Source organism: Hippoglossus stenolepis, chromosome 6 (genome assembly GCF_022539355.2).
Source record: "Hippoglossus stenolepis isolate QCI-W04-F060 chromosome 6, HSTE1.2, whole genome shotgun sequence".
Classification (NCBI taxonomy): Eukaryota; Metazoa; Chordata; class Actinopteri; order Pleuronectiformes; family Pleuronectidae; genus Hippoglossus; species Hippoglossus stenolepis.
Window position 1 is genome coordinate 5,084,176 of NC_061488.1, and position 230,891 is coordinate 5,315,066.

Here is a 230,891-nt window from a genome sequence, read left to right on the forward strand (position 1 = left end):
TAACTGTAATCTTATATTATATTCACATTTTATTTTACTATGTCATATTCCCACCTACTTCATTACATTATCTATAAACACAAACAACTACTGGGACTTTGCACACTTGTCTCCTGTTCATAGTTTGTCATCGCTTACATTTGTTGTTCTATTATATCTAATAGTACTTTACTGTGTAATCTAGTACTTTATTGTGTATCATTTACTGAGGGTGCATGTACAGTTTTTTAGTACATTTTATATTTATTACATTCTATTTGCAGCTAATAGAATTCTTCGTATCTTCTGACGTGCTGCTGTAACAATGATTTCCCAATTTGGGATCAATCAAGAGCATCTATTAATCTAACGTGGGTTGTGAGCTGGTGCAGAAGGTGTGTGCGGTGCTCAACATGGTGATAGATCGATTCCACTGAGCCATCAAGAGCTCGGCTACATGTTTTCTTTCTTACCTTTGCTCGCATCTTGTCCCTTCGATGTCTTGGTTGCATTGAGGAGGAGGAGGAGGAGGAGGAGGAGGAGGGGATGCATGTGGAAAGAGGAAGATAAAACACAGAAAGCCTTGCATGGGTCACGGGTGTTATTGAATCACATCACATATTCACCTGACATGTTTTCACACTGTGCAGCTGAAAGGCCGGCGGACGTTAAAAGGCTGAATGTTGTGTTGTGGTCAGTGTGGTCGCCACTGGGAGCTGTGGTCCAGGGCCTCCGTTATTTACCAGCTCTGCAGCTAACCTGCCTCTCAGCTGGCTAACTAGCTAACTAGCTAACTAGCTGGCACCGTCTTGAGTGGGTTGAACACAGCGCGCATCTCGCCTCCCTGTGGGGGGGAATTAAATAAATATACCCTCAAACCGAGCGTGATTCCCCGCTCCTCTTCTCACCTGAGGGTCGATACTAGCGGCAGACATCGTTCATCCGCCGGGTGTGTGTGCGCTTCAGCCCTGGCAAGACGTGCAGTGTGTCCGCCGTGTGAGAGGCTAATCACCGGAGGAGCTGCTCCGCGTCACTATGCTAACACGGTAGCACCGCTAGCCGCAGCAGCCGCAGCAGCAGCAGCCGTCAGCCGGTGTCTGCGCTCGGGGCGGACGGTTCAGTTCGTCGTGGCGCTGCTGCCGCTCCGCGCTGCCCAGTCAGCATCAAGCCCGCGGCTCTTCGGTCCGCTCCGCGTGACGGTTCAACACGACCAGCCTCGGTGGCCCTGCTCTTTGCCCCAACGGCAGCTGCATCCGGGTTCTCAAGTGCGGAAGTGACGACGGAGGCCGAAGACGACGCGTCCGCTGCTACCTAGCAGCAGCAGCGCGGGAAATAAAATACAATAGAATAGTTTATACTAAGATACACTGTGGTGTTAAAGTTTCATTTATTATGAAATACACTGTGGTGTTAAAGTTTCATTTATTATGAAATACACTGTGGTGTTAAAGTTACATTTATTATGAAATACACTGTGGTGTTAAAGTTACATTTATTATGAAATACACTGTGGTGTTAAAGTTACATTTATTATAAAATACACTGTGGTGTTAAAGTTACATTTAGAAATATTGCGTAGTTATTTAGTCTTTCTTTTTAGTCAGCAAAATAGTTAGGTCCATGAAGCTAGCATTTAGCAAAGAGTGGAAAGGCTCCAGAATCTGTGGCTGTGACAAGTGATAGGCTTTCTGTTAACTCTTTTCTGTCTTTTCAAACAATATGTCATCTACAGTTTTTGTCTCATTTTTTCCACATTACATGATCTAATTAAGGATTTGAATATATTGTAATCTAACAGCTAGAAATGATGTGTATAACTAAAAAATTACAAAGGATCCTCTTTACAACAGCTTGTGCACCCCTAGGGGTGCATGCACACCACTTTGGGAATCCCTGATGTAGCTTAATACAAGTGACCACGAGGCAATGAATGTTTTTCCGAATGATCACACATTTGTGACTGTACACCTCAAAGGGTTGAAATGTTTTTCCTTTTTGGTAGGAGATGCACTTGACAATTCTGACACCAATCAGGCCTCATCCACTGAAAATGACAATGAGGCAGTCGAAGAGATGAAGCAGCATGTACCAGGCCAAGACTCTGTTTCAGATGGAGCAGACAATACCTTAAACATTCCCGTTGATGTTGTTGAAGATGCCAAGCAGACACATCCACACCATGAAGAGGACATATCTGAAGATGATGTCATAAGCGATCCAGACTATACCCATGCTTTGATGAGTCTTTTGAAGGTGAAATCAAAGACCATCCAGAAACTCAAGGAGATCAAAGTCAAACACAGAAATGTTTGACTTGTGCAGGGCACACACAAATGGAGTGCGACAGCATGCATAGTACTATTGAACGCAAAATAGTTACAGATAACTTCACCCCGAGAGACTACGTCATCATACTCCAGACTGCAAGAATTAGGCCATCACCTTACCATGTGAAGGTGCTCAAGCATGATGAGTTCCTGAAAATGAATGGATCTTACTTCATTAGCATCAGACCAGGCAAAAAAGCTGGAGATCCGACTGTGCATCACTTGCGGGCTCTTCAGTTTAGCAGTGAATGTGAGGTCCATTTCAAGCTGTCCTTCTCGGAGGACTCTGCGTGGGAAGCACTGCCACAAAGGGTACAGGTGCCAAATGAGCCGATAGCATGGATATGAATGTTTCCATGTGCTCTGCCATTCAAGGACAGAAAGTTCCAGGACCTCCAGTCAATGAAACACGTCATGCCCGTTGAGTGTCATCACTTCTTTGACAATTTGCCACATTAATAGGCATCAGTCAAGAACCCAGCAAAGAAGAGCTGGAGGGAGAACTGAGGAGATGCACATGCCTCCTCAGCATTATGTGGAGTTAGTTTGTCAGTTATGCTTTGTTGTTGACAGAGTTGAAGGTTTAAAATTGCTTAAGTCACAAAGGCATGTTCAAAAATTTGCCTAAGTCATTTATTCCTCTTATGTTACATAATTGACAGACATTGTTATTAGTATGTCAATAGTCAGCTATTGTCATAACCTTTTTGAGTGAAATTATTAAAAAATATCATATATTCAATATTTGGTAAATTTTTGTTGTGTTTTCAGAAAAACCTGAAAAAATGACTTGGGCCATTAGTTTAAGAGGGTGACGATATATAATATATAATAAATAATCATATAATATCTATAAGATGAATATTATAAGGTTGTTGAAATAGGTCACCTTGGACTCTCTCCTTCTTTTACTAATTTTATTGACCAGATAGTGAAACAATTAATTGAGAAAATAACATCCTTAATGAAAATAATATTACAGAGATACATGGAATATGTCCAATAAGATGAGTTACACAAAAACTTGTGGTTTGTCGTAGATGTGGTTTATTTCACTGAATTATATAATCTACATATATCTTACTCTACAGAACTTGTGGTTACTTTTTCTAACTGAAATGACACAGAAATAATTTATACATTTTACATAAGAAACAGCTTCTTATTTTCTTTAAGATAACTGTGTTAAACCCAAGCACCCACACACACACACGCGCGTTCAGATTCACAGCACTTGGCGCTAGAGGAAAACACATCATAAATAGATATATGTATTTTCTACAGTGATATACTGGAAATTCTCCTCTTGACTCTGGACAGTGTTTTATTCACAAACAGACTGAAGCTGATGCACGATGAGTCTTCAAAGTTGTTTCATCTTCTGACTGGTTCCTTCGCTGCTTTTCCCAACCTCTTTCTTTTGAGGTTATTTATAATCTGAACAAAAGTAAAGAAACATTTCAGATGTTGGACAAAATAAAGATGATGCAACTTTCACTGATAGACTGGAGGCAAACAGGAGTGATACCTACCCATCAAGTCTAGTGTTCACTAGAAGAGCAAGTGAGGGGGTTTGGATGGATGATGGAAATCAGCATTGAAATTAACTATAATTATAAAATGGGAAAAGACGAACGCAAATAAATACAAATAAAATAAGTACAAAAATATCAACAACAACAAATGTAAAGAAAGTATATATAAAAAATGGAATAGAGTACATGTAGATCTCAGGGGAAACACAAAGTCATGCTTCCTCATCGTGGATTAATATGAATTAAATGATAAAAAAGAATATATTTGACAAATTAATGATAACTTTGGTTATATGTTGTCTCTTGTGTGTGTGGATCTCATTGATCAGGATACTTACAACTGTCTTCCTCTTCTGAAAAAGTGCTGACAACATAGCAGCCATAAACAAACCCCAGGAGCTGTGGCAATTAATACAAAAATGCAAAATAGTTAATCACATGAAATGAGAAGAACGTTTTTTTCTTTTATGTAAGCACAGTGCTCATTGTATTGTTAGTATATGTATTTATATGACTTTGACAGATTCTTTCGACAGGCCTTGGTGATCCATACAGAAGCTGCAGGTTTGGCTGAGGAGCTCTGCTCACTCATCACCACCAGATATCAGGGAGATCAAGTGGAGCCATTCTTACATATTCTACTCTGTGTTTTACAATTTACATTTGCTGTTGCTAAGCAACAGTTCATTCCTGTGTGTGCAGATGTATTCTCATTGATATCACAACACTATTAAATGGTGCATAAATATGCCTTTTGATTTACATTTTAAAAGCATTGTGTAGTAATTCTGTTGACACTTTGACTTGTTTAGTGTTTAACAGCGATATCACACAAAACTGCTGTGATGAATGAGTCACGTAGGCGGATACTCACTGATATGAGCAGCTGGATGATGCAGTGCAGGATTTCTATGTACTGGTACTCCAGCCAGCAGCTCAGCACCGTGGTCAGCTCAGGGTTCTGCTGATTGTCCCACCCGGTGGAGGGAAGGCCCTCGCGCTCGCACCCCGGCCCGTTGTCCTTCCACCAGGAGCGATGTGACGACACGCTGAGGGTCAGGATGTCGCTGTCCTGCAGTGATTAAACAGGTTGAAGGGTTGTGAACGTTTCAGCTTCAGGTTCTAACAGATGTTTCAGTGTCATTGGACCGTGTGTGTGTGTGTGTGTGTGTGTGTGTGTGTGTGTGTCATTGGTCGTATGGGTGTGAGGCAGAGAAAGAGCTGAACACAGTGTTTAGACGCTGTGTGTAGCTGTGTGAGTCTCTAATTATGTGACGCTGCCGTGACCATTAGACTTACCTTTGAAAGTCCTCCCAGATCCAAGTAGAGGCAGCTCACAAAGACATTCCAGCCGACCCACAACAACGTCCAGAGCAGGTACTGAGCAAACAAACACAAAAACACAACAGTACAGAGACCATGAATGAAACGAATTCTCCAACAGTGTGACACGAGGCTCCTTTTAAATCTTACAACGACACAGGTCTCCAAGATAAACCTGATGTGTCACAATATGATTACAACCAGTGAAAAGAAAGACAAATATCTATGTTACACAAACTGTGTTTTTTAAACATTGATCTGAATGTTATTGGTCACTACTTCAGGCCTCGATAAATCCTGAAACATACTGTATCTCAGTTTAAGACTGGTACTAAACTATTCAACTGTAATTAAAGTCGTAAAAACTACAGCACAAGCAGCTTCAACTATACACATTACATTACTACAAACAGTCAAAGACATGAAGAATAACAGATCAATCACCGGAGTCTTTTGATACTTAACGTCGATTTTACTAAAATGTTTCTAAACTTGTGAATGCAGGACTTTTGAGTTGTTGTATTGTTATTTCTACTCAAGTAAATTACGTCTTACACCACTGACAGTATCCCTTTGTTTCCAGTCTTTATGCTAAGCAAGATAAGACTTTAGCTCTGGTACAGATGAGAGGGTGGTATCAGTCCTCTCATCAAAAGAATGTCCGTAAAGTAAAGCAAAGTAATAATCCAAAAACAAGTCGTATGAAGTAACAATGCAAAACTCTGTCAATCAGACCGTTTCCTTACCACGATGACGTATCGAGATCTGTACTGGATGGTGCCGAACAGGCCCAGGATGACCACGATGATGTGGAAGAAGTTGATCATGATGGGAGCCCACTGGTAACCGAGGAAGTCAAACACCTGCCTCTCCACAGCTGTAATCTGGAGGGTGAACAGGAGCAGAGACAGAAATGATGAGTTATAAAAGAGCAGTTTGTGTTGTGAGACAGTTTTATTTTGCTTATGCCTGACACAAGGTTGTACATCAGATGCCAAGGCCACTGAGCCCCGGGGGACGAGGCAATATGAGTGGGGTAATGTCCTCTGAGGAGGGGGAGTGTGGGGGGGGGGGCTTCATCAGTCAGTGATGAAGAGGAGGGGGCAGGGTGGGAATCACAGGGTGCAGCCCCTCATTGTAGTGGCTGTGGTGGTTTTTATAAGCACCTGCAGCTCCAACAAGCTTAATTTGAACAGATTTCATTTTTAAAAATCATGTTTTCTCTGGGCTGCAGGAACAGTTACTTCCATTGTTGATTCTTCTGAACTGTCAGAATATAGTGAAAAGGTGGATATAGTTCTCCAGAGCCTAGTATGACATCATCCCACTGCTTTTCTTTTCATCCGAGCAACAGTTCAAAACCCACAAATGTTCAGTTTGATAACAACCAACAGAGAAAACCTGCACTTTTCTCTTGAATTAAAAAGTTAGAAAGAAAAATGTGAGGACTTAAAAAAACAACAACAACAAAGGAACTTTCTCATGAATAAAGCACAGCTCTCGTCAGGAGTTGGATTCATTAAAATGCAGATTTCACATGTTGTTCGGTTGTTTCCAGCGGTGCAGGGAGGACAGACAGCGACAGGCCAGATGTGTTTGTGTCGAAGCATCATGTGTGAGGGAGAATAAACATCTTACCAGCTGCAGAGAGCACAGGAGGACCAGCATGCATCTTGCGGAGCAGCAGCCCATCTTCTCTGGGATGATGATGCTGCTGCTGCTGGGGATGATGTGAAGAACAAACACTGGAGTCACTGGATCCCGAGATGTTCTCAGAGCTTCAGATCCATTCCCAGGCTTGTGGGGGAAACGCACGGTGCACTTCACCTCCGTAGAAAAACACGCAGGGCTGTTCCTGCGTGGAAACTAGAGGGGAGGGGGAGGGTAGGAAGTATGGGGGGTGGTTAGTGCCACACCGCTGAGGAGGGGGGAAACCCTGAAGGACAAAGGCAGCATCAGAAAGTCTGAGATGCTCAGTGAAACTCCAGGAGCTGCTCAGGCTACATCTATACTTATATGTTTTTATTGACCGGAGGTGGGAAGTAAAGAAGTTCAAATACGTTGTTACAGATTTTTTAGGGTGTCTATTCTTTACTTGAGCATTTATTTATGTGACAAATTTTTACAAATATCTGCAATTTCGACCTCCTTACGTATTCAAAACAGGCTCGTTACTTTTGTTTTAATGCATTTGAGTGGAATTATCCATTTTATATTTTTATTTTGCATCATCAAGCAGCGCCTTTCCAACATTGGACAGATAACGAGAAGAGAAGACGATTCCTTGTTCTGTATCTATCAGTGAATATATCAAGCACAAACAAGACGTGAAAGACATATCAAGATAAAACAGACAGGAGAGATAGAATCCGTGGCAAGAACAACATGGAAGAAAGTGAAGAACTGGCCAACATTACTGATAACGTTGATAATGTTGACGACGAAGCAGAGCAACAGATTTTCCATCCCTGGTATTATTTAAATGAAGAAAACCTCATTCAATACATCGTACACATTTCCTCCTGGACAGTTTTACATACTCACAAATCTTTTCTTGCTTTAACTATTTTAGTAAATTGTTCGTTGGTTCAGGGTAAATAATATTTGAACTATATTAATGTCATATGAGTCTCAGTTTGCCAGCAGAGATTTTTATACTTGGAGTACATTTCAGAGCCGGTACTTTTATACTTTTACTTGAGTCATTTTTAACACAAGTATCAGTACTTCTACTTGAGTAAAGAATGTGTGTACTCTTATCCCTTCTGTCAGTGACCCTGCTCTTATACAGGGCAAAGCGAGTGCAGGTGTACACAGGAAGTATTTGGTTGAGACCCACGACAACTGTTAGCAAAGACAACACGTGTCAGCAACATGTTTTTGACTAAAGGTCTGATTCTGTCACTGTTCTTAAGGATGGTCTCAATTCCAATCCTTCAGAAGACCATGTGCAGTAACTCCTCTCCTTCTTCGCGTGGCACGGATTGACCCTCATACAGCAACACCGTCGTCTGCCCCCTGATAGGTAGTTGTTCCTCCACAATAATCCACCGTCACCAGTAGGTGGTGCTAGTGGAGGAGGTGCAGGCGTCAGAGGTGAGAGTTACAAGGTTTGGAAAGAAAAGAATAAGATATTACTGGCCTACTTAAATATGAGCCTACTATATACTACTACTACTACACACACACACACACACACACACACACACACACACAAAGAAACATGTGTATATGTACATACTACGTGTGGCATTCATATACTACACTATATCATATAATATAATTAATATTAAATATCAATTAAAGTCACTAATCAAATAAGATATGATAAAATAAAATACAATAAAACTAAATAAAATATATAGGCTAATCTAAATTAATATCAAGTCACAAATAACCAAAGAAATATATATAACTGTTAGATTTAATTAAAATAAAATATATAGGAAAATATAAATTAATATCAAGTAACAAATAACACAATTAATAAAAAAAAAAAACCTGTTAAAATAAAATAATGAAATAAAATAAAAACAACTTTGATAAAATAAAATAAAATAAAATTCTTCAAGTCAATACCAATACATCATGAGCTGGTTTCACATATCAACCATGAAAGTGAGGACTTATTTTCTGTGGACGTCCTGTCTCCATGTCTCACTGGGACCCTCTGACTCTAAATGAGTCTCATCCGCCTCAGGAATGAACCACAGGCGGAATAACGCGCCTGTAGCTGGGGCTGATGAATCCTGCTCCTCGTTAGGGAGATGGAGCCGCACTTCCCTTCCCTTCCGAGAGATGGCGCTAGAATCAAAAGACGGACTGATAATTGGGGGGTCTCCAGCTCTGCCCGTGTCACATGGAAGCACAGTAGCTGAGCCGAGGGGACGCGAGCGGAGATGGAGGGGGCTTGAGGGACTGTGGAGGAGTTGGATCTGACACCGGAGCCTCGGCGGCGGCTGCAGACGCAACAAGGTCTCCCCTGGAGGAGGAGGCGGCGGAGGAGAAGCGGACAGGTTTTCTTTTTTAAAAAAACGCGGGGGTCAGGAGGATGCCACATGCAATATGCTGCATTCCTGCCCGGTGAAGCCCGAGAAGAAAGACACGTTATCGCCCGTGATTGATGATGCAGCCGGGGAGCGGAGCCTGGTGCGGGTGGCAGTGAAGGAAGCGAGCCGGGCGGACGATGCTGCGCCTCCACAAATCTCTGAGCTGAGTGAGTACACGGAGGCTGCGGCGCATTTGTGCCCGACCGACAGGGGCTGGAGGGAGGGAGGGATGGAGAGGAGAGGAGAGGAGAGGGGGGGTGGGGGTCATTCATATGTGCCTATACATCCAGATAAGCCGCACACGCACTAAACATCCTTTATTCTTGCAGGATGCTGCTCCACGCATGTTTCCTTTGTGCGCGCCCCTGCCTCGTCCCTTTCCTCCCCTCTCCTCATTTCATTTCCATGCATCTAACACACAGACACGTGCGCCCACCTCAGCCCCACTGCATCAGCCCCTGTTCTTTTCTTTTTTTTTTAAAATTCCCATCATATATGTGATTTATATGAAAGGGATTCATCAGAGAACCTGGCTTTGATTTGATGAGGGGAAGGCGCACGGAGCCTCCACTCAGGCGTTTCTCCTGCGTAATACCTTCACATAAAGATAATTAACGTTAGACCTTCCGTTAACATTTGCAGCCCCCTCCTCCCCATCTCTCCTCCCCCTCCTGCCTCCCCCATTTTCCTCACTCATAAATAGGGGAGGGTGGGGGGGGATACTGGCTTTGTCGTGTAAGTTGCCAGCTGACCTCGGGGACACAACATCCTTTACCATCCTCCCTTTGATCTGGAAATGAAATCGGAAACGCTTTGATGATTTTAACAGGAGAAGAAGGAGAGTCGCCACAGGCTTGTAAGGAAACAAGCCCGTGATTAAAACGCACCGCATCAGCCCGAGCAGGGTTTTTTCATTCTCGGTGGCCGCCTGTAGCCTCCACCTGCACGGGCACAGGCAACACCCCCTACCGCGACCCCTAAAAAGATCCACAACTCACACCCTGCATCTCATCTGATTCGTGGTTTGTAACCTGTTGTCAGCAGCATCACTGCAGCTCGAGGTGTCAGAGCCCAGAGGCGCGGCAGTGTGTGTGTGTGTGTGTGCGTGTGTGTGTGTGTGTGTGTGTGTGCGTGCGTGTGTGTGTGTGTGATTGATGCCTGCTGAGTGGGTGCCATCATCAGCCACATATCCACAACCTCCCCAGAGCCCTCCATGAATAATGATTTCTTTATTTAACACATGCACCTTCCCCCAAACAAAAAGCATGATGCTGATTTTTATTTTATTTTATCCAAGCTCCATCACTTTAGCTGGAAAACGGAATCACGTGACGAATAGACAATTGTAACGATGGTTTAATTTGCTCTGTGGATAAATAATGTCAGCCGCTGTTTGTGTGTGAGGCAGCAGAGAAAGACAAGAGGCTCTTCCACGCACAGGCTCCAGCTTTCTTCCTCACAGGGGCATGGTTAATCGTTGTTGCAAGCAAACATTTGACCTAATTCACATTCTCACACAATAGCAGCCCCCCCTACCACCACCACCACCCCTCTCCCTCTCCCTCTCTCTCTCTCTCTCCCTCTCTCTCCCTCACACACACACACACATGGCTGTTATTTGTGTCACACAGAGGGTGAGGTTTTTGCTCCACATGAACTCCCAGGTGGTTTATCCAAACCTGAGCAGATTGGCAGAGAGGCCGCTGCTGGCTGGCTGGGCTTGTTTCCGAGCAGCTCCAGTTTTATTAATAATGAACACACGTGTGAATGCAGATGTTCCGAGAAAATTAAAGGCCTATTTCACTGGTATTTGTTTTTGTTTAATGATGCATTTTGTTTTGTCGTATAAAATGTTGATGGCTAAATGTGTCACTCAGCATTTTCCTTAAAAAAAACATTTAATTGTCGACACTAGATCCAAGTCAACAGGTGATCAGCTGATCTGGCATTCATCCAGTTGTTTTCCCGATTGATCGATCAATCAATTATGGTCAATAAAACAAAACTCCATGATGATTTCTTCAAATTTCTTGTTTTGTATTGTGTGATGATTTAGTTCAAAATCCATAGAGAATAATTATTCCATTTAGTATAAAATTTGAAATTCAAGAGGCTGGAAACATACAATTACAATGACAATCCAATCAACTAATCAGTTAATCAGTTAATCAATTAATCATTACTATAGACTCCCACACACTGTGACACAAACTATCTATCCAATCACCTGTTTCTTACATTTCTGCAACAGTTATATGATGATTTGCTACTTGTCTTTGTCTCATGTGGCCATAAATCCAACATTTATAATAATTTGGTTAATTGGTCGAACAAAACAAGTAATTTGATGTTTGGTGCTTTAGGAAACTGACGGACATTTTGAACTGGTCTCTGGTTCTTCAGGATGATAAATTGATTGATCAAGAAAATAATCAGCACAAATATCACTGAGAGGCTTAAGTCCAAAGCAGCAGCTACAGGGTCAACTCCAGTTTGCAGCCGCTTGTCTTCCCTTGTCTTTCCACTTTTCACATTAAAGATGCTCCATTAATAAATGCAAAACTTCAAAAATAATATCTTTTAAAAGACTAATTGATACTGAAAATAATCAGAAATTGCAGCTATAGTCTTCCGTGTGAATCTATACAAGAAAATCATACAAAGACTGAATAGAAAACCTTCTTTTCATGTCGTAAAATGATCAAAGCTCAATGGTACTTACTAGTATCTGGAGCTTTCAGTCACACCTCACAGTCTGTATGTGCTGATATTTCTGCACAGATACAGTTCACAAAGATCATATGAACTCATGTGTGATATTAAAAATGTCCAATGACCTGTATCTGAGTCAGGTAACAAATCAAATAGCTGATCGATTATAGTTTTCTTCAGCACTCATGTGTGTGAGCGGCCTCCTGCTCTGTGACACACTGTCGGGGGCAACACCTGGTAAAACTGGTATTCGATGAGGTGCTGAGTTGGTAACGAGCACAGCGAGCACCACAGGCAGAGTGGTGGTGGTGCTGCTGGTGCTGCTGGTGGTTGGGGGACCTTTTGTGGAGAGCAGCCGGTGAAGGGGCCATTTCTTGCTCTTGCTCTGAGCACCACGTCCAATTGGTTGGCTCAGATGAGGCAGCTCGAGGGCCAGAGATTACACTGCAGTGCTGAGGCGTCACTCTGGCTGAACACCGCAGGCGGAGGCAGGGGGATCGAGGCAGAGAAGAATGGGTGGGGAGGTAAGGACTCGCAGGGAAGGAAGCCTCTTCTCATCATCTGCTTTCAGCGTCTTCAAACACCTGCCACTGGACTCCCACGCACGTCTTCTTCCTCCCCTCCTCTCTCCTTTCTTTTCCTCCACACTTAGACCTTTCCCCTCTCTTCTCTCTCATTACCCCTCTCCGTCTCCGCACGCCGCGGCTCCGTCGTCAAATCAGCACAGATATAATTACACCGTTGCAACTGTGAATGAAATGATGGTTGCATCATATAGGTGCATGAGGTACTTTAAATCCTGCTGGTGTAGCTGCCGGCTGAGGTGAAGCCCTGGTGAATGGATGAGACGCATTAAAAGCAAGTCGCTGTAAATCACGTAGGACATGTTGTCTGTCTGCTCTCAGAACACACTAACTGGTTTTGACAGAGTTGACGTACAAACATGCTCACTGCTGTAATCACTTTATTAATCACTCTCTTTAAAGACAGCAATTATATTGGATATCCACGATTAGAATATGACTATTGATGAATCTGGTTATTTTTTAACTAGAACGACACTTAGCTGAGTGCATATCTCCACCGAAGCCCAATAATCTGAAATATGCCTTTAATTTTCATTTACATTTTATGTGCCTTGCCTTTAGAAATTGACGGAAATGTTGAAAAATGCTCTCACAATGATCTGCACCCAGATTCAATGGCTTCTTCTGATGCTCCATTCCTTCCCAGTTTGGTACAAATTTGGCTCAGTTCTTTGTTTTGTAATCCTGCTGCTTCAAACTAACAGGCGGGGGTGAAATCGTGACCTCGGCAGATGTAATAAGTGGTTCATTAGAATTAGGAAACAAAGCAGTTGCTCTCTGGTCACGACTCCCTGACGTCCACGCACAGTTTTCAATTTCCTGCAAAGTTTCTTGCAGACAGCAGTTAAAAAAAGTCTCTTTTAGAACATTTAAAACAAATAAACTGGTGCTTTATCAGCTAATCTGTAGTTTACGACTGTGCAGACGGAGTTTGGTGAGATTGGGAAGAGATTTTAGTCAATTGGGGGCGCGAGCACTTGATTGTGGTGTTTTTACAACTTGATATTGACTCACGTTCAGACTCCAGAGATGATTTTATGCTATGATCAATATGGCTGCGACGCACACTGGTGACCAGGTCCAGGGTGTCCCCCACCTCTCGCACAGGGTCAGCTCAGACCGGCTCCAGCCCCCAATGGACACTTTCAGACCGGGTGGAATAGACAATAATAATTACTCAGAGTTGTGAAGTCATTATTTCAACCTCAGGATGTTTTCGTGTGCTTTGAAGTGTGCAAAGTCAAAGGATCAGGGGCGAGAGGCATATAAATTATTTAAAATCACACAAAACATCTGTATATAGACATTCAGTCTGCAAGCGACAAAAAGTGCAACAGTTGAAAAGTTCACAAAAAGCTTCTATTTAGAGCTGAAACATATAATTGTCTTCTATGTGATTATTTCAGAAACTTTTCACTCTTTTCACAAACTGTCCGAGTTGAGAAAGTGTTAGAAATTCATTTTTCTGATTATTTCCGACGCCACATGAACTCACAATAACAAAATCAAGCAACGGGTGAAGTGAGGATCCAGAGCAACGCGCTTGTGTCCAGATGTTAAGTGTAATTTTATTTTGCAGTCTTGGGATTTTACATTAAAGCGTCAGAACTCAGTGAAGATGAAGAGGGATGAGTGAAGAAGAGCTCGTGTCTTTATTAAGCCTCACTAACATCACAATGCTCAAATCTAAATTTAGGCTGCTTCAGACATGTTGGCTTCAGACACACTGCTCACCAGACTACAGACAAATTGTTGAAGTAATTCAGACGTGAAGATTAAGTTCTGTCTGAATGGAGAACATCTGGAATGCACGCGTCGTTTAAAGTGTCAGATTTGATCACGAGCAAGGATGAGGCCGATACACAAAAACTACAGAAAACATCCAGATTTAAATGTTTTGTCTTGGAAGGAAAATCAGTGGCTGTAAATGTAATAGATTCACTACACGAGAGACATTTGGACAAACACACACAGACAGACGCTCTGCTTCCTGCAGTCTGACACTCTTGTTGTTCAGATGGACGAGCGACACACACAAACACATGGAGGCACATTGTGACAGTGGACAGATGGCACGGTTTGTCAGAGATTAGAGCCGGCTTGTTTTTTGTCTTTTGTTATATCTGTGTATTATTTTTTTTGTATTGTTTATTTGAAACACATTATTACAGTGCCAAGTGTGAAAGTGTCTGGCAGCCAGCAAGTAGTGGAGAGGAAGATGTGTCTGTGTGTTTCCACAAACTCGTCTCCTTCAGAGTTTCGGGTTTACTCTGCCTGCTGGCACGTTCCGCTCTGCTGTGACTCACTGTACCTCCTCAATATGTGCGTAAGAAACATGGAAAACTTGCATTTACCCATTTATCAAATATCTATATCACAGCTTTCACAAACAGATCAGCAGATTCTCAGGAAAACATTCAGATATTTATATTTAGAGCTAGAATTTGTTCAATGAGGATTTTTTCTTTCAGCCCATGTTTATGCTGTGAAGACGTAGAAAATCTTTGTTGGTGAGCAGGTAGCTGTTGTGTGCTCTGTAAGTGTGCCACACAAAGCTCAGTAATCCCTCAAACAAGGTAAAGCAGAGGCACATGCCTGAGGCGTAATGTCTGTTCACTCCACTGCCTCAGAGCTGGATGGGAATTCTCACGTCTCTCTTTCAAACTGGCTGCTTTTCCTCCTGCCGCTTGCGCCGTGAATGTTTTACTTCTGGTTCCACAGCTGTGTTAACCCACTTAATGTTTTGTAAAGGTCAGATCATTTTGTAATTAAGCACCGCTCTGTGCCTTCTTGCTGCAGATCCCAGTGAGACCGTGGCACTTCCCTGCGTGCATGAGTGTAAGGGTGTGAGTGTGTGTGTGTGTGAGAGCAAGTGAGCGTCAGCGCTCCCACATGGCCTCCATGCAGGACGGGCTGAACTTCACGGCTCCTCCCTACGGCAAGGTCCTGCTGCTGGGTGCTATCGCTGCTGCCTCAGCCTTTGTTGTTACCATCCTCATCGTGGTGCTCTGCGTGGGCTGCCAGAGGTGAGAGCAGTCACTGGGCATGACACACACACACACACACACACACACACACACACACACACACACACACACACACACACACACACACACACACACACACACACACACACACACACACACACAGGACTCATAGAGAGTACTAAGAGTATTTATGCACACACACCACTGGTGAAAGAAGTACGTAGAACTATTAGTTAAGTATTAGTACCAATATATTAATGTAACAATACTCTACAAGTAAAAGTCCTCCATTCAAAATATTACTAGTAAAGTAAAAGAACAAATAATTCACAAAAAAATGTATCTTAATTAAAAGTACCCGTTCTGCAGTAAAATGTTATTATTGACAATAATAATTCAAATTGACAAAAGACCCTTATTTCAAAATGGTACTTGAGTAAATGTACTTAGTTACTCTCCCCCATTGGCACATATGCAGATGTACTCTTAATGTCCGTCTCACATGCGCACGCTGATAAAATGACTCAGCCACACACGGACAGTGAGTCAGAAGCAAACTCTGCACAAACAAACACACAAGTGCATCAGTGTCGTAAGTGTCCATCTGTGTGACAGAGCGCTTGTGTTTACCACAGAAAGGGGAAGACACACAATGTCCCCGGCGAAGGTGGAAAACACCGTCTCATGGACATGGTGGGTATCAGACAACGCACTCAATTCACCAGGGAACAATATCAGTCACCTCCTCTGTCTTAATTATTGTTTAAATGGCTTTGTGTCTGTGTGTGTGCGTCACCAGGGTATACTCAGACAGTCCAAGCTGCGCTCCATCAGTAAATCTGACACAGAGATGAACAAGATGAACTGCAATGGCAAAAGTGAGTGAATCTTTCACATACAAATCCTGACCTGTGTTCTCAGTGAACCGAGCTCGAGCTGAAAACCTCCCGACATCACGTTCGCTGCAGCTAAACATCGTCGACGAACGAGACATTAGAGGAATCTTCTGCGTGAAGAACATTTAGTCTTTGTGCTCATTTGGAAACATGTTAAATAGGAAACAGCGGAGATACAAGGTTTCCACCAAATTGTGTGAAATGGCAAAAATGAGTTTTTCTCTGCAGCTCCGAATAGCGTTATAATTAAAAGCAATAAATGGAACCATTAACCACCAATACATTTAACTGTGGCTTGTTCTGATTTAGAAAAACACCATTACCAACCCCTGATAAGTGCCACTGTGCACACTTCCTCCTCACTAACATCGTACCATCCGATCCTAAATTCACACTAAATCCTCGGGAGTTGAGTTCAAGGGCGTTATAGAGGAGAAGTTGACCCTGAAACAGGATTCACGTTACATTTACACCTCAGCCGTCTTCCATTGGACTGTTCGGTCGGGATTTCTGAGCACATATCGCTCAAAGAGAGAAATCACAGAGCCAAGACAAATCCTGGAGCTCCATCAATGACAGTCAACAGGGAACTGCGTTTGTGGGCACGGGGACAGAAGCCTGCGAGGGTTTGAAGGAATAGAAGCATATGTCCTGCTTCAGACTTGTCCTGCTTCCATTGCAGAGGAACCAAGCCAAGTTGGATGAAGCGTCTCTTCAGCCGTCTCCGTCAGCTCCCTGTTACTGTCAGCTCCAGGTTTTCTCTGACCAGTGACAGATTTCCAGACTGTCCAGTCCGAGAGGAGTTAACGTGAATCCTGCTTTACGAAGGTCATGGTTAGGACTTTAACGGCAGCCTGTCTGTGGCTTGCAGAGGCGGCTAAAAAGAGCCGCCCAGCCAGCATGGACTTCCTGCGGCTGCTGCCCGGCCGCTGGTCTAACTCTGACCTTCGTTCTCAAGGCAGGCAGCTTCCCCAGATCCCTTCTGGGACTGGAGAAGACGGAGAGCACACTTACTCAGAGGTGGGCCGTCGCTCTTCCGCCACACGTACTGACGATGCCCTCTACGCCATGGTAGGCAGGGCCGGACAGACGGACACTCCGGCCCCTCCGGCCGTTCCCGCCAACACCCCTGCGCCCCCAGACCCGGACGGCGACGTGGAAGGAGGGCTGCCAGAACCCGAGACCCAGGTCATGACGCCGCCTCACCCTCCAGAGGCGGCCGAGTACGCCTGCGTCAGGAAGCTGAGGAAGGCAGACAAGGCGCCCCAAAAGAGGGACAGTGGGACAGATATGGCTGAGCCGCCGGTGCCGCCTCCGCGCCACGCCCCACCGTCACATCCCGCCCCTCCTCCGCCACACCCTCACAGCACAAAGTTGCCCCGCAGAAACGTGGAGGCCTTCAGCGTCCCATCATTCCCAAAGGTTGGTCAAGTTCAATGTTTCCCATTCAGAGTAATTTGTTGGTTTTAACTGATGGTGTCTCATATTCATTATGTTGTGTCTTAATTTGGTTTATTTTGTTTTATCTGTTAAGCAGGTTTTGCGTAAACCTGCTAACAAACAAACGAAGAATTAATGGGATGAAAGTAGCAGGATAGAGTTAGCCTGGCTTATCTGTAGCTAAGGAAATCGTCAGGCTACCATGGATCCACCAGGATGTCCCCAAAACATGTTATTAGCATGTAATTAACATGTAATTAACATGTTACCAATTACTCCGACCTGATTCCCACAGAATTAAAACCCCTGTTGTGGAAACGAGGTCCGGTGTTCACACATAATGTTGGTGACCTTGACTCATAAAATAAAAAAGCTTACAGCTTCACATTTCCTTTGCAATAAGCTCTGACAGCAACACCTCAGTGGTCACTTATATTAGTTGAAGGGATTGAGGAATGATGGCTGCAGGGGGAGAGGAAGTTAAACGCTCAGTTCCAAGTGGTTCTCCCGAGGTCTGAGATGAAATCACAGGAAGCAGAAGGAGACCGAGTTCATGGCTGTGTCTCAATTCGGCGACTGCATCCTTTGGAGGAAGCTCAAAGGCTGAACCTGAAAGGAGAGGGTCTGATCTATGGAGGCTTTTTGTGATTGGTGTCAGCAGCTCGTCGCTTAACAACAGAGCTGAGGTTGGATGAGACAGTTGTAATGTCCTGGGATGGATCCACCCGTTGGAGCCTTCGTTTCTCTGGGATGAAAGGACACATTTGAAGGATTCTTGGAATGTGGACAGTCTAGTTCCTGCTTTGTGACGTAATCGTAATCTTAAAATGTCGCCTCTGAAAGATGCAGCACCTGAATTGAGACACTTGTGAAGAGTGACAGTATGATTGACCCATCAGGTGTGAATGGTTCTGTTCTGATTGTTGCTGGTTCCTCAGGTTTCTCAGGACATGAGTAAAAAGTCTCGACAGTGTAACATGAATACACAGAGTTTGCAGTTGTGGGACACGGAGCAGGATTCTGAGTGTTTCTGTCACATTTCCTGTTGATGCTGCAGACGATCTGGTGTATCCGTGCCAATGTTTTCCTTGCACCCGCTACATCATGCGCGGTGTTGTGATGTGTGCACGTCTGCAGAAATTCCTTGGAAGCCCAGGCAGCGAGCGTTGTTTATTTGTCGACGAGCCGTTGGTGATAGCGCGGTGTTTCTCCTCTCGGCACTGTCACCTCCTCCGCATGTTCGCAGCAGCAGGGGCGGAGGCAGGCTGCCTGAGTTTACTGTGGTTGCAAGGCTCCGTGCTCCCCTCCAGGTGACAGTGGGAGACTATTTGCTGCCCCGTGTGAGGTCAGCGGGGTCGCGCCGGCTGCTGTGACCCGACTTCAGCAACACGCGCAGTTCACAGGCTTACATGTGTACCACCGTCTGCTCGCAGGGCTGCTCGCCACTGACTTTCTTGTGGATGACGCAACATGTTGAAATTGAGTCATCCAGAATACAAGCACACGCTGGTAGCTCCACCTTCCAGGGAAACTGTATTGAATACTGTATGAAGTCCATGCAGTACACGTCTGACACCAGCTCAGTGCTACAGCGCCTCTGCATGTAAAGCAGATCATTTGTTTCCTATCAGCCCCGTTAGGTGTATTTTGAAAAATGCAGCTTTTATTTGCTCATTTGTCAGCCTGGTGTCACGCATGAACACGTGACCGGCACTGCCCCAGATGTAATTTGTTCTTCTGTTGACAGGAAGTGATGTTTATGGGAAACGGCGAGCAGTACATCTGGAAGCCTCCCGAGGAAGAGGAGTTGCTCCTGCTGCAGAATAAAGCCCTGGGCCCGTTGGGGGCTCAGACGCTGGAGAATTTACAACCGTCTGCTGCCGCGGTGAGCGAGGACGCTTCAGTCTGTGCATCAACCTGTCTGTTGTTTTATTACGTTATTTTCTTGAAGCTCCATGTTCCCGATGTCACCAGTTAAATTTATAATTAAATCGTTTTTTTAATGTCGGATAAAACACCAGTTTTGAAGTCACAGAGTTAAGCTACGGCTTTAGTGACAATACTGTAAATAAAAATGGACGACATGACCCCCGCAGTATAGGTCATAAAACCCACCTCCTCCATGTTATATGATGGGACATCAATAAAAAGTAAAACTACATGTAAAAGTAGTTTTTTTTGCCTCAAAGATGGTATTTGACATTTAAAGCAGTTATCACATTGCTGTTTGTTCAAGAGTAAATTGTTTTGGTAAGTTTAGTTACACTATAAAAACAGAGTGAAATGATTGACAGCTGAGTCTGACTCATGATTGGTCGAGCATGTGCGATGGTGAGACGTCGCTAACGAGGCTCCATCCCCCGATCACCACGGCACAAACTCTGGTTCCAAATGTGCAAGATGGTAGTGATCATATTCAGATTTTGGCCTAAGGAGACACGTCGTCCATCTTTATTTACAGAGCAATGTTACTCCTCTTATACGTTATTTTTACCCGACTAGAACCAAACTGAAGTTTTATCATTTATCTTCTATTGTTTGTTTCTAAAATGTTATAGTCAAACAAAACATGGCGTTCATTGCATTTATGTATTGAGAGGAACAAACTGGGGCGATATTAAATATTTCAGTGTTTATATGTTGCCTGAATAAGATCAAATGTAAATTTCTGGATTTCTGGTTCTTCATCTATACACATTTCATTGGAAATTATCTAGAATTTTTTTTATATCTTTAAAAACATTTTATCTTTACTGGAAATTAAATCAATAGTTGTGGATTCAAACAATGCTTCGATGCACAGATTTGTACATGTGAAATCGTTGGATCATTGGGAGTAAAGAGGTTAAAGGAATAATTCAGTGTTTTGGGAAAATATACTTAGAAATTAGATGAGAAGATTGACACCACTCTTCTGTGTGTCAATTGAAATATGAAGCCAGCGGATGATTAGCTTAGCTTAGCAGAGAAATGGGGAAAAGCAAGCCTGGCTCTGTACAAAGCTCACAAAATCTAACTACTACACTTTGCTCTTTATGTTAAACTAAACATCTGCAGCTCCATGATGGAGAGATATGAAAGTCAGGTCTCTCATCAAACTCTCAGCAAGACAGTCAATAGTGTTTTCCCTGAAATGTTGAACTATTCATTCAAAGTCCTTTTCACAGTCTATAATCTCCGTAATGTTGTCTGACTGCAGGTGGCTGAGATGTACTCCAAGGTTTGCAAAACAGGAAAGAAGAAGAGAGCCGTGCCGGGGTCTCCTCCAGCCAATCCCGGCTTCCGGACCTTGGGTCGCGGTGATCGGGACGGGGGGTTTAGTGTCGTGGTCAAACCCCAGACCTGGGCCCCTCTGGAAGGCAAAGCCATCGGAGGGCCCCTCGACGACCACTGCTATGAGTCCATCGGGACCGAGGAGTATGACCCGTCCTATGAGCACATGGAAGGTGGAGGTGGCTGGAAGCGGGAGCGACCCCCCAACACGTGCGCCACCCTGCGGCCGAGGAGGAAGAAAGCCCAGCAGCCCTTGCAGCAGCAGCAGCCCCCTCCACCGCCGCCCACGCAGCAGACCCCCAAGTTACAGCACCTGCCTGCCAAAGCCCTGCTGCTGCCGGGGGAGAACCTGTACGAGAGCATCGGCGACCTGAAGCAGGGCTCCGCCACCTCCAGCACCACCACCATTTTCACCTTCAACGACGGCATGGAGATGTATGTAACGGGGCTCTGAGGCGGCAGCTGCACTGTGACCCCCACCCCCCCCTATCCTTCCAACACAAGGAGCTGAGCGAACACCACGCGGAGTGACGGCTGAGCCCCTGTCATGCTCCCCCACACATACTGTTTACATTCAAGTCATAACTTCAGGCCTTTCACAGGCTCCAGAGGCCTCGGGGCAGTAATGTCGACCTGTTATGACCTGGGCTGAATACAAAGTCCAGTCTATAAACCTTATAAGGAATCCAAAGGTAGTGAATAATAAATGAGCACAAGACCATCGCAGAGCAATCTGTTGGTAACAGTAGCACTTGTATTTCACTGAGACATATGTGCAAAGCACAATAAAGTAAAAAGCCTAAATTCTTCCTCAATTCTCGCGGGTAAAAATAATCACTTATCTGGTCCGAGCAGGACTTTTATTTTGGGAAATGGCACAGCGTTGAGTGAAATCGTTTGGTAGCACTTCCTGCACAGGGATTCCCTGTAGTTGGTCAAGATGTGGTTCAGGATGGAATTTAAACGATATAATGGAATGAATTACTAATCAAAAAAATACTTGAAAGCTCAGGGACCAAGAGAAACAATTATAAGAGTATTATAAGAAAAAAGATTGCACACATTTTGCATTTCTCCTAAAGGCTTCGACTAATTTAGACCATTTTCATGTTTTAAAAGAAACAACCAGATACTTCCCTCATGTTTTGTTTCCTCCAACGTGGACTGAACACTTTCTCCACTGCCGTCTGTAAATGAAGTGTTTTACTTTGTCGATCCTGTTTCTGCACTTTGCCTGCTACAAGTTGCATGCTGAAAAATGTTTTAAAAAAACCCTAACAAAAAATCAAAGCACTGTCATGTGGTACCTCTATATGAATGTTTTTTATTTTCTATTGTCGTTGGTTGTTCATTTTCTTTAGCGTGTTGCTTTATTTCTCTGTAGAGCACAAAGCCAGTTAGATGAAGGAAGTCTTTGGCTCGGCGGGACTCTGTGCAGCAGAGAGGAGGGTTGACTTTCTCTCCTCCTGCGAACGCAACACACACACAGACACACACACACACACACAAACAGTACAGATGAAACAAGACTAAAGCGCACTGCTGGAGTCCTAAACATGGAGACAGTCCACTCAACACCCACCAACCCTCCCCTCCGCTCAGTCCTCATACCTGTGGACCGTCCATCTTCATCGTCCCCTCGCCCTGTGCTCATATGAATCTGCTCTGGGTTTCACCATAGTGCAGCTCGGAAAAAGCTACAGTAGAACTGATGTGTATTAGCAAAAGCGTCTCGTCATCACTCCATCGACGGACCCTCTCTCTCCTCTCTGTTATCAGTGTTGAAAAAAAATATAAAAAGAATATTGCAGATATTGACAAAAGTGTGAAGCCAAAAGGTTTTCGCTGCGAGGCAAAGCTTCACCGTGAGGATGACACACACACACGGAAAAAAAATGTACATCCCAAAAATCCTGGAGGGTATAAACGACGAGTTCATTTGACCAAATATCCCCCAGAAAACAATGTGATTATACTGTATGTTGATGCAACGTGTATGTACATTACAAAAGAGAAAGAATAATAAATATATCATCAGTGTCAAGAAATCTATCTTTTTCTATTACGTTTTACTTGTGTTTTGGAATGACTTATCTTGTGACACAAACTGCAAAACAGCTGCAAATGTAAAAATTTCAGTGTATTTCTGTTTGTTGTTTTTTGAAGCCACGAAGCTCCGGAGTGTTTCTGTTTTGGTTTTTTATTTTTTTTGTTTTTGGAAAACCCAGCTAAGTTAAATGTGGCAGCTAATGTTGTGTGTTTGCTATTCAGACTACAGGGTCTTGTACTCCAACAGCGTGTAATTAAGTGCTAAGTGCAAAAGATTGTAATGTTTTATATCAAGATTACTATTCATGAAATGTCAGTCAAGTTTATACTTTTGTAATAAAGTGGCACTTTAAAAAAACAAACGCTCGCTTTATCTCATAGTTATTAAAAACGGAGAGGAGGCAGAATTCCGCAGAGTTCACTTTGCCGTCGACTACAGAAAGACTTTCTTTCTAATTTAAACCTTTTCTTCTGATCTGAAAAGCTGCCTCTCGATATTCGTTCAGTCCTATGAAAGGAAAGAAAAACCTCTATACTTCTATTCTTAGGATTAAATGAGAAAAGATCTTTAAAGTGTGTCATTTGATATATATTTTCATGTGTTATTTAAGATCTGAGGCTGTTTCTTTTGTGTGCAACCTTACAACCTTTGTGTGTGTGTGTGTGTGTGGCCTTCCCATGTTTTTCTTTTCCATCTGTATGAATGTCTGTGTGCACGTGCTCATGTGTAGTGGGGGTCTGCGTCTGAGTAAGGGGGTGGGGGTGGGGGGAGGAAGGAGAAAAAAAAAATAGGTCACCCCTTAAAACAAAAAGCTTGCAGTCAACATCGCAACCGTCTGCTGAATTTTCATTGGCGGGCCTGTCTCCATGGTAACAGGTTAACCTTGAGGCAGCAGCAGTCACATGGGCGAGCGAGTCTTCTGCTGTCTTGGAGAATACAGCGTGCGTCGTATGACATCCGTGATCACAGTGTCACCCGCTCGGCGAGGAGCGGTCACACGCACACACACACACAGAATAAAACACACATGTAGGAGCAGAAGATGCTGCAGGTGTGAGGACGAGGAAACATTCACAGCTACAATGGTTGAGAGGGTTGATGACATGGATGTTATTGTCAGAGTCAGTAAAAGAATCACAGGAGCAATTTTACAGAGGAGATAATACTGAGCATAAGGTCACAAACTGGCCAGGGAATAATATCATTACCAGCCTCGGTCTTCTAACAGGCATCATGAGGCCTGTGTGTGTCTGTGTGTGTGTGTGTGTGGAGTCAACAGTGAGAACACAAGAGGGAGCAGAAACTCAGAGGCTCAAGGTTTTTTTACTGCTCAACGTGTAACCTGAAATGACATCGACATCTCCACCTTACATGTTTCTGACCGGGCGTCACCACAGTTGCAGTCTGCGTCAGCTCGTTTGGTGCAAACCCAAGAACCCAAGAACCACAGGGACGTTTCTATTTCTGCAAAAAAAATCCGCCTCTCGCCACATCACATCAGCATTATTTGAACTTGTGCAACAGAAGTGATGCAGGTGAGTCCGTGTGCGTTCCTACGTGGAGTCAAAGACACAGACTCCTCACACACTCTGAATCACAGAGACGCTAAGAGGGAGCTGTACTGACCCCTTCAGGCTTTAAGGTGCAGCAGAGCGGGAGGCAAGGTGGCCTGGGTCTGAACCTGAGAGTCAGAGGAGCATGGGAAAGAATCATGTGACAGTCCGACACCTCCCACGATCAGTTCATATATTTATAATGGCCGCACCTCATTTTTCCCAAAGGGTGTGGAACGAGGCAGTGAGCTCTGAAAACTAAACCCTGAATATAATCTCTCTGAATCCTTCTTCACACCCTGAATTTAAGATTTGCAATATGCTCACTGGGCGTTTTCCACAAGTGTTAACCTGTAAGAAGTCGATTATATTGAAAGTGATAGTTTCCCTTTTAAATATATGATAGTATAACATGTCTGACAACTATTTGACTGTGAGTTCATTATTTTAAAGTGTGATAGAGCCTCTGTCCACACTAATGCAAAATTGCAAATAAAAAATTCTGTTTCTGTGTAACAGCTTTGTGGTTTTATCGCCACCTAGTGGCTCGGCGTGCTTGTTGGAACGTTTGTGATCGTTTTTTGTGTTTTTTGGACGAAGGTCATGTGGTCCGAGATTTCTTTTTAAAAAAACAAAAAGTGAAAGAAGTGAAAGCTTATGTTCAAAAAATATCCACAGTAGTGCAGACAAGGCCTGAGAACATCTTCATAAGCAGGTTGCACCAGCGATTCCTAAAACTTAAACACAGCGTCGTCGTACAGTAGCTCAAGTTCACTTCATATAGAAACATTACATTCAAGTTTCACAGATTTACACCATGTCAGCATGATGTTAGCTCAAAGCACACAGACAGAGCACATACACACTTTACTCGAGTCCTAACTAGTCACAATATTCCTTAAGTTTTAATGGTGCACCCTCATTGAATAAACCACTAACTAATACTTCCTGGATTTATGAAAAGAAAACCTGCTGCAAACCATATTCACTGTGAGTAAAGATGCAAGATATGACAGCTCCCAAAAGTGAAGCCAAAGCATCCACATCGCCATCTGGTGGTTGGCTGCAATATTCACAACTTCCACTTCTTTATTTACAGTCTATGGTGCAACTCAGTCCAGAATGAATTAATTTAGTGTATAAGCATATTGTTGTTGTTGCATTATTGTACCTCGAAGGTAATGGCACTGTTTGACCTGTGTGATCCTCTGAGAGCAAAACATCCCTCATGCGTACACAGTATAAAAGTTCCCGTACAGTGCACAGAAAAGTGAATGTGACTGCTGAGCAACGAGAGAAGTTTTCAAGTAGAGTTTGTATTTTCTTTCACGGAGGCTCACGGACGCTTGAGTCAGTGCGACGGCTGGTCTCCGTCCTCCTCATCGCTCCAGGTGTCCAACCCGTCCGTCCCAAAGTACCGGTCCCCAAAGTCCCCTGAAAACACACGACAGTGGGGGTCAGACACACTGTGTATGAAGAAAAAAATAACTATAACTAGAATACATAATAATTGATTTATGATTGATTCCCAAAACAGAAGAATAGATTTATATAACATACTACATTAAATATTCATCTTAATGTAACTATCTGTGTCCACAGAGAAGAGACTGGTGGATCTGATATTGTGCCATTTAGTCACAGAAGTGATCGAGAGGAGAGTTTGACTCGAGTCTGAAGTGACACAAGCATAAAATTAGAATCTGCTGAGACATGAAATGAAATCTGTCGGCTCGAAACACAGATGTTTGTTTTCTGTCAGCTGCGGAGAACACCCTGGTGATTTTTTATTTCCTGGATAAAACTAAAACAGTTGTGTAAGCTGAAAACCTCATGACTTGACTTTTATACAAAGTTCTTCCAAGGCTAAGAGACTTGAAACAGGCAAATTAGTTCCACTTCGGACAAACTGTGTGACAGATGTGCTCTGATTTCGCTGTGTAGTAAGTTAAAGAGTGAGTTTGAGCATCTGTTGTCTTACCGATACCAGGAATTACATGTAAATTATCATCCAGACTCTTGTCCACAGCCGTGGTGATGATCTTCACCTTGGGGAAGGCGTAGGCTACAGAGTGAACCCCGAGCTCTGCCATCAGCAGCGACACCAACATGATCTTCTCCTCTTGCACCTCGTGATCCTGCTCAGCCGCACACACACACACGCACACACACGCACACACACACACACACACACACGCACACACACACACACACACACACACACACACACACACACACACACACACACACACACACACACACACACACACACACACACACACACACACACAGGGACAACTGTAAATACCTGCTTCATCATTATTATCATTATCAGGAGGATGATTAAAGCAGAAAGGGAAGAAATGATTTGACATTTCTCTCTGCAGAACAGGAGCTAATCAGCCGTCACCAGGACAGAACAAAGAGGTGAGGGCTCCTGTTCTTACTGACGAGTAATGATGTTAATCTGCACCCACCAACAGGACTCGGACTGCCATCATGGCAGCAGCGCCGGTGGACACTGTGCTGTCCATTAGGATGACATGATCTTCACTGATGTCTTTGGGCAGACGCAGGTAATGCAGCTGGCGAGGCCAGAGAGGAGGAGACAGGTTACCATGGTTACAAAATCAGGAAGGGTAGTTACCACGGAGACACATCATGTGGAAGAATGAAAAAAACAAAACAAGAAAAGAATCAAAACATTTTCATCTTTTATGTGATTGTGATTTTTATCCAGCATTGTGTAAAGTGATAAACATGTAACACACATTAGCGTCTTGAGGACAGTAAAGATATTTAGCACTGAATGTGATCTTTTTATCTACCTCTGGTTCGCCTGAGTCGAGGTTGGTCTGGATGAGGATCTTGCCGATGCGGACGTCCTTGCACACGGCCCTCAGGGCGGGCTCCATGGTCTCTCCTGCCCGCAGGATGGACACACCGGTGATCTGTGGGGACGGACGTGATGACAAACACCCTGAGGACACACTCGACTGGGAGTTAACAAGGCCTTGTAAAACAAAGAGCATCACTCACCCCTCTGCCGTTGTAGCTCCGGCCCTGGTACTCCTGGCCCTGTGGAGTCTGGACTACACACGCCTGTTAGCACAACAAAAGAGTTTTAACAGACTTAAACAAACACAATGCACATTTAACTGCTGACAGAAAAACTGTATCTGTTTTTTTTCCAGATTCTCCTGCTTCCTCCCACAGTATGATTGATTTCACGGATGGAAACTTCAGCTGTGTTTTTTGGGCTCAGGCGACACCTGAGAGAAAACTGCTAAACGCTGCTGATTTTGTCAATCTGCCATTTGGAGGAGAGCAGGGTTGGTACAGTTGGAGCATCAGAGCCTTTTCATTAAAAAGCTGACAGCTCCAGTTTTAAAACAATTAGATCAGCGAGACTGAACCACAACAGTCGAGTTAAGTGAAGCACATTAACGACCTGACAGAGGCTGTAAAACTCTGCGGAGCTGAGGGGGAACTGCAGACACTGGTGATAATTACCTGTGGGCTCGTCGCCACGAGAAAACGTTTCACATAGTGAAGTGAGGTGGTGCAGGACGAGTTATGTGATCGATTTTTAACACAAAAACATTGATAATAACCAGGTAAACGTTCAAAAGTACCTGAGATGGTAGAAAAGTGAGAGAATGTTCTATCAGCAGCCGCATTAATCTCTTTGAGTAGAAGATGAACTCGTCTCGAGTGGTTTCCTGGTTCCTGCAGGAAAGCAAAAATAAAATGATGGAGCTGTTGCATGGACATAAAGCTGCAGGAGGAGCTCAGCTCACCTGATGATGGTGTGCAGGCCTCGGACCTGCGGCGTGCTCTCCAACACGCTGAGCGTCTGAGGCAGAGGCTGCGTCTGCTGAGCCGAGGCCAGCAGAGCCCTGAGGACAGAGGACGGCTTGTTCAGATCAACACGGATTCACCCGCTCGTCAAATGAGGCAGTTTGATTTTAATACGACGGAGAAGTATCACAGAGACCCAGTCAGTCAACTCAAAAGACGAAAAACCAGAGAGACCAGAGATACAATAAGAAAAACCAAAGTCACAGAAGGCAAAGTGAGAATGTGGATCAGCGTACCTGACACTGAGCTCACGCTGCATAAAGAGAAGGACAATACAATAGTCAGAAGAATTAAAGGATTGTAAATGATAAGGCTGCTGATATTTGTCATTGTTAATTCTTTATACTCCTGATTTAAGACTTAGCTCATGATATTTTAACATATCTAACTTTTTAAGGCTTTTTTATGACCCTGACGAAACCCTGTTACAATATGATCACCAGACTTTAAAGACAAAATTGTTTAACTGCAGAAGCTCTGATTTCAGGTTATTGGACAGTTTAGTGTTTCTCTTCCTGTCTGTGTGTTACGCCTTTCGGACACATGGTGGCGCCACCCTCCCTCCCCTGCACGGTCTGTGTTTCTGCCCCTCACCTCCTCCAGCTGGCTGTGAACATGCTGGACTATAAGATCGATGGCCACCATATTCCCTCCACCTGGTAGAGGAAGAACCATGAAACACACAGTGAGAGATGTTTGCTGCTGAGTTCTCCGTATATATGAAAAGTGAGGACATCTTTTCTCGCCTCTTGGCACGACGATATCCGCCAGCCTCATGGTCGGCTCGATGTACTGCTCAAAGGCCGGCTTCACAAACTTGTTGTACTGCTTGATGACGCCTTCGATGTCCCGCCCGCGCTCTGTGATGTCCCTGCGGAGCCGGCGGACCAGTCGAATGTCCGAGTCTGTGTCCACAAAGATTTTCATATCCAGGAGCTGCAGGTGGGAAGAGCAAGAGCAATATTCACTCAAACAATCCCTGCTGATGAGGACTTAGCCCCACACAAGGATTTGTTCAAACAGAAAACACAACGGCTTACCTGAAGGAGCTCTTTGTCCGCGAAAGACATAATTCCTTCAAATATAATTACGCTGGCACCGTAAACATTTTTCTGCAGGAAGAGGAGGAAGAGGAGGAAGAGGAGAGTTCAAAGCAAGAACGCTGCAGCAGGAAGAGTCAGTTTTAAAAGATTAAAGCCGCAGAGTTTCACTTTGAGAAATTAGTTTATGAGGGAAAACATGTTTACGGAGGAAAAAGTGAACCCAGTTCAAATCATCACTGAGAAGTTTCTCCGCAGGAAGGAGAACTCACCCAGTCCTTCTGCCGTCCGTGCGTGTTGAAGTCGTACACCGGGATCTTCACACTCCGGCCTTGCTTCAGTTTCCTGAGGGTGGCCTCCAGCAGCTCGAAGTCAAACGCCCCGGGGTGATCGAAGTTGTAGTCGTTGCTCGCCGCCAGGGTCTGTTCCTCCGGAGATAGAACCTGGAACACGCAGCAGGTTCACGCTCAGGTTCACAGGGACGTTGTTGATAAAGAAGGTTTGAAGAATTCAAAGGGGAAGTTTGACGTTTTGGGGAAAACTTGGTTATGACCACAGCAGCTCAAGGTAATGGGTTCTTCCCTGACCCATATGGCATCCTTCCAGCAGGTTTCATGGTTGCTGATGGTTTTAGCATAATCCTGCTAACAACCAACCAAACCTGGTGGAAGTAAAAAGACAGAACTGTGACTCTCACCTTGTAGAAAGAGTCCATAGACAACAGCACGACCCACGGCACATCCAGAGCCTCGATGATCTTATTGGCCACGGTGGTCTTTCCTGAGGCGCTGCCCCCACACAAGCCTGCAGAGACACGAGAGACACAGGTTTCAAAGGCCCATTACGTTTGCTTTTCAGGGTGCATCTAATAGGAAGTGTGCACGTGCGCTTGCAGTAAGGTGTTCATGGGTGAAATAAGGATGTGAGGGCAGTTTCTGCAGCTCAACTGGAAGGTAGTGAAAGAAACTGTGAGTAAAACCAGTAAAACCAGTGAGTGTCCTACCGATGACAAAGGCGTCTTTTGACTGAGCTCCGTGCTCGTCATACCAGGGAGGTCGGCCGGCGGTGTAGATGGTGCGTGTGCTTGTGCGCAGCAGAGGAGGCTCCGTTGTGTTGAGGGAGGTGGTGCTCTTCCTGCGAGGGGCCCCGGGGGGGGGCAGCAGCCGGTCCAACGAGTCCTCCCCACTGCCACTGCAGGAAAAACACAGCAAACAGCAGGACAGGTTACAGCCTGATGTCCCACAGCCTGAGAGTCCCACAGCCTGAAGTCCCAGAGCCTGAAGTCCCACAGCCTGAGAGTCCCACAGCCTGAAGTCCCACAGCCTGATGTCCCACAGCCTGAAGTCCCCCAACCTGAACTCCCACAGCCTGAACTCCCACAGCCTGAAGTCCCACAGCCTAAAGTCCCACAGCCTGAAGTCCCACAGTCTAAAGTCCCACAGCCTAAAGTCCCACAGTCTAAGTCCAGCCTAAAGTCCCACAGCCTGAAGTCCCACAGCCTGAAGTCCCACAGCCTGAAGTCCCACAACCTGATGTCCCACAGCCTAAAGTCCCACAGCCTAAAGTCCCACAGCCTGAGAGTCCCACAGCCTGATGTCCCACAGCCTGAAATCCCACAGCCTGAAGTCCCACAACCTAAAGTCCCACAGCCTGATGTCCCACAGCCTGAAGTCCCACAGCCTGAAAGTCCCACAGCCTGAAAGTCCCACAGCCTGAAGTCCCACAGCCTGATGTCCCACAGCCTGAAAGTCCCACAGCCTGAAAGTCCCACAGCCTGAAGTCCCACAGCCTGAGAGTCCCACAGCCTGAAGTCCCAACCTGAACTCCACAGCCTGAACTCCACAGCCTGAACTCCCACAGCCTGAACTCCCACAGCCTGAAGTTAAGCCCACAGCCTGAAGTCCCACAGCCTGAAGTCCCACAGCCTGAAGTCCCACAGCCTGAAGTCCCACAGCCTGATGTCCCACAGCCTGAAGTCCCACATTATTATTATTATTATTATTATTATTATTATTATTATTATTATACTATTCTATATTTACTCCATTACATGTATCTTTCAAGATTCTAGATTCTAAACCCAGGAAATATGACACAAAGCAGAGAATAAAACCATTTTAAGTCAATTATCAATAGATTTATCAGAAACTGCTTTAATAGGTGATTGATTGGATTGATTGTGTTTATGGAAAATATTTCATGGTTTCTGCCTCAACATTAATGCATGAATACTAATGTGTGTGTTTAGGGTATTTCTCCGTATTTCATACTTTTATGACTCAAACATTTCCCTGATAACACATGAAAATGTAAATGTGCTGTCATACTTAAATACTTGCTCATCTTCTTCCTGTTTCCTTCACAGAGTCGAAGCTGCTGTTTAATTCTCTGACCTGCTCATCACAGTGTTGATGACTGTAATTAAGATCTGACTCACACCACTGTTTACTACAGAAGATATAAAAGTCAGCTCAGCTTTTTGCGTCACACCCTCTGGAGACACATTCAGGGACTCTGCTCCCGCCGGCTGTAATTAGTAACTCTGCTCGTTCACACGATACACGACGACTACAAATACGCACACAAAACCAGACAAACCGTAAATGGGAGGGAGGGAGGGAGGGGGGCTGATGACTGTTTTGCATTTTGCAGTCTCAAAATGTTTGTTCAGTGATGACACACTACAGAGAAAACCTCTGAGACCCAGTACAAATACAACACTGCACAAATCCCTGCAAGCATAACCCACATCCTGCACTTCCTCTGACCTCTATGCAAACCCTGTTTAGAGACTATTTAGGGCAAACACGCGCACACACACACATCCCCAGTGTGTGTGTGTGTGTGTGTGTCTGTGTGTGCACTGTGCACTGAGAGAGAACAACAACAACAACACAAACAGTCCGATCCTACCTGCAGTCTGACCTCAGCGACCAGCAGCCAGAGATCCTGGCTCCTGTGCCGTCCAGCAGAGTCATGTCTGCTTCGGACGACAACCTCCTACCGTCCAGCTCGCCTGTCACCGTGGCAACCTCGCCCCAAACAACAGCCCTCAGTAATAACACCGAGCGAAAGCGGCGCACGTGTGCAAATTACAGCTGCTTCTGCCTAAACTCTCTGCGGAGGCCAAACAATCGAAACAAATCTGACTTCTTCTCTCCTCTCCACGCGTCCTCCTCTTCTGCCCGTCTACCTCTGTCTCCCTGTGTGTGTTCATGTGTGTGTGTGTGTGTGGGACAAACACTAAGAGGATCACTGCAACACTGACAGCAAAGAGCTGCTTGGCTGGTATTAATAGATGCTCCTGTAATCAGAAAGAGGACACACACACACACACACACACACACACACACACACACACACACACACACACACACACACACACACACACACACACACACACACACACACACACACACACACACACACACACACACACACTGGAACTGTGTTCTTAGTTAAACAGGTGACGGAGCTGAGAAAACTGTGGAAAATGTCGCTTATCTACTTTTTTCCTTGTTATTCAGTTCAGAACGACATGAAAACCAAAAGCATCACATCAGAGAAGCTGGAATCATTTGGTGATTGACATTAACATTTGATATTGTTGCTTGAAAAAATAACCTAAACTTTTAATCCTTATTAAATCATATTTGAATAGTATTAAAAATACAGTTGAAATTGGACAAAGACTAATTCTTTACTCAATAATCACTTTAAAGCTCTGAAGAGGACGAATCAGAGACGTGTTCTTGTTTGAGCCGAGTGAAATTTCAGTTTTTAACACTAATTACTGTTGTACAAGTCTAAGCCAATTGAAGCCATATTTATTTATACAGGCTTGAAATAGCTTTACAATCTGTAGAATATACAAAACTCTGCATCCTTAAATCCTCACTTTAAACTCCGAGTGTCAGAGTGTTTCAGAACAAACCTGCAGCAGATGTCACTTTTCATAAAGTACAGACGAACAACGACAGACAAGAAGAAGCACTGAGGTTTTAACTTAAGATAAAAACAGCAGCTTCTCCTTTTCTAAAACTGCTCCGTTATAAATAAAGGTCCTGAATGGAAAACCTTACTCAAGTAGTATTTTAAAATAACAAACATGACAGTTTTCTGCTTTGAGTTATTTTATTGTAAACTGAAAATATTTGAGTTTGAACATTTGCTCAGATACTGAAATTTGGCATTTGTCATCATTTTCTGACATTTTAAATAATCAGTATTGAAAATAATCATTCGTTGGAGCTCGAGCTTAATCTATAACAATGCATCATATGTGTGACCTAAAATATTAATCTAGTGGAGTAGAAGTACTTTAAGAAGTGCTTGAGTACAATAGTCCTGTTTGCTAACTAAGTACTGGACTTAAGAATGGTTTTGAAGTACTTGTACTTAAGTATCTCCATTACCTGCTTCTTTAAACTTCTACTACACATCTCACAGAGGAATATTAACGACATTTACTAAAACTGTAGTTACTTTGTAGAAATGAATAATACAGACAAAAGCCATGAAGCATTTTTATATATTCATCGATCCAATAAGTCCCAAACTACAACATTTAATTATTGCATATAAATATATATATATATTAGATCTATAACACTGAGTACATATAATGGAATATTCTATAGTGTTACTTTTACTTGAATATTACACACTTAAGCACATAAATATACGTCTATCACAACTGAACATGAATAAAAGGAGGATGGATGAGTCATCATATTTAACAGAAATTTAAGGGTTGAAAATACAACTTTTACACATTTTAGGCTACTTTGAATTATTCTGTATAGTTACTGTATAAAGAATAAGATGTATCTTAACAGATTGAAAACTGTAAATATTGGTGTTTTTATTTCACATTGTTTGAATTTGATTTGGATAATCTCGTGGTTTCTCGTTCGCGTGACGCAACAACATCAGCTGCTTCCTTGGACCTGCGCGGTTTGACGCATGGATGAATCTGCATCCGCCGTCCAGTCCCAACATGAAACACACCGACTTTACGCCTCATGCTATTGTTATCATTATTATTATCATTATTATTATAGTTATTAATATTAGAGAAGAGACCTGTCACTTGGACTCAGTGTTTGCAGCTGACAGGACTCGGTGTGTCAGCGGCACAGCATCAACACGCTGCTGCCGCGGAGTCAATAGAAAGGATCTCTACAGGGAATCGAACCCAAACACACGTCACAATCATCCCCAGCATCAAACCTGTCCGAGCGGGACGACATTATTCTCCCGAACTCCGTTTCCATGGGGATCCCGCGACCTCGGAGCCGGCATCTGCCGGTCAGAGCCATGGACGATTCCTGGTTACCGGAGCGGAGGGATTGTGGGTAATGTAGTTCAGACATCACGTGTCCCCACCGCCTGGAGGGGGAAACTGTGGAAGCTCATTTCCGCCAGTGAGAGGAAAAAAAACTGATGGATGCAAAATCAAAATGATGAGCTTAAAAAGTCAGATTTATGATAGTAAATCAGATTAAGAGATTGAGGAGGAATAAACGTGATAGTGAATTAAAAGTATGAGATAAAAAAGTCGAAATTATGATGTAAAATCAAATTATGACGTTAAAAGCTGATAATTATAAAATAGAAAATCTGAATTATGAGATTAAGAAGTCATAATTACGATAGCAAATCAAATTAAGAGACTAAAAAGTTTGTTATTATGAGACTGTAAATCAAAATTATGAGATTAAAATGTCCTAATTATGAGATAGCAAATCAAAATGATGAGATTAGAGTCATAACTGCGACAGTAAATCAAATAGAGATTAAAAAGTCATTATTTTGAGAAAGATGTATAAACTTCTTTGCCTTAACACGTGAACATCGCAGCAGGAGATTCTCGGCTCAGACACGTTCACAACAAGAGAGCTGGAGCAGCAGGACGTACAGAATCGTCCCCGCTGCAGAGATCACGCGTTTTTGGATTAAAGAACATAAAGAACACAGATTTATCGTCAAAAGCTCTTTTGACATCTTCATCTGTGTCTTCTACGTGTGTTTCTCACCACTGAGATATTTGTATCGTTTGTTTCCTTTTGCCTTTGTTGTGTGTTAGAAACATCATCAAAAGCAGCTTCTGTCATTTCAAGATATGAGGTCATTATTTTGAGTTACCACGTCATTGTTTTGAGTTGGGTAGTCCTTCGTTTTAAATTCATTATACATTTTTTAAGTTTTAAAGTTTGTCATTATAGGGTTAGGGGTTAGGGTTAGCCTACCCCCTAACCCTACTTACAGAATTTTAAAGTGGCAGAAATGGGCTTCCATATATTCCACACATTTCTGACCTCTGAGAGAGAATTTGCCAAAATAAAACCAATAAAAATAAAGGCATTGATGTTTTTATTTATTTATTTGTCCTTTTTTCTGACATTTAAAAAAGTTTCAAGGAGAGAGAGAGCGAGAGAGAGAGAGAGAGAGAGAGAGAGAGAGAGAGAGAGAGAGAGAGAGAGAGAGAGAGAGAGGATTAGTCACTGTATTCAACCACAGAGAAGAGAGATAAATTGACGAAACAGATTGTCATGGTGCTTTTTTTCCTCCACAGCTCCCAGTCCGTCCATGAGGATGACGTCTGCTCGTCGTGCACACGGTGAATGAAAAGCCTCCGACTTCCGTTTCATATAAAAGTCAGGATGTCACTCGAGTTGATTCCACGAGTGTGATTCACAGTTGAGTTTTTTTGTTTCCATATATCCAGTAAATCCACAGCGTCCACTCTGTCCAGCCGTCAGACTATGATATCTTTCCAAAGGAACCTGCATGAGAGAGAAAACATTAATACAAAAAAAGCAGTTCAGCACAAGTTCTCCTACTGTAAATCTGTCCTGCTGGTTTAGTATCATCTCCTCTGAAGCTCACTAATTAACAGACTGGAGCTGAAGTCAAGATTTAAATTCATTTCTGTCTTTCTGAAAACATGAAACATGCTCCTGTGGGTGACTCAGTGCATGCTCAGATAAATCATCATTAATTAGAGCAGCTTCTGTACAAGACTGAAACCTTGATGTCAGCTTTGTGGGCAAGAAAAAAAACTAGAAATGTTCCGATACCAGCGTTGAAAACGCGTCAGATACTGCGGGCGAAGCAGGGTCGGACATCGCAGAGTATGCAAATCTGTGTACTGATCCAATTCCAACCTCTTTTAAGAATATTAGTTTCACCCAGATGAAACTGCAATTTTCTTTTTCAAGAATTTACTTCATCTTGGTCGCTTAAAAACAGCAGCTGCACCGAAACTGCCACCGGCAAGTAAATGTTTTTTCAGAGCGGCCGAGAAGAAGTGTCAGTAATGTCAAGCATTTCACCCTCGGAATGTCCCACAAGTTAAATGTTGACGTGACCACATACAAGACTGACGTGTTTGTCTTTGTGTTCTTCACAGGGTTCAACCTGAACCATACAACAATGATAGTAATCATCACTTTACAGGTATAGGAGCATTCAGCTGTTAAAATAGGTTATAAAAGTTTTCAGACGCAAACGCACTGGCGTCGGATCGGTACTCGGTATCGGCCAATACGCAAAATCGGGATGAGGAAGGTCAAACTTGGATTGGAACTTCTCTAGAGAAAACTACAGCTCGATGAAACTTGGTTACATCTATATCCTGAAAACCTGATAGTGGCATCAATCTTCTCAGCCAGAAGGTGAATATATTTCCCAAAACACTGAATGTGCCTCAAAAGGAAAGGTTTGTGAATAGAGTGGTAGAAAATGTGAACACACACGCTCACCCCTGCTGAGCAGCTGCAGGTTGCGTCCCTCCTCCTGCACCTGAAGCTGCAGCACCTGTTGCAGCAGCTCCTGTCGAAGCGTCTCCTGAACTAAACCCATCCTCTCCAGCTTCTCCCCGTTCAGACGCAACAACGCGCGGCCTGTGGGGGGGGGGTGAAAGCAGAGGGTTTACATTAGTAATTCTCCCTCCTTCTACCTTTGTGTGTTGTTGTTAGATCTCTTAGCCGTGTGACCTGTGATGGCGTGGTGGGAGAAGGCCTCCACGTAGGTCAGGTAGTTGTGAGGACAGTGCTTCTTCAGCCATTTGCAAACGTCTTGCTGTGACCAGAGCACGACGGGGCGGATCAGGCTCGGCTGTGTTGGGCTCGTGTGATAAATCCCATAATTGTCACTGGAACGGTACTGAAATAAGAGAAAAGGTGGACATGTGTTAAAGGAACAGTGTTTGTGACTTAATGCATCTTTTTATTAAAGCTCGTAAGGTTTCAGCAGGAAGGCTTTAGATGTTAGAACTTAAATGGACGGTGTTTATATGATGCTTTTCAAGTATCGACCATTCAATGGGCTTTACAGTGAAAGTCACATTCATACTTTCATATTCATACGTCCTTCTATACACAGAGGTTTCTCTATCCCAACCATCAGGCACAATTTGGGGATGTTCATAAATCCCAGTCAAAAAATTAGAACTTTTGAATATGTAATTTTATGGAATGAAGGAGAGTTGCAGGGGGAGTTATAAGCTCCACTAAAGTTCATGGACATTGGTTCAGTAATCCACAAACAACAATGAAAACATTAGCTTCTTGAACTCAGCTTTCACGGTACATGTGACATGAGAACCACCCGGGTTGAAACATTGCACATTAAAAAACACTTGATGATGTAAATTTCCTTCAACGACGCCTATGTATGATGATGATTCAGACACGTACATGATTCATATGCAGATACATGAACGCAGGAACAGGTTTCAAACTCATTAAAGCACACGGGGACGGCCGCGACCATATGTGCACGTAGATCAAACACTGCATTAAGGGACAGCAGCAGCAGCAGCAGCAGCAGCAGCAGCAGCAGCAGCACAGACACAGGAGCGTGTAGGGAGCTGTGATCCTGAGATGCAGCTCTTTAATCTTAAAGATGTACAGGGTGTAAAACGGTGGAGGAGAAATCAAACTTGGCTTTTGATCAGTCAATCAGTTAAAAAAATTCAGAGTTTCTCAGACAGTTTGATATGTGAGATAATACTGATGACGTATCTCTAACGAGCAACATGTTACTGTTTGGTTCTAAGAATCTTCTCTGTACACAGATCCATGTTTTAATACGCTCATATGTTCAAGTGAGGAAGATCGAGGCTCATCGAGTTAATTACTTTATTCAGACATCTTCATCAGACATCTGTGCAGAAGATTAGTCTTCATCAAACCAGAAGGGCTCTCAGAGAGCACACACCTCTGCCAAGGCTCAACAGTTCCCATTTGAAACCACAACATCTAGATCCAGTTAGTTTAGATCTGCACCAAGTTTCACAAGATTCATAAACATCAGTCTCCACAACAAACCTGTTTGTTTTATCATCGAGAGCCGTGAATTATTCTCCAAGAAATCAAGGAAAATGTTGAAAAACAACTTTGCAAATTTTAAAGAAGGTTGATTTTTGCACAATCTTGCATAGAAAACCGATGGGTGAATGAAAATTGTGTTCATAATCCTAAAAACATCTTCATAGTCACACTTATACCTGAAACCTGTAATTAAATCTAATTCCCCATGACCAGAGCTGGTCATGGGAAACCCCGGCACAAGTGTTAAATATCAAATCTAATGTTTCTCTATCAACAAGTAAATCCTGAATACTCAAACAGCGTGAACAGAAATACCCCCAGACAAAGACTCATTCATTAACAATGTGTGGGTTCCTTTTCATATTAAATGAAAAACGTTTGTCTCTTGACAGACGTCCAAACCACCGTGGTCACAGAGTTTTATTAAAGTTCTTGCTTTTATCTTTGGACTTGAAGAACAAAGCATTTCAGCTCCGTGAAGCACTCCACTTTTTGTCGTAAACAGTATTTATCACTTCACACTGACGTAACACTCCGACTATGGAACTTGACTAATGGAAGGTGTTTCCTAACATCTTGCTCTGCAGCCATCACAGCCTCTATGTGAATGTTTTGATTTCTAAAAAGAAATTATGAATTATGAATTCCGACATGTTTAATATGGTGCAAACATTTTCTTCATTTCATCAATAATAAATTATTAGCACCGTGTCGAACGGGTGTAAAACTGTAGGGGACTAATCGAACTCTTTCATCAGTCAGGCAGTTTTTTTTTAAATTCAGCGAGTTCTGAGTTTTTCAGTTTTTCTCAGACTGCACTGTCCCCCAAATCCCCTCTGTCCCCACTTGTGCTGCAGGCAACGATTTTCATTATTAATTAATATGCAATTATTTTGCCGATGAAGCGATTCATTGTTTTGTTGATGTCCAGATGTCAGAAAACTATGAAAAATGGCAATCGCAATTTCCTGAAGCCCCGAAGTGACGTCTCGAAATCACTTTTGTTTTGTCTGAACAATGGTTAAAAAAAACAAAACAGCCTATTCAGTTTAATATGTAATAAGACGGAGAAAAGCAGAACACTATGCAGAAGCTGAAATTAAGGAATGTTCTTACGTGAACAATGACTTTCATGACAAAGAGATAACGAAAACGTGTCTTTAAACGATTACGGAAAGTATTGTGTGGTTCTGTGTCTATAGTGGCAGTGGCTGGATAAATGATGGAGGTATTCATGTGACTGAGAGACAATGTAATGAGTGTTTACTGTTTCTTACATACACATGGTATGGTAGAGAGGAGGGAGAGTGGAGGAGGGGACGAGAGTTTCACGCTGAGCAGAGGAAGACGGTAAAATACACATGTTCCACATCCTCCGAACACACGTCTCTGATTAAGTTTAAGTTCCTCAAGACAAAAATAAACCGACCACGACGTTATGAGCATCCAAAAGGATTGAAAGCAAACAAACAAACGCATTGTGCACAAGTCCGTTATCAGCCCGGCCCAGTTCTATGTCTGCAGCTTTGGCTTCAGCTCATAACCGTCTTTCAAGAGCCTTTCATGGGGTGAAGACAAAGGCACGGACTCTCCGACTTGTTACCAAGGGCTTTAAATGAGGCCATTTTTACAATAAAAAAATGGATCCTCGCTGAATGTAGGGAGCAGACAATGCTGCATCAGATAAGAAAAATCATTATCAAGAGAAAGATTGAATTTAAACTGAGGCAGAATCACGGCTGGAAGGGACGACGCTTCACATTAAGAGATTTATTTAAAAAAAAGAAGAAAAAAAAAAGGCTTTGCATAATGTTTATTAACACAACAACCACCGACTGTATCAAACTAGATTCTGTCTCTCTCTGCTCTCAGAAGGAGAAACACTGTGGTGCTGCAGTGTAAAGTGGTGAATGACCTGTGCTATTGAAGTCATGCTAAAAGGCTGTTAGTGCCCACCGACCCGCTGGGCCAGAGCAGCGTCCATTCTCTGCTCACAAAGTGTCCATTTGCATCAGAGGACGGTGACTGGCCACATTAAGCAGAGCTTCTTCTTTCAGACGTTTCCATACAGACGTCTGAAAGGTTTTTATGTTGATAAGACGACGAGGAAAAGATTTGCTTTCATTATTGAGCATTAGATTTGTTATTTTGCTGATAATGAAATGGAAGGTTGAAAACAAGGAACAGAAGCGTCTTCTTGTTGTGAGTCTCTAATGATCTGTTGTTACTCGTAATGCACCAACGATAGTGACTATGAAAAATGTATTTTTCAGTTATTTGGAATCAATCCAAGAAAAGATTTGTTCAAACCAAACGGTTATTTCTGTGATTCCAGTGTTTGAAGTCGAACTGAATTTGAGACGTCTTCACTTTTTGTGAATTGAAATATAAACAACTGCAGCTTTTGTGATTTGTTTTTGCATTTCTCACATTATTGTAGAAAGAAGAAACAGCCTTTGCATGCAGCTTCTCGTTATTGTGTATGTGCTGCACAATACTCGACCCAAGATGCATCAGTGCATCTCGGGTCAATCGCTGCTGACCTCGACTTGAACTGAAGCATGGACTGAAGTAACCTACTTTTATGTGTGAATTGCACAATAACAAGTTTATCTCATATTGAGACCAGACAAAAATGATATTATTTGGTGAAACGTCTTCATGCACATGCAGCCAACAGGCTTCGTTTTAAGTCTCTAAGAACTAGGTAACAACATCAGCACTGTAGCTGCTCTCTCTGAGGTTTCTGTGTTGTGTCCAGATTTAAAAGGATTTCTTTAGTAGTTCTTCCTCACTCTCGAGGGTTAAAGGACAGAGGGTGTCGCACCTTGTTCAGCCATATGAGGCTAAATGTGATCTGTGAAAGCTATAGTTTCTCTTTCTTACTAACTTTAACATTGTTTCCCAATAGATGTGTTTTTAACTGTCTTTCTTTCGTGGGTTAATGTCTGACCAGGTTATTTAAACTCACAGTAACTAGTCCTCTAACCTCACCAATCTGTAAGATACCTCATGATTTTAATCACGACATTGAGTAACCGAGGAAGTTACTGAATCACACGTAATGGACGAAGCGTCAGCTGACAATGGCAGCACTCCTGTGGGGGCTGTTGGAATTTAACTTACATGAGAAACAACTTCTCCTGCCACAGATATATTGAATCAACCGAATGACCAGTGCTGTACAAGAGGCTCCCTGTGCCGGGACGCCACACCTCACCCCATTCAGTTCAGATTTCAGTGGAGTCAAGTTGCGTTTGATTGGCTGGAGCGTGAGCTTCAAGGGAGCATCCAGAAAACCGACACTACAGTCTTCATCTCAGCAGCAAGACTCGACATTCTCAGTTGGTAACGACGGTTTTGATGAAGCAAACACATCCTGATTTCAATCCATCATCTAAATCGCTTCTACTTTATACTTTCCTATTAACCTAGCCCCCAAATTGCATGTCTTAGGGCTATGGGAGGAAGCTGCAGTCCCAACTGGGATTTAAACCAGGAACCTTCTTCTTGCTTATTTCTAAAGCAAATATAAATCTGATTCCACTTTGAACTCGAGTGATTTTACTGTTACAACAAATCACAGCCAGAGTTTTATTGATTAGAATCTGATCCTGTCAGTTTGTTTTGTGAAATCTTAGGTGAAAAAAAGAGAAAACTTGGAGGTTGTCACACTTCATCAGTCGATGAACTAAACGTGCTGCTTGACGAGTTGAGGTCATGAAGGGGTTCAGTACCTGCAGGGCCTCAGTGCCCGGCTGCTGCAGCAGCTTCACCGTCCTGCCCCCTGCTGTTTTCTGTCCACGTCCTTCATGCCAGGTGAGGTTCCCACCTGTCCGCCGACTCAGCTGGTGCTTGAAGTCCTCGGACAGAGCCCTGTACTCCACAGCTGGCCTGCAGAAACTGAAACTGGATGCCGCTGGAGAGATAAAAGGAGGAGGAGTAGTGATTACAGAGCTGCACCTGAATGCAACTACTGACAAACCTGAAAACAGCGTCAAGTGCTGCTCTGCAAAATCCTCCCTAACTCTGCATGACTCGAAAACAAACTCCAACGCACCTTGACAGCTTGTCATTCAGGGATGATTAAGTCATTAGGTCGCATTGAGTTGCTGCTCTGACGAAACCGAGGAGGCATGAGGCAACGCTCAAGGTTCTCTAAGCCTGGACAAGCTCCGGGGTAATTCCTGTATATCAGTGGTCAGGTGTGAGTATTTGTATGTGCAGTCTTGCAGGTGAGGAATGTCAGAGCTGTGAGACGAGCCATTTCTTCATCATTACGAGGAGGCCTGTAGGCAAACATCCAAGCCCTCTCAACAGCAGGTGGCTTCCCAACATCCAGTAATTAAAGAAAGTGTGCAACTACAGTAAACATGCTGTTACTGGCACAGACTCGGCATGTTACTGGCAGGAGGCCACGGGTCATTACTGATTCATGTGCCAGATTGGAAGGATTTTCTCGCTGCGTCGGAGCCATGTGGGCACATGTGTGTGTGCGTTAACGTGCACCCTCAATAGACTATCTTAAATTGACTAAGAGAATCTGAAAGGAGGACAGAACCGGAGAGAGTGTCGTGGGGTTTGAGGGTTTGAGGAGATCAAAAGAGCGTCTTTCGGTGTTTCTCTCTTTGTGCCGTTTCCTTTCTGCCATGCAACACCTCCCGCTGAGCAGTGGAGCAAATCAGAGCCCTGCAATCATCAAGGCAAACCGGCAGCATCACATTGTTATGAATAAAACTCTATGTGCTCTTTTAGGTTCTTTGAGGTGTGACTCCAACACTGTGTGCGTATGAACCTTCATTCACAGCTTTATTACTCCCCCCAGGCTGCGGCTGTAAACACAAATGTGCTGCTTTCACTGATTAAATACAGATAATTAAGAACATTTGTCAGACTTTGCTTTTTCCCTCTAGTTTTACTATGGGAGGGAAAAATTCCTCGTTAACTACCACACACGTATAAACTGCAACCGCCGCACAGAAAAACACTTTCATTGACTAAAATCACACTAAACTGTGAAGAGTTTCCTCAGTGTTTAGTTCGGTTGGTATTTCTGACACAAAAGCGACACAGAAAGTGACAGTTTCCTGTCGGAGGCTGCAGCCACGCAACATAATGCGATGGAGCGACAGGGTGAAAAGGATCCTCATCATGGAGTAAATCACAGCTGAGACTGAACAGCTTTGCTCAAAGACAGTCACCATTCACACAGAGCTCCAACCCCGATGCTGTTTTTAATTTCCTCCATCTTATTTGGTTACTTTACTTATTATCAGAAATGTGTACGTGTCACCAACCTTCACCTGGATTGTCCCACTTTACATTTTAGGCAAATGGATTCAGAATAAAATAAAAGATGCGACAATCAGATTAAAAAAGGTTTTGAATGGAAACTTTAGGATTCCTGGCGAATAAAAAACTGACCACAGCAGCACTGAGACCTGTCAGGGGACAGTATGTTCATCTTCTCGTGTGTTGTCCGTTTGCGTGTGGAATTAAAAAACAACAACACACAAACTACACTCCAATCTTCACCTAGATGATCCTATGTTTTTTCAGAACCGTATTGATTTAGAATAAAGTATTAAAATGGTTTTAAAGGGGAACTTTAGGATTCCTGACACCATCAAACTGGTGATGCTGGCTTCGTCCAGTGAGCTGTCCGTTTCAGCACCAGGTCATTGTCCATCAGACCCCCCCCCCCTCATTGTGTCCTCATTAAAACCTAATTAATTAATGACCCTCATACATATCTTGTGATGTTTCTTCTTTCTAATTGTTTAAGCAGATTTACTGATCTAGTTCTCAGCTGCAGATGTGATGTTTGGATCTTGGATAAATCTTAAATGATGGTTTCCAGGCGACAGCAGGAGCTTTGTGACCAGATTCAAATCACAGTCACACCTGACAAACCGGTCCCACAAGTGTTGAGCTGAACGAACCAACTCAGACGTGGCTTCAACTTGAAGTTGCCATTTCCTTTATAGAGATAAAGGAAAGCTCCACATTGTTAATAGCGCGTAAAGCTGCCTACCGTCCACAGCCATGGTGTTTCAGTGGCGGGGTGAATCTACTCCAAGTCTCCCATCGCCTCCGGAGCTGCTGCTGCGGGTCCTGCGCCCTCTTCCTCCTCCTCTTCCTCTGTGGTGTTTAAAACTTTGAGTGAGGTGTGGATGAAGGACCGACGCTCCTCATCCTCCCGGGGAAAAGCCTCAAAAAGCTTAAAATCCGGCCGCGCACGGTGTCCTCTCCGCCGCTGGAGGAGTGTGAAGTAGTTGGGAGACATACAGGCGCGCGCCCCCGAGCAGCTGACGGACTGGTTCCACGAGCTCAAGCGGGCGCGCGTCTGAGTGCATGCATGCCAGCCTGTGTGTGTTATTTTTTTTTTATCTGTGTCGTGAGAATCGGACGCGCGGCTTCTTCTCAAGAGCCCGCATGAGCGCAGCGAGCTCAAAGTGCAGCCCCGGGCCCTGTAATTAACGCAGCAGCAGCAAGTGGAGAGTGAAAAACAGCCGGATGAAAAGGCTTCTCATCGCTGCAGCGGCCAACAGGAGGAACTCCCCTGCGCCTCCGTCTGAGAGAAAGGAGGCTCTGTGCGCGCCGGTGGGCAGAGGGCCCATCGCAGAGGAGGACCCTCTATGTGGGGTTTGTCCAGAGGAGCTGCAGGACAGAGGGGCAGATATCAGAGAGCACTGTCCCTGCTCACACCTGCCCCCCCAAAGTCACTTCACTGATCCAACGTGGTCTGAGAGTGAAGGAGAGATGATGATGCTGAGCTTCACAGCAACAAACACCAAGTCTAATCATCTCAAATAACATCGAAGATTGTTCCATTCACTTCTATTTCCTGTGTGTAATTCACAAGCTGAGTTTATTTCTTGTTTTATTTCATGTTTATTGTTTGACACGAATGCTCTATCATCTTCTCAGCTTGTTTTACTATTCTTGTATTTTTTACCACTTTATCTCTGTTTTTCTTTTTAGTTTTTGTATGTGCTGCTTTTCTTTGTCACTGTCATATAACATACGAATGGATGCACATTCCCTTGGGATCAAATATTATATTAAAGTATTTATCTATCGTATCGTATCCATCCTATCGTGCAATATTGTCTCTAGTGTATCAGATCCACCATATGATATCTTATCACATCTATCGTATCTTTCTTATCATATCTATTTGTATCTAATGTACTATATCTGTATCTATCATTTTGTATTTTATTGTATCTATCATATCGTATATATTATCGTATGTATCATATTGCATGTTATTGTATCTATCTCATCGTATCGCATCTAATCGTATCTATCATTTTGTACATGTACTATTGTATCTTATCGTATCGATTGTATTGTAACTATTGTATCGTATCCATCTTATCTTATTGTAACTGTGTCCATCCATCCGTCTATCTGCTTGAATCTCTACACACCAACTTAATATGTGAGATCATTTATTAAATGTTTTTGAAGTAAAAATAAGTAAATGTAACTCCTGCTGAAAACAAACATTATACATCAGCCTTTGTTTAAAAGTTATTGCACTGTTTTTATATTTCATTTAGTAAATTAGGTTGTCGCTTTCTTGAATGTCTGCTTGACATTTGCATCCAGAAATCATAACGTTGATGAAATAACATTTTCAGTGCATTAACATTTACAGAAAGGATCAAAAATATAACCCGAGGACTTTGTTGTTAATGTTTTACACTTTTTACCCTTCAGGCCACCATTTTTCTTTTTGAAAGACTTTATTCAAATCCCTGTTTATGAATATAAATACATAAAAAACAACTTGCAACTTGTTTATTCACTGCTACAAGCCAAGAGCTTTAGGGAATAGCCCTGGGATTGCCCCTAAAGGATCCAGACTAAAATAAATGTTGTGGTTCTCATCTGTATGTTCATAAATATTTCAGCCTTTTATATCACGCTGCTCTGGTTTTCAAAAGTTTGGTTCAAATCAACAAAAAGAAAAGGCTAAAAACAAAACTCCATGAAGAATCTGACACAGCAGCTGTTTGTGTTATCAAATGGAACCAGCGGGCGATTTCTTCCCCCTCGTCCAGACTAAAAGAGGATTGTGCTCCTGAGACAGGCCACTGGGATGAAAGTGTGATGATGACAGCAGATTAGAAACATAAAGGTAAATATGAAACAGAGCTGTGTGTGGTGCTCGATAAGAGAGAGAGAGGTGGGGGTGTGCAGGCTTCCTGGTGAGCACAGATTGAACGCTGGGATATTTGCATACTTTTTGACTCCAGGCTTGACGACCTTGACTACCTGCAGTTTTCCAGACTCAAATGAGTTGACTGTGACCTTGACCACTGGAATCTTATCAGTTCGTCTTTGAGTGCTCAAAATTGAAAGGAATTCCCTAAAGGCAAACTTGAGCAGTAATGTTCAAGAGGCCCAAAACAACTGGCCTATAATTTCAGAGATTTAAAGATTCTCAAGACCTTAATGATATAACTTTGCTTTAAATTTAACAATTTACAGACATTACTATTATGGGTTAAAATGCAGATTGTCTAAAATGATTCTCATACAAAAAAGCTGCAGAAATTCTAATTGTTTTAAAACATCAAATATAACACAATTATATTTAAAGGCTTAAAAAATACACGTGTACAAAATACAATTTGGATTAAATTAAATCACTTTTAAAAGAACACTTACACTAATTTACTTTCTTTCTGAGAGTAAAATGAAAATATCGATACAAACTGTGTTGGACGAAGCTTCCAGTTGCTTTACTTTAGTTAGAAGTCACTTAAAGTCCAGCATTTAGAATATTATTTCAGTAAGTGCACTTTACAATACTATTCGAAATAGAATAAGCAACTTGCAGCTGAATGCCTTTTCCAACCAGTCTGTGTTTTGTCATCATAACTGTATAAACTCTTGAAGTTACGGCCAAAAACATATGAAGTAATGTAAATCCTTATGGACGTACATCAGTTCATCCTTGATTCATCACTTTCATTTCAAGACATGACCTCAACATTCAAATAAAAAATAAAGATATTGTAGGTTGCTTAAGGAACGAGGGGGTTATATTTGTAGAAGATTCAGGATGAGTGGAAGGGTGAAGGTGGAGGTAGCTACACCCCTCACACAGCTCACATTACAGTAACAACAGTATTACATGGAATGTCCTGATTGAACAGAGTCTCTCTTGGTTTATAGACCGACATGATACCATGTGGACGGAAGTGGAGCTCAACATCAGCAGGATATATTCCGGTACCCTCCCACAATTAATGGCTGACATGCTCTCATCAATCTTCCCATTCACCACTGTGGATCACTGCCTCATTTTTCTATAAACAGTGGTCACAGAAACATTGCAGTTTAACTCCGCTCCACCACTAAGTGCACATGGGATTACAAACCCAGTTGACGAGTTTGGATTTAATTGGCAGGGTGTGGGTCTGAGGAGAAGTTTGTGCAGATGTTTCTGAGGACACAGGGACGGGGGCACTGGGCCTCCTCTTAAACTTTAACCATGGACACATTTGGCCTGGTTAGGGCACTAAAAGATGAAAAGAGCCGCAGTAAATGAATAGTTTCCACAGAAGAAAAACTTCAAACAGCCTCAAATATTACAGTTTACATTTGAGGTTTATAATGAGCAGCTGCCTTTTGTATTAATGATAAACTCTGGATTTCTTTTCATCTGTTGTTTTTGTTTTTTTCAGAGTGAAGCAGAAAATACTGTTCGGTCTATTATTTTTATTACATATTATATTGCAACACTATGAGCAAATAATAACTTTATACATTTTTGCCAGTAGCTGTTAAGAAGAAACACTTCAGAAGAGAAAGGGTAATAATGATATTAATAAAAATCTTCTTAACAATGTTACAAAGTGCTTTACAAGGCGAGGCAAAAACAACATTAATAAAAAAAATCAATAAAAATCTAATAAACAGGAATAAAATGGTATAATTAGAAACCGATGTCAAACATTTCTGAAAGTTTTCACAAAGAGAAAAAAATGTGGTGGCATTTAAAAGGTTTATGTCTAAATCAATTGTCAACACCAGGGGGCAGTCTTATTCTGTGCCCAGTGAGATATTGTGCTGTGTGTTGGTTTTAAGGAAGAAGTGATGAATTGTTTCATGTCAGATTTACAATGTTTTTACATTGAATTATCTACTAACATGTGGTCACTGTCAAATACAAAACACACAGATGATTGACACAATATACTGATGACACACAGCAGACTAAATATAACTGATGACAGGGTTGTAACATCTGACACTTTATCTTTTGTAGATGTTTTTTTTAAATCAATATTCAATTACAAAACAAGAATGGCACCTTTTCACTTTACAGCTTCTGTCAATATTTACCTTCAAATTCTAGTTTCATTTATCAATTTATTTATTTATTGGCATTATAAAGAGACAGTGGCAGCTTTAAACCTAAATTCAATGAATGTAAAGCAGAGAATGTAAACAATATGCTGACTATGCAAATATAAAATGGGCAGAGGAAGAGTTTTGCTGGTGTTTTGGTTCAATAAGAAAATCATTCCTGCAATTCTTAAATCAATCTTCAGCACAGAAACAGTTGATTAGATTCAGCATCGAGAGATGTTTCTATGAAAGGTTAAAAATAAAACAAAAGAAAAACACATTCTACAATTTATCAAGAAAACCAGAAAGCAGGGTGGGGGGGGATCATGCCAGGAAGAAATGGAAAGCTTCGAAAGCAAAAGTGTTTCTGTAGAGCGGTGTGTCGACATGGAGATGTGTGAGTGAGTGTTTGTGTGTTTGTGTGTGTGTGTGTGTATGTGTGCGTGTTGGCTCTCACCAGATGTGCACTCACTGCCAAACACACTGAACTTCGTGGCTGACGTGTGAAGTGTGCCGAGCCATGTGGCCTCCAAATGAGGTTTGTTCAGACTAACGTTTGTCTCAATTAATGACTAAATTCTTTGGATGACGACGCCTCAGAATAAAATAACTGCTGCAAACTGTGTCCACTCAGAAATATGCTTATCTAGACTCGCAGCTGTTGCATAAAAAGGTAGAAACAAAAACAAAATGGTGAGCGAACCCAGCCCAGGAAACAAGGTTCATGTTTGTGAAGTGTTGAGACCAATTAATGTTGTTTGTTCTTTTACATGGATGTGAACATACAGGAGCGGATATAGGCCACTTTCAAACAAACACTCCTGCAAATTAGACCCAACTTTAACCTTAGGATGCTTAACGGTTTCCTCTAAAACTCTAATTATACGATAAACAAAAGATGCATTTTATATATGTGGGGTTAGAGCCATTGATAAATTTACACAAAGCATTTCTTAAACTTTTAAAAAGGAGAATGCTTCCAGGCCCAACAGTCCCTTTAAATTCAATCAAGCCTCACCAAATTACACACGCTCATAAATATCAGTCCCCTGAATGTGCCTGATTTTTCAGAATCGATGGATTTTGTTCGCTGGGAAATTGGTGAAAATGTCAAAAAACACGCTGCAATATTAAAGACAGTGAAAGAAAATCCTGGATCTGCCCCAAAAGTTAATGTTTCTTTCTTGACCCAGACCACATCCTTCCAAGTTTTGTGGTAATATTGCTAACATTGCAACAAACATAACAACCTACAAACGGACAGAGGTGACAATAACATAACATCCTTGATGGAGACAATATGGCAGTAGAGCACACACCTCTGCCAAGGCCAGACAGTCCCCTGAAACTCAACCAAGCACACACTTAAAGCTACTGGTCCCCTTAATATCCCCTAAATATGTTTTCATCTAGATCCATGATATATTCCCTGGTATATTGGTGAAAATGTCACAAACTGCCTATCTTGCAATGTTAAAGAAAGTGAAAAGAACCATTTCCTTATCTGTGCCAAAATGTATTTGGCTCTTTCTTGGTCCATGTCCCACCAAGTTTCTTGGAAATCTGCTCAATAGTTTGTGTAAAGTTTGTAATCCTGCTGACAAACAAACAAACAAACAAACAAACAAACAGGAGCAAAGACACAACCTTCTTATCGGAGGTAGTAACAAAGTGAAGCAGTTAACAGGCTCAGAATTGGTGGAGTTGACTTCAGTACAGGAAGAAAAAACATCTCAAACTTTCATACTTTGTGGCTCATGCTCCAACTCATCTGCTATCCCCATTGCAAGTTAAAACCAAACAAACATGATATGAGCCAGTGCTGTTGTGAAAACACTGCCAGAGCTACACAGCAGTTAGGCCCCGACTCTGTGGAAAACTCAAAACACACATAAAGGGATTTACAGGCCGGCTCAGAATTTGGACCACTGGTGTTAAAACTAAATAGACACAAAGAAGCAGAGAAGGAGATAAACGGAAATGTATCTCTCCATGTGTCGCACAGACTTTCATGGACTCCTGCAGGCTTGTGATGTTCTCCACTTGTTTTCATGAGCATGCAGGAAACCTTAGGCCTCACCCTGGTCATAATTCAGCGATGTCGAGAAGTCCACCAACAGCTTAAGTCTGACGCAAGCGTTATGACGGGCAGGTGAGTGGAAGCTAAAACAGCTGTAACTGTGTGATGCCATTCAAGGGAAACTCTGGGTGGAGCTGCGGCCGTGCGGCGGAATAAAGCTGCGTTTGTTTCACAGGAGCAGAAAGTACGCGCCTGGACGCTCGGACGCTCGGCAGCATGTTTCACGTCATACAATGAGAGCTTGTTTACCAATCCTATGGGTAAAAAGAGCTCACAGAGAATATGTTACACACACACGTACACACACACACCATTTGTGTATCTGCAGTGAACAGGGTGTTTCCAGGTAAAAGAGGTGGGACCTGGTACAAACAGGATACAGGAAATGGGCCCTGCTTCTTAAAAGGGTCAATCAAAAGATCCCTGAAACATAATGGACGCAGTGTTTCTCCTGTTCAAAATGAGGTCACATTACAATGGCAATAGCAAAGCATGTTTCAAGAATGTCTTGCATTAATGGTGGTCCATACAAACGGTATGATCAGCCACAGGAGGAGGACTCAGATCCAACACTACAAGTACAAATACTTAGAATACACAGCATTATCAGCTAAATGTACTTAAAGTTAAAGACAAAGAGGTCAGGGCTCCTCCGCAGGGGGACAAGATAAAGCTTTAACATTTTAAATACTGGATAATTGGAAACTTTGGGCCTAAAACAATTATCTAAATAAAACCATCAGGGAAGTTAAAAGAGCAAATTTATTTTTGGTGGAACAGATAAGAACTTATAAAACATCTGAAATGTCACAAGGGCCCAAACCGCACAGCTGCTCTTTTGGTTCACGGGTAAAAATGGAACAGCTTTTCTTTTTCTTTTCTTTTATACCATGTAAAATATTTACATTAATTCTAATGCTGCCCTGAATTTTCCAGCACAATATAATAGAGGGACAGACTGGGAAGACAAATTATAGGCAATCATCAGAAAAAGCTGTTAAAAAATTCACCTCAGTACAGTTTTTGATTTGATTCGTCCTCTAAAAGCTGATTCTGTAAATTCAATATTTAACTTTGAAAATGTGAGAGCTGCACTTTGCTGGAAAACTGTTAAGGTACATTTATTAAAAATGAATACAAGCAGCTCAAAAAGTGGCTCTTTCTAATTGGCCCTTTTATACGGAAAGGGTCCTTACACAGCGTGGAGCTGCCAGGCCTCTTTCTACACTCCGTACAAAGAGCTGTGTTGTGAGTGAATGTGTGGGCCTGTGGGGCTCGGCACTCAGGGGCCAGGGTGTGTTCTGTGACAGCCTTCAACACAGCAGATTTGTTTGTATTTGTTCCTGCTGCTGGAGGTTTGCTGTTAGGTCGGGGGGGTTCAATGTGTGAAGTAAAAAGAGCCAGAGATGTTTCACAGATTTCACTGAGACTGCAGAGCCTCCGATTTCACGTTATATATTTTGCTAGTTTAGCAAAAGTTAGTTTTGTAATGGATCCAGCTACTCTGCAGTCGCCTACATGAGGTGGTGGTATAGTAGTAAAATAAGTCAAACTTCACCAGCTGTAACATTATTGATGCTTACACATGAACACATCATAATTATAATGCAATTATATAATCTATAATATTCTGAAATAGGTCATATATCACTCTTGGTTTGTTAGTTACAGTAAATTGTATTTCTACACTGTGGTATTACCATTTTCACTAAAAAGATTTTTATGTAAAAGATCTTACTCGAATAAATAATCAGGCTAATGCACCTGAGTCATAGTAATAATAGCTCTGTTCTATTCAAGTGTCACATTAAACCCAGTGTGACAGTGAACCAGTATGAATGTTGGGACCTGGAACCAAAGCAAAAGGAATTCAGCCATCAGTTGTTTTATCATTTACACCAGCTTTTGTGTCAACTGTGTCAAAACGTCTGACACACTTAACGTCTTCACAGTCTAAAGAACAAATGCATAATTGTCAGATAAATCCACTTGTCATCTCGTGTTGTGATTCATTTCCACTATTACACTAAAATGTTAAAACAACAAACTAACTTATGGCTATTTTGGGACAAGGCCTGGTGTTGTGCACTATTTCCTCTCTGGTTTGCCGTGATGTCACCATGGGAAAATAACTCATGGGTCACCAGCCGTGGTTCCGTATTTTCAGTAAAGTTGAGAACCACAGCAATAACTACTAATATCTTCTTACTGTGAAGGTGGAGGCTCTCTTCTCTGATGTCAACGCGGTGTTACTTTGAGGAGGTTAAGTGGGAGGAGATATGCAGATGATGCCAGTGGGACCCTATTAGTGGCGTCTGCAGCCCGACAAACTCACAGAGGTCTGTTGTCAGTCCAACAGACTCCACCACACCCACAGCCAGCATCAGGGTCAATGTTCACAGGGTAGCATTCTGCTTTCTGACACAGCCGACAAAGGTTGTACTGCAGAGACTGACTTGTTTTAAGTGAATGGAGTGGAATATTTAGGGGATTACTTTGGAGGAACACTTTTTTGAATTCCCTGAAATAACCTCTACCTCCGCTGGAAGATTCATTTCTGCTAAACTTTCTATTTTACACGCGGAGGTTCAAGGATGCATTTTGTGATGGCTGCGAGTCCTTTAATTTTCCTTACTCTATTTCTGTCAGTGGTCGAAACCAAGTTCTACAGACCACTCCAGTATAACCAGTATAAAGCCGAGCACAGTCAACACCATGACCAAGGGAAACCCACCAGCAGACACAAGTAAGTTCTGTCTCTGTCTCGCTCCTTGTGTTGTGCTCTGAGGGATCATGTCGACATAATTCAAGATTTTAACTTACATTATAGCATTTTTTTATTTATTTCTGTCATCTTTTGTCTCCTCTCTTTCAGGAACCACTGTGCTTATGTCACTGAGAAGACAGTTTCCTTCACTGTGCAGGATGGGGCAGCCCCCTATGTAAAAGCTGAATACAACAAGTGTACCAGGGGTCAGAAATGTCCAACTCTGATGTGAGTAAACCACAAATTGCATTATATTGTGCTTAAAGCAGGAATTGATCTTTCTTATTCTCAAAGTGGAATTCATATCTTAGAGTTCAGTGTATGTTCCTGACTTATAATTGGTTGTTCTACTCAGGTATCGTCTGCTCTACAAACCATTGTTCAAGGTGGCGCATAAAACCGTCACAGAGCTGGAATGGCGATGTTGTCCAGGGTACTCTGGCTATGGCTGCATGGAGGGTCCTCCAGTTTACCAACACCCTATGAAAATGATGCCACCATTCAAGGGCCCGCCAATGAAAGGCCCACAGTTCAAGGGCCCACAGTTTAAGGGCCCAGTGTACAAAGGCCCCATGTTCAAGGGTCCCATGTTTAAAGGCCCCCCTATTAACGCTGCTGTGAAAGCCAACCCATGGAATCAAGCCAAAGGACCGCCCAGCAGCAGTTTCAACTACCAAATGCGTCACTTTGAGCCTCAGAGTTCCTCCTTCTATCCAGAAACCTCCTTTGAGCCCTATTCACCTGAGCCAGAGCCAGAGCCACAGCCAATGCCAGACCACCAGGAGCCACATAACACAGAGCATGACCAAGAACATGAGCATGACCAAGAACATGAGCATGAACGTGAACATGAACATGAACACGAGCCAAGCCACAGACCTGAAGAACATATACTAGAGGAAATCCCTCCTCCTTCCTCTGGAGGTGAACATCCTGAGGGCGAGACCACAGGTGTGTACTAATCCCACTACATCCTAATTCTATATAATTTGTCTATTTAGTGGATAAGTGATTATAACAGCTTTTCTTTCTCTACTTAGGCCAGACTCTGGACACCGAGACAGACGAGCGCATATATCGAATGGAGGAAGATGTGCGACGACTAAACATGGGTTTGGAGACCTTGAGGGGGACTGTGAATGGCCTAGAAGACAGTCTACGAGCCTCTCTGAGAGAGGACGCCAACAGGATGCTGTCAGCTCTGTTCTCTGCTGCCCCGGGTTCTGTTCCCGCTCCGGCTGTAGCCTCTAATCCATCCACTGTCGGGTTTGCGGAGATTCCCGGGGGGGATGCTGGTACAGAGGGTCTTGATGGAAGACAAGTGTTCACAGGTCTTACAGAACTGAATGGAAGAGTAGAGGAGCTCAGGGCAGAGATGCAAGCCAAGACGGTAGAGCTGCTGGAACTCAAAGCAACAGTGATGGGACATGATGGACAGCTGAACAAGGTGCCAGACAGAGCGGGAGTGGTATCGAACTCCACTGACAATTTCCCCCCGGGAGCAATGGGAAAGATGATGGATGCCAAGCTGAATGCATCCAGGACAGAAATTCTCGGTGGGTTTGAGAAGCGTGTGGAGAGTGCAGAGGGCCGATGTGAGGAGAAAGCTGGGGATGTGCGTCGTCAGTGCCAGAGGGAGCAAGCTGAAAGGCAGGAGCAGATGGAAGATGCTCTGCATGAAAGTGCGACAGACTTTAGAACAGAGCTGAGAAATCTCCAGGCACAGATCCATGGTTTCAAGACTTCAGAAAGCTGCTGTGGCAGATTGAGTGGATTGGTTGAACGGTTGCAGCTGCTGGAAACATCCGTGGCCGGCCTCAACCAGTCCCAGGGGCACCTGAGAGTGGAGCTTGGTGGACACAAAGACCACATAGAGGGAATGCTGGAGGGGCGTCTGGCGTATGTTGAGGCCAAGCTCAACCTGACTGGGCAGATTCAAAGTGATGAGACTGGAAGGAGGAGTGTCCCACTCAGAGCTGAGACTGGGCAGGGCCTGGAGACCAGAGTGGAGGGTAAGCTGAGGGCTCTGGAGGGACGTTTACTGATGGCTTTGGAGGAGCTTAGTAACGCCACTGCCCCTGCGCTGCTGGAGGGTCATGCTGTTCCCGCTCTGGAGACAGAACTGGATTCCATCCGAGAAAGAATAGAGGTGGATGTGGACCGAGTGCAGAAACACCTGAGCAACCTTGAGATTCGATGCTCGTCTTCCTGTTCCTCACCTCAACGCCCATCTGCCATTCAGGGAGACTCTGCTGTGCCAAGTGCAGAGGAGGAGAGCGTCAAGGATGTGTTAGACGTGCAAGAGGACCGTTTGAATACCTTCAATGTGACACTGCAGAACATCCTGAGGCGTCTGAGCCTTAGGGAGCAACAGGAACAAGCTGAAGTAGATACTCCTATCCAGGGAGAGCTCACAATCCTCAAGTTTAATGTTCGCTCAGTCAACCGCACTCTGAGAGTCATCCAGAGCTCCCTGGGAACAGTCGTCCACCAGGTGGGTCAAGCCAACAGCTCCTGGCATGAGAGAGAGGCTCGTCTCGCCCAGCAGATAAAGGGTGTGGTCCATCTGGTTGGACATCAGGCTTCCATGCTCGGGGCAGGTGAGCGCCGACTGACCCGTCTTAAGGGTGAGCTGCACGAGATGAAGAGGCGGCTAGCAGACGAGTTGCAGGGCTGCCGGAGCACAGCTATGGGGGTCCAGAAAGAGGTGACAGTGGTTGAGGGGCGTGTTGCCAGTGTGGAAGACCAGTGCAAAGGCCTAAATTACATGGCAGAGGACCTGGAGAGAATCAGGGAGGAGCTGGAGAAACAATCAAATGGACTTCTCCTGCAGGTAAATGGGACTCTCTCCAGCCACGCTCAGCAGCTGACTGAGCTGAGAGGTGAACTCAGAAACTTCACCGAAAAGGCAGAGCCAACACCACCGAGTACAGAGCTGGAGTCAGAGCCAAGGCGAGGGGACACCTTCACTTTGAATTAGTTCAGCTTATACGGACAATGGGTTTTGAAAAATGAATCAAATGGGTCAAATATTCTGCAGGTGTAGTGGCAGTCCACTAAAAACCCCATGTTACCATCTGAAATCTGTAAAATACAAAAGGTTTTGAACCTGCACTGAAATGGCAGCTAATTCCACCTGCACTCATAACACAGAATCCTGACTTTGTATCTTTGAGGTGCCAAGATGAACAGTTTGTTTTAATGGACAGTTATTTAGAGCCTGAAGTATTGAGGAGAACATCAGCAGACTGCACCTTACTGTACCGTCTCTGTAAAGATTATGAAATTAACAGTTGTTTGACAATGTTTACATGTTTAAGTTTTTTTGTATTGAATTTTCTTATGTCTAGTCTAGAAGTACCCAAGATATTATGTTTTTATATGATTTCCCTTTTCTGTTTTTTAGCATTACCTTCTCTTCTAATTGTATTCCTGCATAAAATGTTTCCACTTCATGTTAAAACTGTTTTCTTTCAAGGTTTTTCATCACAGACGATCCAATAAAATTCTTTCTTTACAACTCGTGTTTTCTTGCTTCAGAAATATATCACACAAAAGCTGAGAAGTATGAAAACTATGTAGATTAAAGACTCCTCTGGAAAACAACCCTGAATTTTCTGAAACTTGCCATATATCACTTTGAAGGTGAGAAGTGTTGTTTGCTGGGACACAAGGGAAACCTGACACAACTGAAAATGGTTCCAAAAAGTTTATTTATGGGTACAGACCCCACCTGCCACAGGGAAACTACAAATTGGCATTATTGCCAAGGTGATACTGAAAACCAAGGAGCAATTCAATTCAATACAGCAGCCAACATCCATCTCATTATGTGTCTCTCGGCTACAAATCAACCAGCCCAGCTTTCTGAACACTGTTCTTATTAGACACTAGATTAGGGCCATGGGTCATCTTCCTAATAGCGCTCCCCTGTTAGTTCCTCTTCCCCTATCGGACAAACACCCATTAAAATTACACCTATGTGGGAGATGAGCACAGTGTGGTGTGAAAACATTTTAGCCGGAGACATGTGGTGAAGAATAACTAGGAAGATGCCACAGGATGAGGGGGGCAGACAGAATAGATAGACAGCAAAATTACTGTTGGCCGTGCTGAGTGACCCAAACCTCGATAATGATGCAGTTTCATGCACAGACATGCGCCAGCAGAAGTGGAAAGAGGAGAAAGATATTTCACCGCTTTCCTGAGACAACTTTTCAGACAAAACCTACAAACCTTTTTGAAAAGATAAACATATGTATCATGAAAGAGAATTAACAGGACAAGGGAACTGTCAAATGCACAAAATAGTGTGTCATCCTCTCACACAGTATTTCAGGGCTCCATGACATTTCTGTAATTGTTGGGATTTTTGTAATTCCTTTTCTGTATTCCACACATGCCTCCTTTAAGTTCACACCTCACACAGACCCAGACAACAACACATTCATCTTACTTGGATCCAAGTAGACACTTGGACGTAAAGGGCAATCGGGGGCTCTGGTGAATTCATCTCCTCTGACTCAGAGTCTCTTCGCTGCTCACTCACAGATCTGATTCTGAGTTATGCTCACAGCACGCTTCACATGCTGTCACTGGCCGAGGCATGCGCCCAAATCGCAGAAGGCAAAGCTGGCACAGAGACAAAGGGACAGAGGATATTTGAGTAAACAGAGGGCTGCTGTGGTCATCTGAATCATCCTATACAATGTCCTCTGCAGAAGCTTAAGGTGAAAGGAGGGTTTTTGTTCTCATTATAGTGATGGTCAGAGAACGGACAGTGTTGATTATCGTTAGGTCATCGAAGAGGAAGACCCTGGAGCAGGTCACCTTGAATCAAGGACCCGGAGCTTCTTAGTAATAAGCTTTAGTATTTGAAATATTCTCAAGAAGCAGCAGCATCTAAAGCTGTACTGGAACTTGTATCCTCTACACTGAACCCTATACAATGTTTTTAACGATGAATAAAATATGACATACGCCAGGATGCTATAATCCCCCATTTCCCAGCTTTTGCTTTATAAAGAAGAAACACTGAGTCTGCATCTAAACACTTTGTTATGTCGAGCCTGGGACACTTGGACAGAATTTGGATTCCTGTCAAAGTTAAGTGCCTTAAGTGCGACGGGGCTCAGTCTGCAAAGTGGATGTAAATTACTAAGACAAACAAGGTAAGCAAGAAGGAAATGGAGGCTTATGGAGCGAAGATCATCCCCTACACAGATTTTATGATCACAAAGTTTTCAAAGGTCTGATGTTGACGCAGCAAATAAATTAAAAAGAAATCAACTCCCAGCCTCAGCTCCTAATCTAGTACACAGACTTGAGAGTGGTATTGATCTTCTTATGTAAAATTCAACTGGGTATTTCCTAAAATGTCAAACTGTTTAATAACCGTATTATTTCACTTTGTTATTGTGAAAACTGTGTCAGGTTCCAGAACAACACATCTGGGAACATCTGACGGGCATTCTTCTGTTTTCTCTTTTCAATAATTAATGATTGTCATCTAAAATAATCACTGGTTTTAAATGATAATTAAAATGTCCATTAGCTGCAACCCAGTCTGCAGCCATACTGGCCGAAAAGGCACAACACATTTTTTTGTAACTGATACCATCATCAGTCCAAATATGTAGTTTATAACAGGTCAGCAGGGACACGTTGAAACAGGAATCTGATATACTGGCTCTGTCAGGGCAGTAAGGTGCTTTGTGTCGGCCCGGCTCATGATTAGTTCTGCTGCTTCCTCAGGTGACTGAAAAACACAATTAACAGACCAATGTGTGTGCAGCCAATCAATTCTCACAGGGTCTCAGTTAAATCAAATGGACCCCTCGGTTCCGTCCTTTCTTAGAACCTCGTGAAACTCAATCACTCTCCCACGAAAGAAGAAAGATGTTTTCACAGTTGGAGGACGAACTGAGCGTCTGCTGATGTGTTTTCAAATCATTTGTGTTTTTATTACTGTCGACAACAAGTAGTGTCCATAATATTTTAAGTTGACAAAGCAAATGTATTATTTTGTGTTTTTTAAATTGTGTTTGAACTTATCATTTAATTACAAATAGATTTAAAGAAGGAGAGACCAAAGGCAGATTCTCTTCATTGTGTCTGATTGTGCAACTGTTCTAATTAGATGTATGTGATGATAAGAACATTTTGTTGAGCTGGTTTAATGGACATCTGCACATCGTGGCTGTGACTCAGGAGGTAGAGAGGGTGGTCCACTAACCAGAAGGTCGGTGGTTAGATCCCAAGCTTTTCTCCAGTCCATGTTTTTTTTTTTATTCACTTTTTCCCCTTTTCTTAGGCCAACTACAAAATGATTGATTCTAAAATTATAATTATTATTATAATAATCCCTGACAATCAACTTAAACCACAGCTTATACTAATGACATGGTTAATAAAGCAATGAGATGTGACCTGAATATAAATGGTAAAATCTTTCATTTTTCATAACTTTAAAGAAAGGAAAATGTTCCTTGGTGAATTAACTATTATTTGATTTAATCTCCAACTTTCTTTTTGTGACATGACAACTGTTGTATCTAAAAGAAGATATATATAATTAAGTCAACTACAGCTGCTTGATTAATAATAGACGATTCATTCCGACTGATGTCAAAACATTTTTCATTATTAAATTGACTGTATTTTATTTGTATTTCACCAACACCTCAATTTCTCTTGTTCTCCATAGTCTTTGGGCAGAATGTAGGATTCAGTTATTACAGTGACAGTTGCTACATAGAAAAATAAAACGAGAAAAACACGTGCATCTCAAAAGACGTTCGTTATTCTACATTCACAGTCAAATTATTCATCAGCAAGAGGCAGACTGAAAAATTTCCAGCAGCGCCAATTAGTCATATTGCAGTAGCTCATCAGATTAATTCTACAGCCTCAAGCTTTGTAATCCAGCCTCAAAAGGTTGAGGGATGAACTCTGCCCTCAGTGTACAGATGCTGCTAAGCTAACAGGGCCGGGTGATCATTTCAGCTCACTGTCACTCAACAATATAAACATAACTTGTATAATAATATGTATCACGTTCACCAGAACATGACGTCAGCGCGACTTTGACCTTTTGACCACCAAAATCTAATCACGTAGATTTGTACCAAATTTGCAGAAATTCCCTCAAGGCTTTCTTGAGATGTCGTGTTGACAAGAATGCGACGAACAGACAGATGGACGACTTGAAAACATGCCTCCTGCCGCTGGCAAGGACACATACAAATATATTGATTTGAATTAGATGATAAGGTTAGGAAAACAATTTAAAGATAAACAAATATGATATCATTACTTATTTAAAGTATGTGCAACATGTTCCTAAACATCACAGCTCAAACAACTGAATATGACCTATGCTAAAAGTCGCTCCAATGTTTCTTAAAGGTTAAACATTATTTTCTCACAGGCCATTTCTGTATAAAGGTTTTTCTTAGAAACACAGGGCGCTGGAAGGTGTATTATCAGTCTTCCACATCTTAGAAATACATTTATTTCTAGCAGTCAAATAAATTGTGTTTTTCTGCCTTGAGGCAACACAGACGAGTCCCTTAGGAGGATTAATCCAGGTAAGCAAAGTATATCAACCTCCATATATTTGTATTTCTATTAAATCTCCCATAATGGCATCGTTTTCCTCCCTGTCGCTGGGACACAATTGTGAAATACTGTTCATTCATCTTGTGTGGTCGCTTTGGAAAGTTGGTTCTATGAATTAAATTGAACGGTTACAGCTTCTGATACGTAACACACAGAATTATGTTTCTCGACATGGAGGATGTAAACCCAAAACTCTACGTCTCTTCACTTCTTGTCTCCAAATACCGAGATACGTTAATTTACATCAGCCGGTGTAAAGTGGGTTTTATCAGAGATTTTCAATTCAGCTGTCTGCTGAGGCTGTAAACAATGCAATGAGAGATGTAAGAGCTGAGCTGAGACGCAATTAATTCTGAAAACAATCCCTTTCACATTTCAGACTGTCATTTAAAACAAAGTACTGGACATCAACCAAAACATCAACTGATAATGGGACTTGGAAACGTCAGATGATCTCCAATTATTCAGTTTATCCAGAAGAATGAATATGAATGTGTTAACACGATGACACTCGCTCCAGCAGTTGTTGATGTGCACTCGTAGATTTATCTGTATAACTGTTTGTGTGAGGTTCTTTGATGGTGTTGTATGTAAATTAATGTTTTTGTATTTGGTGCGTTTCTGCAGATGGAAATGAGCTGATAGCTGAAATCTGGCGTAAATCATCTCTTCTCCTTTTGAGATGAATGTTTTTGTGCATTGTCTTTGTTAAATAAAATAAAAAAATGAATGAAGAGAAATTGTATTAAAAGCTGGAAATGTCAACCTCATGATGGCTCTTCAAGAAAAGTCAGGGGGTCATCAAAGCCTTTAAGATACGAGGGGCAATCAAAATTGTATTTGTAGAGCCCATATTCACAAATCTCAATATGCCTCATTGGGTTTAGCAAGATGTGACATCCTCTGTTCTTCACCCTCAACAAGAGTTAGGAAAAACTACCACAAAATACTTTTAACAGAAATCACAGAGAGAGTCGCATGTGTGGGATCCCTCTCCCAGGATGGAAGTGCAATGGATGCCACGTGTAACATCAACAAAATACCAATATTTGAAAAAAATTGATGATAAAAGAAATGGAGGTGTATCAATTCTTTTAAGTATTTATACAAACGAAAAAGTAAACGACGATCAGTTGCCGCCATGATTCACAATCTCGATGTGTCCACAGCAGCAATATCAGTAACAAGCAATTCAATAGTTTTTGTGATATTTCACAGAATAGTTGAAAAACTTTACTTGCTGGTTTTAATTTCTCAAAAGTCAACAGATTCACTAAAGTCAGTCTTCATCCTCGGGACACCACCAAGGTCTCTGCAAAATTTAATAGCAATCGAGCCCAGAGTTGTTGAGATACTTCATCCAGGACAAAAATAGCAGACCAGCTGACCCACATCGTCATGATCCCTAGGAGCCATGAAACCAACCAAATTAACCGATCTATTGACATGCACGTCTTAGTGTTGTGATGGAAAGTGACTTCTCTCATGTTCCAGCGATCTCTCGTAATTTCCTCCCGTTATGATCATTCCCTGACGACTGTCATCTCTAATAAGTCACTGCAGGGACTTGGTAGCACAGAGGTTCGCGGCCTGTGACACTAAGTTCATCTCAACGTGTCACAGCGAGAGGCCCGAGAAGGACGAGGGCTCTGTGCCGAGGTATTAATAAGACAGCGCTGCTCTTTACAGCTTTCTGACAGCCCCGCAGCCTTGGCTCAGCTCGGCAAGTGAGCCCACGCTCCCTTAAGCAGCTTTCAATGACTGTCAGTCAGCGAGCGGCGCCGCTACGAGCAAACTGCATGGGTGGGTATGATAAAGAGGGATGACACAGCGCTTCAGGTGCCGTTCAAATACTCACTACAAGGATTGGGTTTACTGTGTGAACGAGGGAGACACTTTATTCTCCACGTTTTTGGCCCTTGAATTAAGTGTAATCACCTGGGACAAACGCATTCACTGAAAACAATCATCGACCTGGCGCAGCTTCATTTCTTCCCTGTCAACGATTAGGACCATGATGAAAAATGAATATAAGCTGTCTAATGGTCTATTGCCTCAATAAGAAATTACAATCAAAAATCTTTTTTCTCACTTTGAGCTTCATCTCAAATTACCACTTCACAGGCACATCCTGCAACATTAATATTCCATTTCAATCACACTCCGTTTTATATTCAGAGAGAAATATTCTTCAGATGTTAAATAGGATCAAAATCCACCATGACAGTGTGTTGCATCCATAAATCAACAGCCACTTTTCCCAGACAGTCACTGATCAAGCGATTTGGAGATGCATGCCAGGGGTGTAGAGCTTAGCTGTGTATGAGTAAACTGTGGAAACTGATGTGTGTAAAAACCCACCTTACGTGCACCATTCACTCACACGTGATTGATAGGAACAAAAGGTCCAAGTGGAGGAGATAAGTGTAGTGGGGAAGGAACGAGTTGGGACTGACAAATGGGGAAGGGAGCGGTATTTTGAGTCGTCAGTGACACTCAGCGCTTGCCAGTATTATACTGATCCCTTTCTCACTCTCTCTCCCTCTTACTCTCTCTCTCCCTCTTACTCTCTCCCTCCCTCCCTCCCTCTCTCTGCCTGGCCTGCCGTCACTGTGGGCTATTCGTTCTACATCGGTGGGCCACAGTGCATCTCCACGATGATGATGGGTGCACATGCTCGTATGAGGGACTGAGAGCGTGCCCACCTGGCCAGATGTATGTGTGAGCGTGTGTGCGGGTCATCGAAAAAAGAAACGAGGATACCTTACAACCGGACTGCTCGTTGCCTGAGCCCGGAGCAGGTTCTCTCTCTCCATCTTCTCTGTGACGGACCGAGCTCCTCTCTCCTCTGTGTCCTGCTCTCCACCTGGCCTCCATGAGTTTAACTGAGGACAGGCCACTCCTTCCTGGAAGGTAAGCAGCACAATGGTGAGGGGTCCGGTCCGTTTTCACATTGTAATGCAAAGTAATTAGAAATTAACAAACAGGGGGGTTACTGATGATAAAGCAAACATTTGGTTTTTGATATTTGATAATACGATTAAGTAGCTGACTCTGTTATTTCTGTAAAGGTCTGGTAGTTTATTCTGACTTTTTATTATCTTACAATTCTCCGTCTAATATGACAAAATCTGATTATGTTAAAAAGGTACGAAGTGAAGGACATTTGGTCAAGATTCAAATTCTGTCTACAAGATGTAAAAAGAAGTTGTTGAGTCTGTAACGCTGATGAGATGAAGGCACAGACATCACAGACAAAGTGTGGGATCTCCAGCAGGATCAGAGATGAGATCACGGTTTTATCTCGGCTTTTCTTTATCTTTTAGTCAAAGTTGAAGTTAGTAGACCTGATCTACGGCTGCTGGACATTTTTCAGCATCACTTTATTCCTGAATTGCTTTATGCTGTTGTTGCCTGCACAGAAATGTGACATTTCATTTTGTTCGTGGGTTCTCACTCTCGCCTCACAACTGAAAATCAATGTGTTGAAAATGACTAATTAAAATGTATTGGATATTAAATCGCTTAACAGAGTAAATGACCTTTAACTGAAGCTCCGAGTGAACAGCCACTAAGAAATACAAACAGCTGCCTGAGACGAGACATCACGGACACAGAAACGTTTTGCTTTGCCATACTCAGACTGCGGTTATGTAATCTGTTTGTGTCATGAAGAGGAAGCACTCGTGGTGGACTGATGATGACATGACTTACTAGGGTGGCAGAATTGAATTTATTTATTTATTTTTGCAGTGCTGTCCTTCCCACAGGCGTCTGATCCCACACATCAGAGACACTGAAAGAACCGACACTTAGAAGCCAGACCAACTCGAGTTGTTCTTTATAGCATCTTGTATAAAAACAGATATGTCAAATGAATTGTTTGCATTAGACAATTTAAGATAAATTCTCTGTTCTAATCAGAAACAATAAAGTCTCAGATGCCTCCTCCACATCACTACCTCACGATCTAATCTATTTTGTCTCCCCGTCTTTATTTACCTTGCTCTTACCCAAGTGGCTGAAAAAACTAAATAAAACAGCAAATGTTTTTTAATCCTCTTTACTTGACACTAATTGGCAACAAATCCAACTAGAATTGGACTCAGTAGAGCAGATACCTCTGCTAAGACCCAGCAGTCTCTTTAAATAAAAAAAGCCACATGTCCAAGTAACGTTTCTCGGCTCCTTGTTTCCTTACAGCAGCTACTGCAGAGGCCTACATCCCTATGAAACCACATTTAAATTTACTAGGTTACTATTTGGAATTTGCCCAAAATTGCACACGCTCATAAATATCAGTCCCTTAAATATGTCTGAATTTTATCGTCAAGATTCACATAATACTCCCTCAAATACAAAAAACACCCTATTTCACAATGTGAAATAAAATCCTGGATCTGCACCAAGATTTAATGGGTTCATCCCTGACCGATAACATATCCTCCCACCAAGTTTCATTGGAATCCATCCAGTAGTGTTGGAAAAATCATGCTAACTAACTAACAAACAAACAAACAAACAAACAAACAAGGCCCAACAGTCGCCTTAAGGCTGCTGCACAGCAGAGGATAATCAGGCCAGTTCTAGGCGGGCGGTCCTCTTCCATGTTTGTTGTTCTTCTGAAGTCACGTTCAATCACGTCAGTTCAGAAAGTGGAGGTAATGCATCTAAAAGTCGTTTGCCAACCGCCATAAAAAGAGCTGAAGAAGAAGAATCTCGCGAGTTTCTGTGAGATTTCAAGTCTCTGAAATCGCAGCTGTGAAAACGTTCCTTACAACTGGAAAGTGTCTGGTCTGACGTTCTGGACAAATCTTCCAGTGTGTGTGTATTCTGAAGATTATAAGATAAAAAATGTGTCATTATGTCTGTGATCTCCCACGTTTTAAAAATCGGTCAAGAGATGAAAATCCTCTCGTGTGCAGCAGCCCGTATGAAACCACATTTTCATTTCACTAGAGACAGATTTGGATTTGCACCAAATTCCACACACTAGTTTTTATGTAATCCTGATATCCTGTAGACTGCAGAGGAAACCACAACCTGGCAGATGTAATGATGCTGAATTCGGATTCACATGTTAAGTGACAGAAATCATGTTGAATTATAAACACCTGTACAGTGATTGATTCAGTCAGGTTATTATTATTATTATTATTATTATTATTATTATTATTATTATTATTATTATTATTATTATTATTATTATCACTACACTGCAGTGCTGGGCGCCCTAAACACATCATGTCTCACGTGATCATTCTCCCCAGTCGTTACATAAGATATGTCACATCACGCCCCGAAATGGTTTTCCAGCGTAGCCTCCAGCCACTCTTTGTCACACTGCTAAGACATGATGTAAATATTGTGCCGTGGTGGCGTTCGCTTTCACTGTCAGTGTCAGTCACTCTCAGATGAGGAGGCCGTGACACACAGTGAAGGTGAACACAGTCGGTCTAAAAGCTTTTCAAGCAAAAATGTCACAGCTTTGTTTAGTTGCGGATAAAACGATTCAAAGATTTGCTGCTTTTCTTTGTCAGTTATAATAGTCAAGAAAATTAGTTGTTGAAAAATATTTTTTTATGTCATCTGCACTTTGGTCAGCTTCACATTGCGAATAAATATAAGTAAATAAGAAAACATCATGAAGTTCAACATGGGAAATTAGCTGGAATGTATTAGCTAAGATGTTTTAAACTCATAAGAGCATAAATAATAACATCAAAAGTCAAATAGTCCCCTGAAATGCACCAGTGAAAGAGGACGGGGTGAACCCGAGCAGACAAGATTCAACGTGACACTTTACATTCAGAAATACACAGTATTTTATGATTCATAACGTCAGAGGCACAGACGCTGGTGTACGTAATGTCACAATGAAGATGCACTGGAGGCTGTTTTTCTTCGGCTATAATCATTAATAGCAACATTATGTTCTGCATGAGACATGTATGGGCTGAAAGTAAAATGTCAGATTAAATGGATGGAAATAATTAAGATTAGTCAGACTTTCCATACTGAATTTCAAAATACATTAGTTTTCACTGGGTAAGAACCTCAGGGAGTTCAGATTTTTAATATTCAGAGGTCAATTGTGAACACGAGTCAAAGGATTGAGCTGGGCCACTGCCTGTCAATCTCTCAAAACCATGCAGACAGACACTGGAACTGTCACCGCATGAGCTCATGCATGTGGCCGCACTGGCCTCGCACACACACACACCTCGACGTGCCTGTCAGCCCTTAAATGACGGCAGACATTTAATGGTTCTGAGTGACAGGCATCACATGAGACACGTGATTTTAATGACGTGCAGCTGGAAAAAACCCCGTCACAAACGTATGTATTACCTGCCATGATGAAGAAAGCAGTGAACTGCATATAGATCAATTTAAAACATTTTCCTCAGTCAAAATGTCTCCAAAGACACAGAAAACCTGGGTTAATGAAGTGAGGATGAGGGTGAAATGTTCATCAAGAATTAAATCGCGGGGTTTACCCCACACCAGCATCATCTGGAGGTCAATGTCGCCGTCTCAAAGGCTCCCAGTTAATCTCAGCTGAACAGATGAGTTATTCGGCCGGGCTCAGAGAAATGATAATAGCAGTGTCACAGTTTAGCCAGACTCAAAATACTCAATCTGTCAGAGCGCACCAGAGGCACAGTTCAGCTGGTGAAGCTGTCCCCGGCTCTTTGTGTCTGCCGCCTCCCCTTGATTAAAACATTCACACAGCACAGGGCTGTGTGGGGATGCTTCGACATGTTTGGACACAGAATGAGTTCAGCTGTGGTCGAAAGGACAAATGTACTGTGTTACTGTTAGTGAGAGACACTTTAAGGTAAGAACTATAACAATAATTAATCAGCAACACAACAACAGTTTAATATTTACCAATATGATGCTTATAAATCACATCATAGATAGATTTCTACAAGAAAACTCTCTGAATGTAACCTTGGGCTCCAGCGAATCTAAATGAGGGGGAATACGTTTAATTGATGGGAGATTCCTTAATGTGCTGACACAACAGTGGACTTGAGTGGCACTAAAACTGGTCATAACTACTTCACTCTGCCGAGTCTCCTCCACTCAGACTGACTGGACGTTTCGTAATTGACTGGTGTGCACGCTTGCATAGTAATGAAGCCTCGTTCTTTATCCTGTGTGATTGCTTAAGACCTTGAGAGTCGATATTGCCCCTGCGTCATCTCTGACAGCGCTTCAAATTTTACTCCAGATTTGTCTCTGCGTACCACTTTCCCCTCCTCGGATTTCATTTCATTTCTCCTTCCTCCGTCGAGGCAGAGTGATGCTGTGAATAGCAATCATCTTCTTGTTCGTCGGAAGCTGAGAAGAAGATACTGATTGCCTAGATTACAAGTATGGCTCATAACAGGGAGTGTGAGTGTCTCAAACTGCTGCTTAAACTGATGCTGAGGACACTGTTAGGATTCTTCTATTAGGTTCACTTTCTCCCTGAATTTCTCCGGTGGCTGGCAGCTCTCCGTCCAGGCAGAACGACCACACGCTCAGCATCGCTCATTGCATCTTTACCACTCCTCCATGTGTCGTCTGAGGACAAACCTGCAATTTCACCAGCTTTTCCTTCTTTTTTTTTTACCCAGCAAATTTGACTGTACATTATCTAAATCATAGCTGTGTTTGTTGTCAAGCTTCTAATCTCTCATCTCACAGTCCTGTTGTAAATCCTGAAAGGCACAGTCTTTCAAATAATTCTTTCCATCTGTCAATCCAGCTTGAATTGTCCTCATCTTTTGTGGAGGATTATTTTCATCTAAAGAATAAAAAAAGCTTTTTCATTAATTTCTACAGTTGATCCTGCAGGCAGCAAGAATCGTGCAACAGGGACAGTGACAAAGAACAGCTTGAACTTTACAATCATAGAGCAGATTTAAGATGCTTTAGAAACAAAACTGGACAATTGTTTATCTGGTTTCAAACACTGACCTCAGGCTGTTTTTGCTGCAGTAATTCAACACGGCCCAATTCTCCCCTTGTGAAATTTTAAATTCACTGGGTTTTTGTATTTTGAATCTGCACCAAATTGCACAGACTCAATATCAATCTAAGCCCCTAAACAAGCCTGATTCTTTTCAGCAAAATGCATGAATCATTCTCTAAGAAATCAATGGACATTTTCTCGCAGTGTTGAGGAAAAGTGAAATTCCTGGATCCTCCCCCTGATCCTGATCAGCATCGAAAATGTAGTCGGTTCTTTCCACTAAGTTTCGTGGCAATCCGCCAAGTAGTTTTTGCATAATCCTGCCAACTAACCAACAAACGCAGATGAAAACATAACCTCGTTGGTGGAGGGAACAATACATTTGCTCCTTTTGAGTGTTTTCAGTTCTGCTGCAACTCTAAGTTCTTGTAAATCAATGCTGAAGAGAGTCGATTATTATTAAATCAAATAATTACTCATTTCTTACATTGCACTGTCATTTCTATTCTCTACTTAACTTAATATCTAAATCTTTCTTTTCTGTATTGTCTCATGTGGCTTTTCCATTTTGTCACGAAGCCTTTTATCATCTTATGTAAAGCGCTGATGATGAATGTTGCTGCAAATACACTTGTCTTGCCTTTTCATTCCAGCTGTCAACATCTCCAGTGGAGTATCGAGTGTCTGCAAATTCATCAATCACTGCATTATGTGCAATTAACTTGTGTGTGTTGACATTTCAGATGGGAAATGCTTCAGACACATCTGCTGTGTTTGCCTCCACCATCTCCAAGGAGCACGACTTCTTCATGGGTTCCACTTACAGCGTATTTTGTAAGTCTACACCCAACATTTGAACCTCTGTTGTGTTGATCCTCTGCTGACTCTTCACATGTATGACCCGTCCGCACAATCTCTCCCTGTTCTTTATTTCTTATTTAGGTGTCCTGTCCCTCATGGGAAACTGCATCCTGCTACTTGTTGCATATCACAAGTGGTCGACCTTGAAGCCGGCAGAGTTCTTCATAATCAATCTCTCTATCAGTGACCTTGGGATGACGCTGTCTTTATTCCCCTTGGCAATACCATCATGTTTTTCACACAGGTACCCTTGAGTCTCTCTTTTCTAAAATCTCAACGTCAAATTAACTTGTCATCGAACAATAATTAGCAACCACTCACTATAATTAAAATCGAATCTGTTCCAAAACCAGGGTTATCCTTGGTCCACTCCCCATCCTCCCACCAGGCTTCAATAAAATCAGTTCCTGAATTTTTGCAGAATCCTGCTGACAGTCAGACAAACAGTAAAGAAAACATAGCCTCCTTAGCAGAGGTAATGAAAATTATCATGAGCTGCAGCCCTGGTCTCTGTCACATCTCTCCCCCTTCTTTGCACCCAGGTGGCTGTTTGGAGAAATCACCTGTCAGCTCTACGCCATGTGCGGAGTACTGTTTGGTCTGTGCAGCTTGACCAACCTCACAGCCCTCTCCTTAGTCTGCTGCCTTAAGGTCTGCTTCCCTAACCACGGTGAGCGGATGTTGAACTGAACCCGTGAGCACGTTGATGCCGACACAAAAAAACAACCACAATAACTACAAAAGCATTTTTTTATTTCTCCTGTCTGATCAGGTAACAAGTTCTCCTCTTCACATGCCCGCCTCCTGGTGGTTGGAGTGTGGTGCTACGCATCTGTGTTTGCCGTGGGGCCCCTGGCACAGTGGGGACATTACAGTGCCGAGCCTTACGGCACAGCCTGCTGCATTGACTGGCATGCACCCAACCACGAGCTTTCAGCTTTGTCTTACATCGTCTGCCTTTTCCTATTTTGCTATGCACTGCCCTGCACCGTCATCTTCCTCTCCTACACCTTCATTCTGCTGACAGTGCGGGGCTCGCGTCAGGCCGTCCAGCAGCATGTGTCACCGCAGACCAAGACCAACAATGCACACGCTCTCATTGTCAAGGTCAGAGAATATGAGTGTGTGTCGCTGCAGCATTCCCTGACTTCAGGTTTTGCAGTTTGCAGGATTCCAGGACATTCATATTAAATTATTCAAAGATTATAAAAAATGTGGTAAAATTATTTGAAGAGCTTTCTCTTGCAAATCCGTTTATGTCTGTAATCTTAAATAAGGGGATAATACTAAATATTTCCAGCTTTACTTTTCCACTGATGTGACACTAAACTCTTCTGCATGACTTGTTTGTGTGTTTCTGTGCTTCTTGTCTGTAGCTGTCAGTCGCAGTGTGCATCGGCTTCCTGGGCGCCTGGACCCCATATGCTGCTGTGGCCATGTGGGCTGCTTTCGGAGATGCCACACGAGTTCCTCCTGCAGCCTTCGCCCTGGCCGCCGTATTCGCCAAATCTTCCACCATCTACAACCCTGTGGTCTACCTGCTGTGCAAACCCAACTTTCGAGAGTGCCTCTACAGAGACACGTCTACGTTACGACAGAGGATCTACAAGGGAAGTCCACAGTCAAATCCGAGAGAACGCCTCGGATCTAACTCACAGCACAATAAGGACACGTGCATCTCCACGCGGTTCTCAAACGGACAGCAGGAGAGCTACGGGGCGTGTCTGCACTGCACTGAGAACGCAGCGCTGTGCCACGTGACACCGGCCCAAAGAACCGCCAGCATCCTGACTGGATCTACCTGCAGAGAGGTGACAGTTAGCCAGCTCTCAGCCGAACCACAGGCTGACTTCCTATAGAATGAAGAAAAACAATGAGGTGCTCAAACAGACAGCAAAACAACAGCAGCCTGCACAACTTCAACTATGTGTGTGTCACCAAGACTTTACAGCATGACAACACTTACAAGGACCTTCAATGTGGCCCCGTTATTGTGTAGTGCCCGAGATTCCCATAAATTCATACTGTGCTCACATCTTCAGAGGAGTTTTGCCACAGAAAATGGATAATATACAAACGCCTTCCTCTGTGTTGCCTCATGTCCCGATTCTTTCTAATGCACTGTAACATAACAGGATTCTGCAGGAGCAGAAAATGAGACAGGAGGACCCCTGCTGGCTTCAAGGTTCATGAGGAGAATGAGCAACACAGCTGCTCTCTGTTCAAAGTTGTGAGAGTAGTGAGAATTTCTCGCAAACAGCAGGAACACACAGCTCAACGTGAGGATAATTAGTGTTTAATAACTGGTGCAAACAAAACAAATAAGGAAAAAGAATCTGTAGAATTGAGGTGAAGAAATTGTTTGCAGCCGCTCTTGTGATTGCAGGACTAACAGAATAATATGCAACAAATCAAAATCAAGTTTTATAAAAAGAAATGTAACTAACTGTATGTGTTAAAGATGTTTAACTGGTTCTTAACCTAAAATGGTTGAGTACTCAACTGCTGTAGACTTGAGTTTCTATTAAAACAACTTGGTTCTAACAGACGTTGACAAGACAAAACAAAACGTACCGGAAAATACTTGAACATAAATCAGTGTGATAAGAACTGCCTAAAATGACAGAAATCATCTTTTAAGGAAGGTTTATTTAATGTGCACCTTGACTTTAGCTTCTCTTTTTGGCAGCGGTCATGTTTATATACAGTGGTGAGGAATGAATCAATAAATATTTAGCAGCCACTTCAAACCTACAGGGTCCAAGTGATTCAGTATCTGTCATGAAGACGAGGCTCGACTGTGCCACGTCGCCCATAGATACTGAGTCTGATAAAACCGTAGACATTAACACAATTCTGGGGAAAATCTAACCTGACGAAAGACTAGAATAAATTTGACGAGGTTAATTTCCCCTCATGTTTAAGCATGAGTCCTGACAGAGATTCAGACGGACGTTGTGGGACTCCTCTCCTCCGCAGACCACTTGGGTGCAATTCTTAAACTAACCCGAATTAGACCTTGCTAGATAAATATTAAATGGGCTCATGTTCTGTAAAGAAAAAGAAAAACTGCATTTACTCAAATTGATTTGTATTTTAGGAGCATTAGAACTTTTTTAAAACTGGAAACAAAAAGGAAGCAGATGAAGTTCTACTGTCTTTTTTAATAGAAAGGTCCATGTGAACAATGTGGGAAAAAATGGATTTCCTAAGTAGGTCGAAATAGTGACAGATATTCAATTCCGTTATTTCTGTGGTACAGTGCTGTGTGGCTTCATGTTTGTAAGTAAAGCAAAAAGTACTGTGTCTTATGCAGCTTTATTTCCTGAAGAAATAAAAAAACGTTCATAACAGGTGTTGTCAGATTGATTTGGAATTCTATCCTGTTTTCAAATTAGAGGGAGGTCGAGGGTTTTTTAGACATCAAACTAATTATAAAAGGAAAATATGAGGGGGGGTAAATATAAAAAGTACTTTTTATAGTAGCTTTTGATGTAAAAATACACCTGAGTGATTCCTTTTCATGTCTTACTTGGGAAGATGTTCATTAGCTTCAGGGCACACCATGTTCAAAATTAATTTGCAAACCAATTTTCTACACTGGAGAGAATTGACATGATTGGCAGCCCCTTGGTGTGGTGTGTTTAAAACTCCTGGGCTGGTGTGCAACACTTCAAAAGGCTGAAACACATCTCACTTGACTTTTTAATTAACAAAAAAGGAATCATGAAACAGATCCACATGATATTTCACCTGTTCATAGATATTAGCAATCCACACATGAAGTTTATTTTTTTATAAATATCTCTAAATTATTTCTGGAGAAATTCACAAAAATACTGGATCCACCCCCCGATCTAGATCTGTCCCGACATTTTTTAAGTTCTTCCTTGAGCCATACTAAATCCTGGAACCAAGTTCCGCACTAAACTTTTCATGAAAATCCATTCGGTAGTTTTTCTTTAATCTTGCTTAAAATCCAACAAATGGACAGAGCCAACAGAAAACAGGTAACTATTCATCGCCGTTTAATTATTTGTCTCCATAAGTGTCTGTCTGTTGGTTTAACACTCTTGGTACAACAGTTATTCTGCAATGTAAACATTAAACAACCATCCGAACAACTAATACGATGTTTAAATTGATGTCTCACCATATTGGAAGCTGATTCTGGGCAGACGCTCTTGAGTAGTACGTCTATTTTAGTGCAGCTTTATCTTATCTTTGTTTGTTTGCCAATGAGACTTTTTTTTTTTTCAGAGGAGCATCTTTGAGCACACTGACCGGAATCATGATGACAGCAAAGCTACAGCTGGGGGGGGCTGCCAACCCTTTGAAGATAATATGCATGTGCATCCAAAAAGCACATAGAAAAAGCCCATCGGGTGTTGAATCTTGGAAACACAAAACTTTAATATGTATATCTATATCTACCGAAGTGATACACCGATATAAGTGCAAGAGGAAAATAAATTAAAAAAACTCCTGTCAGCAGGGAGCCCCAGCAAATAGGGATGCATGACATTGACTTACAATATTACAATGTCTATTTTCCCCCTGGTTAAAAAAAGGCCTGGAGGATAAGATTTCCACTGGCAACACAACAGAGAAGCATTGAGACAATAACCAAATGAGTAGTTAGAAAAAAGAACTGGTATTGCACAACATATTTTGAGACTTTGGCAGAATAATCACACACAGTTATCAAAACCTACAAACTTTATCTAAAACAACTATTTACCTCGTCCATTTTTTTATTTATTTATGAGATTCTACATTAGACATTTTTTAATATAAAAGATGGATTAATAGATTTATAAAGACAGATGGAGTGAAAGTTTACTCAGCACAGCACCCACATACTGTATAAACCAGCTTCAATTAAAAGTCCCTTCAGAGATTATGACAGTGGAGCTCATACAGCGAAAAATCCAAAATATCCTCCTGCTCATTCGTTCATCATCTGATTTTACTCTTTACAGGCCCAGTCTCCTTCTCTCTCTCTCTCCTTCTCTCTCTCTCTTTCTCTCTCCTCTCTCTCTCTCTATATCCTCGGTTTTTCCTCTCACTCTTTTGAAAGGCAGACCTTGATTTGCAGAACCGGCTGTTCTTGTGCTGCTGTACCACCACGAACATGAAGTTACACAAAACACTAAATCATTTGGCCTTCTTCAATTCTCTCGCTCTCTTTGAGATAAAGAGAGAGAGAGAGAGAGAGAGAGAGAGAGAGAGAGAGAGAGAGAGAGAGAGAGAGAGAGAGAGAGAGAGAGAGAGAGAGAGAGAGAGAGAGAGGAGAGACTAAACGATGAATATGGCTGAGACGTCCACGGTCGTGTCTGGCAGGTTCACGCTTACACTCTCTGATCAAAGTGAATCTAGTTATGATGCATGGAAACAAACGATGAAATAATCTGTTTAATGTTCTAAATTTATTAAGAAATCCATACACCTACTGTGATATGGATCTGAAAATATTAGACAATCAATCGGTCCATCGACAGAAAAGTATTTTGATCATTGATTGTCATGTTTAAGCAAAATCTTGTAGTTGAGAGGATTTTCATCATTTTAACTGGTTTAAAACATTGTTAACAGAATATCTTTGTGTTTTAGATAAAATTATGAAGACGTCACCTTGGACCTTTTGTAATTCCCTTTTTCTAAGGGAACATTTTTTTACCCAATAACAAGCTCACACTCAAACACAGAATATAAAGGGGCCCAGTCTTAACAATACTTACACATTCTAACTTATATTAAAGTTGTTTATTTAAGTTAAAACAGTTAAATTGCAGATGTGTAGGAGGCCTCACTGTGTCTCTGAGTCAGTATCTCAGTGACTACGTGCTTATGCCCTGACGCCCTCTAGTGCATATAAATGGAAGAACTAGTGAACAGATTTATGTCTAAAATGTTAATGTGAGAGCTTATTATTAAAAATAATTGGAATAAAACAACAACAACAATCCTGGACTCAAATCCCAGTTCCATAATTTGTTGAGGCAACATGCAATTAACAATAAAAAAATAACCCCAATACAAGTTAAAATTGTATATTAATGCATAAGGATCTGGGGGGCCTGGGGGCCGATAAGCCAGGGGGGGGGGGCATGTGTCACAACTCACCTTCTTCACTGGGAAGTTTCTTTTAAAAGCTGTGGTTGAACTTCTCTTCTCTTCAGCTCTCGAGCTCGAGGAGTTCACGGATAGACTGCAACAAGACAAGAGATATTAAAAAGTCATTTTTCATACTTACACAATCTGGAATGAGATCCCCGATCACATTAAATACAGAAGTAGGAGTTTTACACAGAGTCCTGGACTTAATGAACTATATCAATATCCATCACTTCTCTCATGTCAAAATGTGTCACCTGGAAAGTGAGTCATAAGATTAAGATATAAAGATAAGATAAGAGAAATATAAAGAGAATAAAAAGATAAGATAAAGAGAATAAAAAGATAAGATAAACATAAAGATTAACATATATTTAATGTGAGACTTTCTAATAATAACAATAAAGCTCCATAAACCCGCTTATAAATACATCACAGGAAGTAGACGCTCCGAACTTCACGTTTGATCTTCGTGTTTTTAAACTTCCCCTTCAGCATAAAAGACATTTATCGACAGTTGTCATCACACGCAGCACTACACAACAAACAGGGGATATAAACACACAATTCGGCGGGTTTTACTTTTTCAGAATATGAACTAATATCGGCTCTAGCTTAAAAACAAAATAAAGAGAAAATAAATTGAATTTGAAAAACAAGTGCGCACTCACCGGATCCGTGTTGTTTCCTGCGGTGACGCGTCAAATCCCAAAACGCGCGGTTCTTTTCTCAGGTGAGATGATGTTGTTGTTGTTGTTGTTGTTGTTTGGTTCTAGTTCTGTAGACTTTTATAATAATTAATTAAATAAACCCTGTAAATTTCTCCCTCAGAGTTTGATACAACGCGTTCCGCCGCCGCCATTGCGCTTACAACTAAAAATAAAACTAGCATTTCCCTGAAGTAAGCTAGCAAACAGCGAGCTAGCCGACTTTGACCCGAGCATGTTAGCTACTGTCGAAGCTAACTGACATTAACTCACTCTCTGATGTCCCTGTGGTGTTTTTGACAGGTGTCACTCTCCCCCCCCACCCACCCGACATGTTGTTCTACACGCAGCTCTTCACGTCCAAGCGCGGGCCGCTAGCTAAGATCTGGTTAGCGGCGCACTGGGAGCGGAAGCTCACCAAGGCCCATGTGTTTGAATGCAACTTGGAAGATACGATACAAGACATCATCTCTCCAAAGGTATGAGAGGATATGTGACCTCATGCTGTGCTTCCAGGTGCTTCAGTGCTGTCTGACATGGTGTGTGTCTGTGTGTGTGTAGATGAAGATCGGTTTACGCACGTCAGGTCACCTGCTCCTCGGTGTGGTCAGGATCTACTCCAGGAAAGCAAAGTACCTGTTTGCAGACTGCAGCAATGCCCTGCTTCAGATGAAAGTAGCGTTCAGGCCAGGTAACTGCACCAACACTGTGTGTGTGTGTGTGTGTGTCAGCTGTTGTTTATACACCTGGGTTGTGTGTTGCACTGGTTCAAATCATATCTAGAGTAGAGATAGGAACCATATATCTATCTCCCCCCACCCAAGCCCCAACAGTCCCCTTGTGGAATCACGTTTTACATCCATAAGATCCAGGTTTGCACCAAATTGCACAAAGGTCCATGAATGATTCTCTGAAAAAAATCATCAAAGACGTTTGTAAAATCTCACAATCTGATCCGCTCTGCACCAGAACAGGTTTTTTCTGGACCCACACTGCATCTGTCCAGTAGTTTAATCCTGCTAACTAGGGATGAACGATAATATCGGCACATCATCGGCCGATAAAGGCTTTTCTGTTCTTACCTCCGTCTGTCTTACATCTCTACAACTTCCAACTGCACTGCTTGATTTTCATTATTTTCCTTTCGACACACCAGGTCAGACAGATTTGCCCGTCGAGGGGCTCGAGGCAACAGTGACGGCGATCACCTTGATCGAAGATTTCACTTCTTTTGATGCCCAGCTGCCGCCTCTCAGGTAAAGGTTTCCTCCTGCTCCCCAGCACGTCTGTGTTCTGGAGGACAAACTCCATTTAATATGCATGAGGTTTCATTGTTTGTTTCTTTAACCCTGATCTTTAAATTATCTGTCTTTGTCCACACTGTTCTCTTCATACGGGGGACCACAGTAACATAGATATCGTGGACCACTTCTCACTGAACCAGGGTCGATCAGACGAAATCACTCTGAAAGAGGATTTTGGAAAAGACACTCTGACCCTGGCAGACTTCGGTAGGAACCAGTTTGTTTCCATGGTGCTTCCTCATTTGATGTGCTGTTGCTATTTGCTTTGTAAGTTCAGTTTATTTAGCATTAGTTTATTTCTGTATTAAACATTTCTAATATAATGAGGCTTAAATTTTAAAGTAAATCAGGTGATATTCTCCATATTGACAACAAATCCTTTTTTAATAACTCTGCCAAAAGCAGTGAAGTATTTTCGGTGTAGCCAAAGCCGGATATATCTTCTTGATAAATAATAAATGAGCTACACAATTTCTTCAGTATGATGAACATGTGCTTCTGTAGCTAGCACACTAAATCCAAAGCTACCAACAAATACGTTATCCTCCTGGAAGAGTAACATTAACGAAATTACAGCCCCCAACAGTTTAGAAACAAAACAATAAATGACATCAACTCCTTTTACAGCTGGTTTTCTGTGGAGACTTGTCACTTGATAGTTTGTTTGTTTTTCCTTCCTGATGATTGTTCTGATTGGCAGGAGACGAGTCCAACCGCCACCAGAATTCACTGCTGGATATGAGCTTCCATAGCCTGACACAACAGGGAGACGCCTTTGGAGATGAGGACAGAGCGTTCGACTTACTTGGTAGTTATTGTAAATTGGCCACTTTTTGCCATGTTTTTATATTGACCATTTTGAACTGAAGAAAATACAGTGTTTGTGTTTTTCGACTTGATCCACTGTTGTTGAGAATTGGCTTATGCAGCATTTTCCCAAACCACCTGCCAGTTAACAGGCTGTATCTTCTATTCACCACTTGGGGGCAGTGGAAACAACAATTGTTCTGCATTCTTCCATCAGTGGTGCAGCTCTGTAGCAAGAAAATTCCACAGTTTCAATCTTTACTCATCAAAACGTCATAATCTGTGGTGATTCTCTTCGGTGACCAGATCTTTTTTCTATTTTTCCTGACCTTGTAGACTTTCTGACAAACTCCAGTGATCACGTTGAATCCACCAACTTCGTCTCAGACGAGCCTCAAAACGAAAGTCCAGAGAACTCCACACTCTATTATCATCAAGGTGATTCATCATTATAACTTATTTAAGATTATTTACCATGCAGCCTTCCTGTAACATTAATGTAAATCACTCCTCCATTTGAGCAGCTGCTTGATACTAGTTTGGTTCCTTTATTTTGTATTTTCACTGTAGATTTGCTTTGGATGATGTTTTTTTAATGGCACAGACATTTACATAATTATTAAACTCTGACTCCATATGTTTTCCAGATGTAAACAGTAGAGATCCAGTTGAGGGAGAGACCTCTACAATGAATGAGACCAGCCTGCTCATTAACGAGAAGGCCTTTGCCCTGGAACCTGTGATAACCACTCGTAGGCACAAGCATGCACCTCAAACTGTGTTTCTTTACCTGTCAAATGTATATGATTCAAACTATTAGTTCACGTGAAATTCAGGTGCTCTGAGAAATGCTACAATCGAACCTCAGAGACTAAACCCAATCCACGATGCTTATAAATCTATACATGATGTGGATTTGGGGGGTAATAACGATATGAGGGAGTAAAATTTCCAATACTGAAATGATTCCTAAGATGGTCGTTTCAACCCTCACAAAGAAACGTAATAGAGGCTTCCTATTTTACAGTTTAATCATAAACTTCTTTATACGTTGTAAATAAATGAATAATAAAAGAAACTCTACTCTTCGTCTTCAGCAAACTCGGAGAGGAAGAGGGGAAAGAGGAAACGCAAGCTGGTCGTGGACGAGATTAAAGAGCTGAGCAACAGTTATATCAGGGAGCAGCTTTGTGACTTTTCAGATTTGATCGCCCCCTTGGACATGGCCCCGCCGACCGTGCAGCTCATGCAGTGGAAGGAGAGCGGGGGGGCAGACCAACTTTTTGCACAGACATGTTCCACTGTAGCGACTCCACAGATAAAGGAGGTAAAATGATCTCTGCAACGTTGGTTTTGTATCATAAAACAATTTGATTCATCTGTGGTGGACGTTGCGTTGAAATGACTGCTTTTAGTTTGACATCTATTTGCCTTTGCAGCTCTTTGCTAAGAGTATTTTCCCGCTGAAATGTTTTGTGTGTGAGGAGGTTGAGGAGAAGCGTCAGGACAGACATGAAGGTAGACACATACATATGCAAGCAGTGAGAATCCCATCAAACCTTATGAATTATGATGTTATTTATAACGTGTAATGTTTGTTGTCCCCTGTTCGGCCTTTTTGTTTCATCCCATCTGCATTGTGATGTCTCGTATAGCTCAGCAGGACCTCAGCACCCTCACCTCAGAAAACATCAGTGTCATGGATTCATCAGTCGACACTGAAAATTTAAACAACACTGAGCCGATAGTTCTCTATCCACTGAACAACAACCTGCATGAGGATTACTCAAATCACCCACAAGTAAGTGTGTGCATCTCTGGTGTGTAGAGTAAAAGATTAAATTATCTTATCCACAATGCTTTTTTCTCTTATTTCACTCTGAGTTTATAATCTGTGCTGTGTGTTTGTCAGGATCAAAACATGTCAGAGGTCTTTTATCCAGAACTTCCATCAGAAGACTCCATGTTTGTCCATCCGTCTCGCATGGAGCAGGAGACTGAGTCGACGGCCCTGCACACTCAGGTGCTTTTGAACATACTGGACTCCAGCTTTCACCGACCTTCTCTTCGGCGTGAAAGTGAATTAATAATGGGTTGTTATCTGTGAAATTGGCTGTTAACGTAGACTAGCAACAATCCATCAGCATCTGACAGATGGCGGTTGTTAATTTCACATGCTGCCTTGGACGTGTGCCCAGCGTCCTCGAGTGAATTATGGTCCTTTTTCTAACACACAGTCGATGCTGGACAGCCAGGATTTTGAGGAGAGGAGGATAAGCGGGCGAGCACACGCGCTTCTGAACAGCCTGAAAGTAAGAACCTAAAAATAAATGATCGGATGTTAGTATCGCAGCTAGAGGGATACTTATAAAGAGCTTATACCTCCGCCGAGGCCCAACAGTCCCCGTACGAAAACACATTAGATACGGATTTTTATTTGGATCCTCACCAAATATACAAACTCATAGATATCAGTCCCTTAAACATGCAAACAAAACCAATGAATAACTATTTCATTAACTAAAATGTTTTGAAAAACACATCTGACATTCTCTATGTTGAAGAAATATCCAGATGATCAGATCTGAGCTGCACCGCATCCTTCCAAGTTTTGGTGTAATCTGGTTGACTAACAGACTAATGCAGACTGAACCATAATCCCCTTGGCAGAGGTGATAACTCCAACTACCCATGTTATATGTAAACTGTGTTAATTCAGATCTACAGTGTGTGTGTTGTATGTGCGGTAGAGCTGGTGCTCTTTGTAACATTGAAAATCTACCGCTGCAGGGGACAGGGATTTAAAGATGAGGAGGGCGGGGCAGGGTTAGGGATGATGCTGGGAAATTAAATTATCGTGTGTGTGTGTGTGTGTGTGTGTGTGTGCAGCGCAGCGGTGACACCACATTCAGCCTGGAGGCGCTCTGTGAAGGGGGCAATCGCTCACAGGCAGCAACCACTTTCTTCTGCCTGCTGGTCCTGAAAAAGGAACAAGCCCTACACCTGCAGCAGAGCGCCGCCTACCAGGACATCCTCGCGACGCCAGGACCTAAGTTTAACGATTTGTAAAAACACAAATAAGCGTCAGAGAATTCCAGCTTCGGTTCATGGTTACGTTAAAGACTTCGTTCTACTGGTTCTGACTCACGACGAAAGCAAAGGGTGGAGAATGTTATGAAATATTGATATGATATGTTTGTGTGTCTTTAAGGTTGTACATATTATCTGTGCTTGTTCTTGGCACTTGTTCCTTTGTGATGAAATGGGGCAGTTTATTAATGAAAGAACATTTTGTCTGAAACATTTTTGTCACCCTGTTTGTGTTGCGTCTCTGACATCACACGGTACCTGACAGCAGGTTCGGGTTCCAAAGCTTTTAAATCTTTTTAAGTGAAGATCTCAAAGATCCTCTGAGTTTATTTATTGTTTTAATAGTCATTTTATTCCAGTAACCTCTGAGGTTATGCAGCTGTTCCTATACGGATCTTTTAGTACAGCACTTTCCTTCCTGTTCAGTTTTTCTTTATTCCAGACTGTTGCTCCTCAAACAGTCGAACTTAAAAAACGCAGAAGCTCAAGATCCCGTTAGACCTGCTAAGTAAATGTTGAATATTAATTCCTTTTAAAGTGAAGGATTTATTGTTGGTTAATGTCCATCTGTTCTTTATTCTTCAACACTTCCTATTTAAAAGTATATGTGTTTAACAATATTCTGTTACAGGAGGTAAAATAAATATATTTGCCACCAAGAAGACTGAATATTCACTGTATTTCTTTACGGTTTATTGTTTTACTAACATCACTTTAATGTCTCTGAGGTTTGGGTCATACAGCTCACCTCATTTACAGGTTATTCTAATGGTCTACATGTTAAAAATGGTATATGTAATAATTTTCTGCAGCTTAAATATTGAAAATTGGGTGATCTTTTCCACAGCAACAAATGTGGTGATGTGTTAAAAGGGCTGGGTAATAAAACACAATTATTACCACTAATTGATAGATATTTTTTTGGCTCTCAAGCATCAGTCATTCGATGCTCATAAAGAAGAGTTTAAAAACTACAACCTTCCCTCAGGAACTAAAATTTTCACTTTATATATCTTTGGGACTTGCAGTCTTTGAGCCCAGCCCTACGTGTTAAATAATATATAGTATATATACAGTATATATTTGTTTATGAGGCGTCACATTGTTAGAACTTGTGTGTCATTCACACAGATAGATGATGGATGGATAGATAGATGGACAGAAAAAGGACATAACAATAAGAATCTCTATAATAAAATAAAGCTTTTAATGTATTTCTGTTGCACAGGAACAGTCTCAGCTGTAACTGTGGCCTGTGGAGTTCACTTCATTCTGTCACTGCTGCACTTCTTACACTTCACCTCACCTGTCAGTCATCATTGCTCCACGCACTGAAACACCGACCTCATCGGACTGTCCCCGCAGCTGCAGCCACGTGAAGCTGTTCTCCTCCACTGTCTCTTTAAGAGGCAGCGATGCAGCAGCAGCAGACGCCTCATTTCGTCTCCGGGCTCCATGGCTGCAGGATGGACTCTGAGCAGCCGCAGCCGCAGCATCCTCTCCTCCTCCTGCGGGCACCACCGGCTGGAACCGAGGCTTGTCCACGACGACGCACCGCGACCTCCACCTGCAGACATGGTAGAGTGTTCATGTTTAATGGAGGCTGCGTCTTCGGGTCCAGGGAGCTGCTGTCGTCCTGGTATGCGGGACGCAGCTGGGGCCACATGTGTTAGTCAGCTGTTTGTATGTGTCCTGTTTGGAGACTCCTCTGCTGCGTAACGCAAAGCAGAGATGAGACTTTCTGCTGGAAGCATCGTCATCACCATCATCATCTTCATCATTCATTCTAGGAAACATTTTAATTTAATGCTATGAAGATTTTTTTCATCCCCACAACTTCTATTTCTCATAACATCCCCAGCTGATTTATTATTTCTGCGTATCTTTACGCACAGTTTTCTCCGCCTGCTCCATCCTCCTCCTCCTCCTCCTCCTCTTCGCCTCCACAGTAAACACCGGCTCTCTCACTTACGTAAGACGATTGCGTATTTCTCACCAATGACAGACCTGCCACTTGTTGCGCAGCCAGAAGAGACGAGACTCAGGTTTCCTGTCTCATTGTCCTAGAATTTAAATATAGGACGATGCTGGTTCGGTCTGTTTGTGTCTGCAGCCTCTTCACTGGTTTATCCACCTGCAGGTTGGATCCAGGCCCATATCAGCAGCTTCCCTACGAACAGATCCTGCAGTTAAATGAATAAATTAAATATATAAGTGGTGCTTTGCTTATGGAAGCAAGAAGGAGATTTAATTATTCATCTCCTGTAGGCAACCTGTGAACTTACTTAAGATCGAGATGTTTCAGCATTTTCAACAGATGTTCAATTGGAGTAGGCCCCTCAACAATATATTTTCCTCTCGTGCATCGATGTCCTGCTTTCAGCTGCATGTTTTCGGGGTTGTTATCCGGCTGGAGGAGCCATGACAGCTCTCGGACACTGGGCAGTAATTCCTGGATAATCTGATTTCTCTTTGACAGACAGGGACGGAGCGTCCTCCATGTTTCCCAGCAGCGATTCTGTTCTTTACAGATTATTATTTTTTTCCTACTGTGAACACACAGCTGATGTGACTGAACCAAAAAAGCTCAGATTTGTTTTTGGGGAGATCCACCCAGAAGCGTTGTGACTTAGCAACATTTGTTTTTAGTCCAGTTGTTTCTCCTTAAAATGTGGTTTCTTCCTGTGTTTTCATTCAGAAATCGACTGATAGTGTGACAGGACTCTGTTGTATCTTGATCTTGGAGGATCCTGTTTCTGTTTTGAAGTTTTCCACTGTTGTTTTTACACAATTCAAACTGTCCTCCCTTTCAATCCGGGGTCAGATTTCAATACAGCCCCATGAAACTTGAAACGTCCTCATAGTATCAGCAGCCAAAGGCCACGTGATCATTGAGCTGTTGGAGATGGTCTTGCAGCCTTTGCAGCCTTGAGTTTGCCATCTAGAATATCCAGCATCGTATTCAGCAAGCCAGAAAGAAAATAAAACTATCAAATGTCAACTCTGCACTCGAAACCAGCTTTAAAGGAGAAGGGAGTTGATGTCGTACATTTGTGTTATTGTCAACTAATCCCACGACAATAAAAAACAACTAGAATTTCACTCAGTAGAGAACATAACTCCATCAAGGCCCAACAGTCCTCTTCAATTCAATCAAGCAGCACCACAGTGTGAACATTCATAGATATCGAGCCACTTCATATGTCTGACTTTGTTTTCATCAAGATCCATGAATTATTCTCAGGGGAATTGGTTCAGAAAACATCTTATCTCACATTATTAAAGAAGGTGAAAAACAACCCTGGATGTGCCTCCTGATCCAGATCTGTGCTAAGATTGAATGGATTCTTCCCTGAGTCATATCCTTCCACCAAGTTTGATGCTAATCAGTAATGAAAGATTAGCTTTTTGTGCAATGCTGCTAAACACTGATGAAAACATAACCTCTTTGGCAGAGGTAATCCCTTCCTTCCTCATCTCCTCGGACATCGTTCCTCTTTTCCTTCTCTTGTCCATGTTGGGTGTGATACACACGGTGACACCCAACAGCACAACGAGGACTGAAATAGGCTGAATCACGACAAGCCACTTATTTAAAGTCTAAGTGTCTGTGCCATTTTGGAACATCTTCGCAGAAAAAACAAGAATTCAGCTCTTTTCACAGTGTCTGTCTGTTTTATTCAGCAGCAGAGTAAAAGCATGGATGACACAGTTTCTCGTTTCATCAGAGTTCACGTGCAGGCCACGACTGTACGGGATCCACTACATCTGAATCTGACCTCACTGCAGAGAGGCGCTGACCCCTTTGACTCCTCCTCATTTTACCAGCCACAGCGTGTCCACTTTCCTTTGCCCTCTGACTCCAGTGAATGTGAAGGTTTAACACGTTTTCCTGCAGCTGTGCAGACGGGGCTACGCAGCTCAGAGCCACAGCTGCACTGACTGTGAACTCTTTCTTTGTGTCAGCACAGAGACGAGGCTTTATCTGCTGCTCGCCTTCGCTGTTATCCTTCATCACGCTACTGTCACTGAGTGAAGAAGCACATCATGGCAGAAGACGACCTACTGTACAATGAATATCTTGTTTCTTTACTGAATGGTGCTGATTCATTTTGCTCCAGTTGTTAACTCAACCAAGGAGGTTGTGTTTTCATCTTGTCTGTCTAAGTGTTAGTTAGCAGGATTATATAAAAACTACTCAACGGATTAGCATGAAACTTAGTGGAAGGATGTTTTATGGGTCAGGAAAGAAGCCATCAAATATTGGGGCAGACCTGGATCAGGGGACAGATCTAGGATTACTATTCTTAGTGTTAAGTCTAAAGAATTTAAATAAAAGTTTTAGTAAATCTAGTGACCTTCTAGTTTTGGAATATTTTTTATTGTTTATCATCCTTCATGTCCTCGATTCTCTGGTTCTGCTCCTCTTCTCGTCCCAGTTTGGCTGTGAGGGCTCCTAGCGTCTTTCTCTAGAGACACCGGTGGGGACGTTGGAGGTCATCAATGTCTCTCACTCCCAGTCGGAAGCCCTCCTCAGGTCAGCGCAGGTACTGTTGTCTCGCCTCTCCTCTTGAACTCCTGAATGACATATTTGGTTTGTATGTTCGTCCGAACGTGTGTAATGTGATGTCGCCCCTTCAAGGCGCTCGATTGGCACCGGTGGCGGCAGCGGGAAATATTCCATCGATACATCTAGTACCCACACCTACCCTGGTCGGGGCCGGGCAGCAGAGGAGAGTCTCATGGCTCGGACGTATCCCACTACACCCAGGTGAGATACATCAGATACATCAGCTACCCCTGTCCACTCCATTAATGTGGGCACTGATTATTAAACAATACCACAGGGGTTTATTGAAGGGTCATTGGGTTGGTTTGCTTTAAACTGATCAGCTATATCTTATCTATCGATCTATTTTCTTTGCCACGGTTGACAGCTCTCACATGTGATTAAACAAAGCCCTTAGTGTAAGTGTGTGTGTGTGTTTTTGTTCAGACGTCAGGCAAAGCACACAGCCTGCAGTGACAACCATGGGATCAGGCCCCCGACCCCGGAGCAGTACCTCACGCCCCTGCAACAGAAGGAGGTGTGTATACGACACCTTCGAGCCAGGCTGAGGGAGAATGTGGAAAGACTCCAGCACAGGTAAAACATTCCTGCCCTTCATCTCACAATTTGACAAGTTACAAGTTAATGCGAATATTTTTAGGTTTCTTGTTCACTAAACTATCACATTTGGTTTCTGCATAAAAAAAATGAATAAAAGTAGAAAGTTAATAAATCTGCTATTCAATTGTTCTTCCCACTTTGTCAGGGACTGTGAAATAGATGGGTTGAGGACCCAGCTGTACAGGATGCAGGAAGACTGGATAGAGGAGGAATGCCACCGTGTGGAGGCCCAGTTGGCTCTGAAAGAAGCCCGCAAGGAGATTCTGCACCTCCAGGAAGTGGTGGAGTCAGGGAAGTCGAGCCCCGGTGTCCGGGAACAAGACCCCCACGACCACAAGCCATACTCTGGGTTGCTGGGAGCTCGGCCCGGTGGCAGGTCTCGCTCCTGTGGTTGTTCACCAGCCAGCACTTTGAGCCGCAGCACCACCCGCACCCGAATGAGCAGCGAAGCTCTGCATGTGGAGCGCAGCCCCAACGCTCCTGAGGCAGGTGGAGCATCTCGCTCACCAGGACAAACCCACCTCCTCCTGGAAGCGGCCCTCCTGTCAGAGCAGCTGCCGCCACAGGGCCACATGCGAGGTCCCCCTCGCTCTTCCACCTATGAAAGGCTGTGCAGTGGGGGGGCCGTGTTGCCAGTCTCCCACTCCTGCCACACGCTCAGCAGCAGCTGCAGGTGCAGTGGACACACCTACCAACCCCACCATCACCTGTTCCTGCACTTACCTCAGGAGGAGGTCCCAGTAACAGCGGTGACTCCTGCAGTCCCAGTCACTGACCCTGTCCCCACTCCTTCTCCTGCAGCAGAGAAAAGGCCAGAGGTCCGCTCCCAGGCCTGCAGCCCCACCATGACCTGGCTGTGTGAGGAAAGCAGTGCAGGAGAACTCAGTGTCATTTCTTTACCCACAGCAGACGTCACCCCCTCAGAACCTCATCTGTTCCCATCGTCTTTACCTCCTGCGTCTCCTCCTTCATACAGATTAGAGACGCTACCACGGGAACAACCGGAGGAGGTAGTGAAGATGCCAGCAGAGCCACACACCTGCCAACCCCACCCTACAGCTCCACTGCCAGTGAGGCAGGAGGCCACAGTTCTGGACATAGAGGAGGACGACAGGGAGGAAGGTGAAGGAGCAAGAGATGAAGGGCATTCCCCTCAGCTGTGCCACTGGAGCCGCTACTTCCTCGTGGATCTTTTGGCCCTGGCAGTGCCAGTGGTCCCCACCATGGCGTGGCTGTGTCGCGGGGCACCACGGGATGTCCTGCCGGTGTATCACATCGGCTCCCTGCTCAGAGGCTGCTGCGCTGTGGCCCTCCACTCGCTGCGCCGGCAGGGAGCCGGCAGGGGACGCAGGCCCACGGACATGAATGGAACATCAGCAATCTGACATTAGGAATACAACTTCTAACCTCTGCCGGCCACAGGAGCGACATGCTGACATCAGATTTTAGTTATATTCATGTTGCTGATTAGGTTTTTAGATTTTAAAGCCCTTGTACGTTTGTGGACATGCCTTAGACAAGAGGATTAGTTGTACATTATTAAATACCTGCATTAGTTAAATGTACTGTACTGACTGCTACTGCCTGCAGTTTCAATGGTTTTCTCTTTATTGCAATTTGCATGTAACCCACCGTGTGGTTGGGTTCTCCTGCTTGAATTCAAAAGCCCCAACCTGGATTTTATATGAAGAAAAATACTCGTTACGTTTATTTTATTTAAAAAATATGAGGAGAAATTGTTTGCTGCGGAATATTTCTCCAATTTCATCATAATCTTTTTAACATTATTGACAGGGAGTCAATAATATCACCATAAAAATAAGTCAAAAGTCTATGATTAGTTGAAAGACTAAAGCAGAAAGAAAATGGACTTATAGCAAAGTGAGAGAAATGTGGAACGCTATAATTTAGTAATTCCTCCCATGAAAATACTGAATGTTTTAAAGCTTTTACGTTCTCAAAGCTTGAGCATGTGCATCAAATCTAGTTCTCAGGTGTAAAACAGACAGATCAGTGATATTTTGCCAATGAACAAACCATAATGAGAGTTTAAAACTATACTGACTTCATTTCTTTCCATTTACCCTGAACATCAACGCTAATTTTCATTTACGGAGAATCAATGACCAAAAAATAAAGAATAACTGGAGGCCTGGCCCCATTAATTTTTTACATCACAGAGATAATGAACTCATGAAAGCTCAGATCTTTACAGCAGATCCGTCTTTGTTGCAGTTTAAACATGAATATATACGTGACGTCCTTAAATGAACCATCTAGTTACATCTCTTCAGTTTCATGTTTCTATAAAATTTTAGAGGAGAGATTTAACATCCAGTACTTTGTGATCCTCACAGCTGAACGAATGAAGGATATACAGTTTTTTTATACCGTGATGTATTTTCAACTTCTACATGAAATGAAAGGTCTTTGCACAGCTGGGAGTAAGAGAGTTATCCTGCGTGTCAGTGTGGGTTACTTTCACAGCAACGTACTCATATTTATAACCATGTACAATATGTATCATAGACTTTACAAGTGGCCCTTTAGTGTGTCGACTGAAATATTGTATGTACAGTAGATTTCAGCCTTATCGTGGGAAAAGAGCAATGTTTTAGCTTTCAGGGAACTTTACCATAAGGTTTTACTAGTTTGATCAATGATGAGGCTGAATGTCACTCAGCAGAGCGCAGACCTCCTTTCTGAGAAAATCTCATAATGCCCCCTGATCTGGATCCGTAACCAGATTTTAAAATGTTTTTCCCAGACATATACTGCATTCTTCCACCAAAGATTAATGGTAATCTGTCCAGTAATGTATATGTAAACCTGCCAACAGATGAACACAGACCCAAATATAACCTCCTTGGCGGAGAAGTGTAATTTATCTGTGGTCGGATCGAGACACTCGTGATGGAGTGTTTCCTTATTTTCAGTTTCAAAAATGGTATTTCTGGATTTGTTAAGACCGTCTATCACTCATCCTCCTCCATGTGTGTGTTACTACATAAACTGGACTTTCCAACAGCCTGTACTGAACATGCAATTGTAATGAAGCAGTGATTTGTCAGGAAGACGAGACTAGTATCGCAAAATGCCCTGAATGTTTTTTTTTCTCTTCTTGGAAAATAAAAGATGCTTCATACCTCTTCTTTTTATGATATCAGCGTATTGCAAAACCACCATGTATTCATTCATTAACTCATCAGTGAGGATGATCAAGCCAGAGGTTTTAAGGGAACACTGAGGTTAAACACTGAGATACAACCACACGAAAGGAAGGAAGAAACAGCAATTTGTGTTAAAAGTACTCTTTTAATGTGTTTTGAGGAAGGACCAGACCTTTTACAACATCCACAGCTTGTTACACACAACTCCTTCAAATAAAGAGAACCACAAACCCCAAGATGTGCCGACAAATCTGTGGGGGGGGAACTTGCCATGCAAATTTAGAAACCTTTAACCAGAGACCACGTATTTTCCCGTAAGACCTTCTTTTGGCTTTTTACACATGACCAACAAGACAAAGAATGTCCAGCTGTGAACGTTCGAGCAGTTAAAGTCATTTTACTCTTATAAATTAACAATTGATGCTTCAGCATAGACAAATAAAAATCCTACATCTGCAGAGACACGTGGGTTGTTAACGGCAATAATGTGCTTGATTCACAAAACCCTGATTAAAAATGTCTTTTCTATTATCTCTTCTAATTTCGTCCAACAAATATCACAAAAGGTCATCGGTGGAAATATCCTTTTGTGTCAAACAATTCATTCTGATTTTTTTATTCAAGACAATTCATTACCTGCAATCAATACACTTTTAGTATAGAAGGCCACAGAGCCACAGGAGTGAGACTGATTCGATAGTTCTGACACTTCATCCAACACCTGGACTTGATGGCCACAATTTGTAAAATTTTAAGTCAAAGAAAAAATAAAACATTACCATAAAAATACACAACATAAATTTGACAAAATACATTGGATGGGATGGCCTATGACTTATTACTGTATGTAATCTAAAGTATAGTACGAGGGATAAAAGTTTTAAAGCAAGTGACACAACATAATATGAGGAAAGGAGAGTGAACTAGTGAATAGGTCCTATGCAGGAATCAAAAGCAGGAATCAGCTGTTACAGTTTTTCCTCCATGTTCCCGAGATAGGAGTCAACCTGCAGTGAAGAGGAGACGGGTCTTACAGCCGTGATTAAGGCGGAGAGGAGATTACACCACATGGAGACCAAAGCCTGTTATGCTCATACCACTTAATCTCTCAACATCTCTGGGTAAATTACAAAGGCTAAATGTACAGTCGCTGTACAAGTGTCGCGCTTAACACAAAATAAAAATAAACTAAAGGTTTTATTATGGGCTAAGTAAAAGAAGAACCAGTGTCGTTTATCACTTTAAAGCATTTTGCACTTTAAAATAGATTACCCCCGTTGATACTGAATATGATGCAGGGAATAATAATGATTATACAAATAATTAAAAACCACTCACCCTGAAAATTTGAGTGGAATTTAACAAAGTGAGTGCACAAGTTTCAGGCCTCCAGACTGAGCAGCTCCACGTCGAAGGTGAGAGTGGAATCCGGTGGGATGATCCCCGGGTGTCCTTTGTTGCCGTAAGCGAAGTCTGGTGAGCAGGTCAGCTTCGCCCTCTGGCCTACACTCATCTGTGGAGATGGAGAGGTTTCTTCTATTACAACAACACAACAGATTACATAACTGTGTACACAACCGGGGGCTGCAACCAACAGTTACTTACATTATTGATTAAACTGCCAATTGTTTTCATTCACTTTGATTATAAAACGTCAGAAAAGAGCAGAAAACTTGACTTTTAACTTTCAACATCCTAAAGGAGACATTTTCCGATGTCTTGTTATGTCTGACAACTTCATTCACAAGCAGCTAAAACCACCAATCAATCTCAATATCAAATATCACACACTGCATTAGTTCTAGAGAGTGTGATGTCGACCCATGAGCTGCAGATTGAACATTTTCAGTGGAAAAAGAAAAAGCTCCAGCTCACCTGAGCTACTCCTTCCTCCCAACCACGGATTACCTCCTGGTTACCAATCTTGAATTTGAACGGCTTCCCCCGGGACCGCGAGGAGTCAAACACTTTCCCGTCTGCCAGTGTGCCTGATGAGAAACCAAGAGAAAGGAAGCTGTTCGATGATTTGGGGCTGACGCTGAGTCCCACCTCTCTGGATCCAGTGGTGGAGGAAGTAAATACAACAGTATAACAATTAAATCAATATTCTATTACAAGTAAAATCCCTGTATTCAAATGTGTAGTTCAGTTAAAAGCTCCCAATATTGGCGTTGGGCCCCTCTGATGTATCACAGGATAAATCTTTGGGGGTCATGAGAAAAACAGGAACGAAGAAAAACAAAGTCCTGCTACTTAAACTTGTTTTCAGCTCCGGCACTTTTAATTAAAAAACGTTAATCCGAAGCAATATAGTACATTTTTCCCTCTTTGAGCCATTAACAGATCAAATCAAACCATCTGAGAAGAAGTGTCTCTTCTAGAACAATACTTGTGTGGATGAGATTTTTCTTTTTGATAGGAAAAGCTGTTTTAGTAAATACCTGTGTATGTGTGGAGTTGGTCTAACACCGGCCGACAGCTGACTGCAGATGTCAGGCTGCGCAGAACTTTATCTTTTAAGTGGATTTGCTGAGCTTAACATTTATTTCTACAACTATGCATGATGATAATGATGCCTTTGTGTGTGATGCAGGATTTTAACTGTTAATTGTTTTGCACACGAAGGCCTTAATATATCATGTAGTCCTGTTTCATTGGCAAAGGAAAACAAATAACAGTGGGAAATGGATTAACAACTTGGATGTTATGTGCATTTTACACAACTTTTTGTAATATCTATCTAAAGTTACTGAATCTCCAAAAACCCTGTACATTCTGGACTTTGTGAAATGGAAAGAAAATCTGGATATTAGTGCCAACAACCAGCGCTGATGACAACACGTTTATACGAGGGTTGTACTTGACCTTGCTCTTGACCTTATTGTTATGATTGTGGCACTTTAATAAATTGAACTGAACCTTTTATTTTAGTTCATTCATTATTTTTGCCATGGATTTTGTGAAGCACGTTGTAACCTTGTTTACAAATAAAGTTATTACTACTTTTAGAGCTTAACGTGAGGTTATCTATTGATTTTTATGTAAATATGAATAAAACCTGCAGCTGTCAGATAAATGTAGTAGAATAAAAAGTCAGTGAAGTATCATTTCAATGCAGAATAACACGGACACACTCAAACTACCTCAACTTTGTACTTTTTACTGCAAACGTATGATTTTTGAAAACGTAAAGTACTTGAGTAGTTGTACTCCGTTACTTTTCTCCACTGTCTGGGCACCAGCAGCCTTAACGGTAACTCAGAGCTAACGTTAGCCGACTAGCATCACGGGGCTGGGTTAGCTTAACGTCGGGCGGCTGACAGCGGCTTCGGCACCGTTATCCCGGCTACGACACTTCCCCCCCTTACGTGTCCCGAACCACGACAACACACAGTCGTTTAAATAAAGACAACACGGTGCATTTAAACACAAAAAGATCCCGTGTTAGCTTCACGTTAGCCGACGTTAGCAGAGCAGTGTCAAGGAAGCTGTGTGCTAGCCAGGGGCATTAGCTTCAATGCTAACCAGCAGAGCCCAACCAGCCCCCCGCTTGTGCATCACTCAAAAACCACCGGGACTCTCACGCCTTCAACCGGGACACGTGCAGTGAACATCGGCTCGGATTTTTAAAAAAAAAAACCGTTTCAGGCCCCGAGTCCTCCGGCTCCAGCCCGGGCAGCCCCGGCGGTGCTCCGGCTCCCCCACTCACCGACATAGTGCACCACGACGCGCTGCCCCTTCTTGGGAAATGTCCGCCCTGGAAACGGAGAGAAACCGAGAGAAGCGCGTGTGAAGAAGAAGCACACGCAGGTGGAATGAAGGTGAAAACACAGGCGGCTTGAACATCCGCGGTTATATTCTCACCGTCTCCAGGAGTTATGGTCTCAATCTCTACCCCCATTTTGGCTCCTCGGTTTCCTTCCTCTCGACCACCGTACAATGCTAGCGGAGGCAGGGGGCAGGGGCGGCCTGCTGCTGCCGACGGGCGGGTGGTGGGCACCGATGGGGGCGAACCGTACCAAGTCACCGTCTGTGTGTGTGTGTGTGTGTGTCTGTGTGCATGTGAGAGAATGCATGCATGGAGTTCAATGCAAAGTCCTTATAAGGACAGCTGCACAAATTTATATGTGTGTTTTTATCATTAAAGGTTCAGTGTGTAAGATTTAGGTGAAAATTTTCTATTGGCAGATCTTGAATATTAAATAACCGTATTGATGTTTTCACTAATGTTTCATCTAAATTGTTCTTTACCCTAGAATGGGCCCTTTATATTTAAAAACTTTATATTTACTTCTGGAGCGGGTCCTCTCTACGGAGGCCGCCATGTTTTTTACAGTAGTCCAGACTGGACAAACTTAACACCTTTTGAGTTTTTATGACGACTGAAAGTTACCATTATGCCGCGTTCCATTACACCTCAGACCTCAGAGTGACGTCACACCCAAATAACCCGAGTCGATAGCGTTCCAGTTGCACAGGAACAATGTTTACGTTAGCCAGCAATACATCGTTAGCAAAACCAGTTCATAATGACGCATTACGTGGCATTTCACGCATACTAACACTTTAGTAACACAATTGCACAGTACTATGTGTACGACACATTTAATGACAGAAGTGCTAACAAACAGTAAAAACTACAGCTTTCGCTACTGTTGATACACGGTGCAGCCATCTTGGATTTCAAAGTCGGGTGTGGTGAGGTTCCACCGACTTTCCGAGCCAGAACTCCAACTTGAGGAGGTGTTCCGACTCGGGGTGTAATGGTACGCAGCATTAGGTTCTCCTTCATGTTCGGAAGGAGAGGATGAGGTGAGGGGTGTTCAGCTGCAATATGCAACTTCACCAGTAGATGTCACTTAATCCTACACACTGAACCTTTAAAGTAATGTTAGTGTAATGCAACAATAAAACCAATGTTTGTTTAAATCAGTGATTTTATCTGGATCCATGATTATTGGATCATTTTATTATTCCCCTATAGATGGCTGATTTGTTTTTCATTAATATCTATGTACTATTCCCCAGAAAATCTGTAAAAAATATATATATATACTGATTCGTCACTTTGTCCGGCTCTGCCCCCAAATTTGAACCTTTTTCCAGATCCATGCCAAAATGTAATCAGCTCTTTCCTGACCCATGTTCCAGCCTTCTATCAAGTTTTGTTGAAAGAAATAAACAAACAAACCATCAATATCTACATAAATGCCAACCAACTACAGAGACCCAAATTGACCCCAAAGAAAAGCAAAAAGACTATGAAGTGTTAAAGGGACATACAATTGCCTCACAGTGATAAGAAAGAAATGCAACATGGCTACACAAAGACACAAAACAACAGTGAAAAGCTGTCTGAGTGTGCGTGTCTGTGCCCGGGGGCCCTTTGTCTTCTGTCAGCCAGCCAGCAGACTCCTTCAGACATGTTGGAGCAGGAGAGGCACAGGTGTAATGAATAACAAAAATGGTCACATCCCATTTCACTTCCAGGGCTCTGTGCTGCGTACGCCATCTCACTGCTGTGGCCTCTGGCTGCTCACAAAACACTGAGACGTCACTATTATTAGATTCACTCATGCTTTACCTGCTTTGACAAGTCAGAATCCCTGCAGTAAAACGGCCTGTTGGTAAAAGAGTGTGTTCTCTTGTTATTGATCCTGTCTGACTTCTCTTTTTAGTGATAATATTGGTGAACATATGTGGCTGCTGAGGTATTTCCCTCATTAACATGTGATTGAAATGAATTGAGCAGAACACAACTTTGACCTTTCATCACTTTTCACATTTATATTATAAACTTGTTTGAAAACAGTGTATCCAGCAGTTACAGAGCAACATTGTCACCTGGAGCCATGTTTGTGCCCACATATACAAATTCTGATGCACAAAAGCCAAAATAATCAATGATTAACAATCTTTGAATTGAAATGAACAAAACAACATCACAACAACTTATCTTTAACAGCACATCAGGTTTCTAATGCTTTATATTGGCATTAAGTTGGACCAAACTCTATTTCACCCACTCTTGAACCTGGAATCTTGAACACAGCTTCACTAAACCCACGACACTTTGGATCTCACATTTGTTCCACTAGAAAAAGACCCAGAGTCATTCTCAGGGATATTTCTGCTCAACCTCATTTTGCCTGAATGCTTTTGATTTCTGGGTCTCTGTTTATGATGCTGACGATGTGCATTTGACTGGACAACAGAGTTACACCTGCTGTATTCTGCAGGAGGACTCAGTACGTCTGAAGGTGCAGAGGACTTCACTAAACATGATCCATCCTGACTGTAACAGCAGGGTGAGGAGTTTGACTTGTGCGATGTGTCGGTCTTTGTGTTGTTTTGTGAAGTTGATATCACACCAGGATGAAGCTGCTCCGCGTTTTCTCTTGCGTCTGATGATGATGTAGCTTCTGGCCTAGATGAAGAATAAAGAGATAAACAGAAAATATCAACAGGGTAAATGCTGGAGAATCAAAACGTTTATATCCCATGATTCACTGCACTTCTGTGACAAACTGTTTTTCAAAGATGTAACGGTGGCAGCAATCGAGGCGAAAACATCAGAAGAATTTATATTTAAATGTATTCAACCGAACAGCTAACAGTACACATGTTCATCTTTTCAACGTATTTTAACCACAATGTTTTGGTCCGTAGCTCTGTTGCTAGGCGATGGCTGTAAGGGCGGCGCTAGCTGATGACACAAAAGGAGGAACCGACCCTCTCACTTTGGTTCTACCGACGCGGTTTACGCAGCCTCTGAATGATGCAGTCGACACTGACTTCGTAGACCGTGTCCTCCAGAGGATGTGGCCGCTGACTTGAGACACAGCTGGTGAACCAGACCGGTAAAGTTGTCATTCAAACAAGTTGAGCTGAAACATGCTCTACCTAAACAAAGCTGAGTGATATGTGCCTTACGAGTGGACAGTTTCACATTTCATTTGATTCACCATTAAAAATTAATGAAAATACATAAATAAAATAAAAGCTTTCACTTTAGCCACTTTAAAAACAAGCTGTCAGAACCCAAAAGGCCGCTTACTGGAGGTCTGCGGTCTGGAGCCGCCTCTCATCGATCGGGTAGGAGCAGAAAAAGACCATCCCTATCAGCAGGAGTGCGATGGGAACTGGTGCGAACAACACCATCAGAGCTGTCACCACTCCGTCACCATGGTTACACGCACCCGCTCTGTAGCCAACAAACCTGCCGGGACGGAGAAAAACTAAATGTGATGGATCAACAGATGCACACACACAACGCATGGAGGGAGAGCGAGGAAGACCGACTCACTGTAAGATCATGGTTGAGATTCCAACAGACAGGCCTCCCGCCAGCTTACTGCAGAAGGCGTAACAGGAGAAAAACAGAGGCTCCAGGTCCGTACAGGACGGGTGTTTCACGGCAAAGTCGTCCAACACATCTGGGAGCATCGACCTGGAGCCACGAACAGGTTATGAAGAAGTGGCCCCTGGGATCAGACACGTAAAAATATCTCCCAGCATCCAACACAGGAGCAAGAGCCCCAGAGTGAAACATACAGACCATCACTGTTACTTTCTTTTGTGCCTCTGTGGTTGTTAAGCGCCTCTGTATTGATTCTGTGTCTCTTAGTGGTATTTTGTGTTAGTTGCCTGTATGGTTCATAAACTGTTTATAAAGATAGATGCCAACGTGTCTCATCACCCTCTGGTCACCGGCTGCAGTACAGGTAATAACTGAACTCCTCCATGTTAGTGGATAGGACCTGGATCGAACATTTTAGGTTGTTCTTATCACACTATATAAGTGTACTATATTTGGTTTTATTGATTATTCGTTTAACGACTAAAATGTGGCGGAACGTCATGATTGACAGCTGAGACTGAGTCGCGATTGGTCAAGCGTGTGTAAATAAAACTCAGTCAGGCTTATGAGAGAGGAGGAAACATTCCTTCATTCAACACCTCCACAAAGTGAGAAGCTGAGATACTGATGAGACGTGACAGGGTCTTGTAAGGGACTGAGACTTCTGTGTCCTCACAGGGAACTGACTCACCACGGCAGCAGGAACACAGTCGCCACGCTGAATCCCATCAAAATACACATAATCACAAACAGAGGCAGGTTACTGGGAGCACAGGCGATGATGGTCACCGCTGGGATGAAGAACTGAGGGAGACATAAACAGGCCTCACAGGTGAGAGGGGGATTTTAACATGAGGAGAAAGACTCTTATGACTCTGGACAGGAAGTTCTTACTGAGAGTCCGATGAAAAGTGTGGTCTTTTTTCCTACTCGCAGAAGAACGGCTTGCCACAGAGGAACCGCTACTGAGGCAGAAGTCTGTGGAAATATCAGAATCATTTCATCTGAAGTTCATAAAGCATCTTTCAATAGGGTTAGAATGAGGCACTTTGTAAAATCCTGCTAAATAGCTGCATTCATTTAAGGAGACATATGATGCTTTTCTCTTGTTATGTGTATTGTACCAGTAAAGCCAGAAGGAGATACTGGAACTGAGCTCCCAGTCCGGCTGCATGGCTGCAAAACAGTGCAAAATTACTCCACGACATCTGAGACAAAAACAGATGGGGAGAAAAAATCATATAATGGAAAATGTTATGGTTTCATAATCATTTGAAAAGCATTAAACATTTTTTTTACAATATAGAAAAGTAACAGCAAATGTACAGAGACGACTATTGGAAAATGATTCTCTGTGTTACATCAGAGCCACAGTCTGCAGGGACGCATTTGACGCCACTATGAGCTCAATCTGTACCTGAAATGCAAGAGCACTGAACACAAATCCAAGCACCAGCCGCTGGTAAGGAATGTGACGTATCAGCATCTTCAGCGAGGTCAGATAGGACGGTTGCGCTTTGTCATCAGAGCGGACAGGAGCTGGAAATAAAACCCAAATGACACATAGAGGAAAGAGTTGTGAATTCCTACTTGTGATAAAGTTTTTTTTTAAGGTTATATAAGTCAACAAATGAGTCGTGTTCTCTGATTGATGTGTTGCTTGATATTTCTGGATTGGAAAAGATTCGGATGACCCATTTGCTCCATTGGACATTTGTGACTCACCCGGCTGCTCCTTCACCCCGAAGACGAGAACCAGGCTGCAGAGGAAGAACAAAGCACCGACGACCAGACCTGAGGTCAGGAAAGCCTTTCGCTGAGGGAGAAACAAGGTGCATCAAACCTCTGCAAACACACACCCAAAGCCATACAAACCCAAACAGTCCTTCCTGCGTAGAATTTGAGTTATTACCTCCATCAACAATGTTTATGTCTGCTATTGTTTTGTCTGTTAACAGGATTACGCAAATACTTTGTAGTCTCATACCTCCTGATTGACTTTCAAATAAGAAATGTCAACAGTCCCATTCCTTAACTCATCATCCTGTGACTATGGCATCAATTTTCTTATGTAACTCTAGAACAGAAAGACATTTCTACTGGGTGAAACTTTTCCTTCCGTCTGACACAATCTCCTTTTGTTACTTACATAATCCAAATGAACTGTAATGGTTTGTTTTTTGCAAACACAGATTTAATTCCATTAAGTCTAATCCCCTCAAGCCTGTGGAGTTATGTAATAAACTAACAACACACACACACACACATCAAAGTCATGTCTCATTGACGTCAGAGGACAACAAATTGATTTACGTTTCCTGGATTCCAGGAGACTTACTCTTAACTATACCCTAACTACGTGTCTAACCCTTATCCTAACCTTTAACTAAACCTAAACCTAATCTTAAAACCTCTTCACTTTACACACACACAGACACACACACACACTCACACAGACACACACACACAATGTCCATGTCAAGATAAGCAGAGTAAATTACAGGGTAAGGAGATATCCCTGGGACCACGAGACTACAATAGCAAAACAATGCTGCTACACCGCCTCAGAAATATGAGCGTAATCGCTGCCGGGGCCACAAACTGTAGTTTCACGCTGTCAGAGCAGTTTGTACCGTTCCCTGCAGTGATGCAGTCGGTGGCGTGGCTGAGCTCTGAGGCGTCTCGTTGGCCTCGTCCAGCTGCTGACAGACCTCCTGCTTCTCTGTGTTGTACACGGCCACCACCTGACCCTGAATCACAGAGGCCAGCAGCATCGCCACCATCTCCACGCTCATCCCTGGACACAGACGCAGGGAAGGGGACACGCTCGTTAGGCCTGACTCGGGAGTAGAGATAAAGATGTGACCTGAGTCCTGGTGGTCTTACTGTAGGCCGTGGCCGAGTCTCTGTCCCTCTGATCTCCCCCCAGGAACATGTTGAGCGAGAGGTACGGGACGTTGTAGCACTGGGAACGGATGACGAGGGGAAAACATGACACCAACCGAGAGCACACGAGCGGCGTGAAAACTCTGTAGCCATGGTGACACAGCTCGGAGCAAAACGGTGACATGAAAATGGTGTGAAACTCTGTCACCATGGTGACGTGAGAAAGATGAGGAAGGAGGGCTGTAGTGAGACTGAAGCACAAGATGGTGGACGACAGAGAAATAGGAACTAGTTCTTTCCTTAACTTTACTTTATTTTGATATATTTTGATTATATGTATTTTTATATATATTTATATTTATATGTATATGTAATTTGACCAGAAACTTAAGACTGCGACTGCCAGACAAATGTGATGCAGTAAAAATTACAATAATCCCTTGTGTAGTGCAGTGTAACGCAAAAATGAAGCATTCAAATAAAGAAAAACTACTTGAGTAAATGTACTTGATTACTTTTGACCACTGGCTACCAGCTCCTGCGACACTTACACTCATGAGGGTCTCGAACAGGCAGGTCACTGTGAGGAACCACAGGACGCTGAGAGGCTGCGACACGGCGCCGCCTGGCTCAAACCACAGCAGCAGATAGGACAGGACAGCGAGTGGAGAGGAGAGGAGCAGCCTGTGAGATGAGCATTGATGGCTCTGGTGAGTTCAGCACCCGAGGATGAATCCTAACTTAACTCAAAACGAAGTGCATGTGAAAACACGTGGGTCCAACCAAACCAACCATGGGACGAGTTTGCCGACGGGTGTGCGTTTGCTGCGGCTCACCAGATATCCAACCAGAGGGTCCGTCACTGCGTCCCAGGCCCGACTCACAAATAAAATCAGGGACACATAGTAGGCCTCCATCTGTGGGAACATGTTTGTGGAGACTGGTAACAATCCTGTTTGCCGCTGCTTCTACCACCTGTGGTGTCGTGAGCAGGGCGAACACATCACTGATCCTCGTTAGGGACAATTTGAACTTTTACCTGCACAACATCCAGGAGGAAAATCTGCAGGGAAACTCCTATGGCTACAGCAGTAATCTGATATGGGACCCCACCCACAGCGTAACACAGCTTCCTGGTCAGAGGGATCCCCCCCGACCCCTGTGAAGAGCAGAGAGGAGAGAGGACAGGAAGCTGTAACCACTATAACCACTATAAATAGTAGTAGCATCTTTTCCTGCACTAAGCTCATGCACTGGCATTAATAGTTTGCTAATTTGTTTTTGACTATCACACAACAATCACATAGAAATTGTAAGTTGCAGAATATTTAATACAAAAAGTCTTAAAGCAGGTGATGTGGATTAAGGTCTGTGGCCAAGATATGAGTCACCAGACAAAAACGTTTACTTAATTTTATCTGTTGTGTTTTTGTTGCATACTAGAAAAACTATAAAATCATAAAACATTATTTTTGTTTAAAATACTGTGAGATTTCTTCTTGTGTAAGAAGGACAAAGAGGAAACTTACCCTCTGATGTTGATCATCACTGCCGGAGTGTTTGTTCTCGTTCTGTGTTAAAACACGATTCTTTAACTGGTTTGTAAAATCTCTTAAACAAGTCATTCTGTTGAGTTCAGAGGAAAAATGCCACAGGCCGACTGACGGTTAGAATCTGGCAGCACCTGCATTAGACAACAAAGGATCTCCTCATGCACACACAGCTGTAGGTTCAGTCCCTGTTTGACAATAGAATCTGGTTTGACAACAACTCGTCACACATCAAGGCCACTTTCTCACTTTCTTATACTCATGTGTAACATGACGGAAATATATAGTAAATATAGAAGCACAGGTTAATTATAGACAGGCTATTATTTTTCATAATGGGGAAATACTCAATGGAATAAGTATGTGTACTTTATCTCAGATGGTAATTTTGTGTTATTTGATTGTGGTCATGCAGACCGATGGTTCACCTCCAACACATTCTCCTGGTTCGACATCAAACTACACATCCACTCACTTATAGGAAGCAGCATTTCAGACGATCTTTAATGATTTTAAGTGTAGATATTTTTATTTCAACTGCAGTTTCAAGAAAGAACTGCCTAATTTCCCATTGAAGTCTGAAGTGTAGAACTGAATGTGTCATGGACTGCTCTGACCTCTTGTGGAACATGAGGGAAACTTCCCCTCAACTGAAGCTTGTTGATTTCGTTCTTCTCCCCCCCGACGGTTTCATGAAAACATCATAAATGCTACTTTCGGGCCATTTTCACGAAAACTGGTTTGTATCTATTTTACAGCTACAAACATAAGCATACAGTTATAATTTCATTTTAATAACTCTGAAGGTTTGACCTTGTGCTCTGACTCATTGGTGGAAATGCTTCAGTGTTTTACACCAGGCTGGTAAATCAATGTATAACTAGAATGGCACTTAGAAGATCACATTCCTCCGCCAAGGCCAAACAATCCTACACATGAGTGTCTAGTTCTTATAGTAGAAACATAAAGAAAATAAAGAAGTGGTCTCTTATGAGACAATTACACACACACACACACACACACACACACACACACACTCATAAATATCAGTTTCCTAACCAAGCCAAATGTGTCTCCATTAAGATCCATGAATAGTTATCTGAGAAATTTACGAGAATGTTCAAAAACACCCAATCACACGATGTTTAAAAGAGAGTGGAAAATTAACTTCCTGGATCCGGATCCAAACCAAAATTCAGTTGGTTCTCTCCTGATCCAAAACGCATCTGTCCCCCAAGTGTTGTTGTTGTTGTCTGTATCTTTGTTTTATCTTGCTTATAAACAAACAAACAAACAAACAAACACTGGTGAAACATGACCTCCTCACCTCGGAGGTTGTTGGATCACCTGATGTTTCTGCAGGTGATAAACTTTTCTCCTCCTGGTGTTAATCTTGAAAAACACACGACAGAGAGACGTCCAATCAAGATGCTCGTTTAATCATTTCCTCTTTAATGAGGTCCAGTTACAGCAGGATGTGAATCAGACCTGAATTCAAACGTCAATGAACAAAAAACTACGATAATGAGGTTCACAGCCACATGAGGAGACCAAAACTGACCAAACAAATGAACAAAATAAAACAAAGTCAAAATAAAAGTAACAAAATATTAACATTTTTTGAAAAAAACGAAATGAAAACAGAAAAGGGATCCACTCAGAGTGATTTACTAAACAGACAAAGTACATCCATCACTTTTTACACCTCAGTGTATCATCAGCTTCATCATGTTTGACATCATGCTCTCTTAGTTTGAAATCTTTCACAGGATCCTATAAGTTGGTGCTCTTACTAACATTGTCCTTGACCTGACGGAGTCCATACAGCCATTTGATCACCCTCGCATTTCTCTCGATGACAGAAACACCGTAGGGAACACGCTCTGCGATGTTCCCAGCATCCTCCCCATCACCGTCTCCTCCTTCGTCTCCTCTACCTGAGCCTGCACACTCTGACCCCGGGGCGCTCACACTGCGAAACCGGGCGAGGGAAACGATATCAGAGCTGGATCCAGGCAGGTCCGGCAGGTCCTCAGGGTCCAGGCCGCACAGGTTGAAGAAGCGCTCCAGCTCCGTCCCGGCTCTGGAGTATCTGTCGCTCATGTCTGATTTAGACCGGGTCAGAGACGGGCGTTTCCGGGAGCTGGAGGAGGACAAACGGGTAATCGCTGGGGAGGATGGAGGGAATAGGGGTAAGCTGGGGGGAGGTGGAGCAGGGACGGGGGCTCCGGCTGGAGAGGAGGGAGGGTTGTCAGGTTTGGCAACAACTGGCTTCAGAGGAGAAGGAGCTTGGGTCGTTCTCCGGTGGAAGAGACGCAGGTTTGAAACAGCCTGGCGGAGTGGAAACTGGGGATGTAGCGGGAGGGGCTGAAGGGGCTGCAGCATGAACTGGGGCGGCCTGCAGGGCGTCCTCACAGGACTGGCCTGAGGCATGACGTCCACTCTGCGTACGGTCCCTGCAGCCGGAGATCCAGGAGAGCCTGAGATCTCATCCTTGACAGGTCCTGAGGCTTTTAACCTCACTTTAGCTGGACTGGACCAGTCGGGACGAGGGGGGGGAACCGGCCTCTCTTTCTTCTGCTGCGTCTCTGCGGCTGTGGAGCAAGGGGAGCTGGCACAACCAGGAGCTCCACTGTCCTCTGAGCTCGCAGTGGCACTGGACATGGGTCCATCATTCACTCCGCTGATGAGGTTACTCAGGTGCTCCAAGTTGAGCTGGACGACCTCCGGCCTTGCTTTGGTCTGGGTCGGGGTCTTCCTGGTGGGCCGCAGGGCGGAGCCGGGGCTCGGCTGAGGCCTCCGCTGCTCAGGAGGCCTGACCGGCTGCTGCTTAGAAAGAGCCACCGGACTCTTGACATATTTAGCCTTGTCGGCCTCCAGCCTCGCCACTGCGCTCTGCTTTGGTCTGGCCTCCGGTGTTGGGCATTGCCGACCCACTGTCCCCTTGGGCCGCAGGCGGGGGGGCGTAGCAGCTACAGCAGCTACAGCAGTCCTCGCTGTTTTCCTCACCGGGCGTTGCACAGTCTCCACAGGCATTTTGTAAAACTAGTACCCGTCTGTTTCACAGTTTCTTTCCTTTAACCACCTGCTGAAAAAGCGATATTATCCTTTATTTTATTCCTCTGTGCAGCTCCATCGGCTCCACCCCATTTGAGAAGAGATGTAACTGCAGCATGTCAGATGAAAAGTGGACGTCCTGCAGGAGAGAGACACGTCAGTCAGGAGACAAGGAAGAGGACAGACAGCTCAATAAAGAAGTCACTAAAATCTCTTTTCCAGACACTTTTAATGCTCCAGCACAGAGAGGACACTGGCACCTCCACACAGACCCTACACTCCCAAACACCCCCTCTTTAAGGCCCTCAGCCAATCGCTCTCTTGACGCCTTCACCGTCCTCCAAGTTCATTGGCCGCGAGCACAATAAGTCGCAGTCATCCGTCTCCTCACAGACAAACGCACAATATAAGTGACACTTCATGTTCAGTCAGTGGAAGGTCTATGAAAAGAGTGGCAGGAGTGTGTGTGTGAGAGACGGGTGATGGGGAAGCCGTCCAGCTGACAACGAGCTATTGTCTGGAGGCCACACACACACACACACCAGCACACACACGCACACACACACACACACACTAACAGCTGCTGCGGGAACAATGACTCCTCATCTTTAAATAAAGCAGCCAGTTGCCAGGGTCTGCAGCCGAATACAAGCCTCTGTGGGTGAAGTAAAGTCAAACCAAAAAAGAACCTGTTAACATGGCCTCAGTTTGTGTTGTAATGAGGTGAAGGTCACATGAATGAACTCTATGTATACTTAAGATCCTGAGCGTGTTCTAACTTCGCCTCACTCTTCATCTGCCACTCACATTCTCCACATATTTGCAATTCCAGTCTGAGCTGCATGGGCCCAGCTCCTGCTGTTGGAGCCGTTGAACTCCTCGTCCCTCCGCTCTCACCTGGCTCCACGTCCTGGGATCTCTCCACAAAAGAAAACCCACGAGGAAACTCCCTTCACCGGCAGAGACCAGCAGCAGTGTGACACATCATTTAAAGAAAGCAGGCCGGCTGCCGTGTTACGAACCAAAGGGGAATGTCGAGAGGTGGGTCACACAAACAAAAATAGAGCCTCCAATTTGGTGTTTCTGAGTCAGGAGGCAGCACGTTGGGCTGCTGGGAGCGAATGACACACACACGAGGCGAGGCAGGAAGCCGGAGACTAATGACACAGACACACAAAAGGCAGGTAAACAACAAAAGGGAGCTGGGGCCTGTCTGTGCTGCAGAGCCGAGGCCTTCGCTCACTGACAAGCTCAGGTTCTGCTGGTGTGAAGCTGCAGGTTAGTTCCTCAGGCAGATGTTTGATATTTCCCTTCTTCAGGACATTTCAACAGAACACTCACCTCCTCTCCGGCTCCTCTGCCACTCCTGCATGTCTCCCCTAGGTCCACTGATCTCAGAGACAGACGTGTGGGTGAGTGTGTGTTTGAAGCAGCTCAAGACAAACCTGTTTGACAACTCATGTGTGCTGCTGCGAGCCCGCCTCCTCTCTCCGATTGGTCCTCTCTCTCTGCTGCAGGGAAGCGCCTCTGACTCCTGAGGCCACATGACTCAGAGAGGAGAGATAACGAGTTTCACTTTGGACCAGAGGAGAAAGGTAGAGTACTCACAGGAAGTGTCACACTGTGGGAGTACTGGTGAAACTTAATGTGATCTAGATCAAAATACACAAATAAAAATATAAACAGGAGTTTAAATATCAATAGCTAAAGTTCTCTGGTATAATGTTTTATATAAATACATTATCATATAATATCTAAATAGCACTTTGCTGTTGCAGCTGGTTAAGATGCCGCCATTTTTATCCATATTGCATAACAGCTAATGATTATTATGTTTTCACCTTGTTCATTTGTTTGTTGGATTGTTTAAGTTAAGTTAAGATAAAATAACATCAAATATATAGTAGAATACAGTGAATAAAAAATAAAGAGAATAATTGAAAAGAATATAAGTGAAAATAAAAGTATAAAGTGTATATATGGAATGATGCAGAACCTGTGCCTGACAGTAATAAGAATAGAAATGAGAACAAAATATGTAAATGACACGAGACAACAAACCAGATGAACCAGTATAACTGCACAGATTACCATGGAGCTCGGTGGAAGGATGTGGAATCAGGAAATAACCTGTTTAAACTCTGGTGTGAACCTGAATCAGGGGGCGGATCCAGGAGGTTTCTTTCACTTTCTTTTCAAGATTGTTTATTGATTTCCCAGAAAACATTTAATGGATCTCGATGAGAAAAATCTGACACATTTCGAGGACTGATTTCTACAAGTGTGTGAAAATGACCTAAAGAAAAAGACGATTAATTTAGTTTTCTGTCAGTCTACAAATCAACTACTTGTTTCAGCTCCACTTATATGTACTGTTGGGTTATAATATTCTTTTATAAATCATAATGACATATTTGATGAAGTTTCCATGTGTTTGTTTTGAAATGGAGAAGAAGTATTAAAGTACCTTGAATTATTACTTACGGTTCTGGACTAAATTTACAAAATGAATTTATAAAAATGTACTTACACTATATATTTATATTTACTCTTCAAAAGTCTGTGTTGTGTATGTAATGTGGAAAAAACAACAACAACACACATTTACACCAACAATTTAGACACATTTAATGTCGCCATAAGTTTTTCTCACATTCAATCGTCATCTGTAATAAAACAAGACGGATCAGTGACCTACACCAAGTTCCTGTATATAAAAATAAATGACCTTCCAGCCGCACATGATTAGAGACGTGATAAATGTGCTTCACATTAACTGTTCAACACACACACTTCGTTTTGATCGTATAAAACTACCACAGTTTGCTGAAGTAATCATCCTCCACATACTATTTGGCCATTTACTTTACTTCACTGGAATATATTACAACCATATACAATTGCACATAAGAGCACAGAGAATGGGAACAGCAGAGTTATAATAACATATTCTGTATTTTTAATAGTGTTGGAATGTGACGTCAGTTCTTCTCGAGGTTTGCATTCGTAAATGAAGGGCGACGATAACGAGCAGTGAGATTTAACTGTGACAGGTCTGAGTGTTTTTAATTAAAATCACAATCAATGATCAATTAACCTCCGTCAGCGCTCACGTGATTCACACACCATGTGACATTGAACAGTGAGAAGTCAGGGTCGGACTTTCTGAGGTTTGAGCTGCTTCCCCTACGAATACGTTTTCATTTTAAAATGGTGTTTTACGTCATTTGACACAGATTTAAAACACTGGCGGAGATCATTTAAGTTTTAAAAAGACATTTTAATGGATAAACGATCTCCATCCAAACAAGCGTTTTATCTTTACATCAGAAGTAATCTACATCTATATTAACACACCTGAAAACGCTCATCACATGACCATTCACATACACTTAGCATGCGTGTGCTGGTGTGTACAGGAAGCAGACAGTCAGTCTATTTGCAGTTGGTTGCTTAGTTACAGGAAATACTACAAACAATAGTTTGGACAAAAACGAGCGAGAAGTGAGAGCAGGGATTTATTTTCTTGGACCGACGACGAGGTGGAACTGTTACAGACAGCATCACCTCTTTTACACCTAAATTAGCAGAATCTTTAAACTCGATAAATGAAGGTGCTCCACTCCTTTCCCATTGCCAGTGGAGAATTTGGCCTTATCACGCAAACTGGCCTCTCATCTCGCTGTCTGCCCAATTATTCTTGTTCTTGATCTTAGTGTTAGAAGGTGTTTTAAGCGTTTTACTGTCATTTTCTCCAAACTTTCAAAGGCAGCCTGGACTTTTTCAAACTAAAATGGGTCCAGCAGTGTTTCCAAAGTTAAGTTCTCAGGTGCTCGACCAGTGGAGTAGTGTGGACGTCAGGTGTAAACGAGGCAGCACTGATGAAAACATATTAATGTGGATGTAGCTCACTTTTCTTCCTTTTGCTAAGGAGAATCAATGACCCTGGTCTGAGTTTTGTATGAGTTTTGTATTCAACACCATCACAAAACTCGGATACCAGAATAATGAAAGGCCGTTAGTTACTCTTGAGCAGCACCAGTCAGTAAATAAGAGGCTGTGTGTCCGTGTTGCTTTCTGTTGTTAAGAAATAGCACAGTTTTTATCTTTGTCCTTTGCACTGAAACTGTGAGCTCTTCTCCGCCTGAAGCTTCCTCTCAGCCCCGAGTCACTCTGCACCTCCTTCTCCTGCCCCCCCTCCCTGTCCTCGCCCTCGTCGGGCTGCTGTTTCCTGAGCTGCGGGGGCAGAGGGATCGGCTGTCCGAGGAAGAAGCCGTCCTCCTCCGAGTCCGAGGACGAGGAACACGTAGAGCAGGAGTCCTCGTGCTTGTAGTGGCCCGGCTGGAGGCTCAGTGAGGAAACGTTGGAGCAGCCCCGGCTGTCCGCGTCTTTCTCGCCTCTCCAGTCCAGCGTGTCCAGCTGAGGCCGCTCGGTCCGCGAGTGTCGGGTTCGCCTCTCTGAGCCCGGATGGAGACTCGGGTCTGACGGGACACGGCAACGATTCCACCCTCGCCTCAGATTCCGCTGTTGGTACGAGGAGCCGTCTGGTTGAGGAAAAACAAAATCAAGTTTATTTCCAAATTGAATGCGAGTTAATATTCCACTCTGAAACTTTTGCTTACCCAGTAGATCCATCTGCGGCGGGATACCTTTCTGCAGATTTAACCTGCTTCCAAAACCTCCCTCCACCTCCTCCTCCACCTGCTGGCCTTCCTCGCCCTCCCGCAGCTCCTCTTCATTCTCCTCCTCCTCCTCGTCCACGTCCACAGAGTAGCTGCTGCTGATTGGTTCTCTGAAGCTGACTCTAGCTGTCCCGCTGCGAGCCAGCGGGGGTGCAGGATCCGCGGGTCCGTCCTCTAGAAGCCGGAGGTTCGGCGGGTGCGACTCGCTGGGTATCAGGTCACGAGTCTTGACGGGAAGAGGAGGCGGGAGGATGGACGGGTTGCTGACAGCAAGGGGAGACGAGTCGGGCGAAACCAGGGGGTTCACAAGTGGGTTTTTGTGGGGGGGAAACGCTGAGGACAAGAGAACAGGAGTTAACACACAGTGAGTTTAAGTTACTGTTAGTGAATTTAAATAATCAGCACTTAAGTAGGAGTGGTTCCTGATACCTTGCATAACTTGATTGGTCCTCTCCACCCAGTTTCTACAGTCTTTAGCAGTGGACGTGCCTCTAGAATTCAGACCGGTTAGTCCAGTGTTTTCATTCTGCTGCAGAACGCCGACTGGAGGTCTGACACCACAGTTCTCCGGCAGTAAACTGTAGTGAGGGAGGTCGCTGGGCCAAGATGGACCCAAACCATTTCCTAGATGAATGTGGGGAAGAGGAGAATAGGAGCCTCTGGGATGAGGCTGACCACTGGGAGCAGGAAGTCCGTTTGGAACTGGAGCAGAGTGGACGCCTGAGAGAGGCAGAGCAAAGAAACGTGTTGGATTAGTGGGAAAATATAAGTGTATTTTAATTCACATGGTTTTCTTACTCACCCCTGTTCTCCACTGCAGTATGAATGCAGTCTTTTGCAGTAATAGTGACGCCCTCTGGTGGCTTCAGTGGGGAACCACATTGCTGCCGCTGGTGTTTCTCTGCCGTCCCGCAGTGTCGGCCGTGCTGAGGGGTTCTGCTCTGCAGCGCTGAGTCGCAGGAGTCGGAGTTATCGGGGTCTTCGCCCAGCGAGCAGGGCCTGGAGCAGAAGATGAGCCCCGCTCGGGGGAGGAAGGGACGTCCCAGGAGAGGCAGCCGGCAGCGGGCGCAGCAGAAACACGACTCCACGGCGTGCCAGTGCTGACCCTCGTACGTCATCTGACCCTGGTCGATACCTGAGAGGAAATGACTTCATGATTACACACATCACTTGTGTCCTCTGTTGTGGGTACACACAGTGAATGTAGATTTCAGTATGTCAGCCGTATTTTAATTCACTGTACTTCTATAACACAAAACACTTAATTAAAATATTAATGCACAACTATTAGTGACACAAGAATCCAGATCTTTGTTTAACATTTTGAGACAGGGTGTATATATTTTTTTAATTAAACTTTAAGTCTGCTAACATCTGGATTATATTGTGTTACAACACAAATCAATTTGAAAACTGCTTATAAACAGCTGCTGATGACAGACATTGAGATTGACATTGGCTGCATTGAAACAGCTGTAAACGTGTTTCTTCAGACTCCAGTACCTATGTTTTCTCCGCAGGTATCGCAGTACTCCGCATACATGGACTGGTAGCAGGAGCAGCAGTACGGTCGACTCTCTTTCATGATGTAACGCTGGCCACCGAGCGCCGCCTCGCACTCAAAACAACAGAAGTGCTTCATGTGCCAATATCGTCCTTCTGCCTCTGTGCATTCATCCGCGAGAATAATCTGAGATTCACAGACAGAGACAGAGACAGAGAAGTCAGTCAGAACCGTAGTGATGAGTTCACCTGCACAGAAATAAACATTTGTAAAAAGAATACTACAGAATACTGAAGATTAGGGTTTGAGAGACAGGGGGGAGGAAGATGCTCTCATCGCAGGCTTAGTCATCCTCTGGGTCTAAAGAACTCCTGGGGTCAGTCGTGCCAGATCCATTAGTCAACCATGTCAGCTAATCTCTTAAGTCACAGCGAGAGGCCATTCAAAACAGGAAGAGACAGACAAATTACACTAAACTGACCAAAGGACATGATGAAATACTCTGATAGAAAAGAACCTGACGACCAATTTGGAGATAAATTAAAGAATCTTTCTTCACATTTTACCTTTAAACTAAAATACTCATCTTTACAGCAGCTGGAGCTTTGTTTTACTTGAAGTTAAATGAACAGTGGTCAGTTTGCAGTCGAAGACAGAAGGTGAAAGAGATTAGAAATCTGCAGAATAAAGACGTCGACCTCTTGCACCAGTTTGTTGCTTTCTGACTGGGACTACTCTTTGCTTTAAGAGACCTAATGTTAATCACAGTTTAACCAGACAGGTTGTGGATCCTGGAGAGACCCTCACCTCGTCGCAGGCCTGGCAGCGGGGCTTGAGCCTCTCGGCGTGGTGCCGGCCGCAGTAGATCTGTCCGTCCTGGTAGAAGTAGATCAGATCCACCAGCAGCTCGGTGCACGAGGCACACTGGAAACACTGAGGGTGCCAGCAGCTGCCGTGTCCGGCCCGGTTGGCAAACACCGCTATGTCTCCGCCGCAGATCTGCCTGCCACACTGGAAAAAACACATTAGGTTGGGTGTGTGAGGGGGTGTGGTGCAGAGGGAGAGGAAGTCAGACGCCGCACATCCTGGTGAACGCTCCAGGTCGTGCAGCACTTTGCTTTCACAGCCCTGTAATCATTAAATGCCAGTGTGATGTGGCCCTGAAGCCGTGCCTGCACCTGCATGCTTCAGTCTTTTTAATGTAGTTTTACATCCGAGCCTCAATGTTACATAAGCATACTGTTGTTATAAGTTGAATGCTGCCTAACCTGTTGACATTTGGCTCCCATCATAGTTACTGGGAAGAGTCGGACGACGCCTCGGCCCAGGTTTTCTCTTTTCCTCTGTTGGCTGAACTGACGCAGCTCCTTCTTCTCCTCCTCCTCCAGAGTGTTACAGTACTGCGGCTGTGGGAACACGGGGAAACTCTTGTTGACAAATATATAAAAAACATAGTTTCTCAACTTCGTTTGTCTCTTTGGTTCAGAAAGATGGATTCAAACTAGCAGTCGCAGTCCGATAACTATATTTAGAAGTATATTGTTTACAGACTATTGAACAGAGAAGCACGACTGATCTGAGGGGTTTTATTAATACATTAAGGTTCAAGTGAAATGAGTAGTAAAATAAAACCTTTAAACCATTAAAATGACAGCAAATAAAGAGTCTCATACGTAATACATTTTTCTAACAATATTCTCTTTTCTTTGTAATTGTTCTGCATGAATAACTGGGTAATTTCAATTTCATACTTTTTCTATTTAGGATGATTTTGTAACAACTCTCCAGGGACTTCAGATGAAAAAGAGCCTCTTGGCTGACTGGTGCTTTTACAGCATGTTAATTCATGTGCACTAAACAAATCAACAAATAAATACAAATCACACCTAAGTTACTGTTAACAGGTGAAATGTGTTCTTTATTGACCTTGGTTTATTTATCTGTTTTTACAGAAGCATCTATTCAGAGGTTGAAATAAATCTTGGAATCGACTTATTACTGTGTTGTGATTTAATGAGCTCAGTGTTTTAGGCTTGATCACAATGCACCAGAAGAGGAACTGTTTCAAGACATGAACTCTGGAAAATGGGGCCCAGATATTTTCTGGAGTTTGCATTTCACATATGAAGAATCTGATTTCCAGAACATTCAGGCGAGGGATGAAGCCTGGAGAGAGCAGCAGGAGGAAGAGTATGACGGATAAATTCTGCGGTGGAAATTGTGTGTTGCCAAAATCTCTTGAATATCCTGAAATACTTGTATTCTTCCATTTTCACATCTGTCGCGTGTTAGAAACTTTATCAACCTCTCGCTCGCTGTTAATTATAGGGTTAGGGTTAAACATCCAGAGTCACAGATTTAAAGTGGCCGTTACCTCGCTGTCATGAGCCGGCAGCTGGTGCAGCAGTTGCTTGATTCGGTATCTCTCCCCCGGACTGTTCACATAAGGCACCCTGTCCTCTGGCAAGCAGCTGAAATACTGGTACACCTGCGTGAGGAGACAAGTTCACATCCAGACATTAATCAGGCAGAATAAAGAGTTTATTCAATTGCTGTCATTTAACAAAAAAGAGTGAATAGTTGTTCCCATAGTTATCAAATTGAGCGTCTGTGCGGACATAAATCAATCAATCAATCAATCAATCAATCAATCAATCAATCAGACTTTATTTGTATAGCCCATATTCACAAATCACACTTTGTCTCTTAGGGCTTTAACAAGGTGCGACATCCTCTGTTCTTCACCCTCAACAAGAGTAAAACTACCAAAATAAGCCCTAATAACAGGCGAAGTCAACTTAGAAACCTCAGAGAGGGTCACATGTGAGGGATCCTCTCCCAGGACGACAGAACAGAAGTGTATTGTGCGTCGTGTGTAGGATTCATTCACGGTCTCCCCTCTGCTCAGCACCCCGGCTGTTACCTGTTCGGGCTTGAGCCCCGGTGGGACCCATGAATACTCCTCGGAGGCGCAGCCCGAGTCGTCATCGGAGATGGAGTGTCTCTGGAAGTCCGATACCAGCTTGGTCATCATCTTCTCCAGCTGGCCTGGCACGGAGCGCACGGCATGCTCCTCTCGCACACACTTGCAGTGCACGCAGATTTTCCTGTGGAGACAGGGAAAGTGTTGCACTTCAGCCCCGGGGACTTTTTTTCTTTTTCCGATAGATTTACAACACAAGCCAAAACTGATCAAATGTCAAATCAGTAGATACAGGATGACAGGCGGGTTCTCCTGGTGCTTCAGGTACTTCAGGTGCAAGACATCGTGTTAAACTTTGAATCTGCTTCAAGACTTAAGTTGTGTCAGCCGCTATTTTCCCAAACAAGCTGAGAAATCAGAAAAACTAAGAAAATATATCAAAATTTTGAATTTTATTACCACCACCTGTTTGTTTGCAGGATTACGCACTCAGCCGATTTTCATGATATTTTGTGGAGAGTCTGGGCATGACCCAAGGAAGAACTCATAAAAGTTTGGTGTGGATCCAGATTAGGGTGCGGATCCAGGAATCTTCTTTTTCACTTTCTTTAAATTTACGAGCATTTTTAAATCATTTAATTAGATGATTGAACTCTGTAATTAAGCTGAAAGAAAAACAGACTCTTACTAAGTTGAGGTAGTTAGACGAGCTCCTCTAACAAACCTAAACACTTGAGTTATCTGTGTATATATATATATCAACACAATATTCATACAGCCGCTCCCACAGCTTGTTTCATGAGCAGACTTCACAAACCAGCCCACACACATTCTTCAGGTTGACTCAACCAGACTCCCCGCTGCCATAAATTACTAATACAACAGTCGTCACAAAGGGAACAACACTTCGTGCCCTCATCGCACCGTCATCTCTCCAGAACCATTTATCTCCACCGGACGAGGAGGAAATGAGGTCACGGGTATAAGCCTGGCTGTCAATCCCATGGCAGTTAAGAGAGGGAGGTGAAGACGGGAGCAATAATCTCCCTCCGCCTCGTAATACAACCCATCTTTCCCTCGTTATCCTCGCCACATTCAATCTGGCGGTGGGTGTGTCTTTGTGTGTGTGTGTGTGTGTGTGTGTGTGTGTGTGTGTGTGTGTGTGTGTGTGTGTGTGTGTGTGTGTGTGTGTGGGGCGGTGGAGCCAGAATAAAGCGCCTCGGGCTGACGGCGTCTCGTATTTGAATGGATGAGAGTGACACCGCGGCCATACGCAGCGGCATGTATTGCATGTGTACATCTCTGTTGTGGTTGCATAACCGCCTGCCAGCTGGAACTTGTGGCTCAAGTTCACAAAGCACAAAGCTGCTTTATTCCAGGTCCCAACCCCCCACGCAACCAAAAAAAAGCTAACGCACAAAAACACACACGACTGGTGAAGCTCGACCGATCAATCGTCTCCTCCTGTGACGGTCGGTAGTAACGTCTCTCTCTCTCTCTCTCATCTCTCTTTACCCAACACAAGTTAATTGTCGGCGAGTTGACAAAACAGAGACACAAACTAACACTGTGGGATCCCAGTGTCTTTTCTCAGGCCCCGAACACAATATATGTTTATAATACAGCATAGGCACGCCGTCCCGTCCTGGCCCCTTATAAGGCCACGATCGCCAAGGACCAATATAAATAATAGTAAACACCGAGACTCAGCTTAGGCTAAGCCATGTTGGCACAGATCTGGTCCCAGCTGTATTTGTGCGAGTGTGTGTTAACAAAAGCGGAGGGAAAGGGTGGGGGGACGCCACGCACATTCCTACGTAAATGGGTAGGAGGACACAGCCGGAGACCTGGCATGGGGGGGGGACAGATGGCAGATGCACCACGTCTCACCCCACCAGTGACCCACTCCCCCACACACCCACCACCGGCCTCCCCCCCACATGATGAAAGCGTTTACGGCAAGGATTTGATCACGAGCGGGGGCGCCGACCCTCACATACAGTAACCGAGAGATGACACGGGGCCAATTTGGGTGAATTTGTAACGTAATAAATCAGGTCTCTATCTCGACGTTAAGCCTGGTTTGTGCACGACATACATTTAAATACACGTCTGCTGCCTAAATATAAACCAGAGGGACTCACTACATATACAAGAGACACACAAATGAGCGAGCAGCAGAGTGTGCTGTGTACGTTTAAATATCCAGGAGAAGCTTCTCCGTCTTCTTTCTCCTCAGCACGTGGCTGTGTATTCGTGACTTCACTAAATTTAACAGCAGAACATTACTGAAGGGAATTTCAACACTGTGCAATTTACCAAGCCCCGCTGTGCTGAGCCATGTCCTGTTCAATTATCTGAATCACAAGCCTCTGATGTAATACAAGCAGGCCTTGTCCCCTCAGGATATGAGCATTTGGTGCAGATGAGACACAAACAATATAATTTACGAGTTCAAAAGGAGGGAAAATACCTGTGATTGTCCCGATTAGAGTTAAAAGTATAGATACTTAAATACTTGTATACAATCTCTGTTAAGTTAAGTTAAGTTCCGATGGTTTTGAAAAGTAGCAGATCTACAAACAGATTTTCAACCCAAGGCTGCATCAAAGAAACAGCACAGAGGAAAATCAACTGATCCTCAACACGTGGCTTTTTACTCCTTGTATTATATAAGCAAATCATTATTTGAATAGAGGTGTATTGTTTCAAAGAAAATCTTTACAAAGTGATAGAGTTGTTTAACACTAGTATCATATTGAAGTGGCTCGATGTTTTGATGGTAGCTGCTAATTAGGTTTTATAATTTAGTCAATGGCAAATTGAATTTTCACTAAACTGCTGTCAAAGCTAGAGATTAAATGATTTAGTTAAATAATAAATTAAACTGGTTACTACTTCCTGTAGTTCCTCAAACGTCACTGCAGGAGAACATCCGTCAATTTGAGTGAAAGGGTCAAAATAAAAGTGCACAAACAAATGCAATTAATTAACTGTGTATATCCAAACTGTGCAGCCTAGAAAAACACAAAGACAAATTGAAAATACAAGTTCACCACTGAATATATAACCAGCATTATGTGTTATTCAGGAGGAGACACAGCAGATGCTGCTTTGGACAGAGATCCACAATCTGCCACTAGATTTGTTTGCTGGACCAAAACACTGTTAGTGAGAGTGAGACGGCTGCTGCATCTGCTGCCGCGACCGTCACCTCGTGTTTATAGATTTTAATCTGCAGATTATTTTACTTGATTAATTGTTTGGTCTGAAGTCTTAAAAATTAGTGAAGAACATTTAGAATTTATGGCTTTTTTTCTCCAAATAACAGCCTAAAACCTTCAAATATCACTTTACAGTCATATGAGAAATAACTGATATGATCAATCAATTATCAAACATATCATTATAACTTTCTGTCCACTGACTAATCTACAAATTGACTAATTTTGCACATCTATAAAAAAGAACAATGCATTAAATAATTATAACAAGACAAATTTAAGTCTTTATGATGAAGCAGGGTGATGGAGGACATGAAGCGGAGGAAGGTATTTGCCAATGGTTGAACTGTTGATGGAGTCTTAGACGGAAAAGTACAGAGAAGGTAAATATTGACTGTGCAGATTTGAAATAAACTCATTTGAACTTGTGGAAATCCAACAGCTTTAATTAGCTTTGGCTGAGGGGATTGAAAATCATTTTAATTTTGTCGCACACAGAGATTAAGGCTCACTCACCTCACCCCCCCCCCGGATCCCACACTGACTGGCCACTTATAAATCAGCCTTTGAGTAACAGCACAACCTGAACATGATGTCAGGTGAACAGTCGTGTGTACAAAACAACATGAAGTCAGACTATGACACACAAAAGAACTGCACAAAAAAATAACAGTGGATTACTCACATCTCCAGACTTAATGACTGTTTGAGTTTCTGGTCCCTTTAATCCTGTTAGACTGTAAAAGGTTTTTTTCCATTACCTGCTGTAATCATCACAAATTAGCCCAGGTTGCTCTGCAGGGACTGTCCCATCCACACTCTCCTGAAGCCACAAAAGGTTTTTGCATGTGACAGGCGTCTCCTGCCGCTGCTGTCTGTCTGTCAGCCTCCGTCACTGAGGGCAGCTCCTTCTCCATGTGCTCACATCCCTCTCTCTCTCTCTCTCTCTCTCTCTCTCTCTGCACGGCTCTTTTCAATGTCTCCTCCACCCCCGACTCCCACCCTCCTCCGAGCTGATAGTGGGCTCGAACAAAAAGACGTCACGCCGACGAACACGACCACACAAAATACAAACGCAGCTCTCAGGATACACACACACACGCTCGTGTAATTCTTATATTTTCATTCAAACACGATGGAAGTTTAAGACTGAGAATTTACTCCCATTGCTTTTTAAAAGACAGGAAACATCAGACTCTGAGTAGAACAGTCGTGAGGAGTGAACTCACGGTGTCTCCTCTCCTCCGACTGATTCACAACAGATGGACGATTGTTGCTTTGACGCAGTTATTTAAAAAGTGGAGCAGATTTCGAGCCTGTGAGCAACGCTGTGCGGGTCCTGTCTCTGTCACCATACGTGAATACGATGCATGACAGCAAAGTGTCACTGGTGCAGGATCGAGCAGACGGCAGGAATTTCAGTCTCAGCGAAGTCACGACACGTCTCTGAATTCATTCCAACTCCAGTGTGATTCTGTCTTTTACAAAAAAAAACAGCTCAGCATCAACATTAATGCTGCTTCGTGTTTGATAGACACAACTTCTACAAATTGTCAGTTGATCCATTCGTCAAACTGCTGCAGCGGCAGTATTAGACATGTCTGTTTGGAACGGGCTGTGTTCGTGGCCTGTGGTGATGCTGGTTGCAGTTTTCTTTCTGAAACTGTAAAAAAGTGACCTGGAGTAATCGAGCCACAGCAGCAGATAAAGACTCAAGTCCACAGAAGCCTGAAGCCGCTGCTGCTGCACAAAGAGCCGCTCGCCTGGAAGTTCAGTGAAGCTTCGACTCGCAGAAACCTGAACTGGGAAATCTGTTGTTGTTGCTGTTTTCAGATTTCTGGAAATATTAGATCGATTTCTATCCAGCAACTCAACAACTCCAGCATCAGAGTCAACAAACGCTGCTTCGTGTTCGATAGACACAAAGTACAGTTCCAACAAATAGTCGATTGATCCATTAGTCAACATTATCTTGCTCCAGCTCCTTTAAAGTCATCTGAAAGTCCCCTTCACTTTCTTCACTGCTTCACAACGATAATAAGAAGATTATTATAAGTTAGAATAAGAATAGCTCTAATGCAAAACGCCAATCCAGACGACCAGACCACTTTCTACACATGCATCATTATATAGTTATCGATACTGAAGGGCACACAGTGTGGCAGCTACATAATAATCCTCTGCTTTAAAAGCATGCTGCTGCTGGTGTGATAATCCATATCTGCAGCTGACTTCAGAGAACCCTCCTCAGACCTGGTTCTGAAAGGCAGATGGGCCTTGTCCTATGACTCTCTGCCACTAATCAGAGTCTGAGTAATTGCCACATGGCCACCCAGACTAATAGTGAAGGCGACTTTGAACACTTTCTAAGTGTGCTGGGGACCTGTGGGTCAAAAGTAACTTAATTCGCTCACTGCTGGGCAGCGGAAGCACCATCTGCACCCCCGCCCCAGTTAAAGCTCTGTCTGTGGGAGCTCGGGATGAAGATGGATCACTTCCCTCTCAGCGAGCGCCAGCAGCTGAGCCTGTGGTCACTCGGCCGATCTTCTCCATCGGGGAAGGTGTGACTCGGAATTGGTTATTAAAGAAGATGCAATTAGCGGCAGACTCCGGGGTCCGAACAACTGACCCCCATACATCTCAATCATTTAATCACTTTCAAGTTCCTCGTTCTCCCGGAGCTGCTTAAAAAGACTCGAGATGTCAGAACGGGGCGTTTTCTCTTTGTCACAAACTGAACGGCTTCCATAAAGCACAGCACTGTGTCCATGCTACACAGATTAGACGTACTGTAAACAGATCGATGTGTTCGGGGGCCGCGCTGGCAGCGGGCGTGTGAGGTGGAGCGCAGCAGCACATGTTTTAGATTACATCCTAACTTCTTTTGTCTTGACCTGAATAGAAGGAACAGGACTGAATGAGCTAAAAGATACAATTACAGTCTATTGGTTACAGGAACTACACATTCCTGGGCCCGTTGTTTTATTCAATCCACCACCGGGCTACAGTCGGCTTTAGCTCAGTAAACTTTACTTCTGTCTATCTTCATTTCTTCATTAGCTGTGTGACTAACCTGGTGAGTGTACTCTTCATTCTGTATCATAAATCTTCCTTGCTTCACTCACACAAAGAAATCTGGATTCATTTTCTTCAGCTTAATGTTGCATAAGACCTTTGGCAAAACAACCGTCTGGAATTTAAACTTCCACGTTCCTTCAATGTTTTCATCTGTGTTTGTTAGTTAACAGGATTGTAACCACACAACCAATTTCCCTTGAACTTCTGAACATGGGTGGGGCAAGAACCCATTAAAGCTTGGAGAGGATCCAGGAATATTTCTTTAGGATGATTGATTTTCCATCAAAGAAGAACACATTACATTTTGGTGCAGATGCAGATTAAGGGGCGGATCCAGGCACTTTCTGTAACATTTTATATTATAACACAAATGTATTGTTTTTAAGCTGCAGCCTTTCTAGTTGACATATTTTTCGTGGCTGTATAAAACTGTGTTAAGTTCATTTCTCTTTAGCAGATACATGTAGTTATAATAACATATTTGTTATATTGTTTTTTTATGTCCCATGTTTAGGATCACGTTTATTTATTCCTTCTTATTTTTTAATGCTCTGGTGAGTGCTATTCTACTTTTATATGTTAAACCTGATGAAATACAACAGTCACATCTGGAAATCAAAAGCTACGGTAAGAAAGCGAGAGGGGAGGAGGGTGAGGGAGACAGGGGGAGGTATGAAGTGGTCCAGAGGGTCAGTGTCTCAGCAGTAAGGCCTAATCTTATTAGTGTGATTGACAGGATTAAACTGACCAAGAGACCCAACCAGCTGGATATAAGGAATAAAGAGGAGAGAGAGACAGACAGAAAAGAGGGAGCTCAAATAAAAGCATGTGAGAAACCGCTTAACAGAGGAAAATAAACTGTTGTTCAGGAGTCCATTGAGAGGTTAACAACTCCTGAAGAAGCAGGTGTCAGATGTACACACACTGACTTCATAGAAAGGGATTATAATATATAAATAAATCCTTTTGCTGCAAAGAATCCTTCGGTTACAAAAACACAACATGGACGTCCTACGCAAACATCTTAATGCAGAGTAGAGGTTCCTTTGTGTCCAGATTGATTCACACTAAAGAAATCGATCTGGAATATCAAGCCACAAAAAGCTTGTCACTTTAAAAGCTGCCTCGGGAGCTAATACACCATGTGGCCTTGTTTTTAGTACAACAAACGACAAATGCTACCCTGACATAGAAGAAGGTCTTAGGTCTAAATCTCTGCAGCTCGGACGTACAACACATGTTGCAGGATGACTGTTGGTAATCCTGCTGCTCTGTAGCTCCTCTGTTTCCCCCATGAAGATAATGCCAACTCAAACTAAATGCAGCTGCTGCAGATGTGTAGGCTTAATGGCACTGGTGAGTCTACATAGAGCTCGATTCTTTATGACTGTGGAGTCACGACGACGGATCGTAAGCATCGGGCCCTGACTGGGTCATGTTTGTTGTCTTTTAATGTATATCTGCACTCATCGTGTACACAGATCCCAGTTAAGCTGATTTCCTTTGTAAGCAATGTTGCTGTATCTCCTGAGTTGTGTGCTTATACACACAGAGACACGGTTTAACCCCTGAACAACAGTTCTGACATACGCTGAATTTGAATTAAAAAAAACAGAGCAATAAAATCAATACATCTGGTGATAAAATCTGATACAGATTTAGTTATTGCTGATAGCAACACACTCAGTACACACACTATGACGTCTTCAGCAGAACAAAAATAGTTTTTGTGTAAAAGAAAATGAAAACTTAACCAAGAGCGTCTGTTCTGTGAGGGAGTCAACACATTAATATTGTTTCTGACACAGTCGGCATTCCTGTTCACAAAAGGGAATTAAAGTTAGAGCCAGACTCATATGAGCCTCTCATGGTATCTGCGTTTGTTTTTTATTTGACAGAATAGACAATTATATTTTATATGTATAAATATGTTTATTTAATATGTTTAAGTCCGGTTTATTTGTGTTTTATTTTTATTTATACATTTTATGGTTGAAAACCTCAATACAATTTCTTTGTCATCAGGCCACATTTAAAGACTTGTTCCCAACCTTTTCTTTTAATATTGGTTGATGTCTGTTTAGGACATTTTTTACTTCCTGATATCTGTATCAGCCCCAAAATCTATTGGTCAGACTCTAATGAGAATACCGAGTTTTTGAAAAGTTAAACAGGTAGATTCCAGCCTGAAAAATCCAGATGTCAGACGGTGCTTTTTAAGAAGCTGATTCTTAACAATGGCTGCAGAAACTCCCAAAAGCAGGAGAAGAGATCGTGACTGTTCCAGACAGAGTAGAAGAAAAACATTTCCTGCAAAGGTAACAGGCGGCGGCGTGATAGCGTTTAAGAGTCCGACAGTTCATACCTCCAGCCATGGACACGGAAGCCGGGGCACTGGTCTCCACAGCGCATACAGGGCTGACCTCTGTCCGGGTCCTCTTCCTCCTGCTGGAAACAAAACACAATCCTCACTGCAGCTCACATCGTGAAAGTACGATTAACACCAACTGACACAAGTTAGAAAAACACGGTTAAAACGCACCGTGTGTGTCAGACATGGCCACAGCAGCATCAACGTCATATCGAGTGTGAGCGATCGAGTGATGTTTACACTTTACCTTTAGTTTAGCAGCGTTTGTGATGGATTATGAGTCGTCTATAGATTATTAATGACATCACATGCAAACTTCTAATGAACATAACATGCGAGTGCAACTGTATAGATATATAAAGCAAATAAAAACTACACCACTGGTCAGGTGGTTAGTCTGAATACACAAGGAAGGTTCCAGGGTCGAATCCCAGTTCAGTCGGGGTCTCGAGTTTGAATGTTGTCTATGTGGGTGAAGGTCTCTACTCTGGCTTCCTCCCACAGTCTAAACATGACCTGCCTGAAGAGGATAAGCGCTGTAGATAATCGATTGATGATCCAATATCGGTGTCCGGTGACGACATTGACGTAACTAACCAGATGTCACTAGATTCCACAGTTTTGTCTTTTATTAATAAATATAACTATAAATATGTAATAATACACTTTAAAGCCCATTACTAAATGCTGTAGATCAAGTAATTACTGTATTAGTAATTAAACATTTGTACAAAGATATCCTGCACTCTCCACTCTCTCATCACTTTTTAACAGCTCCTCCTCACTAATCACCAGGGTCAAGAACCAGGACTTCATCTTGCAGTGGGAGTTAAACTTGACATTACTTAACCTCTGGCTAAACCTGTTAATTTCGCATCAGCCCTCAAATTGAATTGTGAGTCCGAGGAGCGCCGCGCTGCCTGTTCTGAAGCGATAACAGAGAAATAAGTAACACATGGAGTCAAATCTCAAAAGTGCCTTTCGCCAAAAGGGCTGAGCGGTGCATCTGACTAAGCCACCAGCGTGTGAAGCTTCGGTCTAAACCAACTAGCTTGTATCTCACTGCTATTCCTGCAGCCTTGTGTGTGTGTGTGTGTGTGTGTCTGTGTGTGTGTGTGTGTGTGTATTGGACACACTCTGCAGACACAGGCCTCTTTTTAGAGATGAGAGGAAGGAAGCAGACACAGGATGAGAACTGCACCCTTTCCCTCGACCGTGCAGTCTCCACTTTCTTTCCCTCTAAAGCCTTCACTCCACTGCACCTCTCATATCTCGTGCATGTGAAAAGTTTACTGTCGATAGGGATTGTTTTTTCTATGTTAATTATTAGCTCTTTCCAGATTGTTTAAAACAGTAACTCTCTGACACTGTTGTTTTTAGCTCCAGAACTTGGATTGTGTACCTGATTTTTTCCGCAACAGCTGGAAATGTTTTTAAAATGGGAACAGAACTCAACGTTAAACTTACTTTCAAACCTGAAAACAACACTTGATCTTTTACCTCTAACGCATGAGTCAAGTTTCACATGAGGACGTACACTCCCATGAGCGCTGACGCCAACCGAGTTTAATGAGCAAAGCAATAAAATGAAGATATGTGACACAGCGAGGTACCTGTGCATACCTGTTTCCTTTTCCAACCACACACACACACACACAAGAGAACAGCAGCACTCACAACTCCCCCAGACGTATTCACTTCTAGCCTGATTCCCAAGCCAGAGTTTTTGCAAAGAACATAATCAAACTGCAATGAATGACTTTGATTAGGGCAACAGGGAGTTTGCTCTGCTTATCTCACTGATAACTGAGGCTGTAGCAAGGGTTTCAAGTGCTTCGCTAATGCACCGAGAAACCACAGAGCGATTAGCCGCTTGTTTTCCTGCACCGTTGAACATTAATCATGCGTTTTCTCCATTAGAAATCATTCTGTCCGTGAAGCCTTCTGAGCGGTTCCAGGGTGGAGGTGGTAGGCTCCCTGCACAACATCCAGTTTCGTAGCAACATGAACTAGTTAGTCCAGAATAGTCCCCACATGCCGCATTTAAAATGCCATAGTGTGCCGTGCAAACAACACACACACACACACACACACACACACACACACACACACACACACACACACACACACACACACACACACACACACACACACACACACACACACACACACACACACACACACACACACACACACACACACACACACACATGGATACAGTACGACCTGTGTCACGCAGCCTTATTAATCACAATGTGGAGTATGTTAACAGGAGCAGGTATGAAAGGTGACATGACGGGCTAAATGGAGCGTACAGAGATTTCTGGGTGACTGAACCTGTCAGTTGTTATTTCCCTTGGAAGCAGCCCCTGAGCTGTCACACACTAACATGGGGGCCAACACACCCACAGACACACACACACACACACACTACAAAACCCCTGTGCATTTAATCCCGGTGTACGGCTACACTCCTTAAATATTACGTTTATTAAGGTTACAGAAAATAACAGTGAATAGCTGCAGGATAGAAACGCTTGTGGAAACTGTAGCGGACCTGAGATGATGGCACTTCAGGAGACGACAGGGTGTCACTGACTCTCCATTCATGCCGGGAAGAAATGAAATGACACTTTATCTGTTCGTGTTCTCACTGTCATTCTCCTCCACTCGGGCCAGGGCCATGTTTGACCTGGTTTATTCTTGAAACGTGGAGTTTGAGGAGTGGGAGCAGCTTGAACTTATTTACGTCATTACTTCTTTATGATTGTGTTTTTGACAGAGAACATTTCATTGTTGCCCCTGAACCTCTTTGAGAATCAGTCAAAACACAATATAACAAACTGTAACCACAGCAGAGTCACCGGAGAAGCAACGACACAAACCTGTGAGCATAATGTGGAGATAATCAGGGGTTTGTTGTACAGTTACTTTGAATGGTATGCATTGTATTGCAGGTATGTACTTCTACTTCAGGTTGCCCCTGAAGAACTGGCTTGGGACAACAGATGAAAATGAACGTATACAGCTAATTCAAAGTATTTCGTCTCTGGATTAATGAGCACAATAAAATACATATATAAAAATAATGGTTTCTGCTTAAGTTTGATAACAGTGATGTTAATGTAAATGTTTAGTAAGTAAGATATGTGTTAAGATAAGTATAAATGAAGATTTGCTGTAGCTCAGGGTCATTTTTTAAATCCAAAAACATAAATATATACATCTTTATATACAAATATATAGATCACATCTCCAGAGGCTGCCATTCGATCAGCTGTGAGTTTGCAAACCCCACCTCCGGCAACCGAGGTTAATTTTTCTGATTGGAAACAGACAGTGTAATATTAGTTGCCTGATGCAGGGCGACGCCCACTGTGTCTCGCAAACCTCCTCTAATTATTTTCTGCCTGAATTTCTCCGGGAGGTGGATGAGATGGACGTCTGTTCAAATTAGATTAAGCTCAGCATAATGATCCGGTTTGGAAAAAGTCCAAACTGTGGATATACAAACTATGGTCCCTCTTCACTACTCGCAGCTTGTTGACGCTCCCTAACTCTCCACCAGGCCCGCTCCCGACAACAAAATGAACTTGTGACTTTCTCACTCACATCAAGTTTGTAATTAAGAGATAAGGACGGGTGCAATTGTGACGTAATCAATAATAAAGGATTAGGAATCCTGAGAAAAGCCTTGAGTTTACTTGAAATTGCTTTTTTCGTTTTTGTGCAACACAAGAACATCCTGGACAGTTTTCACCACCAGTTTGAAATGTTCAGTCCATTCCCGTTTATTTTACTTAACACTTACTGAACTTACTCTCTATGCAAAGCGTATATATAATATATATACAAATAAAATTGAATTGAATGAATATGATAAAACCTTTCAACTTGTTTCTTATTAACACTGCATGTGATTACAAAACCAAACAACTATTTCTCCTGCCACATCCCAGCTCCTGTTTCCTCCTTGTGAATCTAAACGTGGAGGAACCTTGAATTTACTGACTCTATTTTTAAGGAACCACATGTCAACCTTGAACATTACCCGCTGCCACTTGGTGCTACTTTGCCTTGAATGTCTCCTTATCATGACGCCGGTGTCAAGGCTGCACAGAGACTTAAAGGGTTTGGCGTGAGTTTCCTCTCAGTCTTCCACAAAAAGACGTCAACTTGGTGACCCGACGACGATGAGGTCCGCCCATTGTGCTGTGCGTGAAGGATGTGAGGGAAGTGGTGGTAGGAAGTTTCCTCTAAACCCAACGTGGGTAAAGTAAATACTACAATCACAAGTTCACATGAGCTCACATGCTCACACTTAGAGCAGCGGCGGGCGTTTCATATCAGCTCCCTCACTCTTTTCCAGCGGGTTGAATCACATGGCCTTCGTTTGATTGAGCTCTGGTGTTACCTGGTAACAGTGTAACCAGGTAATGGGCAAACTGAGAGCCGGCCAATTCTCTTATCTGACATCAGGAGGCGACCACATCGACTCAGCCGGAGCTTACTGGTAATAATATGAGAATACACCTGGATGTTGTCTTTAGGTCCTCACTAAGGGAGTAGAACTCCTCAGGTGCGAGAGAAAGACTCTGGAGAGTTTTTGACCCAAATAAGAGAAATGTGTCATTTCGATTTTGTTACTGCGGTGCAGGAGGGGTTAAACATTAACAGGAGAGGTCAGAGGTCGGGGGCCTTTGCTGCAGAGGCATGCAGAGTCGATGCACCTCTCCTCACTGGACAAGATCAGACAGACAGTTTGCAGGTCGAGCGTCTCCAGGCCCGAGAACAAGCTGACAACTAAACTGTTTCTCGGATCAGTCATATCGAGTTTTCTGTTATTGGATCTGAACGTACGTCCACGAAACTCAGTGTTCCACCATATCTTTATATCTGCAACATATGACATCAATATCAAACTCTTACGTTCCCCTGAATCACCAGTTGCATCCTTATAGTCAACAAATAATTAGTTTACGAACAAGTAGACAAATACATGCATCTTATTAAGTATTTAACATCTACTCTGTACTTATAAATATCTGTTTTGCTAAAGGATCTGTAATTCATTTTTGTGGCGCTGATGTAATGAAGTGTTGCATAAAGTATTCATGATGTCATGAATACTTTATAAGTGTAGTTATTGTGTGTGTGAGGTGGGAACAGGTGTCAGAGTGTTTACATGGTGTTAGAGCACTGACACAAAAGGACAAGTTGCAGGATCTCGATCAAAAACTAGATGTGAGCCTTTCACAGACATATTTAAATATGAGTTTATGTTTGCAGATATGACTACTTTTATTTTACAGAATAAAAAGTGTGCATTTATGTTTAAATTTTACAAACACATTTCTTAGTTAGTTCTTAGTGCTTTTATGGAACAAGCTCCCAGAGACCTGCAGGTCCGCTGCACATCTTAGTTCTTTTAAATCGATGCAGGGAGCAGTTTCCTGTTTGGCCTTTTATTAAATCATACAACCATTGATTTATAATATTGACAATTTGTCATGACGCCTTTCTATATTCTATGTAAAGCATTTTGAGTTGCCTTGTTCTTGAAATGTGCTTAACAAATAAACTTGCCTTGTCTTAGTTCAATTTCTATATATTTGGTTGTATTTCATTCTTATTAAGAGTTATTTATAATAAACTGATGTTTTAACTGTAATACATCAAACCTCAATGACATGATAAGTGTTTGACAATGACATTGACAATTATTGTAATATGCACATTGGCCAATATATCTGTTTTACTCCCTAATATTGTTATCGGCCCGCCGGACAAATCCCTAACACCAGAGTCCAGGAGAAGAAGAGTTAATATCCTGAGTCCACTTTGTGTGTGAGTGTCACCGGAAGTGGTGTGGATGATGTCCCAGGGTGCTGCTGCAGATCCAGATGTTTCAGCCTGGCCACACAGCTGTGAGCCCTGGAAACGAGCCTCACTTGCTCTGTAAGCTGCCTGACTGTGTTTCTGGGGCTGAATTCCAACTAGGAGATGATTGATCTGAGCTTTAATTGCTGCTGTGATGAGAACATGACACATGTTCATGTTCCATCCACCACATCCAGACCTGCTCAGGTGAAGAAACACACAACTGTGACGTAGCCTGACCCCTCCTGGCTTCACCTGGGGCGCGTGGACTGAGTCAGGACACAAAGAATGGAGCTTTTTAAGGGAATTGGGATTTTTTAAAAGCATTGAACTGTGTATTTGAAGTGTTTGAAAGTAGTGGGACGTTCTCACTCCACGACAACAGACGCCAGGTGAAGGTGGGACAAAGTTCCCCGGACTCTTTTCTGTGCTGAAAACCCAACAAGCTCCTATTTCAAACACAAACACGAGCGTGAAGCCTGAAGGTGAATCACTTGATGTGTTTCGTGGGGAAACTTTAAAATCGTCTTGTGGTTTTAATTAAGTTGTAAAAGTGAAGAAAGAGAAACTCACCGAGCGGCTGGAGCGTCGCTTCTTGGAGCCGCGGAGGAACATGATGGCGACGCGACGAAGAAACAACCGGTTTCCCGGAGTGAAGGATAAGAACCAGGTGACAAACACACATGTGAGGATATGTAACACAACACGGTGTGTGTCCGTCTACATGATGTCGCGCTCTGACTTCACTGAGCTCCTCATTCCGCCTCACACACACAACCACACTCCGCCGAGGACAAGCTGGTCCCAGTAGAGAGCATGGGACTTCTGGGTCGAGCTTTTCAAAGTAAAACAGTAAATACTTGCTCTGCAGGTTGTGCAGCTGCAGGATCCAGATGTGAAACTGCTCGATCTATTAATAAGTGAATAAAAAACGGTTGATCAAACTAAACATGTCCAATGTGACACCTTTCAAATTGTTTTTTTTAAATTTGTGGACAGCATCTTAAATTGAAAGATATTAAATTGACTTTGATAATAATAATAATAATAAATAAAAATAATAATAATAATAATAATAAATATTTAAGATAGTGGATACACATTATGTAAATGTTTGGGTCAATAGATTTACTTTTCTACTTATTTAATTTTTCAAACGGACTAATCTCGCTTTTATTTAGAAGGTGCCAACCCTTAACAGGTATCCTGGCGGTAAATATCAAACTTGACCACGTTCCTACTTTATCTCGTTTCCACAGACCTGATGCAAAGTTGTTATTTCTCCAAGGCTACAGGGAAGTTGACTGTTGAATTTACTGTATTCACTTTGCTTTATAAACCTCACCAACACATTTAAAATCAGGTCAGCGTTAGTCTTTCTTGATGCATCTGATTCACAGTCTGATTCAAATGGCTTCATTGAGCATGGGAGCAGTAAACGTATTGATAAATATTCCTAATTGTGCATTTTTGACAAAGGAAATATGAGCAAATGCAACAGAGATAAACTTGAGGGGAAAGATATTATTGATCTCAGGCTGCTGCAGCAGAGGCAACATGGGGACTTTGTTTTACAGCAGTCAGTTTGACCCCAAACTTAAAAGGATTATCATTCCACTGTAGGTCTTTAAAATGACATGGGTAATACAGAAGTCATTGCAATCAAAGTAGGAAAGGGCTTTTATAATGTAATCTTGAAATGAAAAGTCAGGAACCGCATGTATAAGTGCAGCAGAAACTGTGCAGATGAGATTAGAGATCAGAGATAACGTGCTGCACTGGTGAGGATTGTGTAAAAATAAAGTTAACAGCCTGAGGGGAGACTCATACTGACGCTACGATAACATTTCTTTCCAAAGTTGACTCCCAGTGAGACAGGAGCTGTTTCCAATTTAGCAATTCATTCCAGATAATGTGTACTAGTCTGCTTCCCTCTAGTGGCAATCGTATAGATGACACGTCTAACCCTAGTATATCTAGACACGTATGCCATTAAATGAAGTGGTACTTGAGTTGTTGGATTGTGTTTTATGAGAAATGATCATTTCAGCTTGGAGACAGATTTTTTTTCCAGTGAAAATGGCTTTTATTTCCCAAAGCTTGACTGCTTAGATTTTTTTTAAGTTACAAACGGCAGACTCCTGTAAAGTCTGTTAGGAAAAAAAATACAAAATAACAACGAGGCACTTTAGTTGGACAAATAATGAAAAAGGCCAGAGGAAACAGTTACTCAACATATTAAAATTCTATTGTATCAAATACGTGTTTTTTCTTAGGAAATTTAACTTTTTTCTTGATCTACCACATGTACAAAAAAAACTGTACTGAACAACTGGACTGTAAAAAGTGTCAACTGACAAAAAAATAAGACACTGCACCTTAGAAACGTGTTAAAATGTAAGAACAAAAAACATAACACAACCTGAGCAAGAATCAAAGTATACAGGTACAACTTGAGGACGACACAAGTTCAATAACAAATGATGTGATTGAAAGTTAGTGGATGTCTAACAAACAAAACTCGGATTAGTTCGAAACACCCAAGAGATTCATGGTAATTGACAGAGAGCCCATCAGATGTTTAGGATTCAGGAGTGAATGATGAACATGAAGAAGTATCTGGTTAAGGCACCGTAACACACAGGAAGAAAATGTTTAAACCGCTGAGAAACCTCCAGGAAAATACAGAAATATAAAACCAAGAAGATTAAAGTCGTGATGTTAAACAGCTCAGAAAGCATCCATTCATGTGTAAATTACTTCTGACGTCCACAAAGGCAGTTACTACTTAATACAGCAGTGCATTAACAGTAGACATGTATCAGACAAGCTGCGTGAAGGCATCAACCAAACTTTTACACCGTGTGTTGTTTACAGTTTTCCCTTCTTTTTTTTTGTTAAATCAGTGGCACATCGATTTTGGACTTAAGGTTTCTGAGAGGATTTCCTCTTTATTTTGTCTGACATGCAGTCACAGATGTTTGGTACCACTCACTCAGGCTGTGTCATCCTCCTCTCAGGCGCAGGCCCCTAAAACAAATCTGTCGTCCTATCACACCGTTCAGTGGCATTGATTAAACTGTGACCGGTTCATTTTACTGTCCATCGTCTTCTCTGCTCCACCCTTTTGTTAACGTCTGCACAAATGTCCTCTTCTTCTCCTTCTTCTTCTTCTTCTGCTGTTGCTGCTGCGCTCCTAACACAGGCACATGCGTCTTGGAGTGTTTAAACTCTGTCGTCTGCAAGAAGAAAACAAAGGGCCAGACATTGGGGATTAAAAGATAAAAAAATCTTGTTATGGGATTGTCGTGATAAAAGTGTGTTGCTCTTACCGGTGGAAGCTGCCGTGTGCTGCCGTGTGCTCTTGATTTGCATGAAGATGGTGTAGGTATCGTAAGCGAACAACAGACCAGCGATCAAACCAAACACCTGAAGCACAACAACTCAGGATCAGAATAAGACTCATAAAACTTTGTTGGTTAAAGCAAACATTGAAATGGAAATACATGAAAATACTGTAATGAAACTAGAGTTACCACCTTGTGGTTGTTTGCCTTCGCTAAGTTTTAGTCATCATACTTTTTTTCCCCAGACTCATATGAGGTAAGTGTGACCTATGACCATGCAAAGCTAATCAGTAATCTGTGAGTCCGAGTGAACGTCTGAGCCAAATGTGAAAGGATTCCTTAGGGAAATATCCTCCTTTCATATATCAGAGAAACAGCATCATCCAGTGGTAAAGGTTTAGTACTGCATCACAGTGTAACCTATGTAATCACATCATGGAAAATAATTGATACCACTCCTCTAAATATGTCTGAATTATTTCCATCGCCATTCACGCAGAAATCTCTGAGAAATCAACAAAAGAAGTTTAAAAAGAACGCCCCATCTCACAATGTTAAAGAAAGTGAAAAAAACTGACTGGATTATGAAAGACACACCCTCCTTGGTGGAGGTGATGGTGTCTTGGTTTAAGGTGTGTATGTATAAACAGGTGAGCAGGATTAAAACCAGCAGAGACTGGATTTACACAAACCACCGGGAATGTTGTGGTCGGGAAAAGTGAGATTTACCTTTAACCAACAGAGCTCTAACAGTAGCATATAATTACAACAATAAATTATACAAATAATAAAAAAAATAAAATAAAAACTAACTGACAGAAAGAAAGAAAGAAAGAAAGAAAGAAAGAAAGAAAGAAAGAAAAAGAAAGAGCAACACAACTGAAAACCTAACATCAATAATTAATCATTAAATAAAATCTGGACATTGAAAAACATTTTACAACTGATGTTCCTGCCAGTTTCTAACTTTAGGCCTTTTTGAGGAAACTGTAGTCAATGCTTTTAATACTTTTCACTCCGTCACCTCTTCTTTTCTCATTGAGCCTGTTTCCTGACTTCTGCTGCATTAATAGTACAAACAGTGGGTGTGTCCTGCGATATTTAAAATAGTTGTGCGTGTTGCCTCCAGTTTCCTGCACACTCTTCCTCGACCCTGCTCTTCTCTCATCTCAGTGGGGTTGTGGGCAATGATAAAAATCAAACATTCGGGACAGCTCACAATGAGGTGAAGCTGAGCCTCTGAACCACCTGGACCGTAAAACTGGTAGTTACAGATTTCTAGAAATGTGTCTGAGACATGCAAACTGTGACACGATGGCCGCGTGTTCTCCACTTGACTTTAAAAAAAAGGAAGGAAGTGTGAGAGTTGTGTAAATGTAGTGGTTGCGAAATGTTTGAGGGTTCAGTTGAACTTACTCCGCCTGCGATACGAGCGCCGTCCCCAGCTCCTCCAATGACACAGATCAGAGAAGTGATTAAGTAAAGGACGGCTCCGATACCAGCACGGAAAAGATCCTGTAGATAAGGAGGAAGCAGAGGATGAAGCATTTTGCAACTATGCACATGTGTGTGAGGGTGTGGGTGTGTGTTGGTGTGTTGGTGGTAATCCACATTGAACACTCACACTCCAGACCCAGTTGACCACTTGGATCTGCTTGTCCAGCTCCATCATGAAGATGCCGAAGAAGACCATGGCGAAGATCATCTCGCAGATGGCCACAGCGGAGTAGCCTCCATACAAAGACGCAGCATAGCAGATGAGGATGATTAAACTGATGGACTGAGAGGGACAACAGGAGAAGAGGGAGGTGGGGGGGAAAGAAAACAAAGTGAGAACTAGAACGAGACTCGAGACTTCATGGATCTGGAACCCTAAATGTGCCAGATCCATCAATTATTCATGGGCAAAGATGCACAAATCCTGCAAGGGTAAAGAAAGGGATTTATTTTTTCTGCATGCAACAGATCCACGTTAGAATTTTATCAGTTATTTGACCCACGTCCGATCCTTTCACCAAGTTTTGTGTAAATGTCTTCAGCGGTTTTTGCGTAATCCTGCTGAAAATCAAACAAAACAACCAACATAGGTGAAAACATGGCCTCTTTGAGTTAAGATCACAGAATGCTTCAGGGTTATGCCAGAAATCTAACAAATGCTGCGTGTCAGCTGCCCTCTATGTGTTAAACTCTGCAGGTCACAGGTTGCAGATCAGCTGCAACTCAGCCCGAGAGAGGCCGGGTCATCTCAGTGCTCAGTGTCCACTCAATAGTCAAGATCGGTCAGACAGTAAATCTCTCCAACAAAGACGACACTGTTGTCGCTCGTGTTTACTCCAACCAGTTCACAATTCAACATCCACACAAGGTCAGGAAACAAGTATTTTCTGCACAAAAACACCATTAAACTGACACTAGATTATATTACACTGTCAAATAACACACTGTCAGTCGATCACATGCTGCCTCTTATTAGATTTACAGTGAGTGTTTGTTCCATCAGTCATATCTCTTCATGCGAGGGGAAAGAAGTCTGTGGGCATTCTTCTCAGTCCATTCCGCTGAAATGCTGCCAATGTGGAGAAATCTTAAACGTGGGCAGCCGGCGGCTCAGAGCCTTTCTGCTGTCAAACTGTGTGGGAAGACGTCTTCACACAACGGGGACACACACTCACCGAGCTCTTTGCTCTGAACACCACACTGATACAGAGTAGTTCCTCACTTCACTTCTTTGTGGCCTTGATTCCGCCGTGCGTTGGAAACTCTGCTTTTAGACTGTGGTCTTAAAGACGCATGTCACAGAACTGCAGCATATTTGTTCACGCTGCTGATATCAGGTTTTACTACGTCAACAAAGGCTTTCTGCTGGATTCTGATCTGGTTCATTGAGGAGCACTGAACTCAGCGTCATGTTCACGTTACAAAGTTTGAGACGACTTTTGCTTCGTCTCATTATCTTGCTGGAAGTTGCCATTAGACGATGGTAAATTGTGGTGAAAATCCCAGACAGGCTGTGTACATTAAATCGATGACTGATTGGTATTAATGGGCCCCATTACACCACCAGCAGCCTGGACAGTTGGCACAAGACAGGATATCGATCCGTGCTGTTGATGCGAGATTTTGACCCGACAATCTGTACAGCCTCATCAGACGAGTCTCTGACTGTCCAGTGTTAGAGACTTCTTCATTTCTCATCTTCTCTGACAGGAACCTGACATGTTCTGCTTCTGCTGCTGCTGTCGTCGTCCATCCACATCAAGATTCACCATGTTCTTTATTGTAAGAAGCGTTGCTGCCAGTCACCATTGTAAAGCGTCTTTATCTCAGTGACTGTTGCCTCTCTTATCAACAAGGCGTGTCCGTCTGCAGGAATACTCAACCCAGACCATATGGCACCAGCAATCATGTTACTGAGATCACTTTTATTAGTTTGACTTGATTATCAACTGGAGCTCATGACCAGTGTCTTCTCGATCCTGTGCTATACACGGCTGTCACATGATTGATTGGATAACTGGAAGAATAAGCGGGTATAAAAGTGTTCCTAATAAAGTGCTCAGTGAGTGTATGGCAGCTGTGAAGGGGGTTGAAACTTAATACAAATTCCCAAAGCCAATTTAAAGTACTATGAGACAATAAATTGCCCTTTTGGCTCACCGTGTATTTGGTTGTACATATTGTATCTGTAGGTAAAATTTGTTTTTTCTGAAACATTTATCTGGATTTCTCTCCTGTGACAAAATATATATAATATAAATATGGTAAAATAACCTATTATTATGTGATGCTTACTAAATAAGTCAGTTCTGAGTCGGATGTATATTTTAGAGAAGCACATTTTGCACATTGCAGTGTTTTATTCTCAGACACAGACAACTTGGAGGCAAGTGTCAAATCACGGCCGTCTACACGTTACACACATGATGTAACCTACTCGACACCCACCCGACATCTGTCACTGCTGCTTCCCCTCCCCTCCAACGCAACTGTTACACAAACGCGCAGCCGGCCCGCCCGACACATCAGTGGTGGATGTGTTCTGGGGAATGGCACAGGCTGCCTCTGTAGAGGAGCGAGCTGCTCGAGGCCAAGGCCCCAGACAAAAGAGGCTCTATTCAGGCCCGGAGTAGCCGCCGTACAGAGAAACACCCACTGCACGGGTCCCTGAGAACAAGAAAGGCTCTGAGTCGTCCACACCTTTCTGTTTTCCCACACAGCGGTGGATCTGTCTGCGTGGGTCAGCTTTTAAAAGGGATCCCAGCTCGGTTCTATTCACATCGCTATAATGAGCTGCTCTTTTAAAACTGACTGGAGGGAAATTGTTCTGAACGGTTTGGCTAATTATAGTCAGCAGCAACACGAGAGCCAGGAGGTTGTGTGTTGTGCGGAGATGCACCAAACAGCCTTGGTTGCTAAGGAAGTCCCTTACATTTTGGGGCGGATTTCAATGCTCGCTGTCGCTAACGTTTTTACCATGTGTGTTCAGGGCAAAATGGAAAGTTGGGTTTCGTTTGTTCGCTGTGACTCAATGTTTCTCAAACGTCTCTTTTTTTTTTACCCTTCGAAGGATTTCCTATAAGTAGGTAACCATGGAGAAATGATCTCCAGTCATAAAACAGTGCGATGATCATTTATTATTCAAAATGCATAACAGTGAGGTGAAGGATCAACTCAGTGCATGAGTCATCCTGACTTATCACTCACAGCAGACAGAAATCCGCTCTACATGGGTGTGACTGAGACCTGCATGTTGCTCTGCTACTTCCAACATGTTCAAGTTTAGTCCTGCCGCTGACAGGAGGCATAAAAGAAAAGAAAAGATATATTCACGTCATTTGACAGGGTGTGGAAGCTGTGCTGTCAAAACTGGCTGACAATCCAAAATGCCAACAAAAAAAAATCCTTGACACTTTTAACCTCAACTCGCTTGTAGATCTGAAACTTGTAAATGCTGCTGCGGTTGAAACTGTTATTTCCCATTAGATTGGGCATAATAAGCACTAACGACATTTCTCTTCCTGTTTCCCTCCCCCGATCCTCTCCCTGCAGTGTAAACTATTTCAAATATCCAACATCACTGATGACTTCCTTAGGAGAAGAGTCCCGAGAGGGAGAAGCAAACTGGGTGTCGAGTCCAGCGACGCACTAACATGTATCCTTGAATGGCACGCCGGAGATGTGCGCTAAGCAGTTCACGCATTCTTTGTTCCTCGGGGCCAAACTTCACACACAGCCTGGAATTTCCATTAGATCCAAAAAAAGAGAGAAACATTTTAGAGTGGGTGGACAGCTGACCAGCAGCATCTGAGGCCCTGCTGTATAATGAGCTCTCTGAGTTATGAGAGCAGAGCTTTTAGTCACTGACACAAAGAGCTTTCGACACTTTTTAGAAACTGGGAAAGTAAAAACACTGTGGTTACAGTAACACATTCAGTGCATGTGCACAGAGGAGAGCCAGATAAAAACTTGCATTCAAATAATTTACTTCAGCAAAGGAAGAGACACATACGACACTCAAATTACTCAATTGTAATAAGAAAATGTCCTGCTTTAAATTTTTACTTGAGTACATGTACTTAAAGTACCAAAAAGTAAAACTAAAGACTTTTTTTTTTTACTTTTAATTTCTATGTTTTCACATACATGTTTTTTGAGCAATTGTTTTTATCCGTTCTAATTTGGACTTGATTTTATTACCAGTCTGTTTTATTTTGCTGCCATATGAAAGCAGTTTGTTATGTGGATTTTAAAAAGTTCTCTATAAAGGAAGTTTATTATTATTGTTGTATTATTATTATTTATGCAGACAGGCCATGGCTTACTGTGTTATTGACTCATTACTAAGGCAGTGAGTTGCAAATGTTTCTTAAATGTTGCAGTTTGTCAAAATTAGGATTTTTTTGCAGTTTAACTTATAACAACGCATCATATCTACCTCTGCCAAGGAGGTTATGTTTTCACCACTGTCTGTTTGTCTGTTTATTTGTTTGTCAACAGGAAACTACCGTATGGATTACCATGACACCGGAGGGTAAGATTGGACATGAGCCAAGGGAGAAGCCATTAAAACTTGGCAGGCATGGGTATAAAGGGGGCGGATCCATACATTATTTTCCACTGTCTTTAACATTTCAACGCAGGGCGTATTTTGACATGTTCCCAGGAAATAATGCACGGAGCGTGTGGGAAGAAGAATCTGCTGTATTTACAGTCCTGACATCTATGAGTGTGTGTGCAATTTGGTGTGGATCCAAATAAAGATCTGGATCCAGCAGATATAAGAGTGAATATGTTTTGCATGTAAAGTACAAATGTGCACAGTGACGACTGTGAACGTGAAACAAATGCACTTGGTTCCTACACTGGAAACTTGTGCACAGCCTTTAAGGTCAGAGTGACTCCTGTGTTGGGAGAACTCGCTGCTGCGAAACGCAAACAAAAGGCGCCCATGTGAAAATACAGGTCAAGGACAGTATAAATACAACGTTTTTCCGCAGGGGAAGCGGTTGCCCTTAGGCCACAGCTCCCTCATGGCTGGTGCTGAGGTGTTGCTTTGGCTTTTCACTTTGCTCCTGTGGGCCAGATGTGCAAAGTATAAAATTTGTTATGTGGCAGAGGAGGAGGAGGAAGAGGAGGAGGAGGGAGGAGAAGAAAACTCACTTTCTACTTGTAGGAATGTGACATACATTTGCTTTTACTCTTCACCATATTTGGACCAGGGCTCATCTCCTGCCTACAAATAGTACCCAGCCTGTGGTGGTGGTGGGTGGGGAGACAGTGGACTCGGTTAACCCGCATAAACCTCCCCTCTGCCATTAACACGCCACATTTGGTGCTTTGGTGCCAAATGAGAAAACAAGAGGGGCCACATGTGACAGGTGAGAGACCACCACACCACCACACCCCCACCCCCCAACAACACATGCGCCACATTCCCTGACGACCACGATCACTAAACACGAAAAAAGAAGGGAAATCAAAAAGAAATGGAGGCAAGAAATCAAATCAATAAACAAGCACAGGCTACGTGACGAGTGGAGTATTGATGGGCGGCAAACACACGCGCGCACACACACGCTCCAGTGAAAGTTAGGGAAGGGGGAGGTTGAACTTACTATTTCTGCCGCGAGGATCACACCTTTCTGGGTCCTCACGTAACTTTTCAACTTCTCCAGGCAGTTGGCACCGGTGCTGGAGTCGCCTGGGTCGGCCATTCTGCGTCAGATAACTGATTCTATTCTATATATATATATGTGTGTTTAAAAAGGTGAAGCTTCCACCGGACACAGAGGAGCAGGACAGACACACTCAGCGGGTAAGTGGAGCTAAAAGGCTCGCGGAAGATGGACGGTTGGTTTGTCTTCTTCCACCGCGGCGGTTGAGTCCGCTTCTCCGGGGGGAGGGAAAGGCAGGAGAAGAGGAGCAGAGGAGCAGGGGTGTAGCGGGAGTAATATCCTGGTTGTACACGGTCACAGCGGATCTGCCTCGGAAAGCTCTTGCTGTCGCTGTGCGTGAGTGAGGAGGAGGAGGAGGAGCCGAGGAGGAGCCGAGGAGGAGCTGAGGGACCCGGGGACCGAGCGTCTGACCGCGGGGCGTTGTCCTCCCCTGGTGCCGCTGGTACTACTGGGCACAGAGGGTGAGGCCTTCACGAGCCGCCCGGGAAACACAACACTCTCGCAAGACCCCGCAAGCTGCTGCCTTCAGGAGCACCTCGGGAAAAAAAAATCAACAATGATGTCACACCCGAGAAAAACTCAAAGTTGCGTTAAAGGGGATAGTTCATTGCTACTTATGTGTTGTCTTCTGCTGCTGTAACATTGCAAATTTCCCCATTTGCGGGACTAATACAGGACTTCTTATCTTAAAGTGTTTTATTATCTACTCGCCACTGTGTCGATGTCGGGATGGGGGAAGTGTTTGAGTCCACAAAACACATAAAAAGCCTCCATACTGCTCAGTTTACGCCATGTTTTTAGCCTAAATGTCCGCTACCGGAAGTGCGCCTCCAGTGGAGGATCTCAGCGGACGTTTAGGCTAAAAACATGGTGTAAACTGATTGGTGGTCAAAGGTCAAGGTCAGTGTGAGATCGATAGATATATTTTTTTTGCCCTGTGAACATGATATCTCTGGTACGCCTGGGAAAAACTCCTTTCACATTGAATACAAACAATCGCTTGGACTCAAGGATTGACTGATTTGATTTTGGTAACCAGGGGTCAAAGGTCAAGGTCGCGTTGGCCTCACAAAGTATGTTGATGTATTTTCTTGAACGCGATTGTTAAGATCAATTTGAGAAAATGTCTTCAAATTTGGCACAAAGATTCATTTGGACTCAAAGAAGAACTGATTAGATTTTGGTGGTCAAAGGTCAAAGTTCAAGGTCACTGTAACCTCTCAAAACACATATTTTGCCTCGTGAATTTGATATCTCAGGTACATCCAAAAGGGAATTCTTTCAAATTTGGCCTATATGTTAACTTAGACCCATAAATGTATCAACTGGATTTTGGTGGTCATATGTCAGAGGGCAAGGTCACGGTGGTATCACAAAACTGTTGATCAGTTGTCACTTGGGCTCAAAGATGAACTGATCAGATTTCAGTGGTCAGGTTAAGGTCTCGGTGATCTCTATGAATCCAGAAATGTATGTTGACAGAAACTGCACTGCTTGGCAGAGGCATACAACCACAGTGCAGTAGTTCTAGTTCTTCTCGACATGTACATGCAGACGTGTGACACATTAAAACAGTAATTGTTCTGCTATTAGTCCATGCACATCCGATAATTACATTAACGATAAAATAACAACCCAATCAGTGTTTGACTCCTTAACTCTCAGATTAAGAATATGTCAATTTATCTTTACACAACAGTAACATTTCTTTCGTGGTTTTCTATGGGGAATAAGTGAAATAAGATGAAATGAAATAAAATAAAACAAATCAAACAGTCAACTCCTATGAACAGAAGTACACATTTTAACCTTCAACAGAATAATTTCAAGTTTATTTCATTTTTGTTTCACATGGATCCCATATAATAAGAATACATCAGATTTCTGGAGAGTCTTGGATATTTTTTTTCTCTGACTTATCATTATCGTAAATACTAATATGAATACATCATACACAATAAACACAGCACTATCCAAAGGCGTAGAGAGTATCACAAGACATCATTCACCACTAACAACAGAGTATATTTCATTTCAGCATATTTATAAGAGCTACAATAAAAGAGTGAAGGACATAGAAAGAGAACAAAAAAAACATAGGTGGAGAGGGGGGGCTAGAGGAAGAGAGAGAGAGAGCCAGGTGCTTCTACACTGCCTGAACCAAAGAACCCTGATTTAGAAAATAAACAAAAGAAGGAGTGAACCAAGGCAGTGCAATGGATCGATGTACTGGAGGTGGAGGACGACTCACTCAGACGAGAACTGTGGATGCAAAACTACCAATCAAGACACACCTCTTACCATTTGGCAAACACGATCTCGTATATATCCAAACAGAGGATTGGCAGTAGGACGGGTGCAGTCAAATCTGGAGAGAAGTAATTATTGCAGTACTTAACGTTGTGCTTTGAGTAGAATGGAGCAGAGCTGATTTAGTCTAATGCTTTCTGGCAGCTTTGAGCCTCTCAAATATGTTCAGGGATGCTTTTGGATATAATGTGTAAAGATGCATGCAGTAAATTCAGTTGCCTTCAGAAAGAGAATAGATAAAGAAGGATTGAGGATGCAGGAGAAGTATATATGGAGATATACTGTTCAGACCGCCTAATAATAATATTAATATTTGTTACCATGGCATAACCAGAGATATACTTTATTCTCATTTACCTGTTCTTGTTAATATTGTGAGTATGCATGTGTGATAGAAACACCAGTTAAAAAACTATATGACTCTGTCTTAAACGTTCTGGAGGACACAAAAAGGCGCTCGCAAACAGGATGAGGGTTCACCGACAAAACGTGTTAGATGGCGTTACATAAATGTGAACAAAAAAACAAACACGCACTTCTAAAACTGTTGTTCTCTGCCCCAATTAACAAATTCCATACCGATAGTAGACTATAGAGCACTGCAAACACGAGATGCTACCATGCTCACTAATTTTCTTAACCCTATGTTATTTTTAATCTTCTGTATGTCAGGATTTAACATGTTCCGTGTATTACGAGAGTTCACCCTCTCTTGACAGTAATATTTGATTGAAAAATATATATATAAAAACATAAATAAAGTGGAAACAACCTACTTGTAGCCCACTGCTGTCATCCATTCACTTCTACTATTATATATTAATCTTTGATTACTCACTGATAATTCTCTTTTCATTTTCCTTTTAACACTTCAATCGCATTTTCCACGACACGAGGGATTAAAAAAAGAAAAGAAAGAAGAAACAAATTCACAGATTCTGAGATGAATTAATAAAACCATCAGTGTGTTGTGAACAATTTAAGGGACTTGAAGGGCAAAGGTCAAACTATGTGAGCTCCTAAAAAGAACCAAAGTAAATGCAATTGAATAACTCTGTGCTCAACATTTGTTGTATAACAACTAATATGGAGTGCACAATTATTCAACTGTGTACATATAATCGCCTGTTGATATTTACACAGCACAGACAAATACATTCTCCCAAGTTAAATATTACTCCAATTTTTTTTTTTTTCTCCATAAATGTTAGTCTTTTTCCATTACAAGGTTTCTCTTAAATGTTCGTCAACGAATGTTTTGGTATTTGTATTCAAGTTTTTCTCGTATAACCAAACAGACAATCCTCTGTTGTCTTCTACAGTTAAATACATCACGAGAATAAACATCATGTTACAGTAAAGACCCCCCAAACAACCCCCCCCCCCACCCCCATCCCCCATCCCTCACACGGCCGTGATCCTGCTCCGCGATGGCGATCCCCTCCCCAGGCCCCACCAGGTTGTGCCCTCCATGCCTCCCTCCCTCCGCCTGTCAACACACAGATACACAAACAGACACACAGAGGAGTGTGGAAATGCAGGCGATGGTCGAGAGCCACACTCCCAAATCACAAGGTCACCTTGGGAGGAGGAGAAAGGTGGAGAAGGGAGAGACAGCGGGAGGGAAAATATTTTTAATTAATTAACCAGTAACTGTGAACAAATTCATATGAAAAGCTGATATAGAAATAACTTTGTGATGATTCCCATGACAGAAAAAGCAAATTTTCTTCACATACGATTTTCTACAGCCATGAAGCACCAAATGAAAAAAAAGCTCTTTCACTCTGTGCTTTACAGGGTAACTGTGGAACTCAAGGGCAAAAAGAGCAGGAGATTGATTATCTACTATAGCTTCCTATAGGAATTACTATAAAAGGGACTGGGCCATAGTCTACTTTGTGAGTCAGATGTTTCGAACACTGTCCATCTCTCTGAAACTCAACACAATTGTGTCAAAGAACAACCACTGCTGGCTGTGTTGCTTTTAAAGGATAGTTTCACATGTCTAAATTAAAATCATAATTGCATAACCGTGTGTGCATTTCATAAGTCATGTCCTGGATTAAATGCCCTCTTAGTATAAATGATGTGGCACAACATCCACAACATCCTGCCGTGCAAAAATACATTCTTCAACCAAAATAACTAATTTTGTGGGTCACTTGGGAGCACTCTCACTAAACTGTGCACATATCATCAAGTCCTCAAATTTGAATGACCATATCTTTGCTCTGTGCTGGTTTCCACCAACTCCTCTGGCTCTTTAGCAGCCAAATGATGCATTATATTCACCAGCTCTAGTCTCTAACTGTGTCAGTCTGTGGATTGGTCCTGAGCAGGCGCTGTACACTGGGTTTTTAGAGCTTTTTCACAGACCACAGCTGCCTGAAAACAACACAATGAGAGCTTTGAGATGAAACCAAAAAATAAAGCTGTGGCCCAGAACAGTTACAAACACAATGGTGATAATTTTCCACATTGTGGGTAAAGAAACACTGATCATTTATGACCAGCTGATGCTAATATGAGGGTTCAGAAGTGTAAATCAATCTAAGCAACGAATGCGGCTGTTTTACTGGTCTCATTTGTAATATGTTTCTAAACACCACATCGGAATTTGCAGCTGAGAAGGTGGGAATAATTGTTGAATATTGATATTGTTAACAAGATGATTCTGACAGGTTATTTGCTCTGTTATCTGTGATTGTCGAGCGGATACATTTTCCAGTTTTGAGTGTTACACTGTATCCACATTTGAATGAGGCTTTTGAAAGGCTCAGAGAAATGCTTGTTTGACATTTGCGTAGCAGTAACGTCCGAACGCTGATAATTTGCACACTCACCATCCTGCAGCGCTGGTTTGGCTGGACAGGCTCACATTTGATTAGAGTAGGAGGTGGGCTGCTGCTCATAGCCCTGGCTGTAGCCGCCTTCCTCGGTGTAGCCTCCCTGCTGGCCGTAGTCGGGCTGGTAGCCTCCCTGGGAGCCGGCGTAGGGGTCCTGCTGAGCGTAGTCTCCCTGGGCGAAGGAATCGGGGGCGGGCTGCTTCTCCTGCGACGCGACGTATGTTCCAGCGAAGGCAGTCATCCAGCCGGTCTCCTTGAACACGAACCAGAGGTTTCCTATCCACAGGATCAGGTTGATGAAGCCAAAAGCCTGTGGAGCAGATAAGTGTTAGTTCTAGCAGCGATTTTCCGTGACTGTCCTGATATCAACACAGCTCAGTTCAGTGTGAAGCAGCGAGGACCCACCACAGAGGTGTTCAGGCCGGAGACCTTGGGGTCGTAGAGCTCCTTACAGCGAGTCTCTGGTTCGTCACAGGCCGGGATGAGAGTTATGACCTTCTCTGGATCGGTGGCCGTTTTCACGTCTGACAGGCCTTTAGCCCAAGCACAGGAAGACACCAGCCAAAAGAAGGTGAACACAGCCGTCACGATAAAGTCCTGGTGATCAACAAGAGAATCACTGTTACTGTGCAACCACTGCTAAATACTAATCATAGGTCTAGTTGTAGGAATTTCGATACCAAGAAGGTGTGAGGGAAGAACAAACTCACAATCTGAGGCCCTTTGTTGTTTTCGCGGTACTTCTCCAGAAGGAAACAGTAAGCAGACAGGGCTGCCATGGAGTAGAGGAAGGAAAAGACACCGATGGTGACGAAGAACTCAGCTGAGGAGGAGTAGTCCCCGACCAGGAATAGACGCTCGGTCTTCTCTCCCTTACAGGTGGGGGCATCAAAGTAAACCTGATGGAGCCTGAAGACAGAAAGACACAGAGATTCAAGATGAAAGTTGTTTGATTTATTTTTTCTCACTTCTACAACACCGGAGACTGTGAAGGCAAAAAAAAAAAATACAAACCTGAATGGATATTCAAATTTTACTTCCATGCTTAGGTCACTCTCCGACCGGTTTTTACACTCCACGGACATCTTGAACATGCCGGAGTAGCTGCCACATGTCGAGAAGGCGAAGATGGCAAAGATCTGCGGGAGAAAGGAGACGACGCATATCAGTCACACTGGGGAAAACAGAAAACACCATCAAACCGTTATGACTGATCATATACACGAATCACTACGCCCCAGTACAGTTCAGTTATGTAACCATGTCAACAAAGAGCTGTGGTGTAAAACAGGTGACGGCTCCATTTCCACAGAGAGCTGCAGGCTGTGGTTCCACCACCTGCAACGAGCAGTACCAGCGCTCCAGCCAATCACGGTGGAGCTGCCGGGGGAAACGCACACAGACTGCAAATCAGGGCCGACGGAATCACCGGGTCACGCGGCGAGGACTGTAACTGTTGCCATGGTTACCGTTGTATTGCCGAAGATGTTCAGTTGTATTTTGTGGTGCAACAGAGGCTGTCACGTTAATACCACAAACTGACACGCATGAAGATAAACTCACACACGTACACACACGCACACACACACACACTCGCACAGCAGATTAGACAAGTCACGACTATTTATACCACACCCTCCCTACACTGTGGGCCAGATCCGATTGGATAGAAAATCCAGCCATTAATCTGAGGTGCTCCACCATCTGTCGCCAAATACTCAACTACAAGCGATTGTACAGCCAGTCACAACATACACACACACACACACACACACACAAACACACAAAGCCACACCCCCACACGTGAGCTTGTACAAACACACACATACACAATCCCACACACCCATAGACAAAGGAATCTCTCTCGTCCTGTCGTCTACCTGCCGCAGGCTTCAGCACACTAAACTATTTACAGTAATCTTTCAGCTAATGTGAGTCGGAGGCTTGTTTGTTGGATGTACACACAGCAGCCGCCTGAAGCTCGTTGTGATCACTACACTCGACCCTCTCTGTTCCTGCAGGGCTGTTTTATCTTTTAGAGACAACTCCCATGATCACGAACAGTCTCCCTCCCTGTCGCTGCTTATTAACACATTTTAATAATCAATGCAAATCACTGTAGATGTGATGGAAGTGGCGGCATTAGTGTGTGAGTCTGATAAATAACTCGGTCTATTGCAAATTTCAAGCAAAGAAAAGATTTAAAACATTAAAATCTGCCCCAAAACACAAATGATTGTATTATTTTTTACAAAGTATAATGGAACAATTTAAAGATTATGTTATTATATATTAAATAGCGTTTCTCTAACACACACCAATGGTACATCATCAGGGGGAATTCTGGGGTTAAGTATTCTGCCAAAGGACAGAAATCGACCCCCTGATTTGTGGATGACCCGCTCTACCACCTGAGCCACAGCTATACCTCTTTCTAAGTTCAAACCAGGCGCTTCTTTTGGTGTCAATTTACATTAAAGGAGACATATTCTGCTCATATTCAGGTTCATAATTTAAATTTGGGTTATTACTAGTAAAGGTTTACACACATAGTATTAAATAATGTTCAGAAAACACATAATTAAATATTAAAACAAAATATGTGAGATCCTACGACGAGGCAGCAAAATGTGGGATGTGTTTTTTTGCAGCATTTAAACCCCAGAAAGAAAAGCAGGATGTTACACTGCAGCAGTTGTGCCATTAATCAATACGTACCGCATGTGCAGTGTCGGCACAAACCTTTACACTTGTGTGCATTACTTGGACCAGAAGATATAAATCATCTATCTCATTTTGTTTATTATAGCTGCCTCATGGTGCTAACTGTTACTATTATTGAGGCGGTTTATGGGTTTTAAAGCTCCCAGTGTCCATATTGTTCTTTCATTATTCCTCTGAGGTGGTTTGTAGGTTTCATGAGATGAATCAATATAGAGGCCGACAACATTTGGGGCCCCGGCTGCACATTTGGCTCCTGTCTTCCTCTTTACAGATAAAATAAACTTTGGGCTGGATTCTCTATTTAAAGGTTCAGTGTTTAGGATTTAGTGACATCTAGTGGTGACGTTGCATATTGCAGCTGAACACCCCTCACCTCACCCTCCCCTTCCAAGGGACTATTCTAGGGTAAAGAAAACAACAATTCGAACAATTTAGATGATTAAACACTAATGAAAACATCACTTGGATTATTTTCAATTCAATCTCTACCAATAGATCCATTTCACCTAAATTTTACACACTGAACCTTTAAGTAACTGCATGATCCTAAAGGGATTTGAACCATTACATTTCATTTAGCTATTTAGTAGAACCACAAAGATTTGATGAATTAATTGAGGTAAGCACCATTTTTATATGTAGCTGAATGTGAATCTTGAATAGTTTTACTTATCACACTGATTTATGTTCGAATGTTCATTTTTCCTGTACATTTGGTTTTTAATTCGTTATTTTTTGCTGTAAAAACAGGAGGAAACATCGCGATTGACCGCTGAGACTGACTTGTGATTGGTCAAGCATGTGAAACTCCAAATGACGTGATCAAGGCAAGATGGCCGCTCCCGTAATATTTTGGATTCATTTTCATATAACGGTACAAAGTGGAGATGGGTGACGACCCGTCTTTACAAACCTTCTGTGCTTATTACATTTTATTCAGGGGGGGGAAATGAATCTGTCGAAACTTAATTGTCATCCACAGCTTTTGAGACTTTTTACTCAAAACCACAAAGCCTCTGATTGCTCTAAACTAACATGGTGGACTGACCAACATTGGCCTACACCACTAGTTTTAAGTCTAAAACCCACAACCAGGAAACAGAATCCGAACAGAGCGCACAATAGCACAATTAAGAGCTGTAGATTTACAGTGATAGATGAGTGGAAGGACGGGCGACGGAGGAGGAAGAGAAGGACAAACAGGCCGAGAGAAGAAATGGTGGCACGCTGAGTGTTAGGTGCCATGGTAACACATCACAGAGTGAGGAGGCAGACGCTGGTTTCTACCCCTCCTGGTATTCTGGATGGTTGTCAACTCCTCTATGCCGAGAAGATACACAATCCTGCACACTGCGACACAAACGATCTGTCTCTCCTCACAATGTCTGTCTTTCTGTCTCTGCCTCTCTACATTAAAACTGATCCACACATGAATAAATACCAGTAGAATGATGAGAATCACAAAAATAAAAAAATAATATATCAGATGTTACAATTTGTCCATCAACAAATAAGATCCACATTTTTAGATTAAGATTTTTTATTTAATTAGATTTTTTCTTTCTTAATTATGACCAAGATACAAAATTTGTCAATTTTATTTTGAAAACATTAAATCCTGTCCAAGTTCATATGGCACAAAACCTTTGAAATCCATCCTTATCAGAATAAAATTGTAATTACAAAAATAAAAAATATCTTTTTCAATGAACGTGGGTGTTTTGCCGTGACTGCCAAGGTTCTGATATTTTATATAATACTGTATATACTGTCGCACATTATATAAAAACATGGAAAGCCAAAGGCAACAAAAGGGCAAAAATAAACTGGAGCTGTGGAAGGTTTCATCTGAGGCCCTGGAGTAATAACCAGAGAAAGTGTCTGACAGTAAAATCCCTCTGAGCTACAACAAAACCAACAGCTTTTATTACACATTAGGGACTAAACCAGAGCGAATAAGGCTCTTTACTTCATGTTCTCACAGAAACAGCCTCTTTTCATGTTTGCCGGGAGTGAGTCAGAGGGTGAAAATTTGAATGCAGATGAAATCCAGCACAGCATCGTGCAGCAGCAGAGGCAGGAGAAGGTTTGCAGACTCTGTGGTTGAGCTGTATATTTGGGAACTCAATGTCTTCCAACATCCATCATATCTAAGCTTTGTCAGCACTATTCCCCAGAGACACACAGAGGGAGCGGGGTGGGGTGATGTGGGGAAAATATGAGGTGGGTAAAGCGACAGGATTCACACATACGGGGACGTTGTTTTCATCTCACACATTTTTCACAGATAAAGAGTATTTTTACTCCTCGGGTGTAGAAAACAAATCCCAAGATCGCACATCCTCAACCCACACGTGACAGAAACCATTTACATCTACTTTCAATTATATGAATATGAACACTGCTGCTTTGTATTTTATATAAAAATCACATCAGCACATCGCGGATGCCAGAGAAGGTTTGATTTCTACTGCACAATGGTATTTTTGTTTCCGTCGCTGCCAGTTTTCCACTGAATCCTGCTTCACTTAAACAGGAAAAATACTTCTGAGGGGTGGCTCCTCTCTCCCCTCCTGAAAAACCCTGTGCTGCTCGTGATGCATGCCCATATTAATCCAGAAAGAGCAGCAGCTCCAGCAGCCCCTCCTATAGTCTGACGCGGAGGCACGCAGGCCCTCTGACAGATGATTCATGGAGCCTGGCTTCCTGAGCGGGGCTTCTGATTGGTGGTGGGCTCGCTGTGACCCAGGGAGGCAGTGATGAGGTGTTGGCACACTCACACAGCTCCAGGGAAGGACTACGGAGTCATGCAGCACACTCATGCCTCTGACTGTTCCCTGGCATATCTGCAGAGCCCATTACAGAGTGGGACTGCACTGGCACGCACGTTTTCATCTGGGTTGTGTTATGTTCTCAGGGCTGAGGAGCAGGGGCGTAGCGAAGATTTACAGGGTCCATGCCCAGAAAGGGACCAACCCACACCCCATCAATTTCCTCCTCATCTACCCTCCAAAAATTCTTTAGAATATCTTTATTCAAGGATCAATTATCAGGAGAATTATATCCAGAATATATACAGTATAGGCTATCAAATTATTATAATTATTATTATTACTTAAAATGATTAGGACTGAAACTAATTAGTATTAGATTTTTTTGATTCATTTGTCTTGTTTTTTTAATTTTCCAGTTTTGTGACCTCCTCAGGTGCCTTGTTTTGTTTATTATAAATATATATTCATAATATTGATAATAGTAATGAACCATTTCATTACACGGGGGCCTTTCTAAACACCCAAGGAAATAAATGCAAGTGTTTACGTAAATTGAAATTGTCAAATCCTCAAATTGTAGAAGCCTAAACTAAATTTGAAAAAATTATAATAATCGATTACGAAGATAGTTGCTGTTTCATTTTCCGTAGACCAAATAATTTTGGTCACAGTGTTGATCATAGTAGAGCCAGTTTCTAACATCGCATCAGAAAGGAAAAGGCAAGAAAAGACAAGAAAAGGAAAAGAAAGGACGCACAGATCTGAGAGGTCCTCGCTCAGCTGTCATTAGCACCAGTATTCCCACCACCGTGGAGCCTCAGCTGTAGAGAAAACAAACTGCCATAGAGAAGCCCGGCTGTTTACCCAGCAGCCTCAGCAAGCTGCTGCTGCTGCTGCTGCTGACGGAGGACAAACAGTGTGGATGACAACGGATTATGTGAAGATATGTGCGGCTGCAGGACAATATCCTTAATGATTCATCATCTAAAAAAAGTCTGAATATGCTCCTGGGTGAATCTACACTCACAGTTATTGTCATTTTTCAGCAATCTGTTGATTATTCTCTCAATTAACTGATGGAATTGTTTGTGCTAGTAAATAACAGGAAATAGTATCTCAGGTTACAACATCCCAAGATGATGTCATCATGTTGATTGTTTTGTGGTGCCGACAAACCAAAGATATTGACTTTATGATTGAACGAGACAAAGAGAAGCAGTAATTAATCTTAAATGAGAAGCCGGTGTTTGGCATTTATGCTCAACACATTGCAATGTTTAATAATTTTGTAAAATAATATAAAAATCAGAGATATTCCCTGGTTGCTTGTCTGATAATAGACGTGATACAAAGTCGTAAGAGTCCATATTTTATAGTGTTATATTAATAAAAAATCTTTCTCAAACACTGAACACTTGAGCTGAATGAAGTGACGGTATTCAAACTGCTCTTCCTGGTTAAACTAGAGCATCGATAGTTTGCTGGCTCCATCATCTGGTGGAGGAGAACATGCACATCAAATCAAAAAAGCAGTAACAACCAGCGCTCGTGTGCAGAGGTCGCGTCCTCTGTGGAGGATTTGACAAACTGTCATTATATTTCTCAGCGGACTGATGCCGTGTTACTACGACAGTGACGTAACACATCCTGCTGGTGTCTCCGGCTCAGGCCTGCTGGGGCGGTATCATCGTAACCACACGGATACGAGAGACTCCTCAGGAATAATCTCAGTCTTCATTCAAATACAACTCAGAGAGTAATTACTCGACATGAGAAGGAGAAAAAGAAACAGATCTGCCTGAGTGTTCGAGAGGTTTCAACTGTGAATGATTTACTGTCTCTATGAGAGAATAGTGACATATATTATTAAGCTGCATGCAGCTTTATGACCTCTGTGTAAAAGAAGGTCAAAAATCGGCCAGTAAGAGACATGGGATTATTATTTATAGTAAAAAACATGATTAAAATTAAAAATACTCATGCATTAGTGTTATTTCTTGCAGTCAACAATAGATATGTAAAAAGAAGATTACTTACCCATTGTAGAACTTTTATAAATCCCAGAGGTTGTTTGAGTATAGTGAACTGCCCTTGGGCCACCAACTGTCAAGACACAAACATAAGAGATCAGCTCATTTTTCAACGTTGTCATATTAGACTCTCTCAGTGTGTAAGAACCAGGCGTGGTGACGATGATGCTGTTGAAAAAAATAAAACAAACACATTAGCTCAGCCTCACAGGCCACAGACCTGCAGGCCTGTTCCGCTGCCGGCACCTGCAGGTGCTTGTTACAGAGCAAATATGTGCCGGTGAATAAAGGGAGTCTCAGCTGGAAGCTTTGAGATGCTGGAGAACTACAGTTTAGTGATGTTGACTTCAAAGGCACAGATGTAGTGTGTGTGTGTGTACTTCTACTTTAAACCTTTGTGAGGACCATTTTGAGGATAGACTTTACGGAATGAGGACATTTTGTCCGGTCCTCAGTTGATCAAAGACCAACTTGGTTTTAGGGTAAACTAAGGTTACAAGTAGGTTTAATGTAGGTGTAGTTGTAGGTTAGATTTAGAATTGGGTTTAGAATTAGGTTAGGTTTAGAATTAGGTTTAGGTTTAGGTTAGTGTTATAGGGTAAGAGGCTACGGAATGCATTATGCCAATGAGTGTCCTCACTAATATATAACTAGAAGTGTGTGAGAGAGTGTGTGTGTATTTGTGTGTGTGTGTGTGTGTGTGTGGTCCAGGTATTACTGATATTGTGAGGACCTAAATCTGTTCACACAGTCACATTGTTGGGACTTGTCTTCCTTGTGGGGACAAAAAATCAAGTCCCTAAAATGTAAACCATCAAAATAATTACATTTTAAGGTGAAGGCATGTTTTGAGTTAGGGTTAAGCTTTTAGGTTGAGGTTAGGTTAAGGTTTAAATTAAGGTTAGGTTAAAGGTTAAGGGATAGGTTAAGGATTAGGTTAAGGGTTAGGCGTGTATAGTAACTCTGGTTGAGGTTAGAGTAAGTCTCCAGGAAATCAATGTAAGTCAATGTAATGTCCTCTGAAGTCATGGAGACACGACTCTGTGTGTGTGTGTGAGTGTGAGTGTGTGTGAGAGAGAGAGAGACAGAGAGAGAGAGAGAGAGAGAGAGAGAGAGAGAGAGAGAGAGAGCTCCTGCCAGCATTACAATAAGACAAAGCTGATTAACTGACTGTTTTCTCCTGAGCAGCGCCGCTCCTCCTCTCCTCTCCTCTTTATTCAAACCTGTCTGTGTCTGTGGAGCCAAAAGGTTGGGATGCATTTGTGCGCAGGTGAATGCGGCACCGCCAAGGAGGCGATGTGTGTCTGTGTGTGTCTGTGTGTGTCTGTGTGTGTCTGTCCCTGCGTGTGCATCAATAAATGGCCGCACAGGAACAAGCAGCAGTCTTGTTTTTCGGCTTCTCCTCCTCGGGCTGTGGAAGCTTCTCACCCTTGACCGCCAAAAAATGCCACATTATGCAGATGACGCATGATCAAGAAATGAAAAAATAAAATCCTAAACCAGCCTGATACCCGCTCCTCGCCTGTGTAGATATGAATTGTGTCTTTGTCACAAGCAGCAGCAGCAGCAGCAGCGGCAGCAGCAGCTCAGTGTGAGAGGATGAGCTGCAGGAGCGCGTCCTTCTGTGTCGGGCCTACTGCGGCTCCGCTGAAAACACCGAGGCCCCTTGGAAATTAATCAGATTCCCGTTTGTTATCTTAGCAACAAGCGGCCTAATTGATACGCGAACAACCTAAATCAATTAGCCGAGATCCCTGGAGATAATTCCCCAACATCCTCTCCTTCCCTTTTTTTGCCAAATGTCATTGCTGCTGCAGCCCCTGGACATCCCACACGTTTTGGGGACCGGGCCACTCCATCACACCGACTGCAGCATCACTGGAGGAAAATCACCCCGGTTCCGTGCGGTGCCTTTGCACGAATGCATGTATTAGACAAATGCATGCATTCATATTTCGACTGCAAGGTATCGGGGGGGGGAACTCTGCGTTAACGCGTTAAATCGGTGGTTTGCGACAAAAAAAAACGCACATATTCATTAAAGCGCACGACAAAGATACACGGGAGGAATAAATCCACCGCAACTGCCAAACGAAACCACAACGAAATAGAGGATATTTCTCCTTACCTGGTTTACAACATCCATCTTGGCCGCTTACTCGCTGATAAGAGGATCAGAGGGGCGGAGGGAGGGAGGCGTCTCATCCGGAACAGCCCAGGGGAGGAAGACGCCCAGAAGGAAGAGCCGGACTGCGTCACGAGCTGCTTCGAAGCGTCGTGACGTCTGACGAATCACTGGGCGTGGAGCAGAAAAGGGCCGGTTCGTCCAATCACAGCGCAGCTTTATTCTAAGGCAGAGGAGATTGTTTGCCTGGAGGGAGTTGTGATGAAGAGGAGGGAGGCATGGAGGCTGCTCCTGCTCCAGGAGCAGGAGGAGGGATGTTCAGGGGGGGAGATGTAAAGGTTGCACTAACTGCTGCTGGTCATTAGAGAGGCGGCGGAATCACCTGACATTCACAACTACTGTGTTTGAAGCAGAATATATTTTCCCTCTCACCGGGCAAACCTCATTCTGAGCAGAGCAAGTTGTGGGAGGTTCAGTGAGAGTTCAAGTTATCTGCATTCGTGCAAATAGCAGGAAAAAAATTAATCTAATAAAACAGGATTAAGAACACGCACAGGTTATTGTTTTGCACGCGTCGTTTTCCCCTCAAAGAAGAAGTGAATCCCAGATGTTGTCCATCTGCCGGTCCATTAATGGCTGATTACATAATTCAATCTTTTGTGTGTGTTTCTCTTAGTGGTTCTCCACATCCATTCATTGTTAAATAAACAAAAACCTCCAGGACCTTTCAGCTCCAGTAAAATGTTTGGAGTCACACGATATTCTTTCTGCACAAGAATAACAACTGTCACAAAAAGAACTAACATGTCAGCCACAGAAGGGCAGATACCTCCGTCCAGGCCTAACAACCCCAATAAATAGTCCCTGTACATTCATAGATTCCAGCTCCCTCAATGCGCCTAATTCTTTACATCATTATTCCCTAGGAAATTGGTGAAAGCGACAATATTACCATCTATCCATCATGTTCTGTGGGAGGTGACCTGTAGCGAGGTGTGTGAGGTGGAGGTTCCCTGCTTCATGTGATGTCATAGGTGTTTAGAATCTCCCTTATTTATTATCAACATTAATAAAGGGCGCAGCTAAGTTTGCTTTGAGCGCTGGAGCCTTGTGAGTGTTGAGAAAGTAATTAAGGGATACTTACCCTGTGTGTGTGTTTTTTTGTCGTCACTACTCTCTTTTCTGTTAACGTGTTGTCCTCGTGTACAGTTGTTGAACCTGATTCGTCTCCGCACCTAAATTGAACGTGTTCTTCCCTGACCCCCACTTCATCCTTCCATCAAGTTCCATATAATCAGTGTGGTAGTTTTTGTGTAATGCTGCTAAATAAGACAAACAAACAGACACGGATGAAAACATAAACTCCTTGGTGACGGTAATAAAACACCAAACTGAGAAAACTTGTTTTTATTTGTGCACAATGGATACAACCCCCCAACATGACCAAAAAAGAAATATTCATACATTTTTTGCTAATGCGTGTTTCATCTTAGAGGATATTAAATATAATATATTTAAATATTTCTCTAAATTAGTGAATGCTGCTGGGCACTCGTGAACTGGATCTCCTCATCTGTGTAAGTATACGAGTGTTATTGATCTAATAGTTTAACATATTTTAAGTCTATGTGTGCTTGTGCCATGATTGCAACTACACACTTGAACAAAGTGTCAACAATTCACGTACAGTACAAAAGGGAATTACAATGTAAAATGGTCCTTTGTCATAAAGCTAAGAGCAACTGTTTGCTGTCATCTTCAGCAGGTTCTTCTGCCAGACGCGGTCCTAGCGTTCCCTGGAAACCCGCTCGCGTCCTGCCACATACTGACGTGTTCTTAAAATAAGTGCATTTGTGTTTTGGCATCCACAAACAAAAGCATTTCAGTCACGAGACAACAAACTTCATGTCTCCATCACATCATTTCTTTTTTTTTCTCCACAGAAGATATAAACACACACCTCATTTAAAAAAAAAAAAGACTCTCGCGCTCCTTTTTTCTTCTGTAGAACTTCGTACTTCACTTTCTCACACAGTTCTCTGACCTCAGTAAGAAATCACACAGTTCATTTCATCGGCCAGCTCCTCCTCGAAACGAGAGAGGGACTGACTGGCGCCGCGAGCTATCAGGTCGGTGGCAGCGTTCTCCATGTCGTCCATGCTCATGTTGCAGGCTTCAGCGATCTCCCTCTTGGCGAAGGTCACGAACTTGGGGTCCCTGGCGTAGACGCCGAGACCCTCGGAGATCAGGATCTGATGTTGGCGAGGAGAGAAACAAATATGTCAGATATTCATTCTTGCTAAATGGTCACTACTGAGCAGCAACTTCATTCTTTCTCTTTTATTATAATGTAAAAAGTACAGTAGAATGAGAAATTATTACACTACTACGCTCTAAAAATAATTCCGCAAACACTGATATGTAAGTGTCAAAATAATAATAGAGATATTGGTATTTCAAAGTCAAACATTTCTTTATCTGTGTATATCTAGCTGATTGTGGAATTAGATTTTTTGTATAGTATTTACAGAATATTTACCATATCATGTATATTTGGGTATATTTAAGGAGTCCTATAAGTTTTTCTTGCTGTAATTATACCTCCTGTTCGTACCAACCACAAATCAATCCTTTCACAGACCCTTCAAGACCATAATGAATTCAATACAAGACATATCTCATGTAGGACAGATATGAATGAATATCAGTGTCCCAGAATTACTTACACTTCACCGTAATTGAAGATAAGGTGCATTAGTCTAATAGAAAATAGACCTTGAAACGCCACATTACCTCTGTAACTACAGACAGAGACAGTAGGTGGGAGTCTCCAATGAAAGTGATGGGGAACAAAATCTACAGTCTTGTCCCGTTAGGATTAAATAAAGTTAATATGACGGTTCAGCACTTCACCAAACCAACTATCTTACAATGACAACAGTTTTAAGACAGATCTATGTGCTTAGAAGTTGTTATATGTTTACTCACCGACTCAACCAGACTGTCGGCACTGCCTTTGTTCACGTAGCCCTGATTGACCGGCGGCATCCTCATGCTGGTGTAGGTCCTCGTCTGTCCGGGGTGCCAGCCGGGCTGGCTTCCTGCGGGGAGGCTGGCAGAGCCGTCGCTCCACATCGGCTGACTGCTGCCGGTGGCTTCGTCCACCAGCATCATAGGAGAGTAGATGAGCTTGCCCCTGCGCCCCGAGGGTGGGATTATTCCCGGGACAGGAGCAGCGCCAGCTGCCGTTGTGTTTACCCAGGAGGCCGTAGACATCGAGGACACGCTGCCGGGCCGGGGCTCGATGCTTTGCTGGGTCTGACACAAGGGAGCGAGAGCAGAAGACCAGTGAAACCAGATGCAAAACGTTTTGGTGGTTGAAAACCGTTTGAGAGAAGTTCCATGCTGTGGTTGTACCTGTGGACGGGACCTGGATTGGGATGTGTTTCCACGATAGGTTCCTGGGATGGGGAGGTCATCCTGGCTGCTCTGAGGCCTCAGACACTGCAGGTTAAAGGCAGGCGTACGACCTGGAACAATAAGGAACAACTAGGAAGTGGATCAGGATACTATTACCCTGTGTGGGGGGGCTTTGGCATTACCAGTGAAAGTTTACAACTATAATCTCATGCATAAATAATTGGTGATTATCTCACATCATAGTTAGAAGGTAAATAAAACATTGTTTTGTAATTAAACATCTCTGATTATTCAAGTAGAAGTTAAACTGGTGGTTTTAAATTGAAGGTTTACAGTCATATTATGTATATATCCCATAATGCAACCAATTGTATCATTTGTTAGACGCCCTCTGCCCCAAGTTCTTGTTCTTCTAGTTCTTCTATTTCTTATTGTTCTTCTTCTTCTTACTACTATTATTATTAGTATTATTTTTTCATTATTGTTTTTTTTATAGGTTGAGTAGTATTCCCAGTGATGACTTAACTGAACATTAATAATTAAGTAAACACTTTGATTGTAAATCTGTTAAGAATGATGCTTAATGGAAAAATAGTCTCACAAAGTCCATACGACTGTGTGAGATAAGGTAATTTCAAACAAGTGTAAAACAAAACAAAACAAAAGTATGTGTCTGACCTTTGGGGATGTTAGGAAGTAGCCTTCGCCTAATAAACTGGGCGCCTCTGCTCTCATTTCCACTGTAGCCATTGTTCCCATTGTAGCTCGTCAGTGAGCTGCCGTTTTCATCGCCGCCGTTCAACGTGCTTCCATTTCCATTGATGCTGATGACGCTTCCGTTCTCATTGTAGCTGGAGTATCCGTTCCCGTTGTACCCATTTGGGGTGTAGGGAGTCGGGCTGACTGCGACGCTCCCTCCATTCATGTTGGCGGTGCTGTAATCGTTGCTGATGAAGCCATTAGCATCTTGGGTGTCATAAGGAATCTCTCCTACGCTGCTGGCTTCCTTCAAGCTCTGTGCATTGTAGTCGGTCTCCGGCGGTACAGGAGCGACCGGTTCTGGATACACGTACCTATGAAATCCAAGATGTTCACCATTAATTGATGTTATTAAAGGAACACTTTGCAAAATGCTTCCTCACATTCACACCGAGATATAGACGAGAAGATTAATACAGCTCTCACATCTGTTTCTTTTACTATGAAGTGTGCAAGCAGCTCTAAAGCTCGCTAATTAAAATGTAATATCTTTCTGCACAAAAACCAAAGTGTACAAACTACAAAACTCTTGGTTTATGGAGGTTTGTGTGGGGAGGGACTATTTCCTGGCAAGGAGCAGCAACTGACTGAAATCAAGAAATAATTCCCCATATAACCCCCTGTACAAACACAACAAATTGTCTTTATACTGTTATTTTTGTAAGAATTAACCCAAAAAGATTAGATATATTAATTTAGAGACCTTAAGAAGAGCTGATACGTAATTTTTTGGGTGTAATCAAGTTTCACACTTCAGAGAACGACATTAAAGTGATATAGGTCTTCTAATCTAAATATCCACAAGAACACAAATATGTACATTTAGCAAAATGTCGCACTTTTAGTTTTCTATTCATTTATTACAAACTGTTACTCTCTGCTCCCTTTGATTCTTACCTGTCTTCTGATGCTAAAAGTGCAGCATCGCCTTCAATATTATAAACCTGCTCAGATACTTGAGTCGTATCTACCACAACCGGTTCTTCAGCGACAACCTCTGCTCCCCCTGACGTCTCAGGCGGAGGAGGAGGAGGAGGAGGTGGAGGAGGAGGAGGAGGTGGGGGAGGCAACTCGCTGAGGGTATCCACCCTGTTGGTAGAGAGCAGGAAAATGAGGAAACTCGTGATGACTTTCATTTAAATCCCAGAGACAATGATTTATAAAGACAAATGAGAGGAACTCACCTGATGGGCGGGCACTCGGACCTCACAGGCTGCTCCGTCACGACTTCAACACCCCCCAGCTCGGACCCCGGCCTCTGGTGCTCCTGCAGGGCCGTCACCTGCTCTGTGATCACGCCCCCGTTGGTTTTCCTGGGCTCTGGTTCGACTACCACGGTCATCTGCTCCACCAGAGTCTCTATGGGGGGCATCGGCGTGCTGGCGGGCGTGGTGCTCACGGAGGTTCCATGCTCGCTGTCAAATATCTCTCCGTCTACGCCCTCCTCTTCCTCCAGGTCACAGGCCATCGCCAAACGCATCTCTGGAGCCAGGTCCTGCAGCGTCCGCAGCCCTTGCTGAGAACACAAAGTAATAAACCGCCAATGTTTAAAATGATTGTCCACCACATATCTACAAAGAAACACAAAATTGTAGTTGGATGTTTTCCTGTAACTTTGCAGAATCTGGATGAGTTTGGTATTAGTTACTGTTTTCACATTCATCTGCTGAAGTGGTTAAATTTCTGCAGCTTGTGTGATGAAGAAACCTCCAGCACACACACACACACACACACACCACGTTTTAATGAACTATGACACATTTGAAAGGAAGAATATTTTGCCCATTCAAAGATTTAAGTTAAAGGAAAAACCATAATTACACCCAAATTATGGCTCAAAGCAAAGTTTACTATAAACTACGTAAAACAAATCTCTTTTCAAAGTCACCTGAAGAAAAGCCGCCCTGTCCTTCCTCTTGGATTTCCTCTCCCTCTCCTTTCTCTTGCGGAACTTTTTGAAATAGTCCTGAATCAAGAAGCTGGCGTAAAACTTCCCACAAGTCACCTCGTCCCCTGGGGAGGAAAAAGAGAGAAATGAAAAACATGTACTTTGCAGGTGGTGGAGGGGAAGAGGAGCTGATCAAACTTTACACATTTCTCTGGATAACAAAATACATGAATGTGCTGAATTTCACAGAGGATATTTGCTATTTTACTCTCAGAAGAAACATGTGCCATTGATGGGAAAACCTTTTTTTAAATATTCTGAGTGATGTCTGTTTTCTCTACCTCTCTATTGGCAGCTATGTAATTTTTGGATGTACCTCTAGGGGGAGGAATGACTTCATCGATGAGCTTGGGCTTGGTTCGCTTCCACAGCTTCTTAATGATCACCTTCAGCTCCTCGTTCTGTTGGTCGATGGGGCCTGAGGGGGACAACAAACCCAGCAGCAGCCAGATTACACTCAGCACCGGGTCTCACACCAGTCAGACCAGTGTGGATGAGTGGGTCGTACGGACTCACCTTCAGTCTTGATCTTCAGTGAGGTTCGCACGAGGGCAAACAGAGTCGCACTGAAGGTGACCGTCCCATCGTGGTGTAGCGGGACGTTCATAGCCACGAGTCTCTGAGGGGACAAGGTGAAGCAGAGGGAGTGAGATCCATCCATCTAATCCGGCCCCTGAAGCCTGATGTGAAGCACTGACTTCGGTGACTTACTTTACAAGCAACTCGATGAGGACATAGTTTTCCAAAACCGAGCGGCGGCTGAATCCTTCGCAGCATAGTGACCACGTCGATGTGTTTTATACGACCTCTGCAAAAAGCACACAAACACCAATCAGACAATTACTGAAGGATAATCGTAATTTCTGCACATTGCAGCACAACGACACTCGAGTCGCCAAGAGTCTGCAAGTGATGTGCATTTATTTTTCTGGGCAGTGAGATGGAGCAAAGACGGAGGAGCTGAGCAAAAGAGGAGGAAAGAGAAAGGAGGAATGAGCCTCACATGGCCTCTGGGTCGTAGTCGGACCAAACTCTCTTGAACTCGTCCAGGTGGTGAGTCCCGAGCACGGTCCAGTCTCGTGTCAGGTATTCAAAGTTGTCCATGATGACGGCGATGAACAAGTTGATGATCTGACAGAGAGAAGAAGGAGGGAAACAGAACAAAACACCATGTGTGACACATTACTTATAAAGCGAGATTTGAATCAATCATCAAAAAAGTGTGACACAAAGACCCTTGAAACTACTTCAAACATTATTAATAGTTATTAATCAGTATCATTTACCCTTAAAGAAATCTGCAAGTTATAATACTGTCTTTTAATTATTTTGAATTGATCTATAGTTCAGCTTTACTCTTCAACTCGTTGGACCCGATTGTGAATTTAAATTTTTTCTGTCAGTTTCCGAACAGACATTCAGGGTGAGAAGGAAGGAAAGAGGAAACTTTCTCCATATTCAATGTCAGAGACCAATTAAACAAATTTGAATGACACTGCTATTTTCATTATCATGTTGCTTTAAGGCGTTAAAAGTTAATATGTCATTGGCTCATTAATAAAGTAGTTTGAATAAAATTTAAAGTCTGGCATTTTGCATTTAGTTGTTATTGCAGTGGTCTTTCATAATGAGCACCTCAGTCCATCCAGCTCTAATATAGCAAACCACAGCAGGACTCAGACGTCCAGGTTTGAGCTGGCAGGAGGGTCTCAGTCGGCGTCAGCTAAAGGTCGAGGACCACACACAGACTGATGGACGTCAGCTGCCCACAAGAGAGGAAACCACGGAAGGGATGTGGGAAACACATGAAGGAGAAGGAACGGGAACCTGGAATCTGTGGTTGGAAATCAGGCTTCGAGGAATAAGGAAACAGTTCAGACTGAAAAATGGTCAAACCAGGGAGGAGGTTAGAAGTCCACGATGGAGTCAAATATGTGAAGTGAGGGAAACAAGAGGTTTAAACTCTTCTGGGTTATAAAAATTATAAAAAAAACTTTGGTTTGTTTGGATTAAAATATTGCGCTCGCTACTCACTTAATGTATCTGTACTTCAGATCAGATCACGCAGAACTTCCTTGTTTAAAGTCACGTTCTTTTCAAACCGTTTAGAGTCTAAAAATAGAACTGAGGTCACTGAAATGCTACCAAAAACATTTGCACACTGTTTAAATCAGGATTTTGTGATTTGCTCTCTGGATTAACAAAATCCACGGATGTGGAGGTTCTGTATCAGAGCGGGGAATTGGAGAAGACAGTTTAAGCTTTTAAAACTTTTATTCTCTCTTCTTTAATCTGACTTTTATCCCACCTGACCTCACAGTCTGTGAAACGCAACTCTGAATTAATTATGCCTACATTTAATTTGGAGTCAGGAGCAGGTAAAGTGTTTTACTAAGTGTGAGCAGTAATCTGTGTCGCTCACCAGGTAAGCACAGAGCATGAAGAAGCTGATGAAGTAGATGTAGGCCAAGTTGCTGCCGCAGGTGAACTCTTCGCCAGGCTCGGTGTCGGACTCTGGGTCACAGCGTCTGCCGGGCAGAGCTGCCAACATGATCTCCTGCCACTGTTCTCCAGTGGCACATCTACAAGGACACAGAGACACATTAATACCACCTTCAAATCTAGTTTTAATTAATGCAGCGAATATGTGATATTGTGTCGGGGCATAACTTGGGCTTGGCAGAAAAACTGTCACTATACAGAATTGCAACCTATTTTTAAACTTAATTTCTGATGATCAAAGCAGTAACTTTTGCTTTTAACCTTTAAAGTATCAAGATACTGTGAATCTGGTTTGAAAGGAGTTCTTTCTTGGCCCAAGTCCCATCCTTCTACCAAATTTCATGGTAATCCATCCAGTAGTTTTTGCCTACTCTCCATTGATGGAGGGATCAAGTTTAAAAAGATATGATGTTTCTTAAACGACTGACCTGAAAAGCACCAGAACGGCCATGAAGAAAGTCTGAAAGTTGCAGTTCCTGTTGATGTGTGTGTCGTCGTCTATGGCCACTTTCCCAAACGTCTGCAGGCAGATCAGTGCACACGGTGAGAGACATATGGTCGGAACCAGAGGATCTGATCCACTGGTAAGGATTTTGTGAAAGGTTGGCCGACTCTTTTGTTTGCTCTATACTGTAATCGATTACACTATTTGGTTATGAAAATGAAACCATTTAAAAAGAGTTGATTAGCTCTTCTAATCCTGGACGACTCACCTGCATGCCAATTACAGCATAGATGAAAAAGATCATCGCGATGAGCAGACCAACGTAAGGCAGAGCCTGAGCAGGAAAGAGGCAACAGACTGAAATCAGCCCTTTATTCAATCATTGCTGTTGTCATGTGAACGATTTGCTCTGCGCTGCACTGACCTGGAGCGACTTGACAAACGTCCACAGAAGAGTTCGGATACCTTCTCCTTTGCTGAGAAGTTTGACCAAACGCAAGACTCGGAACAATCGGAAGAACGTGATGGACACTTTTCCACTTTCTCCTTTACTGCCCTGGAAAGGAAATAATAATAATTCATACGAAACAAGGTAAATACAGCTCGTACATGTTAAACTCCGATGGTTGTGTTCAGCTCTCACCTCGCCATGGCCGCCTCCTCCCTGGATCAACGTTTCAGGAAATCAGCAACAGGCAGAGGACGTATGGAGAAGAAAAGAGATTGAAAAATCACCAGGATCAGATTCAAATAGTTTCATTATTTGTGTAAAACATCCGTCAAGAAAACATAATATATAGAAATATATATGTGACATGTATTTTGTCTTTTTATTTTGATCCATGTCCCATCTGCTAACATGGAGGAGGCAGGGTTCTGTAACTACACCATGTGAGGGAACTTACACTAAGCTCCGAGACCGCGATGTCCAACACACTCCCCACGACGATCAAAGCATCGAACGAGTTCCAGGGGTCGATGAAATAATGCTGCGTGAAGACAAATGAGCAAAGTGACAGTCAGCAAAAAAAACCTGCAGTTGTTGTGAACGTTGGTTTTGAAAGATTAAAGATCCTCACGTGAGCCCGCAGAGCCAGTAGCTTGATGATCATCTCTATGGTGAAAACCACAGTGAAGATCATGTTGAGGATGTCCATGACGGAGGTGAACATTTTAGACTGCTCGTAATGCTGACAGGACAACAACGTACAAATCATCACAACACTGAGAATGATGACTTTTTCTGTGTGTGTGTTCTGAGCAGCGACGTGTGTGTGTGAGACGTTACCTGAACAGCCAGAGTGAGCGTGTTTCCCAGAATCAGCGCAAACATGATGTATTCAAATTGACTGGAGTTGATTATTCTCCAGAATTTGAGCTGGGAGGGGTTTTTGGGGATGTAAATCTTTATAGGTTGAGCTTTGAGGGCGTAGTACACACACTGACGCTGCACGGGGGCAAAGAGACGAGAGCCAGTTAGTCACTGTCCAACAAATGCATCGCTCATTCAAGAGTAATCACAACGACGCTTAAAATTATAAAAGGAAGGTTTTTACAAAGGAACCGACTTGATTTTTGTTGAGTTCGCAGTTTTTAAACTCCGCCTCTCCCTGTTCTCGAAACGTGATGATGACGAAACCCACGAAGATGTTCATCATGAAGAAGGCGATGATGATGATGTAGATGATGAAGAAGATGGAGATCTCCACTCGGTAGTTGTAGATGGGTCCACGGTTGATCGCGTTGGCATCCACCGCCCGATAGAGGAGTCTTTATACGAAACAATTAAAATAAAACAGTGAGGAAACGTTTCCTAGAAGAAATCTTCAACTACACACACAATGAAAATAGATGAAAGTTTTTGTGTCAATCCCAACTACAAGATCAAGAGAAAACTAAATTCCCCAACAAACACAGTACTTCCGTAAAACATTCATGTGACTGTGTATAAAGATGTACGACATGTCATTTCCATTGTGATCGCCCCCTGGTGTCTTGCTGCAGTACACATTATCATAAACCCCGCCTCCTCCTCCCGTAACTAAAAAGTCAAAGTCACAAAGATGCTTTCTGTCTTTTTAGCTGGACTAGTTCTAATCATTTAAAATCTTTATGTTTTCAGTAAGTTTGGTTTCAATTCGTTATTTGATGCTATAAAAGACACATGTCGTCCATCTTTATCTACAGTCTGTGGAAACATTGGCTAAACATTCGTGACCCATAGTTGCTACTCACTGCGGCCAGCCTTCGAATGTCGACACGGTGAATAGAGCCAGCATGCCCATCAGCACGTTGTCGAAGTTGAACTCGCTGTTCTCCCAGATCCTCTCTCTCACCATGGGGTGGTTCATGTCCCCGTCTTTAAAGACAACAAACGTTCCTCTGGAAACAAACAGGAGACACACGTTTGATGACACACAAGCGTGTTAAAGGCTCTTTAAATTCTGCAGAGAAATGACACCAGGACACTGACTTGCACTCGTCTGGAGTGTGTTTGGCTTCATCTGTGCAGCTGTAGAATCTGCCCTGTAACATGAAGCACAGAGAAGGTTAAAAACCCTCAACAGCCACTTACTTCTTCTACTTTACCTCCACCGAGGACGTTGGGTTTTCACCTCTTTCCATTTGTTTTTGTTGTCAGCAGGATTACACAAGAATTATTGAATAGATTTCCATGAAACTTGGCCGATGGAACACGGGCCAAGAAAGAGCAAATACAATTTTGGTGCAAATCCAGAAAAAAGGGGCATTTTCCCGACATTTTTCTACCAATTTCCCAGAGAATAATTCATGGATCTTGATGGAAAAGAAAGTCTGGCACATTTAAAATGAAATCTATGAGTGTGTGAACTTCGGTGCAGACTGTTGGGCTTTGGCAGAGGTATCCGCTCTTCTAGTTTTAAGAGTTGAAAAGGTCGAAGTCTTGAACACGCACCTTGAAGAGCTGCACTCCGATACATGCAAACATGAACTGGAGCAGGGTTGTGACAATCAGGATGTTACCGATGGTGCGGATCGCCACGAACACACACTGCACCACATTCTGAGAACATAGTAACAACACAGCCCGCGTGTTAGCTTCAAATAAACAACACTTTAAATGTATGATTTTTACAATCACATAAAAAGATTTTAAAAATACTTTACCTTTAGCCCCTTGGCTCTGTTGATGGCTCGAAGAGGCCTGAGCACACGCAACACTCGGAGAATCTTCACCACCGAGATCGCACTTGAACTGAGAGCAACGAGGGTTTAAAGAATTTCAAGAGAAATAAAAGAAATTGAAATGTGTAAATTGTGAAATTGTGAAAAGTGTAAAAAAAGTGTCTCTGATCGATGTCTTTTGTTTGAAGTCTGCGTCCCACAGGCGTCTACTCACTGCAGAAAGAAGGACGCGAGCGACACACCGACGACCAGTAGGTCCAGGAGATTGAAGGCATTTCTACAGAAGGAGCCGCTGTGCAGAAAAGCTCCGTAGACCGTCATCTAGACACGAGAGAGGAAGTGGAGGAACGTTTACACACTCTCAAAATACACACGTTTCATTTTGAATGTCATCGTGTTTATTTCTGCCACTGTCCCCGTTACCTTCAGGACGATCTCCACCGTGAAAACTGATGTGAACACATAATCGGCGTAACCAAGCACCTGAGGAGAAGAGGAACCAGTGTGAGGTTTGAAAGTTTGCATGAAAAATGCCAGCGAGGCTTCGATGTGCTTTGTTCTCACTATGTTTCTGAATGAGTGGGATTTGATTGGATCCTCAGCAGCCAGGGAAATACTGCTGAAGATGATGAAGATGAGGATCAAGTTGGTGAAGTAGGGATGATGGATGAGGTTGTGGCAGGCGACTCGCAAACTGAGGATTGGAAGGAAATTAGGAAAGTGTAGAGTTACTTGGTGCTGAATTAGTAGTTAAAGTTAAAAAGTTTTATAGAATTTAGTAGAATTGGGTTAATTGCGAAAAACAAACACATATTCTCAGATTACCAGTTTTTCTTTCCAAGAATGAAGAAGGAGCTCCCATCAGGAATTGGTACGATCTTCTCTTTAGGCGAGAAGTCTGCCTTTAAAGGAGCCACGCCTACAATGAAATAAGGTGCAAAGGTATGAGACAGTTTCCACGGTAACCTGCACATCAAGCGTTTGTCCTGCAGAGCGACGTCCGTCTCACTCACCCTCGAGTCCCTCGATGGCTCTCAGCTCCTCGTTCTCCTGCCAGTCGTCCTCATCGTTCTACAAACACAACACCAGATCAAATGCTGTTAACTTTGGTGTCTTACCTTTTTTTTAATTTAAAAAGTAGAGAAAAATATGAAAACAATATCTACCCCGGCATCTTCATCTTCTTTCTCTTCATCCTCATCCCACTCTTCTTCGTCGTCCTTTTTCTCTCTGAAAAAACAAAGTCAGCTGAGTGAAAATTAACATTTTATACTAATCAGTGTGAAAGTAGCAGGAAATAAAAGCACGAGTCTGTTATGGACGTGTCTGCTACAGCCTTTCGCTACATCACCCTTCACTGCGTCAAACTTACTCCACTTTCGTCTTTCCTCCGCCTCCGGCCAAGTTGTCCACAGCGATAGCCAAGAAGACGTTCAGCAGGATGTCTGACCACAAAATGAAGGAATCACATTTGCTCTACGTTGGAAATGAAAAGACTAAATTTAACCTTCAGGCCACAGTTGGACCAGAAATCCGTTTACAATCATCATTGATCTGTTGATGGCCTCTTGGAAAAGGATACAGTTACCACACACGAAGAGGATGACAAAGTACATGCACACCACCATGTTGGGGAAGATGGGACCCCCGTAGGCCATGATGCCGTCGTACATCACAGCATTCCAGTCCTCTCCTGTGAGAATCTGCAAAGACAAACCGTCAGACACAAGCTGTCATTCACACCACAGCATATAGAATATAGATCTATATATCCACATACATCTATAGCAAGATGCTGTGGGGATGCAAATCACCTGGAAACAAGTGAGCAGAGCCTGAGGGAAGGAGTCGAATGTACTTCTCTTCATCTGCATCTCGTCAAAGTTGAATTTGCCTCCAAACAGCTGCATGCCGAGCAGAGCGAAGATGATGAGGAAGAGGAAGAGCAGCAGGAGAAGGGAGCAGATAGCCTTCATGGAGTTGAGCAGTGAATTGACGAGGTCGGACAGAGCAGCCCAGTGCCTGCAAGCAACAGGAGAGCATAGATACACTTCAGGAAATGCACACAGGACGGGTCAAAGATGGCAGCTGTCCCTGTTCAGCTCTGTGTTTCAGTTACCGTGTCATCTTGAATATCCTGAGCAGACGGATGCAGCGCAGCACGGAGATGCCGATGGGGGGGATAGCCTCCAACTCGACGAGCAGCGTCTCCAGGATGCCGCCGCACACCACGAAGCAATCGAAGCGGTTGAACAGCGCCATGAAATAGATCTGCAGGCCGAAGGCGTACATCTTCAGCAGCATCTCCAGGGTGAAGAGCAGCAGCAGGACCTTGTTGGCTCGCTCTGTGGAGCAGAACAGAGAGGAAGAGGTGGAGCCGCGTTTAGATTTCTCTCCAGAAACAAAGTGAACAGAGGGTCTGGGGGCACGGAGGAGTGTGGTCCTACCCACCTTGCATCTCTGTGAGCCACTTCGGTTGTCCGTAATGCTCCGAGGCACTGGCCATCGTGTTGAGAAACACCAGCAGCAGCACCAGCCAGTAGAAGTTTGTGGTCTTAACAGCCACTCTGCAATTCTTCCTCATGGTGTGATTCAGCTGGCACAACTGGTCACTAAGGGAAGAGGGGACATTAGAATCTGAGGGGTTCTGGGGCCGATGCTGATAGTGATATTAAGGAGGAAACAATGTATTTTATTGTTACGCCCCAACTGGGAGAGCTAAGAACGTCACTGGAGGCTCATGCTCTTCATCACATTAATATTTCACACAGTGTGTAATGTTAGGCGTCTCACCAGAAGCTGTTGGCCATCATCTTTGCCCTGGGAAAACAAGACGATGAGAAAAAAGAGGCGATTAATTAACCAGCCTCCTCTTCTGAGCCAAAACAAAGTCAACCGATATTTCTCTGTTTCCTCACATGAGAGAAGCGCAGAAGCCGTTGTCATCATCGAGGTACGCGATGTCGTCATCAGAGTCGGACTCCGCTGAACACAGAGATTTGCTGTTAGACGGTTTGATCATATAAAATAATCCCAATAACAAACAGTGACAGCTGACGCACCTCCGCCGTCCTCATTGTGTTTGTACCAGCCAAACTTCTTCATCATCTTTTTCTTTGCGATCGCAGCACCTTCAGAGACAAATACAGATTGTACAGAGGTAAGGACACGTGGATTAAATGTACGTGTGCGTCCGTGTAAATGTGCATTAAACTAACGTTTGTTTCCTTCCTCATCCACGTCCTCCGCCTCGATGAGCCAGTCCATGTAGCCGATCATGTCCTCCTCCAACTGTTTGCTCTCCTGCGCCTTCTGCAGCTCGCCACGCGCCACCGCCTTTTCTCTTTCCTTGGAGAACTCTCTGTGGATATTCACACACCGATACAAAAACTTAGGGAACTTAGACAAACAGAAAAACGAGGAGAAATATAAGGGATAAGGTTTGTGTGGAGAATTGAGACGTGCGCTGCAGTGACCACTCACCCGCTCAACACACCCAATACAAGGTTGATGATGAAGAAGGATCCAAAGATGACGAGAGAAACAAAGTAGATCCATGGAATCTCGAAACCAATGGCGTCGTTCATCTGTGCAGAGACAGAGAGACAAGGTGTTGTTAAACAATTTAAATGTAGAGTGAAACATAAACTGTGGGGGATGTAGCAGCACATCTGCATACCCAGTAGAGCACATCTGTCCAGCCCTCCATAGTGATGCACTGGAAAACAGTCAGAATGGCAAAGAAAATATTGTCGAAGTTTGTGATCCCGCCGTTGGGACCTTCCCACTTGCCCCTGCACTCGGTCGCGTTGCCGAAACAAAAGCGTCCGCTGCCGGCAAACGCACAAGGTGACGGGTCGTCCTCCACCATGAGGCCTGGAGCACAGAACAACAACCAGGAAGTGAGTTTACACACCCATGAAAAAATAAATTATTAGATTATTGGATCTTGATGAAATAACTCTGTCATGTTTAGGGGACTGATATTTATGAATGTGTGAGCAATTTGGTGCAGATCCAAATCCAAAATGGAGCTTGGGGGAAGGTGTGTGCTCGGCTGAGTTTTGTTCTTGTTCACAGAGCAGAGACCTGAGCCGATGGAGTAACACGTCTTGTGCATCCGGCCGATGAAGAGCTCCAAGCCGATGATGGCGTAGATGATGATGACGAACATGACCAGCATACCGATGTGGAGAAGGGGGACCATGGCTTTCATGATGGAGTTCAACACAATCTGTAAACCTGATGACACAAACACACACTTTTCAATGGTCTGAAGCATAGAAACACAATCAATGAACAAAACTACAGACAAACAACAGACGCACTTGGTACTCCCGATACGAGTCGAAGCGGTCGCAGCACCCTGAACGCTCTGAGCGCTTTGACATCCAGGCCTCCAGGTTTCCCCGCGGCGTGATGAGCCTCTCCTGGCTTATGATCCGTCATGGCCTCCGCCATCACACTGAACAACCTGCACAGGCGCAGAGAACAAGCGCTGCTACTTTACTTTTTCATCAATGGCACAACATTTGGTGGAATCGTGACTAAGTGAAGCACCACAATACCCGACGATGACGATAACGAAATCAAGCAAGTTCCATCCGCTGCGTATGTAAGCGCTGGGGTGCATGACTAAACCGTAGGCAAGGATTTTAGTGAAGGTCTCGATGGTGAAGATGACGAGGAAGACGTACTCCACTTGTTCCTGGAAAGAGAAGAGAGGAGAAGGTGACGTTCGTCTGCTGATGCAAAACGGGAGTGACCTTTTTCTAAATGTTAGTGTCTGACAGGAATAAATATTAATGAGTACTCAAGAAAATGTCAAGTTATCGTCTCACAGTAAAATAAAGAGTTGGAAAACTTTTCATTACTTCTCAATGCAGACACCAATACGAGGCATTAGTTGTCTTTTTCACGCGTCTTCCTTCACATCGTGTGTTATCATCATTAAGGGCTGATAACAGTGGCTTTCTAACCTCTTAACCCAGTGCCTAACACATGCTTAAGTCTCTCACGGAATCCCTTCTTCCTCTGTAACCTTGAGCTCAACGCTGCTAATTACCGCTTCCACTGTCACCAGCACTTTAACAGAGGCTGTTAATCATCCACGCACGACGTGGTTGAACGTGAGATGACTGGTTTATTCTCAAAATACTGTAACGTTCACCAAAACCTGACATTAACTGATGCTAAGTCCCTGTAGGGGAGAGAATCTTAAACTGTCAGATTACCTCCTCTGTGAAATCCAATAAAGGGATCTACTCACACCTATCCTGCTGCGGCTCTGTGTGTGTGTGTGTGTGTGTGTGTGTGTGTGTGTGTGTGTGTGTGTGTGTGTGTGTGTGTGTGTGTGTGTGTGTGTGTGTGTGTGTGTGTGTGTGTGTGTGTGTGTGTGTGTGTGTGTGTGTCCCTGCTACAAACTGTTTTTGGGCATTTTCTTCTTTATTTCTCAGTCTTTATTTCACAGGAAATGCAGATGAGAAGTTAGCAAAGGGCTCCGACTGGATTCAAACCCAGTGAGCTGCAGGAAAGACACAGCCTTACTAAGTGGTATGCATCCTCCTACCGTGGTATGCATCCTCCTACCGGGGGAGTTATCCCAACGTCCCCCCTTTAACCATAGTCTACCTCAAATAAAACTCAGATATTTCATCCCTTGGACTCTCTGCAAACCTATGCAGATCATTCCAAGCAGCAAGGTGCCGTAAAGAGATCCACTTCTTTTAGTTTGTTCGACTTGTTTCAGCTTGAAGATCACATAAGGTTGAATTTACGGAGAACAATGAGACGCGGATGAGGAAAGAGGGAGACGGAGAGGGAGGGAAGCGAGACCAGGCAGATGGTTGGTGTTTAAGTAAGTCATGATCCCTGAGAGGGTCACCGAGCTAAGGTCGCACCGCAACTTTTCCCCTCTAATACCATGACCATCCAACACAACACTACCTCAGCTATTGTTGCTACCTTCAGCAGGATAACTACTGACCACTGTCCTGCTCATGAACAACTTTTCATCAGCCATTAAAACGGCCTTTTCCTCCACGCTTGTCATGAATCACACAGACGACCTGAGGACGAGACTAAGTTCAGGAAATTCAGAGGAGACTCAGAAAACATGTGGAAACTTATATAATATGAATTGAGCCACTTCGGGTTATTTCATGATTGAAAACATTTTGTAGCTTCAATAATGTCACATTTACCATGTAAACACATAAAAAAAATGATATCTCCAAGGACCGAGCTCTTCTTCAGTGGCCGGATGAAGAAAAAACTCATGCTTCATGTGGTATTCTCAGTGTTGGCCCCTCTAACATCTCCCATGAATCACACGTCACATATATCGTATATCAGTGCATGTATAAATGCAGGAATAACACAAAAGTTGAATGAAGATATGAAACGTTCTTTTTTAGATCCTTTCTATAGGAGGACTTTACATTCATCCAGGTTTTTAACTTCATCATGGTTTTGTGATGATGCTCTGACTGTGATGATCATTTGTTTATGTTACATTTTGTTGTGTGCTCTTATTTGAGGAGCCCAGCTTCCTTTAGGGCCGACCATCACTGAGTCTAGTTCTCGTTGTCAGTGTCCAGATTGTGTCTTTTACACATTCGATTTAAGGCCCTGAGTCCAAACACACTAGTGCAATAAAGTTGATTCCTCCAGTGAGTCGAGTTTGGATGTTTTCCTCCATATATAAAAATCTGGTGGATTCAATGTGATACCTCGTCGACTCAGCTTGTGTTTGAGCCTTATCTCCTGTTATACAAGTTAAAATATGTACCGCTCTGTTTGAAACTCACCAGTTGGTGATTGGTGGCGTTGGAGTCGTCATCTGGGTACGGCTTGGTCACGCCCATGGCCACACAGTTGGCAAAAATGGCGAGTAGAATGAAAATATCGAAGGGCTTGAGGTTTGGAGTTAAGGGGATAAAATGCATCTTTACTGGAACACACACGCACACAACTGCACAAGATTCTTCCTCCCAACATTAACTCATCATGTGTTTGAATCACAAGCAGGACGGTGTAAACACAAACACCCCAACCCTGTGAGGAAAAGGATATTTCCACTCCACCAGTGCCAGCGCTGCCATGCGGATGGGGTTGCTGAGGGTGAGGCAGCAGAGGGCTCGGGGGGCCCTGAGGGCAGACTTGTTCGCCTGCATGGCCTTCTTGGCCCCCCCACCTCTTTTCCTGGACGAGCCAGTGGACCCGAGGGTGTCCGTCTTGCCTCCATTCTCCCCCGGGGGGGCATCTGTCAAACAAAAATGAAACCACACAGTAATGATGTTAATGGGATCTTAAACACAGGTATTACATGATCACTAAGATTTGAATATTCCTTCCATGTTAGCTCATTGCTATGAGAGAAGTAGGCGTGTCATATTGTTGGACACCTTCACTGCCCTGCACCCAGGTCTGGTCGGTGCACAACCTGCAGTCCCACCTCGCACCACATTCCACTGCTAATATCAGCACAAGTTTTTAATTTCCCACCCAAGTGGCCACATGGCTGCAGTCACAGACAGGTACTCGGTCCTGAAGGCCTCACGTTATAAGACCAGATGTGACCTACTTCTTTATAGGGAGCAGTGTGGCACTTAACCCGCAGCACTAACGCCCTGCACAGGGAATAAGCCTGTGGGTGCGTGTATTATCTCACCTATGTTAAAACTGCACATGAAGGACTTTCAATATGATGCAAGTTGTGCATTGATTAGTGTAAAATGCTTTAATTTAATTGAAGCAACGATGATTTTACTATCAGAGCAAACTTATCTACAGCTCCATTGTCTATTTGCAATTGCATGTGATTTCTACAAAGCATTTAAGTGTAATGAACCAAAGCATTTCTCTGTAATGCACATTCCTGCAGTGCCATCTTGCAGCCGACACTACGGAGACATTATCCGGAGTCCCTACCTTTCTTTGCCCCCTCCATGTCCGCAGTTCAACACCACGAATTCACTTCCGAAATCTGCACCATCAACTCCTCAGGGGATCTGCGATGCGCACTGGATCATAGATATAAAAAACCTGCCCCACCACCACCCCCCCAAAAAAGAGAAGGAGAAGTTCCCAGGAGTTGGAAACGCAGCAGCCTCATATCCACATGGTGCAGCTCAGTCTGGAGCCTGGGAATCCAATTAAAGCCGCTTGCTGCTAATTTCTCACCGTGTGTAAAATAAATAAAAAACTGCGATTGCTTCTTGTGTTTGTTTTAATCTACATAGAAAAACAAATGGGAGGAATATTAAAACAAACGCGTCCCCATACCCTCGGTGGTCAGCCGTCAGGATTAGACGCGCTGAGCCGTTTAAAAGGGATGACAGGGGAAATCTTTCAGGGGAAGGAAGGTGGAGAGAGACCTGGAGGAGTCTCCGCGGCCCGCTGGGGGTTTGTGGCACCATTAAAGTTCAAATAGGAAGAGAAGAGAATATTAAGAAGTTCAGGAAAAGGATGGAAATGATAGATTGAGTTACAGAAAACACTTTCAGGGATTTCTGACAGAAGCAGCAGGGTGCACTACCAGGGGAGAGGAAACCAGGGGGCGCAGTTCCACAGCAAATAACCACAGATGAGATTGAGCCCGAGTGCATGAACAGTAGATACTGTGCATTATCATTCACCTGTGCACAACTTTAAGCTTTCAAAAGCCAGGACTGTGACAAATAAAGAAAACAACAAATCAAAACCTTCAAGAATATTTGATGCCTTTATTGTTAGTATCAACTTCTGCACGATAAATAAATTAACACGATACACAAAATAGAAATTCTCTCTATACATAGTTTGACAGTGAAACACTGGATTGTGCGGCCCCGTCTCCCTGCCGAGGCAGATGCTGCCACTTAAAGAGAGCAGAGAGATGGGGGGGGTTTAAAAAGTGCTTGATGGATAAAGCAGCGATCAAAGAGAAGACGGGTGCTTCATAAGAACCAAGGTGAACTGAGCCAGGGACTTGTTTCTAGCAACTCAGCAGTTTTCACAGACATGACTTGAACAAATCCATTCCAGTGTGTGAAGATAATATTTGCTCAAAGTTACAGAAGCTGCCGGTGGTGGAAAAGTGCAAACAAAAACAGGAATGGGGTTTTTTTTTAAGCTAAGACTCGACTTAAGCACACAAACGATTTAAAAACACTGTTTGCATTGATTGTCTCCGTTGATATATAATTAAAACTTTGACATAGACTCAAAGAAAACATGTGAGAACAAACTCAACTTTTCATGAGGCCCCATCTTCCTTTATTAAAATGTTTCTCTTAGGTCAATTGATCATTATTTGCAGTTTTTCTAAATAATCTGATTAATGCAATGATGTGGTAAAGTTTCATTTGGATGTGTTTGTGATGTTGCTGTGTTTTGTCGTTGTCTTGACTGAGCAATTAACCCAGAATCCAAACATAAATGTGTGTTCATAATGTTGATTGTGGTTTTATTTACTTATCTCTCTGCTTAGCTCGCCCTCTTCTTACCAGGGCAGATGTGGCTAAGTTGGTAAATGCCAGTCAATAGAATTAGAATTTTTTATTAGAATGATTTAGTTTAGTTTGATTTCCGATGGTTCATTTAGCATTTTGGTTGTCGTACATTATTTGTTAATAAACATCACATGTTCACAGGATCTGCTTCTTCAATATCCCTTTTGAAAAGTTTCAGTGCCAAACAACATCCTCCACCCCCTAAATGGGGTTTACTATAATACTAATATAGTACTAGAATACAATTCTCAATGGTAAAACCTCACTGAATAAATATGTTGTTTTTACTACTCACACACAACTACTTTTCTACTTATCAGCCATTTAACCTTTAAAGTTGAATAAATCTATGACAGTTCTAAAATCTTTGGATTCTTGTTCATCATATGTTCAAACTGATCAAACTGGTTCAGTATTTACATTTCAGAATTGCACATTGAACCCAAAGAGGTCACAGCAAAGTGACAACAACCCCTGATGCATTAAAATGTTGCATGAGATGCTGCAGGTGCAGACATGAGGTTTGTCAGAAGGATCCTCGCTCACTTAAACATTCACTTAAAACTAAAACTCACAGTACTTTGTTCCTGAGGTATAAAACCTGAAGTGCAACTACTTGACACCACTGTAGTGACCAGTATCTCCACCTGATACCTGCTGTAGTACCTCGGTGTCCCTGCTACTCTTTGGTGGGACTCCCTGTGTCCACAGCTGCTCTCATTCCTTAACGCTTCCTGACACTTGTGCTGCATCTTTTGGAGGCAACTGACTGGGGTCGTCTGCAAAGGGAACAGCTGCAGGAGAAGGAGAAAGAGGAAAACACAAACAAGTTGGTTTTGTCAGGTTCAGGTTTCTATGGTGGCACATTGTCTTCCATGATATATATATATATAAAGTATGTGTCTCCACACCTACCATGTCAGTGTCTCCTGCTGAATTAATCTTTTGATGTGCTAACCTTTTCTCAGGCTGCTACATCCACTTCTCCAGTTATTGATTTCCATCATTTCACAGAAAAGTCTCAGAGAAAATGTTTAACCTTTTTCATTCAGTGTGTGTGTGTGTGTGTGTGTGCGAGTAGATTCCGACCTTGACAGCGCATCACAATTAGATTCGCTTGTATTTCATGTACGTGGTAAACCGTGCAATTTTTTTTTCATCACAAGAAGTTTGCAAATTTATGATATTATTAACGTATCATAAATGAGAAATTAAATTAAACATTGTCAGCTAACTGTGGTCATTAATTGGCTTTTTAAAATTACTTCAGCTTCACTTACGATTCTGAAACTGCTGCGCTGTGTATCTGGTGAGGAGGATCCCAAAACCCTCAATGAGAGCCAGCAAAATCCCCCCCATCATGGCAGAGCCCATCATGGCTAAGGGCCCACCTGGAGACAAAAACACAAAAGGTGGTATCACTGAGGTGGTGTCAAGCTCACTGGTAAGATCAGTACGACTGTATGGGCTTGTTCTTACTGCGCGCTGCCAGGATAGCTCCAGTCAGCGCTCCGCTTGTTATAGAGTTCCACGGGTCTTCTTTCCCTCTGACACGAACCAGACCACAGTCAATTGTGGAGAAGAGACCCCCCCACACAGCAAAGCTCCCTGTAGAACCACCAAAAACAAACCTGTGAGTAGAGGAAGTATTTAGACTGCCTCATTTATGCACACTTCATTGTGTGAATGGATACAATTTCCATAACTAAAGCAAACAGGCTGAACTTGGGGTGCAACAGGAAAGGGTCTGAAAACCTTTGTAAATTAGAGATTCAGTTTTTGATTCTTAATAAATTGATATTTTTGCTTTTTGTCATTTCAGTTTATTGGGTGTAGATTAATGGCCAAAATGGCAATGTTATCATATTAAATTAAATCTACAGTATAGTAGACTTAAGTGTGTAAATAGTGAATGCTTCTGAATACTTGCTGAAGCTGCTGTTTTAGGTTCTAATGTAAAGTTAACATTTAATCAGCGCTGCTACAACAAACCACCTCCTCACCTCCAATCTGTGGAGCTCGTACTCTCACTGCGTTGGTGCTGCCTCTCAGTCGGTGTGCGACACCCTGAAACATTAGAGCACTGTTCAGTTCTGCCTTTGGAAACCTGGTGTGATTCAGAGAGCAAACAGTAATGTTCTGAACTCACAGCAGGGGCATTACGAAAGCCCTTGAGTGACTGGAACACCCCTCCACCGATTGCACCCATGGTGAAAGCGCCGCCGCAGTCGTCCACTATCCTCCACGGACTACAGGCAGGCATCAAGAGGAGAAAGGATGTTAATACAAGCATGAAAAGCATAAATACCTCCACTCTGTCATGTGGAATGTGTATTGTAATGTGGAATGTGTAAATGTAATCATACAACGATCAATGCTGAGTAATGTCTGCACAAAAAATTCTAATCTGGATTATTGCAGAGAGAAAAATTTATGTCATTACAGCTCAGTTCACTTTATGCTATCACAATGATTTGGATTATCAAGTCAATATCTGATTTGTTAACTGACAAACAAAATGTATGTCAATATTTTTGCTTAAGCCATTTTATGTACAGGTTTGTGTACAAAACTCTCAGAACACATTAACTGGTTTGTCTACACATTTATAAATCTCAGTACACATATACTGGTTTGTGTTCACATCTATAATTCACTTGTATAACTCTCTGTACACATTAACACATTAGTATATGCAGCCACAGGTATATGTACACATTATTAAATCTCAGTACACATGTACATGTGTGTGTAAACATGTATAACTCTCTGTAGACATGTACAGGTTTGAGAACACAATTATAAGTGTCTATACACATTTATAAATATCTGTGTACATTTCTACATCACAATCAACTTTCACATATCATCACACAACACATTTACAGATTTTTAATACACATGAAACTACACATCGAGCTACAGGTTCAAAGCTCCACACACATTTGTTAATGAAATGTCTATAATAACAGTCCCATAGCAATATAAGTAACATGTAAATTACAGTGTTTGGCGTATTTTAATTCTGTTTACCACACTGTCGCCATAGTTACATTAAATACTGCTGGATCTTACAGTTGTTCCTCTGTGGACACACTGACCCCAGCTTCATCTCCTGCACTAAGCTAACATGCTAACAGGCTAGCTCAAAGGGACAGGGCCTCTCTAATCACACTGACTCCAGTTAAAGTTATTAAAAACACACAAACAGAGTCCGAGGCTCGGTGTTTCTGATCAATCAGGGAAATGAACGGTGTTAATCTCACCAGGGCTCGCGGGCATATTCCTCCATGTTTGTTGTCGTCGTCAAGAGAGCTGCGTGACGTCATCGCAGCGCGCCGCACGGACCTGCTGTTGTGGTTGAAGTCGCGTTGTCCACTCGTTGGATCTTATTTTCCTGAATCAGGTAAAGAGAAAAGCTTTTAAATCATTTTTATCACGTAGAAAATGTGCGTTTGTTGTTTGGGTGTTTTCTGCCGGACACACACGTGTGTTTGCCGGTTTCTTTTTTCAGCTGTGTGCACCGAGTCATCGAGTCTGATGCAGTTTGGTTCAATTAAACCTCACATGTCTCACAGATCTACCTTTTTTTGTTAAAATCCTTTGTTGTTCAAACTCAAAACTCGAGCAGGTGGAATTGACGTTGATTAAAAGTCTAAACAATCAGACACGTTTCACCAGGAGACACAGAGACACAGAAGCAGCAGCATGGGGGAGAGGAGGCTGAAAGGAGCTTCTGGTCCACAGCTTCAGGGGGAAGCTGCTGGTTTATCTGACATTAAAACCACATCAGGCGAAGTGCAGGTCTAAAAAACTCCTGCTACGATCCCAGAGGACCCTAACCCAGCTTCACACTCTGCATAACACGTTTTATGTTTTGGAAAATCTCTGTGAAAATGCACAGAAACGCTTCAATACCACAGTTCAGTCCAGTCTAGACACTGTTTTGTTTAACCAACAGCACAAAAGATGTGTTTAAAAACTGTAAATGTAAAAACCTGGGGCCACAAAAGTTCCTTAAGTTTACTAATTTTGTCTGAATAATGCTGTATGATATTCAATTTACTGTCAATATGACAAACTAGAATGGGACTCACAGAGCTCATACCTCCGCCAAAGCCCAACAGGGTCCTTATGAAACCACATTTAAATTCACCTGATCTGAAGTTTTATTTGCATCTGCACCAAATTGCACAAACTCATCATTCCCCTAAACATGCCTGAGATTATTCATCAAGATCCATCACTTGTTATCTGGGAAAATCCACAAACTGTAGAAAAAACATCTCACCATGTTAGAGAAAGTGAAATTCTGATCTGGATCCGCACCAAATTTAATGTGTTGTGTGGAAATCGGTTCAGTACTTTTCGTGTAATCTTGCTAACAAATAAATGCTGATGAAAACTCCTTGTGGGTGGAGGTAAAAATCATATATTTATTATAAATAAATAAAAATACTAGCTGGAGATACAAGCATATAGTATTTGGCTGTATAATTAATACTTGGTACAATCAGCTGAAAATAAAGTTTACTGTCAGTCCAATATCATTCTTACATTCACTATTGCGCTCATGTACTAACTGTATATATATATTTTTTAAAAAGCCAGTAGATAAAATCTCCCAGTGCTCGTTGCCTCATGACTCAATCTCCCCCCCCCCCTGTGTTTCAGGATGCCTCTACCTGCGGCACTGCTGGCCCGCTTGGCCAAGAGAGGGATTGTGAGACAGTCGGATCAAGGTACCAGGAAACCTCTTCTCGCCCTTCAGTCATTTCTTTCACATGCTTCATACATTTTTGTGTCTTATAATAACTTTTATCCTCTTATTCCACCAGAGGTAGATGAGGAGATTATTGCTGAAGATTACGATGACAACAACGTAGATTACGAAGCCAGCCGAGTAGAGAATCTTCCTCCGAACTGGTACAAAGTGTTTGACACTGCTTGGTATGTAAACTTCATTTCTACAATATAGGTTTTTACTGTCAGTCAATACATTTAAAAAGCTAACATTTTTCCTTTGTAACAGTTTCAAAAGATTGAAGTCCAATAATATCTGTCACTGCTCAGGTGTTTTTATTATGGGGTTAAACACAGCAGATTTATTTTACTATGCAGAAACTTCAACCTGTTACTGTTTATGTTAAAAGAAACAGGATAAAACAACATTTACATTCGCAGACTTTAAAAACGTTTTGAGCTATTTCATGGTTATGTTAGCTTTGACACTCTGCAGCTATATATGCGTTTATGATTTTATAGTTTAGTATTGTGGGAAATAAGATTCTGTTTTATGATTATACTATTATTACACGTGACAGTTTATTTTAACCATCGAATAAATTCAATCAATCATTTTCTAACTTATTAACATGAATCAGGTCATTCATGACTTTCTGGCTGCAAACTCATGTGTTGTTTTTATTTTTACTTCACACCTACAGTGGTCTTCCTTATTACTGGAATGTGGAGACAGATTTGGTGGCCTGGCTGTCCCCAAATGACCCAACTGCAGTGGTATCAAAGGCTGCCAAGAAGATAAGAGGTATGACATTATAAAGCCTCTGCACTCTGCTAAGATGACGTAGGTGAGGATGACGACTTCGAGTATATCCAGCCGCAGCAGGGGCACACAGGAAGTTTATCTTCCAGATGTGGTTAAAGTGAGGGGTGGGGTCGGGAGGGAGGGAGGGAGGGAGGGAGGGATTCAGACTCACCTTCACCATACAAATATGATCATGTCAGCTTTACTGACATTTTGGCTGTCAAGATTGACACAGAGTAAGCTGGTTGTAATTGGTTAAAACACAGGAAACCTGGGGGGGGGTGCTGGTGCATGTGAATGAGGGGATGGCTCTGAAACACTGTTGAGTCTTCTCTGTGCCACGGGACCGACTCAACTGAGATGTGATGACTCTGGAGACTTGTCCGCACTCTCACAAATTAATTTTGGCACCATGTAAATTGATGTGGTTGGACAGGTCAAGGGCAGTAATTCATTCACGGAGGAGCAAATACAATGCAGAGTATTTACTCTTTGCTTGGGTGAGGGTAGGAGCTGCTTTAAAGTATGTTAGGTCCGTTTAAATGTTCTGTAGGTTATGTGAAGTCCAGCAGATTTATATTGGCACAGCCTGATAGCCTCTGCGGGGTCCAGTAAAATGTCAAAGGGTCATTTACCATGAATGCTGGGCCTCCATAGGAATGTTCACCCAACTGTAAAACTGTTTATTGATCTATAAGTTAATCTGATTAATGATCCTAGTTGATGTCCTGTCACCTGAGACATCAGAAATCATTGCAGGTATGATAATTTTTGCAAGTAATCTCAGAATGCAGTTTGTTTTCTGCCAAACTTTGGCAATAGTTTATTGAGTGACAGCTGGCTTTTATTAAATCTTTTTTGTCTTTGTCTAGTTGAGGGAGGAGAAGAAAGAATCGAGAGGCAGTTCGAGAAGCTAGATAGAGAGCGAGAGCGGGAAAGAGAACGGGAAAGAGAGCGAGAGCGCGAAAGGGATGACGCGAGGGACAGAGACAGAAGAAAGCCGAGGAGGGAAGACGTCGCACCGTACAACAAGAACAAAAGAGGTAACGTTTACATCCGGTATATACTACACAAGCATTTTCAAACCAATGTTTTATATGAATGGAGGTAACAGTCAATTTTTCTCTTAGGTAGAAAAGATGATGAGATGGACCCCATGGATCCAAGTGCTTATTCTGATGCTCCAAGGTATTTACACCACAGTAATTACAGTCATGAAAAGGTCACTCCACCATGCTGTGGATTAAACTCACACATACTTTTTCTGTTATATAGTTTTTAATTATCTAATGTACAGTTACAACGTAGAAAGCTTCATTCAGAGGACACAAGATTTATGAGCAGGTGTAACAATGTCATATGGATTCAGCTTGAAAAATCAGTGGCTCCTACAGTTCCCATAGATAAACATAATTCATGTTTTCATTTAATAAACTCTTGTCTTTCAAACACCACACCTCCTTATTTTTACTGCTTTTGGTTATAAATAAGCACAAATCTCCAAAATCAAATCAATGACATCAGGGTTATTTTCACAAACTTGACAAAGCTCCCCCAGAGACACAGAAGACATCGTTCCCACCATCGGCGTCAAACTAATCACGTCCATTAAACTCTTATTGTTGGAGTGACCCTTTAGAAGACATGATCATAACATATCAAGTCAAACTGTTTATTACAACAAACATTCCTCTCCACAGGGGGTCGTGGTCCACTGGGCTGCCCAAGCGTAATGAAGCAAAGACGGGTGCGGACACCACGGCGGCAGGGCCCTTGTTCCAGCAGCGGCCGTACCCGAGTCCAGGAGCCGTGCTTCGGGCTAACGCAGCCAACAAAATACCCAAGGAATGAGCTTCTGGCCCAGGACGAGGACGCAGCTCTTCTTTGCATTAATGACTGACAGCTTTTCATTAAGTTTTCTTTCCATTGTGAAATAAGTGAACGTGTCGGAAACTGGAGTTTAGTGTAACAGCGGTGAATTTATACTTTTGTCGAGCAGTTGTAAATATGTTTTTATATCACCTGAAGATTGCCCCTTGTTATTAGAACTATTGGGCATCATTTGCTAATAAATCTAAAGATGACTGTGAAAATGACTCATTGCTGCTTTTGAATTTGTTTTATTACAACGTTGCATTAAAAGGATTGACATTTTTCTGAATATTTCAAAAGTCCACATTTAGGGAGACGAAAAAGAAATGATATTTGAATAAAAGTCAGTCGATCATTGGTCGGTTGCTCCTACATAATGACACATGGAATCATAGTCCAGTGTGAACACCTTCTCGTTTCGATCGAGCTGAACTATTGCTCTGCACTTGTTCTTGTCCCGTTGGAGGATTCGTCCGACCTGAACAGACAAACGTAAACACAGCCATTAGAAAAAATGAATCACATTCACATCATTAAACCAGTGCGCTGCAGGAAAGATGATCCAGAAGATCCATTGCTCACCTGACCCCTGTGTTCACCCAGTACGACCATTATAGAATCATCGTCCCTTTTTGGGACAATGGTTTCCAGCATGTCCTGCTTCACATCTGTTGGATGAAGAGACAGAATGTGATTCACCTCAGAATTTATATGGTCCCGGGCACCAAAGAACATTTCTAAAGCTCTCTAATGATTATTCTTTAGAGAGGTAAGGTTATTGTAATTTTACTCTTCATGACAAAGCAAATAAAAAAAGCATCATATGTCTACTTTAAAGTCCTAAAATCCTCCATCGAACCTGGACGTGAAAACCACAATCTGTGTAGTCCTCACATTAGCACTACTGCCTCAGCTTTGATCAAAGAGGAACAGCAAACAGCTACGAGCAGACGGAAGTACCTGGCTCCAGGCTTGTCACTGTAACACCTTAGTTTGCCAGATGTAATGTGAAAATTAACACAATTTGCACATCACAGTTCTTGTACAATTCTAATTAGCAGATAAAAAGTCACTGGGGGGAGAGGGAAAACTGGAACTAACACCAGGAGAGGCTGAGATGGAACTAATGACTCACCGTCTAGCAGTCTACCCTCTTCAGTTCGACACACACAGGTGGTGGGTGTCAGGACATCCTCCACACACATCTGGAAGAAAACAACACTGGTGTTAAAACAGAAACACAACATTTGTCATGATTAAAACTGGGATATTCTGTGACTGGTCTGCCCTCTAGTACCTTTGAGTTGTAGTACCTGCCCCCTTTGAAAGTTTTGTCTATAAAGCGAACTTTCAAGTCTCTCTGGAGCCAGGAGCGGGGAGCAGGTGGCCGCCTCGCTTCTTTAGAGGAAGGCTTCTCTCTGGAGAGAGGAAAAACAAATGTGCAGTAAGTTCACTCCAAGAAAACATTGACCAAGATATTGAAATTCAAAGATTAAGTGCAAATGTACCTGTCTTGACTTGATTCTGTGTGTTTCCTCTTCCTGTCATCTTTTCCTCCATCTTTCTCTGAAGACTTGTGTTTTACCTCGTCACCACTACTTCGCTTGTCTTTCTCCTCCCGTCTCTCTCGCTCTTTCTCCTTCTCCTTCTCCTTCTCTTTCTCCTTCTCCTTCTCCTTGTGAGCTTTGCTGAGGTGACCTGGTCAGAGGATAAACAGTGTTACCAGTATGACATTAAGTAAAATGTGCAAACTTGTTATTCTTGGTGTGGGAAGAAAATCAACAGTGCCACTTGAGGATAACCCTGTTTAACGCAGTCAATCATTTCATTAAAGATTAATCTGCCACTTATTTTCTCAGTTAAGTGTTTGTTCTATAAATAGTAGAAAATTAGCATCACAGATTCCCAAAGCTCAGAGGATGAGATATTGAAGAAGCTTTGTTTGAACAACAGTCCCAAACTTCAAAATACTAAATTTACTAACATAGAACAAAGGAACATTACATATCTAGCAAACATTCATGTTTACTTTAAGAAGAGCAAATCCCTTTTTCTTTTCTTGCATTTTATCTTTAATTATTCCGTTTTTCTGCGAGTGTGAGAAATCTGCAGTAGCTCTTATAATGCTGTTAACTTCCATTATCAGAGAAATAACTAAGAAATGTGAGAAATCATAATTTAACTAACACTGAATTAAGTAAAATAATTAATCCATTATCATAATTGTTGATTAATTTTCTGTTGTCAAATAATCAATATATAATCCATCTTTACACAAGACAGCAGCCTCCTCCAGAACTCAACCGGACACTTCACACATATGATAATTTAAGTAAAATATGGCAACAAAAAACCTTACATTTGTTACTAGTCATTTATGTTTAAGAACCTTCATATAGTCAACTAGTTCATACATAATAAAAAAAACATACATTACAATAAGATACAAAGAAACATGGGCTGATTATGTCAAAGTGGACATGAGATATTTTCTAATTTAGCACCAATGATCACAAAATCAAAGTCCATTAGAATCGAGAGCTGTTTTAATTAATGATGTTACTCACTCAGGTCTTTGCTGTATTTGTCGTATTCCTTACGCTCAATCAGTTTAAGAGCGTGCTGGCTGATTGTCGCAGTCTTGCCACCAATAGCCAGCTTCACCACAGCTCGAGCGTTTTCTGGATCAATGCCTTCAATCTGCAGCACATGAGAAATAGTTACGAAAGAAGTCAGAGAAAACCATATAAAGAAATAAGAAGTAGTGATGCAATATCTTTCTTCTGTTTCTGGGGATGAGTGTTGAGAGGCAACAGACATTTTAGATTCACCGTACCTTCCCATACAGGTCCTTATGTGCCCCTGACACCACCAGCACACAGCCCCCGGGACCCATCACTAGTTCCTCCTCCTTCTCCCGCTCCTCGCCTGGCTTGGGGGGTCGCTTATGTCTGGTGGGCTCCAGATCCTTTATCTCTGAACGATCTGCACCAAGACCCAAACCTCTCAGACGCAGCTGGGGTTCGATTGGCTTCACATCCCTGTGGCAGACGGGAAACATCAGCATTCAAACAATATACAGGGTTCCAGCTCATGTGTAGGATGTGAAGGAGGTTAAAGTGGGAAACAGCTTTAGTTTAGAGGGTGAAATTAAGATGATGAAACATGAAAGATCCAATGAACCAAAATTATATAAATATGTGAGAAGTAGCAAATCCTCATATTTGAGAAGCTTAAGCTAGTTTTATAACTCCGCAGTGGTGCACATTGATGGTTATGTTAAATTAAGAGAGGTGGTGACAAAGCAGGGGGTCAGTTTGTTACTTACTGTTTGAAGGTGCGTCCAATGCCTTCCTCTTTTTTCCATCCCATCCCCTTCAGCATGGCGATTCCATAAGCCCCAACAGGAATGCTCTCATAGTCTGCCTCAGTTGACTGACGGACAAAAACATTAACATAAGATATTCAATTGTATATTTGTAATTAAACTTGTGTAATATCCGAGTTATGAAACACCAAAAACTGTCGTTGGCATAGAAGCAGTTTGTGATGTTGGCCTTACTCAGCCTTTTGGCTTCAGGCTGTCAGACTCAGCTCAGGCTGATCAAAGTGACCAGGCAGCAATCCTCATCAGAGCAGTGGCTCTGCTCATCTCTCTCTGCTGACGGCTTCCCCTCTGAGGGAAGCTGAGAGGCCACTGTCGCAGGCTAGACTGCATTAAAATGAGCCGGGGGCCAGAGTGAGGAGGTTTCCCCTGACTCCCATGTTCTGACAGGCTCATCTACAGTGAGTGAGAGCAGACATGGGATGACAGTGACGAGGCGTGAGAGGCCTCTGATGAGAGGCACCAGAAAGAAGTACGATTGGTTGCCTGCATGTCTCTGGGGAGAATGCTGACGCCTGTCTGCCACCAAGGCCTTACTTGACTGAAAAAAGTCCTCTGTACCCTCACATATGCACACAAGTGTGAATGCACACAGGGCATCGTTGTTCTCAGTTGTACTTCACACACTCAAATTACAATATCTGACTCAAAGTAGCCCATCTACCATTTTATAAGTGGCTTGGCCTCCCTGCTCAAATAAATATTACCATTGCATTTGAGCAAGGGAGAAGAAAGATTACTAAATTCAACCAATATGCATGTCCCTGGTGTGGAGGTAAGTGTACTTGTATGATAACATGATATAAACATAGTACAACAGAATAAAAGTTCTACCTTAAAAACGAAAACACTTAACGATAATTCATTGGACACTTGATTCACTTCATCTATCTGATCGAATGAATAAATGTGACCTTGCTTTTTTATATTTATATATTTTTTCTATTCCAATTGAGACAATTAATCCTCTGATTCCGCTTCAAATGTCTCTAAAAAAAAAAAAGGTGTCTCAACACTGCAGAACACAAGAATCTTTACTGGTCCAACGACTGAACGAGAACCAACTCGACTGCAGATTGGAGAAAATATCTGTTGGTACTTACGGATTCAGGCCGCAGATCCACCGCTATGTGGTCTCCATCCTCAAAGCCCTCGGGCACTTTGTTTTGCATCAACAAGGGGATGCGGAGATTCGGGTCAGTTTGTGTCTGGGGGCCATTCTCCCACTGCTCAAGCTGCTTCCGTGAATCTACAAATTCAAAGAGGTATGAGGGAGCATTGTTAAGAGAGCTACTAGGACAAACAAGCACACAACTAAAACATCCAACCACGCCTTACATGCATTGCTGTATGAAAACGTTTGAGCACAACTACATATTCAATTGATCTTTAAGTCATTTCGAGTCATAATTTATATAGCACCTTTAAAACAACCACCGTTGACCAAAGTGCTGAACAGGCTTTAAACAGAAATAAGTCGGTAAAAAGTAGAATAACAGAATAAATGGAAAATGCAAAAGCAAAACAAAGGTAAACATCATGAACCACTTAGTATTAAAATATTGCACAGATAAAATCAAGGATCTTAAACTTAACTCGATTATAAAGCCAGCGAGAAGACGTGGGTCTTAAGCAATGATTTAAATGTTTCTAGGGTCTGAGCGGTTCTGATAGGAAAAGGTAAACTGCTCCAGAGAATAGGGGCAAAAATATAATATAATTCAAGTGTTGATGCACTGGGACCTGTTCTTCCTGCCTTCAAAATACATATTTCAAATGATGTGACACACAAAAGTGAGGGCACTCTACTACGTCAGTACTTGGTCAAAACACTATTTGTAGCCATTTAGGAATTGTTCTGATCTTGACCCAGGAAGCTTCACCCACTCTTCCTGTAGATCACTTCAAGTAACCCAAAAGCATTATATTTGAACAGTTAGGGGAACACGATGTCACCAAGCCTTTCTACTATTTATTGTTGTTTCAATAAGACAGTAATATATTTTAAATGTCTATTTTTGTTTCAGACTGCTTGATATTCAATACGCCTACTCACATATTCTACCACTTGACTGTTTTGTGTGATACAAGGATGCCTAAATTTCCCCTCGTGATCAATAAGGTAAATCTAAAAATGTAATTTGATTGATTGATTGAGTTGCAGATGATGCATTTTTCTCCATTCTCTCCAATAACTTAACACATTTGTAACGTGCCCGGCAGAAACCGAACATCAGCATACCCTCGATGAGTTCTTTGACAGCCAGAGACTCCACAGAGTCTTTCTCCCCGCTTGTCTCCTGTGTTTTGCCTCCGCTCTCCTCGCTCTGTCCCGCTCGGTCCGGCCTGTGCCAGCGGTTCTTCTGGATCAGGGGGATGATGAGCTCCTTGGGTTTCTCTGTTGGTTTTGAACTGCAACGACAGCGACAAGTTAGACAGCTAAAATAACACGAGGGTTCAATGTGGGTCACTCTTAATGTGAAGGAGCAACAGGATGGAGACGTATCACTTCCTGAGCAGCACTTCTCCACACTGGTCATCTACAGCAACAACACACACTTCCTGCTTGTCACGGTCATGTGACTGAACTAACCAATAAGACGCCAGAAAGGCCTCAGACTAAAGTAAATTTAGAAAGAACCACAGAGGCAGATTCAACACATCAGTACATCTGTTCTTACGATGCTAATGTAAATATTGAAATGTATAAATAGGGATATAACTTTTGTTAACATTATAATTTTTTTTTTTAGTAAATTGACATAAACATATGAATGAACTTAACTTTCAACCTCACACTAGCATCCACTCCGCTTCACGAACAATAGATTTGCATACGCTGAATGTCGCACGTACGTATATTAACCAACAACACTAATTGTTATTAATATAGTTAATTCTTACTCATATCGGCAGGGAAACGTCACAGATACGTTAAAGCTAGCATCAAAACTAGCTAAACGTCACCTAGCATTAGCATACGAAGCCTACCTTTGTAGTTCGTTTCTATCGACTCCGGTGAGAAAGTCTTTGTCTTCTTTGCTGGTCAACGCTTCGGCGGCAGGAACTTTAAATTTATTGAATGTTTTAGTGAAACCAAACGACACCGAGGCTGTTTTCTTCTCCCCCTGCTCCTCAGCGGCAGCGGCGCTTGTGTCTTCCCAGTGCGACGCCATGTTTGTTTGGTAAGCGACAAGGGAGAGGGAGAGAAAGGCATTCTGGGAGTTGTGGTTATCTTTCCCCCGCTTTTGATTCGCCCCGCCCCCCCTCCCCCCGGGTCGCGAGTGACTACAACTCCCGTCATGCGTCAGAAATTAAAGCTACAACCTGTGGATTAGAGATGTTTGATAAAGATCATTTTATTTTAATGAACAGTGAAGAGACCAACAACACATAGAGTTTAAATATACAAATATATATTCTTAAATACTAGTTAAGAAGTATTTAAAAAAATGTTGACAGATATTTACACATACATGGAAATGATATGCATGTCATTGATAATAATCTGTGAACTAAAGTGTTTTGAATTTCCTATTCATAATGTATTGTAAGGTGATTGACAGCTAATATTATAGATTTGTAATAATTGTATAAAATGTATTGGTGATTATATTCGACTTAACTTTTTATTATTTTATTTTCAGGAATCTTGCACGATTTCATTCATCTACTCTTTTAAAAGTATTTCTACTAATACTGTTTTTTTAAAAGGAGGGATATTATTAATAATAATAATACATTTTCATAAACAGTTTTTTAAAGAGTAGGCGAATGAAATTGTGCAAAACGCCTCAAAATAAATTGTAAAACTTTTTGTGTAATATATTCACCAATACATGTAAAATTATAACAATTTGATAATATTAGCTGTAATAAATCAATCACCTTACAATACCTATTATGACAAGAGAAATCAAAACATTTTAGTTCACAGATTAATATCAACGATAATTTCCATTTAGGTGTAAATATCTGTAAACAGTTTATTAATATTTACTTAAACCGGTTATTCGTATATTTAACCCGTTTGGTCTGTTCACTGTTCATTAGAATACAATTATGTTTATTAAATATCTATAATCCACACTCTGCTATCAGGTCATTGTAGCTTTAATTCCTGACTCATGACGGGAGTTGTAGTCTTTCGTGATCCAGGGAGTGAGTCAAAAGCAGGGAAAGAAAACCACAACTACCAGAATTCCTTTCTCCCTCTTCTGTCATTATTATTATTACTATCATTATTATTATTATCATTAATATCATTGGTGTGTCCTCACTGGTATGTATAACGTCCCTGAGGGTCAACGCTAAATGACATTTGCAGATAACACAACAACAATTAGAAAAACACAACCACATTAAAGGAGAAAAAAAAAAAAAAAGTTTAGTTTTCTGTAAAGACAATTGTGTAAAACATCTCTATGTTTTATAAAGTGTTTTTTTAATGTTGTGTTTTCCATATTGTGGGTGTGTTTCCTGCAAATCTCCTTGTGTTTTGACCCTCAGAGCCACCATAGCCATGTGAACAGGTGTAGCTGGAACACGTTTTCCCATAAAAGTTTGATCTAAACCAAACTGGAAGCATCACAACATCAATATCTGCCTCTGTGACCTTGCTGTAAGTGGATCTGTGCACATGAAGTGTAAAAAGAGACAGTTTGAATGTGATGCTGCCTCCTGAAGGAAAAGTGCTGCTGCAGGTGGAAGGGGCGGATACTTTTAACTCTTCTTATTCCCTCCCCTCTGCTGCCTCTTAACTTCTCAGGTTAAACCGCCTCTCTGGTCTTTAATCATTGTTTCCTGGGCGCTTAAGTGCATTTTTACGTGGAGCAACATTAACCCATATAACCACACTTTGGGTTTTTTTTCTCTCTTCCACCTGCTGGACAGACCAGAGGCTCTAATCTGATCCGCGGCTCTGCGCCCGGGAAGCACCGCGGCTGCAGTTCAATGACACCTCAGCCCCAGAGCGCAGCACTGACTCCGACGCTTCTCTCTCCTTATATCAGCTGTTATGATGGAACCACCGCATCATGCATCTGCCAGTAATTAACCTGCTCCGTCTACTGCACGAGGACCAGTCGGATCTGACGAGGAGAGAGAGAGAGAGAGAGAGAGAGAGAGAGAGAGAGAGAGAGAGAGAGAGAGAGCATGACGGTAAGACATTTTCTTCATGGGCAGAATCAAAGTGCAGGACTTTTGCCTTTTTGTTCTGCACAAGTTCCTCCGGATCATTCACTTGTGACATGGATCCATCCTCCTCCTCTGTTTGTGTTGCATTGCCCACAGCAGTGCAGCAGCTGCTACATTCATACGCGCTGTCAGATTTGTGTGTGTGTGTGTGTGTGAGTGTGTGTCTCTGTCTGTGTGTGTGTTCCCCCTCTCTCTCCTCTCCCTCTCTCTCTCTCTCTCCCTCTCTACAAGATCACCACAGCTCTCAGAGCATCACTGAGAGTCCAAATATCCCGTCAGCCGTGCGCATCCTCCCTGACTTTCTTTGGGATACCGTCTAATTCAATTCTTTTCCACATTCACACAACTCGTGATTATTTAACTACAGGCTTGTTTATTTGTCACCTCAGTCGGGTCAATGTATATAGACGCGTTCAAACGGATCCTCTTTGAAAGGCTGACCTGCTTGAAGAGAATGTGTGTGTGTCAGCGACAAGGCAGGTCAGTATCATCCCCAAATATGAGAAATGTGAGATTCTGTTTTGTGTAACCCAAGTATGTGTGTGTGTGTGTGTGTGTGTGTGTGTGTGTGTGTGTGTGTGTGTGTGTGTGTGTGTGTGTGTGTGTGTGTAAGAGAGTGATAAGACAGAGAGAGAGAGTGTGTGTGTGCATGTAAACCAGTCCCACGCTGTGTGAAGAATATTGTGATGATGCTGGCAGATCTTGGGGATAAGTGTCATTATGACAGATGAAGTTTACCTTCTTCAACAGCAGGTGTGTGATTGTGTGTGTGTGTGTGTGTGAAAAGTTTGCTTACACCCTTTTGTAAATCTGTGATTTTCTTTTTTCCGTCACTTTACCAATCTGCTGCTCTGTAAATTGCCTCGAGAGGTGTCATCTGAAAACCATGTTCGCTGCACCTGTGCCCATTTAGCCAGAAGAAACCCACTGACTTGCAGAATGTACTCTGTGTAGTTCAAAGCCAGGTGTGTGTGCATGCATGTGTGCAGGACCGTGCACGTGTGCCCCGCGGCTCTGTGTGTGAGTGTGTGCATGTGTGTGTGTTGTTGCTGTTTGTTTATGGGTGTGTCCCTGCTTGATACAGGCAGCTTGTTTGGAAGTGATGGATGTGCGACCCTGACACAACGCTGTGCATTGCTTTGGGTTTGTGGTGCAGTCAAGGTTACGCTGTTATTACGTGTCATTCATTGGCTGGACGAGAAGAAGAGACGTGTGGCGTTGGACTGTCCACACATGTTCTCCTCCTGCTCTGCTCCTCACACTCCTCCTTCTCAGTCCAAGTTTGAGCAGCCAGTAAGTGGAAATGCATGTCGAAGCAACTAACATGACTCCGCTGTCACCGTTAACAAGACAGGAGGAGGAAGTGAGGTGCATTTCTCCTCTGTCGTAGTAGCTCACGTCAGCGGGGATTTGCTGATTGTCTAATTATGTACCTCCTGTGTCCTTCAGCATCATGCATATTCATGCTGCTGTGTTAAGGTGTGGTGAAAACAAAGTGTGCATGTGTGTGTGGGCCCTGTGATGTGTGTTTACCCTTGACAGGGCAGGGCTACGCAGGAACACTCTCCCATCTGTGCTCCAAACCTTTGCTCCCAGCCCCTGCATTTGGATTCTGCAGTTGTAGCCGGCTCTATTCTTAGTTCTCAACAGTTCACGTGCAGTCTGATATAAAATTTCGACAACAACAAACGCCATGTCATGCACACGCCGGGACCCTCGCGCCCCTTCCTAGTTTTTTTACTCTGAGATTTAATTTGGACGGGATAAGCCGCTGTTAAGTGGTTAGACTCGGGCCTAGGTGGAAAATCAATAGCCAATCAATAACAATGTGTGGGGATATACGATTTACACAGTGCCATATTTGAAATGTCAAAAAGGCAATGAATCCATGTATCCTTGAGTCAGATCTGAGGTGGACAACCGGGATCAATATCAGGTGGTGAGACAGGCAGTAGGAGCAGCGGAGGGTCACCTTCACCCAGCCCTACTGAATCAGCAGTATCTCTCTTACACACACACACACACACACACACACACACACACACACACACACTCGCTCACAGACTTGAAGGCCTGCTTAGGTTACTAAACGTTGACCTCACAAAAATGTTCATTATAGTGAATTGAACCTCCCCTCCCCTTTCTTATGAATAATTCATTTTGTTATTATGATTTCCACCGTTCTTTCATTAGGTTACTGCAGCCTCCTCTGTGCTGATTCCACTTTTTTCCCCCCCTCCAATTTCCTTCGAGGCTGGCACCGGCTCTACTTTCTGTATCATCCACTTTTAATTTCCCTAATTTCTCCCCCTGCTTTTCTCATTTCTCTGCCCTGTACCCGCCACCATTGTTGAGGAGCTGATCTGCTCTGTTTAATTAAACTGCGCTCTCGTCCTGATGAGAGCTCATCTCTGATCGCAGCGAGGGGTGTAATGCATCGTGGCAGATTGAGTCAGAGGACCTGTTGTCACAGTGGTCGTCCGCACAGGAGCGGAGTGTACACAACACAACACGCCCCCTGCCTTGACCTTTTTGAGTGGGGGACGTCACTGAGCCAGTGTTATCCTCTCAGGTGAGAGTGTGTGTGTGTGTGTGAGTGTGTGTGTGTGTGTCACTCCAATGCCCAACACCGATGTAATCTTACATTAAGTCCGTCCGCATGCAGTCGCAACATGAGCCGCTTTAATAAAATCACACAATGGAATAGATTTTGGATTTACCGATGGCGTGCGGAGAATGCGAATGTGCTTTTCATTCCATATATTCTTAGCAGCTTTTCCATGTATTGATTTTTTTTTTATTGAGTTTCTAAGGGAGGGAAATGTTTTCCGTGCATGTTTATGCTTCTTTTTTTTCTTTTTTTCAAAACCACAAGCATTTAATCTTTTATTTTTTTTAAATCTGCCGCTGTTTGTCTGGTTTGTGATGATCACTCCCGTGCCCTAGATTTGAAAGTGAGTGAGCATCAGGAAGCTTTGGTCCACCCCCCCCCTGTCGCTCTCACGGTTTGGTGTAACCGTGCGGGGGGGAGAGGTCAGGGCACAGACATCAGACAAGACGGAGAAGTCGGAGCTGGAGAGAAAGCTCTTGTGCCTTTTTTGCGTCTGTCTGCCACTCCACCAGCCCATTGGCTCAGTTGAATTTAAGGTCACTGGTTATTTAAGATGCCTTACTTGGCTAAACTCCAACTCCACCCATGGGAAGATGCAGCGAGATTAGGAGCAAAGTGCTTCACTGCAGGTTCTGGTGAAGAGAGGAGCTCAGTGTTCGAGGTGATGAGTTCAGCCTCAGGGTTAGTTTTCATCATCTTTGTAACTAGAGGAGCAACTTAGACCAAGTCTAAGTTTCATTATGTAATTTTGGTGGGAATATGTTGGTTCTTTTTCTTAGAGTCAATTTAACATATTTGGCTTTTGGACTGTTGGGCGGACAGAAAACGACAAATGAAGACCTCATATTTTAAAGATGCCATCTTGTTATCAGCATAATATATGGGCTGATGATTAATAGATGCATCATACTCAGTGATAATGAAAATAATAATTATTTGCAGCCCAGTGTGATACTTTCCTATCAAATGATGTGTGCTGCTTAAAGTTTCACCAGTGATTATGCAACGATGAGTTTAAAATATTAGATTTAAAATGTACAATTTCTTGGTATTGTTTACTGCTGTTTCTAAGATTTATATTTTTTTTTAATCAGCATTAAATAATCTTAGCAAAAGATAAGAATTGTGAAAAACACCTCACGTTCTATGAGCTGACACATCTTGAAACTGCTTGTTTGGCCATAGGGCCACCACCTCAATATTCAATTGAGCAGTTCACAGGGATGTAAAGTCAGGAGCACGTCGTCACATTTGAGGAATTTGAAGCAGAAAGTATTTGGAACTGTTTCAGCTCTTTAATTCAGCCACTGTGTATTGATGATGCTCTCTTGGAGTTGACCAAATGTGCTGCTTCTGTGCATCCAGCAGTATGACGTGCAGTAACTGAGCATGCATAAAAATACCAAATAAACTTTGCATAAATTCATCGAGCATTCTGCCTGAGCTTGAATGGGCTAATTTCATTATTGTCGGCCTCATTTAGAGCGGAAACAGATCCACAGAGCGAACGTGGCTCCGCCGATTCAAACCAACAGAAGCTTTTATAAGGCAGAACTACTCGGCTGCTCGTGTAGTGCAGAGACGCTGCTCAGTGGCACGATCATTTACAAGCACACAATCAGAGCTGAGAGTATCACAGTTAGATTAGATCTCACGGCAAAAGCTGATTGTGTTAAAAGTTTCTGTGTCTTTGCAGAAGTTTGACTAACTCCGCCGTAGTCAAAGCCGATTATGTCAGGGAGTGATCCTCCAACTGAGAGACTGGCTTTGATGGGGATGAGGGCCGGCATCTCGATAGACATCAGGAACATGGGGAGAATCACGCAGGCTGACACTCACTGCTCTCGCCCATGTTATTGATACGGGAGGACGAGGCGTTAAAAGCTGCCAACACGTTTCGAGTCCCAGGCGAACACTTGTTTTGTCGATGAATTTCTTATTAATTGCTGTTTCGAATGGAAATATGTGCACTGCGGTCTTCAGCCCACTGCGTAAATCTGTCAAGACAACTTGTTCTTTTCTTTGCCTTTCCAGAGCCACTTTCCGCAGAGCAATTCAATTATTCACTCGTCCTAATTGATGTGTTTTGCTTACACCATTTTTCCTGAAGGTCTTTCAAGACGCTCTCCAGCCCAATGTCAAGTGCTATTCCCTCTTGTCCTTGATTCGTTGCTTCGAGTTGACTTTGAATTATTGAGCTTGATGGCAAAGCTCATCTGTGTAACTTTAATAAATTAGTGCCCTGGAGATCCAACCTGAAATAACGGCTTAGCTAATTTGCCCGGTAATGAAGATATTTCGCTCATGACTATAAGCTGCCAGGAGTAAAATGGCCTCAGCTTTTTTTGACCAATCACTGTGAAGAATTTAATTGCACAGGACCTGAAATTTTAGCTTTAGCACTACTGCACTATACGGTTTTATTACAGAGCAGAAATTGGATGTGAAGTTTGTTGAGATAAGACTTAAATTACAGTTTAATTCTCTGTAGTGGAAAAAAGGCATATTTCAAACAGGAAACACATTGTGGCGCAGCTGTTCGTACTATAAACCGAGACATAATAGCCCTGAGCATATGCTTTATGCTTTCTGATTAAACAGATGTAGTGTGCAAATGAAGAAATGACCTCTAAGAATAGCCTCCAAGTCGAGAGAGGATGTGTGTTTTTACCAGTGACAGATTGCTGTGGTTTGAAATTACACTGGGGGACCAGGGTTGCAAGCCTTAAAGATCCCGAGCAGGTTGCTGGTGCAGAGGAAGTCAGTGAAACAGGATCTGTGTCTGTCAGCTCTTTCCTGACCCGAAGGTCAGAAATCTCAATAGAGCATTCTTTTTATAGGGTTAGATATCCTTGAATCCGTATATCGTGTCCTCCTCTCTGTGTGATACTGTCGTTCATCTGGAGTCGTATATATTGTTTCTCGTGTTAGTGTCAGTCCACAACTTTGCTCTGCATGGAAATTGCTCAATAACTATCAGATGGATTGTCATGAAATGTCCTAACCCATCAATCCATTGTTGTTAGTGAAATACCCTGAAACAGCTAGTCAATAGATTGCAGTGTCATTTGGTACAAACATTTAATAACTAATGTCCATTTAATAACTTTGACTTAAATAACTTATTAACTAAAATATTCCCATCAGCCTCAGCTTCTCATTTTATTAATAATTAGCAAATGTTGGCACACAAACACACTGAACTAGGAGGCCAAGGCTGATTGGTTTTACCATTTTGCATATTGATATCAAATAAATATACCATGTACACAGAAAGGTTCTGCAAACTGCTCACACTTAATGCAGGCAACATATCCCTGATACAGTTGAAAGGAATATTGTTTAACAAAGATCACCCACTTAAAACTATATATTTAGATTCAGAATATTAGAATCATTACACCAAATGTCATGTGTTCATAGATATTATCACGCCACACATGCCTGTTTTGTTTCACAAACATCTCTGGATTATTTCTGGAGAAATTCCCCAAAATGCCAAACAACAACAAATATCTCACAAAGGGGGAAAATCCTGGATCCAAAGCTAAATTAAATTTGTTCTTTCCTGACCCAAACCACCTCCCTCCAAGTTCCCTGGTAATCCGTCCAGTAGTTTGAGTGTAATCTTGCTTAAAAACAAACAAACATACAAACCAACAAATTCACGGAGCGGGGTGAAAACATAACCTCCTTGTCAGAGATGACTATGGACATAATAATTGTACCTGCTATACATCTCTTGTGTATGTTAGCATTGTGAGCATGTTAGCATGCTGACACTGGTATTAAAGAGCTGCAGAGCTGCGAACATGGCTGTAGACTCAGTCCTGTTTAAACCTGAAACATTGTGGGTTTGTGAAAAAGGTCACCATCACACCTTCTCATCAATTTACTGGCACGTGTTGTCAGTGTGAAGTAAAGAACGGCAGAACGGAAGCTTAATTGGTCTCGAAGCAGATTTACCTTCTTTAGATGTCAATTTACTTTTTTTAAATAGACTTGGTTGTCCAATGTGACGAGATAATGTCGCACACCTTCCTCCCCCGGGCCGAAGTGGCAACGCAGCGCTCTGTTTTTAATGGACACAGTAAGATGAGTGTGCAGGACCAGTTTGAAACATCAACACCAGCAGCAGAGCGAGAGCGAAGCAGCGTCAGGGCGAAGCGTGTGTCTGCAGCGGGACGAGTCCAGGCTTCAGTGGACTTGACAGGCCGGGGCTCATTAAACCCCAGTCAGATGCACGAGGTCAAGGCAACTGCAACACACTCCATGCGCATAATGTAAACACACAATCTCGACTGTGTGGGCCCAACGTGATAGGATAATACCCTCAGACATATATTGGTTGTTTTATTTTTAGCATTTTAATCAGTCCTGCTGAGAAATCTTAGATAAAGCAGGAAGAGACTAACAGCTTATAGAATTAAGATCTCGGATTGATGCGCATGGGAATATGTTTTGAATGATTGGATGGAGAAAGTTTATGCTTTTGTTTTCATTCCCGTCTCACGACACACTTAATGCACGTTGCATCACAGCGTTTTCTGTGTGGGTGGACAGACGGACGGCTGGCCGGCTTCGGGGAAGCAGGTCGACAATGTGGCTGCAGAAGGTTTCACAGCAGGGAAGAGGGAGAGTGACTGGGGGCTCTGTTAGATGAGGATGAAATGATAAGCATAATTTCGTGTTAAAACATTATCCTCAAATGCTCTGGAACAGCAGTGACAGCCATTGGCTTTCTCCCCAGCTGCAACCCCGACTGAGGTGCAAGTTGTGTGTTTTGGGATTCTCAATGTTGTGGCAACCAACTCGACCGTTTCCCAAGCTCTGACTCATGTCACCTGAGCTCAAGTCCTATTCCTCTGCCAACCACAGGCTGTGTGATGGTATCTCTATCGGTGCAATCCCCCTTTTCTCTCCTCTCCCTTTAATCTGAGCATTGCAGAACAACACGCTCGATCTATCTGTCTGTCAGTATTGTCACCATATTTCTCTTTTCATCTTTTAATCTGTCAACTCCCTGCTTTCCTCTTCTTCATTTGTCAATTTCTGTTAAAAAAAAACCTCCAGAGACCCCCTCTTTTAGTCGGGCATGTAGGAGAGAGGATAGAAGAGGAAGAGCATTGTCAGATCTGCCAGTCGGATGACCAGTCAATTGGAGAGGATTACTTCTATCCTGTCCTTCTCACACAGTCTCATTAGGTCTGCCGGGCCCAAGGATCCAGGGCGTCCCTGCCAGAGCTGGACAGTGAAACCTCTCCCCTCCCTTCAGAGGGTTGACGCAGCCACGCTGTCACTTAAGAGGATTGCGACCTGTTGAAGTGATTTGTAATTGCTAATCTCCTGACTACAATGGAGTGTTTTCGTGCCAGAACATTGTTTTTACCAAGTTAGCATTGGTGTTCCAAAGTAAGTGAAGGGCAATACTTTGACTTTTTGTGATATGTGATTATTTTTTGTTGAAAGCTAATGAGAAGACTAAACCACTGTTATGTCAGCCCGCAAAAAATGGAGCCATCTCTTCTCACGTGATTCAGCAAATCACGGCTTCTCGCGAGCTCCTTCACTACTGTTTCATGTTTCAAAATAAGAGCCTTGTGCCTTGTATAGCGCAGACATATGAAAGTGGTATCTATTATGCTCCACAAGAAAACAAGTAATAACCCAAAACCTTCTTAATCAATCAAATTTTATTTGTATAGCCCATATTCACAAATTACAATTTGTCTCATAGGGCTTAACAAGGTGTGACATCCTCTGTTCTTAACCCTCAACAAGAGTAAGGAAAAACTACCAAAGAAAACCCTATTAACAGCGGAAGTTTACACTGAAAACAGGGTAAACTACTAGCCCCGGCCCATCTGCAGGGCCAGGCTAGCTATTCCCCCCCGGTTTTAAGTGTTTATGCTAAGCTAAGCTAATCATTTCCTTGAGCTGACAGGTCAAAAGAGCGGAGTCAATCTACTCATCTTACGCTCCACAAGAAAACAAATATGCGTGGTTCCCAAAGTCTTGTAACAATTTCTCCAGTAATGAGATTTCTCCATCATATTGTTTGCACTTTGTGTTTGTCAGCGTGATTCTGTTTGCTCTGTCCTCTGTGTCTCTGTTGTCCTGTGTGTGAAGGTGATAGCACTGCTGTGATACTGTCACAGCAACATTGACCGCTCTCTCCAGACCTCACAGCTGTCACATCACGGACGTCTCAAGAGTGTCAGCCACATCCTCATCCCACACACACAGCTGCTCACCAGGAAGCACGCTGCAGTGAAACTTTATTTTCAGAACAGCTTTGCCTCAAGGCTTCTCACCTTATTGTTTACAAAAAAATCCTACTGTGTCTAACAGACAATAGGGGAATCTGTCTAGAGGAGTACAATGTGCTGACAAACAAGGCAATTACTCATTGTCTAGAACAATCTATGACAATCTATATTCCTGTGAAAGCATCATGCATCTCTGCAGATACAGAAATGAGTCTGGTGTTCAACTGGAGCCACAGGTTCGTTGTCTGCCTGTCAGAATGTGTGTGCCTTCATTGACCTGCTACCTTTATCGAACGCAAACTGGATTTTCCCATGTGACCGAAGATGTGGTGGCATGTGCACTATCTCCTCATTGTGTGTTTACATGTAAACATGACGTCAGCCTGCAGCAAGTGAAATGTGCACGAGGGAAATTCTCAGTCATGTTCTGCGCTGTAGTATGTTTGCATAAAACAAAGGCTCAGTGCCATGTTGAGCCATTCCTGACGTTCAAACTTCCGTGGTGTCAGAGAAAATATCCCCACCTACGAAGCTGGAATTATTCATGACTTGTATGCATTCTGGTGTGAAACCCTGCACCTCCCCAGACCTCAGACGTCGACAGCTGGCAAAGGTTAGATAACAAAAACGACCTTCTAGCTGAAGTCACAGGATCTTTCCCTAGCTGCCCCTTTTTTCTTTATTCTACTGGCTCACCTTCTGCTCACCATCCAATCTTGTTTCTTTTTCCTCTGCAGCTCATTTGCCATGTCTAAGACAGCAGTGAAGAGGCTGCACTGGCGTTCCAGAGTGCAGGACAGCTTTGTCCCCTTGCTGGGCTCGTCGGGGGATCTCGGGGTTGCCGTTGGTGGAGGAGCCGACTATGGAGAGTTTCCCTTTGTCACGTCAGCTCCGGGGGGCGGACTCACAGTGGGGGATATCATCCTAGAGATTGGGGGAACACCTGTGCTAGGGATGACATTAGGAGATGTCCGCGGTGTTCTCAACTCCTGCCCCCATCCTGTCCGCATCAAAACTGTGTCACCAGGTAGGACTCAGCACAACAACTCACCTCTCTATGAATCAGCAGCTCATTGTTTTGGTGGATGTGAAAATAATCATCACACAGACAAGACCCTGTCTTAAACGTATGCGTGCTTTTCTTATGCTAATGGCACTTATGAATAACGAATCATCCATGATAATGTATCTAATCTTTCATTCCCTCCGTAACCCTGCCGACAGTTTAACGTGTTGCTGTTTATGTTGCACACCACTGCACTCGCTTCATCAAGCTACACCCAAACAATCTGTTACGCCGGCGCTCAAGCTGTCATCCATGATAATCTAGCTCGGTAACCCTTCTCTGACTCTCACAAGCCAAATCTGCAGCCTGTAGCATTCCGATGCTGATTTGCACCCGTCAATTAGTCTGAGTGTGTCAAAGCCATCGGTCAATAAGTGGGCGGGGGGTCAAAATTGCTGATGACACATGACAAGAGTATGGCGATGCAGTTGTCTGTCACCCGTAAGGGGCCTTGATGTTCAGAACAGGGGGCTGGGGAAACGGATGTCTTTGTTGGTTCTGAACGGAGCAATATGTCACCGGAGTGTCACCAGACTGCGGCTCCCGATGGCCTTACCTGCCAGATTGATAGCTGATTTGGCCACGGGGGTGTAAATGGGGACCTTTGCTCCTGGTTCCTCTTCTGCTGGTAGATCCATTATCATTTCTGAAGTCCGCCTGGCCCTCCCTGCGCAGGTTGACCGCATACAGGGTAGACAGTGATGGATGAGGTGATCCGCAGAGCTGCTGTACCACACCTCCTCTTACATCCACTAATACTACACCTCACTGTGCTCCTGCACTCACATACTGGACACTAGGCTGCGGGTTCCCCAGAGGCAGGACGCAGGTTAACGGGTTTAGCTCTAATGCTGGTGCTCTGTGGACAACACCAAAGAGTCGTGATATCCTACCAATCACACGTTCACACATTTGTATTTTCCTTTTAGTGGTTTCTGACTGAATTCCACGAGTACATCTTCTCCGTATCGGTGTTAACCTTGACACTGTATGGAGCCTTGTAAGTGATATGTGTGCACGAGGTATCGTCGGCTCATCCAGTTTCAGACAGCGGATGTTCAGGTCTGAATTTTGCTCTTCAATAGACTGGAAAATAGCAGCTGTTTCATAACAAGATGAACAAAAGCCCATTACGTCTCCAAAATGGCAGCTGGGCGAGATTCATTTCCCTTTACAAGCAGCGGCCATATGTGGCCAGTCATACGTAAGTCCAGTTGACTGCCTGCGCTAATAAAGTTATGCCGCTGTGACGACACGGCAACGGTTCTTGTGGCCAGAACCACTGTAACAGACGGTGGGGGAAGAGGGGGTGGCAGGGGCGCAGACTCCTGGGCGGCAGCCTGCGGGGGGGGGGGAGCACCGGCAGAGTGGTCGTCTGTCAGACTGACAAGCTGGAGATGCATCTAGCCCATCCATAACAGCAAGTGGCCTGTCATCAGAGGCCGTAAAGCACTTGAAATGATATTAAGAGATCAGAGAGAGGAAACTGAGCCGCGGTGATCAGCTCTGCCTCCCCCTGGTGACCGCCTCCCACCTGCTTTTTTTGTCTGGAGCAATCAACCTCCGCAGGTCGTTATATATGCATGAGATGGCAGCGTAAACACATTTAAATCCGGGATCTACAGTGCGTTACGTGGTATGGAAAGATCAGAAGGTGTGAATGTGAAAAGTCTGAGGTTGTAAAGCGACCGTGTTAAATCGAGCTTGGTGGGAGCACATTTTATTACTTTGAATAAATTCCAGTCTCTGTTTGACAGGCTGCAAACGAATCTAAGAGTGAACATAATCATCAGACTGTTTATGCGTCCAGAGCTGATGTCTTTATGTGTGTGTGTGTGTGTGTGTGTGTCTCTGCCTCCTCCTCTCCATGCCATACCTGTTTCTTTGCCCTTCCCTCAGGCTCCACATTGTGCAAGGATCTCAGGTTGTATCTGAGTAAGTGCTTCACACCCGGATCAGTGGACAGCCAACTTCAGCAGGTCATCCGAGAGAACCTCTACCTCCGCGCTGTACCTTGTGAGTCCTCTTTTTAATTTGTGCTTCACCTCTTGCCTTTTAGTTCACTGTATTTGACCTTGACTTTGTATATCTTGTCTGATCTTCTACTGGTTCACAGTCTTCCAGTCTCCTGTACAGAACTCCTGTGCATGTTACTGACCTCATTAATTCTATGATAACACATTGCACAGTTGCTGCCATGTGAATATCCTGGTGTTAATTGGACTTTAAGCGCGCAGAACTGTTTCCCACACGTTCTTGTGTCAATGTATGCAAGCAGCTCCAGGCTATTACTTTGTTTGCGTGGTGGTGAGACAGCAGTACATCTGAGAGTTGCTCCGTTTGACAGGTTCTGTTTTATCTGCACAGTTTTTGTATGACCCCCTGAGAAAGAGGCCTGAAGTCAATGCAGGCATTGATGTGCTTGTATAAAAGCAGGCACCATGGCAGCCAAAGGCAGCTAGTTGTAGTGCATCTGTTGCTATCTTAATCCTCTATGATATGACGTCACTGCAAACGGGTCGAGGATATGGAGAGTAGGGTGTTCTGAGTAGGACGACTGTGTGTCTAGCAATGTAACGTCCATGTCTGCTTTGTGTCTGTGGGGTTTTCTTCGTCTTCAGGTGGTTATACGGAGGAGACGGACCCCCTAGTGTGTCTGCAGTCTTAACCTTGCTGTGACTGTGTGGAGTTGTTGCTAATCTCTCTTTTAGTCCAGGAAGTAGGTCATGTGGGACAGCCTGCCACCACGCCACGCAGCGCACTCGTTGACAGAACACGGCACAGGTCAAACCTCACAGGATGGCGAGAGGAAGATAAAACTGTCTGCATCCATATTCACATTATAGCCCGGTGTAATTGCACGTACTCTTATTAAGCTTTCTCATTACTTAGCCATGCATGCGCGCGCATCCTGTTACATGTCCGAGCAGCTGCTCGCAGAGTGAATTGCCCAAATAAACTGTGCTTTTAGCCATTTTCTAATCAGAGTAGGGTGGATCATATCACACAGAAGCTCCGATGAACCAGCTATTTGAGGTTTGGTCAGAGAAGAGATTGTTTTATAGACACAGCATGCACTTTATATCTATAAACAAAAACATTATAGTACAAAATGAAGTCCAGCCTTCCCCAGTGGTCGCTGTTAGACTTTTGCCAACTTCCCATCTCCGAGTGCTCCTTGTAGTAAGAGTGACAACAAGTCAGGCTCAGCCCCCCTGTGTGTAATCCCCTGATCTGCAGGAGATCCCACAGTAAGATGCCGTTGTTCTCGTGCTGACAGCAGCACACGCATGCTGCCCTGATCCCGACACGGCTCGGGAAACCATCTCATCTAATTTCAGAAGCACTTGTAGATATTAAAGATGCCGAAATTTCCGTCCTGTTGTTGTTTTCCCAGCATGGAGGCAGCTGTGTGGCAGGAACTTAAACTGAGGTGTTCCTCATCAGTGGCTCATCGTGGCCCCCTTCAGGACCATGTATGTTCCTCCTGGTTCAGGAGACTCTTCCTCGTATGTTTGTTTGTTCATATTAAAACGTCTGAATCACATAATGTAGATTTATTAGCCCCAGAATCCCATGAAGCGTTTAGCTCACGTCTTTAGAACCTTTCCACTGCAACGAGGCAAAAATAGTGTGACAAGGCTTTTTTTGATTTCAATTTTTTTCATCTAGATGCTATTTCTTCCTCTGAAACCGTGGCTTAGCACCGCTGCGCTATTTAGAGAGTATCTCAATCCCTAAATCCTTTTGATGAGACAATGTTCTCTGATGTTGGAGCTGGCACTGATGCAAGAAATATCATTACAAAGGCTCAGTCAGGAGGCCAGTGCATAAAAATGGAAATGAATGACAGAATTAAGTAAATGCAGACCAGCGTATCAATAATCTAGAAGGAGGGGGAATTCAATTAAAAGCAAATGTCTGTCAGTGCCAAAGTGGAGGAGGGGCTCACTGCAGTCTCATGGCTCTGTGTGTTCATACTCAGGATGTTTACTGTGTAGTGTAGAGCAGGTAGACGTGTGTGGACTCCTTTGATACTGCTTTTCTATATCATGCTTAAGAAAATTTGCCTCTTTCCTCTTTTCATTGGTACGCTGCTCCGTGTGCAGGGTTTGCAGACATCACATTACCCTCCTGAACTCTCCCATCCACATTTGTATAATTGCAGCAGCCGCTCGTACATGTGCCCTTGGATAATTCAGAGCCAATGTCATGGTTTCAAAGCTCCGTCTCCGTCTGCCCCCATCCCCGCCACAAAAGACTTTTTCTAATTGTCTTCAGAGTGAACCAGAGATAAGAAACATCATCATTTAGTCATTCTAATGCGCCCGCTGCGGCGTTGTCAGGCGGACCGTCTGTGGCCTTTTCAACCGTACGACTCATTGTCAGTTATTTGTGCGCAGCGATCTTTGACAGACAGCTCCTCTCTGAGTGTTGATACAGAGGTCTGTGTAATTACCTCTTCAATCCGTATCTCACCCCAGTCCCAGGGGGGATCAGTGTGCGGCGCCTACAGGGACGGGGCGGGCGAAGAAGAAGATGTCAATAATCCATCCTGTCCCCCCCCGCTGACATGTCATATATATCTCGGAGGAGCGAGCATAGATAATGAATCCCTGCCTCGCCCCGTATCAGCTGGAGAGACGCTGTGTGTCCTGAGGGGAGGAGAAGAACTACACACACACATTCAGATGAGATTTGATATCAGATCTTTAATTAGACACAAGGACCTCTATATATTCCTTTATCTGGGTGCCAGCACAATCTTGGCAGTTGTGAACAGTTAACTTTTGGAATTTCTTTTGATGCCAGGGATGCAAGCGTTACGTTGGTGCGGCAAAGCACTAACTCAGAAAAAGGCTGATACAGGATCAGCAGCTGATTGATGGGTTGATTGATCAATTAGTCTAAGAACAGGAGATTAGTCAGCAACTATTTTGATTATTGATTTTCTCGTTTTTTTTTTAATCACTTTTATGGAAAAATCTCCAAACTGCAGTGTTTTATAATTCTGAATCTTTGTTGGTTTTCTCCTTTGATGGTAAACTGAATATCCTTGTTTTTTTGACTGTTGCTCATCCAATCAGATTTAAAACTGTGATGATCTTACTAGTTCCTGAAATCTCAAAGACACAATTCATTCATCAAAAGAATCCACAGTTTAATCACTAGTGAAGCCAGTGTTGTTTCTGTAAATGCATTTGTCGCCTAAAGCCACGAATGCTGCTTTTTTTTGCTTTTGTGATGCTCAGCAGTCAGAGCGTGTGGACACATTCTAACAAAAAAAGGATTTAGCTCAACAAAAATAGCTTTACTACTGCTGGCACGAAATGGTCGGGACACGTACTGTAAAGTAAACACACTGCTGCAGAGAGAAGAGGTCAAGCGAATGGAGATGCCTGATGCTCTTTAATGTTTGTGTGTGTCCAGTCCTTTGTGTCTGCGTGTCGACATGTATGTGTGTGTGTGAGTGCGTGCTCTGTGCAGTCCTGCATGTGTCATTGTGGCTGGGAGAGCAGCTCCCAGGACAGCAGTGCATTAATCATGGGTTTTATAGGGTAGCTGGGTGTGACTCCTTCCTGTCGCCCCACACTGACATCACATGTGCTCCTCCAGGAGAAGGACGGAGATTCGTCCTTAGTTTGGGCTTTGCTATGATTTCCTTTTTTTTTTGTCTCGTCTGTTTGGGAAAGGAATTACTCGTCTCAAGGTCAGAACAGGCGCCTTGTAGTTCAGTTTCACAAGCCAAACGTGATATGTTTCACACTACAGGCCTGGACATGCATGTAATGATTCCGTCTGTAAATCCTGGGTGAAAATACAGCAAACACAGGGACTTAGCTCCGTCCTGTGATAATGTGGGACGCTTTTCCTGCTGTGATTGGGACTCACTGCTCTCTCTCTCTCTCTCTCTCTCTCTCTCTCTCTCTCTCTCGCTCTCTCTCTCTCTCTCTCTCTCTCTCTCTCTCTCTCTCTCGCTCTCTCTCGCTCTCTCTCCCAGGCCAAGGTCAATGTGAATCAATTACGATGACAGACCATTGATCATCCGAGTGATTCATCTTTGCACCGGCGATAGAAAGATTTAAAGACTTTCACGGTGCCTCATAAATGTTTAATTCTGTTCTTAGTGATCTTTTCATAAGGAAGAGGCCTTGGTGAAGGCCTGCTGTCATTATTATGCACTTTAGACCAAAGAGCACATTTTGGTTTGTAGGTGGACGCTGTGTCGACCTGGGACGGATGTTACATCAGGAGCGAGATGATGTAATCAAAGTGGTCACTTGATAATTGATATTATCAATTTATGCTCAACCTCTATTAGTTTTTTCTTCTTGAGATTATTTACGATGATAAATACAACTGCCTCGGAGCCGTTAGTGTTGCATCTTACTGGACTGTCTCCGTATCATTTGTCAAACTAATGCTTGGACTATTTATAGATGCTGAGTCGCTGTTTTGTTTAACCACAGTGACTCAGATTGAAAACTCCCGATGTGAGGAACAGGCTTTGATTAATTAACATGTCATCCATAAAGGAGCGAGCCGTTTTTCTCCCCACGTGGCTCTGATGTATAACATCATATTTCCTGTTGTCTCCGTCTCTCAGGTACAACCAGGCGTCCCAGAGACGGAGAAATCTCAGGGGTCGACTACAACTTTGTCTCCATCGAGGAGTTCTTCTCCCTGGAGGAGTCAGGAGCGCTGCTTGAGAGCGGGAAGTTTAAAGGTGAACACTTGGAAACCTCTTAGTTAAAGTATATTGTGATTCATCATGCAGTGTAGATTGGGTAATTATCCTCGTGCTTTTAATCATAATACTTATTATTATTAAAGTGAATACTGGAAAGATATATAAACATACATCAATGTAAATTATTGACAAAAATCAGAGGATCAAAGCTAAAAATCGCAATAACGTTCAATCAAGCTGCACCCAATTTCACACACTCATAGATATCAGCTCTCTTAATAGGTTTGTTTCATCAAGACCCATGAATAATTCAACTATTCATAATTAAAATGTTGAAAATGCCCAACGTGCAATGAAAGTGATGAAAAAGGTCTGGATCCATCACCTGATCCAGATCTGCACCAAACTTTTATTTAATGAGTTCTTCCTTGACCCATAATGCATCATTCTACCAACTTTCATGGTAATCTGTGCAGTTGTTATAGTTTAATCCTGCTAACAAACAAACAAACAAACCAACAAGCAGCCAAATAGACAGGAATAAATACATAACCTCCCTGGATGTGGTAAAAATAAGATATTATCACCTTTGCAAGTTGTTATCAGTTCATATAACTGATATTGCCAGGTAAATATTTATGCTGTATATCTAAAAAAAATAGTCTGACATTTGAGGAGAGCTTTAAAGAAGATATCTCATATCTCGCTCTCATATCCAGCAGTAAATTTGATGCGACAGCCGTCGGGCAGTTGGCTCCGCATATCATAAAGACTGGAAACAGCTTTTTTTTTTACCTTTTGGGCCGAGCCAGACGAGCTGTTTCCCCTTTATTCCTGCCTTAATGCTAAGCTAAGCTAACACTGTGCTGCTTGTAGCTTCATATGAACCACACAGGCATGACAGGCGTATTCATATTCTCATGTAGTTTAAGTAGGAAGTAAAATGAGTAATTATGTTTCCTGAAATGTCAAACAGCCCCTTTTCAAGAACGCTTCTTATTCATATGCTCATTGTGTTCACTGCCAATTAAAGATTTAAAAGTTTTTGTGTTGTGATAAATGAGGTTTACATTATTGATAACATGAGGACAGTCGGTGGTGAAGTCTCGTGTGCGGTCTGGCATATTAATGCCTTCAGGTGTTGCTTACCTCGCATCCAGCAGGCTCCTCCCCTCCCGCACGGGTCAGAGTCCTGCCGCTGATTAAAAAGCCTCCATACATTAGCATCCATAATTTATAAGAGTTTAATGGGAGCAATAAATGTCATCCTCCCTGGCCTCACGTGTGACATTGACAGACACATCACCACATCAAAGCAGTGGCGAGCAGCAGCAGCGCAGTGCGTGCAGCAGCCTGCAGAAGCTGCAGTAAATGGTGACGGCTGGTGACCTTGTTGCCGAGTTCACTAATCTAATGTTTCCCCCTCAACCCATTCGGATCTCCATGAGCCAAACGGGAGGGGTGGAGGTAATTTCATTTCGTGGAGCAGAACATAGAACATATGCAGTGGGCGATCTCAGGGGAAACATAATGCACATACATACATGTAGTATGTGCTCTGCTACTGAATATTTGAATATACAATCCTTTGTTCAACTCAGGACCACAGGGACCGCAGAGCATTTTCACCTATTTAGATTTTGACCAAATAAACACTTCAGTGTATTTCATTTTCCATTTTAACACGTTCAAACTGGGTTTTCTCCCGTCCTTCTGTCCCAGGGAATTATTACGGGACACCTCGGCCCGTCCACATCAGCTCGGACAGCCCCCCCATCACCTACCAGGAACACCGCAACCTGCTCAGAAAGTTCCGCACACGCAGCAAATCGCTCAGCAACCTGGAGAAGGCTGGGGAGGAGGGTGAAAACAGCGAGGACGACTCGGGCCTGTCCGGCAAGTGTCTCTAACGCCAAGTTTGTATGAGAGGGCAAAGGCATGTATGTAAATCTAAAGCCCAACCTAGTAGTAGTTGCTTTTAATGGTGGAAATACAATAGATATATATTATACGAGGATTTCTACATAAATTCTACATGATAAAGCCTGTACAGCAGCCAGCAGCTAAATGCTACATTGTGCCTGTATCTATAGCCCTGCTCTCTGATACCCAAATTAATCAATCATTAGCCCGATTAGTATGCTCTGAACTCTCAGCGGGTCTGTGGCCTCATCGATTGCTGAATCACCTCCAAAGGAAGGTCAGGCAGCCCGGAGGTGGAGCGGGTAGAGCAGGCGAGGAGGTGGGGGGGGGACAGAGGAAATCCTGTGATAAAGATGTAGAAAGTGTTTGTGAATTAAATCAGGAAGCTGTTCTCATAGTGGAAGAGTCAACACTGGGTTGTGAGAGAAACTTTTTCTCCATGATAATGAGAGAAAATACAAATAATTAGAATTTTTGATGTGACGGATGAGTCATTGTACCAGATATGGTTATTTATGTAAAAGAGATGGTTTAAAAGGCGTTTTATTCACTAGTGGTGGAAGAAGTATTCATCACTTTATTCAAGAAGAAATAAAATCCATAAAAAAAGTGCGGGCCTTTAGTCAGAATTGTGTTTTTGCTGATAAAACAGCCAAATGCACTTCATGCCAAAAGTAAGGTGCTTCACTAAAATATATATTAGGTTGTTAATATTGATGCACTGATGTATGAACAGTACTTTGCTGTGGAGGCGGTTTTGCCTGATTTATATAGTGGGTCTCCACTTGACGTCAAGAGTCAGTTTGAAAAGAAGAAAAAATGAAGTTCTGCTTCATTAATTTGTATTTAGAGGACATTTCTGTTATATTTAAATTAATATATTAATATTTACCAGATCAATAAATAGATATTTATAGATTTGACCTGTTTTTATTTAAATCAAACCATCTCAGAATTTTAGAGGGTAAACTTTGTGACAAGATTATTTACGTAATTGAACACAAAGACATGAATGGTAAATAATGTATTTATTTTATTAAGATAGGATTTTATATTAAAGTAAAGATATTCTAAAATATAATCTGCAAAAGTGACAACTTTTGTCTTTGAAATGTGTGAATAGAAGAATAATGTAGCTTAAAGTGGAAATACTCAAGTTACAAATACCATGAAATTGTACTTAAGTGCAGTTCTTTAATAAATCTTCTCAGTTACTTTTGTGTTATGACATTTATGAATTACTATGTTGATAAAGTGATGGTGACAAAAACACTGGAGCAGAAGAGTTGCACAGTGTGTCTGAGATCAGATGACTGGGGTACGAGAGCGAGGCAGGGACACAGAGCTGTGGTGGCGGAGGTAGAGAAGGTGGAGGCACGGAGCCAGGGTGGTGCAGGAGATAGAGAGAGGAGAGAGGAGAGAGGAGGATGAGTGGGAGGTGAGAAATGCAGGCGGGCAGAGATCCAGACAGTTAGGGACGTGCTCCAAACAGGCAGGTAGGGCAGCAGGCAGCCGGGATGGAGTGGGAGCGAGCCGCCCAACACCCTGACCTCTGCTGAGTCATTTTCTAAAGTGTTGCTGTGTGTGTGTGGGTGGCGGTTGTCGTGTGCAGCGGGACTCGGGACGCCCTGCGTTGTGTCGGACGGATCTCAGATCCATAGAGCTCAAGGCTGAAGGACAGCTACAAGGACAGCCGGGCAGAAAATATGCTTATTTCTCCAACTCTACTCGTACGGCATGCACGGTCACACACTGTGCCTCCTCGCAGGGAGGACAAAGCCGGCTGAGATGCTGACCTCAGGTCTTTTCTCTGACAACCCCCAATGGAATTTCCAGCATCGGGTCACGACCCATTGCAGAAGAAAACCTTCTTGCCTCCTGCATCTGTTCGATAATGTGCCACCGTTTTATTTATTAATTTTCGAATGTTTCTTCTTCTCACTATCATCGCAGGGGGCTCTGCAGGTTTGAGCAGCAGCGTCCGACCCAGCCACCGCTCCCCCGGGCGACCCCGTGCATCCAGCAGCGGCGGGGAGGGCAGTCCCATCGTGAACGGGATCATCATCAGCAGAAGCGGGGCCAGGGTCCGAGCTGTGATGCCTGATCACTGGGAGCAGGCCTTCAGTGATCCAGGAGAGTCTCATTACATAGAGTGAGTCTCCACCTGGTCCTCACAACACAGGCAAAGGACCAACATATTCGGAAATGTGCTTATTTTCATTCATGCAGTGAACTAGGTGTGAACAGGAGAGAGTTAGCCTATGCACACATAAACTAGTATATTTTTCTACATTATCTAAAAACAAAAAGTTGTGGTTTTGCTGTCACCACTAAAATCTGTTACTCCTTAAACTCAATTCTAATCTAAAACACAGAATTCAAGAAACAGTATTTTGAAGAGAAGGAAAAACGTCTTTGATAATTCACAATGTGAGGAAGAGAGTCTGACAGATGCCAATATTAGAGAGTAAAAAAATTCCCAATATCAATTTATCCCCCAGTTCCTAAAATCAAACACCTTAATTCAAAGAAATGTAATAGAATCTTGATATTTTACAATTTAACCATAAACTTATTAGAATTTGAATCAAGAAAATAAACATGTGTACATAGGTGGTCCTTTGTTAACATGTTTGTTGACATTGTATTGATCAATTTAAAGAAATTCTATACACCATTTCAAACAGCCAATGCTGCGTTGCTTATTCTGTCAAAGAAAAATTTTCATATCGACAAACATTAACCCAGATAGGATTCGTGTGTGAGCGGCTCACATCGGCCAGTTTTCATTCAGGCTCCAGTCAGGAGGAATCGGCCTTTAACACAGGAACCTCCTGTAAACTACAACTTGCCGGTTTTGTACTTTTTACATGGATTAAAAAACAAGCTACTGTATATCCTGTTATTTATTGAGCTTCACATGTGCAGGAAGGCAGATTTCCTGTGTCTCCCTGTTTAAAGTCTTACCTAATCAGTTCCTGCCCCCCCCTACATATTTAATGGACAGCCGAGATAACAGTATTGATCTTCTGGTCTGACGCTCAGGAAAAAAATGCTATTAAGCCTGTTACCTAAAACGTCAAACTAATTATTCAAACGTGCTCTGAATACAGAAGCGCTGCGGTGCCAAGTCGTCCTGACTGTCTACGGTGTGTAGGCTCCTCTCGGTTCTGCCTGTGATGCATTCCGCTGCTGCCATGTTATATTCAATACTGAAGAGGGTGTCTTTTCTTTAACCCCTTTTCTCCCCTTTGTCTCGACAAGTCGCAACCCGAAGACGAGCAGCTGGCAGAGTCCTCGAGCCTTAAGCAGGGAGACGGTCTACAAGAACGAATGTGAGCGCCCATTTGTTTCTTCCTTTCTCTCGGTCGGGATGTAATTATTCCAACGCTGGTGACACATTTAACTGTTGGACCGCTTCAGTGCAGCTACGTGTTTGTCAGGAACGGAAGCAACGAGACACAGCCGGCTTGTTAGAGACAAATGAGACGGAATGAGCTTTTAGCTGAACAGAAACGTGTAAGTGATTAGGGCCTAAAGCTCGACGCTGCTGGCCCAGAGCCAGACTCGCTGCTGTGGCGGGCAGCGGCGACACGTGACCGGCAACTTGATTTTATAATTTGGTCACATGACTCCGCTGGTAGGAGAACAAGGGCATCGTCTAGTTTTTCTGATGTCTGTCTGACATGGCTCGTTGCACAGTGTGAGAAAGCCATCTGTTTATGATGCTGTGACTCCAGCTTGGGAAGTGCAGTACCCGCCTCTCTCCAGAAGACGGTGACATAATCGCCGTTGGGGCCTGAGATACCTGCTTGTGAATCCAAACCCACAACTGTGTTAAGCTCGAGGAAATTGCTGCACCTACGACAACTTTACAGAAACAAGGATAAAGTAAGAAGTAGAAATGTTTTCAGTGGGATAACATTTCCCACAGATTTGGTGACGTGAAGTAACAGTAAATAAAAAATACCCAGATTACAGTGTCGAGTTGGGTCAGAGTAATGGATTACGTTCTTGATTTTAGCCTATAATGGCTCCTGCTTCTAATGCAGTCTTTCCACCAAACACTTTGCGTGCGTGTATATTTATTTATACGTTTTTTTTTTTGTTAAGAGCCATCTGCCGATTGGTTTGCCGTGTTCTTGTCCTGCGCTCCTGAACCCCATCAGTTCTAACCATTAAGTTATATAAACACACGGGACTGTGTCGGCGTGTTCTCATCCTTCTCTCTTGCTGTGCATCTCTTTGCTCCTGTGCGTTCCGGTGACTTGCCAGGGTTCACGGATCAGCCCGAGGAGCTCCGGGGTTTCCCCGTGCACACGCTTTTGACCAAGGGCTCCCGAGGGTTTGGTTTCAACATCGTGGGGGGCAGCAGGCTGAGAGAGTTCCTCCAGGTCTACAGTGTGACGTCCAGCGGACCTTCAGCTCTCAAGACAGGTAAAAACACAAATCAGCCGGGGATGGTTCCTGCATGGGAACGCTAGAGGAAGTGTATTCATGTCAGAAAGATAAGTGAGATTAATCCTTTGGAAGACGATATCCACTGAAGGGTTTTATCTTTAGACTCAAAACATAAAAAGATGTGACTGAGCGCTGTGCTATTAGTGATTATAATAGACTCGTTACAGCTGCAGACTGAGATAAGTAATTATGCTAAATGCTGCAAAATGTGGAAACAGAACATATTTTCATTAGTGGTGTGTTTTTAACAGCGTGACGCCGTAGTTCTCGATCTCCACTCTCTGGGATTATACTTCTGGATGTTTCTGATCTCCCGCAGCAAAAGTGTGTATCACAAACGGCCCTTAATCCTCAGGGCTAGCACACGATAATCTAGCTATCATAACACATGCATATGCAGCGGTACACACACACACACACACACACACACACACACACACACACACACACACACACACACACACACACAACACACAATTCAGCCATTACGTTGACTTGCATCAATTTCCTCTAGACCGTGGATTACTCATCACAGGCTTAACCCTTACCTTAACCTTCCCGTTACCTTCAACTCTAATGATGTACATGAGGGGGACCTGCATTTTGTCCCTGTATTGTAACCGTGTAAACAGATTTAAGTCCCCTCAACATAAATCACACGCACACACACACACACACACACACACACACACACACACACACACACACACACACACACACACACACACACACACACACACACACACACACACACACACACACACACAGATATTACCCCTCTGGAAGCCAGGGCACAGGCTGTCTCTGCAGGGACTGATCTAGTTCATAAATGTTAATAGGCTGGTTTAGAGGGATTAGTTGGTTGGATTAGTCCACACCCACACAAAACACACAGACAGTGTTTCATGTGCAAACTACACTTATCTGCTCACTGGAGCATATGAAAATGGTCAGCAAAGTTCAACCAGTGAGATACAGACTCTCAGATGGTACAATTTCTGCTGCAGATAATAAAAAAAATGCAAATTGTTGTAATAAATGTGTTTTAGTAGTATCTCCATCCATGTGCTTCCCTCTGTTTCACTAGCGGACATCCTGGTCTACATCAATGACGTCTGTGTGTTGGGGGTGTCTCACAAAGAGGTGGTGGAGATGCTCAAGTCGGTGCCTGTGGGCCACAGTGTGGATGTCGAGGTCAGAAGAGGGTACCCCATGCTCTATAACCCCGACGGCTGCCCCAAGCAGCCCCCGCCAAGGCTAATGGACAGCGGGGAGCCCATCCTGCCCCCCACCACCACCCAGCCTCACCAGCTACCTCGCCTCCCAACACCCACCCCCCAGCACTTCACCTTCAACGGAGTCCACAGCGAGAGGAGCTACATGGAACCAGGGGTGACTCTGGATGCGAATGGAAACGCGATGTCGTTCGCCATCAGGCAGCCGCCTCCATACCGACGCTCCAGTATGAGCAACGCCGCCTCCTCGCCCCCCATGCGCCCGCCTCGCTCCCTCAGGAGTTTAGCCAGGCTGCAGTCGCTGGACCAAAACCTGGCGAGCCAGAGTGACAGCGAAGTTGTTTCTGCGATCGGCTCACACAGGTAACACCGTCACGTGTAACACAACTGACAGTTGAACAGACTCATGCTGGTGCAGAGGGTGTGATTGGGAAGTGCATAAATTTGAATTTGTAATGTTCCCCCTTAAGTGTTTCATTAAAATAATTGCTGGTTGATTACAGTGATTTGCAAGCGAGTCTCTATTTATAGCATTTTAGTGATTCTAATATTGGATTAAAATATCATTTCAAAGTTCACCTGTAATTTCAAACTCCATCTTTCAAATTGAGGCATATCTGTTTGTCTTAGATGAGACTTAATGAGAAATGTGATTTAGCTCAGTAATAATTATTGAGTGAGGGACTGTGGTTGAACTTGTAGTTGTTGAAAATGTATGTTGTGTAGATATAACTATCGAGTTTCACTCCACTGGCAGATCAGACATGAGAGTAACTGCACCACTGTTCATTCATTCATTAGCTAATCAATGATTCACTTTGATCATTGATTTTGATCTTTTTAATCTGTTTTCAAACACATTTGCCAAATGATGTTCCAGCTTCTCAAATGTGAGGTTTTGTTGTTGTTTGTAAAATCTTAAAATATTAGTCAACGACGTGTCTTTGGTTTTTCTCTGACAAAACAACCTGTAAAAGTAAAGTGCAGTAAACCATGGATCAGATCAGGAGCTCAGACCCCAACTGGGCCCCAAGATGTGAGGGAAACTCTAGGAAACTGCACTTTCTTTCATTTTACAGGCTAAAAACAATTAATCAAAAAAGTGGAACAGTAATTTCTTACTTATTTACTATTGATTTGAACTCTCCTTCCTCTTCTTCGTCAGGGCTTCAATGATTCGTAACCACAACAACAACTCACTCTCAACACCCCCCCATCCCGTACGATACGGCACGTCCAAGTCATCTGAGAGCGACCTGTCCACCTGCACCCTGTCAGGGTCCCGTCTGCCCCTGCCTCAGTCGCCCAGGAGGCCCGTGTCCTCGCCCTGCGGCCCCCGCGGCGCCCAGTCCCACGTCTTCAGACAGCAGACCTCCCACCTCAGGCCTCCTCCCTCCTCTGACAGCCCCTACCACCGTGGCATCGGCGGTTTCCATGGCAACACCAGCCCCACTGCGAGCCCCGGCAGTGTGTCCTCTCCCGGGGCGCTGAGTGTGGGCAGCGGAGGAGAGCTGGTGCCAGTGGCCTTGGCTCAGGCCGAGGGAGACAGAGGCCTCGGCTTCAGCGTGACGGCCGGCGGCCAGGGAGGCAGGATGACGATAGTGAAAAGAGTCTGGGACAGGAAGCAGTGCAACTCTCTGCAGCCAGGGGATGCTATTGTCAAAATCAATGGAGCTGATATCCAGAGTCTGAGCTTTTCACAGGTAACTGGAGAGCGAATGAGAAGAGAAGTCACGTGAACTGAGCTCATATAGGGTTATTGGCTTTAAAATGTTTCATCCAAGCACCGACTTGGAGTTTACAGGCGTTTGTGACGTTCTCCTCTACGATGATTTCACCTGAATTATTGCAGTGATACTACAATATTCGACAAAAAGCAAAAATGAGAGAATCACATATTTTTTGGGTGTAATGATTTTGTTTTTCTCATCCTCTCATTGTTGAGCACTGAGATCAAATATAATAAATCACCAGTATGCTGCTTTGAGTCAGATGGATAGATAGATGGATAGATAGATGGATGGATAGATGGATGGATGGATAGATAGATGGATGGATAGATGGATGGATAGATGGATGGATGGATAGATAGATAATAGATAGATAGATAGATAGATAGATGGAAGGATAGAAATTCCTGTGTTACAAGCCGGGTATCAGGCACATAACACACTATACACATACTCCCCTAAAACTATACAAAATATATGAATATATATATTATATAGAGTGTGGGTGTGCAACTATACCACCTTAAAATGTATTGAATATAACCCAACAATCAGAATTACTCACAATATACTTGTATATTTGTTCACAGGTACAAACGGTTCTCCAGGAACACACCAGACAGGGAGAAGTCGTCTTACTGGTTTACAGAGGAGGTAAATGATTCACATCTGTTACAGATTTTTGAAAACCGATAATCAAGTTTTTGTCATTGTGGCTGAATTTATCTCGATTATTTCTATTTCTCTGTCATCATCAGGCATCTATCACTCAGCCGTCTCCCCCGGCTCTGCTCGGAGACTCCCCCCGCCTCTCCTCCGCCCCCCTCCTCCACCTGTTGGCTCAGATGACTCCAGTCTACTTCCAGAAACTCTGCCTTTGCCCCGCACCTCCATGAGCACTCCTTCATCTCCAGCCCGGACGCGTTCCTCGCTCGTTCAGAGCACCAGCTTCTTGGAGTCGATTCCGGTGACCCTGACGATGGAGCCCAAAGACTGGATCAACACGGGCCTGGAGGACGAGGCGGGTGGCGTCACGGTGCCTGATTCGGGTCTGGCGAGGCAGGGGGGTGAGCAAATTCGACCACTGCGGGGGTTTGACGTGGAACTCAGGAGAAAGCCAGGAGAGGGCTTTGGGTTCGTCATCGCCTCTCAGGATGTGGAGAACGGCAAAGGTGAGAGCCAACAAGTGGTAGATTATACTGTGTTAACATGCTTAGAATAAAACGTTTTGCTTTCATGAAACTCTGCTCACTTCATTGGGTCATTTTCAGTAAAGACTGGACGGGCATTAGTTGAACTTTTCCCCGGCCAATAGAAACATTTGGTAACCTGCCCGGGGAAGCAGGTTTCATTTGGACGCCCTCGTGGACAGATGCACCATTAGGGAATTACAGATTAAGAAGGGGTCACTGTGGCCACAAGCCACCAGATGAGTCACGATGAATCATGAACTCTTCGGTTATAAAGTGTTTGTCCAGGTCAGTTTTATTGACATTGTTGAAAGAATCACAGCGGCATCGACTATTTTCCATGACTGGAATATTGTGAACTTCACTTTTGGTTTTTTTAAAAGCTCTAAATGTTTTACGGCCTTGACATACTGTATGTTATGATTTGGTGCTATACAAATAGAATAGAGTTGAATTGAATCATCTGATCTCATCTTTATCTGATTACTTCAATAACCAATAAATAAATAAATACATAAATAAACTGGACAACCTCCACAAAGGCCCAATCGTCCCTTTAAACCCTGTCAATCTGCTCTAAACTCCACACACTCATTAATATCAGTCCCCTAATTATGCCTGATTTTAAGACCCTGGGAAATCAGTTAAAATGTCAAAAAAACACCCGACCTCGCAAAGTTAAATAAAGTGATGAAAAACTTCTCCATGTGTATGTTGGGACAGTTAACAGCCGTCTACCTGATGTCCTGAGAGGCCGAAAGGGTTCGTACGTTTAAAAAATAATGACTCAGAAATGTATTTTGGTGTGAAGCCTTTTTAAGAGATTAGAGAAGTAGTAATTCAAACTTAACTCTCTGACAAAATGGAAGCCAATGAGAAGTGTGGAAGAGATTGTGACTCACCGGACGTCCTCTGGAAGCCCTTTTCTGGATGATGATGCAACGCCTCACTCTTTAGGGATCTGACGATACTCTGTGGGATCAACATTCAGAATCTCATTCGTGTCCAATGGCCTCGTTTAAATAATAGTTTTTGAAAATGTGTTTATTGAGTCGATACTCTTCTGTGTGATGATTGTCTCACATCAGCACAAAGTGTGGAGACAGTGGGACACAACTATAACTCTGTCCAAAGAAAGAACCTGCACCTTTAAAGGGCAGTTCACCATTCATCTTTTTATTGTTTTTACGCACGTTATTGTATTGATTTAAACAAACTAAAATAAAATCAGCGCACAGACATGAGAGTGGTATCGATCTTCTCACCGAACTCCTGGGAACAGAAGGAACAAGCGCTCGTCTTTAGGAAGCTCACAGGTTATTCACAGATCTTATATCAGCCTGCGCTCTGCTCATTTCAGTCTGTGAGCTGCATTGTCTGAGTGACCTTTTGTTAAAAGTATCGCATCCATCTCACTCTGTGCTTCTGTGACCTGACAGGACACCGAGGCTTGTTTATGCGAACACATCCCGTCCTTATTAGCTTTAAGTGTAGTGCTTATGAATAGCAGGAGAACCGCAGCATCCCCCCCCCCGTGATGTATTGCCCCCTCTCCCCTTCCCACGCCTCGTATTGGCTGCGCTGTTCCAGTTTGATGCAGTTCAATTTGCTTTATGGCCTGAGCGAGTGCGTGTTTATGTTTTCATGGCGAGATAAAGGTTGTCGGTGCACCTGTCTCTCCCTCTCCCCCCCCTTCATATACGTCCGTCTCCATCGTGTCCTCATTCTCCCCCCTTCGCTCCACTCCTGCCATGTCACCCTCTCTCCACATCCCCCCTCCATCATTTCCTCTCCTCCCATCTCTCTCTTTTCTCTTCCGCTCATCACTCTTTCCCTCCCCTGCTCCTCTCTCGCTCTCCCCCCCATCGAGCTCCCGCCCACTCTCTCCCTCTCTCACACCCCCTTTTTACTCTGCAGTAAAAGCATCCAGTCTGGTTTTTCAAAAGATTAAAACTCACTCTCTCTCTGTCTCTCATTCTCTCTCTCTCTCTCTCTCTCTCTCTCTCCCTCCTCCCTCCCATTCTCTCTGAATGCTTAAGAGAAATGCTACGCCGAACATTTCCCTCGCAGAGGAGCAACAGAGGGGGACCTGTGTTTTACCTCCTGTTTGACCATCACATGTGAAGCTCAGCACCTTCAAGCTCGCTTACCTCGGGATACAGGAGGTTTTTATTTTTGTTGTTTTGTTTTTCCGTGCGTGCTAATGAGAGAGCCATGCTGGAGCGACTACAGTCTGCTTTGAAAACTGTGAAGGAGTCTAAACGTAATTATACGCTCAAATTCTTGTTTTGTGTTTAACAGAGATGGGGAGGAGGTGGGGGGGGGGCTGGTTTTGCTGCAGTGTTACACAGGTAGCTTCGTGCATGAGCCTGGAGGTTTTAAAATCCTGTGTTGCACTCTGAAGTTTGCCTGGTCGGGTGTGTGGACTTTGGCGGCGTGAAAGTTAACTCCCGTCCTGACGATGTCAAGCAGCCGAGGCTGTGAGGAATTTTTACAGTTGCACTAAGTGATGATTTGCGGTGATAAGAGGAGGTGAGAGAGGATGAAATCCGGGCTTAAAGCAGCACATGTCATGATGTGCTAATGGTCTGTGTGTTGGATCCATTAGCGAGCCACACAGGCAGTGAAGTGAATTGATTTAACAGACAGCATTGACCGTGCTGAGTTCAGCATTAACTGACTGTTTTGCATGATCAACAGTGCTCTCTCTCTCTCTCTCTCTCTCTCTCTCTCTCTCTCTCTCTCTCTCTCTCTCTCCCTCCCTCTGGGTCTACGACGTGTAGTCAGCATCTGCAGGCTGCTGTGGGGATGTCTGCACCGGCCGTTGCATTCTGGCTGCAGGGGGGGGTTTACAGTGGTGGGGAGGGGGCTGCTGCCCCTCCTGAGCGCTGATCAGTGCAGCGCGTCAGAGGCTGGCTCTCTGGCTGGCTGCTGGGCATACCGCAGTGGGATTACTCTGGACAGGAGAACATGGAGAGCCAGAGGAAAAGACACTACGAAATAAATCAGTCCATTTGGATGTATCTGTGTGTGGTTTTAAGCGTGTGTGTCTGTGCATGTGCGGATGAGTACATCCGTCCCAATCCCTCTGCGTGTGAGTCACTGTGAATGTGTGTGTGTGTGTGTGTATTCATGTGTTTGGCGACTCTTGATGTTCGACTGATGTATTATGCATGATAAGAAGACTATTTGCAAAGCTGCCTTTGCTTTGATTTGACCTGATTGCCGTTTCTGCCTGGGTCACCCAGATTAGGCCCCAGACGGATTGTAGATGTGTCTCTGGGCCCTTGGTTTTGGCTGTTACCTTTTTAACAGGATCATCATTCCACTGTGACAAACAGTCCTACGACACAGTTCCAGCCCACGAATCACAACTTTGCGAGCATTTCATCTCACTCTATTAACCAATCTCGACATGCTATTTTTATCCTGGAGGGCTGCAGACTGAAGGGATGATTATGTACCTCAGCCGAAAACTTTACACTGCCTGATGGGTTACGTAAGGCCACTGGCAAGAGGGGCCAGCTGTCACCAAAGCACAGCGTCCCCTCAAAGCGGGGTCACGCAGAGAGTAACAGGGACGAGGAACAGAAGATAGAATTAAACGTCTAAGCAGACAGAGACAGGCCGTCCAGCTAAAAACTGTAAGAAGCTTTTTTAGCTGCAGGAGATTAATGGAACCAAATTTATCTTTGTGGCGGCTCAATGTTTTTCTCATCAACCTCAGACGCTTAACTGGAGCTGAATTACGAGCCGTCTCGAGATAAGACTGTGAGTTAATGATACACGAGGCTTATTGTCGCTCCTCGCATTGTGTTTTGTATTTTCTTTTATCTTTAAAAGTTAATGGAATCGCACAAAACACCAGAACGAGCTCACACATTATCTGCGACCTCAGATTCACACTCCTGCGTTTATCCAGGAGTTATGTGTGATGTTGTTTTCTAGGTGTTGAGGGGCTGGGAGAAGACGGCCAGTGTTTTCCCACTCAGAGAAAAATATATTTTGTGGTGCCAGCATATTTATTTGTGCATGTTTTGTATGCTAGTGGCATAGCAATGCAGAGAGGCTGCACGTTTGGGGATCCTGGAAGAGCTGAGCATAAGAATCACTGACACTGTATAAACCAAAGTGTAAATATCCACAGTCTGTCGTTTCATGAAGTTTGACAGATCCGGGACAGAGAGATGTCGCTGGAAAGCTTGTGCTCCGTGACAGTTTGTTCTTGAGGAGAAAGACAAATTATTGAACAGCAAGAAAAAAGGAAAACGGTTCCCGGTGTGTCAGCGGATGGAGAGATGGGTTGATAGATGGGAAGATGAAGGAGAAGAGGAGAGTGTTTCAAGGAGACAGTGGGGGAGGTGTAAAGAAAGGCTTTTGTGGGAAGTAATTCATGAAGTAAATCCTGCCAAAACCGATCTGAAGCTTAATCACAGCTTGTTTTAGGAATTCTGGCATGTGAACAAGAGAGATTAATCTTTCTGCTTTTAAATTTATCAACATTTGACACCACTTAATACTCGTCGCCTTCAGTGAAAAGAAAAGTTTTAGTGCCGGAGCTCGGGTTTCGTGTTCCTGCTGCGACTTTTACTACGAACAACTCAACCACTAACTCCAGTAACAAGTCCTTTAAGGTAGAGGTAGGTAACTGTTTGTCTTGTGTCCTCTCCTCAGCTGCTTCTCTCCTCCCTCACCGGTTCGTGACGGTGCGTCGAGGCAGCCCAGCCGCCAAGAGCGGCCAGATCCGACCCGGAGATCGCCTGGAGGCGGTGGAGGGACGCTCCGTGGTGACGCTGCCTCATCGGGAGCTCGCTCAGATACTTCGCCGGGTGGGAAACTCGCTGAGGCTCACCATCGTCCCCCGTCCAAGCACCTGTAAGCACATTCAGTGAAAACACACAAATACGCCGCCTGGTTCTTCAGTCATATTCTAATCTCACTCTGAATTCCCTTCAGACTCCTCAAGCCTCTCAGAAACAAATGAATATGACCCCACTCACAAAAGCAGAAAAGGTCAGAAGTCACGTCCAAAGGTGAGGACATAACCATCAGTTCATCTGATTCACTACCAGTACATGATAATGGTTATCAGTCCTGCCTCTGACTCCCTCTGCCCTCGTCTCCCAGCGGGACTCCAGATATTACAGCGTGGACCTGGATCGTGGCCCCTCAGGCTTCGGCTTCAGCCTGCGGGGGGGCAGTGAGTACAACATGGGCCTCTACGTCCTGGGACTGATGGAGGGGGGGCCCGCCTCCCGGAGCCAGAAAATGCAGGTGTGTCTTTTTATATAATGTTTTACTGAAATGTCTTTGAGTGAATCAGTATGTCTGTCTCAGTGTTAAAGCTCTTATGTGTATTATTGTAGTATTATTGCACAGTTCTTTCCAACAATGTTTTGTTTCTTAAAATGTGCTGTGATTACTAATATATGTAGAAAAAAATGCAGGTGTCAAAGCCTTTTAAAAACTAATTTCATATTTCAGACTTTATGAATGTGGTTTGATCTTTGATATTTTATTGACAATGGCATTTTAACATTAATTCAACTTTTGAGTCAGGACAGTTAGCGGAACTCAGACAAATTCTAAAATATAGAAATCTTATATGAAACAACCAAAACTGTTTCGTTTTCAGAACATTGCTCGTATTAGTCAAATAGTGGTTACGTGTTGACAAGCTGAACTAACATCAAATCTAACATCAGCTAATATCTGCTTGACACGATGATAAATGATAAATTTAATGATGTGAATGATGAATGTAAAATGTGAGAAAACGATGAAGCATGGCCCCGTTTTCATTATATCACGACCGCTCCAATCAAATCGGCTTCAAATTATTCAAATCACTTGATCATTCATCACTCAGTTTTTCATTTCACATCCATTATCATCTCTCCATTTCACATCATCCCGTTTAATTTTTGTGACTTCCACTCATCGCACACATCAACACGTGCCCATGTTGCCAAGCTGGTGTTACATTTTAGTAGAGAGCAGCGAATGTGGCAGTAATATGTTGGAAGTAATTGATCAGTACATCACAGTATAATCTTGACATGTGACAGTAGGAAGAGCATGTAAAATAAATGAAGTGCATTTATCATTTTCACTTTTTGCTCACTCACTCACTGTCTCAATGTCATCGGTAACAAAAGTCAAAATATCTGCTGTGGAGAAATATCAGTTTCTGTTCCATCATTATATTGCGGCTGTTTTTAAGGAGTAACTTCCTGTAGGTGACGACATTTAAAGTCATTTGTCTGTGTGGCGGCCGCAGGTGAGCGATCAGCTTGTGGAGATCAACGGGGACAGCACAGCGGGGATGACGCACAGCCAGGCCGTGGAGCAGATCCGCAGGGGAGGCCACCGCATCCACCTGGTGCTCAAGAGAGGCAACGGCTACGTGCCCGACTATGGTGAGACCCGGGGGTTTGTGGGTATCAGTTTTGAATGTCTGAGATTTAAAAAAACTTTGAACAAATCAGGGAACCTGTCTTTGGCATGTGGTATAATCTCCTTTCTGCTTCTTGTGTGACACACTAATTCTAACTAAACTAACCCTTTACTCTTTCTTTTGTCTTTTGGGGTTTTTACCTCTTACACATCTTTGGTTTATCCCTATCCATTTGGCCTTTCTGGGTTTCCTTCCTTTGGACATTTCCCTCCTTTCCACTCCTTCTTCTTCTTCTTTTTCTCTCTCTCTCTCAGTGGAGCTCTCCAGTTTGTCTCTATGTATGACCAACTCCAAGCTAGGCGAGCCTTGCTTCTATGTCATTGGACGGACAGAGAATACGCGGTTGGTAATGGTTCCTGTTAGTCCTCCCATTTTCTGTCTCTCTACATTCCTCTGCTCACTCGCCGCTGCTGTCCTCACTGCGGCGGAGCGAGACTGTGCATTGACCCTCGTCTTTAGAAGATAACCTTGATAAAGTAGAAACGTAGAAATGTACCTGTGAACAGAATTCATCCAACTTTCCAATTTCCAAAACACGCAATCGCATGGTTGTAGAGCATAATCCGGAATGTGTCGTGTTTCTATCAGAGGGTTTTGTCAAGCTTACACTAAAATAGAAAAAGCAGCTGTTGTTTCATAAAATGACTTAATGCATCGCTTTAAAAAAACCACAGTGGATTTCAGAGCTCTTTAATAACAGATTACATAATGTTCTGTGTCAGAGATTTTACTCTTCCTCTCTGTTACCAGCCTGTTCACTCTGTTTTCTCTTCCTCCCTCCATCCCCTCTTCCCGTCTAATGTGCGTCCAGGCCATGAGCGCAGAATCGCCCCCCCCTCCCTCCTGCATCACCCCAAGAAGCAGAGTTTGGCTGCAGTAGACTCCACTGGACAGAGGGGGCGCAGCTCCAAGCCGAAGAGGAGAAGCAGGTCTTCTGATGGACGCGAGAAAGAAAAAGGGACTGAAAGGAGGAGGAGGAGAAGAGGGGCCTCAGAGGGAGGGGGACGCTCGGGTTTGCAAAGCCCTGTCTCCGAGTCGGGAGACAGGTCCCGGGACAGGAGGAGGAGGAGGAAAAGAGAGTCTCAGAGTTTACCCAGAGATGCTCTCAGGAACCATGACGATAGTGACACGGAAAAGGGAACAGTGAGGGGGAGAAAAAAGGAGAGGGAGGGCAGGAGACGGAGGAGGAGTAGAAGCAGGGGGAGAAAAAGCAAGAGCAGGGAGAAGAAGAAAGAGGTTGAGAAGGAGGCGGAGGACGAGCAGCAAGTACCTGCTGTTGAGGAGCAGGTGGAAGTTAAGGAGGAGGAGGAGCAGGACGTACCTGCTGTTGAGGAGCAGGTGGAAGTTAAGGAGGAGGAGGAGCAGGACGTACCTGCTGTTGAGGAGCAGGTGGAAGTTAAGGAGGATGAGGAGGAGAAAGTGGAATTAGAGAGAAGAGCGAGTGAGGAGAATATTACCCTACCTATTCCAAGTCCAAACCAAAAGCTTCCCAGACCCAAACAAAAGTGGGAGGCCGAGTATGAGGAGAACTGGGACATGGCAGCAGAGTACAGGGAGCTGAGGAGGCAGAAGGAGCTGGGGGCCGAGCAGGAGCAGGAGCAGGAGAGGTCATGGGAGGACGACAGGGGTGAAACTAGAGACACGGAGATGAGCAGGTTCGAACAGGACGACGATGCACAGAGTGGGCGTTTAGAAAGGCCTCTACCCGGTGTTGCTGTGATAGATCCAGTGTCACAGAGAGAGCCCTTCTCCTTCCTCAACTCCACGCTGTCTGTGCAGCAGCTGGAGGACGATGAGTCAGAGTACGGGGGCAGCCAATCTGACAGCAGTGTGTCTGCTGCCAGTATCTCGGGCCTCTCTCTGGCTGGCGGGCGCAGGGCTGTGGTGCTGCCAGGTCCGTGGCTCACACCCAGCCAGCAGAGGGCACCACAGGTCATAGGGGGGAACAGGCACCCTGAAGGACAGACGAGGCAGAGAGGAGGAAGAGGAGGTGTCTCTTAAAGTAACACCATGGAACTTGTTAACCTTGGAATAGGAAGAATGATCCTTCAGTTCAGTGCATGTCTGAAAGCAGCTTGATTGATAGTCACAGCTTAAATTGTCAGAATCCGACCCAGCAAGTTCAAGAGTCATGCTGAACAGTAGTAAAAACAATTTGAAGTCATATAAAATATGAATAATGCTGAACAGAGTTTGTTGTATTTGTTACAGGGGAAGCCAGGGATCATGGGGAATTTAACGTAATTGCTCGGAGTGGCTGCAGAGGGCGCTGTGGCTCAGCTAAAGTTACCTGGTGTTGCTTTAACCTGAGACAGGAAGCAGAGCCACTGACACTGGATCAGATTCTGTCCATCACACACTCGACTGGTTTTGTGCAGCTACCCTCACTACACCAACAGTTTCTCTCAGTCACTTTGATATCCACCGTAGTATGAAGTCATATTCTTTGTGCCTTTTTACAGCCGACCTGCGGCTGGTGTCAACCGTCACTATTACATTTTCACATGGTGAAGTTCTGTCTTTTCCACCGGTGACACAACCACAACCTTGTCTTTGTTTCTGAGGCGCCGCCGCCCTCGTTGTGTCGCTCTCCTCTCCTCACGTGATAGATATTTCCAGGACGGAGACGTTTTCCCACACACCTTCCATCCCCTCGCTCACCTTTCTGCTTCTCTCTGGCTACGTCAGCACAGTGTCCTCTCTCTCTTAACCCCCACACACATGCTGTACAAAGACTCTCTCTTATACCTCATGAAGATACTGAGCAATAATGATGCAACAGTCCAAGACTATCAGCCATTCACATCCACCGCACCGCGTCGAGAGGAGCCAGTGTGTTTGTACAATATCCTCTTTGTCTCATGTTGCCTCAACTCGTAATGTCGTTCTATATGTAACTGAATACACACGATTGTGACAATGCAGATCCCTTTTTGACAGCAGGTGTGAAATATATATTCTGTAAATATTTGTAGAGAAATAAATGAGAGAACCTATTGTAAATACTACACTAACAGGAGCCAAGCCCTGGTTTGTATTACTGGATCGTAATACATCACGATAAGTCTAAAAATATATATAAATATATATATATATATATGCAGTATATCTATATATTACATACAACAGCTACACGTTCAAAGTATTTATTGTTGTGTGATGGGGAAATACTCAAATTGCTCTATAGCTTTTGTGGAGGCTAAACAGGATAAAGAAGTATATTGTACCTGCCCTGAATTCATAGATGAATGTTTTTGCAATATGCTGCTTGAGTGTGGATTTGGATGCTCTGTGTCGTGCCCCCACGTCAGAAGTCAGCAGAAGATGCCAAAACTGTGCATCCAGCGTGCATATTTCCAAGTACTGTTAATATTGTGTATGTGCAGTCAGAACAAAAAACCACTGTCTAGATTCTAGAGAGTGCTGTGCCCATCGTGCCACGTACAGTTGCCTTGGTAACATAAACCACTTTATCCTAACCACAGATTTTTCTTGCTGTGAAAACCCTTGCTCCCAGGTCTCTAATACGACAGGTGGGCGGGCCGTTTAGTAATTTCAGTCATGCCAAAAAAGATAAAAACAAAGGCCCTCACTGAAAACCACGAAAAACCACAAAGTCATAAGCCTCTGCAGAGTCTGAGCTCAGTGACGCGTCTCGGATTGACAAAACAGCACATTATTTTTGTTTTGCTCTCTTTTTTAAAACGTTCAGTTAACGGGAGCCAGGCTTAGTGGATACTGTGAGATGTTATTTTTCTATGAAATTATCTTTTTTGAAATACTCAGGTTTTCAGATACTTTGCTCTGGATACGTCGTCAGGACAAACGAAGCTACAGTGACTTCGCGTCGTTTTCATATATATAACGCAGAGGCGTCGCATATTATTTCAAATCTTGTTGTCGTTGAATTCGGAGACGCAGACTGTTACAGCTGTTTGTTACCAGCCCATAATCATAATCTAAAGGTTGTTGCTGTACGTGAAGTCTTAGTGACCAAGCCAACATACTGCACCCACCAGCCCACCCACCCCAAACCATACAGAGTAGCTTGGTAGCCTATATGTAAAAAAAGAATTATTTTCTAACGTTTGCTATTGTTCTGGGTTTTTTCTTCAAATTTTTTCTTTTTTTAACTTTCATTTAAGGGGGATTCTACGGCTGAAGTGTAAACACATTCTAATGAAACCACAAATAAACTGCTGAACCAATTCCCTCAGTGGTCCTGCATGTCTTTGTTCGAGCACCGGAGGAGCCTGGGTAACGGACAGCAGATGGCAGCAAAATGATAGGCTGCAGTGTATTGAGGAGAGAAGGGATTTGATGTGTGTGTGTGTGAGAAAGAGATCGAGAGGAGAGAGCCGAGATTATTTTTAAGCATCCCATAAGATACATATTCCCAAAATAAGGATGCCATGTATAATTCACACGACTGTAAATACTAAGACACTGGTCAGGGAGGATTGAGATCCATCAAGACGCTAAAATAAAACATCTTTTTATCCAAAGATCAATTATTCAATCTGCTCTTTGCAAGAACATGGATTTTACATTTTCCCTGTGGGCTCACTTCCAATACTGTAAAGCAGGAGCATCCTCACCTGTGTGAGGAAGACTATTACACACACACACACACACACACACACACACACACACACACACACACACACACACACACACACACACACACACACACAC

At 43.1% G+C, this 230,891-nt stretch overlaps 20 protein-coding genes and 1 long non-coding RNA gene across 33 annotated transcripts in view; 7 read left to right on the forward strand and 14 right to left on the reverse strand.

Annotated features, from left to right (window-relative positions):
* The window catches only part of ythdf1 (YTH N(6)-methyladenosine RNA binding protein 1), a 6,714-nt gene extending 5,455 nt beyond the window's left edge, over window positions 1-1,259 (reverse strand). The window contains exons 1-2 of the mRNA XM_035159317.2: window positions 888-1,259; window positions 453-480 (exon numbers count right to left, since the gene is read on the reverse strand). Coding sequence (XP_035015208.1) covers window positions 453-480; window positions 888-914 — 55 coding nt within the window. The 5' untranslated portion in view covers window positions 915-1,259. The remainder of the gene's footprint in view (window positions 1-452; window positions 481-887) is intronic.
* Window positions 1,260-3,330: 2,071 nt separating this feature from the next.
* nkain5 (sodium/potassium transporting ATPase interacting 5) lies at window positions 3,331-7,369 on the reverse strand. Of its 2 annotated transcripts, XM_035159516.2 has the most exons (7): window positions 6,803-7,369; window positions 5,911-6,048; window positions 5,141-5,221; window positions 4,716-4,913; window positions 4,180-4,240; window positions 3,839-3,913; window positions 3,331-3,743 (listed from the first exon to the last, which is right to left on the reverse strand). In XM_035159516.2, exons 1-6 carry the CDS (start codon window positions 6,854-6,856, stop codon window positions 3,858-3,860), a joined length of 588 nt encoding a protein of 195 aa, XP_035015407.2. In that variant the 5' UTR covers window positions 6,857-7,369; the 3' UTR covers window positions 3,331-3,743; window positions 3,839-3,857. The 2 variants fall into 2 exon arrangements, with proteins under 2 accessions (XP_035015407.2, XP_035015408.2); XM_035159517.2 differs by lacking the exon at window positions 3,839-3,913.
* Window positions 7,370-9,010: 1,641 nt separating this feature from the next.
* si:dkey-70p6.1 (uncharacterized protein LOC570575 homolog) lies at window positions 9,011-23,160 on the forward strand. 2 transcript variants are annotated; one of them, XM_035158223.2, is made up of 7 exons: window positions 9,011-9,380; window positions 15,312-15,538; window positions 16,135-16,192; window positions 16,299-16,377; window positions 17,354-17,817; window positions 19,583-19,720; window positions 21,035-23,160. In XM_035158223.2, exons 2-7 carry the CDS (start codon window positions 15,405-15,407, stop codon window positions 21,560-21,562), a joined length of 1,401 nt encoding a protein of 466 aa, XP_035014114.1. In that variant the 5' UTR covers window positions 9,011-9,380; window positions 15,312-15,404; the 3' UTR covers window positions 21,563-23,160. The 2 variants fall into 2 exon arrangements, with proteins under 2 accessions (XP_035014114.1, XP_035014115.1); XM_035158224.2 differs by having other exon boundaries at window positions 17,471-17,817.
* A 1,084-nt stretch (window positions 23,161-24,244) lies between these two features.
* On the reverse strand, window positions 24,245-34,963 carry uckl1a (uridine-cytidine kinase 1-like 1a). Of its 3 annotated transcripts, none has more exons than XM_035158046.2 (15): window positions 34,845-34,963; window positions 30,616-30,803; window positions 30,310-30,416; window positions 29,885-30,055; window positions 29,613-29,684; window positions 29,319-29,508; window positions 29,167-29,228; window positions 28,809-28,825; window positions 28,512-28,610; window positions 28,347-28,440; window positions 27,751-27,813; window positions 27,540-27,662; window positions 27,189-27,296; window positions 26,693-26,849; window positions 24,245-26,145 (listed from the first exon to the last, which is right to left on the reverse strand). In XM_035158046.2, the coding sequence occupies exons 1-15, from the start codon at window positions 34,931-34,933 to the stop codon at window positions 26,063-26,065; spliced, it is 1,623 nt and encodes a 540-aa protein (XP_035013937.1). In that variant the 5' UTR covers window positions 34,934-34,963; the 3' UTR covers window positions 24,245-26,062. The 3 variants fall into 3 exon arrangements, 2 of the variants coding, with proteins under 2 accessions (XP_035013937.1, XP_035013938.1); XM_035158047.2 differs by lacking the exon at window positions 34,845-34,963 and adding an exon at window positions 32,526-32,862; XR_004696959.2 differs by lacking the exons at window positions 24,245-26,145; window positions 28,809-28,825 and having other exon boundaries at window positions 26,708-26,849; window positions 34,845-34,954.
* Window positions 34,964-36,037: 1,074 nt separating this feature from the next.
* samd10a (sterile alpha motif domain containing 10a) lies at window positions 36,038-45,587 on the reverse strand. Its single transcript, XM_035159459.2, has 5 exons — window positions 44,985-45,587; window positions 42,688-42,869; window positions 37,613-37,781; window positions 37,379-37,519; window positions 36,038-36,400 (listed from the first exon to the last, which is right to left on the reverse strand). The coding sequence occupies exons 1-5, from the start codon at window positions 44,995-44,997 to the stop codon at window positions 36,378-36,380; spliced, it is 528 nt and encodes a 175-aa protein (XP_035015350.1). The 5' UTR covers window positions 44,998-45,587; the 3' UTR covers window positions 36,038-36,377.
* An 8,160-nt stretch (window positions 45,588-53,747) lies between these two features.
* emilin3a (elastin microfibril interfacer 3a) lies at window positions 53,748-57,598 on the forward strand. The gene is made up of 4 exons (XM_035159624.2): window positions 53,748-54,147; window positions 54,277-54,396; window positions 54,524-55,119; window positions 55,209-57,598. The coding sequence occupies exons 1-4, from the start codon at window positions 53,996-53,998 to the stop codon at window positions 57,146-57,148; spliced, it is 2,808 nt and encodes a 935-aa protein (XP_035015515.2). The 5' UTR covers window positions 53,748-53,995; the 3' UTR covers window positions 57,149-57,598.
* Window positions 57,599-64,382: 6,784 nt separating this feature from the next.
* Window positions 64,383-73,968, forward strand: opn7d (opsin 7, group member d). Its single transcript, XM_035158263.2, has 6 exons — window positions 64,383-64,701; window positions 70,498-70,588; window positions 70,697-70,859; window positions 71,158-71,285; window positions 71,388-71,722; window positions 71,992-73,968. Exons 2-6 carry the CDS (start codon window positions 70,498-70,500, stop codon window positions 72,472-72,474), a joined length of 1,200 nt encoding a protein of 399 aa, XP_035014154.1. The 5' UTR covers window positions 64,383-64,701; the 3' UTR covers window positions 72,475-73,968.
* LOC118110493 lies at window positions 64,558-77,743 on the reverse strand. The gene is made up of 3 exons (XR_004696969.2): window positions 77,404-77,743; window positions 76,742-76,826; window positions 64,558-64,694 (listed from the first exon to the last, which is right to left on the reverse strand). It is a non-coding gene; the product is annotated as an uncharacterized LOC118110493 (long non-coding RNA).
* On the forward strand, window positions 77,564-83,302 carry rad21l1 (RAD21 cohesin complex component like 1). Its single transcript, XM_035158262.2, has 13 exons — window positions 77,564-77,918; window positions 78,001-78,130; window positions 78,596-78,695; window positions 78,847-78,950; window positions 79,444-79,551; window positions 79,887-79,988; window positions 80,198-80,302; window positions 80,648-80,877; window positions 80,990-81,068; window positions 81,206-81,351; window positions 81,463-81,573; window positions 81,788-81,862; window positions 82,440-83,302. The coding sequence occupies exons 1-13, from the start codon at window positions 77,772-77,774 to the stop codon at window positions 82,617-82,619; spliced, it is 1,617 nt and encodes a 538-aa protein (XP_035014153.1). The 5' UTR covers window positions 77,564-77,771; the 3' UTR covers window positions 82,620-83,302.
* A 750-nt stretch (window positions 83,303-84,052) lies between these two features.
* On the forward strand, window positions 84,053-90,134 carry LOC118111032 (syntaphilin). Its single transcript, XM_035159295.2, has 5 exons — window positions 84,053-84,218; window positions 87,080-87,187; window positions 87,283-87,411; window positions 87,637-87,786; window positions 87,956-90,134. The coding sequence occupies exons 2-5, from the start codon at window positions 87,144-87,146 to the stop codon at window positions 89,193-89,195; spliced, it is 1,563 nt and encodes a 520-aa protein (XP_035015186.1). The 5' UTR covers window positions 84,053-84,218; window positions 87,080-87,143; the 3' UTR covers window positions 89,196-90,134.
* A 971-nt stretch (window positions 90,135-91,105) lies between these two features.
* fkbp1aa (FKBP prolyl isomerase 1Aa) lies at window positions 91,106-94,990 on the reverse strand. Of its 2 annotated transcripts, XM_035159296.2 has the most exons (5): window positions 94,845-94,990; window positions 94,690-94,737; window positions 92,856-92,968; window positions 92,319-92,493; window positions 91,106-91,987 (listed from the first exon to the last, which is right to left on the reverse strand). In XM_035159296.2, the coding sequence occupies exons 1-4, from the start codon at window positions 94,879-94,881 to the stop codon at window positions 92,362-92,364; spliced, it is 330 nt and encodes a 109-aa protein (XP_035015187.1). In that variant the 5' UTR covers window positions 94,882-94,990; the 3' UTR covers window positions 91,106-91,987; window positions 92,319-92,361. The 2 variants fall into 2 exon arrangements, with proteins under 2 accessions (XP_035015187.1, XP_035015188.1); XM_035159297.2 differs by lacking the exon at window positions 94,690-94,737 and having other exon boundaries at window positions 94,845-94,976.
* A 1,813-nt stretch (window positions 94,991-96,803) lies between these two features.
* mfsd2al2 (major facilitator superfamily domain containing 2a-like 2) lies at window positions 96,804-102,871 on the reverse strand. The gene is given in 14 exon segments (XM_047340110.1): window positions 96,804-97,407; window positions 98,038-98,199; window positions 98,287-98,430; window positions 99,032-99,144; window positions 99,235-99,318; window positions 99,465-99,548; window positions 99,758-99,879; window positions 100,066-100,156; window positions 100,974-101,198; window positions 101,200-101,367; window positions 101,778-101,910; window positions 102,019-102,143; window positions 102,266-102,385; window positions 102,756-102,871. Coding segments are annotated over 14 exon segments (2,037 nt in total). The 5' UTR covers window positions 102,852-102,871; the 3' UTR covers window positions 96,804-97,037.
* Window positions 102,872-104,194: 1,323 nt separating this feature from the next.
* fam110a (family with sequence similarity 110 member A) lies at window positions 104,195-107,333 on the reverse strand. 2 transcript variants are annotated; one of them, XM_035160456.2, is made up of 3 exons: window positions 107,175-107,333; window positions 106,641-106,990; window positions 104,195-105,972 (listed from the first exon to the last, which is right to left on the reverse strand). In XM_035160456.2, exon 3 carries the CDS (start codon window positions 105,810-105,812, stop codon window positions 104,550-104,552), a length of 1,263 nt encoding a protein of 420 aa, XP_035016347.2. In that variant the 5' UTR covers window positions 105,813-105,972; window positions 106,641-106,990; window positions 107,175-107,333; the 3' UTR covers window positions 104,195-104,549. The 2 variants fall into 2 exon arrangements, with proteins under 2 accessions (XP_035016347.2, XP_035016346.2); XM_035160455.2 differs by lacking the exon at window positions 106,641-106,990 and having other exon boundaries at window positions 107,175-107,330.
* A 1,103-nt stretch (window positions 107,334-108,436) lies between these two features.
* On the reverse strand, window positions 108,437-130,288 carry prickle3 (prickle homolog 3). Of its 3 annotated transcripts, XM_035159855.2 has the most exons (11): window positions 130,069-130,288; window positions 123,610-123,692; window positions 114,943-115,126; window positions 114,394-114,507; window positions 113,288-113,425; window positions 112,827-113,030; window positions 112,019-112,205; window positions 111,318-111,650; window positions 110,945-111,235; window positions 110,456-110,848; window positions 108,437-110,377 (listed from the first exon to the last, which is right to left on the reverse strand). In XM_035159855.2, exons 1-11 carry the CDS (start codon window positions 130,108-130,110, stop codon window positions 109,917-109,919), a joined length of 2,430 nt encoding a protein of 809 aa, XP_035015746.1. In that variant the 5' UTR covers window positions 130,111-130,288; the 3' UTR covers window positions 108,437-109,916. The 3 variants fall into 3 exon arrangements, with proteins under 3 accessions (XP_035015746.1, XP_035015750.1, XP_035015749.1); XM_035159859.2 differs by lacking the exons at window positions 123,610-123,692; window positions 130,069-130,288 and adding an exon at window positions 118,928-119,103; XM_035159858.2 differs by lacking the exons at window positions 123,610-123,692; window positions 130,069-130,288 and adding an exon at window positions 118,852-119,103.
* A 1,269-nt stretch (window positions 130,289-131,557) lies between these two features.
* On the reverse strand, window positions 131,558-140,457 carry plp2b (proteolipid protein 2b). The gene is made up of 5 exons (XM_035159290.2): window positions 139,958-140,457; window positions 134,467-134,622; window positions 134,259-134,357; window positions 132,828-132,924; window positions 131,558-132,734 (listed from the first exon to the last, which is right to left on the reverse strand). Exons 1-5 carry the CDS (start codon window positions 140,054-140,056, stop codon window positions 132,721-132,723), a joined length of 465 nt encoding a protein of 154 aa, XP_035015181.2. The 5' UTR covers window positions 140,057-140,457; the 3' UTR covers window positions 131,558-132,720.
* Window positions 140,458-143,734: 3,277 nt separating this feature from the next.
* sypb (synaptophysin b) lies at window positions 143,735-154,925 on the reverse strand. Its single transcript, XM_035160180.2, has 7 exons — window positions 154,833-154,925; window positions 152,712-152,777; window positions 146,191-146,315; window positions 145,887-146,085; window positions 145,582-145,773; window positions 145,174-145,486; window positions 143,735-143,907 (listed from the first exon to the last, which is right to left on the reverse strand). Exons 1-6 carry the CDS (start codon window positions 154,848-154,850, stop codon window positions 145,205-145,207), a joined length of 882 nt encoding a protein of 293 aa, XP_035016071.1. The 5' UTR covers window positions 154,851-154,925; the 3' UTR covers window positions 143,735-143,907; window positions 145,174-145,204.
* A 1,296-nt stretch (window positions 154,926-156,221) lies between these two features.
* On the reverse strand, window positions 156,222-175,384 carry cacna1fa (calcium channel, voltage-dependent, L type, alpha 1F subunit a). Of its 2 annotated transcripts, XM_035159643.2 has the most exons (47): window positions 175,001-175,384; window positions 174,143-174,332; window positions 173,878-173,983; window positions 171,637-171,776; window positions 171,397-171,542; window positions 171,158-171,310; window positions 170,748-170,944; window positions 170,552-170,655; window positions 170,287-170,429; window positions 170,131-170,199; window positions 169,987-170,053; window positions 169,862-169,888; window positions 169,520-169,680; window positions 169,188-169,413; window positions 168,883-169,090; window positions 168,651-168,771; window positions 168,441-168,513; window positions 168,235-168,298; window positions 168,082-168,139; window positions 167,894-167,987; window positions 167,633-167,762; window positions 167,492-167,551; window positions 167,283-167,389; window positions 167,051-167,138; window positions 166,839-166,946; window positions 166,377-166,429; window positions 166,139-166,285; window positions 165,472-165,673; window positions 165,192-165,350; window positions 164,983-165,093; window positions 164,809-164,892; window positions 164,547-164,567; window positions 164,328-164,459; window positions 164,172-164,237; window positions 163,887-163,978; window positions 163,379-163,538; window positions 161,960-162,087; window positions 161,668-161,764; window positions 161,473-161,575; window positions 161,273-161,374; window positions 160,897-161,021; window positions 160,193-160,524; window positions 159,906-160,097; window positions 158,928-159,322; window positions 158,247-158,359; window positions 157,818-158,147; window positions 156,222-157,081 (listed from the first exon to the last, which is right to left on the reverse strand). In XM_035159643.2, exons 1-47 carry the CDS (start codon window positions 175,017-175,019, stop codon window positions 156,875-156,877), a joined length of 6,210 nt encoding a protein of 2,069 aa, XP_035015534.2. In that variant the 5' UTR covers window positions 175,020-175,384; the 3' UTR covers window positions 156,222-156,874. The 2 variants fall into 2 exon arrangements, with proteins under 2 accessions (XP_035015534.2, XP_035015533.2); XM_035159642.2 differs by having other exon boundaries at window positions 167,492-167,762.
* Window positions 175,385-175,774: 390 nt separating this feature from the next.
* Window positions 175,775-179,929, reverse strand: timm17b (translocase of inner mitochondrial membrane 17 homolog B (yeast)). Its single transcript, XM_035159183.2, has 6 exons — window positions 179,829-179,929; window positions 178,712-178,811; window positions 178,566-178,629; window positions 178,042-178,170; window positions 177,843-177,953; window positions 175,775-177,356 (listed from the first exon to the last, which is right to left on the reverse strand). Exons 1-6 carry the CDS (start codon window positions 179,852-179,854, stop codon window positions 177,280-177,282), a joined length of 507 nt encoding a protein of 168 aa, XP_035015074.1. The 5' UTR covers window positions 179,855-179,929; the 3' UTR covers window positions 175,775-177,279.
* Window positions 179,856-184,203, forward strand: pqbp1 (polyglutamine binding protein 1). 3 transcript variants are annotated; one of them, XM_035159180.1, is made up of 8 exons: window positions 179,856-179,968; window positions 181,237-181,304; window positions 181,401-181,512; window positions 182,010-182,110; window positions 182,831-182,869; window positions 182,983-183,153; window positions 183,241-183,298; window positions 183,811-184,203. In XM_035159180.1, the coding sequence occupies exons 2-8, from the start codon at window positions 181,238-181,240 to the stop codon at window positions 183,959-183,961; spliced, it is 699 nt and encodes a 232-aa protein (XP_035015071.1). In that variant the 5' UTR covers window positions 179,856-179,968; window position 181,237; the 3' UTR covers window positions 183,962-184,203. The 3 variants fall into 3 exon arrangements, with proteins under 3 accessions (XP_035015071.1, XP_035015072.1, XP_035015073.1); XM_035159181.1 differs by having other exon boundaries at window positions 182,858-182,869; XM_035159182.1 differs by lacking the exon at window positions 182,831-182,869.
* Window positions 184,204-184,214: 11 nt separating this feature from the next.
* On the reverse strand, window positions 184,215-190,574 carry gpkow (G patch domain and KOW motifs). Its single transcript, XM_035159179.2, has 11 exons — window positions 190,359-190,574; window positions 189,610-189,779; window positions 188,471-188,616; window positions 187,311-187,417; window positions 186,819-187,023; window positions 186,550-186,682; window positions 185,491-185,680; window positions 185,280-185,400; window positions 185,118-185,187; window positions 184,565-184,650; window positions 184,215-184,460 (listed from the first exon to the last, which is right to left on the reverse strand). Exons 1-11 carry the CDS (start codon window positions 190,541-190,543, stop codon window positions 184,335-184,337), a joined length of 1,539 nt encoding a protein of 512 aa, XP_035015070.2. The 5' UTR covers window positions 190,544-190,574; the 3' UTR covers window positions 184,215-184,334.
* A 2,263-nt stretch (window positions 190,575-192,837) lies between these two features.
* On the forward strand, window positions 192,838-228,912 carry LOC118111674 (membrane-associated guanylate kinase, WW and PDZ domain-containing protein 1). 2 transcript variants are annotated; one of them, XM_035160481.2, is made up of 18 exons: window positions 192,838-193,043; window positions 202,181-202,470; window positions 204,409-204,525; window positions 209,117-209,236; window positions 210,923-211,096; window positions 213,077-213,275; window positions 214,388-214,458; window positions 215,399-215,560; window positions 216,672-217,182; window positions 217,985-218,522; window positions 219,140-219,203; window positions 219,308-219,721; window positions 224,414-224,614; window positions 224,696-224,772; window positions 224,867-225,013; window positions 226,020-226,158; window positions 226,451-226,554; window positions 227,008-227,213. In XM_035160481.2, exons 1-18 carry the CDS (start codon window positions 192,961-192,963, stop codon window positions 227,074-227,076), a joined length of 3,480 nt encoding a protein of 1,159 aa, XP_035016372.2. In that variant the 5' UTR covers window positions 192,838-192,960; the 3' UTR covers window positions 227,077-227,213. The 2 variants fall into 2 exon arrangements, with proteins under 2 accessions (XP_035016372.2, XP_047196041.1); XM_047340085.1 differs by lacking the exons at window positions 192,838-193,043; window positions 202,181-202,470; window positions 204,409-204,525; ... (1 more) ...; window positions 210,923-211,096; window positions 226,451-226,554 and having other exon boundaries at window positions 212,274-213,275; window positions 227,008-228,912.
* The last annotated feature ends 1,979 nt before the right edge of the window (window positions 228,913-230,891 follow it).

Bases quoted from the DNA above. Each gene is read 5' to 3' on its own strand.
- timm17b (XM_035159183.2), bottom strand. From the start codon at position 179,854: ATGGAGGAATATGCCCGCGAGCCCTG. The intron at 178,812-179,828 runs GTGAGATTAACA...GCCTGCCTGTAG, and splicing joins GAATATGCCCGCGAGCCCTG to TCCGTGGAGGATAGTGGACG. The intron at 178,171-178,565 runs GTGAGGAGGTGG...GTGGTTCTACAG, and splicing joins ACGAGCTCCACAGATTGGAG to GGAGCTTTGCTGTGTGGGGG.
- emilin3a (XM_035159624.2), top strand. From the start codon at position 53,996: ATGCATTTTGTGATGGCTGCGAGTCCTTTAATTTTCCTTACTCTATTT. The intron at 54,148-54,276 runs GTAAGTTCTGTC...CCTCTCTTTCAG, and splicing joins AAACCCACCAGCAGACACAA to GAACCACTGTGCTTATGTCA. The intron at 55,120-55,208 runs GTGTGTACTAAT...TTCTCTACTTAG, and splicing joins TCCTGAGGGCGAGACCACAG to GCCAGACTCTGGACACCGAG.
- nkain5 (XM_035159516.2), bottom strand. From the start codon at position 6,856: ATGGGCTGCTGCTCCGCAAGATGCATGCTGGTCCTCCTGTGCTCTCTG. The intron at 4,241-4,715 runs GTGAGTATCCGC...TAATTGCCACAG, and splicing joins TCATCCAGCTGCTCATATCA to CTCCTGGGGTTTGTTTATGG. The intron at 3,914-4,179 runs GTAAGTATCCTG...TTATAATTATAG, and splicing joins TTCAGAAGAGGAAGACAGTT to TTAATTTCAATGCTGATTTC.
- fkbp1aa (XM_035159296.2), bottom strand. From the start codon at position 94,881: ATGGGGGTAGAGATTGAGACCATAACTCCTGGAGACG. The intron at 92,969-94,689 runs GTGAGTGGGGGA...GTTTCTCATCAG, and splicing joins CGTCGTGGTGCACTATGTCG to GCACACTGGCAGACGGGAAA. The intron at 92,494-92,855 runs GTGAGCTGGAGC...CCATCTCCACAG, and splicing joins GGGAGGAAGGAGTAGCTCAG to ATGAGTGTAGGCCAGAGGGC.
- rad21l1 (XM_035158262.2), top strand. From the start codon at position 77,772: ATGTTGTTCTACACGCAGCTCTTCACGTCCAAGCGCGGGCCGCTAGCT. The intron at 80,878-80,989 runs GTAAAATGATCT...TTGCCTTTGCAG, and splicing joins CGACTCCACAGATAAAGGAG to CTCTTTGCTAAGAGTATTTT. The intron at 81,069-81,205 runs GTAGACACATAC...TGTCTCGTATAG, and splicing joins GCGTCAGGACAGACATGAAG to CTCAGCAGGACCTCAGCACC.
- fam110a (XM_035160456.2), bottom strand. From the start codon at position 105,812: ATGCCTGTGGAGACTGTGCAACGCCCGGTGAGGAAAACAGCGAGGACT.
- uckl1a (XM_035158046.2), bottom strand. From the start codon at position 34,933: ATGGCTCTGACCGGCAGATGCCGGCTCCGAGGTCGCGGGATCCCCATG. The intron at 30,804-34,844 runs GTTTGATGCTGG...TTTTTCCTGCAG, and splicing joins ATGTCGTCCCGCTCGGACAG to TGGCAGTGGGGAGGACTCGT. The intron at 28,441-28,511 runs GTGAGCTGAGCT...GCTTTCCTGCAG, and splicing joins GGCCTGCACACCATCATCAG to GAACCAGGAAACCACTCGAG.
- LOC118111674 (XM_047340085.1), top strand. From the start codon at position 213,049: ATGTTTCTTCTTCTCACTATCATCGCAGGGGGCTCTGCAGGTTTGAGC. The intron at 219,204-219,307 runs GTAAATGATTCA...TGTCATCATCAG, and splicing joins CTTACTGGTTTACAGAGGAG to GCATCTATCACTCAGCCGTC. The intron at 226,159-227,007 runs GTGAGACCCGGG...ATGTGCGTCCAG, and splicing joins CGGCTACGTGCCCGACTATG to GCCATGAGCGCAGAATCGCC.
- pqbp1 (XM_035159180.1), top strand. From the start codon at position 181,238: ATGCCTCTACCTGCGGCACTGCTGGCCCGCTTGGCCAAGAGAGGGATT. The intron at 181,305-181,400 runs GTACCAGGAAAC...TTATTCCACCAG, and splicing joins TGTGAGACAGTCGGATCAAG to AGGTAGATGAGGAGATTATT. The intron at 183,299-183,810 runs GTATTTACACCA...TCCTCTCCACAG, and splicing joins GCTTATTCTGATGCTCCAAG to GGGGTCGTGGTCCACTGGGC.
- opn7d (XM_035158263.2), top strand. From the start codon at position 70,498: ATGGGAAATGCTTCAGACACATCTGCTGTGTTTGCCTCCACCATCTCC. The intron at 70,589-70,696 runs GTAAGTCTACAC...TTTCTTATTTAG, and splicing joins TTCCACTTACAGCGTATTTT to GTGTCCTGTCCCTCATGGGA. The intron at 71,286-71,387 runs GTGAGCGGATGT...CTGTCTGATCAG, and splicing joins GGTCTGCTTCCCTAACCACG to GTAACAAGTTCTCCTCTTCA.
- si:dkey-70p6.1 (XM_035158223.2), top strand. From the start codon at position 15,405: ATGGCCTCCATGCAGGACGGGCTGAACTTCACGGCTCCTCCCTACGGC. The intron at 16,378-17,353 runs GTGAGTGAATCT...TTCGTTCTCAAG, and splicing joins GATGAACTGCAATGGCAAAA to GCAGGCAGCTTCCCCAGATC. The intron at 17,818-19,582 runs GTTGGTCAAGTT...TTCTGTTGACAG, and splicing joins GCGTCCCATCATTCCCAAAG to GAAGTGATGTTTATGGGAAA.
- plp2b (XM_035159290.2), bottom strand. From the start codon at position 140,056: ATGGCCGACCCAGGCGACTCCAGCACCGGTGCCAACTGCCTGGAGAAG. The intron at 134,623-139,957 runs GTAAGTTCAACC...TGTCCCTCTCAG, and splicing joins TGATCCTCGCGGCAGAAATA to TCCATCAGTTTAATCATCCT. The intron at 132,925-134,258 runs GTAAGTTCAACT...GTTGTGCTTCAG, and splicing joins GCGCTCGTATCGCAGGCGGA to GTGTTTGGTTTGATCGCTGG.
- gpkow (XM_035159179.2), bottom strand. From the start codon at position 190,543: ATGGCGTCGCACTGGGAAGACACAAGCGCCGCTGCCGCTGAGGAGCAG. The intron at 189,780-190,358 runs GTAGGCTTCGTA...CTGTCGTTGCAG, and splicing joins GATAGAAACGAACTACAAAG to TTCAAAACCAACAGAGAAAC. The intron at 187,418-188,470 runs GTAAGTACCAAC...TTTGTCCGTCAG, and splicing joins TGGATCTGCGGCCTGAATCC to TCAACTGAGGCAGACTATGA.
- prickle3 (XM_035159855.2), bottom strand. From the start codon at position 130,110: ATGTTCCTCCGCGGCTCCAAGAAGCGACGCTCCAGCCGCTCG. The intron at 115,127-123,609 runs GTATGAACTGTC...CTGTCTCCACAG, and splicing joins TTCCGTGTCCATGGCTGGAG to GAAAATCTGCGTGCACTGCA. The intron at 110,378-110,455 runs GTAAGCAAAAGT...TTCCTCAACCAG, and splicing joins GCCGCAGATGGATCTACTGG to ACGGCTCCTCGTACCAACAG.
- LOC118111032 (XM_035159295.2), top strand. From the start codon at position 87,144: ATGTCTCTCACTCCCAGTCGGAAGCCCTCCTCAGGTCAGCGCAG. The intron at 87,412-87,636 runs GTGAGATACATC...GTTTTTGTTCAG, and splicing joins ACGTATCCCACTACACCCAG to ACGTCAGGCAAAGCACACAG. The intron at 87,787-87,955 runs GTAAAACATTCC...CCACTTTGTCAG, and splicing joins GTGGAAAGACTCCAGCACAG to GGACTGTGAAATAGATGGGT.
- samd10a (XM_035159459.2), bottom strand. The intron at 37,520-37,612 runs GTCACACGGCTA...CCCCCCCCACAG, and splicing joins CTCCCACCACGCCATCACAG to GCCGCGCGTTGTTGCGTCTG. The intron at 36,401-37,378 runs GTGAGCGTGTGT...TCTCTCATGCAG, and splicing joins CCTGCAGCTGCTCAGCAGGG to GTTCCTTTGGAAAGATATCA.
- sypb (XM_035160180.2), bottom strand. The intron at 146,086-146,190 runs GTTTGTATTTTT...TTCTGTCTTCAG, and splicing joins AAATTTGAATATCCATTCAG to GCTCCATCAGGTTTACTTTG. The intron at 145,487-145,581 runs GTGGGTCCTCGC...TCTGCTCCACAG, and splicing joins CCGGCCTGAACACCTCTGTG to GCTTTTGGCTTCATCAACCT.
- cacna1fa (XM_035159642.2), bottom strand. The intron at 171,311-171,396 runs GTGCGTCTGTTG...TTGTGTCATCAG, and splicing joins ACTCGTATCGGGAGTACCAA to GTTTACAGATTGTGTTGAAC. The intron at 161,375-161,472 runs GTGAGTCCGTAC...TGTCCCCCTCAG, and splicing joins ACTGAAGATCAAGACTGAAG to GCCCCATCGACCAACAGAAC.